Genomic DNA, 288,358 nt, shown 5'->3' on the forward strand with positions numbered 1-288,358 from the left:
ATGTTGAAACGTTGATTAATCTGCATAAACACCTGACAATGTTTAATTATTTTATAAAAGATCAACACGTTTCGAGCACTTTCGAAAAAAACATATTTATTCTTTTTTTTTTTTAGTTCATGTTATCAATATACTTGAACTTATGTGTATATATCTATATATTATCAATATACTTGAACTTATATATATATATATATATATATATATATGTTATCAATATACTTGAACTTATGTATATATATCTATATATATTATCAATATACTTGAACTTATGTATATATATATCTATATGTTATCAATATACTTGAACTTATATGTATATATATATATATGTTATCAATATACTTGAACTTATATGTATATATATATATATATATGTTATCAATATACTTGAACTTATGTATATATATCTATATGTTATCAATATACTTGAACTTATGTATATATATATATATGTTATCAATATACTTGAACTTATGTATATATATATATATGTTATCAATATACTTGAACTTATGTATATATATATCTATATATTATCAATATACTTGAACTTATGTATATATATCTATATGTTATCAATATACTTGAACTTATGTGTATATATATATATCTTATCAATATACTTGAACTTATGTGTATATATATATATGTTATCAATATACTTGAACTTATGTGTATATATCTATATATATTATCAATATACTTGAACTTATGTATATATATCTATATATTATCAATATACTTGAACTTATGTATATATATCTATATGTTATCAATATACTTGAACTTATGTATATATATCTATATGTTATCAATATACTTGAACTTATGTATATATATCTATATGTTATCAATATACTTGAACTTATGTATATATATCTATATATTATCAATATACTTGAACTTATGTATATATATATCTATATATTATCAATATACTTGAACTTATGTATATATATCTATATGTTATCAATATACTTGAACTTATGTGTATATATATATGTGTTATCAATATACTTGAACTTATGTATATATATCTATATATTATCAATATACTTGAACTTATGTATATATATCTATATGTTATCAATATACTTGAACTTATGTGTATATATATATATGTTATCAATATACTTGAACTTATGTGTATATATCTATATATATTATCAATATACTTGAACTTATGTATATATATCTATATATTATCAATATACTTGAACTTATGTATATATATCTATATGTTATCAATATACTTGAACTTATGTATATATATATATATATATATATATATATGTTATCAATATACTTGAACTTATGTATATATATCTATAAAAGTGAGAATGCGTGTGAGCAAAGTTTTGATCTGCAGACTTCAAATTTTATATATAGGGTATTCAGACATATGAAATACTTTTTAATCGGTTTTCAGCCAGAAAAAAGGGCTACTAAAGAGTCAAGCTTGAAAAATTGGTACTTGGGGTCATCGGATTTTTATCTGTTTGTCAACTGTTTCATGACTGAGCATGCGCAAATCGTTCCCTTGATAGTTTCCTTATGTTTGTCAAGCTGGCCTAATGGTTATCGTACTTGAATCACTGTTTTTAGGTTTTGATTTCGATTTCAGCTCGAATATTTTTTTTTTATTTACAAGAAGTGAAATGTTTTAGAAAACATATTACTTGCATGCATATGTTTCAGTTTCTTTCTGTTTTTTTTTTTAACTTCATTTTATTTTTTGAGGAATTTAGCGTTATGTTTAATACTGGGCAATGCTGGGTACATCTGCTAGTATATTTATATTAGTATATATATTAATATAAATATTAATTTATTATTACTTCCTATATATGCATAATATTATAATTATTTATTTCTTATATATATATATATATATATATATACACACAATGTGTGTGTATATATATATATATATATATATATACATACATACATACATACATACATACATACATACATACATACATACATACACACACACAATGTATATTATATATATTTCAGAATTTTACTTCAACAGTGCTCAATATGTGAGTACAGCTTGGTAGTAATATGAAAAGTATATGTTTATGCTTGGCAAACTCCATAAATAATAACTAATTATGACTTGGAGTACAACTGTCAGGTGTAAGAGAGGGCAATGTTAGCTATATTTTATTTAATTTAGCTTTTATGGGTCGGGACAGAGGGTGCTTTGTGGAATTACATATATCTCCAATTTTTCCAAAATTTTAATCGTGGATATTAAATATCAAATTACAAGAAATGGTTGGCGAGTCACCATTTTGTAAAAATAACTTGACAAAATTGGTACTTTTTCCTTTTTTTTGTGTTTTGCTCGGACATTTTTTTTTATTATTATGATAATTGTAACCAATAAATAATCAATCAATAATAATAAAAACATAAAATACAGATATCAGATATGGATCTTGGTACGATGTAAAAATATTATCTGGAAATAGTTTACATTTCGTATCAACGAAATTGTAAAAAACACGAAGGAGAAACATATTCTATCAAGTCACAGCTAAAAAAATAGCAAACGTTTTTAAATCATCTCTCTGTATATAAAAGTAACCTTGTTTTTGTGAGGGACTGCCGCTAACAAACTCTCCTGTCAATTTTTGGACTTGTTATATTGGGAATTTGGACCTGTGGAAGAAATTCAATTTGATCTTTAGCCAGTAAAAATAGCTGCTAATGGGTCAAAATTAAAAATTGAAACTTGACAGGCGTAAGTCAACTTAAAGTGCTCTTCTACACATGCACCAATATACGTTCATACCTTTTACAACATTATTTTTCTATGCACAAGGACGTAACACAGATGGTAACAAATAAGGCTAGGGAGCATTAGTTGTTTTGATTTTAATTCTAGCTGATGACAGCCAAGTCATTTTTTTTTTTAACTTTTGAAATCACTACTATATATTAGGTACAATATAATAATCAATAGAGAATTGGCTCAATAATAATAAATATGAAATCTGCATAAATTATAATATCATATTTAAGCATATTTTACGACCGGGCAACGCTGGACAACCTGTTAATGTGGAGTAAAAATTAAAGATAAAACTGGAGACAGCACGATTTGCAGAAAGAAATGATTCTCAAAAGGGTTTGTAGAAGAGTACCGTTATATCTTTACAAAGCCACAATTCGCCCATGCACAGAGTATTCTTGCCACGTCTGCACTTGTGCCATCTTAATGTATATACTCTCAACAAGCAGCAAAATCCCACCTCTTCACTATTGAGGTCCCTAAATGCTAAAAAGTCTTCTACTCTAATTTATTTCCAATGACTATTAGGCTTTGGAATTCTCTCCTTGTTTCCTGCTTCTATGACTATATTAACCTGTAGAAGTTTAAATGTAATTTAAACAAACATCTCACCGCTCAACTCTCCACAATTCTGTTAGACATGATCCCAAATAGTAGCCTCTTAATATGCATCAGCAGAGACAAAACACAGCAGCTTTAGAAGAGTAAAAATAATCATTAAAAAAATATTACCTACATATATACTACTTCCGATTTACCCTTATATGTTTCTATTTACTTTCCTCCCCACAAGGGCAGAGTTAGACACAAGGTCGATTTTTAATGCGAAGAAAATTCAGCTCCCCAAGAAGAGGCACTCTGGATAGGAACAAAAATAAAAATTGTTTCAGTCATGAAGGATCTCTCCTCCACTGACCAAGGACAGAAAAGGCAAAGTGCAGCATCGAAACAGATACCACACTGTGATCCCTTAGATGTTGTACCTACTTTTAATTACGTTTTACCATATTATCCTATTCCTTCATTCTCATTTCATATCTAAATGTCATTAAGCCAGTTTTTTTTTTTAAATATATATTTGCATCTTGTATAATTATGCCTTTCTCCTCTTCTGATGAGAAGCATTTAGCTTAAAAATGCCATGGTCTAAAGAGATTTTTCTTGAATTTTGCCTTAACTTTTACTTATTGTTCTGATGATATAATAAAATTATATATAACATTTAATCCTCATCTTTCATTTAATATATAAGCATGCATGTTTGCTTGGCAACCTTTTTACTTAATTCTTGTCTTTTAACAATTTTTTTTTTAATGAAAGTTAAATTTAATCATTGCATATCGTTTGACCATCAATTTATTAAAAGAATACAATTGTTATAGTTTTCTTTAAAAAATTGTTTTAATCTTAAGATTTTTGGATGTGAATATAGCAAATTTTTCTATCTTTTACAACAGGAAAATTTGCTCAGAATTTTCAAGGCAGAAAATAACTTTGTATTCAACAATTTAAATACTCCTGAATTCCTTTCAAATTTCAAAGGAGTTATTTAATTCAGTCCGTTTTTTTTTGTTTTTTTTTTGTTTTTAAGCAACTATTAACAAAAAATTTAAATAGCTGAGTAGTTTATGAAAAAACTAAAAAGCATTGTAGTGGATTTAATTTTATAATCAAATTACATTTTAAATAGGACTTTTAAAAAGAATTTATTTTAATATATTGGATTTTTAATTTCAATAAATAATCGACTAATATAAAAAAAAAATGAATAACTAGCAAATTTGGGTTAACAAAGTTGTCCGATAATTTTTATCAAAATAGAAATAATTATTCATGATTTGTCCTGTAAAACAATACCAAAAAACTAATCGCAAGGTAAAAAAATCTATGGCATATAGAAAATAAGTAAAAGTTGCGTTTAATGTGGGTTACGTACATCGGGGGGGGGGGTTTAAAATCAAGATATTTCACTGAGAAGATATTTATTAATGTGTTCACAAATAAAAATTTTTCTTTCCAAAATTTTTAGTTGGAAGATTTGCATTAATTTTGTTTTTCAACTATAGGGAAAAAGAATAAAATTCTGTTTTCAACTATGGGGAAAAAGAATAAAATTCTGTTTTCAACTATGGGGAAAAAGAATAAAATTCTGTTTTCAACTATGGGGAAAAAGAATAAAATTCTGTTTTCACCTATGGAGGAAAAAAAATTTCCAAAGATTCTCTTGGATTTGATTTATATTTAAGGATCTGACTTGAAAAAAATCAGATAATCGAAGATAAGAAATACATACACACAATTTCTTCTACTGTCAATGGTGAGTTTGTTAGCAGAATGGATAAGGTATTGCTGATCACATTTGGATGTTCAGGTTTTAAATCGCAGTATGAATGTATTTGTTAAATTTAGTTAGACCAATGAGTTATAAACTATACATAAATTTTTGTCGATGACACACACATACATTATAAATATATACACATACGGGTGTAATTAGTCAATGGAAAATCATAAGCATGCAAACAGATGAAAAAATGAATTTAATAATGAATAAACAAATGTTTAACTTAGTATTTTGTACTGAGCGTTTTGGACAATTTTAGAAACAAGATAAATCCCAATTTCTTTTCATCATGGTCAATTATTTTTAGTTTTTAATAAGACATTCTATAGGTAATTTTCAGAAACCTTTTTGTTTTTCAAGCCCTTAATATATATATATATATATATATATATATATATATATATATATATATAAAAGTGAACGTGTCTGTGTGTCTGTGTACATTCCCCTACGCAATAACTCTGTCAATTTTAAGTCTACAGACTCAAAATTTGATGTACAGTGTACTGAGATTTGGGAAAATCTTTGTGATCAGTTTCCGGCTAGAAATTTGGCTGTTAAGGAGTCAAAGTTCAACGATTTGACCTTTTAGAACTCTACCAAACTCCTCCGACAATTTTGGGTCTAAAAACTTGAAATTTTAGATATAGGTTCCTTGGACATGGATCTAACTTAATAACTTGATTTGAGCCCAAAACAATACATTTTAAGGGGTCATAATAGGGGTCAAAGTTAAAAAAAATTGACCGCTTTTTTTTTTTGTTTTGTTTTTTGCTTGCTCAACATACACCTCCAAACACCCAGACAATGCTGGGCTGAAATGCTAGTATACATATTAATATGGAAATGGCACTAACTCTATGTGGGTTTAACTGGTTTCCTCCAAAAGAGGAAGTTCCATGGGAGTATGAAATTCAAAAGCGGTCTCATGTTTATTCTTGTTAGGAGAAATGACGACGTTAGGCTTTTTGCAACTCTTGCGAGGAGGTGTCGACATCCTTCTACATACAGTGCCTGGAATTCCAAAATTGGGGTCCTGGATATGACCTTAAACTATATGCAGTGGTGAGGCCCCAGCTTGCGGCCTTTGGGGGAGTGTGGAGCCACCCTTTAATTGCCATTGCTCCCAGGTCCACTCTGACCCGGAGTGGTAGTACCTGTTAGGGCCCCAACTATGGGTTAAATAGAAACCGACTTAAAAACAACAAATATATTCTATTAAAAAATTTTTCTTCAAAATCTTTAGATTCGGCATTAAATAACCTGAAAAGGGTTGATATGCCGTAAAACAAAAACAACCAACCAACCAACCAAAATTAGTCACTCATCAGGCTCAACGTTGCTAAACTTTGGTAATCTAACAATCTAATTTCAATACCTCACACAAATTAAAAAAAAAACAAAAAAAAAACTATTCATTTAGAAATATGTTAATTCCCAGAGTAAAACTAATTTCTAAAAAAAAAATACAAATCAAATTTCAATTATAATCATTAGCTTAAAAAATTACAATTATATAATTTAAAATGTAAAATGAAACATGTTTACTATTCAATTATTATTGCTTGTGACCGAAATAAACTGTCAGCCAACATAAGTCGCACTGACAATGAGATTAAAAGGCCAGCTTCCTATTCATGATAAAAAATACCTTTTCTTAATTTACTTATGTTTATGTGATCAACACCCAAAAGTAGACTCATTTGCTTATTGCTTTGCAAAATGAATGAAACTTTTCAATTTTTTATGTTTTCTTATCTTATGACTTTTTTTTTTCACCATTACTCACAATTCTGTTTTTGTATTTACAAATATTTCCCACATTATGGGTAAATGCTTAATATTTTTCAAGAAAAGGTCTTTCTAGTTCATTTATGTGTGTGGAGAAGTGTGAGTGGTTATTGGTTTTCTCAAGTTTCCTCAGGCAATGCCGGGACACAGGTCTTGCTAGTGTTAAATAAATTACGTTTATGATGCAGGTTTGGAGCTTTTAACTTAAATAAATTTTGTTATGTTTGTAATTTATGAACATTTTGAAGAGATGTTTTTTTTTTTTTTTTAATTGATTATTTCTACATTTATTGGAAATAAAAATGATGATGATAGAAAAGAAATACTGAACTGAAAATATATTTTTTTAAAACTAACATTAACTTCACCTCTCCTCTCAGTTTATAGTGGTTATTTGTTTCCGTTAAACTACTATTTGCATGAAAGTGGGATAAGAGTTACAGGTTCAGAACGGTCAGTTTGCAATTGCCGAAAGTAGCAAACCAATGATCTAAAAGTAGTCCTGCTTTTTATTATTTTTTTATGATATACTACTTAGATAAAGATACTCACTTTTCACTGTTGTAGTTGACATGTTTTCATTGTACATTTTTTGTTAATGAAGCTGCTTAATAAAAAATTATGTTCTTTCTAAAGTTTGTTAAATTTTTGTTTTTATGATTTACTATAAAACATACAAGTTTGAATGCATGTAAAACTATGATACCAAACATTGTCATTATATAAACGAATGAATAAAATGGTTTGATTTTTTTAGAAAAAAAAAAAAAAGCTATTCTTTGGAAACACTATAAAGTCACAAGAAAATATTGTTCTGATAAAAAAAATACAAAAACTAAAATTGTTATTTTCGGAAATGTTTTTTTTTTTTTTTTTTTTTGCTGTTGTGATGAACTGCAATGTACTCAACATTAACTTGAATAATTTTTTTAATAAAATTAATTTATTCTTTTGTGGAGTCAAAGTTAATTAAAGGTGAATTTGTCAGAAACAAAGCACACATTTTTAAAAAAAGACCCAATTCACTTCTGGCAACCAAATCTGGCAAATGTGTAGTGGGGCGGACTTGGTAAACTGTGTTAAGTTCAATCTGTGGGGAAGGTATGAACCCAGTGAAATAGTAGATTAGACTCAAACCTAAAATAAAAACTTGGAAATAACACAATAGTCCAACTGTGCTTGCAACAGATTAGTTTTGATCATCCTGGGATTTCTCCTTGCCATCTTTTGTGTGAGAAGCGTAGTCGGAAATTGCACTGCTCTAGCTTTATTAGAAATTCTTCATCATGCAGACATTCTTTCAGATAATGTTCAGGGTCTCTAATGATAGGGAGGGGGGTCACATACATAAAGCTAGTACTCGTCTGAGCTCCAATCTATGATCCCCCTGGCCTGACTTTCAAGAAAAACACTCATCTAGCTGAAACCACTATCAATAATTTTCCCCATTCTTTATCTGTGCCTAAACCTAAACGTAGATTCCATGAACAAAGCTTCTTTCTTAGAACTGCACGCCTGTGGAACTCTGTTCCGTTTTCCTGCTTTCCAACTGACTACAATATGGTCGTCTTCAAGTCCAACGTGAACAAGTTTTTGTCAAGCCATCCCCTTAAGTAATCCAATTTAACAAATTTCCACTACTAACGATTACTACAACATTTTCCCATTAACTACTGTACACTCATTAACTCTTATCCTCGAATGGCTTCCGGGCCTTGATAAGTGGGGGGACTCCTTTGTAAAAAAATTAAAAAAAAAAAAAAATTAGCTCAGAGAGAAAATCACACAATAAGGATGATAATATAAATAGGAAAATTATTAAATTACAAAAGTTATTAAAATCCGGCTGGAATAAAAAAAATATCCCTAATCTTACAAAAAAAAAAAAATTTTTATACATCCCTACATAAAGAGTGATTACTTATCAACCTATATAAATCTCGTCAGTATAGATACACAAATTGACAATTTTATAGGCAGGCAATGATCAGGCCATGTGCTATAATGTTAAAGATCCGAGATAGAAGCAACACACAATCCATATGAAACTGGCAGTTATCATAAAAAGTATAACATAGTGGCTGTGCTGATAAAACGTGGAAACATCCTTACTGTATTTTCATGCTAAAAACATTTTCAATATGTATATACGTATAAAAACTGAAAACCAATTCAACTTTGTAATTTAAAAGAGAGTTTGTTAACCTATCGCAACATTTTGTTCAAATATAAGACAGTTCAGTGAAAACCGTTTAGACATTGCATATATCATGTTGTAAATATATCTTATCGTTTACGTATTTTAAATAAAAAAAATTCACTAAACAATTGAAAGTTTAACAAAATTCTATTTTAATTAGATTCACAGACTGAATTTTTATTTACAAAATTTTTTTATTAGTATTAGACTTACTCAAAAAAAAAAAAATTTCCATGTTTCCTGAAATTTAGCAAAACTTCATTTGATGTCCCCCCCCCCTCTTCTGCATATGTGCATATCAGGATTTATACACTATTCATTTGCTGCATGACAATTGTACATTAACTGATCTGATAATATATGTGTGCACTTTTCATGAGTTGTAGTTCATTTGAGCACTGTAAACAACGATTTTATTTGTTTTCATACACACACACACACACACACAATGAAACACATATAAGACGCAACATAATGAAAATTTAGGTGTTTGCTTATCAAAAGAAAGGGAAAAAAAAAGGAAAAAAAAAAAAAAAAAAAAAAATTTATGAGTGATTTGATTCCATCTTTTGGCATGTGGAATGAAAACTAATATATATATATATATATATATATATATATATATATATATATATATATATCTCCAATAACATAATGTGATCCATTGAGCTGAAGTTAAGAGTGTTTGAAGTAGAAACAATTGAGTTTGTAAAGCAAGTTACATTTTTTTTTTTTAATTAAAAAGGCAAACTCCAAAATTGGTCTTTTGGTTTTTCTGTTCGCTATATACCCCACTCCTCTCTCTTTCTCTCAAACTATGGATTAAATAGCATTAATAATTGTGGTGATATTCTCGATTTTTTATAAAATGGACTATTCCAATCTTCTGTTTTATAGTTTATTTTGTTATCTCTGGACTGTCAATAAACAGAGATAGAAAGTCATGGAAGCGAGAGCAATAGAAACTGTATCAAATAAGAGCGGGGGTTCAAACAACATACAGCGAGAGAGGATAGGGGTAACAGACAGAAACTTAGTAAAAAATAAAGGGCTTGGTGAGTTAATTACAAATTACAGTTAATTAGAACAACAACAAAAAAAAAAAGTGGATTTTTTTTTTTTTTACAAACATAGATCAATTCGAAAACAATTTACGGTGTTTTGGGTCCATAAAGGATAGAGTAATTTCTGGAGGAAACCTTGAGTAGGAGAGGACAAGGCTATACAGAGCAATGATAACAGTTAGAAAAAAGAAACTCAACACAACTTGTTAGCCATTTTTTATTATAATTTTTTTCCACTTTGCCAGGGAAAGAGGGAACCATCAGATAAGTTCATCTCCTGCTAACCTCATCTGATGTTTCAGTGCTGCCTTTGGCAAGTAAAAGAAAGTATGATGAGTAATGGCTAACAAGTGGTGATGAGTTTTTTCTTTCTAACGCATATATATATATTAGTGTTGGGACGATTGATCAAAATCGGGTATCGAAATCTGTATTGGAATCGGAAAAAATTGTGCCTATTTTCTGATGCAAAAAAACGATTCTTTTAATTGGCTTTTTTATTTGATTTTCTTTAAAGAAAAATCTTCTACTGCTAATAGTAATACTAAGATAATGAATATCTATTGATTTTAAACTATTAGTAAAACTAAAATCGATAGATCATCCCTTACAAATGTATCTTTACGTTTAAGAAAATATCTGCATATTTAACATTGTGAAAAATAACAACTTTATAGTTAAATATTTAGAGATTTATAAAGAATCGGAATCAGTAATTGTATCGGAGTTGGGGAAAAAATATTGGAATCGTCCCATCCTTTTTATATATCTTGCTCTTTTTTTATTGGGCACTCTTAACCTCGTTAAATTCATTAGTTATCACTCTTGAATACCTTTAACCTGGTGTGTGTGTGTGTGTACATATATCTATATATATATATATATAGAGAGAGAGAGAGACATATAATGAAAATCACTTAAATAATATTAAGATGTGAAAAGATGCAGAAGCAACAAACCAAATTATATGATCATCAACGTTTTGTCTTTATTTCAAGACTTACTTGGAATGATTAATTTAAAGTTACTGGTATTTTCTTTTTTTCAAATTAATAATCCTGAGGAAGTTTTGAAATAAAGATGAAACATATAATTTGGTTTGTTCCTTTTGCATCTTTTCATACATATAGATGAGTATGTGTGTATAGATACATACTTTTATTTATATTCAAATAAACATTTTTTTTAATGTCGCTACACGTTCATGACAATGCTTCAGTCAATTAGTTATAACTAATGACCTTGTCAGGTTTGAGGATTTGACTTTTCAAAAGAAGCGATTTGCATCATTTGATGAGGTCTTTAGCTATTTATAACTACTTTACTGAAACATTGTCATGATTGTGTAGCAACTCAAAAAATATTTATTTGAATATGAATAAAAGTATAATTTGTTATGTTATTATTGAGCACTATTATATAAACTGCGTTAAATTCATTGGCTTTTATTTTTAAATATTCTTAATCTGGAATTATATATATATATATATATATATATATATATATATATATATATATTAGTGATGGGACGATTCCAATATTTTTCCCTGATTCCGATTCCTTATAAATCTCTAAATATTAAACTATATAGTCATATTTTTCTCTGATTACCGTAAAAACACACATGTTATATGTGCAGATATTTTCCTAAACGTAAAACTTGTGGAGGATGATCTGTCGATTTTAGGTTCACTGGTCGTTTAAAATCAATTAGCATTTATCATTTTATCATTATTGCCAGCAATGGAAGATTTTGCTTTAAACAAAATAAAATGAAAAAGACAATTAAAAGAATCGTTTTGGCATCGGAAAATCGGTACAAATGTTTCTGATTCCGATACCAATTGTGATACCCTCAAATATTCCGATTTTGATTAATCGTCCCAACACTAATATATATATATATATATATATATATGAGTAAAATGATCAGATAATAATTGAATATCTATAATAAACAAATCTACATTTAAACTTGAATAATTTTGCTTGTTTTCTTAACTATATATATATATATATATATATATATACACACACACACAAATTTGCATTGAAGCTATTCAAATTGAATATAAGGAAGTTTTTTTCAATTTTATTTTAGCAATGAATATCTTCACATGTGGTATGTTTTGTGCCATATCAACCCTTTTTGGGATTATTTAACACAATAGCTATTGAATACAATTATAAGTTGCCATTTTACAGATGGCTAGGGGGGGATCATACCTATTGAGCAGCAAAGTATATCAAAAATAATAATTTGAAATCTAACTTTGACAATGAAGACTAATCATGCAGACCCTATCCCAATCTACAAAAATCCTTAAATACTTTTGAATATCAGGGTTGAAGTTTATCTAACAATCCTTGCCTGGTAAAACCTAGGTAGTTCGCTTAACTTTTCCACACACATTACATACACACACATATATTAGTTGCTACATTTATAGGAGAGAGTGCTCAATATTAGTGAAATATCTTATATAAATTTAAATTTGAAGACACGGACACTGATGGTTTCTCACTTTGGGTTCTTCAGACCATTTTTTAAAAAAAGACAAGGTGATAAATTACAGGTTTCCATGTACTGTTGACTCCATGGCTAGCATATATATATATATATATATATATTAAACAAGAAGTCAACATACTTTGCATAATTTTATGGAATATAGACAGGTCAGAAAGGTTCAACAATATTGATTCCATTTTAGCTGCTTGAGTAAAAAAATAAAAAAAAACATTTATTGACAATTTTCACACCTGTCTTAATTATTTACATCATTCCATTTCTCTCAGCACTTATTTCATTATTTGTTCTTTAGTTATATTATTCTCCCCTCTCTCTCTCTCATCATAGATATATGTGTATCTTTGAAATCATGACGGATGAAGTTTACAATAATGTGAAATTGGTAATTGCAAAATACCCCAATAGTAACTATTGTGTTGCCTAGATTTGATCCAAGGGCAGATAAGTCTTTGCGGTCAATTTGGATTATTACATATCAAACTTGAAATTAAAAAATAATTTTTTAAAGGTAAAAAATAAAAAAAAATAAAAGAAAAAAGAGGGAAAAAAAGGATAGATAGAAAAAGAAAAGGAAAAATGAAAGAAAGAAGTCTGCCAGTCACATGAATAATAAAATGAAAACATTTAAAATTATTGTTCCACAGGATAGTTTTGATAGGAATATTTGAAAGAGGTAGAAATTGTGAACCCCTTTTCTGACTAGGTTGTAAAGTTGATCAAAAGTAAATTTAGCAGAAGTAATAAGAACCAGCAGTAAAAGTTAATTAATTAACTAACAATAAAAAAAATGACATTTGTTAAATCTTTTTGTAAATCAACTTTTACTATTTGGCATTTTATTATTCTGTCTGAATTTCTATTTTGATCAAATCCTGACATTTCATTACCATACAGAAAATTGGATTCACATAGAATTTATAAAAATAAAAAATAATAATTTTAAGACAATTTATAAATTTGTTGAACGCCTATGTGTAACCAGAGTGCACTTAATAATAAGAATAGAAAAAAGTTAAGACCATATCTCAAATTCAAAATAACTTTCACCCAATTAGGGCTGTTAATAACATTACGAGGGGGTGTGAATTTTTATAGAAAAAAATTGATTGAAATTCAAGAATTTGGATACAAAAAAACATTTTTTTTAATTGTTCCTTAAATTTATATATTTTTTTTAAATTTTAAAAAGGCCAAAAAAGTTAAATTTTCCCTGAGAATTATTTTCTTTTTTATTTTAAAACCAAATCAACTATACTGAGTTTTAAAAACCCACACAACAGAGAGAGGGAGGGGTTAATTTGCAGGCAAATAACGTAAGATAAGAAATAAAGATGGGGGGGGGGCGTGTGAGGTATACATTTGGTTTTATTCATGAGAAAGGCACAACTAAGAAAAGATTCTGTTGGTTATTTTGAGTTTGTGTTATGGTCAATGGTTTAGATGGAAATAGCTAAGAAGGAGGGAGGAGGGGGGGGCAAAATAAAATTACAGATTAATCCAGATTATTTAAAGTATATTTATCAGAGAGAGAGAGAGAATAGGAGAGGGGTGGAGGAGGAAGATAAATGAAAAGTTGAGGGATACAGAAGAATGAAAAGGTGAAATGGAGAGAAGAAAATGAAAATAAGAAAGGGAGAGTGAAAAAGGGAGAGGAGGAGTAAAAGGAGAGCAGGAGAGGGTGAGAGGAGAGTAGGAGGAGGATGGAAATGAGAGCAGGAAGGAGGAGAATGAAAGTAGGGAAGAGAAGTAGGAGGAGAAAGGGAATGAGAGATGGAGGAGGTGAATGAAAGGAGAGGGGAGGAGGATAGAGAAAAGTGGAAAAGGAGGAGAAGTAAAAGAGGAAGCAGGAGGAGGAAAGTGAAAAAAAAGAAAGAGGGAGTTAAGGGGAGAAAGAAGACGAAAGTGAAAGAGGACTTAGGAAGAGAAGAAAGAAATTGCCTAAAAATATAAAATATGGAGCGAAAGAGAAAGCAAAAATAAAAAACTTCATTCTGCAAAGACATGGTTTTTCATATAGTAATAGCAGTAGTAGTACAGCCACTATATTTTGTGATGATAAAAATTAACTTTTGAACATCTTAAGTTTTTATACTAATTAAATTTACTTTGACTTTTTCTTTCCTTCTGTGTGAAACCCAGTCAGTAAAACTAGTATCTTTTCATTTTGGCAGTCAGGCATTTCCCACACCTCCTTCACCATACCCTCGGACAATTCTCATACAAGGAAAATAAATTTAAAAAAAAAAAAAAAAAAATGAATTTTAACTTAAATTACTGCACAATTTGGAACTTTTCAAAAATGTCAAACTTTTTCCGTGTTTCAGGCAAAAAAAAAAAAAAAAAAAATTAACCACAAGAATGAATTTTCTTTATGATTTTTGTTTTTCGTCTGCTAATTTGATGACGAGGAACTCGAATTAAAAAGAAAGGATGATTAAATAAAAGACACACATTTAGATAAAAAAAAGGGGGGGGGGGTAGACAAGTTTGTCATCACTGGGTCTATTTGTATAATTTTCAAGACAGAAAGAAGTTGGGGAAGAGTCCACCCACACTTTAGAGATCAGACGAGACCAAATTAGTACACATCATTTTTTTTTTTTCACCCCTCCCCCATGAAATGTTTGCTTCTCATCGTTGTCTCACTCAGGTCTCTTTGGTTCAGTTGTGGAATTCTTGCAATAATAATAATAATAGCAATAAACATGTAGGGATCAAATATGCTGCCACTAAATACCTGGAATGGAAAAAAAAAAATTGCAAAAAAAAAAAAAATGAAAATAAAAATGGTTTTGTTTACAGTTTATGGAATGCTACCAACCCCCATTTTTTTTTTTTTTTTTTTTTTTCCAAAAATTTGTTTCGTTAATTCGGAGTTGGAAAACGTATTTGTTTTACAAGATTAAAAATAAATTTCATTTTCTTTCGCTTTCACTCTTTTCCAGTTTTTGTCGTCAACTTTCCTCAATTTTTTCCAATGTTTCTGTCTCCGAGGAATCTTCTTTTGTGCTCTGACTACTACTAGTACTACCACTACTACTACTGCAAGTATTAGACGTAGCAGTAGTAGTAGTTGTAGCGGTAATTATGCTGCTCTTCTCATTGTCGCTATCGAACGTGATATCTGCCGCCTCTTTAGCGACCGTGTTTTCCTGACAGTGTTCTTTCTTCACCCTTAAAGGGTCCAGATTTTTCACTTTATCTTTCAAGGAATCCACAATTCGATTTAACTTGGACGACTGCTGGATTTTCGGTTTTGTTTTAACGGTCAGTTTTGGATGGGAACTACTGACTTTGGATTTGACTTTTGCCACCAAAGTTGCCCGTTCGACCTGTTCTGATTTCTCTCCTTCCCGTTTGACTGTTAGATCTTCAGCTTCCATACTGCCGTTGTCGGCAGCAACGGTATCGACACAAGAGGATGAGGTAGCCGGTTTTGTTGTGCCGGCAACTGTCGAAGGCGTTTTCAACGTTGTTGACGATGAGGTGATTTTTGTACGACTAGTGGTAGTTGTGTTATTTTTGTTTTTTATAGCAGCAACAGTGGCGGCAGAAGCCAACGTCCTCGTTTGCATATCATCCGAATCGGAATCAACAGCATCTGCCAGACCATTTGCAACGTCTCCCCCTTTCGCTAAAGGCGTAAGTGACGGTAATACTGTGGCCGGGATGTTAAAGTTGTTTGCGGCCAACAGCGTATTATAAATAATAGGGTTATATAACACTGGGAATGACGGGTGGGGGGTAGTGGTGGACGATGACGATGACGATGTGACGGTAGTGGTAGTGCTGGCTGATGATGATGTCAATGACGATGAAGATGAAGTGCACGTGCTGGAGGTATTTTTTCGATCGCTGCCACTATCGGGCGAGTCTTTAACAGTTTCCATAACACTAGAAACATTACTAAGATTATTTCCAGCTGCGGTTAAATTGCTTAAATTAAGTCCCGAAACATTGAACAATGGGTTTGCCATACCCAAACTCGGCATCGTGCCGTAGGGCAGGGGGAATGTCATTTTTTGGAAGTTGCTGAGAAGGGCTGGGTTTGCATAGTGGAAAGCATTTAGCTGAGCAGCTGCGGCTGCTGCTATCGACGTTGCATCTCCGTATGCTGAATGATGGTGTAGAGTATCCCGTATACGATGGCGTCGGTTCGGTAGAAGTCGAGATTTCAAACTTTCAGGCAAGTTACCCTAATAAAAAGAATAAAAGAAAAAAGTAAATCAGTCATCATCCCTTTTAAAAATTCAAAGTTATTTTTCCAGTTTTTTTAAAGTCAGACCCAAATAGCATTTAAGCTGACAAATCAAACCCCAAGTCAATTTTTATTTATTATTGTTATACCATGCTATGAAAAATACAATCACATACATAAATAAAATTTATTTTAAAAATCACTTAGTTTCACTCAGATGACTGCTAATTTTAAACATCTATATATTAATACAATAGCATGTGTGTTATTTTATGTGTCACCCTTACATGTTTTTTATTCCAAGTGACTGTCATTTAATTGTTATGACCTTCCATTTCTTGTAATAAATAATTTTACCAAAAATTCTTCATAAGTTTTGGCTTCGGTTTCGATGGCACTCAAGTCATCTATTTTTTTTAATAAATAATTTTACCAAGAATTCTTCATAAGTTTTGGTTTCAGTTTCGATTATGGCTGAAGGAACTCAAGTTATATATACATTTTTTTTTTTAAGTTTTGGTTTTGGTGCAAGCTGATGCACCCACGTCATATGGATATATTTTTGAAATTACAAGTTTATAATATATAAGAATCGATAAAAAATTGATTCTAAAATAATACATGCAAAATCTGCATAAATCAAAATATCATATTTAAGTGTATTTTACGACTGGCCTATGTACCTGCTAGCTTAGATAAATACTTTTGAAGTTTCAACAAAAGAGCTATAATAATATCAGGGCGTCTCCATTTACACCGAAATCCACAGAATGCCAACATCATTATATTACGTATGAAAGAGTCTGTTGTGGAATTTCCACAGGTCCTGCTAGTTTATAAGGGATTACCTAAAAATAAAAATTAACAAAAGGGACAATTTGTTTTAAATTGAAAAATATAATTAGAGTTGTCTCCTTTAAGTAAAAAATTTACAAATAAATAAAAATGACTTTATTGCATCCCGGGCAACGCCAGGTAGGTACACCTTGTTTACAAATTGAAAAAGAAAAGAAAGTAAAAAAAAGTTAACTTTTTGTGTTTTGGGAAAAATTGCATATATATATATATATATAAATAAATAAAAATATCCGGGATATGGTAGCCCTGGGATGTTTTTTTTGTTGTTTGTTTTGTTTTGTTTTTCCAGGTTATAATGTTTTTCCGGCGCCTGGTTATGGTATTTGCACCCTGCCTTACAATGTTATTTGATTATATACATGTGTATTATATACTGTATTTTGTTACTAATTTTTAATGCCATATACCAGGGTTCTACTGTGTGTGCATGTGTATATATATTGAGAGCGGGAGAGAAAGAGAAATAAAAAGAGAGATAGAGTCTTGTTCTGTACATGTGCTAAATTAAAGATTTGATTTAAAATTTAATAAGTTTTTTTTCTTACCTTTGCTCTGACCAAATCTGTCCATTTTGGATCAACATCATAGCAAGGATTCTTTTCCAGCCATTGTCGTAGATATTTTACTGGTGGTGCTTTTGCACCTGTTATCTGTAAAAACAAATTGAAAATATCTTTCCATTTATTTTGACAAAATTAAATCGAATCTCATATTAAAATATATTGAGAGGAAATCTTATGTTTCACAACAACTGGTTTCTTCATCTTAGTTGTCTCAAGATGTTTTGGTCACTTTAGCCGCTGGCCTTCTTCGGAACTCAATTCAGAATTGATGAATTTTGGAAGTTTGCATTATTTGGATTCTTCGGACTACTGTTCTCATCTTGAATGTGATTTTCACAACGTTTCAGTCGATGTAACCTCAGACTTTCTTCAGGTGTATCTTGTCGAATTCAGGAATATTTCTGTCGAACTTGGGAATTTTCGTTTGAAATTCTGTTCAAATTCCCGAGTTTGACAAGATACACCTGAAGAAGGTCGGTTGAATTCAAATAATACGAATAACCACTCCTCATCTCAAAAATTCGGAAATGTTTTTGGAGTTTTTTAAGCTAACCCCTTTATTCAGTCACCACTTTCAAATAACTTTTGTTAAATTTGTTCTTTTAAGATCACAGTGTAGTATCTTTTCTGATCACCTTTTCAGTCCTCGGTCGATAGAAGAAGAATTCTCCATGATTGAGACAATTTTTACTTTTATTCCTATCCCCAAGTGTCTCTTTTTGAGGAGCTGGATTTTCCCCACATTAAAAACTGACCTTGTGTCTAACTATGCCCTCATGGGGAGGCAAGTAAATAGGAACTTTTGTTATATTCATTATTTGTCGAGAAAAAAACTCATAAATACAAGAATCCCAAATGTGGAAATTGAAAATTTTGAGAAGTCTGGAGAAAAGAGAGGGTGAAATATCAGGTTTTGCAATTTTTCTTTTTAATTAAAATCGCTCCAGACAAGGCATGAAGTTACTTGATGTAAGGAGCTAAAAAAAAAAAATACTACTTCAAAGTAAAAACTTGCAAATGATAAGTGTTAGAAAGAATAGATTTTGATCAAGAAAACAGCAATTTTTCCCTCTTTGTCAGGAATATGAGGACTAAAGGACAAAATAAAGGAAGCAAGAGTTATACAGCTGCCGAAAGTAAACCCAATATCCACTTTCTGCTCTCTTTAAGGTGCCTTGAGGATGAGAAACATCAGATACGATCTCATGCGCACTCTCCATGTGATTTGAGGATTGATACGAATTATGCTGTACGCAGTCAAATCATTTCTTATATCCACAAACCAAGACAAGAAACAAAAATGAAGACACCAGTCCAATTGTAAATAGAATAAAACTATCAGGGAAACCAAACGTTGCCTGGGATTGAATGAGTATCACACTTCCAATACTTTTATTATCATCGAAATCAGTGAAATTGCCCATTTTTCAATCAAATCGATTGCCTGCTCTAGTTTGGAATCCACTGTAGTGCATCGGAAGAAAGTTTCATGTGCCTTCCCACAGTGATTTAGTGAACATCGCAGAGAACCTACTGATGATTTTATAAAATTATTTTTATATTGAATTAAAGTTTAAAATGCAAGAGTCAGGCATCATGGTTCAATTGTGCTCTAAATAGAAACATTCATTTCAAATGTACCTTTTTCTTATCAACGAATTTACTGTTGATTTTATATGCTGGGCCCTTCTGCTTGTGCAAGGATAAAACTTTTTCTGTGAGATTAAGCTGTATAAGGGTGTGAACTTTGGTCAAAATCGGACTGTTTCTCTTTAATCCGAGTTTTTTCGATTACCGTTTTTCAATACTTGTTGAAAAACATTCTCACACAAAACCTATCTAAGAACATTCTTAGACATCTAAAATACATCTGTGTGAAATTTTTTTTAAAGATTGGCCAATCAGTTTTGGAATCCATAGGGAACAAACTCCCACAGACACAAAGTGTGTTTCATATATAAGTAAAGGCAAATTCACATTTTATAATTTCGATTTTGCAGACTCATCTTGAGTGTTATTTTCACGTTTTGATCGATGTAACCTCCAACCTTCTTCAGGTGTATCTTGTCAAACTTGGGAATGTTTCTGTCAAACTCGGGATTCTACATGGAATTTTGAACGAAACCTTTTATTTACTTCATGGGGATAGCATGCTCTTGTTCCGTCAGTTATGACTGGATAGAGATCCTAAATAATTTACAATTGTATGTGTGGAGCAGTGGTTTGAGTACTTGGAAAAATTCAATTGTAAAGTGATATTCTTCTGAAGATTCAATCCTCAGGGTGGGCGACCAAAAAATACAATTGCGATTTAATTAAGACCTCTATCCAAAACCAAGCTGCTATCTTTTCACCATAAATGCTCTGATCTTCATGTGGCCCCAATTGATATGAATATCTCTTGCCTCAAAGAAGCTTCCTGCTTTGACAAGCTTCTGACTCTGACCTTCACTCTTGATCTGAAATGCAAGAGTTATATCAAATCTGTACCCAATGTTGCTGGAAAAATGGTTTTATCATTCTACTGCTCCAGAAGTTATCTCACTACCTGTATAAGAGCCAAATAAAATGGAATATTGTTGCCACATCTGGGTAGGAACTGCTCAGAGCACCTATCCTGCCTAAACAGAGTTCAAAACTGGCTGTGAAACCTAATAGATGATGTCCTTTTTTTCTTCCCTGCAACTTAAGAGATGTTTTGAGCCTGTCTCTGCTCTATCATTATTTTTATGGTAAGTGCTCGTCTGAGCTTTAATTTATGGTCCCTTCTTGCCAAATTCCCCCCCCCCAAATAAATAAAAAAAACACTTGTCTAGCTACAACCACTATCAACAATTTCCCCAACTCTTTATCTGTGCCTAAATGTAAACGCAAATTCCACGAACAAAGCTTCTTTCCTAGAACTGCCTACCTGTGGAACTGTTTCACTGGCCTGCTTTCCAGCTGACTACAATATGGTTATCTTCAAGTCCAATGTAAACAAGTTCTTGTTGAGTTGTTCTCTTAAACAATCAAATTATACCAAATTTCCACCACTAACAATCATTATTGCATGATGACCACCATATACTCACTAACCTTTAGTGGCCTTCATGCATTAATAAGTGGTGGCTCCCTTGTAAAAAGAAAATACCTTTAAAACATTTTCTAATTGAAATCAAATTTTGAAATGTAAACGTAAAAATCAAACGATTAGATGTTTTTTTTTTAAATTCTTGTTATTAATCTGATGTAGAAACAATTTTCCTAATAAATAAAGATTGTCCAAATTTTTTAAGGTTTTAAGAAAACCAAATCATCAGCCATCACTGGCTACCGTGTGAAAATTGAAAAATAAGTGCATACAGTGATCATCACAGCATTTTGATCTATCTCAAGATCCATTGTCAGGCAGGGCTCAAGTCTGCATCAGAACACACCTCACTCAGGGGACAGTCCATGAAGATGTGTACGATGATCTGCACGTCAACATCACAGGGACATAGAAGACTTACGCCGGTTGTTTCAAGTTTTGGAAACCTTCGCTGGGGCCCAGTTTAGGGGAGTTTAGAGCTTGCTGGGAGATCTTCTTTTGATGCTGAAAGAGACTCGTTTTGTTGTCATCTTTGACATACACATACAGTAGCTGATATTTACTTATTTCAACAGACATTTTGAATTGCAATAAAGTTTGTAATAAAAAAAAAAATATGTGATCTTAACAATTGCACAAATTTCTAAAACTTTGTGTGATTAATTGATTGAAATTTACTTCTACCTAGATTTTTTATAAATATCAAGTGTAAACAAAGACCCTCACAAAAGTATTCTTATAAATAAATTAAAAGTAATATTTTTAATTTTAAAAACTATCCATTGATACACACACACACACACACACACACATTTTATTTATATATATATACTATCAAAAGTACCCGTCGTTGACTGGGTTCAAAAACAGCCTACAGAAACTGGACTCTGATCTATGAAAGCGTGATAGGTTATGAAAAGGAAGGGTTGTAAATTTGGGTTGAATTTGGGAGTATCAAAACCAAAGAAAAATATGATGAAAGTAAAAATAAAATAGATAAACCCCATAATTTATTATACCATACCTGTTCACACTGAAACACTTATCACAATATTCTCTGGGTCTATATTAAAAAACCTTGTTAAACTTTGTGACATATTTCCATTCTATGGAGGTCATGTGCGAAAGAACACCCCATAATTTTATTATACCATATTTCTTCAAACTGAAACATAATTATCAAAGTATACTTACGCAGATAGATATGAAAAGTCTTTATTAAAGTTTGTGCCTATTTCCATTCTATGGAGGCCAAACGTTTTTTTTAATTTTTTAATATTTTATTTCCATACTTTGTGGACCAGGCGCAAACGCAGACCCCACTATTTTAATGAACCACCATTCTGCCAGATCAAACATACCCATTCCTGTGTCTCGATACATCTTCTATCATTATATGTAATCAGTTTTTTAAAATAGTCAACCATATAAGAGCCTATTCGTGACCAGACACACACACATTCAGCTTTATATTATAGATTCATATATATATATATATATATATATATATATATGATTGTTGAGTTGGATTAAATCCGACGATATGAAATAAAATGGAGGTGGAAGGACCTGGATACTCAACGTTTCGCCCGATTTATGCGGGCTTCTTCAAGAGGGATGGTCATTGGCGAGATAGTCGGAGGATTGGGGCTATAATGATGGGGGAGAGAAAAAAAAAAAAAAAAAGATTCTTTCGTAATCTCGTGTCATTTTATTTATTTAATCTATCACCGCTATATTTCCAAACACAATTTTTTTTTAATCTCTACGATATTTTATCTTTTAGACGTAATCCACTACACTAGTTTACTCTAATTTAGTTTTTTTTTTTTTTTTCTCTCATAAAATGTATATACATGTATATATGATATCTAATTTACATAAGGAAAACACGCTGCTCTCCCTCATCATTATATATAGCCCCAATCCTCTGACTATCTCGTCAATGACCATCCCTCTTGAAGAAGTCCGCATAAATCGGGCAAAACGTTGAGTATCCAGGTCCTTCCACCTCCATTTTATTTCATACATACATATATATATATATATATATATATATATATATATATATGAGAGAGAGAGAGAGAGTATAAGTCTGACATGTTTTGAATGAATAGAAACATTCTCATTTATTCATTTAGATTTCTTATTTAGTATTAATGCAATATTTTCAATTTTGTAAAAGAAGTTGATTGGTTTGTTTAACCAGCATATCAACCTTCTTTTGGTCACTTAATGCTGTATATAAGTTTTTGTTGTTTTTGTTTTTTTTTTTTAAATATTTCTGCTGTTTTATAAGTTGATTGTTTTCAAATTTTTAATTGCTTTCTGGCATGACTGATAAAAATTCATTAAAACTTGAAATAAGTGACAAAGGTCCCATACACTGAAAATTTATTACTAAGAAATAGAGATAGGGATCTTGATAGCCTGTTTCCAGCTATTGAGTAATTTTCCCTTGAACCATATTTTGTTGAACGTGTTTAAAAGATGTGTTATTGATTTGGGAGGAAGTTGTTTCAGAAACTCATAATATATCTCATTTGCACTGATAGATGTATTATGTGATTCATGGCTTCATAAAAGTTCTTAGTAAAAACATAATTATATTCTTTATTATTCGAGTTGAAGTTTGTTCATTTTATTTTTTATTTTTTTTGTATCTTGTTTTGTCCTTTGGAAGGACTGACTAATTTTTGCTAGGGAAATTATTTTGAAAGGTTTTAGCAAGGATATTCGTTATATTTTTTGTCTGTTATTTTAATGCTGTTTTGTACAAGATGATTTAAGGGGGAGGGTAAATTTTTGCCTGAGATTTTCCTTATGGTTGAAACCTGTTTTGGGTTTGTGTTTATTTAATCTTTTCTATGATGACTTTTCGAGTTATTGCTCTTTTTTGCCTAAAGAAGTTTTGAATTGTGCTTTATTGGTTGAGAGTTAAATTTTTGTAAAGCAGCTTTATGTAAGTGAATTGTTTTTTGCATTCATCCTTAAACCATGGTTTTTGCTGTTTGATAATTCTTCTACTTTTGGGTATACATTCTGTGTGCGATAGCTAGTAATGTTTCAGAAAAATATTAAATTAAATTATTTGTGTTTTTTCACGCTAAGAGTTTTTGGTGGCATTACTATTTTATATTCCTCCCAATTTTTTTTTGTTTTTTTTCCATTAGGGAAGATGGTTTTTGGTTTCTTTCAAATTTGTCAAAATTATCAAGAAATGGTCACTACACCATGAGTCTTTTAGAACTTTCCAGTCATAATCCATGAAGATAGTGGGGTTATTGCTGAGTAGGTTCCCAAGGTATGTATTGGATTTATAATTTAGTATGCATAAGTTATATTTTTTCAAGAATGCATAAAACTTAGGAACATCACAATAGTTCATTAATACAGAATTCCGAAAATGTGACAGTGATACATGTTCATTAACACAATTTGAAGGCAGCACATTCAGGACTGCACAACACTATGTGAAAGGGTTGCTAATTTTTTCCAGATTTTTCCTTTTCTCATCTGAGTATACAGATCCCTATATTATTAAAGTCACCTAATAATAAGAAAGGTTTCATTAATTGATTTATTATTGTGTTCAATTCTATTTAATTTATTGGATCTTTCAATGAAATGTAGATTGAATAGATGTTTAATGTTTTATCGAATGTGGCTGCTGTAGCAATGGCTTGAATATTGGGTTTTAGGTTTATTTTATTTTGGAGGATATTATTTCTAATAAGGATAGAGCCTCCTCCAGATGCCCTCTTTTGGATATCATGAATGTAATTGTATAGTTTATAGTTCTTAATGTTTATTTTGTCTTTGGTTTTTAAAAAGGTTTCTTGTAGACATATGATGGCTAGTTGAGGATTTGTTATGAGGAGTAGGTTGTTTATATTAGGTTTTAGACTGACAGTTATATTGAATGATTTTTTGAGTCATGTGAATATGAGTTCGATATAATTTTTAGTGTTTAATGTGTTTGTTTAAGGACATTTTCTTGAAGACAAATTACATCGGGGAAGCATTGGAAGCATCTTAGGGAATTAGGGATGAATATTTCTACTGTTTCGATAGTATATCCTATTTTGATTTTGGGAGGAATTTGAGGAGTATGGCAAGTAAGAATGTATGCCATTGTGGGAATCTTTTCGTTTTTTATATATATGTTCTTTCATGATCGATAATTCCTTTTCATTGCATACAAGATTTATTCAGTGTTAGTGAAGTACAAGTCTCTGCTTTTAATTACTCTTTTTGATTGGTTTAACATTTTATGTAACTTTGATATCAATGTTACAAAAAGTTGTCATTTTTCCTATTTTCTCGCTGATTTTTTTTTCTCAATTTCTACTAGAAGCTTTTTGTTTTTAGTTTTTTATTTTTTTAAACTGTTTTCAGTTTGTTTTATTACTTAATAAAGATCGATAATTTTGATAACAATTTTTTCCAGGAATTCTAATACATAGAATTTGGGGAATTCCATGTCGCTTTCATTTTTATTATCTGAATCAGATAATTCGTGTTTGTTTTTTTTTTTTGTGACATCATTTAGTTAATTGGTTTATTAATTTCCCTGCCAGTGCTCCCTACCCGCCTCGGAGCCGGTTATTGAGACTTGTCAAGGGGGAAATCCCATTCGCTTTGAAAGATCAGGCCTACAAAGAGCAGTATACTTATGCATATAAAACTCCCCAAAGCATTTGTCTCCATATTTATTACACCGACCAAATCTTTTAATGAATAAATATTTTAGTTTGCAGCCATGTTTGATTTTATGTTCTTCTTCATATGACATTTGACTCTGAGCCAGTGCCTTCTAACATCTACTCTTTAAAAGAGTTGTCAGATAGTTTGCTTTATTTCCTTTTTCATGAGAAGGAAATATTTTCAATTTAACTTTTCACTTTTTTTATGCTTTATATATGATCTCATTGTGAGTTCATTTTGGTAGTAGATGTTAGGGCTTGGTCTGACTAGTTGAAGGAACAGATCGGACCTCTCTTTACTGCCCATCTAGCCCAGGTAAAGGCCGAAGTGGTATGCTGGGTAATCAAGGTACTTAATCCTGGTCTCTAAAACCCTCAACCATCAGGAGACTATCCCAAGGCATCATGAGTTACTACCCACGGCTAGCAGGTAGCCTCACTGAGGCACTTTTACTCTCTGCAGGGGAATAAATTGGCATATTCTAATGCCCCACCAACAGGACCAGATTTGTAAAAAGAGTTGTGGCATACATTGACCAAAAATTTTAAATACGGACAGACATAAAAACAGAAAAAGTGATGTTTATATTATAAGTAAACTAGACACTCAGGGCTTAGATAGTTTGTCACAGACCTAATATTATTGGTATGAATAAATATTTTTTCATTAAAAAAAAAATTATACATTGGCATACTATATATATATATATATACAAAAAAAATAAAATAAAAATTACAATTAAATTTACCAAAATGATATAAGATGGTAAAACTAAAGTATATTATAAATATTAAAGAATTAATATTTATAAAGTAATCTCAACCAGATGTAAAAACTCGATAAAACCAAATAGGAGATAGAGCTTATAATATAATAATACATATATCGGTGCTACTTCAACATTAATTAAGAAAAGAATATCAAACCAAGGAACTTCTCTAACCACTTTAATTAAAAAACTTAATTCTAATAATACCTCCTTCTCAATCAAATGGACTATCATAAAAAAAGTTAAGTCTTATACTCCAGGCTCTAAGCCATGTCGCCTCTGTACAACCGAAGCTATAACTATAATTACTTCCCCTCAAAGTAACAATATAATAAATTCTAAAAACAAACTGATCTCTTTCTGTAAACATAAGTCCAAATTTAATTAGGGTAATTTTGAAATTACATGGTTATTACTTTAACCTTTCAGATATAATTTTTCTTTAACATTATCGTTTTTTTTCTACATACTTTCTTAATACTTTAACTTAATAATCCTTTATTTTAATACTTTATTTCTTCTTTGTTTGGCCGTTTTTTTATCTGCAATTTCCGTTTTGGTGTTTAAATATTCCTATCTATCAAATATATCAATCTACCTATACTTTCATATCCTGTATATATTTACTTACATTTTACTATATGCATTTACTTACATACATACTTGCTTTATCCGGAACTTGCAGATACCGGCCATCCTCTCCCCTTAAATTTTTTTTTTTTTTAGTGTTTTTTAATAACTTCTGCTGATATTTTCTTAAGTAATAAGCTGTACCTTTCAGTTGACCCCTTTTTTTGCCCTATATTTTTGGTGCCTTTTAACGTCGTCTTGTCTGGGTCATTTTGACTTTTGCTTTTCTATTTTATATTTAATTCTATTACCATTCAATCTTTTTTTTTTCTTCTTCACTCATTTTTTTTTTCTCTTCTCCATCCATTTTTCTTAATTACACCTTGTCTCGGCAGCCGGGATAATGCATATTTTGTTTTTCTTTTAATAATATTATTTGAATTCTTTCCCCTTTTTTTTTACCTATTCGTGAATTATTCCACGGATTTCGGCCTTTTGGATTATTTTGAACCATCTTCCAATTACGCGATTTCCTTGGATTTTATTTGTGCAAATGGAAATTTAACTAACTTTCTTGGATTTACATTTTTGAATTTTACCGTCATTGAATACGTTACCTTTTACCAGACTATCCATTAACGTGAAATCACCTTTTTCTTCACCATATTCCCTATGCTTCACTTTTTGTTATCAAGTAAGATCTTTGACTTACTTGCAGTTTCATCAAATACTTTTGTATGCAAAATCCGATCCCGCATTTTGCTAATTCCTACCCTCTGATGAGAAAAAGTATTTCTTCGAAACTCTGCGGATTAAGGACTATCCACTTATTTAGTGTTTCCTTTTCAAATTAAATATGTTTTTAACTCTTTTTCAAAGTGTTTTTTTAACAGGTTTTATTAACTATTTGCTCATATATATATATTATTTGTAGATTTTTTTCATTCCTTTAAAAAGGGCTAGCTACAAAAAAAAAAAAAAAAAAAAAAAACATTTTTATCACTCTTTTAGACTAAGATGAAAGTGTAGTATCTGTTTTCCACAAAATGCTGGAAATTTTCATATAATTATCTCCCTTGCAAAAAATTACAAAATCTGTTGTGCTTAAAATTTGAAACAATTTTTATCGCTAAAACACAGTATCAATAAACACATCTTAATTTCCATTTTTTTTTTTTAATGAAAATTGAAAAAATAAAATCTGTTATTAAGAAAGAAGCCTAATTTATTTTGTTTCTGAAAGAAAAATGAAAATGTGGAAAAATAGCTTATTTGCATTACGTTTAAATTTTTTAGATGAAAATTGATTCGTATTATTTGGATTCTTCAGATTATTGTCCTCTTCTTGAATGTTATTTTCACGTTTCGGTCGATGTAACCTCCAACCTTCTCCAGGTGTATCGTGTCAAACTCAGAGATCTTTTTCTATTGAACTCAGGAATCTGCACAGAATTTCAAATGGAACCCTTTATTTAATCCACAGAGGTAGCATGCTCTTGTTCCATTAGCCATGGTTGGACAATTTTTTTATTACTGTTATTTCACTCCCAAAACAAGGCAGAGTGCCAGTTAGACATAAGGGGTTATTATTTGGGATCAATTTGACAGGGATACTATGTTGGGAGTTGAGCAGTGAGATGTCTGTTCACACTACACTTGAACTTCTGCATGTCAGTAGAGTCATGGACCAGGAGGAAATTCCAAAGTCTATTAGTTTGGGAGAAGGAACAACTAGAGTAGAAGACTTTCCAACATCTAAGGATCTCTACAGTGTAGGGGTGGGATTTTGCTGCTTGTTGGGTTAGTTGGGTGTATTTATATCAAGGGAGTACAAGTGCCTTGAATTTGTCAAAACACATTCCATCAAAAAACTTGTAAAACAGACATAGGGATGCAACATTTTGTCGATAGGACAGACGTTTGAGTTTAGTTGATAGCATGGAACCTATTAAGTTGGAGATTCTTTTTTGGCGCCTGTCTAAGAGTAAGATGCACTATCCCAGATGTGGCAGCAACACTCCATGCATGGGTGAATGATAGCCTTGTAAAGATACAGGATACTCTCAGGTGGGAGCAACTTTCTAGCATGGTAGAGAAGGACTACTTTCTTTGCAGCAATCTTGGCAATGACTTCAATGTATTTGTTCCAATTCATGTTGCGTGTGAATGTTGAGCTGAGGAGTTTAAAGAAAAAGCTTTCGGTGTATTATCAGTCGTGGCAATCAGTGGTTGAGAAGGTTTCTTGTAATTGTTAAAGGAAAGAAATTAAGTCTTGGTAGCATTGAATGTTACCATCTATTTACATCCCTATTCAATTACAAATATACCCATCTCTGAGACAATTCTATCAACGAGGTCATTTATGAATATCAGGAATAATAAAGGTCCAAGGATAGACCCTTGTAGTATACATTTATATCATGTTGTTTTGACATACAACCATTGATGAAAACTTGGATTTTTCTCTTGTCTAAAAAGGATTTGATTATATTAAATATTTGTCCAGTAATACTGCAGGATTTAATTTTCATGAAAAAAACATTCATGCCAGACCCCATCAAAGACCTTTGATATATCAGAGATTACAGTTAGGATATCTGCAGTAGAATGAGCTTGACTAAATCCATACCGTCGGTCAGAAAGAATTTTAGTATTTATGAAGTGCTTAATTGATTCAAGACTCAAAGATTTTGGCAAAGAGAAGGAGGAGGCTAATGGGGTGATAATTGAGTGGGTCAGTTCTTTCGCCAGAATTCTTGGAAACTGGTATCTCAAAAGCAATTTTCCAGCAGTGTGGAAAGCAAGATTCAATAATGCATTTGTTGAAAAGGACTGGGACAACCTTAGTGGAAAATTTTTTTTTAAATAGTAAAGTACGAATAAAATCTAAGTTTTTTATAAGATAATGAACATGAGAAGGGATGATTTTTAAATTATCGAATATGGCAAAGGGAAATAGGAGAGAGTGCCTTGTTGGTCTAAAATGGAGTTGGAGATAAACTGCTTTGCTAGCAGGTTAGTCTTCTTGGTTGCTGTGCAAACAATCTCATGGCTATTGAATAGAGGAAGAATTGTTGATTGACCATTATTTACTACACTGCTATAAATTTTACAGAAATCACAAGTTCTTATTTTCTGCGACTTGATGAGTTCTCTGGTGATTTGAGTATACCTTCTCTTGGCTGAGGTTATTTCACTTATAATTATTTCTAGAAGAGATTAGAGTATTATTGTAATAATCAGGTCCCTGTTTATTGTGATGTAATATTGGCGTAGTTCTAGAAGGTCCATCCCTTAGGCTTTGCTTTATCTCTTTGAGAAGGCGTTAGTTTATTGCTAATTGCCCAAGTTGCACTTACTGGGGAATGCCAACAGGGCTGCCCAGGCACTTTTGCAGGTCAGAGTGCTCCTCCTCAGGAGCGCTGACTTCAGAATCGCATTTTCTGACTCTGGTGTCACAGTTCTTGCAGTGGGAGAGAACCAAATAACCTTATATACTTTGACTATTTGTACTGGACTTATGTTGGATAAGTCTGCAAAAAGTATGCTGCCTTTGAGCAATGGCAACTGTACAAATAGAAATGAACCATTAAAGAGAGTGGGGTTTGCTATAACATACCCTTCAATTGCTGCTTTGAACAATTCAGTAACCTCTTTTGCACATTGTTGTATGGCAGTAGAAAAGATACTGCTCTACGGCGCATTTCTAACGTGATCCTTGATAGCTTTAAGTCACCCTTCTTGAAGTACCGTGTCGTTTTGCGCAATGGCTCTTTAACTTGGGGTCAAGAGTTAAGGGTGATATCTACCAATATCAAAATGATTATCATTCACAAGTGTGCAATGGGTGTTTGTACTCAATAACTGTGGCCAGAAATAGGTTTGAAAGTGAGGCTTGCTGATTCTGACAAATCTGGGAGACAGATCAGGAACTTGACAGTCTGGATCAGAGAATGGGATATAGAAAAGCTATGCATGATGTTGCCAGAGACTAGAGAAACGAAGCCAATTATTGTGGTGGACATTAAAGTCACCCAACACATGTACTTGTTTCCTACTATCTAGGGAGTGTGCTGAATCTATGCTTTCAAAGTCTGGTTGATTAGGGTATAGTTTTGGGTTGAGGGAAAACAGTTGAGAAAATATAACTAACGCGATGTTGAAAGTTTAGTCTAAAGCACATGAAGATTTGTCCGATTCTAACTTAGATTCTCTAGTCAAGGGGAGAGAGTTGCGAATATAGACTCCAAGTCTATCCATGTGTCTGAGTCCTTACGGCAAAGTGGGAGATAACCAAACATGTTAAAATGGTTAGAGTATATGGAGGAGTGCAGGCTAGTTTCATTTAGCACCAAGATATCCAAGGAGTGCTAGGAGAAATGATTCTACATTGACTAAGTTAGTTCTAAATCCACGGATATTTGTGAATGCAAGCCTCAAAGGACGAAGCAAGCTGTTTGAATGTGCATCTAATTTGATCATATTTTTTGTTTGGGGTCATTTATTTAATAGTTTCCATTTTAGTGTGAAAGGTTGGTTGGTTGGTTTATTGGGGCTTCACGGCATATCAACCACTGTGGGTCATTTAATGCCAAGCTTTGTATTTAGTTGAGATAGTTTTTGTTGTTTTTTTTTTTTGGGGGGGGGGTCCGAGTTATGTATTTTAGAATTTTTTGAGTTTTTATGGTTTAAAGTGATTTGAAGAGTTTTTTTTTTTTTTTTTTTTTTTTTTTTTTTAGGTATTTGATGATTTGGTGTGGTGTTACCTTGTGAAACAATTCTTTGATTTCGTTTACTATATAATATTTATTTCTGATAGTTTCATATTTTTGGTAATCTGTTAATATATGTTTTATTGTCATCTGTTTGTCGGAGAAAGTGCATTTTGTTTTTTCTGTTGCTTCAATTAGGTGCGAGTGTGTTAATTTGGTGTGTCCGATTCCGATTCTGTTTAGAACGATATTTTCTCTTCATCCTTTTATTGTTGTTTTGTTTTTGTGTTTTATTATGGGTTGGTGCTTGTGTAGTTTGTTTTGGGTATATGTGTCCCATTCTGTTTGTCATTTATTTTTGTTATATTCCTTTATTTTTCTGCTGAAATCTGTGTATGGTATTTTGATGTTGGTTATATTTTTGCTAATGGCTTCTTTGGCTAATTTGTCAACTTCTTCATTGCCTGGAATGCCAACATGACTTGGTATCCAGGCTAAGATTATTTCTTTTCCTTTTTCAATAATTTCATTGTATTTGTTCATTATATCTAATATATAAGGATGCTCTAGTTCTTCTCCTCTTAGAGCTAAGATGCATGACAAAGAATCAGTATATATAATGAATTTTTTCTTATTGTCATTCTTAATTAATTCAAGTGCCATTTTGATTGCTTGTAATTCTGCTGTGTATATTGATGCATCGATGGGAAGTCTTATTTGGAGATGGTTTTGTCCATCTGTACATGCCGCACCTGTTCCTTCTTTTGTTTTGGCTCCATCAGTGTATATTTCTTTGTGTTGTAGGTACTTTTCTCTGAGTTTGCCGAAGTGGCTTTTATTTATTAAGTTGTTGGTATTGTTTTTTTGGTATGTAGTAAGAGTAAGATCAGTGCTGGGATCTTTCAAAGTCCATGGTGGTTTGTTGCTTACTGTGTATCTGACTATGTTATTAGGGTTTTCGTTCATTTGAGTTAATATTTCTTTGATGCGATATCCAAAAGAAGGTATGTTTTTTGGTTTGCTGGTATATATGTTTGTATATTGTAGGTTGAAGGTTTTTTCGTGTGTTGGGTTGTTTGGAACACTTTGTAGTTTTATTGCATATTGTGTTATTAATTTCTGCCATCTTAAATGTAGAGGGGGTTCATTGGCTTCTATGTATAGGCTTTCCATGGGTGATGTTTGACATGCTCCCAAACTAAGTCTTAATCCTTGGTTTTGTATGGTTAATAATTTTTGGAGATAGGATTTACGGGTGGAGCTATATGTGATGCATCCATAATCTAATTTTGATCTTATGTGTGTCTGTTGTATTTTTAACATTGTGTTTTGGTCTGCTCCCCAGTCTGTTTTTGATATTACTTTTAAAATTTTCATTGCTTTTTGGCATTTTTACTTTAAGTTAGTGATATGCATATTGAAATTAAGTTCATTGTCCAGTGTAATACCTAGAAATAACTACGTCTTATTGAAATTAAGTTTATTGTCCAGTGTAATACCTAGACATTTCGTGTGTTGTGCTATTGGGATTGAGTTTCCTTGTATTTGTAGTTGTGAGTCCAGGTGATATTTTTGTTTTCTGCAGAAATGAATACAGACAGTTTTGTTTTGTGCCAACTTGAATCCATTTTTATCGATCCAGTTTTCTATTTCGTTTAAGCATTGCTGCATCTTTCTTTCAATTGTTGTTATATTTAATGCAGAATATGCAATTGAAAAGTCATCTACAAATAATGATCTTTCAAATTGCTAAAAACAGCCTATCCTGCCTTGACAGAGTACAAAATAGACTTCGTGGCTTAGTGGGGGATGCCCTTTTCTCTACCCTGCAACCTCTCTCCCACAGAAGAGACGTTGCGAGCCTGTCCTTGTTTTATCGTTATTTCCATGGCAGATGCTCGTCTGAACTCCAATCTCTGGTCCCCCCTCGCCAATCTTTCACGAAAAACACCCGTCTAGCTGAATCCACTGTGAAAAATTTTCCCCACTCTATATCTGTGCCTAAATCAAAACGCAGATTCCATGAACAAAGCTTCTTTCTTAGAACTGCACGCCTGTGGAACTCTGTTCCGTCTGCCTGCTTCCCTCCGGACTACAACTTGGATGTCTTCAAGTCCAATGTTAACAAATTCCTAATGAACCGCCCCCTTAAGTAAACATTTCAGCAAATCTCCTCACTAACGTAATGTACTTGCAATAACCCTTATCCCTGAGTGGCTTCCGGGCCTTGATAAGTGGTGATCACTGTGTAAAAAAAAAAAAAAAAAAAAAATTCTTTTTCGGCTAAAGGGGTTGTTTCTATTGAGTGTGATGTTTGGGTTTTTGGTTCCAGTGAGGTTTTGTTTATATTTAGTTTTTTCATTTCTTCAATTGTGTTTATTAATATTTGGATTTGGTCGGTGAGGTCCTGGATTTTAATGTCTAAGTTTGTTGTGTGATAATTGTCGTTGTGCTTATTAATATTAGGAGCATTCTTTTTTGTTATTTCTGAATATTTGATTGTTTCAACTTTTTTCCTTGCTTCTGGGTAGGTGATGTTTAGCGTGTGTTTAATTCTGGTAATTCCTTTTTCTTTTTTCCAAATTTCACAATCTTTGGAGTAGGCACTGTGATTTTCTTTACAGTTGGCACATTTGGGAGTTTTTTGACAGTTGGTATGATTGTCATTTTCTCCGCACCTTCCACACACTGGGTGTCGTGTGCATTGATTCTGATGGTGGCCAAATTTTTGACATTTGAAGCAACGCAGTGGGTTGGGAATGTAAGTTTCGACTTTCAGTTTCTCATAAGCTATTTTTATTTCTGGTGGGATTTTTTGTTGGTAAAAGGTTAGTATGTATGTGTGTGTGTCTATCATTTTTTTTATTTGAATTCGTCTAATGTCTGTTACATTCTGTTCTTTCAGATATGAACGTATTTCGTCAATGGGACAAAGTGAAAGTTCACGGCTTTTTACCACTCCTTTGCATGTGTTTAGTGTTTTGTGGGGGTATGTTTTTATTTTTATATTATCGAAATGTTTCCATTTTAGGAGTTCATCCGCTTGTTGTTTTGTGAAGATTTCTATTAGCAGAGTGACATTTAATTTTTTAACCATTTTGGGTTTATGCTTTTAGATAATATTTTCTCTATCTTAAAGGGGGAAAGTTTGGTTAATGGTGTTTCTTCAGTGGATTCCATTATTATAAAATTTGGATATTTATTTTGTTCCTCAGTCGAGTCACTATCCGAAGTGTCTAGCAGTCTTTTTTTACTTGGTGTTTTGTAACTCATTAAGATTGTTTGTGGGTTCATCATTCCTGCTCCCCACCCACCTCGGAGCCCTATTTGGGAAGCGCACAGGGGGGAAACCCATTCGCCCTGGCTACAACAGGGTTACAGGAATGGTATACTTGCATATAATGTAGACTTCGAGCATTTGTGTTTCTTAATTTTTCTCATCCAAGTAGAAAATGGGAAACATTAGAGGAAAACAGCCATGTCTAGTTTTTATTCATTATATACAATTGACCCTTAGCCACCGCTTTCACCACTTATTTATGGATCTGTGTTGATGGGAGAATGTTGTGTAGTATTTAGGTTTTGTGTAGGTTATATGTGTATAAGTGGTGTGCTAGACGTGACCAGCCGATTGATCGGATCGGGCCCATCCGACCGCCCATCTAGCCCAGTAAGGGCCAAAGTGGTGTGTTGGGAAGTGGGGGTACTAAAATCTGACCTCCAAATCTCAACCACCAGGATCCCGCCCTAATGGCATTACGGGTCGCTACCCACGGCCAACAGGTAGCCCCATTGAGGGACTTCTACTCTCTGCAGGGGGGCAGTCGGCATATTCTGATGCCCTGCCGACAGGGTCTAGTGGAATCTTGATCGATTTGAAAAATTTTTCATTTCCATTTGTTTGTTTTTTTTTTTTTTAAATATTTATTTATGGACTTTAATTGTTTTTATTATTTTGGTTCGTATTTTTAAGTTAGGGAGTCAGTAGGGAAGTAGGGGTGGAATGACAAAAAAAAAAAAAAAAAGAATGTGGGGGGGGAAAGGAAGGGAGGGAGGGGATTGTTGTTCTTGTTTTTGCAGAACATATTTAAGTTTTACAAAAGAGGATAGAAAACAAAAACGGAAACTTAATGTAGGTGCATTTCGTCTCAGGAAGCCAAAAGACAGCCTGATCTGGTAGCACCAGAGTGTGAAAGGTGTTGGACATAGTGGATGTGCCCGATACCAAACATGCACACAAGAAGACCATTAGCCGGCTCTTTGTCCACAGGATGGGTGAAGGGTCCCTTTCCATGCATGACATGGCACTACAAGCATCCCGATATTATACAAATGATGATAGAGCAGCTGCTCTAAGTGCTACCAAAGAGTTAGGGCTCCTGCACTGTCAGTCAGAATACAACAGCCAGATAAACTGTCAAACCGGTACCCTTAAGCCTATCAGACAAGAGCAAACCGGTTTAATTGTGTGAACATATTGGGCATATCAAGTACCCTCAAGAGGACTTTCAGCCAGTGATGGCTGATGAAACAAGAGAATGCATGGATTAAATAAAAGATTGCGTTCGAAATTCTGTGCAGATTCTAAAGTTCAACAAGATACACCTGAAGAGGGTCAGAAATTACATCGACCGAAACATGAAAATAACTCTGTAATACAAGTTCATCTGATTCCAGAACTTTGCTAATTTGAAAGAAGGAGATGATAAAAAATATAGTTTTACCAATTCACATGGAGCTTAATTTTAACTTACACGATTTAACATACATTGTAGACGTAAATCCCAAGCAAAAATAGAGGTTGAAAGGTGACGAAACATGCATACATGCAAAAAGCATTGCACAAATACAAGCAAGCGTTTTAAGCAGAGATTGAAGCTTTTTTATTTGATAAAATTTTTTTATTTTTTTTTTTAAATGATCAAACAATTAAAAAAGCAGTAAGAACACAAAACAAAAACAGCATGATGCAGTGGAGGAGAGATTGCGGATGATGGAATGAAATCAGCAAAAAGATTAAAGTGTAGTATCTGTTCTGATACTATTCTTCCTTTGTTTTGTCCTTGGTTAAGTGAAAGAGAAATCCTTCAAGTTGGAATCAATTTAAAATTTTGTCTCTTTTTTGGAGGAGCTGGATTTCCCCCACATTAAAAATTAATCTTGTATCTAACTCCGACCTGAGAGGGAGGAATGAGTAGGGATTAACAGTTTCAGTTTTTATTTTAGTTTTGGGAAATTTTATTACGCAATATATTTGAATTTAATTACAGTTTACAGGAAACAACTTTTTTCAGACTTTTGGACACATTTGGGAAAGATAATAGGACAGACCAAACTGTCAATTGTGAACCAAAAGAATATTTCAAGAATCAAAACCAGATAGTTATAGAATGAGCAACGCCAACAAATAAATTATTTTTTAAAAATATCTATATAAATAAATGTAAACTCTTTCAAATATTTCTACATTCACATGTAAAAAAAAAATGAAGAAATGGATCCAATTATTTTCAAGTCATAATTAAACAATTTTTAACTGAAATGTCATTTTTATTGAAAATGTTATTTAAATATTTTTTATTGAAAATGTTATTTAAATATTTTTTATTGAAATGTTATTTAAATATTTTTTATTGAAATGTTATTTAAATATTTTTTATTGAAATGTTATTTAAATATTTTTTATTGAAATGTTATTTAAATATTTTTTATTGAAATGTTATTTAAATATTTTTTATTGAAATGTTATTTAAATATTTTTTATTGAAATGTTATTTAAATATTTTTTATTGAAATGTTATTTAAATATTTTTTATTGAAATGTTATTTAAATATTTTTTATTGAAATGTTATTTAAATATTTTTTATTGAAATGTTATTTAAATTTTTTATTGAAATGTTATTTAAATATTTTTTATTGAAATGTTATTTAGATATTTTTTATTGAAATGTTATTTAAATATTTTTTATTGAAATGTTATTTAGATATTTTTTATTGAAATGTTATTTAGATATTTTTTATTGAAATGTTATTTAAATATTCTTTATTAAAATGTCATTTAAATAGTTTCTTGTACTGAAAAGTCATTCAAACTATATTTTTTTACTAAAATCTCATTTAAGTGTATTTATTTTACTAAAATCTCATTCAAACAATTTTAAATATTCAAATAGAATTTTTTTAAAAATACACTCATTGATTAGATATCTAATTTGCATAAAATATTTTAAAAGGTCATTTTTTTTTATTTATCATTTTGTCCAGTGTAATAAATAATTTTATGTAACAAAGTTTGGTCAAATTCATTGAATAGTATTTTTGTTTAGTTTGAGATAAGATAGAAATCAATAATAAAACTGTTTATTTTCATTTTGGAATATTACTAATGCAGTCACCGAATTGTCAGATTATTTTTTAAAAATAAAACTGCTAAATGTGAAGCTCCCCCTTCTCCGATCTAAGTGTTAAACAGATATGTTAACCATGTTAATTTAAATTAATCTCTTTGACCATTTTCATTTATATTTTGTGAATTAGCACCATATTTTTGAAATAGAAAAAGACAAATGATAAAAAAAAAAACAAAAAAAAAAAACGACTCCTCACCTACTTCCATTTCCAGATCACAAAATATAAATGGCCGAACGGTGTTCTATTTATGTTAAATTAGCATTTCCAACAGATCTCCTCCTACCCAGACTAAATATAATCTACTCAACTATTTGTATGTTGTATGATAATTCTTATTGTCATAATATTTTATCTTTAGATTTTTTATGCCACGTGTAATGAATAGATAAATAAAATTAACATCATAAATAATTACTTCATCAAATTTTAATTGTTTTTGCTGTTTCATTCGCCTAAAAGGTGCCATATTGTAACTGATGCATAAGGGGTTTACTGTAATAGGGATCAGATTTAAAAGGACGAGACCTGAGTGGGGAGTTGGTCAAGAAGATGTTTGTTTACACTACATTTAAATATCTGCATGCTAGTATGAATGAGGGAAAACGGAGAGCAAGAGAGGGTATTCCAAAGGCAAGCAGTCTGCAAAAAAAATCGATCAGAATAGAAAAACTTCTAGCATCTTCCGGGACTTCTACAGTGAGGGGGGGGGGGGTGCTAGTCAAGTGAGTGAAAGGTTGTTTTTTTTTTCATTATACATAGCAAAAAAACATGAGCATGCGCAATATATAATCGTTAGGTCATATTTGAATGGAGTAAAAATGTGGATGAAAAATGTGAAAAGAAACACAAATGATGTGGAGGTGTTCTCAGAAATGTGCAATTTAACCTGACAGAACTCATCCATCTCAAGACTTAAAGATTTTTTTTTTTCAAGTTATTAAAAAGACAAAAAGAAAAAGAAAAAGAAAAAAACAGTAACACGGGTTTAAACATTAGAAAATATAGATTTTAATAAAAGATGTGTTTCCTATACAAATTTATTTTAGTAAAATTCTAAGAATGTTTTGTTTTAGGATTTTTTATGAATTGAAAAATAATGGAATTAAAATTGGGAATAATTTTAATATTTATTTCATGATAGTTTTTTTTTTCAATTTTATCGAAGTTGAAATCATAATTCTCAAAAATCTAAGAAATAACTAAAACGTTTTTTGACAGTTTTTTAATTATTTTGAAGTTTTCCCTATCATCAAAGAATTTCATTAATAGAGGTCATATATATGTGTGCAAGCATCTTATAAATAACCATTTTCATGTCTCTAGTGTCGACTTATTCTCGATTCTTAGCAAGTTGCAATCATCCTTTCACCTGAAAATCCTACATTAATTCTTTGAGACTTTCTCTTTATAAACAGAAAGAAAATCTATTACAACTTATTGTGGTTTCTATTTAATTCTTTTCCCCATTTTTTCTTTTATCATATTCTCCATATTTCATTTTTCTTCATTGTAATTCCTAATCTCAATTTAGCTTTGTTAAGTGATAGAAAACCAGTTAATTAGTCATAATTAAATTCTGTACCCCCACCCAATATATGTCGTCGTCGGCAGAACTCCGGATATGAGTATACATTTTTTGCTCATTAGGATTGAGTCAGCCCCAGCTACAAAGCATTTTAGGTGATCAAAGAGGTGCAACTTCGTGTCACCATTCTGGTACACCATTTCATGGAGTACTGTCTGGGGTGCATCTCCCCCACATACAAACTTGGAAATTTCTACAATTTGATGTGGTACATACAGCCCCTAACCTTCCCAAATGGTCACTCATTTGGTACTGGCCAGGTTCATCATTGCTTAACTTTGGTGATCTAACGGGAACCGGTGTGTCAATATATCGTTGGGGGGGGGCAAGGTCTATCTAAATGGTGCTCATTACTAGGGCTGTGACAAGAGAATGTTCTTATCATTGTTTTGACTCAAGTATATATCCGACGCAGTTAATCGAAAACCACATCACTATCTAAAAACATAAGATATTAACTGATCTACACTTGAGAGTCAAAATAATGAAAAGAATATTCTCTTGTCATAGCCCTACTCATTATATAGAGCATAATAAGAATAATAATAATAAAGTATGCTGAATATTGCATTAAAGCAGCAATTCAACATAATTATTATTTGTAGTAAGATATATTGCACCTGTGAGCAGGAAATATTCATTGGAACTAATATTGAGAAAAAAAAAATACTGACACTTCATAAGAATTGCTTTTTTTGTGTTTAGTCAACTTTCTCATGTTTGTTGCTATCATCAGTATCCAACGCACGCCAGCATGTCTAACAAATACGATGATCTTAATGATCTAACCATTTTTCTTAAGACATTTCTTTTATCGACCAATTATGGCAAAGTCAAAAGTTGGGTAATAAAAAGAAATTAATGGTTTCTTTTATTCTTTTGCTCAAGAATTGAGAAAAATGGTTAGATTTCTGGAAAAAGCTGATGAAAAAAAAACAAACAAAAAAGCTATCGTTTCAAAATATCAGTTTCTTTCAAAACTTGTTTAAATAAATCTCAAAATCAATAAAAAGTTAGAGATGAGTTCAATATCAGGGATGATGAATTTAATGTCGACAGAGAATAAAATTTCATTGGCAGGCATTTTGCAATCAAAGTTTTCATCAGACAAAAAAAACTTGGCTATTAAGCATAAACTCAGTTTCAATTGGAATTCTATTTGGCTCAATTCTCAACTGAAAAGACAATCAATTGTTTTTTTTTATAAACTGCAATGGTTATTATTTTAAGAAAGCATGACTTCATATTTAAAAGATACAAGCAATAAGTTAAAGGCCAAAAAGAAGCAGTTGATGAGGATGAAGATGCAGGAAGAGAGTGATGCAATGAGGACAAAGAAACTGTTACTGGGAAAAGACAGATTTCCAGACCTTTTTCCCATTTTCACGATTCACAACGGAAACATTCTCATCTCCAGTTAAAGCATCGTAATCTAGTTTAGCTGGATCAAGTCGAGGACGTCTTCGATGTTTTTCAATTTCAGGCTAAAATAAATCAAAAAAAATTTAATAAAAGTAAATATAATAAATTAGAATACAGAAATAATAAAAATATAAATAAACATAAAATATAAAACCAATTTTAATACCAAAAGATTTTTTTTTTCAATAAATCAAATATTTCAGTCAATATCTGACTATCTTTAGTGAAGTATAGAGTTTAAAAAAAAACAAATTAAGATTAAAGAGGAGAGAGGAAACCATCTGGCCTTCAGCTCAAAACCATATGCCAAAACAAATACTTTTTTGGCGCAAAGAAATTAAAAGGCCATGTCTGAAGAGAATGTTGGATGGTTTAGATTTTGTTGTCCAGAGAAAAATTAATCAAATGAGACAAGATCTAAATATTCAGCGTGTTCCTGCCTTAGTTTGTCTGTATGTTATGCTTTAAAAAAGACCAAATACAATTTTTTGATGGCCAAACTGTTTAGAAAAACTAAAAATTCGTAAAAAGTCCAATCTGCCAACTCTGGACAAGAATATGTAAGTTTGATGCCTTTGATGTAGACTTTTTTTTGAGTATTATTATATAAATAATATATGATCGTTGATATAATGGTGCGAGAGGGGAACTCATAGTAGTTTTAACGTGCAGTGGTTCTTCACCAAAAAAAAAAAAAAAAAAATCAGCGTAATGTTACATAAAAAAAGAAAACATTTGAAGAAAAAAAAAAACAGGGCAAAAAAGACAAACATTGTCTGGTCAGAAGTGCTGTACTGAAGCTGTAAATTAAAGATAGTTTCTTACAACGTAATTTTATTACTTGTATTGAACTATGTAGCACAATATTACTTTTTGAATATTTATTAGTACTTATTAATTTATTTTTTGGGCCAGTTTCATATTAAAAAAAAAAAAAAAAACTAATTTTTTTAACTACCCAGAAAAATATCTTTATCAATACTAATTAAATATATTTCTCATTCTGTGCTTGCTAGTAACAAAATAATACTTGAAAAATGGACAATTAAATAAGAAATGTCTAGTTTAAAAAAAAAATAAATAAATAAAACAGAGAGACAGGGATAAGAGTAAGAAGAAAAAAAAATGAATAGAAGATTTTGTGCTTGTCCAAAATGTCCCCCATATTAAAAAAAAACAAACAAAAAAAAAAACAGGTGCTGGACTGAAAGAGTAAATTAAAAATTGTCTCTTACAATGTAATTTATTTTTTGTATTGAACTATGTAGCACAATATTACTTTATTAGTATTTATTAATTTATTTCATTTGGATTGGTGCTATATTTAAAAAAAAATTTTTTTTGCACTATCTAGGAAAATATCAGTTTTATCAATAAATATTTTTTTATTAAATATATTTCTCATTCCAGCTAATAAAATAATGCTTGAAAACTGAACAATTAAATGACAAATGATTAGTGAAAAGAAAAAGCTGCATAATAGAAATAGAATGTAACAAAAATTTGGCAAATGAGCACAAACATGATTGAAAAAAATATTTTAAAAATAAACAAGAATAAAGATGGATGAAACAGAAGAGATAAGAGTAGGAGGAAGAAAAAAGATGCATAGAAAAAAGATTTTAGTGTTTGTTCAAAATTCTTCCTATATTAAAAAAAAAAAAATCAGTATTCGTGACAGAGAGAAAATATTGTATTAAAAAAAAATCACAAATTGATCAAGTAGTTTTATTTTGATAAAGATAATAATTTTTAAGCAATTAATAGGTATTTGTAGGCATTACATTATTAGTACAAATTTCAAAAATTATGAAAAATGATCCAATAGATGTGCTAGATGTATTTTTAACAAAAAAATATTCACGATTACTTTCTGACATTTTGTGTTTAAAAATGGTGGATCCTTAATTTAAGCCAAGGAAAGAAGTCAGTTGATCATACTGAATTGGTTGCACAACTCGTCCACATTGAAACAATAAAACTCAATAATTAAAAAAAAAAAATTTTTTTTATTTGATAAATTCTATTTTTACTTGTCATTTTTTCTACCAGATCATTTTTTTGGAATTTATACTAATTTCGACATAACAAGTAAGTACATAATACAGTTTTCACCTTAAATGTGAAATGTGTTGGTTTAAAACATTGCTAATCTACATAAACACCCAATTCTGAGGACAGCTACCAGATTACCATAGAATAATATGAAAGAAAGATTAATTTACTTCCAAGTCTTCATCTGTGAGACCAATGAAAGGTCTGTATTCTGGATTCTTCTGCATCCATTGGAGAAGGTCTTTTTTCATCGGTGCTTCATCACCTGAGAGAATAATACCTTCCCGCTGATGGACCATTGTGACTCTTTCATCTAGAAATAGAGAACGAAATGGGAAACAAAAGTTTAGCAATAAACATAAGGAGATTTTCATGCAGGAAACAATTCGAAGAAATCACGATTGCTTCAAATAATACTTTGAACTCGCACGAGATGAATCAGTTTAGTTTTATTTGGATTATTCAGACTACTGTTCTCATTTGGGATGTTATGCTCACAGCATTTCAGCCAATGTAACCTCTGACCTTCTTGAAAACAGTAATTTGAATAATAAATTACCCATCCTCACCTCAAAAATTCTGTAACAAGTCTTTAGTATTTAATCCTTGTTTGCACATTTTTAAAGATAAGGTAGACCACTACTATTATATTCTTCAGTTAAAAATTTATTTTTATTTCTTGGTGATCATTTAAAAAGTTTCATATTAGCCATCATCAAGGCCAAACTAAGTAATTATTTAAATAAAGTGTAGTCAAATACAATATTATTATTGCCAACAACATGGCACAGCAATAACAAGTGAAAATAGTCAGAAGCACAGTTTGATTTGTTAGCTTAAATGCTATTTGGGTCTGACTTTGAAAATATTAAAAAATAATTGTGTATTGAATAACATGGTACAGCAATAACAAATGCAAATTGGTTAGTGAGAAAATGCAACCAACTTTATGTTATAGATTAGACAAATGTTGATAATAAAATTTTAAAATAGTGAAAAAACGCAGAGTTATTTTATGATTTTAGATCTTTTAACGGAGATTCAAGCATACTTTAAAATTGATCACCAACTCCAACCTATCACTCTTCGGAGGAATCTGGGTTGAAAGATCTCAGAAGACCAATTTTTATTAACTAGTTTCAAATTTAAATCTACAATTGCAGTAAGATCCATGAAATGCTGTGATTGTAAGCTATCTCTCTCACTGCCAAAAAGAGGGTATGTAACAGCTGTGTTAGGAGTGTGATGCTGTGTGGACGTAAGTGCTGCCCCCCCTCCCCAGTTCTCACTTGTCTTCAGTGTAACGAGAAAGCACTGATCAGATGGATATGTAATACTGCGGCAAATCCAAACAGCACATTAGTTTTGATACGTTGTTGAATTCTTGATGAGTCGGCATTGGTTTGGCAATGCGACGATGGATGAAAACTGGATCCACCAATTCTTGCCAAAGTCAAATCAACAGACCACTGAGTGGACAGCAGCAGATGAAAGCCATCCCAAGCGATCAAAGATGCAATCATCAAGCAACACCTTTGCCTCTGCATTTTAAACTGCGTAAGGTAGTTTATTCATTGATTATCTTGAGAAAGGAAGAACTTTCGGGCCAAGATCACAGTGTAGTATCTGTTCTGATGCTACACTTCACCTTTTGTTCCTATTCAAAGTACCTCTTTTCAGGGAGCTGGATTTTTCCCATATTAAAAACAGACTGTGTCTAACTCTGCCCTTGCGGGGAAGCAAATAAATAGGAATACTACATAGCATGATTGATGCATTTTGAAGGAAGAAATGGTTGAAAACGGTCACAAACGAAAAAGTGTTCTTTCACCAAGACAATGTACCATGTCACAAGTCAATCCAAAAACAAAATGAATTGCACCTCAAATTGCTTTACAACCCACCCTATTCTACAGATCTGACCTCTAGCGACTACTGGTTGTCTGTAGACTTCAAAAGAATGCTGGAGGGAAAGATTTGACTTTAATGAAAAAGTGTTATTGGAAACTAAGGTATATTTTTAAGGCAAATAGAAATTATCCTACAAAAATGGCATTGAATTGTTACAGAAATGTGTATCATACTGGAAGGAGATCATGTTGATAAATCAAGTTGAATTGTTACAGAAATGTGTATCATACTGGAAGGAGATCATGTTGATAAATCAAGTTGAATTGTTACAGAAATGTGTATCATACTGGAAGGAAATCATGTTGATAAATCAAGTTGAATTGTTACAGAAATGTGTATCATACTGGAAGGAGATCATGTTGATAAATCAAGTTGAATTGTTACAGAAATGTGTATCATACTGGAAGGAAATCATGTTGATAAATCAAGTTGAATTGTTACAGAAATGTGTATCATACTGGAAGGAGATCATGTTGATAAATCAAGTTGAACTTTGTTTAAAAGCTGTTGTCGTTTTTTAGTTGTATTATATATGTAATTTCATTAGACTAAAAATGATGAGCAAAAAAAAACCCCACTAAACTTTGATCTGAGCCCGAAAACCAGGAGTATATTAGATAGCATCAAATAAATTAACAATGTCAATACTTATGGCTATGTTAAAAATGACGATTTCCAAATTCATCCAACTCCAATTATTACAAAAAAGAAAAGAAACTGACCATAATAATAATAAAATAAATCAACAAACATAATCCATAATAAAATATGTGCAATACATTTCACTGCAGTTAGAGATAAATTTTAATAGATTTTATTATGTTGCATTTTTTGGCTAAATTGATATCCATTATAATTTCCCATCTCAGTAAATGATTTATCTAGAGTTACCTGCCCCTTCTCATGTAAAAGCATTTCATACAGTTTAGAGTATGCCTATCCTAATGCACTGGCTTTTCAAAACCACATCTAACCTTGTGCCTAACCTCTTAAAGGGAAAGTAAATATACTCAGTAAATGATTTACGCAGAGTTACTTGCCCCTTTCTCGTTTAATCAAACAAGACAGCGGCCATCTGATTTACGTACCCGGATTATCCGTATTCTGAATGGAAAGCATTTTTTTAGCCATTTTCTCTTGCAGATTACTGGATAACATTTCACTTTTCCTTTTTCTTCCTCGCTTCTTTTTGAAATTTAAAGAGTCAACCTGAAAAGATTAAAAGAATGAGCTTTTTATGGAAAACAAAAACAATATTTTGCAGTCAACATTTAATGCCCTCTCCTCAAGCTTAAAATCCCTGTGTGACATCTAAAAGGTAGAAAAAAGATTAATCGACACGATTTGTCGCTCACGTAGAACTGACTCATGACATGTAATAATTCTAACAATTAGTTTTCAACTGACGAAATATAAATTTAAAATATTTTTTTACATTTCTATACTCTTTTTAAGGTTTCATTTTGTACAACTTTACTGTTTTATATGAAATTACGTATTTAGAGTAGTAATACAAATCTGCATACCTTACTAGATATCACACATTGTGCTATCAGATCGATGCGGAACAATGGTCTGTCAATGTGAGATTTCATATGGTTTACATACTCTGCCTTTGAAAGAACACGTCCACACATTTCAAAGATCCAATTTGCATGGTCACACGGCAAAGTCTCTAGGTTTCCTTTTCTATGACCTATTTTCAGCGTTGCACACTACATCCTCTTGACATGAAGAGAACAACAGTAAGTTTTTACCAATTCCTATCAAGCACCACGATCAACCATAGTCGTTTCCCAGGTGTTGACATTAATATCCGTATTCTTCAGACTGCTTTTGAAGCCATCCTTGTAGTGCTTTCTAAGCTTATGTTGTGGATGCTTACCCCTTGCAAGTTCTCCATAGAAGAGTCGTTTTGGCAGGTGACCGTCATCCGCAACTGTGGAGTAGTAATGAATTCAAGGCTAGAAACAGTGCTTTTTCTAGCACCTCTGTGTCCAGTACATTTGTCATTTGATGTTCAAAATTCTTCTCAAGCATTTAAGATGGAAGTGTTCTGAAACTCTGATGTGTCTCTGGGAGATTGTCCAAGTTTCCGCTGCATAAAGAAGCACTGTGAAAACATGCGCTATATAAATACGTTGTTTGGTGCTAATGGCGAGTCCATAATTATTCTACACCCTCCTCTCCATTTGAATGTGGGCATATATATCTTGACATCTAATGAACCGTCTCTGGATAAAATACTTCCAAGACTGACAAAGATACTCATCACATCAAGCCTAATACCATTAACCAAAATGTTTGACTGAATGTACTCCTTTCAAGGGGGGGGGGGAACATCACCATAGTTTTCTTCAAGCTGGTTTTGAACCCGAATGCATCAAAACTCTGAAAAATTGTCCATAATTACATGTTTTTCTCAGCAAGAAACTGCATCATCTATATAAAGAATCAAATCATAGAACACCATTGATTTTGCATTGAACATCTTAAGCTTAAAAAACTTTCCAGCGGTACTAAAGAGTAATAGTACACCTACGTCACAACTTGAGAATGCACACCCCAAAATAGCTGCAAAATAAATAGAAAAACAGAGTAGGAGAAGTAATATCTTGTTTAACGCCATTGTCAACAACTCTCTTCCTGATCTACATCAATGATCTCCTAAATCACATTCTAAGATCATTTGTAGACATTTATGCTGACGACATTACCATCTATGATAACACATCACAGACCGTAAATGTCCAAGTTCTCTCTGATTCTCTCTCCTTTGATCTTGAATATGTGGTACAATGGGGAAAGAGGTGGCTGGTTAATTTCAATGCATCTAAAACCAAACTTCTATCTTTACATCATCAATGCTCTGATCCCCATCTGGCATCAACTGAAATGAATGGCTCTAGTCTTGAGGAGGCTCCATGTTTTGACAAGCTTCTAGGTCTGACCTTTATTCCTGATCTGAGATGGAACATGTACATCAAATTCATTGCCAAGGTCGTTGGAAAAATGGTGCGATCCTTCTATCACTCCAGTAGATATATCACTGCTAATGCAATTCTCTACGTGTTTAAGAGTCAAGTATGTCCAAGGATGGAATACTGTTGCTACAACCGAGCAAGAGCTGCTAGAAAAAACCTTTACTGCCTTGACAGAGTTCAAAATGGACTTCATAGCCTGGTGGGGGATGCTCTTTTTTCTTCTCTGCAACCTTTTTTCCACAGAAAAGACATTGCGATCCTGTCTCTCCTTTATCATTATTTTCATGGCAAGTGCTCGTCTGAGCTCCAATCTATAGTCCCCGTTGCCTTCAATGAAAAATACTTGTCTAGCTGAATCCACTATCAATTTCCCCTGCTCTTTATCTGTGTCTAAGCCTAAATGTAGATTCCATGAATACAGCTTCTTTCTTAGAACTGCACGCCCGCAGAACTCGTTTCCCTGCTTTTCAATTGATTACAATTTGGTCATCCTCAAGTCCAATGTGAACCTTATCCTTGAGGGGCCTCTGGGCATTGATAAGTGATGACTCATATATATATATATATATATATATATATATATTTATATTTATGTATAAATAAAAAGCTAGCCATTGAATGCAACTTGAGCTTTCATATCCCGGTACAATTCACTAAACATATGCACAAATGTCGACGGATAACAACCAAACTTACTAAGCATCTTCTACAAAGCATCCTTATTGACCGTGTCAAATGCTTTTGTCAGGTCAACAAAAAAAAATAAATACAAGGATATTTGTTGCTTAACATGTTGTACCTGGTGAGTGGAAAATGTCCACACTCTCTTCCTGAACTAAAGCTGCACTGACTTTCCGATACCACCAGTAGGCACATTTCCTCCTGTAATTGGTTAAGTAAAACTTATGCAAGAACTTTACAAACTCAAGAAGGGTAATTCTACAATGATTGTTATAGACCGATTTTTCTCTTTTACTCTTGTAGAGACGCATAAGAATTCCATTGATCCAGTCTTGTAGAATGGTTTCACTCAGTTCTGTACAATGAGGTCAAAAGTTGCCTGATGCATATTCTCACTGAAAGTTTTCATGAGCTCCACCAGTGTTCATGCTGGTGCTTTTCCAGTTTTGATTTGGGTCACAGCCTTATCCACTGCCTCCATTGTTGGAGTTATTCATTCAGTGCTTTATCTCTAATTGAGGTAAACATGCAATCACATCAACAACAGATGGATTATAGAAGAGGTTACAGAAATGTTCCTGCCAGTCTTGATGAGTAACATTATTTTTTTTACTTCAAAAGGAACAATCGAGCATAAAGAGGGGCCAAACACCTGATGAAGAAGTCCAAACATTTTTTTGAGTATTTTCTGTTAAAGGCAAGCAGACATTCTGATGATATGTTCGACCACCATGTTTTTCATCCATCTCAGCTCTTTCTGCAGAATGGTTGTTTTCCTTGTAGTCCTTAACAGATGCATTACCTTGTGCATCTTGGGGAAAGACCTTCTCATAAGGACAGTGTTTTTCTTGAAGTAGTTTATTGATTTCCTTATTGTTCTCATCAAACTAATCCTTATTCTTCCTTTTTTTTTGAAGCCTAACACATTTGAACCAGTCATATATACTTGTTCTTTGTGGTTTTCTGAGGATCCATGAAAAATGACATTGTTAAATCTCTCCTTCACACTTGTTAACCCTCCTCTGATGTCCTGGAGGGTTACCATACTGCGAGAACTAGAAAATACCAGGTTGGAATCTGGCACGGGATAGTATTTCCTCGATGGAGCAGACAGGGCTTCTTAACCGTAGTGAAGATAATTTGTGTATAAAGAAAACTGCAACATAAAACCTGCAGTTGAAATAACTGCCGGCCATCTTGCTTCTGCTAGTCACTGGAGCATAGTTTTTTTAAAGCCAAGGGAGTGGTGTAAATGTGATACAAGCTTGTGTCACTTAAATCCAATGATGTACATTTGTTTGTTTTTCTCAAATAGATCCTTAATGTTTTTTTTTTTGTTATATAAACTATCCCTCATTGTTAAAAAGTCAGTGCACTCAAGTAGAATGTGTTTAATTGTGAGTGGAGTTTGGCATGGTATACATATGGGTTGATTTTCTTTTCTCAAAAGATATGAGTGGGTTACCAATGATGTGCAGATGTCTCATGGAATATATAAGAAATAGAAACAATAGATGATGGAATTAAAATTGAATAAATTACAATATTTATTGATCCATCAAATTCTAACAATGAAAAATTGCTAATCCATGGATTTTCAAAGATATGCTCTTTTCATAAGAGGATAAATATTAGAATAAAATGCACCACTGAGTAACAGAAATTTGAGAATATATAAAATATATATAAGAAACCTTTTGCAAAAAATAAAAGTCATTTTCAGACAGAATAACAAATTAAATCTATTAACAAATTAGCCAGTCAATCAATCAATTCCTGAATTATTTTAATTATTTTTTTCACTGGCCCAGAAATGTTTTTGTTTTAATGGCAAGTAACTTTATCTATTTGTTTATAAATTGATATGTGTTGGACATTTTTATATTCTATGGACTTTGATTTTGTTTTGAGCTGATTCTTTGGATTTCATTGTTTTTCAATCTTTCATTGGATTACATTGATGATGATTTTTGGACCTTGTGGATTACAATTTCATCAGTTATTAGCTTTTTGGATTTTATGATAATCCCTTCAACACATGAAATGACTTGTTCTTCATTGTGAATATTGTTGAATACAGTTTCATTATTTGATTTTTTCAAATCCTAATTTTTTGTCTTGCAATTTTACACTTTGCTTATGCTTTAGATTTCAGATTCGTCTTTTGCCTTCAGATTTTTATTTCAGGGGTTAATTGACTGGCTGATTGATTTATTTTATTATTCTGTTGAAAATGCCTTCTTTCTTTGCAAAAAAGTTTTACCGAAGAAAGGTGTGGAACAAACGATTATATTTTTTTCACAAAAAAAAGAGCTCATTTTTAAGATGCTATATGAAAACAATGGCCAATGCTAAAAACACTAGCAAACAGTTAAAAATTAACTGGGGGAGAGGGTGATTATGATTAAAACAGTCATTGTAGGGTAATTTCAATGAAAAAAAAGATACTTGAGTAGTTTATGCATCATGCTGAAATAATATTATTCTTAACATGAGGACAGGACTTCTTTTTAACTATTCTGTGCTTTCATCTAAGAATTTAACAAAAGATATTGTAAAAAAAAATTTAATAAAACAAACAAGCTGAGCAGGTGAGGTCCCCCTCCATGAGTGAAAAATTTACTTTCACCAGGACTTGTGCAAATTTTTTTTAAAAATCCAAGGTGTGGTTATTGATAAAAGTGCAAAGAAAGAAACAATTTGGGGGTAATTTTACCCCTATAATGCCCCCCCCCCCACCGGCCCCACCAGTGGTGCAACCAGAGTTGTCCCAGAAAATATGTTCTGACAACTTTCACCATGACTAATGTGCGCACAAAATTAAAAAAGAAAATCCGAGGTTTGGTTATTGAGAAAAGTGCAAACAAACGAATGGATGAACGGGAGTGAATTACTAGGTTCAATATCTCCTTTGTTGGTGGATTAAAAATACTGTTTACCAAGCTACGATTTCATTAACTAAGTGTTTCAGCATCTTCTGGCAATTACGTAACCTGCCCGGAATATGCTGGCAATAACATACCTATTCTGCACAAGTCTGAATTATACAATGTTTATTGTATACACAGTCATCATACATAATTTATTGAAGAGAAGTTGCTATTTTACTCAAAGATTATGGGAAAATTGTTTTGCAACAGTATTAGGGTCCATAAATGATTTGAAACACTTTCAACTGGGTGTAGTAAATTCCATAGTGTGTGATCGTATCCATTAGATCAACCAGAAACTTTGAAAGGACCATCAGAGGCATTGATATGATTTTGACTCTCTGAAATTTCTTACTGATAACTAAATGAGACAAAAAGTTACAAGTTCTTACCATGGATGTAGATAGATTCATGGCTTCCGTCACACTTTCATTGTCACTTGAAAAGGCACTTGGGTTGATATGAGAGAAGGTTAACGCTAAAAAGAAAAAGAAAAATTAAGGAACAATTTGAAATGATTCAACATTGTAACATTTTTCAAAATCTTTTTTAAAAAACAAATTGTATTAAAAAATGTTATTTTAAGTGCATTGAAGCATCTTTATAAGATGATCTGTACATCATTCTATCATACCTAACTTTGAAATAGCAGCATTGTCAGTCGGTCATACCTAACTTTGAAATAGCAGCATTGTCAGTCGGTCATACCTAACTTTGAAATAGCAGCATTGACTTTGTTAAACATGCAGATTGAACGAAAGCATTTTACAAATGAATGTTTTCTTGTTTACCTTTATTTGTTGAATTTTCTTCTTTCTTTGGCAGGCAGATTTTATTTTTGCAAATCTTGACTTTTATTCCTTCAACCTAAAAAAAAAAAAAAAAAGAAAAAAAAAAAAGATATAATTTGGCAACCACTTGAAAATAATTCCAACAATTTTTTTTTTTTTTTTTTAAACTCCTTTTCTCTCTCTCCGAAAAAAGGCATATTGCCATTTGAACTATTTGAGATTGTGTCTAATGGGACTGTAAAAAGTTGAGCAGCAAGATGTCTGTTCACATTATGTTTAAACTTCTGCAGGTTAGTATAGTCAGGGAAGCAGAAAACAAAGGGAATTCCAAAGTCTAGCAGTTCAGTTTGAGAGAAAAACTATTAGAGTAGAAAACTTTCTGGCATATAGATACCTTAACAGGCTAGGATTTTGCTACTTGTCGAGTTAGTTGGGAGTATGTATGCCGAGGGGGCACAAGTGCTATGAGTTCATCAGAGCACATTCCATTAAAGTACTTGTAAAAAAGGCATAGGGATACAACATTGTGGTGATGGGACAGAGGTTAGAGCTTGGCTGATAGTCTCTAATAGGTTATCACACTATTTTGAATCCTATATAAAAGGGAGAGACTAATGGTAGATACATCAGCCCAGACATGACAACAATACTCCATGCAAATAATAGCTTTGTATAAAGGATACTCTTAAGTGCAAATAATTTTCTAAGGAAATCAATAAAATTACATTTTATCCTTCTTAAATAAAATCCTGAATAAATTCATGGCTGCTATCAAATCTTGCAATCAGCCACAACAAGGCATCATTTGAAAATAATTTTTTGGTTCTTATTCATTATAATAGTGAAATCAAAATAGGGAATCTACTTAATTGCCATGTCGCAATAATGAACATATCCAAAAATTATGAAAAATAAGATAAAAAATTCTTAATGAAAACAGTTTTTGAAGACAACTAGCAAAAATTAATTTAATAAATTGACTAAAGATCTTCAGTTTGCACTCAATTTTTGCAATTGTCTTCAAAAACTATTTTCATTAATAATTAATTTTCTACCTTATCGCATTTTTCATAATTTTTGGATATGTTCATTACTGTGACATAACAATTAAGTAGATATTATTGGTTTTATGTGAAATTCAATATTTCGATTTTCGCTATTATAATGAATAAGAACCAATTCTTCAAATAGAAAAAAAACAAAAACAAAACTACCTTAACACAAAGATAAGAAAATTTAGTTATAAATGACATTCTGCTGGAGGCTAAAAGTGCAATCCTCAGAATACAACTGCAAATTACTTAAGACTTCTACACAATCACAGTTGATGGAATGAGAACATTTTACACGCCTCAAGTGAATTAAATAAAGGGTCCTGTTTGAAGTTTGACACGATACATCTGAAGAAGGTCATAGGTTATATCAACTGAATGTGAAAATAATACTTAAGATGAGAACAATCCTATATATCTGCTCTTTGCCCAAACCACTGTCTCTCCAGATTTCCCTGTATTCTATCAGCTGCCTCAGATCTTCAGGACCACAGTTAGCGTCATGTGCAATTTGCTAGATGTATGTGGATCTATGCCATCCTATGCCATGGAGTCCACAGCAATACATTTCTCACCAGCTCTTGTTTGCTCTGGCAAATCGTAGATCTCCCTCCCTGATGGTAGTAGATATGGTAGGTAGGTTACCATAAAGTTGCTTCTTTGTGAGATTATCTTGCCAAGATATATTTAACACTGTTCATAGCATATGAGTATACATGCTGTCTAGTTTTCTTTCTGTCAGAGAACAGTCCAATAATACGAATTACCTTAATAAGATTAACATTTAAAGAAATACAATTTGGCTTTGTGATTTGCAAGCCTATAAAATTTGAGATACTTTACAGTTGTAATGTATACAACGATTTCATAAATTCATGATGTGTTATGGAAAACACGCAAACCATTTGTATGCTTCGATAAATTCATAAACACAACAATGTTTTAAGTATAACAATCATCTGTTTTGTGATATCTATTCAAATTAACACCAAGTATTCAACTTCTAGAAAATACCAAGAATGAAACTTTTAAGCTGTGGTGACTTCTTTTTTACTGTAGCAAAGCTTAACCAACACATAGTTTTTAACATCACAAAAAATGAAAATGCGACGATAGTTGTAAGCTGTGGCAACTTTTTTCTTCATTTTTACGACTTAATAAGAGATCAAATGCAACAATAGGAAATTATATTTTTTTTCAAACAAAACTTTTTAATAAAACAAAGATGAAAATATTAAAAAAAGGCTGCGGGTTTTTTTTTTTTTTTTTTTGTTCTGAACAAAGCTTATAATATTAATAACACCAATCTAGTTTTTAACATCTATATATATAAAAGCGAAAATGTGTGTATGTTTGTGTGTCTGCTAAAAACTTTCGACAGACACAACAAAAATGCACAAACTCGGTATCATATTGAAGCTCCATCCTTCGCTCCAAAAATATCGAAATGTTAATTTTTTCACTCCGAAATCGACAATTTTTGACAGGAGTGGGGGTGGGGGGTGTCAACAAAAACGGCCCTCTTGACCGGTTCTACACATGTGTCAGATGACGTCATGACCTGATTTACTTTAAATAGTTGAAAAACTGAACAAATTTTATGTATGTCGCGTTAGGTCAGTTGATTAGTGCGTTGGTTCATTATCTAAACGTTTTGGGTTCGAATCGTGGTGTGAGATGTCTTCTTTTTTTTTTTTTTTTCTTTTTTTTTTTTTTTAAATTCAAATATTGAACCAGTGTTATTTAAGCCATTTTTCATGTAACGTTCGTTTTTCTGGGTTTTTTTTACTTCGCTTATCCACACCCGACCACACACCCAAAAACACCCGGGTACCCACCAATTTTTTAAATTTTAATATCGAAACAGGCTTATTTAAGCCATTTTTCACGTATTCGTTTTTCTGTTTTCATTGTTCGTTTGCCTTACGTTAGTTTTTTTTTTGTTTCGATGTTTTGATCCCCCCCCCCAATTAAAACATTGTTTTGTTTTTTTTACTTCGCTTATAACTAACAAACCTATGTCGTCGTCGTAACGCTCGACGACTTCCGGGTGCGCACCTGTCAATTTGGTTCTTACTTAAATAAATTCAAACATCTTTCACTAACTCATTCTGGCTGGCCGATTTTATTTTCAAACTTTGCCTCAGGGCTTCGGGCTCCCGGAGTCGTTACGATCGCTTACAACTGTTTATATAGCTACGATTTGGGAACACAGGTCGCCTCTACATTTATTTACGTTGACTTTTATGAGATTCATGCTATTTCGCTCTGTCCCGTTTGTCCTGCTTTTTAGTATAAATAAAGTGAAACTAAATTCAAACCGGGTCGTGTTCTCGGCATCGCGCCAGGAAACGTCCAGAAGCAACTCCTCTTATATCAGACAATTGCTATTAAATCTGGACAACGGGGAGCTGGTTTCCCCTACTTCAACATCTGTTGGGGAAAAGGCCAGTCAAAGTTGGGTAAACAAACCCAAACGCTGCCTCACAGCAAAAGTTAACTGCGTGACTCATTAATTAGGTCAAATGGAAGCAGCAGAGTTAACTTTTATTGCGGCCACCAGCCAATACTTAAATAAATTCAAACGTGTTTCTGTTGTATGTCACTGTGGCCCAGTGGTTAACGTCGCAGGTTTTTTTTCACACTTTCATTTCCAACTTTGCCTCAAGGGTTCGGGTACGATCCTCATACTCACCTACCAAAACTTTTTTTTTTATTAAATGAACGAATCTCTTAGTAAACTAGAGTTGTCTCCCTCTGCACAGTGACAAACTGTAAAACATTTTTTGAAAAAAAAAAAAGAAAAAAAAAAACGCCCGAAATTTGCAAAAACTGCACCATTTTCTAAATACAAATTTGAAGCAAAAAATTGGGATTGATTAGTAATATTCTCCAACTAGCTGTATCTACCATGCATTGCCTGGTAATTATATATTTTCTTGTAATTTGATTTAGTTTTTTTTTTTTTTTTTTTAAAGTTTTTATCGCTCCTCCAAATAGTTTTTGTTCACATAAGAGTGAAGTAACTTTGTATGAACAGGGTTACATTTAAAAAAAAATGTTTTTAAAGATGGCAACCATTTGAAACTAATTCTAACCTAGACAACAAATTTTCTGAAAGGAATCAAATAACATTTTATCGCTAACATATAACAACAATCCCCAAGAAAAACTGGCAAACCAGAATAAAATATTATTCTAAGAAAAAATAAAGAGACTGACTTTGCTTTATATATTAGACATTGTCTTTCAATCATAGAAAAGTAAACAAGTCTAAAGTTGTTGCTTACCTCTGATGTGTATTCTGCAACAGGTTTTATCTTGGAAGCTTCCATAAAGCTACTTTCTCCCGACTCAATATCACTCAATTCGGGCTTGGGTGTGGATCTATCCAAGGGAGTAGTACTGCAGGAATCGGACGCCTGGGCTAAGAACAGTTTTTTAATTTGTGGCCATTCACCGGTCTCGATCGTATAACAAATATGTTCAAGACGTTGGAACAAAACTTTGTCCTGTAAAATGGGAAAAAAAAAAAATCAATTATAGAATTCAAGGTTTTAACTTTGATGCACTCAAAATGTTTGCATTGTTCTTTTTAAATCAGCTATATATTCGGATGAAAAACAATGTTTTTTTTTTTTCAAACTTAAGATATAAAATCTTTTTTTTTAAATGCATAAGCAAAACATTTGAAAGAGTAGTGTTTTTGTTTTACAATTTTGTGTTTTGATTTAATTTTTGTGCATAAACGTTTTTGAATTGTATATTGATTTTGTCCAACAAAGCGGTTTCAGAAAGAACTGTCTTTTTCTAACATGAAAGGTTTAAATTATGCTTTAACCATAACCAAAATTATAGTTTAGCTTTCAGTTCACCATGTCAACAATTTTTAGGGTATTTAATGCTGAAATACAATGATAGGTCAACATTTTTGAGGTTATTTAATGCCTATTGGGAATGAATTCATTATAAATGATGAGTTAAACTTGTGTTCTGACAATGGACGAGTTTGTTATACGGAAAAGAGAAAGAAATGGAGAGGAGTTATCAGGACAGTAAATTACCTTGGGCCAGGACGAATCGTTAGCTTGCACTGGATAGTCCAAATCCAGGTCTATATCATCAGAGGCATGGACAGAATTCTAGAAAAAATAAATAAATAAAAATTAAGTTTTAAAAAGACAAATTCTTTTATTAATAACAAATTACAATCAACTTCATAAAAATAAGTGAAGCATGCATGGTCCTCCGTGAGTGCACAGTGAACAAAGCATTAAAAAAAAATGACTAAGTTCAGCATGCCTGCCCCTCCCCATTTAGATGTCAAATCCTGGTGAAAATGAACAAACAGTGCAGTTTTAGGCCTTAACATATATAAATTTGAGTTCTGCACCATGCAAAAAAAAAAAAAAAAAAAAAAAAAAAAAAATTTACTAGTCCATCACTTGCCCCCCCACCCCATTTAGCCCAAAAGTCCCCAAGGCCTTAACATATTTAAATTTGAGTTCAGCAAATATGGTAAAATAGTCCCAAAAATGGAAGGTTTTTATTAGCCCTAAAAGAGCCCCTGGTGCACACTCAGGAGTTATCGCAAAGTATAGACAAACAAAATTATATAGAAATCAGTTAGTTACAACTTTTCAGAAAGTTTTATAAAAATCCAAGGCATCAACTTCTTTTAAGCACAAAAGTGTAAATTTTAGTCATTTTAACCCAAAAGGCATCCTTAAGAGGGTAACCGGAGTTTTCCCGGAAATTCCGTTCTGTTACTTTTTTACTCTTATCATGTTTAATGTTTGTGCAAAATTATTTTAAATTCCAAGGCGTAGCTATTGAGAAAAGTGCAAACAGATGAATGGACAAGGGTGAATTTACAGGTCCACCCTCTTTTTTGTCGTGGGACCAAAAAATATATTATAAATCAAATATTAATTGAGTTTAATATTATGTTTCCGAATTTTTGAGATGAGCATCTATTTATTATGAATGAGGATTTATTTATTTATTATTTATTTGATATTAGGATTTATTTATTTATTATTTATTTGATATTAGGATTTATTTATTTATTATTTATTTGATATTAGGATTTATTTATTTATTATTTATTTGATATTAGGATTTATTTATTTATTATTTATTTGATATTAGGATTTATTTATTTATTATTTATTTGATATTAGGATTTATTTATTTATTATTTATTTGATATTAGGATTTATTTATTTATTATTTATTTGATATTAGGATTTATTTATTTATTATTTATTTGATATTAGGATTTATTTATTTATTATTTATTTGATATTAGGATTTATTTATTTACTAGCTGGACACCCAGCATTTCCCAGTCATACAATACGCTTAAACATGATATTTGAATTTATGCAAATTGTATGTGTATTATTATAGAATCAATCCTCTATTAATTATTATATATTACGAGGAATAAATTTGCCGGTGCATTAATTCGCAAAAAAAAAAAAAATAAATAAATAAATAAATAATGATAATGTGTTTCATCAAATTCCATCTGTGTTTGTTTATAATATGACATCAACTGATATTTGGGCTTGACGATCAATGCCCTGGAAAAGTAACTTCTGATTAATGTTTAGTTTTGAAATATGCAAATGAAGAAATGATTTGCGTAGATCGTAAATTGAACTCATTGATAAGATAAAAATCCAAATAAAATGGTGAGATACACTCGAGCTTGAACTGCAGTCGAATGCTCTACCGCCAACTTATATCTCCAGATGACAATATATCCGGTTTTTTAAACAAAAAATGATTTGGTAAGATTTTATTATTTCCCTTGGTTTGTGTAACATAAAATATTCCCCTGTAAAAATTCTTTTTTTTTATTCATAAGAAAAGACTATTTTTAAGATTGGATTTTTTTTTTTATTTTTGATACTTATCGGATTATTCTCTGTACAAAACATATCTAAGAACACTGCCAGACATATAAATTATCATTGTGTGAAATTTGTAAAAGATAGGCTCCGAAACAGCTGAGCCGGTGGGGAAAGAACTCTCACACAAAGTGAATTTTATATGAGAGTGTAGATTTTGAGATAAGGATTTATTTGTTTTTCATTTTGAGGTGGGGATTTGTTTATTATTTATTTCTTTTGAGATAAGGATTTATTACTTATTTATTTGCTAGCGGTGGTGCCCAGGTGTGGAGAGGTGGGGGTTAGGGATCGAAACAACAATGGGCAACCCAAATGGAAAGAGGTGTTAAAAAAAAAAAAAAAAAAAAGTAGTAGGCAGGTTCAAACCCGTAACACAAAGGAGGAAAAGAAAGTGGAGAAAAAAAAAACAAAAAAACTAACGTCTTAGCTGATGCAGCCATTACGAAACCGGAAGTCGCAAGCTTTGGAATTAAGGGTAGTTAATCGAAAGACGACGATGACTTGCAAAAAATGTTGACAAAAAAACTGAACCCTCCTTGTAGAAAACGGCCCAGTTGAAGATGAAAGAATTACTGTTTTTGGTCAATTTTTCGATATTTGTTGTCAGAGAGACCAAGCTTTAAAATGACACAGATTTTGTTACATCGTGACGCACCTGTCGAAAGTTTTTGCTAGACATAGAAACACACACACATTTTGCCTTTTATATATTAGATTAATTATTCATATTTCAATTCTTCAAACTACTATTCTCATCGTTAGTGTTATTTTCATAATGTTTTGGTCGATGTAACCTCCAACCTTCATGTATAACTTGCAAAACTCATGAATCTTCTTATCGAACTCTGAAATCTGCACGGATTTTCGAACGGAATCCTTTATTCAATCCACGAGGGAGTATTTTTTTTTTTAACATATCATTGCCACTTATCAAGGCCAAGAGGTCACATGAGGATAAGGATTAAAGAGTGTACAGTAGAAATTGGACAGTAGTAAATTTTTGTTCTTGTTTCATCAACCATAACTGGGTAAAAATCTTAAGTAATTCACAAATGTATTTTAAATGTTGCCTGCACTGAGGATTTGAACCTTCAACCTAGAGAAAAGTGTAATTTTACAATTGAATTTTACTAAATACTTTAGCCACTATGCCAGGGGTGCTTGTGTATAATATAGTACACTTGCCCTGACTTATGTTTTGACCATCAAAACTTAGTGAAAGATAAATGTGACAATAGAGTTTTGTGTATGTCGAAAAAATTTCAGTTCCTAAGTAAAATATAGGAAGATAGCATTAAATCAACACTAGACTGTACAAAAAATTTATATATATTTCTGTGGAAATATGTTCTATTCAATTATATTTCAACTTATATTTATAACAATTCTTAATTTATGAAGCTCAATGTAATTACAGAGCATATAACAAAAAATGACAAAAGTCTATATTCCAAATTTCATGATGTTGACCATCTTACAATTTATTCCTTTAAGTACATTTACATGCATTATTCTTGACAACACCTGTTTCGTAGCAAAAAATCATTCATTTAATTATTATATCAATCAATGAATCTATTCTGCCCTTAACTCATCAGAAGAAATAGCAGCTATCAATCTATTAATAGAAAATAAAGTGCATATGGGTATGATTACAAAATCTGAAAATTGTATACATAAATGTGTGTGTGTGAAAGAAAAAAATATGATCCTACAGTTGTTATTGAAAGTTCATTTTCTCGCGTTATACAAACTTTGCTTTATTGTAATTTTTTGTCATATATTTGATCGCTTATCATCTGTTCCATTTTTTCTTATGCAATCTGCTGAATTCTCATCCTTACACTACTTATATAAGCATCAATGGTTGTGTGTCATAGTAATTGATATATTAACAGATCATTCAAATATAAATAACGTTTCAATAAAGAGTTAAATTTTTCAAGAAATCTAAAGACATTATTAAAATCTTCCAGGATTCTATCTAGGGCCACTAGGGGTAATTATCAGTTGGATTCATAAAATTATTAAAGTATGTTAAAATGTAAAGAAATGAAATGAATTTTTTTTTCTTCTTAAAGCAATAAAAATGCATTAAAAAAAAAAAAAATGATTAAAAAATGTATTTTATTGGAATTTTAAATAAATGATTTTGTTTTGATTTAAGGCCATTTGGCAGTTTGTATAGCTGTCTGCAAGAACAAGTAACTTTTTTTTTTGGAAAAAAGCTGCTTTTTTTTCTATTCTTGTCCAGAATTACCCACAAAAAATAATCTGGATGATGTATGCATCTGTGATGGAATGAAAACATCATATTGCAAAAATCACATAAATTTAGTTTTATTTTTATTAAAAAAATAAAATTTTATGAGTAAGCCAAAAGAGACTGCCTCGCATCACTATCTTGAAGAAACAAGGGCAGATAATTTCACAATTTAAACCAGCAAGATCAACTTTGTAATGCCTACGATTTCCCATACTTTGTTTGGAATCGTTTAAAAATGATTTTTTTAATGAAAATAAAACTACCTGATCAATTTCGAACATTTTTCTGTACTTTTATTTTTTAGTATACGGGAAATTCTGAACCTTTTATATTACTTGACTTCATATTGCAAATTTTAGTTTCAACTTTTCTTTGAAAATCAAAAATTGTAAAACATAATATTTGAGATTCTGTTTCCAACCATCAATTTATCCCCGAACGGACAACCCAGAGTGAATAATGCGTAAACCTCATTTTTAAAAATTCTTTTAAAAAATGATGTTTTCCAAATATCCTACCTGTAAAATTTCATCTTGATTTATTTTAAAGACATTCATTGGTGCCTTCTCTCCTTGAGCCTGCACTTTTGTTAGGCCCTTCATATCATCTTCAGCCTCATCGTCAGCATCTTCATCTTTTACTGACAATTTCATATTTGCATTTTTCATGAACAGTTGCTTGTCGATACTGTTAAGTCCAAGCTTGCAGTCATAGTCTTCCTCCATCTTTATATTCCTATCCATGATTTTCTCTTTATCATCGATTTCAGACTTTGGGATATCATCTTCCGTGTCGGAAAGATAGTTGCTGTTCTCTTTACTTTTGACGGATTTCATCTTCATGCGCAACGACACTGCATCATCAACATCATCTAATTTTTCATCACAGCTATCTGAGCCATTGTGTTTCATCGGACCTTTACCAAATTTAATTTCACTGTCCGATTCAGACGAGCCACCAACGCGACCACGGAGGACACTGTCTTTTGAATCTGAATCGTCACCTTTCAAACTTGTTGATACACCTGGAAAAAGAAAAGAAATAATCAATTTGTTGTAATACAGCGTCGCCCCCACTTGATGTCTACCATGGACCTCAATATTGTTTCTGTGATCTTCTCTTTCATTTTTTGTTTTGGCCGTGTTGTCATCTCACATCGGCAGCTGTCAAAGGGGCAGCCCAGGGTCACAAGTATATAAGGATAGGTTGTATTAAGGTCGAAAATAGAGCCTATCTTTAAATTCATGAATGCAGTCTTATTTTTTGGTGTCAATTAGTGTCTTGAATTCAAAAGGAATTTTTGAAAAAAAAAAAAAAAAAAAAAGAAAGAAAAAAGTCTTGGCTGTTAGCACCTTAAAAAAACTGCCAAAAATTGAGATTTCAGGATAAAATGAGAAAATATTGCTGATTTCTGTAGATAAAAATATTCTATGTGCTTGGAATTGATCTATTTTCTTTTCTCATATTAAAATTGTATTCATGGATATTATTAATGGGATATTTAGTTGAAAAATTGAATTTTGGGTGCATTTTGGGGGGTTTTTCAGGGTATTTTTACCCAAATTTGTCTGCTGCATTCAGAGAATCCCTACAGTTAGTCTCCCTCCATTCACCCTCAACATTTAGGTTTGCTTTCAACAGACCACAATAAAATAGACTAGTCACAGAAACCAACTAATATTCACTTAAATTAAAAACATGAAGCTAGAAAAAAGTAATCATTAGAAATTAATAAAAATACTAACATGAAGAAAACTATGAAAATTAATCCAAGTTAAATTTCTGGAAATAAAAAAAAGCTTGCAAACCTTTCCTGGCCAGTCTTAATTTGAAATGTTGAAAAAAATCATATTGCTTGAAGATATTTTAAATTGAATTAAGAGACAGTTATTGGTTCAAATTTAACTTGGTGGTGATATCACCATTACTAAAAGCTTAGTTGGCAAGAGTGCCTTACACTAGATTTAAATATAGATAAATATGGTGTATTTAAAGTCAATTTTGCTAAGTTCTAGTTTCATTACCTGTTGATAAAAGCTGTAGAAATGCACAGAAGAGCCTGAAAAGTTTATAAGATTAATAAGGTACTAGGACTCAATCAAAATGTAACCAAATGACTAAAACTCGGTCTTCATTCTTCATTGTTGCATGGCTTTGGAAAATTTTGCATGAATGTCTACATGATTTTCAAGGTGAAAACGTTATTTCTCAAGATCGAGTTCCATTTCCTCATCCACTTCACACACCAAAATCTGATCACTCTCGACTTCTCTCTCATCATGTTATAGGATACTTCCACTTCAAGTCAGAATTGTGATCCGTGCGAGGGACATGTTCAACACAGTAGAACAATCTGGAACTTCTCTCAATGATTTTTGTGCAGTAACTAATGTACCATGCCAAAGATGACTCGTTAATCAGCAATGTAACCAGTGGCGTAGCAACTATTTTTGCCAGCCGGAGCGGTCATAAGATTCTACCCTTGATCAGGTCTATATTTTTCACTTTCTCCCATGTTTTTCTTGACCGTTGCTCATTTACATGATTGACTCACCTTTTTCTACCCATCTCTATGCAATAAAAATATCAACAACACCGGTTCAATTTTCATTTCCAATCCAATACAGCTTATATCTTGCACTGTTCTACGATTATTCTCCCAACATTTAAACTCTGAAGTGGTTGTAGTATTGGAAAACTCCCTTGCTCTGTTTGTGAAAAGGGAATCTGGCAGAATTAATTTTTTCTGGTACTCGTAAGCATCGGATGTATAGAAGTGCAGTTAAATTTTAAGTTTACAACAGATTTACAGTTCATTTTTATGAATCAGTCATTGTATTATATTTCACTGCTAGAAGTTCAAACCTTCAAAGGAGCAACTAAAGCATTAATTATGAGTTTGAAGCATTACGAAAGAAATAAATACTGCAAATGTAAACAAGGTTAGCAACTAGAGATAATGCTATAAGAAAACATTCTGAATCTATACGCCATATATTATTCAGTTTCTGCAAATCCTGAATGTCAGAGCTTGCAAAAGTTGGGAGGCAGAACTAATCTTTAAGTTGAAAGATAGGAGCTTTTCATGCATAAGCAGTAGTCTGATTTTTTTTAATCAGCTCTTCATCATAAATGATGAGAAATGAACGTTGACTTCACATAAAATCATTTCTACATCTTTTTAATAAAATTCGATCCGTCAAAATATACTTACATCTTAATGGCTTAAACATGGATGATAATCCAGATGACTCTTGCATCTTTTCCTTGAAATGGATGTGGAAGCTGAATGCTGGATCAGGACAAATGTTTAGATCCATATGAGAAACGCCATACCTTAAATAAAAAAAATACAAAACATTGATTTCAGTAACAATAATAAAAGCACTTAGAATGTAAACTTATGTGCAACAATATTTACGCAACTAATGTTAATTTTCAATTAGTAAAACTGACGCATGAATGCAGTGATTTGAAACTGATGCAGTTTTTACAGTGTTGCACATGCTGGATTGTTTGATGTCATGCTATTTTTAAACAAGTTCAAATAATTACACATCACATTACAAAGCTACATGATTTCCTCCTCCAAAAATTGCCTGGAGAGAAATGATATATGAGAATGATATGGATGTCAAGGCTCATACAGGTTTTAATTTTAAAGGTCTTCTCCAGACAAAATTCAAATTTTCAAAACAAAAATGTGATATACAAACAATGATATAATAAACCAAGAGTCACTTTCATTTATCTAGGAGTTTTGTGATAAAGGGGACGCAACTCTTGTATCGATAATACGAGAAATAATAATGCAATTTTAGAATAATGTATTTATTCAGATTGTATTTTTAATATTTAAAAAATATTTTAATAGTACTTTAATATTTAAGAAAAATTAATAGTCTTAATTTGGATTTCCTTTTAAATATTTCAACACAACTTTTTACTGGACATCAATAATATGATTTAAGGGCTTTTCAAGACGTTTTCTTTATTTTCAAAGGCCTTTTCAAGGTAATAATAGAAATAGGGTCTTTTCAAGCCTATGCGAACCCTGAATGTATAATGTGAATCTTAAGAATAGGCTCAGATCTGATGACCTATTAAAAAATAGGAAAACTATGGCATAATCACGTTGACACACAAGTTCCTATGATATCACCGAAGTTAAGCAACGCTGCATCTGATCAGTACTAAAATGATTGACCATTTGTGAAATCCATGTGCTGTATGTACTCTCCGCTTATCTTGTTTCCAGTCATCCTAGAGTTCTCCTTGCTGCTGGACTCAAGCAGTACTGATTCAGAAGAGGTGTGGTCGGGGATTGCACAACCCTTGCCTCATAATTACATGTGTAGCTACCTTTACAGCAGGTACCCATTGTTTCTTAAGACTAAACAAAGGATTCGATATAAGAGTTTATATTATTATTATGCATCCAAATAATTTAATGAAAAAAAAAAGAAAAAAAGAATAGATACTTTGTTTATGGCGATGGAGGGGGATATTTTGGTGGAGTGAGGTTAGATGACGAGGGTGAAATAGATAACAGGAGAGAATAACTGTGTGTAGTGGTGCGGAGATAATTTGAAAGGATCAGCTAAGAGTACAAGAATGCACAAAATTATGTGCATCTACATACATATGCACAAAAAAGACAAGATTTTATTAAAAACTGTAAAACACAAAACATTTTTATTAAGAAAATCATATTAAACAGAATGAATAAAACATTTTATATAATCATCAAAAAGCACAAAATAAAAAATATTTTTAAGTTCTTACTTGGCCGCCCCGTATACAAGTTCTTTGTCGTGTTTTCCAACAATCCACCATGTTGGCATGTCGTACGTAATTTGACACAATTTAATCCGGTTTTCAAACTGCGGATGTGGAATGATGTTCTCTCGTAAGCGTCGGAGGAGATGGATTCTTGATAAGCATCGATATGCTCTTTCACCTGTAACAGGTTCGACAAACATGCTGCTTGGCTGATGCGACAACCAAACAACTGAAAATACAAAATACAAAACAAATTTCAACAAATGCAAAAAAAAAAGTGTATATATATATATATATATATATATAACGACAAAAGAAAAAAAAAGTATAAATATAACAGACATTAAAAAAAAAAAAAAAAAAAAAAAAGAATTTTTCATTCATAATTTTAAATAATTTCTTAAAGGCATCTTTTTTTCTTGGAGCCATCCCCTCTGCTCCATTACCAGTTGTATAGATGGTGTAAATTAAAGGTCAGCAATCTGGCCAGTTCTAGCCCATGAGAGCATTTTGAAAAAAAAAAAAACACAATCAAAACTCAATCATCTTCATTTATGCATTAAAAAAAAAAAATGTAAAACACAAACTGAGAGCCAATTTGCCTGATCGACTGGCAACAGACATTAGGCGAGGACAACTTCAAAGGAACAATGTTGTCTCAGACAGCTTTCTATTTCATGCTTCATGAATGTGTGGATGTTACCACATGTGTAAGTGTATATACTTATAACTATTTGTACTGGTATGTATGTGTATATTCTTTTTCGTTTTTTGGTTGTGTGGTTAGTTTGTGTTACAATTTTCAATACTTTCAAATGTACACATAATTTCATCCATTTCACTTCACTTTTTTTTCACTTTGATGTTTTTTTTTTGAGAGAAACTAATTTTTGTTGGGCGTTTTTTAATTTTAAATTTTATTTTATTTTTCTGATTTCTCAATGTTTATTTTCATTTTGATTTTAAATTTTTAGGTTGACAGGTTTGCAGATGTAATTTTCCTCATTTTTCATTAATGACCTTTGTCTGACCCACAACCCGTAATTATAACACAATCCGGCTGGGGGTCAAAGGAGTTACCAATCCCTGGTGTAAGCATTAATGAGTACCATCGTCAGTGAAATATTCTGTGAAGACATTTCATTTAATGAAATGGAATCATGCTATTGATTCGAAAGAATGCAACTGAACAAAAGTTCACAATTCCAAAAGTTTCCACTCCTCCTGTTAAATTTATAACAGAAGAATATGTACATTTGTGTCGAGTGACAACTCAAACCAAACATATCAAAAGTGTTTGCAGAGTTAATGTCCAAAATCAACATCTTTAAAAAAAGAAGTGGTCAATGTCCATCTGGTCAATTTCCATCACAATGGCGAAAATGCACAAGTTATATTTGAAAAGGGCAGTTATTTGCCGAGAACTCTTAAGATCATATAGCTTATTGTCTCGATTCCAAAGTTCATATATGGTTAGAGTTAAGTGTAGCATCAGAAAGTTGATAGTTTACAGCCAGGTCAACCACATTCAATGACAGAGTTCTCTAAGACGATTCAAACAAAGACTGTTACATTTACAGGTTCTTGATGGTTAACTCAACAAACACTGTAAATTCATTAAAAAAAAAAAAAGAAAAAAAAAATGAAAACAAAAAAAAATGAAAACAAAAAAAAATGAAAACAAAAAAATGAAAACAAAAAAATGAAAACAAAAAAAATGAAAACAAAAAAAATGAAAACAAAAAAAATGAAAACAAAAAAAATGAAAACAAAAAAAATGAAAACAAAAAAAAAATGAAAACAAAAAAAAATGAAAACAAAAAAAATGAAAACAAAAAATATTGACGATGAAACAACATTTTGCTTACTTTCTTCCTCTTTTTTACAAGCTCGTTGACACATATCATAAAAGGCTTCGTAATACTCAGTTAACGTGTCGTCATATTTTCTATCCAGTCTGGCCAAAATGCGGAAATGGTCCCACCTGTACATTTTTGTTCTTGGATCAACTTCAACTCCATAAGATGAAATTGTCTTGTAAAAGTCGGTGCTCTCTCGTCTTGACCACCTGAAATATTTTAAGAAAAAAATTTTTTTTTCAAATTCATACATTGTTATTTTTTCAAGTCTTAAATCTCTTTAACCAAAAGTCTTTGTAACAAGTAATATTAGAAATATTTTGTGTATTCATTTTTTTTTGCGGACTATTATCCTCCTCTTCATACTTGTTATTGTTTCACCAGATTTCAGCCTACTCATCCTCTAGCCTTCTTCAGGTGATTAACCACAATGGGATAGGAATTCTGAGTTTTGTAACTGTATCCCCAGTAATTACTGCCTTCCATAGTTGTCTCACCATGTTTTAGCCAACTAAACTTGGCTTGCTTAGGTGGGATTGAAACCACTATCTTTAGTATTTTAATGGTGAATGCTCTGACGAACTGCAAGCACTTGTGCCCCCACGATGTAAACACCCTTGACAAACCCGACAGGCAGCTAAATTCCACCCCCACACAGTAGAGATTCCTAGATGTAAAAGATCTTTCTACTCCAGTAGTTTCTTCCCCAGAACCGCTAGACTTTGGAATTCCATTCCAGGTCCCTGCTTCCCCAACTGTACTGACGTACAGAAGTTCAAGTATAACGTGAACCGACATCTTGCTGCCCAAATCCCTACATAGTACCCCAGTAGTTGTTGCCCCTGATAGTAGCCCCCAACACCAAAGTGGCAATGTGCCTTGTTCGGGGTGAAAATGTAATAAAAAAAAAACTATCTTCAGACAATACTCACTGGAACCGTAGAGACTCAACACTTCTATGCACTGTGTCACGAGCCTCAAATGAATACACAAAATAATGAAGCCTCATCTCAAAGGATTTTAAAAAAAATAAAATAAAAATATAGAATAAAAATCTTTTGCCCACTTTTAGTATTATAAACAATTCTGCCCCTTCCCCCTTTTTAAGGTTTATAAATTTACAACATACAATCATAGGTTAAAAAATTAGGGATGTGGAAGGCAAATGAGAAAAAAAGGCTGAAAGCAAGATGAAATTTGAAAATTTGTTAAAACAGAAAACATGCATACCAATACACCTCACTGCAATTGTTGAACATTAAAAAACAGTTTCTTCAACAATAATGATTGGAAGAAATCAGCAATCTTTAAGGCTCATAAAGGCGAAAATTTGGATTAAAATAAAAAAAGAAAATTATTTCATTTATTTGACAAAAATCCTGCATCGGGTTATCTAGTTTCTTAACAGATTTTCAAATATTTAAAATAGATTAAAAGAAATTATTAAATCTGGATTCATATCTGAATTGAAGTAAAACAACTTGATATCGACAAAAAAAAAAAAAAATCAATGAACCTATTTAAAGTTACAAGAATTTGCACAAGCTCTAAAAATGTCATTAATAAAATTAAAAATTTTGAATAACTGAACAGACATAATTAAAATAAAAAAATGTTTTAATAAAATATTTGCATCTTAGAGTAAGTTGCAAAACAGTCTGTTTATTCAAAATTTTCAATTTTAAAATAGCAATGCTTTTGGAGCTTTTGCAGGTTCTTATAAAACTAAAACGTTTAAACCATTTCAACCATTAAAAAAAATTTTTTTAAAGATATTTAATAACACTAGAGCATACACGTGTCTAAAAGCTCAAACTGTAGAGTTCTTTTCAACAAAACCGTATGCGTCAACATCAGCACAGCTTTGATAAAATAGAGGATACTGATATTTTATATACGAAAAAAAAAAAAAAAGGAACTCTTTCATTCTCTGATGATGGATATTATACTATCAGAAATTGATAAGAAATATTTCAATTTAAAAAAAAAATTGAATGACATTTTTAAAAAAAATATTTGCATCTTAATGTATTTTTTCAAAACGGTTTGAATAAAAATTTTGAAACAACAAATTGTATTCCTATTAGATAAAGTAGATTTACATTCCGATTTTAATTAAATAAATGTTAAATGAACACTATTTTTGTTACTTTGTTGGATGGATTGGGAATACAAACATTGTAACAGAGAGCATATGAATGCATGGAAAAATATCAGCAGGAGCTGTAAAATAGTTGGCTTGCGAAAAAATAACAAAAGTATAAAATGGAAATATCAAATTATTTAGATTTAACTAGCTTGGATGCCTGGCATTGCCTGGGGGTTTGGAGGTGTGTGTGGAGCAAAAAAAGAAAAAAAAAGTGGTAGTAGGCAGGCAGGTTCAAACCCGTGACGCGAAGGTGGAGAAGAAAGTGAAAGAAAATCTGACGACTTACCTCTACTCCATGACGCAATCGTTTGAAAGGTTAAAAATAGGAAAAGTCAATCCAACTGATATGATGACTTGCAAAAATGGCTAGCAAAAAATCGACCCCTCCTTATAGAAAACTGCCCAGTTGAGGGTGAAGGAATTAATGTTTTTGGCCAATTTTTCGATATTTGTCGTCCGAGACGTCGAGCTTCAAAATGATACCAATCTCATGAAAATCCATCACCTTTGTCGAAAGTTTTAGGCAGACATACAAACATTTAAACAGACAGGGGAGATTTATATTATGGATTATTAATGTTTTGTGTAAAATTTAGAGTTTTATTTTTTTGTTTGCTTTTATTACTTCAGGTTTAATTAAATTCTTGTAAAGATTTTTTTGTTTTTCTTTCTGTCTCGACACCAGCTTAAAAGTCTCTCTCTATCACTACAAGGCCACATGTTTATCTCACCAGGCACATGTGTTTTTTTTTGTTTTCCTCTGCTTCACTATGCACCATCCGTAGACAGCCATTTTTTGTCTTCGACTTTACACGTTCATCTTTTTCAACCACACTTACTTCTCTGTGGACCATGTGGTGTTCTTTTTTTCTTTTTCATCTTGCACACTTCCTAATTTGCATATGTGCTTTTTTTTTTTCGACAAGCCAGCTATCATACAGCTCCTGCTGATATTTCCCCCACACATACGCATACGTGTATTACGACATTACTTTTAATAAACATGATTTGGGGCAGCATAAAACATTAAATGATTTTACCTTTGTTGGGATTCTCTTTTCTTAACAGCTCTTTCTCTGTTAGCAGCTTCAGCTCGGCTGAGTCTCTCCAGTTTCTGAAATGGACAACAAACAAATTCTAAATATCATTTAACCTCTAGTTGTTATACTTGTCCCAGGACCGGTTCATGAGACACACTTAGAAAAAACCTTTTATAAGTCAAGAGATCAGACACCAAAAATATCTCAAAGTAATTGAAAATATGTTAGATATTCACAACAATCTTTTGAAAACAGTTATTTGTTGTGGGGTACAAATCACCCCTATTTGAGAACTAAGTTGAATCAACCAGTCCTACGAATACCACTGGTGTCAGAGAGTAAATGGAGACATTCATACCATGTTTAACCGCATGCTACGAACACGTTCTTCTCATACGACTTTAGTGGCTCCTGTATTCTTTATGATAAATACATATTATATTTATACACTTAACACTACTTGTGGTTTCTTTCATTTGTGACCCCTAGCATGGGTCTACAACAAGTATTCAATAATCTAATCATAAGTATTTTGGGAGGGGCGGGGGGGGTCATATTTATAAAATTGACCCTCATGTGTAGCTACAAAGATTTATAAGAAATGCAACATTTGGACGATTTTATTTCTAACTACGGTTAGGGCAATCAACCAATGAGAAGCTGCCAACCTCATAAAAATATTAAATTTTGGATGCAAGTCAGTTCACTGTCAGTCTCCATCTTGAAATGATTGAACCATTGCTGATTCGAACTACATTGATTTTTTGCTGCCATCTTTGTTCTTAAGAATTACTCAACACTCGAGATTGTGACTGCATTGATTCTTCGTTGATTTGATTTACTACCGCCATCTTTGTTCAACATAATGGCTCAACACTTAAAATGTTCCACTAAAGAATTTGATTGAATAATTAAAAAAATATGTTTTGAATGGTTTCATAAAAATAGCTCAAGAACATATTTTTAAAAAATTGATAAATCTACTGACTGGTCGAAACAAGACAACAAACCACAAATAGTTTATAAAGATTATCATAGCTAAATGAAGTAATGTGAACAGACATCTCGCTGCTCAACTCCCTACATTATGTCCCCCGTAGATGTGGTCCCAGATCACACTGTGTCTTGTTTGGGGTGAATAAAATTTTAAAAAAAAAAAAAAAGTCAAGATTATTAATGATTAATTTGTTGACTAGGTTTTACAAGACAATGATTTGTCCCCACTTGACATACAAGTCCCTGCCGTGACCCTGTTCCCTCTGGTACATATGATCTGCTTGGATTAAAAATGTTTACGTGCTAGAATGTAACAACTGCTTCTGTTGCCTATTTTATGGTTCTGACCCCCACCGCAATACCTAAATACCGCCCGCCCTGAGTTGCGGTTGAACAGACCAAATCTACAACGATATGCAATCACATTAAACCCTCTGCATAATCACACTGGTGTTTGCTCAGAGATGCCCAGTCGATCTTCTTTCGCACTGTATTTTGCAGTCATGAATGTGCTGCCTCAGAATTGTGTGAATGAACATGTATCACTGTTACATTTTCAGAGTTCTGTATTAGCTAACTATTGTGACGTTCCTAAGTTTTATGCATCCCCAAATTAGTTTAGTAACTTCTGTTTATTGCTAACAGTTTTATGATCATGGCTTAATAAGCAAAAAAAAAATTTGTTTTTAAATGTGTCATTCAATAGAGGTCAGTCACCATGTCATTTAATAGAAATTAAGAAATACTTCTAATACTTTCAGATTATGGGTGATTAAAAATAGAATACTAAAAAAAAAAAAAGTGGATAGCTCACCTTCGCTCTCTGTGCAAGAATTTGCTGATTTTTACAATGATTTCTTTGATAGCCAGTAATCATTCTTCGGAATCTTGTGTTCAATTCTGGCATTCCAGGGAATGGCAGTTTACCTTCTGTTGGGATTTTAAAATCAAAATTACATTTTGGTTAGAAAATAAAACTTTTTAACAAATTTGCAAATCATAACTTAAAAAAAAAAAAAAAAAAAAAAAATTAACGCAAGACTATTTAAAATAGTTTCCATTTTGGTTGGTTATTTGGTTTAATGGCATATCAACCGTTTTGTTTTTAGGATATTTAATGCTGTATCCAGTAATTTTTGAAAAAAGTTTTTATATTTCAATTATTTATTCATCATATTTAGTTTGGTTATTTTGTTGAGGAAAATTGTTTTATTTTTAGCTTTGTAGAACATAGAATTTTGCAAACGGAAAGAAAAAAAATAACATCAATGTTTAGTGCATTTTAGGTCAGGAAACCAGTATCTTCAGATAGCCTGATCTGGTAGCACCGGATAGAGTTTTAATTTGATAATTTAAATATAGGTTATATATGAATTGAGTCAACTGGAGAAAAGTACAAATTTTATTTCTGAAGTTTAAACTAAGATCAGTTATATAAAAATAAACTACAGAACACTTATCAATTAACACCTTAGTTTAAATGTTATCCAAAGAAAGCAGTTGTGTGTGCAAGATCAAACACAAGAAATGGTTTTGCATATCGAATGAAATAAAATCATTTATGAATTTTCCATTTAATTTTCTTATTCAAATTTGGAATAAATTTTATATTGCCCAAAACGGAAACTGTTTGGTTTTATCTATATGCAATATTTACATCTCCAATATCAATTTTTTTTTAAACTCTGTATACTAACATCACAGCAGATTATAACATAGTGTGTGTGTGTATATATATATATATATATGCAGTTTACATAAAAATATATTTTTGAAGTATATATTCCTTATTATACAGTCACATTTGTTACAAATAAGCTCAATGAAGATCTATTTTAGCCTTTAGAGCATATATACTGATAAGTAACATTTCAAAACAAAACGGAATCAGTCCATAAACAGGATTGTTTATTTTTAACCCATTTACTTATAAGTGAATGCCTAGATTTCTTCCATTCGTTTATGTTATATCCGGTTTCAACGGTATATAATAATATGACAAAATACACCGATTGGTATGTGTAACAAAGGAAGGTTTATTAGTACTTCATAATTATACAAATACAAAATGGCTACTTGCTTTTGAAGTTAGATAAATGTGAATGTAGATAAAGAAAAAGGAACTTAGCGTGTGAGAGCTAAACGCTCGTCCTTGGGAAGCTTGGTTAACCGGAGTACACTTGTAGAGTGTAAGACGCAAGACTGGTAGGACGCAAGGCTGCAGGGCAAGACTGCAAGACTAAAACGCAAGACTAGACCGCAAACAAGACAAGACGTCCTACCTTAAACTGGTAGCTCCTTTATATCCTGTTTCGTATCCGGTTTGATACGTAGTTATGTCCATTATAACAGTTTATAAGTAAAATGTTTTAAAAATAAAAATCATGATTATGGACAGATTCTGTTTGTTAGTTATTGGAATTTTACTCACTAGGATATATATATATATATATATATATATATATATATATATATATACACACACACCAGGTTAAACATGTTCAAGTGATAACTAATGAATTTAACAAGGTTATTAAGAATACTTAATAAAAGAAGAGTAAGATAATTTTTTTATTAATATAAATATTATGTCTAGTGTTGTGACCATGTAAATTTGTTTATATTAATAAAAATTATATATTATAGATTTTTAAATTCACTTTATGAAAACAAGTGTAGATAAATTCTCGTCAATATAAAATATAAGAAATAACAAACCATTAAGCGTGCGGTTGTTTATCAATCGAGTGTAAGATGCCGTGTTCATATAGTCATCATCGTCACGTGAAGCTTGCACATCAATATCAAAATCATTGCTGAAAAATAACGGAAAAAAGAAAAGATATAAGATAGAAAAAAATCAACTTCATAACAATTCAACTCGTGTTCACAGATAAAACTGCCTTTGTATCATCCACCATAATCTTTTTTCAAAATATTCCCCCCCCCCCACCCACATACTGCAGACTATGGTTCATCAACTATTAATCATCTCCAACAGTTATCATGTGATAATCTTGGCTGTTCACCTATTTTTATGCCCCCTTCCACTATTCCTTCTAAAGGAGACGAAATGCAGAAAGTCCTTCCAAATAGCGAGTTTTAGTTTTTTTCACAAATTTTGTATTGGTTATTATCAAGACATTTTTGATACTTAAATTTTCATCTACCATGTGAGGCACCAGAATTAAATGTTCCTCTTAAAGAGACAAATTTGTTATACAGCTGATCAACTTTACAACTAAAACCATCATGAATTAATGTTCACATTTGAGAAGTTAATCTAAAATAAAACTTCTTTTATGCATATTTTAATAACTTCGTCAGTCCATATTATTTGCACTTTTCCGACGACTGTTCTCATCTTCACTGTTATTTTCACAACGATTCGGTCAATGTACCCCAACTTTTTTCAGGTGTAACAGAACCCATTGTTTAATCCACAGGGGTAGCATGCTCTTGTTCTGTCAGCCATGGATGAGTAGAAGTCCCGAGTAATTCTCAATCGTATTTTGAGTATCGCCCCTGCACGAGGATTTAACTTCCAGAAGAGGTAGAACCTATGGCATAGTGGATGAAGTACTTGGTAAATTTCAATTATAAGGTTACACTCTTCAGGAGGTTAAATATTCAATTCTCAGTACAGCTGATACTCAAAATACAAAATATTTAGTTATGGATGATGTGTTGCATTCAAAATACTTAGTTATGGATGATGTGTTGCATTCAAAATACTTAGTTATGGATGATGTGTTGCATTCAAAATTCTGTGCAGATTCCAGAGTTCAACAAGATACACTTCAAGAACCACCTCAGCAAAAATAACCTTAGTGGAATACAATATGGTTTTCGTTCTGCTAGATCTACAGCAGATGTGCTTACGGTTATATCCCATAGGATTAGCGAATCTCTCGACGGAGGCTTCCTTCCTAGGGCAATTGCTCTTGACATATCAAAGGCATTTGATAGAGTATGGCACAAAGGTCTACTTCACAAAATCTCCAGCTATGGTATAGCTGGAAATGTCTTTTCAATTATTAAATCATTTCTCTCTGATAGGTTCATAAGAGTAGTAGTTGATGGGCAGAAATCAGAAGCTTATAATATTAATGCTGGAGTCCTTCAAGTGTCCAACTCTCTTCCTGATCTACATTAATGATCTTCCAAATCACATCCTTAGATCATTCGTAGACATTTATGCTGATGACACTACCATCTATGGCAACACATCAAAGGCCGTAAACAACCAAGTTCTCTGATTCTCTCTCCTCTGATCTTGAGCACGTGATACAATGGGGAAAAAAGTGGCTGATTACTTTTAATGCATCTAAAACCAAGCTTCTATCTTTACCTCATTAACACTCTGATCTCAATCTAGTATCAATTGAAATGAATGGTTCTCATCTTGGCGAGGCTCCATGTTTTGACAAGCTTCTGAACTTGACCTTTATTCCTGATTTTTGTTTTTTACATGGAGATCACCACCTATCAAGGCCCGGAAGCCCCTCGGGGATACGGGTTATTACGTGTACAGTAATCAATGGGATAATATCGTAGTAATTGTTAGTATTGGAGATTTGATAAAGTGTCTTACTTAAGGGGGCGGTTTGTCAAGAATTTGTTTATGTTGGACTTGAAGACATCCAAGTTGTAGTCATGTGGGAAACAAACAAACGGAAGAGAGTGAATTTGAAATGGAACATGTACATCAAATCCATTGCTAAGGTCGTTGGAAAAATGGTGGGATCCTTCTATCAATCTAGTAAATATCTACCTGCTGATGCAATTCTCTACCTATATAAGAGCCAGGTAGATCCAAGGATGGAGTATTGTTGCCATATCTGGGTAGGAGCTGCTAGAAATACCTTATCCTACTTTGACAGAGTTCAAAATAGACTTTGTAGTCTAGTAGGGGATGCCCTTCTCTCTTCCCTGCAAACTTTTTCTCACAGAAGAGACGTTGCGAGCCTGTCTCAGCTTTGTTATTTTTAATCTATGGTTCTCCCTCACCAAACACTCACGAGAAACACTCATCTAGTTGAAAACACTATCAATAGTTTCCTCCACTCTTTATCTGTGCCTAAACCTAAACGTGGATTCCATGAACAGAGCTTCTTTCTTAGAACTGCACTGCATGTGGAACTCCCTTCTGTTTGCCTGCTTTCCAGCTGATTACTATATAGCCGTCTTCAAGTCCAACGCAAACAAGTTCATGATGAGCCGTTCCCCTTAAGTAATCCAATTTACAAAATTTACACTTCTAACGATTACTATCATATTTTCCCTTTGACTACAGTACACTCTTTGACCCTTATCCTTGAGTGGCCTCCGAGCCTTGATAAGTAGTGATTGCTTTGTAAAAGAAAAAAAAAAAGGTTACATTGACTAAAACGTTGTGAGAATAACACTCAAGATGAGCAGTAGTCAAATAATACAAATTATTAATCATCATCTCAAAAATTCAGAAACAGTCTTCATCGGTGTGCAGATGTTGAGAAAAAAGCATAAATATTATCTATGAGGTCATCTCCATCATTTGCAAACTCGAAACACTATTGGATATTCGATTCAAAGCATTTCAGCATCCTCAGACTGAAGAGAGACATGTGAACAGAGGATAACGCACACCTGATAGAAACGTTTTCTACAAACCGAGTTAATAACCTCAGTCAAATCTGCCTATGTATTTGGTCTATAGATAAATATGAAAAATCTGTAACTAGTACAATAGCAACCACAGACCATGTTCAAATTAAGGAAGGATTTACTAAACGTGTAAGTGTTACCATGAATAAACTGACCTGACCATACAAAAAAAAGTTCTTTCTGTAATGATTAACACTACAATTTAGGATTATTTCAATGAATATTTTCTTCTTGCTTCATGTTTTGGTTGATATAACCTCCGACCTTCTTCAAGTGCATCTTTCTTAATTTGGTAATCATCTAATCGAACTTTGGAATCTAGACAGAATTCTTGTTCAATCCACGAACGTAGATTTTTTTTAGTTTTACATTTTGAATGCCATGATCAAATATCAGTTTATTATTATATTTACCGCCTGTCGAGGAGGTTAGACTTGAGGTCAGATGCTGGTTTGATGAAACGGTTTCTGGATTTGAACTTGCTAGCAACATGAACAAAACCTCTTTCCCAGAACTGCCCACCTGTGGAACACTGTTCTCCTGGCCTGCTTCTCAGTTGAATACAACATGGTATTCACATCCACTGTATACAAGTTCTTGTTGATCATCCCATAAATAATCAAATTCTACCCAATTTACACCATTAGCGATTACTAGGGCTATGACAACAGCATATTCTTTTCATTATTTTGATTCTCGAGTATATATCCGACACAATTAACCGAGAACCACATCACATTATATAAAAGCATATAAGATATCAACGGATATACACTAGAGTCAAAACAATGAAAAGAATATGCTGTTGTCCTAGCGATTACTACACTACTATCTTACATTCATAAGCCCTTATTCTCGAGTGGCCTTTGGGCCTTGATAAGTAGTGATTCCTAAGTAGAAAGAAGGAAAAAGAAAAGTGAAAATGACACTCAAGATGAAAACAGTAGTCTGAAGGATCCAAATAATACCAATTATCCATCCACATCTAAAAAATTCTGAAGTATTTAAAGATATCAAAATGCATCTTAAATGGCATCTTGTACTCAATTCAAACCATCTCAACTGATATTAGTATTTCAACAAGTACCTGACACAAAACTTGTGAGAAACATTTTGCACAAGTTTTTTTATGAAGCAAATTTATTCAGATGCTTGCAGCAGTCAGGATTTATTCATTTGTGTTATGTTTGCAGATAGAACTCTGGCCATAATAACAGAACGTGCGTCTGAGCATGTGTGAAAATATCAGCAGGAGCTGAAGGATAGCTGGCTTGCGAAGACATTAGCAGCAGCAGCCGAAAAGGTACACATGCAAATTAGGAACTGCGCATGGACTTGCATCAGAAGAAAAAGAAAAATACTCCACACGGTTGAGAGACACCAGAGAAGATGGACATGTAAAATTGGAGGCGAGAAATGGCTGACTAATGCCATTGTGAGATTGGAGGAGAAAGAAAAATGCAAACATGTGAGATGGACTTGTGGCCCCACCGTAATGATGAGACTTTTAAGTTGGTGTCAAGACGGCGGGGTTTTGCAAATCTCATGGCAGACAAAATCAACAGTTAGAAAAAAAAAACAAAAACAAAAAGCAAACATTGTTTGGAAAGTAATGGTAATAATTGCCGTTTGCTAAAATAGAAAAGCAAAATAGGATTTATTTTTATTTGTTTGTTCCCGCAACGTCACATTACAACAGTTCTCACTGTCAATCTTTGGACAAACATGTCAATGGGTAGGTGTCAGCAATTTTTCGGAGCCTTTTTTGTAGAAAAAAAAAAAAAAAAAAAAAAGCCGGGGCAACTTACTCGTCATCATTTTGTTCCGCACGTAATGCATCACCATCGGGTGGTCCACATTTCGACAAAAAGCAAAGGTTAGGATCTTGTTGGATTAAATTATATTTTTCATAACCTTAAAAAAAAAAAAAAAAAAAAAAAAAAAATTGAGATACGAGTCAATATTCTGATCAAAAACCACTTGAAGTACATGTAAAAAAAAAAAAAAAAAAAGAAAGAAAAAAAAGAAAATTTGAATTTTTTTTATTTAAATCTCTTCAAAATAAATGAGATAAAAAGCATTTTTAATAAGAATAGTTTCAGTATTATAAACACTAGGACATACGTAATTTGCTTAATGGATGCCGTGATAGACTAAGGAATGCAACAGTTAAAGTAGTAATACCAAATGACGTACCATTTAGCGCTGGACAAGATGCATTCTGCTATTTAATTAGACAGTTTTTAAATCAGTAATGAGTAGATTTCTCCTATGTTAACCAATATAAAACGTATGACTGAATTCAAGATAAAATTTTCTTGAAAATAGTATCTTAATATTTTTGTTGCAATTTGTATATTTCAAGAAATTACAATTTAATTCCGCCTATTAACAACAAAACATAACCCGGTGGTGCGTCTACAAGCGGTAGATGACTTTTTGGACGCGTGTTTTAGGTTTGTTCATATAAATACTCGACAATGAAAGTTCTAGTCGAAGTTTCATATTTTTAAAACAATAAGAGAAAAGAATTGTCTTTATCACAGAACTTAAGAAAACATGTGCGACTTTCCAGTCAAAAGTTAAAATATCTTGAAGTTGAGGCTTTCTAGTACAAAAATAAATCAAGATAGAAACTTTGTTCAAACAGTATGTAATAGCCAATATATTTATTTTGTTATAAAAAGTGAAAAGAATTGCTTAAGAATGTTTTATGTGCACATCGATAGAAATGATAGCGAGCACTGATATTAGATTGTTGTTTTTTTTTAGTGCTGTTCATCGCAAGCAATGTGTGATGCCGTCATGTAAATTCATAACAAAGATGTTTCTTTATAAAAGGGCTTACAGCAATGGGATATACATTTTTTTTTAATTATTTAAAAAATATCAGTTTATAAAAAGAAAAGGAATATTTTTGATAATGTTCTATTTTAGTGTAGGAAAAAAAAAATTCAATTCAAAACAAAAATTGAGTTGAAAGTTTGGTGCTTATGCACTTATGTTACCGTGCCTTTTTTTTTTTTTTTAATAGTATTTTCAAGTTAAATTCAAGTTTAACGATATCTTTTTTTTTTTTTTATTAAATTGTTCGGTGAAAGTACAGAATAATTACAAAACACTCTCCCCTCTCTATCTTAAGAATGGATTTCTAAATAATAACATTATTTCAGCATAGTAACGTAAGTGCATAAGTACTGAAAATTTATTTGTATAAAACTAAATGAAAACTACATTTAAACAGGATAGGAATGATTAATACAACGACGTCCAAAAATGTTATCAGTTTTATACATATTATATTCAGTTACTGTTAATTATTAATAAATACTGAAAATTTCATTTAAATTTGTTGATTTCCTGAATTTTGGTAAATTCCCAAATGAGAGGAGGGGTCTGCGACTAAAACAGAGTCACCCAAAATTCTGAAATGCTTTATTTAGAAACCCATTCTTAGCATAGGGATAAGGTGTTTTGTAATTATTCTGTAATTTCACTTAACAATTTAATAAAAAATTATAATTATATTGTACTAACGTTATTATTTAGAAACCTATTCTTAACATGAAGAGGGAGGGGGGGTATTTTGTAACTATCTTGTGCTTTCACCTAACAAGGTAATAAAAAACGATATTGTAAAACTTGAATTTAACTTAAAAATAGTATTACAAAAATAGTGCTGTAATTTTGTTTTTGTTTAATTTTAATTCAAATGGCTTCACTCAACAGCACTTTTTTAATTAAGTAAAAAAACAAAAACGCTTTTAAAGGAGTCAAAACACACAAACCACAGAGATATGAAAAAGTGGTCAAAAAACAAATATATAACAAATAAATGTTACCAAAGGCAAGATAAATTACTCTTCTACCAATCTCAATAAATTTTGGATGTTGTAAATGCTTCTGTTTGAAAAACAAGTAGTCTCGAGCGTTACATGAGAACAAGAAAAAAAACCAAATAGTTGTTAAAATGAAACTTAATTATGCCAATTAGTTTATGTAATCTGTACAAAATTTCCTTTCATTTGATATGCTACAAGCCATATTTTGTTAATAATTTCTTTGAATCGTGTCGTAGTGTCCATCTTGGATTTCTGGGAAATCCAATCTCGGATTTGCTGGTTGCCATCTTTGATTTTGTGTGTAATGATGACAAATGCTAATGTCCATCAGATTAATATTTGCATGAAGATAATGGCTTACCTCCCCCCCCTTTTTTTTTTTTTTTTTTTTTAGCTATTTTTATGATGTTTCCACCAAAAGCCTTTAAAATGAAACTTAATTATGCTAATTAGTTTAATGTACTTGAAAACAATTCTAATCTGTACAAAATTTCCTTTAATTTGATATGCTACAAGCCATATTTTGTTAATAATTTCTTTGAATCGTGTCGTGGTGGCCATTTTGGATTTCCCGGTTGCCATCTTGGATTTTTTATGATGTGAAATGATAATGTCCATCAGAATAATATTTCCTATGATGATAAAGCCTTACTTAGCATTTTTCTTAGCTGTTTTTATGATGTTTCTACTTAAAGCAGTTAAAATGAAACTGAAATATGCTAATTAATTAGTACATAAGTTACCAAATGAGATGGTCGTAAATAGAGCCATCTGAACCTTCATGGTGTTATGATAAGTTAAAAATTTCATCATAACATCTTAAAAAGATCTGAAGATATGCCTTTTTAAAAGATGAGGTAGTCTGTAAATTGTGAAAATTACCTATCGTTTTCAGTCACAAACTTACATGCATTTGAATAGGACTGACTCGAGACAAAATGTCCAGTGAACCATGCATTTTTTGATACTTTGAATGGTCATAACTCCAGTTCTAATGGACCAATTTTAAAAACCTAAAGATAATATTTCTTTGTTTTTTTTATGTTCTTTTCAATAATGCCCGATTTGAGTTTATTCGATGCAAAGAAAAAAAAATGATGTGGTATTGCTAGTTAAAGTACATGTAAAAAAAAAAAAAGGAATTTTTTTTTTTTTAAATCTCTTCAAAATAAATAAGATAAAAACCAATTTTTAATATGAATAGTTTCAGTATCATAAACACTGGGATGTACATAATTTGTTTAATGAATGTCATGAATCGGCAACGCAAAAGTCTGATAGAATCTATTATGGTTATTTCAACAGTAATACTGTTAGAAAAGCTATGCCTATTACTGTGCACACTGCATAACATCACAAAAGGTAAGTAAGAGAAATAATGGAAGTTGAAATCGAAAGAGATTCAAATAAAGACATGCAAATACAGCACTCATGTAAAGGGCTCAATACACTTTCAGATATACGAATAAAATTTAAAGTGTTAAGACGATTCCATTATTGTTTACATAGCATAATAGAATGATAGTTACCATGTTTAAAGACACCAATCAAGAGACATTTGTCAGCTTCTTCATCCCACCAATCACACGGTGGTTCGCCATCAACAATTGGTGTAGGGATGCCAATTTCTCTGAAGAAAAAAAAGTTACAAACATGAAAAGAAGTGAAAGACAAACCTTTAAAAAATTTTGAAGAAAATATGTATAAAATATGTTGATAAGCCAAATTACAATGCAATATTTTGGAAATAAACAAATATTTACTTGTTTAAAATTAATATTTTGGAGAGATTCCATCCTCAAAATTTTATACATTTCTTTATTTTCCTCGCCATCATGTACATCATGACGATGTATAAAATTCCAAGGATGGAGGCTACCTGCAATTTAGTTTTTTTAAAATAGATGTAATTCTAAATATGCAGCAAAATTTATCTAACGTCCATTTTTAAATTATGCTTTTCAAAGAATAAAACAAAAAAACAAAACTTGAATGTAATATTTTCAGTACTTACTTATGATCAGAACCTTGCAGTACCTTCTCGCACTCATCACCAATAACTTCCTGCTTCAGGTAATAGAGCAATCGCACTCTCAACAACACTCTAAAAATAAATAAAACAATAAAACTGGTGAAATAAATTATGCCAGTTTTATATCAGTAAAATCAGGACTCGAACAACAATAGTAGGTTTCACTTCTGACAAGGTAGACCAATTGGCAGTCATTATTCAGATCTGACTGCCTTAAAAATGCAAATATTTAACAGACACTTAATATACAAACATATACAAATCAGTAGCGTTTGTGAACAATGAACTAGTTTTGGTATCTGAATCAGGACTGTGGAATGGGTAGTCATGGCGCTTAAATTCAAGACTGCAAAATTTTTTTAAATGTCCGATTCCAACAAAAATAATCTTCTAATGATAATTTATATACTTGAAATTACCTGGCAAAAATAATCGAAAATATAATTGCTTTGAAATTTAATAACACCTCTATGTTCATCGTCATTGGAGCACACAAATATAGGGCGTTTTGTTTTTTTAGAGGTGGCAAACTTTAAATTGACACCTATTTTCTTTCATTGCAGACTTGGCAACTATTGATTATTTTATTCTGAGATCAACTTGGTTTGGCAATTCATCATGTGGTTTCATCAGGATGGAGCCACATGCCATACAAAATGCGCGATATGATTAATTTACTGAGAGAATCATTTGAGGAATTAATAATTTCACAAAATGGACCCATCAACTAGCCACCTACTTTGTGTGATTTAACCCTATTAGATTATTTTCTTTGGGGATATGCAAAATCTTATATTTACACTGATAAACTAGGCACAATAGACCACTTAGAAGGCAACATTTGACGTCTTATTGCCGAAATATAGCCTAATTTAATGCATAGAATTTGTCAAAATTGAACCTCTAGATTATGTCATACACGTGCAAGCCGCAAGGGACCATATGCCCAAACTTGTATTTAAATTATAAATGCCAAAACTTATTCTTTAGAAAAAAACTACATTTTTGTATAATAAAAATATTTTTCTGTTATTCATTTTAATTTAAAGTTAACATCTTTCATATGTACGCAACGATAGAAACCTTCACAATCTATTAACTTTTTGTCCATTATCTACATCAAAGTTCACATAACTTTTCGTTTATGCAGGCAACTTAATCCATCCAGAACTATATCCCTACCCAGTGTTGCATCATATCTCAGGCAATGCCAGATCGGAACAGCTAGTGCTAAATATTATGGATAATCTTTTTATTTCCAAAGAGGACAGTCATGTTTTGCAAAGTTTTAGTTTCTTTTCTTTTATAATTTTGATTTAATCAAAATATAAAAATTCAATTAAAAACAGAAAATTGAAAATAACAGGAAATTTTTTGTCTAATAAAGAGTTCACTTCTAACCCCCCCCCCTCAAAAAAACCCCCCAAAAATTTAAAAATCAAATAACAAACATATCTATTAAAGGTGACAGAAAGACAGTATTTGTAATATGTAAAGAAATTGGAGTGATAGAAGAAACCCCAAGAAATTTGGGGTACATGTTAAGTACCTTTTTCTCTTTTTTGTGGCAGTAGAAATTTGAATTACAATTAAGATTGAAGAATACAGATTTTAGAATTGTTTCTAAAAACAAGATTTTTCAAGTGATGGAGACAGAAGATGACATACTGACGACAAATATGTTTTTACTTTTTTTGTGTGGTCATCATTAGTGTTTCACGCCAACAAGGTCCATCATAGGGCAGTGTCCAAGGCATCTCTCAAGTCCACGTTGGAGCATGTTTCACTAAGGGAACAGTCTATGAGAATATGTGCGATAGTCAGCATCACAGGACACCAGGCATTCTGTACACAGACCCACTTATGCAGGTTGTTCCATGTTTTGACAACCATACCTTGGGTCTGGTTGAGTGTTACCCACTTTTTCCAGAGGAGCTCAGAGCCTGCTAGGAAGTTTTCTTTTGGTGCCAGCAGAGCCTAGTCATTATTGGTAAATTTTTCAGAACTTTTGTGTGTGATTTTTTTTTTTTAAATTAGAGTTGGATTCACCCAGTTTTAATTGACTCAGAATCCTAAATCAATGAATTCTTTCTGACAAGGAAGATTAGTGAAAAGGGAGTTTCCTAAGTGAAAAATATTTGGCCCCTATCAGAATAGCAAGCCTGCTTATGTCAAGTGAGATTTTAAAACATCCAAAGATGGATAAAAAGATTTTCAATTAAGTCCAATTCTAAAAGGAATTCAATAACAAAGATGTTTTTGTTTTTCACTCACTTCCCATTTACAGAAAGAACTTGGAAGTGAGAGGGCTGACATTTACACCAGTAAAACAAGATTCTCTATTGATAACCTTTGACATAGTTTTAATTTTTTTTATTTCATGTCCGGAATTCCCTCATATTAAGAAAAAAAAAAAAAATGATGTACACACCTGTGATGAAACAAAAATGTTATATTCTAACAAGCATATAATTTGATGAAGTATTTTTTTTTTAAATTAAGATCATAAAATTTTATGAGGAAGCGAGGACGGAGTGCAGACTTCGCCATTTTGAATAAACAAGGGAGGTAATTTAAACTTCCAAAATTTTTTGCTTGCAGTCTTGTAATGGCTACAATTTACTATTAATTGTTTAAAACCATAAATAAATGTTATATATATATATATAGCTACTATCAATTTACGTGATTTTGGGAATATGATCTTTTCATGCCGTGATGGGCACATACAAAAATTTTTCTGTATTTTTAGTTTTTAATATAGTGAAACAATACTTATTGCAACGAATTCTAAGATAGAGTACCTTTTACTCCTGACTAAGATAAGGGTAAGGGTTCATACCTTTCCTCAAATCTTTTAGTAGTGAATGTTATAAATTCATAATTTAAAGAAGTCAGAATCAATGTCACCTGCTACAATGTTGGGTCGAATTAAAAAAAATGAAAAAGCAGAACAGAAAAAAAAACAAAAAGAAACATACTTGTTGGAGTGCCTTTCTATATGTCGTTTATAGCCTAGATCAGACAACACAAGTTCTGGATCCATCTGAATATTGTCTTTTTCAGATTCAATAACAGCAGAAAAGTTTTTGGATTCTCTCTTGGCCTTTTTGCCCTTGCGCCCCCGCGGAACAGGAGCTGAAAGTCCTAAAAAGAAAAGAAAAAAAATTTAATTGAAATATATATTAATTAAATTGTGAGTATTGTGCAATATAATGAAATTTCAAAAATACATTTACATAAAAAAAAAATCACTATTACATACTTATGTGTCAAATCAAAATTAGTAAAAATTCGAAAAATTACTACGTAGAACATCTATGAGTACTATTTAAATAGATATTAGTAATCTACAATTTTCTGCAGAAATATTTGCAGTTAGGGATGTCAGCAACCTTCACATGGTCCCTTCTGTAAATAGCTAATGTCTTTTTAGAAAGAATTCTAACTAGAAAGATATTGGGGAAACCAATGCAACAACAAAATTCATATGAAATGAAAGAATGAGTGAAAGAGTATTCTGAAGTAAAAACTGAACAACATTTTAGAGTTTTAGAAAGGAATTGATAAAAAAAAAATCAGGTGAGCCTGAGGTTGGCTTTACAAGTTACTGATGGAATGACCAACATATGAAAAGTTAACTTAGACTGAAACCATCATATAGTTCCAGTTAACGTAACACCCAAGTTTATATAAAACATACTAGTGAAGCAAACACGAGAATAGACAAAGCAAGCCGGTCAGGTGAGACGTTAGTTAGTCCAAATTTTAGCCTTTCACTTTGTATCTTCTTCATAACCTTGTAATGCTTATAATTTTGTTGTGTTGAATAAAACAACAAATTTACAGTAAATCATCACAGATGGGGCCACGCTACACTAAGACTGCATTTGGAGTGCAATGGGCTAAAGAACAAGATGGGAAAGAAAGAAACCGAGGATTCCATAAAAGAACATAAAATGCGGAATCAAAATTTATAAAATGAAAATTAAATTAAACGTTTAAAAAAATGTATTTGGAAATAGAGTTGAAGGAGGCCAATTCTAGTTTAAAAATGGAGATGTGATTTCAGTAAAAGTTCTGGCAACTGATGGTCCAGCAAGTCTTAATTCAGACAAAATTCACAAGAGGAAATTTGATAACCCTACTCAGTCAAAACTAATTCGTTAGTTGGCCAACAGATGTCTCTGTGTGTAATGTGGCATCAAGTTGTTTACACTGCACCTGCTGGTGGTAGTCTCCCTTTATTTTGAGATTATACTTTATTTCTGCTTAAATTTAACCCAAATTCTTCAAAAGCAAATTCAAGTGACAACTGTGGTGGTAAATGTAAACATACCATCAAATGTAACTGACCAATCAACAGTGGTTTCGTTTTATGGCATATCAAGCTTTTTCTCAGGTTATTTAATGCCAAATTTGGTAATTTTGGTAAAAGTTTTTATGTTTCAAGTTCTTTATTTCTCCAAATATTTATTCATTGGGTTTGGTCCGGTCAAGGGAAATTGTTTTGTTTTTTGGGGGGATTTTGCAGAGAAAAAGGACCAAAAAAAAACAAAAACAAATAAAATGCTTGGACACACGAAAAAACTGATTAAAGTCAGGTTTCCAGAAAAAAACATTTAAAACAACAAATAGGGAGTCTTGTTGAAGAAGCGAAATGACTAAAACTTACCAGAATGATTTTTGAGAGTGCTATCGTTTGAAAGACTAACAAGATCCCAAATGAAATCCTTGATCCTTTCATCACCTTTATAGAATTTTAAACTATGCAGCAGCTGGAAAAGCGAAAAGAAAATGGCATTTCATAAATATATTTCATATAATTTCATACATATCATAATTTCATAACTATCAACTTCATACATATCATAATTTCATATTATTATGATAGATATCATAAATATCAATTTCATATGATAAATAATTTTATAAATATCGCAGTAAAAAAAAATAAAAACACAACAAAAAAATGTAAACTATTGTCCAAATAATTTATTCAATAATTTTGTATGCTTAATAATCTCAAATTAAAGGGGGATAGACTTACAAACATCTATAGGAGATTTTAGTTATGGCAGACTAATAAGCTATAATCTCAGATTTCTCGAAAACACAAGAACAGCTAAATAATACTAAACAAGTCACTACAATCTTCCATACAACAAAGTTCTATACCATGTGTTTGTTTTCTAATATATAAGGACCACTTTTATTCCTGAGAAATGTCAGTTGTCTTTTCAATTCAGTTAAACATATTCTCTCAGTGTGCTATCCTTGCCGTTTTCACTCCTTCCTTTTTGCAGGATTTTTCTCTTCAATATTTTTTTTGTAATTTTGAATGTATTTCTGAATATTCTTCCCCAGAACTGCTAGACTTTGGAATTCCCTTCCAGGTTCCGGCTTCCCCAACTGTACTGACATGCAGAAGTTCAAGTGTAATGTGAACCGACATATTGCTGCCCAACTCCCCACATAGTACCCTGTAGCTTATGTCCCTGACAGTAGCCCCCTACACCAAAGTGGCAATGTGCCTTGTTTGGGGTGAAAATGTAACATAATAAAAAAAAAAAAAATATCTGACTTAGGTTTACTAATTAAAAATCAATGTTATATTCTATATCGCTACCCCCATTGTCACTGTTGATTTATTATTAGACTTAATCAATGCGGAGGAGAGATGGAGAAAAATTATGAACTGTTTAAACCATCTGTAGTTACAAAAATAAATGCTTGTAAAAACATGATTAAAAAAAAAAAAATTTTGCAAGATGGAATATTTCCACATTTATTGCCTTAATGATGAACAAATACAATAGAACTTTTGGAGCTCTCTTCAAAATAATCATTCTCAGTAACTACAATAAATATGATTCTAACTTAAGGTTTATGCAGAAGTTAGTGAAAACAAATTGGAAAAGACTTTGTCAATGGCTACCATTTTGAATGTTTGCACGAGACAACAGACAAATGCAAGCTGGAATTGGCAAGTAAAAGGCAGCTCAGATTAGACTACATTCTGATTTAGTCTGCAAAAGCCGTTTTCCAGTTTGTTCCATTTGTAAGGTTAGAAATTTTGAAAGTCCTAAAAAAACAAAATAAACTTGAAATATGACTTTTTTTTCACAATTTTAAAGCTTAAAACAAAAAAATCGTTTTTAATAAAATAAAATAATTACAAATCCAATTTTTAAGAATCAAAATTTCTTTCAGAAACAAAAATCTGCTTACCATTGCTCGAGAGATCGTCTCCACATCATTTTCAGTAAATTTCCGTTTAAAGCGTCCATGAGAAAGAATATCTGACCATCGACCCCAACTATTTATGGAAAGAAAATCAAATTAAACAAATTTATAACAAAAATAAAAAGTAGAATCTACTATAGATTGTCAAAATAGATTAAAAAAAGTTTGATAAGAAAAAGTTACCCAATATTTTTGTGAGATTTTAATTAAATGCACAAAATTCACTTTAAACTGCAAAATACTTTTAAATTAAAAACTTTAAAAATCCAGAAATAAAAAGTTTTGGAGTAATTTCGTTCACTTCAAATGAACTTAAGCTTTAGTTCTCATCCTGAATTCCCCTATATTATAAAAACAAAGATAAAGAAAAATCTATAAAACGAAAATATCATATTTCAAAAATCACATGAATTAATCAAGTAATTTTATTTTCATAAAGGAAATCATTAAGTGATTAATGAGAATTCATAGGCATCTATAAATATAAAGCGAAAATGTATGTATGTGTGTTCGCTTTTTCTGTATGTCTACAAAAGGATTTTTTTCAGAGAAGCGGTCGGTCGGTTCACAACTTTTTAAAACTTTTTATATCACATATAAATCGTAATATCTCACAGTTAACAACGAAGCTCGCCTGTCTATTTAATTTGCTCGATTTCAGGAAGATAAATATTCAACATTTGTCGCTCGCCGCATTTGGGTTAATCTTTTTCCTATAACATCTTGGGAAGCGTTCCCGCAGTAAATGAAATACTATACTATCCCGCAGTCAAACTTGACCTCATTAACTCATTAAAACGGGCACCTGCCAAATCCAAGTAATTAAATAAATTCAAACGTGTTTCCGTTAGCATCTTACGGTGGGGCAATGGTTAACGTCGCACGTTTTTTTTTTTTTTTCACACTTTAATTTATACAACTTTACCTCAACAGTTCGGGTTCGATCCTCATACTTACTTTTTTTAACCCCCCCCCCCACACCTCCAAACACCCGGGCAACGCCGGGTACCTCTCGCTAGTCTATACATATAAAAGGCAAAATGTGTGTGCACATTTTATGTATGTCTCGCAAAGGCTTTTTTCGCCGGGATTCTCAGGGGTGGGTGGGTGTTGGGGGGGGGGGTTACTATGTCTTACAACTGTTTATATACCCCCTAGATCATAATACGTACGATTTGCGAACGTGCGTCTAGATTTATTTATGTTGATTTTTACAAAATTCTTGCTATTTCAGTCCCTCTTGTGTTCGTTCGGCTTTTTCGTATAAAAGCGAAACTAATTTGAAGCTAAGGCATTGTTCCCAGCAATCGCGTCAGGAACGTCCAGAAAGCAATCAGTTTTTGATCAATGCGGACGAAAACTCCTTATATCAGACAATTGCTATTCAATTTGGACAACCCCTTTTTATGCCCCCCCCCCCCTCCCAACATCTTGGGAAAACAAAAACAGCCAAAGTTGGGTAGACAAATGCAAAAAAACTACCTCGCAGTAAAAATTAACTGCGGTATTTCTATTTGCCCGAGGTTAAATATGCGCACCTGTTAATTCAGTTTATAAATAAATTCAAACGTCTTTCTGTTACTCTCCCTTGCTGGTCTAGTGGGTAACATGTCAGGTTTTTTCATACTTTATTTTCAAGGTTTCTGGTTCGATCCTACCTACCTACCAAAACTTTTTTTAAATTATTTTAGTCATATTATAAATCTTATAAGTTTGAATTTTTGTTGAGTTATTTCCATTTGAGTTTTTGAGATTTTTTCAAAATGGCGGCCAAGACGGGTTTTTTTTTACCAACGTATCAAAATCAACAGATTCTGGATCATTCTTGTAATGACCATTCCCGGTTGATGCTAACCCTGTGCAGTTCTAGGAGGTCGTCTGCCCTTCCAGGCTTTGCCTTCCCTCTTTGAGAAGGGATTAGTTTATTGCAAATCACCTGAGGCGCCTCTACTGGAGAATGCTGATAAGGCTGCCCAAGCAGTTTTTGCAGGTCAGAGTGCCCTCCTCAAGGATGCCAATTTTTCAATTCCATTTTCCGACCCTCGTGGCACATTTCTTGCAGTGGGAAAGAAATAAAAACCCAGCCGCTTCTGTTACTCATAAATTTGATTTTCTTATTTAAAAATGAAACTACTTATCAAATATGATTCTTGGAATATGATGTTTTCATTTAGACACAAGTATATACATTATGTAGATTTTCCTTTTAATATAGGGAAAATTCTGGATGGAGCTTCACCATGCTTGTCAGGTTAACATTATTTCAGAGATTTCCTTCTCAGATATGAGTTGCTTTAAAAAAGATATCATGTTACTCATAGCTGGATGGCGGACATGAGAAATACATTTTGACTAAGTTTTTTTTTTTTTTTCTCTAATTTACATTAAAAGATAATAAACAAAATAAAGTAGTTTTCATTTTTTAATATACTTCTAAGTATTTCAATAATAAAAAGACACAAATAAAAAAAAACAAAAAAACAAAACAAAAACATTTACATTAGAAAAAAGAATGCACAACTTACCCATATACCAATAAATGCTTCTCAACTTTAAACAATTCTGCCCGACAAAAGGTACCATCAATTGGGTCATCGAGTTCAAAATCTTCATCGAATATTTTCCGCCGGCCACTGCCCTTCTTCCGACCCCTTTTCTTGCCGGTAGTGATAACCTTCTTTTCCTCACCACCAGATTCCTCGTAATCACTGTCACTATCAACGTCAGAGACCTTGAATAAATCCTGATTTCCGTAACGAGCCGTTTGCCGACGTTGGCGAGGTTCTTCAATAATAAGATTTTTCTATTGAAAACAAAACAAATGTTCTTTTTTAAATTTAAGATTAAAAAAAAACAACTTTATAACACCAAAAAATTTTAAATAAAAATAAACTTACCTAACAATAAAAATTTAATTTAAAATACAAAAACTTCTTTATAACAATAAAAACTGTAAGGGATTCATTTCACATTATTATCAAACTAGCTGTACCCGGTCACGCGTTGCTGTGGCTCAGTTTGTTGAATATTTTCTGCAATTTTTTTTCCTCAAAAAAAGATTCCTTTTTTACCATAAATTGTTAGGGGAAAGGTTTTTTTTTTTTTCCTCAGGAAAACTTGCACTTTTTTTTTTTTTTTTTTTTTTAAAGAAAATTGACAGTAAACGTTTCTTTTTGCAAACGGAATTTTTATTATAAAAATATTTTTCAAGAGAATGTACAAATTATTTTTTTGTCAACAGATGTTAAGAAAATAAACAGAAAAAATACTCCTATCACTATCATTAATTAATTATGCAAAAAAAACAACGCTCGGTTGAATCTGGTGATTGCCGGTCGAACCCTAACCGTAAATGGAATCCGTGATTATAAAGATGACATGAGGAATTTTGTCACGGCGAGCTTACCAACTCAGTTAAATTTCGAATCCAATGTAAAAATCCATTTGGAGATAAATATTAGTTGTCTTGGTATAATTCAAAGATAAATAGTAAAGTAAAGTCCTAAGATAATGAAGTAAATATTACAAAAAAGAAAACACCTTGTTTGAGCTAAAAATAGCATCGTAGTGAAATTCATTTTGCTTTGAGTTATACGTAACAATGTTTACTATCGCAATGAAATCGGAAAAATGGGAACATGAAAGAAACGAAACGAAAGCATACGAAACGCAGTAAATCGGAACAAAGGTTTTTAGAGATGCATCTAGAAATGCATTGTTTACATTTTTAAATAGTTTTCGATCCGAGTTGGTAAATACTTTAAAGCACTCATAAATTCATTTGTTACTAATCGAGATGGATTTGTTCGTAATCACTTTACGTGATAATTTGACAGTTTACATTTTGTAATGCTATAAGCGGAAAATTAATATTTAACTCTGAAATCGGAAAAATGGAAACAGAAAAAGAAAGCATCGAACGAAACGAAACTAAAGGAAAAGGAAATGATATATTATATGTTGACGAAAAAAAAAGAAAAGAAAAGGAAACGCTGAGAAAAGGAGAGAATCATTTTATTTTTTCCTAGTGTAATAATGTTTCAAAAAAAATTGTAAATAAGCAATGTATAATTAGGCGTGGTGCATTTCACGCAATAAGAAGCATTTCAGCTTTTGTATGCAACTACAAAACCCAAAATCGGTGCGCATTCGTATTATTCCCTCGTGAACGATGAAGCGGCGGTGTAAATGGGGTGCAGGGAAAGGAGAAATTAAATAGAGAGAAAAGATTTTACAACTTTCATTGATTCTTACAGGTTTTGGCAATGAACTCTCACCAGAAAAAATATAGGAATGTACAATTATCGAGCAAGTGTAGAGGTAATAGGCCTATATCACACCTCAGATAATGTGTTGCAGTTTGTGCATATTACATTTGCATGAAATGTCTTGAGTTTTAATCCTATTAAGGTCAAACTCAGAGGGGAAAAAATGAGTTCATTTTATTTATATAGAAATAACACAAAAAATTGTTTATATCTTACTCATGTTTTCCCTATCAAATAATCTTCTATTATATTAAAAGGAACTTTGTATGTGCGAGTTCATTCTCTATGAACTCTAAAATGGCTGGGTTGATTTTTATAAAATTTCACATGAATAGACTTTATGTGCCTGGCAGTGTTCTTAGATAAGCTTTCTATCTGAATGTTTTTGATAAGTATTGATAATTGAAATAATCTGATGAAAGAAAGAACAGGTTTGTTTTACCAATGTTAACACCTTGCACAGCCTAACATCACAAGTGCATTTTCTCAAATGTTTTATTATCAAAGCCGAAATACTCAATATATAAAAGCAACAGTAGGTTCTTTGATATGACAGGGTGCGTTCGAAATAAACGTTTCTGTTTAAAGCACAAGTGCATGATGATACTTGACTTTTTCATTTTAAGCTTAAATTCAAGTCATTTTCACTGCACAAGCAGTAAGGCCAGACATAAAATCAACAGTAGGTTATTTGATATGACAAGGGCACATTCAAAATGATTGTTGCTGTTTAGAGCACAATTGAAGCATAATACTTGACTTTTACATTTTAATACAAGCCATTATATATAAAAATAATTTTATAAAATCAACAGTAGGTTCTGTACAGTGCAATGTAGATGACAATGTATTGTGGACTAAGTCACTGTGAGGAGGTATGTGAAGTTTTCTCCTGGTGTAACACAGGGAGACCCCAACTAGAGCAGGTAATCAACTGATTTGATTGAGAAATGGGCGATTTCACCAATTTCGATGACAATAAAAGTTTGGAAGTCTGAAACATTCAATTTCAGGCAAGATTGGATCTCCCTGCTAGTCTAGATTTAAAGCTCATTAAAGCTTCATTGCATAATTCTCAAAGAATCTTTCTAGATACGCAATATTTCTAGATTTATTTAGTGCTTTCTATTGTAATCAAAGGAAACTCTAGATGGTTGCAGATATGGACTGTCTGATGCTTAGGTTTACTACAAGATTCTTTACCAGGAAATTCTTCTGATGAAATAGCCAAATCAATTCATTCTTTTTGTCTTCACAACCTTGATGCCACATTTCATTTAACTCATACCATTTATAAATCACTTTACCTTAAGGATTGTTCGTAACAAATAACAAAATTCCCATCATAACACTGATAGATTTTGAATCTTAACACTGAATCCTGACTTGAGCTCAATCAAAAGTATGAAAACAAGCTTGTCTAGACAAAATAGGGGAAATGAACAAACAAATGCCATTTTGGGATCAAACAAAATTTGACAAATCCATTGCCACCTCAACAGTCCGACAAAAAAGGGAGAAAAGAGGAAGTGAACTTCCATGTCCCAATTTTCACACGTGTGACAATATGATTAAATCAACTAATGATTGACCTGCATATAGTCACATGATCTGGGACACCACATGTAAGCAAAAAGCAACTCCAACAAATAATTATTTTATAAATATATCATCTCAATAGTCGATATATGCTATGTCAAACAAATACAAAATTTTTTATGTTTCTGAAATTTTTAGATGAGCATTGATTATTCGTATTGTTTGGATTCTTCGGACTACTGCTGTCATTTTGAGTGTTAATTTTAAGTTTTGGTCGATGTAACCTCCAACCTTCTTCAGCTGTATCTTCTCGGACTCAGGGAATCTTTCTGTTGAGCTTGGGAATCTGCATGGAATTTCAAATGGTACCCGTGACATAGTGGATAAAGTACTTGGTAAAATTCAGTTGCAAGTTCAATCCTCATTGCAGGCAACACTCAAAATACTTAGAACTTCCACTCAGTCATGGCTGATGAAACAAGAGCATGCTATTATCATGGATTAAATGAAGGGTTTTGTTTGAAATTCAGTCCAGATTCCCAAGTTTGGATTCCAAGTCTGAAAAAGGTTGTAGGTTACATCGGCCAAAACATTGTGTAAAATAATACCCAAGATGAGAACAGTAGTTTGAAGAATTCAAAAAAATGTTTTGTTAAATTTTTCATTTAACAAAAACTTTAATTATCAACATAGTAGAAGTAATTTTTAACAGTGTTTAATCAAATTAAAATATTCATTGATGAGCAGAGTTTGAGCAACCCTACGGTGATGAATGCTTTAGTTAGTTTTAAAGAAAGAATGAGAAGCGTTTTATTCACTTACTTTTGATGAAATCTTGGTTTCATCAATTTCAGCCTTCTTGGCCCACTTCGCCCAAAAATCGGGATCGTTCACTTCAATGTTACAGTTGTCTTTCATGGAAAAACTAGCCTGGAAAAAAAAAAGGAAGATTTTTAAAATAATACATGTTAAGTCTTTAGAAAATAGCATTAATTTTAAATAAATTCATTTGAAATATATTAAACTACATGTGGGATCCAGAATAAGTATCTTTAGTCAATTTTAAAAAAATTATTTACTTCATTTATTAAATTTATAACAGATAATGTACATGTTCATATTAGTTAATAACAAAGAAAACGGAGTATGGAATGTGTAAATATCTCTAATGAACGATCTGTAAAAAGTTGAATATCGACTACATCAGCAAATCCTGGAAACATGTTTACCAGAAAAAACAGTTGGAAATAAGTTATACACCATCCTCTACAACTATGCAACTCTTACAGCTATATACCTAACATAGTGATAAGGAAAAAGAAAGAAAAAGAAACCTTAGAAGTTAGTGACCACAATGGTGTTGGGTTTAATAGAACTGAGAGGGAAAAGAATGAAATACCAAGGTCTTATGTATGACATGAAAAGAAACTGGAATCTAAGGAAGATTTCTATCATTCCAGTAATTATAGAAGCAACTGTACTTATGGAAAAGAATTTCAAAAAGTACTTGGCAAATATACCTGATGAACCAAGTGCAAGAGAGATTCAAATAATTACACTGAAAAGAATTGTTAGAATCTTAAAATGATCTCTCGGTTTGAACATATGAGATAGCGGGTAAATGTCTGGTATTTGGCAGGATACCCTATCCCCAGCTTGAACAAACTGACAAGAAAATTGAAAAATAAATAAATGTATCTTCATGACAAGGAATTTTTTTTTCTTTTTAAATGGAAGGGGGATAAATAATAATACCAATACACAAACATTGAAAGAAAAGTACTATTTTATAGGAATACAAGTACTTGTAAATAAAGTTTTATAGATATTTTAAGATAAGCATTTAATTAGAAGAATAAGCAAGTATATTGTGCAAAATATGGCTGATTCTGAAAAGTATTTAAATGATGAAATATAAATGAAAATGGAAAATAATATAAATTAAATATATAAATAAAACAGTCGGTTCTTCTCCAGAATTCCCTCCGTATTAAACAACAAAAATAAAAAAAACGAAAATATCATATTCCAAAAATTAAGTAAATTGATCAAGTAGTTTTATTTTTATAAAGAAAATCATGATTAAATGATTAATGGGAATTTTTAGGCATAACATAAATCTAGCAAGTTTGAATTGAGTTATTTCCCTTTTTTTATAGATTGTTTTTAAAATGGTCGACATGATGCTCTTCAGTTACTCATAAAATTTGATTTTCTTATTTAAAAATAAAACTACTTAATTTACGTGATTTTTGGAATATGATATTCCCCCCCCCCCTCTATGTCTTCTTCATAGAATTTGTTACATCATACAGATTTTTTTTTTTTTTTTTTAATATAAGGGGAATTCTGGACAAGAATAGATTTTTAAAAAATTATTTTTGTTATCTATGAACCCAAGGATAACACCGAGCCTTACAAACGTTTTGCATAGATTTGCATAAAATAGCAATCATGTAATTAAAGAAGTTGCAATCCGATAAATTCTTACTTTTGCAAACGTAGAGCCTGTGCCAACGCTTTCTATTTGTACTACACTTGTACGGCCTTGTAAGATTTCCTCGATGTCTTCTTCACAAAATTTGTCACCAGCTTTATCATCCGACATCAAGCTACCGTAAGCACCTCTTTTGAGGAGGTCTTCAATTTCCTTTTTAGTTAAGGGTCCTCTTTGCTGTGGATAGAAAAGAATTTTAGTTCAGATATCGAATCGAGATAAGTATTGAAATTATTTGCAAGAGAATCAAAACTGATGGTTTGCTTGGTAGTTTTGTTTTATGGTATATCAACCCTTTTAGAGTTATTTAATGACGGCCCCAAATCATTTTTTAAAAAGTTTTTTGGTACATGTACAGTTTAATCAAGACATTAAAAAATGAAAATATCGAAAAAAAAAAAAAAAAAAATTTTTTCCACTTAATTTGATCAAGTAGTTTTTTTTTTAGTTTTTTACAGTAGAAAAAACCGTTTTTATGACAGCATGTTGAAGGTAGCCATCTTGAATTTTTTGAACACACCACGGGGAGATAACTCAATTTAAAGCACCGACACTCCCTCCCCATCTTTAATACTAGCTTTTCTTCCTAAAAATCGAACCTTTTGCTTGGTATCATAGCAAATTGTTTTTTCGCTGTAAAAAAAATAAAATAAAAAATAAAAAACTACTTGATGAAATTAAGTGAAATTTTTTTTCAGAGAACTTCATTTCATAACAGATACGTACAATATAAATTTTTTTCTCAATATTTTCATTTTTTAATGTCTTGATTAAACTGTACAAGTACCAGTTTTTTTGCTTCAGGTTCTTTATAGCTCTAAATATTTCTTCATGGAATTTTTGTTTTTTGCAGAGGAAAATTGATTTTAGCTTTGTGTTTTGCAAAAGGAAAGTCATAACAACAACAACATCAATGTTTAGTGCATATGATGCAGGAAACAGATATCTTCAAACAGCCTGATTTAGTAATGGCAGAGAATCCAAACTGACAGTATCCAAAAATTTAGCCATAATTATAGTCATGTTAATGTCTCAAAATTTGTTTTGTTTTTTTTGTTGTCAATCATTAATAAAAGATTAAAATAGCTGATGGACCAAACAATTGTTTCTGTATCGATAAAACCTGAACTAAAAATGGAGAATTAAAATAATGTTCATAAATATCCAAGCATAAAAAGTGTTGCCTTAGTTTAATATAAAGACAAGTAAAAACGATAAACATTATCGTGTAATAAAAAAAATGCTGGTTGTTTCCCCCACTCTTTATCTGTGCCTAAACCTAAATGTAGATTCCATGAACAAAGCTTCTTTCTAAGAACTGCACACCTGTGGAACTCTCTTCCGTTTACCTACTTTCCAGCTGACTACAATATGGCCGTCTTCAAGTCCAATGTAAACAAGTTCTTGATGAGCCGTTCCCCTGACAGATGCTACACTTTTGACTGACAAACAATATGGATTTAGACAAGCCCGTTCCACAGCAGACATCCTAACTGTAATCTCTGAATGTATATACCATTCACTGGACAAAGCGGGGGAGGGCAGAGCGGTAGCTCTAGATATATCTAAGGCTTTTGACAGGGTATGGCATGAGGGTCTCCTCAGGAAAATTAAATCATATGGTATCACTGGTAGAATACTTAACATAATTAAATCCTTCTTAGATAAGAGAAAAATCCAGGTTGTCCTCGACAGTCATACATCTAGACAGTGTGATATAAATGCAGGAGTGCCTCAGGGGTCTATCCCTGGACCTCTATTGTTACTAATATTTATTAATGACCTCCCTGACAAAACTGCCTCTGAGATGAGTATATATGCTAATGACACCACACTCTATAACAGGCATGACAGGAAAACAAATGAACACATAACTAAAGAAATGGCAAAAACACTAGAGGATGACCTCCAATCTAGTGGAATGGGGACATAAATGGATGGTCACATTCAATGCTGCCAAGACTAAACCTTCTTTGCCACCAATAGCAATGGCCAGTGACTCCCTGTCTGAGAGTACATCTTTCAAACTGCTTGGCCTAACGTTCACAGGAAACATGAGTTGGAACAATTATATTGAAAACATTGCCAGGGCCGCTGCGAAAAAGGTAGGCTCTCTCTACCGTGCCGCTGCTAAAAAGGTAGGCTCTCTCTACCGTGCTAGAAAACTACTGACACCTGAAAGTATCCTGTACCTCTATAAGGCCACCATTCGCCCATGTATGGAGTATTGTTGTCATATTTGGGCTGGTGCATCTGCTGCTAGTCTCTCGCTCTTAGACAAGGTTCAAAAGAGAGTCGCCAATCTGATAGGCCCTGAACTGGCATCTAAGCTTCAGCCTCTGTACCATCGACGAAACGTTGCATCCCTCTGCCTGTTCTACAAGTATTTTAATGGTGAATGCTCTGACGAACTGCAGACACTTGTGCCCCCACGACGTAAACACCCTCGACAAACCAGACAGGCAGCTAAATCCCACCCCCACACAGAAGAGATCCCTAGATGTAAAAGATCTTTCTACTCCAGTAGTTTCTTCCCCAGAACCGCTAGACTCTGGAATTCCATTCCAGGTCACTGCTTCCCTAACTGTACTGACATGCAGAAGTTCAAGTGTAACGTGAACCGACATCTTGCTGCCCAAATCCCAACATAGTGCCCCTGATAGCCTCCTACACCAAAGTGGCAATGTGCCTTGTTTGGGGTGAAAATGTAATAAAAAAAAAAAATTAAAAAAAATAATCCAATTTACCAAATTTACACTTCTAATGATTAGTATGATATTGTCCTTTTGACCACTGTACACTCTTTAAACCTCAAGTGGCCTCTGGGCCTTGATAAGTGGTGATTCTTTTGTAAAAAATAAAAATAAAAAATAAAAAACAACATTGGTTTATTTTTACACATTAAGTCCAAGGGTATCTAAATTTTTTATTATTGAGTTGAAACTTTGCATAACAATAAAAATGGGTTAGAATACACACATTGAAATGAAAAAGCTATTTATTTTATTTAGAAAGCGAAATATTGACTCTACTATAAATAGGACACTGGGGGGGGGCATTTGATATAGTTTAGAAATCAAGAGGCTATGCATAAAAAAGTAAAATTTTCACATTAGGTTAACGAGCAAAGCAGTTCACACAAAGAGATTGAAATTTAGGCAATTATTTTCTTTGCAATACAAATTCACTTTTCCGTGATAGACAATGATTTCTTCATGTGTGTTTAGCTTAATATAAAATGACTTTAATTAGAAAAAGTTAAAAAAATAAATAAATAAATTTTTTTAAATAAAGTGATACATACGAGTGCACCAGTAACCTTCTTGTCAGCACCTGCAGACTGCAGTAAAGCTTTATCAAGGCCAAGTTTTAAAGAGGCTTTGTCAAACATTTCTCTTTCATATGTGTTTTTTGTAATCAGCCGATAAACCTTGACAGATTTGTTCTGGCCAATACGATGACATCTGGCTTGAGCCTGAAAAGAAGAAGTAAAAAGGCACATAAAGCTTGTAGCCAGATTTGAATCTATATAATTAATATACTAAGGCAATTTAATGTTTGAAGTTATCACCCTCCACCCCCCCCTTTTTTTTTTTTAAATAAGATTGTCTAATCGCTGATGATGCAATAAAATTTCATCTGATATCGCTGTTGTGTCAATGTGTAACTAACATACACTTTGGGCTAGAATCAAAGTGTGATTACAATAATATTGTAGGAGTCTGCGTTTATGCTACACGTTTATAAAATAAAAATGTAGGAAACGCAAAAAAAAAAAAGTTTTGAAGATATATTGTGAAACTACATTAACCAAAGTATTTAGATAAGTATGTTTCTGTTTCAACTTAATAGTCGCACAATAATATTATGGGGTGTGTGTTCATGTTAGACGTTCATAAAATGGAAACCTTTTTAAGCATCACAACAATATAAAATAGATGGAGGATACAACTGCAGTATTTTCATGGGTAGCATGAAAGAAGGAAATGGTATTATTAGAAAGAGCAATCTCTCAGACACATAATATCAAAAAAATCAGAAAAGAAATCGTCATTTATTTCATGTAGGGTCAGGTAAAAACGTTGGTTTCGACGATTTTTGTAAATCGCACATGCGCAAATGGTGATTTTGTTCTTTCGTTTTAAAAAGATAAATGTGCAATGTCACAACATGTGTTGTCAGGGTCCCATCAATAATGTGTTTGCTTACAAACTCAAGTTATGCGAGTTTATGCCCAGCATGCAGAATTTAAAAAAAATTCTTTTTTTTTTTTTTGCTTGCAAAATTTTACTTTCAGTTTCACTTCTGGCTGATGGCACACAAGTCTCATTTTTTTTAACCATATTTTTATGACAACCAGGGCAACGCCACCCCTCTCCAGTACATTATCTATCTATATATCTATAAAAGTGAACGTGTCTGTCTGTGTACATTTCCCTACGCAATAACTGTCAATTTTCAGTCTACAGACTCAAAATTTGATATACAGGGTACTGAGATTTGGGAAAATCTATGTGATTGGTTTTTGGCCAGAAATTTGGCTGTTAAGGGGTCAAAGTTCAACGATTTGACCTTTGAGAACTCTACCAAACTCCTCCGACAATTTTGGGTTTAAACACTTGAAATTTTAGATAAGGTTCCTTGGACATGGATCTAACTTAATAACTTGATTTGAGCCCAAAACAATAAATTTTAAGGGGTCATGATAGGGGTCAAATTTAAAAAAATTGACCGTTTTTTTGTTTTGTTTTTTTGCTCAGCATATACCTCCAAACACCTGGGCAATGCCGGGCACCCATGCTAGTATATCTATAAAAGTGAAATTGTGTGTGTGTGTGTGTGTGTGTGTGTGCCTTTAGCAAACTATTCAGCCAATTTTGGGTCTAAACATTTCAAATTTTACATAAAGGGTATTCAGACATGGAGCAAGTTTTTAATCAGTTTTCGGGTGAAAATTTGGCTAACAAGAGGTCAAAGTTGAAAGAGTTGACCTTTGCAGACTCTACAAAACTCCTCCACCAATTTTGGGTCTAAACACTTGAAATTTTAGATGTAGGTTACCTGGACACGAGTCAAACTTTTTAATATATATACATATGCATATAAAGTTATGAACAGAACATAGGGCCCGAGCAAAGCCGGACTGAACTGCTAGTAAGAGAGAAAGTTGGAAAAATAAAAATAAATACTGAACATAATTAAGAAAATTAAAAAGAAAACCAAAGTTTGTTTTAACTCCCAGGTAACAATTTTCAAAGGTAATAGAGGATGTCATCAAAAAGAGGGAATAACTACACATTTTAATATAAATAATCGTTTATGGATTTTAAGTGTAAAATTTTGAGTCTAAAAAAAAATAAATTAATTTAAAAAAAAGAATTTGGTACTTGTACAGTTTAATGAAGACACTAAAAAATGAAAATATCGAGAGACAAAAGTTATATTGTACATATCCATTATGGAATGAAGTTCCCCGAAAAAATTTTTTACTTAATTTGATCAGGTAGTTTTTTTTTTTTTTTTTATATATATAAAAAAAAAAAAAACAATTTATGATACCGATCAAAAGGTAGCCATGTTTCGATTTTTAAGAAAAGCTATTATTTAAGATGGGGATGGGGGTGTCGGTGCTTTAGACAGAGTTATCTCCCCGGTGTATGTTCTAAAAATCTAAACATGGCTACCATCAGCGCACCATCATATAAACATGTTTTTCTGCTGTAAAAAAAAAAAAAAAAATACCGATTCAAATTAAGTGAATTTCTATAACGGATACATACAATATAACATTTTTTCGATATTTTCATTTTTTAATGTCTTGATTAAACTGTCCAAGTATCAAAACCTCTATTAAGAAACAAAGGGCAGATTACTCAGATTGACTTAATAAAATTTATATAAATATGGGATTTTAGAGGACAAATGTCTGAATTATAATCATCATTTTCTTAGAATGTATCAGCATAAGTAAAAAAATAAAATAAAAGACAAAAACTAGAAAAAGAATTACATAATATTTATGCCCTTTTTTTCAAATAATAGAAATTATTGTGAAATCAACAATAGAAAGATGTAAATTAAAAAATTGAAGATAGTAAATATTTTTAATAATTTTGTATAATAAAAACTACCTGCCATTAGCAATTTTTAATCTAGCTCTAAGTATTTTTATGCGAAACTTGTTACGCATCTTTGATAATTTGAAAACCCAGGTTTTCATTTAAATTACCTCTTAATTGCATATATTACGGACTAAGCATTTACATAAGCAATATCGCCTGAAGAGATCTCTAGTTACTAGTAACTGGCTGACCGAAACATGCTCAGGAATGTGTAGAGACATATTAATGCTTATGTAAAACAAGTATATCTTGTCCTACTTTGGAATTGAGCACTCTTGTATTAACCTTGTTAAAATTTCATTGGTTATTTTATCTCTGGAAAATATTAACCTGGAATTATAATTCAATTTAGGTAAACAAAATACCATAAGTCACTACAATAAATCTACTATTTCAGTCTAAAATTACATCAAGTGACAAACCTCCAGTCTTACTCGAACCCAGTCCTTTAGTGAAAGTGAAAACCGAATATATATGATTTTATTCAATTTAAGTAAACATAATTACCATTGTTTCTGTTGCCTGATGAGATCTTTTTAGATTGAAACAATAGATTTATTGTCACAATTAATGGTAATTTTGTTTACCTAAATTGAATAAAATAATATCTTTCTCTTTTTATTAAGCACTATCAACAACCTTGTTAAATTGAATAATTTTTACTTTTGGATATTTTTAACCTGGAATGAAATGATAAAGTAAAATAATAGGATTGCAAATTAACACCAAACATTAATTCTAAACAGTTTAAATATAGTTATACAAATAGCTGTATTCGGATCAAGGGTCTATAATATATATATACACACACACACACACACACACAGCATTTTAAAAGACTGTTGTATTACTGATTTTAACTAACATTGAGTCATTTTAATATAGGTATGATATGAATGAATAAACTTTCACAAATAAAATAACGATTTGTTTGTAAAGAATGAATAGGAAAACCTACTTGTAAATCATTTTGAGGGTTCCAGTCGGAATCATAAATGATGACAGTGTCCGCTGCTGTCAGGTTAATACCTAAACCACCAGCTCGAGTACACAAGAGAAAAATAAAGCGATCGGAATCTGAAAGATAAATTTGATAATCATTTCATTGAAAAAAAAACTTTTTAAAAAGCTATAAATATATATAAATTTGATAATCATTTCATTGAAAAACAAAAAAACTTTAAATATATATAAATTTGATAATCATTTCGTTGAAAAAAAAACTTTCTAAAAAACTGTAAATATATATAAATTTGATAATCATTTCGTTGAAAAAAAAAAAAACTTTTTAAAAAACTCTAAATATATATAAGGGAGCAAACATGGAATAAAATTTCAAACAAAAAATTATTTTGTAGGCAACATGCAAGTAGAAAATTGTGTATTAATGTCTATATTTTTATTAGCATGTTGTCTTGCTCATCTATTATTCCATAAAATTATTTTCCACACAAACTGTTAGTAATGGAGGAAAAATAATGGAATGGTCAAAGAAAGTATGAACAAAAACAAATTTAAGACAATATTTGGATTACGACTCTTTAAAAAAAAATCTCTTCATTTTTCAAAAGATCTTTCACATATCAAATCAGTAAAAATGGAACTTACTGAAAAAAATCTCAAAATACACCTGCAAGGGGGTCCCCCCTCCACAAGTGAAAAATTTACTTTCACCATAATGTTTAGGCAAAATTTAAAAAAAAATCCAAAGTGTGGTCACCGAGAAAAGTGCAAATAAACAAACAGATGAACGAGAGTGAATTACTAGGTCCAATCTCTCCTTTGTCGGGGGACTAATAACAGGGATGGTGTCACATCTTTAATAATATAGTGTCGCCTTCTCAAAAAGAATGCAAAAGTGAAGCCTATAGATTGGTTTGTTTTATGGTATTTCAACCATCTATGAGATATTTAATGATGAATAAAGTTGTCCAATGAAATCCTATATGATAATTATTTTATATTCTTAGAAAACATGACTCCTAGAACACGTTATACTTAGATTAAAATTTTATAATGAATCTTAGAAAACGTTATTCCTTTGTTTTGGTAAGCTTCTTTGTTCTCAACATGACTGATCCTCAGTTATCCACTTCTAGTATCTACTTGGGAGAAAAATAAAAAGGTGAAATAAGGTTTGGATTTTTAGGAGAATCAGATTGATTAATATGGTTGGAGATAAACTTATAGATGACGTGACCAACCGATTGATTAGATTGGGTCTCTCCAACCTACCGTCTAGTCAAAGTAAGGATGGGAGTGGAGTGTTGCAAATCACCAGGCCATGAGTAACTTCACTACCCACAGCCTACAGATAACCCTGTTTTTATTTATTTTTTTTATCCATAGTAAAATGGAAATCGCTTCAGACAAGGCATGAAGCTACTTGATGTATGGGTTGCAACGGCCAAATTTGTGGCCCCATGAACAGGTAGATTCAATTTACGAATGGTTTAAGTCAATGATTGAAATGCAATTAGCCTCATACCATTCTATCATGATAAAAGTGGTGGAGAAAATTATCAAAGGAAGTAATTTCAGAATAAAATAAGTTTGAAATGGATACTCACCAGGTTTTGAAAATCGATCTATTGCTTCTTGCCGCAAATTACCACGGATTCGACCATCAAGCCGTTCATAAGTATACCTTTAATGAATTAAAAAAAAATAAATAAAAAAAATAAATAAAATAAAATAAAAATTATACTATTTAAAGAAAATTTTTTAAAATATTTTAAAAATTAGTGCTATCCATAAACTATAATCTAGGTCTGATGTTATAATTTTTAGATAATTTTAAAAAGTATATATTTAACTTCCTTATTTACGCACAACACTAGTCATGTAAAAAATGGCAGAAGCTATTGGATAAACAGAATTGATTTTTCACAGAAAAAAAATGTACAGTTTACAAGTTCTATTTAATTTGTCATGTTATCAAGTACCATATTGCTTTGTTTGAAAATAAATTTTTAAAAAATACTAAATATATTTGTAAATCGAAAATATCAAAAAATTTAGCTAACAAATATATTTTTGTTAAGTGTCATGAATTATTAGCACTCAAAAGCAATTTTTTTTAAAGAAGTGCCACATTAAAGCATCATAAATATATAGTTTTACAATTAGATGAGCAGTGTCTACTGTTCTCACAAAGAGAAAAATATAAAATTTACATCAATAAAAAACTTTATAACTATAAATTCAACTCTGGAAATTACATATAAAATTTTTTTTCCCCCCCTATTAATGTAATGGCTGCCTTTTTTAGTTGTAAATAAATCTGCCATTGTTACAACTCTTTTTAGCTAAACAAGAACCAGAAAGATTTTCTATCAAACTTATATCGATTGATTACATTAGCTAACAATGATAATGATTAGGAAAGGGAGGTGTTTATACCGTTCCCTGGTGAATATAATCGATCCCTTAGAGATTTGAACAACTTCAGTTTCTGTTGGCATCTATTACACAAGCTATATAAGCTAAATGTTTTTTGTTTTTATTTTTTTTATTTAAATATGGTAAACCTTAAACAAGGTGTGATATTTTTTATTTATTTAAATATGGTAAACCTTAAACAAGCTGTAATATTTTTTTTTATTTAAATATGGTAAACCTTAAACAAGCTGTAATATTTTTTTTTATTTAAATATGGTAAACCTTAAACAAGGTGTAATATTTTTTATTTATTTAAATATGGTAAACCTTAAACAAGCTGTAATATTTTTTTTTATTTAAATATGGTAAACCTTAAACAAGGTGTGATATTTTTTATTTGTTTAAATATGGTAAACCTTAAACAAGCTGTAATATTTTTTTTTAATTTAAATATGGTAAACCTTAAACAAGCTGTAATATTTTTTATTTAAATATGGTAAACCTTAAACAAGGTGTGATATTTTTTATTTAAATATGGTAAACCTTGCTCAGCAACTGAGAAGGCTAACATGCTTGCCAGTCGGTTCGCCTCCAACTCCATACTGGGCCCTGCCAACCGCCCCCTCCCTGACTTTCCTTTGCGGACAGACGCCACACTAGATGATCTGGAAATCACCCCATCTCAGGTGCATGCCATCATAAAAAATCTTGACACTTCAAAAGCATGTGGACCTGATCTCATCCCGGCTGTGCTATTAAAAAAGTGCTCCGCCGAAGTAGCGCCGGTTCTTTCCAAACTTTACAACAAATGCCTTAAGGAATCTTGCTTTCCTGCCTTCTGGAAAACTGCTTCTGTGGTACCAGTTTTCAAGAATTCTGGTGAAAGAACTGACCCAGTAAATTACCGCCCCATTAGCCTCCTCCCACTTTTTGCCAAAATATTTGAGTCCATTATTAACCAAGCTCTAGTCCATCACTTTACAGACTTCTGACCGACCAACAATACGGATTTAGGCAAGCCTGTTCCACAGCAGACATCCTAACTGTAATCTCTGAGCGTATATACCATTCACTTGACAAAGCAGGGGAGGGTAGAGTGGTAGCTCTAGATATATCTAAGGCTTTTGACAGGGTATGGCATGAAGGTCTTCTCAGGAAAATCAGATCATATGGTATCACTGGAAGAATCTTTAACACAATTAAATCCTTCTTAGATAAGAGAAAAATCCAGGTTGTCATCAATGGTCGTACATTCAAACAATATATAAATGCGGGAGTGCCTTAGGGGTCTATCCTTGGACCTCTATTATTTCTAATATTCATAAATGACCTCCCTGACAAAATTGTTTGTGAGATAGTTATATATGCTGATGACACCACTCTCTATAACTGACAAGACAGGAAAACAAATGAACACATATGTAGAGAAATAGCAAAAATACTAGAGGATGACCTCTGATCTGTAGTGGAACGGGGACAAAAATGGATGGTCACATTCAATGCTGCTAAGACTAAACTTGTTTCCTTCAATAAATACAAGAAACCTTCTCTATCACCAATAGCAATGGCCAAAGACTCTTTATCTGAAAGCACATCCTTTAAACTCCTCGGCCTAACGTTCACAGGAAATAGGAGTTGCAAAAATTACATTGAGGGTATTGCCAGAAATGCTGCGAAAAAGGTAGGTTCTCTCTACCGTGCTAGAAAGCTACTGACGCCCGAAAGTATCCTGTACCTCTATAAGGCCATCATTCGCCCATGTATGGAGTATTGTTGTCATACTTGGGCTGGTGCTACTAGTCTCACTCCTAGACAGGATTCAAAAGAGAGTCGCCAACCTAATAGGTCCTGAACTGTCATCTAAGCTTCAGCCTCTGTACCATCGACGTAATGTAGCATCCCTCTGCCTGTTATACAAATATTTCAATGGTGAATGCTCTGACGAACTGCAAGCACTTGTGTCCCCTCAATGTAAGTACCCCCGACAAACCCGACACACACCAAATTCCCACCCCTTCACAGTTGAGGTCCCTAGATGTAAGAGAGCCTTCTACTCCAGTAGTTTCTCCCCCAGAACCGCTGGACTTTGGAATTCCCTTCAGAGTTCCTGCTTCCCCAAATGTACTGACATGCAGAAGTTCAAGTGTAACGTGAACCGACATCTTGCTGCCCAACTCCCCACATAGTACCCCTGCAGCTTATGTCCCTGATAGTAGCCCCCTAAAACAAAGTAGCAATGTACCTTGTTTGGGGTGAAATTGCAATAAATAAAAAAAAAAACTAAATAAAATAAAAAAAAAACTTAAACAAGCTGTGATATTTTTTTTTATTTAAATATGGTAAACCTTAAACAGGCAGTGATATTTTTTTTATTTAAATATGGTAAACCTTAAGCCAGCTGTGATATTTTTTTATTTAAATAACCTTAAACAAGCTGCAATATTTTTTTATTTTTTTGTTAAAACAAAATTTATTTAAATTCATATTTTGGAGATATGCCAAAGTAAAAGTGTTTTGTTTGCTCATTGTCTAAGATTGTGGAAGAAAAAAAAAATCAAAAAAAAATCAAGTTATGTCTATTATTGCAATTTATTCTGGTTTGAGAAAGAATATGTGTAGTCATATGTTATATACATTTTTGTAGTAGAAAAATATTTAAATTTGGAAAACCTTAAACAATGCGTGTTATTTTCTTTGGTCAACATAAATAAAATATAATTTAGATCTTATTTTGGAGATTGACCCCCATCTCAAAGAAAAAAGCGTTTTTTTGTTTTTTTTTGTTGTTTTTTTTGCACAAAGCTAAAATGCGTTAATGAGTGTTGCGATCGGGTGGGGGGTATTTATACCTGTCAAAATATAAGACAAACATTTTCCGCCACCGCCAACATGAACAAACTTACTTTTTAATCAACAGGTAATCTTCAATAATATCCAATACTTTTATCATCTGAGAGAATATCAGAACTTTGTGTCCTCCTTGTTTTAATTTTGGGAGTAGTTTATCCAGTAACACAAGTTTTCCTGAAGATTTTACCAGAGATTCAAATGGTGTTACTACTTTCAGGTTCTTTAGATTGTCACTTAAAATCTTTTCCTCTGCACCTAAAAAAGAACAATAAAATCTTTAACAAAAAGTAAAATGAATCTGAAATTGAAAAATCAATTTTCTTAAAAAAGCCAAGAAATAATTTTTTTTAAAAATAAACAAAAAACTATCCAAGGGGTTATCAAACCATGAATCTAATAGATTATTCTTACATTAAATAATGACAACAAGTTATAACTCTAAAGTAGAAATAGATAATGCAAGTACACAACTCAGTTATTTCCCTTTGTCACTACCAATTGTTTTTGCAATAGCATTGTTGTTGTTGTTGTTGTACAGCATTCACTTAAGACGGGTTGGAGAAAGTGTCGAGGAAGGTAAATTTACAGGTGGTCCCAGGTAATATTTTGTGCACTTTTGGTCAGGAATCCAGCATCTTCAGACAGCCTGGTCTGGTAGCACCAGATGCCTTAACAGGTATTACAACTCTGGACCAAAGTGGACCTAGAAGCAATGGTAACTAAGAGCCAAGCCCACATTCCCCAATAGGGCGTTACCACTGGATGTCTTAAAATCATACCCAGAACTGTTGCAATAATATTCACCTTGATAGAGTTTGGTCAGATTCTTCCCTGACCTACACTATATCTAAAATCTTATCCATTATTTTAACATAGCCATATCAATAAAGTCTCCAGTTTTGCACACATCTCTCTAATCTTCCTCTAAACTCAACAGAACTAAATCTGTCTTAAATATTTACATTACATATTCATTGTATCATTTTCACTATGAAACATGTCCTCAACTCTCACTAGCAAGGTTTTACTCCCACGCATGCACACATATACCCAATAAATTCTTTCCTTGGTCAACAGTGGTAATACTTTAGAAATGGCAACCTCCTGCCCTCAAAAAAAAAAAAAAAAAAAAAAAAAAAAAAAAAAAAAAAAAAAAAAAAAAAAAATGGGAAACAATTTCTTGGTTCATTAAAAATTAAACAAATTAAATATTTGAATTCATCGAAGAACATGTTAGCATATAAAAAAAAGTTTGATCTGCTGATTTCTCTATAAGCAAGTCAATTTAGAAATAAAAATTTTTCTTATCTGAAAAGTCATAAGTTTTAAAGCACAACAAATAGCTCTTACTGATTCTCTATTTGTGTAATATTTAAGCACATCATTTGAGCAACCCGGCATTCTTATGTCAAGAACAATAAGAAGCAACAGATTTTAATTTAAATCAACTGCCATTCCATCATTCCTCACTTTTTTTTTCTTTGTAAAAAAATACACAATTTATTGTATATAAATAGTGAAACCAGACATGTCAGTGCCGAATAATATTCTGGGGAAACCTGAAGTAAACAATGAAGTTGTTCTTACCTTTGATTAAATACAAATGGTTGCAACATTTTCTTAATTCCATCATGGTGTTCATCAAATTTGGGAAATTTGAATTCGTGCTTCCCCGACTGAGGAACTCAAAGTTGTTTTCTAATATAGCACGATAATATTTCTTCTGAATATTTGTCAACTCAACCTGGGTAAAGAGAAAAAATAAATAAATGCATCAAAATTTAAAAATTTTTGATCACTTATCACTAGGGCTAGGACAACAGCATATTCTTTTCATTGTTTTGACTCTTGAGTGTGTATCCATTGATATCATATGCTTTTATGTAGAGTGATGTGGTTCTTGGTTGATTAATTATGTCAGATATATACTAGAGAGTCAAAACAATGAAAAGAATAGTCTGCTATCACACGTTTCTTACTTCTTTTTATTAACTATTTATTGAAATAAAAATATCTTGTAAAATATTGAATTATTGTAAAAAATCCTATTTAAGAAAATAATTGATTAAAAAAATTCAATCCACCAAAAAGCATTAGTTTCTTTGTAAATATCAGCCATTTTTATATTTTCTTAATAGCGTGTGCATGTGTGTGTGTGGGGGGGGGGAGATAAAAACAAAAAAGAATGAATTGCTTTGAAATTTGAAAGGAATTTGAAAGCATTTAAACGGTCATTTCTGGCCTTAAAATTCTTAGAAAATTCTGATGTATTGAAATATTGAACGTTTTAGAAGTTATTTACACCTAAAATTTTATAAATTAATATTAAATTAGAATTAAACTAAGATTATCTAAACAAAATTATAGTCTAATATGAATAGTTTAATTAATAACTAGACATTTTAGACCACTAAAAAAAAAAAATATATATATATATAATAGTGCTCGTTTTTGCATTAAAAACTAAACCTTATTAATCACTATCTGTACATTGAATTGATACCATAATACTTAGTTCATTGCACCTTATCATAACAAAGGTCCATACAAAATTTCAGCCAAAATGGCTCAGTAGTTTCAGAGAAAAAGTTGAATGAAGTAAAAGAAATATAGATTATAGTCAGCTAACATACTTCCTAATTTCCGGCGTAGCACTACCCGAAGTAGTGACAAGGCAAATCAGTTCTTTTCCTTTTATTATTCTTCAGTATTTCTATTGAGAAGCGATTTATTGAAATAAAATATACAAAAAGGACATTATTGAAAAGTATACAATAAAAATTAACAAAATTATACAGATAAAAATAACAATTCGTCTTTATTTGCAATATCTTTATTTTGTCTTCAATAATTCTTTTAAAAAAAAAAAAAAAAAAAAAGTTTCAATAATTCTTAATAAAAAAAAGTTTCAATAATTCTTAATAAAAATAAGACTGAAAAACTTTTCAATGATTATTAAATAAAAAAGAAAAATCGAAAAAAACATTAAAAAAATGAAAACAAAAAAATAAGTAAATGCACAGGGGAGATACAGGTACAAGAGAAAAAAAGTGAAGAAACTGATTTGTCTTGCCATTGCTTCTGGTATTACTACACCGAAAATTAGGAAGAACTAACGTACTATAACTGAAATATATCACAATATAGATGACCAAATGATACTGCAATAATTACTAAGATTTTTAAAGTTAAATAAAAAAAAAAAAAAAAAGGAGTAAAACAAAAATAGAAGTCTCCTGGCCAATGCCATTTAAATGCAACTAGTTATAAATAAAAATTGATTAAATGTCAAATAGATCAATAATGATAGTTGTGTCTAAGAATATATAATTTAATAATTTATTAAGTTTTGTTATGCAATTTCAAAACAAAACTTGGGTTATTTTTGTTTTTTTTTATGAATGTGTTTAAAACGCATTACCTACATGGTAAAAAAAAAAAAAAAAAAGAAAGCTCTCTTTCTTACCTCGACAATTGTTTCCTCTTTGGGAGCTATATTTTTCTCAACATCTTCTTTCAATCGTCGTAACATCACAGGTTTTAATAGCTTAAAAATTAAAATAAAGTGCAAAAGAAACGTTAGAAACATATCACAAAAAATGTAATCATCTAGAAAAGCTTTGCATCACTTTTATGTCACTCCTTAAAATCAATGATTTTGATGTTAGGACGATTAATCAGAATCAAAATCAGAAACATTTGTGCCTTTTTTCTGATGTCTGAAATGATTTCTTTGTTTTTTTAAATTTTATTTTGTTTAACTCTTCCACTACTGGTAGTAATAATGAAATAACAAATATCTATTGCTTGTAAACTACTAGTAAAACTAAAATCTAGAGATCACCCCACCCACCCACAATTATGTTTTTACGTTTGAGAAAATATATGTACATTTAACATGTGGCTATATGGTGATTGTGGAAAAATAACAAAAAAATAACAAATTCAGAGGTAAATATTTAGAGATTTATAAAGAATTAGAATCAGTACTTGTATCTGAATTGGGAATTTAGTACAGGATTGGGAATTGTATCTTAAATCAGAAAAAATATTGGAATCATCCCATCACTATATTACAAAAACTCCTGCTGATAATTCAATTCTTAAATAATAACTTGTAAATTTCAGTTGACCTCTTTTTTGCTTAAAACTTTTGCCGCCTTTAACATTATCTTGTCTGGGTCATTTTGCCATTGGTTTTTCTATTTTAAAATTATTCCAAATACCATTCAACTTTCTTTTTTTTTTTCCTCCCTTTTTTCTTTCTTCTTCACTCATTTTCTTTAATTCAATCTTGCCTCAACAGTCGAGCTGTATATTTGTTCCATTTCTTTTTTACACACATTTTATCTTTCTTTTAATAAATTCCATTTCCTTGTACCTATTTGTGAATTATTCCACAGATTTCTGCCTTTTGGATTACTTTGGATCATCTCCCAATCACGCGGTTTCCTTGGATTTTACTTTTGCGAATGGAATTTTAACTAACTTTCTTGGATTCTGCATCTTTGGATTTTACCGTCATTGGAAATTTTACCCTTCACCAAACTATCCATTCACGTGAAATCACTTTTTTATTCACCCTATTCCCTCTGCTTCACTTTTTGTTATCACCCCTGCTCAGGTGCATGCTATCATAAAAAACCTTGACACTTCCAAAGCATGTGGACCCGACCTCATCCCAGCTGTGCTATTAAAAAAGTGCTCAGCCGAAGTAGCTCCAGTTCTCTCCAAACTCTACAACAAATGCCTTAATGAATCTTGCTTTCCGAGCTGTTGGAAAACTGCTTCTGTTGTACCAGTATTCAAGAATTCTGGTGAAAGAACTGACCCATTAAATTATCGCCCTATTAGCCTCCTCCCACTTTTTGCCAAAATATTTGAGACCTTAATTAACCATGCTCTAGTCCAGCACCTTACAGATGCTAAACTTCTGACCGACCATCAATATGGATTTAGACAAGCCCGTTCCACGGCAGACATCCTCACTGTAATCTCTGAACGCATATACCATTCACTGGACAAAGCGGGAGAGGGCAGAGCGGTAGCTCTAGATATATCTAAGGCTTTTGACAGGGTATGGCATGAGGGTCTCCTCAGGAAGATTAGATCTTACGGTATCACTGGTAGAATACTTAACATAATTAAATCCTTCTTAGATAAGAGAAAAATCCAGGTTGTCCTCGACGGTCGTACGTCTAAACAATATAATATAAATGCGGGAGTGCCCCAGGGATCTATCCTTGGTCCTCTGCTGTCCCTGATATTCATAAATGACCTCCCCGACAAAACTGCCTCTGAGATGGGTATATATGCTGATGACACCACACTCTATAGCAGGCACGACAGGAAAACAAATGAACATATATCTAAAGTAATGGCAGAAACACTAGAGGATGACCTCAAATCAGTAGTGGAATGGGGACAAAAATGGATGGTAACGTTCAATGCCACCAAGACAAAACTGGTTTCATTCAATAATTACAAGAAACCTTCTCTACCACCTATAGCAATGGCCAACAACTCTTTAGCTGAGAGTACGTCTTTCAAGCTCCTTGGCCTAACGTTCACAGGAAACATGAGCTGGAACAATTACATCGAGGGCATTGCCAGGGCCGCTGCGAGGAAGGTGGGCTCTCTCTACCGTGCTAGAAAACTTCTAACACCCGAAAGTATCATGTACCTCTATAAGGCCACTATTCGCCCATGTATGGAGTATTGCTGTCACATTTGGGCCGGTGCATCGGCTACTAGTCTCTCGCTCCTTGACAGGGTTCAAAAGAGAGTCGCAAATCTGATAGGCCCTAAACTGGCATCAAAACTTCAGCCTCTGTCCCATCGTCGAAACGTTGCATCCCTCTGCCTGTTCTACAAGTATTATAATGGTGAATGCTCTGAAGAACTGCAAGCACTTGTGCCCCCACGACGTGAACACCCTCGACAGACCCGACAAGCTACACAATCCCACCCCCACACTGTAGAGATCCCTAGATGTAAAAGATCCTTCTACTCCAGTAGTTTCTTCCCCAGAACTGCTAGACTTTGGAATTCCATTCCAGGTCACTGCTTCCCCAACTGTACTGACATTCATAAGTTCAAGTGCAACGTGAACCAACATCTCGCTGCCCTAATCCCTACATAGTACCCCAGTAGATGTTTCCCTTGATAGTAGCCCCCTACATTAAAGTGGCAATGTGCCTTGTTTGGGGTGAAAATGTAATAAAAAAAAAAAAAAAAAAAAAAAAAAGTAAGATCTATGACTTACTTGTAGTTTCATTTAATACTTTTGCAAGCAAAATCTGATCCGCATTTTGCTAAATTCTACCCTCTGATGAGAAGGAAAGTATTTTTTCGAAACTCCGTGGATTAAGGACTATCCATTTATTTAGTGTTTCCTTTTTAAAATTAAATATGTTTTTAACTCTTTCCAAAGTGTTTTTTTAACATGTTTTATTAACTACTTGTTCTTATATATATATATATATATACACACACAGAGAATGTCTAAAATTTAAGGCTTAAGCAGTCTTAAGAATAAATTAAAATTCAGGGAATCTTTCTTAATTGTATCTAATGACTAAAATTGAGCATAAATCTGATATATTTGAAGTTTCAAATGAGGGAATATATCTCCTAAACATTCTTTAAAATACTCCAAAGAAACAGAAATTAATTAAGCTCTAATACTTCTTATTACAATTTTAAAAAAATCAGAACTTTCATAATGGGCTTCACCCTTTATTTGGCCTCTCTACATAAAAATAAAGTAAATATCATACACATTTGAACCTTTTATACCTAGCATCTAGGTTTCAAAATTCATAATGATTGGTTAATTTAGGAGTGAATCCTGTACATATATAAACATCCTTAATTTGATGTAAATAGAAATGTCACAAAAAAAAAAAAAAAAAAAAGTTATTTGCATGCAAACAAAGGCATTTATTCACACGAAGGAAGCTACCCGCACTATATGTCATTGTGTGTTATCTTTTCATATAACTCTGAAACTCTCACGTTAGTGTTTTTCAAATGATGAGAGTGCACAGAGCAACCACACCCATTTCAATCAATCACATTATTTTGCACCAAAATTCATCCTTCTAGAATGTTCCATGACGTTTTGGCATAAGAGTCAGAATTTAAACATTCAAGCGACACAAAATACTTTGTATAACTTGCTTCTAAAATCCAGACTAGATAATTAAACATTTCTTCACACACAGCCAAAACAAAAACAGTAATTTCCTATTAGAAAAAAAAAAAGAAAAAAAAAAAGAGAAACTGACCCCGTTAACACATAATTATATTTGTAAAACAAAACAAACAACTTTTATTGACCGTACATCTGACTACAGCAATTGATCAGCAACAGAGCAGTCATTTCAATGATGGTAGGTAAAATTTAACTTTTAATGAAAGAGACAAAACCAAAAAAAATTATTTGTTTCACTTATGTGAAGAAAAACCTTATGACTTTCTTGTAAATGTAAAACATAAACTGAACCAACATTAAACTTTTGGCATTTGTTCAAAATCCGATCCCCCTCTTCAAAAAACAAAGAAAAATCTGTATGATGTACGTACCCGGGATGAAACAAAAATATTGTGCACCAAATATTACGCAAATTGATAGTTTTATTTTTATAAAGAAAATCATTCTAAAGCAAATTTGAATTTTTCCAATTTCTCCTCCGCATATTAAAAATGGCTTTCTAAAATCTTGCAAGTTTGAATTACTTGGAATTATCTCCTTGTTCCTTCAATTCATTTTCAAAATGGCGTCACAAAATCGTCGTACATAATTTAGCCATAAAATTTGATTTTCTATTTAAAAATAGAACTACTAGATCGATTTATGTGATTTTGGTGTACAATATTTTCTTTCTGCCATGATATATACATCATAAAATTTTTTATTTATTTGTTTTTCAGAAAGGAGAATTCTGGACAAGCACCAAAGTTTCTTTTACTTTTTTCACTCTTATATTTCATACCAAACCTTATGAAAACAATTTCATACAATTACAGGGTGAAACAAGAAAATTGTTGCCCTAGAAAAGACAACATGATTCCATTTCCATTTAATGAAAACTGTTTTCTTTTTTTGTTGCAGACCATGTACTAGTTGGGCAGTTGTGTACAAATCCAAGAGCAATAGGAGCTTTCTATCATGTTGAAAGCGACACAATGTTCAACGAGCAAGATCGGAGATGCGCCACTGTACAACTCATGCTCTCTACCGATCCAACAACAGGACCATTGCCAGTACCCTCAAAATACAAATCTGGTTAACAGGGACATGTGCAGGGTGATGAAAAAGTTTCTGGCCACGGTTATAGTCTTTGGTATAGTTTCAAGTGAAGGCCACATCATGCCACCTCACAACTTGAAAGTCAACACCAAAGTGTACCTGAATGTGCTGAAGAGTGTGATGATCCCCTCGTGCAATCAGGTGGCTACTAGCAGACCCTGCATGTGGCAGCAAGACTTGGCATCAGCCCATGTCCAAAGAGACCCAGGCATGGTTTCAGAAGGAGTGCTACGACTTTGTACCCTTCTCACTGCCCCCGCTCCCCCAACCTAAACTCGCTGGACTACTTTGTTTAGTCATATGTCAAGAAGATCACCAACATGACCTTCTGCAACACCAAAGCCAGCCTGATCCCTGCCATCCGCTGAGCATCCACCAACTCCCACCGGTGCTAATGGCTCAGATATGTATCGAGACAGTGATTAAGACTGAAGGCGGCTACAATGAATAGATGTCAGCTCATACTCAAGTTACCTGAATTGATATTTTCAATAAAAGTTTTAAAATAAAACTATAGTGTTTTTTTTTGGAGGGGGGGGGGGGGGGCACAATTTTATCGTTCCACCTTGTACATTTAATTAATCTTCTTTTTTTTTTTTTGAGCCAATGTTTTCTATTGACTTTTCTCTCTTGAAATTTTATTTCATAAACTTCAAAATCACGATTGTTATTATTTTATGCATGGAGTTTGTGAACTCGTATTCAATTAAGATATCCTTATAAACAAAATTCAATGGCGGACAAGCCCACAAAGGGTGGATGAGAAAAGGAATCACTGTAAAAGCATCAAGAGAGCAAAATCAAATAACAAATCGAAATCGTAACCAATACTGATGTGCAATCTCTTACCGATTTTAGTTGATCAACTTGCTCCTCAGTTTTTAAATCTCCAAAATCTTTCATAAAGACTGTAAAAGAATCAAATTTGCGGGGATTCAAGAAATTCAAAAGACTGAAGAGTTCTTCAATATTATTCTGTAATGGCGTTCCGGTCAGCAAGAATATATGTTCCTAAAAAACAGAAGGAAAAATAAATGAACATTTTTAAAAACTCATTTGTTAAAATATATGTATTTTACAGAAAAAAACTGTTGGAATGAATATAAATTTTAGATTATCTTTTAAGATGGCTACCAATTTCATAAAAACATTAGAATTGAATATTAGATTAAAATTTAAACAAAAAACAAGGTTCTTATACATAATATTCAAGAATTTACAAATTTTCCCGATCAACTGAAAAATTCCCAATTTGAAACAATAAAATGTGATACAAATTGTTCCAGACACTAAATTTGGTAAATCACTAGTTTAAGCATGAAAATTATTTATATTTACTTACAAACTTATTTTTAAATAAAACAATCTTTTAGTAAAAAATCATACACTCGAATTAGTAAATATAATGTAATAATTTTGGAAAAAGACAATATGGATGACAATAATAGTGGACACAAAGGGAGATAATTTTAAATTTATAATATACGACAAAGATAAACCAACTGAATATATATTACAATAATCTATTCACATTTGGGATAGCTTGTTCTTCATTGAATATTACAGCTCCATTAATTATTTGATTTTTAAATTATAACAAAGTTTTTATGCTTCCAGATTCTTCCTTTGGCTTCATGTATTACTGTTTCAGAAATTAATTTGATTGGCTGGCTAAACGATGTACTGATTTTAACTTGTTCATTATGTTAAAAATGTCTTTTACTTTTCATAAAAAGTTTCTCATATTTGTTTGTATTATATATTTTCAAATTTATGCTAACCAGTGATGAATTTTTTTTTTTTTTACCAAGGTTTATCCTTTGACGTGAAAAGTGTATATCTTTGAAAATCCATGGACTAAGGATTTCCATTATAATTCCTGGTTTGAATTTGATGGACTAATAAATATTTTTATTCAATTTTATTTTCATCATCTATTCTTAAGTTATATTTATATATGGTAGCTTGCTTCAGTCTTGACAGATTATGGATACCCACTGTCAGGGTGTCTGCGCATAGTCACCCAGCGGGTATTAGCCAGGCTCAACATTGCTTAACTTTGGTGATCTGATGAGAACCAGTATCAACGTGATTATGCCATATATATATTTTTATTATTTTTAAAACAGTAATCTACGGACACGCATGTTTCGATGTTCCTACCTCTCTTCAGCATAGCTGGACTGTCTCTAGGAATCGAACCCCCAGTCATGTATACCACAGTCCGGCGCATTATTCATAACGTAATGGTTACTGCTTATTTTTATTGTTTATAAACTTATGTAGATTTCTTATTTAAATTATATATATATATATATATATATATATATATATATTATATATATACATACACACACACACAAACTAGTAGAATACCCATCCCAGTACATGTAAGCAGCAAATATATCATTAGTTTAAAATTTTAATGTTTGCTTTTCTGCATTGGCAGTCAGTTGGTCTGTTTAAAAACAAGCATCATTGTAAATTGATTCAACAGGAGCTGTGATTTCATTTGAAAGAAAGGAGTATTTTTCTGTCGCAGCATTGCCAATTAAAACCCCCACCCCTCTACTCCTAAGGCCAGGGTTACAATATATCAATCACATAAGTAAACAGATAAAAAGAATGAACAAATTTACATTTCATCGATACATCAACAGAAACCATCTTAATAAAAATGCCCATTTTTGAAGTGCTAATTCTCCTGTTTTAAAGTCAGATATATATGTCAGCTTCGGAAATTTAATATTCTATTATTTGCATCACAATCTTAAGTTATAAATAACGTGATTTGAAACTGACAGACCACTGGCATTGTCTGTTGTGATTATACCGGCTGATAAGTTCCATTTTAATTGCAACTGAACGTTTGGGTTGCAAAGACTGCTGCAGTATGACCTTAAGACCTCCTACCCCATAGAATTCCCAAACAATGTATCAGGCAACAGGATTATCTACCTGAATCTCTCAGTTCCTATTTACTAGCCTCTTCATGAGAGCAAAATTAGATACAAGGTCGATTTTTAATATATGGAACATCCGCCTCCCCAAAAAGGGCACTCTAAATTGGAACAAAAATAAACATTGCTAAAGTCTAAAAGGATTTCTCCTTTATTAATGGAGGACAAAGTCGTCTAAGTGTAGCATCAGAACAAATATTACTCTTTCAACCAAAAGGTTCTCTCGGTTGTTCAGAGATGTTACAAGCCCTCAGAACTCTCCAATAAGCATCTTTAAAATTAAGTCTTTGAATTTAATAACCATTTTTTTTTTTAAATAAAAATTTAAAAAAATGATACATATTACAGAAAAAGAATTATGCTCTGATTAAAAAAAAAAATAAAGATCATATCAGGTTTACTAGATTTTCTCGGATACACGACAATGCAATCAAAAATTGTTCACAAAAAAAAAAAAAAAAAAAAAAAAAAAAAAAAAAAAAAAACGTCAAGGACAGCTGTACTCACCACATCAAATTTCTTTAAATGTTCAATCAGGCGGCAATGTCTGTTTTTCAAACGATGCGCTTCATCAATAGCCACACATCGCCATTCAATGTTGCTTAATATATCAAAATCAGAGATGATCATTTCAAACGTTGTAATCAAAGCATTGAATTTGTACAGGCCTTTGATTATTTCATTTTTCTAGAGCAACAAAATTAAAAAAATTAAAATATATCAAGTTAAAATAAAAAAAAAAAAAAAAACGTAAACAATTTTTCTTTGGACTATTGTCTTGTCCACATTGATATCTTTCCTAGAACAATGTTTTTGTCATTACGAAGGTAAGTTAGTCTACCTCTGAATCAGCTCAGTAAACTCATTCCAGTCTTGAAGTGAGATGTTTTTCTCGTTTCATGGAACTCCAAATACGGCCATGCGGCATTGGAAACATTATTTTTGGTCATGCTGTATTTCCTCTTCTCTCCAGACATGTCCAATATATTGGTGATATTTGTGATAGATTTCTCAATTGAAGTATTCTAACAATCTTCTGGAGTTTAATTGCTATTTGATACTATGGATCCCCTCCCTCAGGAGTGTTAGGAAATGATTCATAAACACAAACAAAAGTTGTCGAATGTAAAAAAAAAAAAAAAAAAAAAAGAAGCCATCCCAATGGTTAGAAATGAATGATCCACCAAGTTGTACAAAGAAGGCAGTAGTAGAATGAATATCAATAAGAGATGAGTACTCAGCTGAGAGTGAGTAATAAGAATCTCAGAAGTAGTTTCTATTAATCAGATGTGGCGATGACCAAGACAAAAGACCGAACATAAGATTTCCAATCCTGAAGTTGATATATTTAGAGTTAGTTTTCAGTTTGCAGCTCGGGGTTCCTGAACGAGATTAGAATCAGCATTAGGCGAGAGTGGATCAGGCTGAGAAGATAATCTAGGAGCAGACACGAACAGATGACTTAAAAATAGACAATGTTTGGGGGTCTTTTCTATGCTACGAACAGTATGCAAATACATACGCAGAGTTCAACTTGCGTTGTTTTATTTTAAGAAAATGAAATTATCTCAATCAGATTTTAAAATATCAAGACAGCTGGAAAATAAATTAAAAAATTTTAATTAAAAACAAAAAAAAAACTTACTTCATCACGAAAATAAAATTCTGTTTCCCGTAGAATATGCCGACTGTCATTCCTTGTAACGAAAAGGAAAACGTTATGATTATCTTGCAATGATTTAAAAAAAATAATATTAAATGACAGAAATAAGCAACAATGAAATTCATGAATGCAATAGACACAAGAAATAAAAACATTCTGTAATACAGAAAACGATAAAAAAAATAAATATATAGAAAAACCATTAAAGACAGTTTATAACTTGCTTGTATGAAATATGAATTAGGGTAGAAGGATTATGTTAGGCAATATATATATATATATATATATATATATATATATATATATATATATAAATAAAAAGAATAACAGTATAGTCACATTCCAAGATCCAAATATTTATGCAAAACAGCTCCTCCAGTACGTTAAAATTTTGGTGTCAATACAGTTTTTTTTTTTTTTCATGCATGTACTCTTCAGAAAAAATTAGAAATTCTTTGCTTAAGGAGAAAAAAATGCATAACAATATAATCTGGTAAGAATAAAATATACACACATGCATGTAAAATGTATACTTTTGCATATATTTTCTATTCTTTATGTATACAGATGTTAAAATGTAATCATATCATATATAAATAAAAAACACTTTTACTAGATTCCAAAGTCCATGATTTTATTCATCCTACCCCCCCCCCATTAAAACTTTGGCACATTTACAGATTTGTTTCATTCATGAGGAGGCAATATTTGTATGTAAATACTGGATATTTCCTCCGCGGACTCATTAGAAAATTCAGAAAGCTTTTAAAGAGAAAAATGCGGAGCAATGCAACAAGTGAAATTTTCTTTTAAATATGACCCATTGCAGGAGATATTTTTTTTTTTTTGTTATTGCTATCTATTGTGGGCAGCCATCATCTAACACACACACAACAATTATTCCTCTCTGTATTGTTGTGATAAGTGTTTTTTTTTTAATACAAAGCTCTGTATGCAAGAAAAAGAAAAAAATATGAAAGTAAAATAACTTCAGGACAATGCCAGATAGAAACAGTAAGCTTACTGTACCATCATAGCATATTGATTTAAGATTGAGATGGGGGGGGGAAGAGAGAGAGAGAGAGAGAGAGAGAGAGAGAGAGCAAAAGAAATGACTAAAAAAAAAAGGAGAAGTGTTCTTACCCTCCATGATAAATAATGGCATTCATATCGGTCCAGTTTTCAAATTCCCTTTGCCAATTGCAAACAGTTGATAGCGGGGCAATCACTAGAAAAGGCCCACGAATGCCATAGATTTTCATTTCATTCAAGAATGTAATACTCTGGATTGTTTTACCTAATCCCATTTCATCAGCAAGAATACAATTACGCCTAAAAAAAGAAAAGGAAAAACAAAAATTCAAGAGTTATCATTCAATAACGATGATCATAATACAATCAGTGAAAAATGGTAGAATTGCTTCAAATAAAAAAATGAAATGAGAGGAAAGAAAATGAACAACGTCAAATAATATCCACTAATCAAATCCATCAGAGCCCACTGCTTGGATATGAGGGGAAGGGGGATAATAACTAATTTACATTACACAGAATATTTTTTAATAAGCATGAATAGGAGCTGATGCTAGTGTGATTGCAAGAGTTAAAAGTTGAGAATTTATGCCATTACTAACCAGCAGAGTGTTACCATTGCTGACCAAGAGAAGAGTCTATCAGGCATTTGTATAATGTGTAATGATGTATGGAAATGAAATTAAGGGTTGAGGACATGTGTTGCATCAAGAGAAATGATACGAAAATGACCCGATGGATGTGTAATGCAAGTTATAAAGACAGGCTTAGATCTGATACTTAGATTAGAGGAAGATTTAATCTGGAGAGGATAGGAAGATATTTGCAAAACAGGAAATTTCTTTGGCCATATTGAAAGAATGAATGAGAAGAACACTTAAGTTAGTAAATGTAGAACAGTTGCAGAAGTGAGGTCAGTTGGCAGGGGAAACTCAAAGAAAATATGATAGATTTAAGATAAAAGGGGATAAATGAAGACCTGGCCAGAGACAGATTAGTTTAGAAATGAATTTCTAAAAACCGCTGAATCAACGTTAGCATGTAAAACGAACAATAATGATGTTGGAGAGACAAATCATGAAATTATTTATGCACATCTTTAAAAAAAATCTACTTTTGACATATAAAAGCCAGAACAACATTCACAGTTTCACTTTTCAAATCCATTAGTAGTTAGTTTTAACTATCTTCTTATTCTTAAAAAGACATTAATTAAACAAAATTATATAAAAAAATGACTTTAATTAAAAAAAAAAAAAACTATGTGCCAGATAAACAGGTAAGAGGGTAAGAATAAAATAAATAATTTAAATTACATACTCATGAAAAAAAATAATTAAAAAAACTTATGTTATATACCAGATAAACAGGATTAGAGTAAGAATAAAATACCAACAATTGGAAATACATACCCGTTGTGCCAACTAAACGTCAACCAGTTCAATCCTTCTAACTGATATTCTCGAAGAACATTGTTATTCTTATATATTCGAGATTCCTCCAATTTCTTCCATTCCGATGGCTCAGGACGATCCTTGTAGAAGAAACAGAACAATATTATTACAAATTGTCTCTTGCTTTGAAGAGTCCTAAGATATATAAAAAAAATATCTACAAAAGTAAATCTATAATCTGTTACATGAGAGGGGAGGGATGTTAGTTTTGAATAAAAATTATTTTTTGTTCAGTTCCATTAGAAAATGTCAAGGACAAAACTGTCTGGCAGCAGCAGGGGTCGAAAGAGCTGAACATAGGAACAAGAAAATAAATATAACTAAATGTAGAATTAAATCATAAAAAATGGAAGAAAGGGTTAGCTAAAATGATAATTTAATTGCAGCAAGAAACTGTGCCAGATATGTATATCATAGACCCAAATAAACATGACTATAAGATCTACTTTTTTGTGCAGGCATTTAAACTTGTTGTAGACTCTTGAACATTCTGTATGTTATTGATATACATCTTGAGATGACTGATCAATTTTTATGATTTCAGGTTCAAATGAACAGCTACAGCAGGAATTGGATTACACCCTACTAAAGTGACTTACAGTTAGTGAATTTCAAAATGCAATCTGGATGTGAGGACACTTTAGAAGAACGATATGCAATAAAATTGTTTTAAACCAGGAAAAAATGCATCAGAAATATATGGAATGCTTCAGACTGCTTTTAGACTATCATAGGGACCTCAGGAGTGAAGCATGAATCGAGCATCAGTTTTTGAGTAGCATAAGAGATTCGAGGAACGCAGGGAGTTTGTGAGGGCTGATAAGAGATGAGGGCAATGAGGGTAAGAAAATCAGAATACCAGAGTTGATTGACCAAATAAAAATTTCATGGATAAGGACTGTTGTGTGTCTCTAAAGATAATAAGTGCACAGTTTGATGTCAATGTGGGAACTGTACATATAATTATTCGTGGGGAACTGAAGATCAGAAGATTTGCACAAAGTTTATCCCAAGGGTCCTCAGAGAAGATCAGAAAGAAAGACGTTGTCACGGGCATCAAAACAGTTTCTCACCCTCCCTATAGTCCAGACCTTGCTCCCTGTGACATTTGGTTATTCCCTAAGCTCAAGGAAAACTTTAGAAGCTGTGATTATGAGACAATTGAGGAGATGAAAGAAGCTGTGATGAGGGTTACTGACACGTTCACACAAGAGGACTTTCTTAAGTTGTTGGAAAGGTACAACAAGTACATTGTAACCGTACGAGATTACTTCGAAGGGGACTAGAGTTTCACGTGTGTACTATCAATAAAAGTGTCTATACGAAAAGAAGTCTGGAAACTTATTGAAGGCACCTCATCAATAATATTCCATCCGTTCAAATATTAAAATAGAATTGGTGTCTGATGCTTTTGTTTCATTTCACATGGCTAAAAACAGTTTTATCAATAAGTTTGATCTGTCAGCTCGAATAGCATTCAAGCTGATAAATCAAACTGTTTCTAACTAGACAATTTTTATTTGTTATTGTTGTACCATGTTATTGACAAATATAATAATATACTTAGTGGTTTCAAAAATTACTTAATCCAGCCCAGACAACTGTCAATATGAGACATTTTAAAATTGTCTAATCAAAACTAACATGAACATTCAGTTTTAATTTAAGAACATAATACGATTTGTCTAACTTAAACGTCAATAATTACAAGAAACCTTCTCTACCACCAACAGCAATTGCCAATGACTCTTTATCTGAAAGTACATCCTTTAAACTCCTCAGCCTAACGCTCTCAGGAAACATGAGTTGGAACAATTACATTGAGAGTATCGCCAGGACCACTGCGAAGAAGGTAAGTTCTCTCTACCGTGCTAGAAAGATACTAACGCCTGAAAGTATCCTATACCTCTATAAGGCCACCATTCGCCCATGTATGGAGTATTGTTGTCATATTTGGGCTGGTGCATCTACCACTAGTCTCTCGCTCCTAGACAAGGTTCAAAAGAGAGTCGCCAATCTGATAGGTCCTAAACTGTTATCTAACTGTCCATCGACGAGAGCCTTCTACTCCAGTAGTTTCTTCCTCAGGACAGCTAGACTTTGGAATTCCCTGCCGGGTCCCTGCTTCCCCAACTGTACTGACATGCAGAAGTTCAAGTGCAACGTGAACCGACATCTTGCTGCCCAACTCCCTACACAGTACCCCTGATGCCTATGTCTCTGATAGTAGCCCCCTACAACAAAATGGCAATATGCCTTGTTTGGGGTAAAAAAAAAAACAACAACAAAACAAAAAAAACTTAAAAATGTACAAACAAATAAATAAAAAGCTATCAGTGAAATCATATTAGCCACTTGCATTCTTGGGTATTTTTTTTATCATCGAACATTACTTTATTGCTTGGGACAAGAGTTTATATGAAATCCTCAATGAATAATTATCCTCATAAAAAGGAAACATGTTGTGCCTACCTTTGCTGTTTCAGTTGGTAGAGTTTTAAATCTCTCAAACTCTGCAATTTTTTCATCAGAAACGTCACTTGGAAGTTCCCAGGTGCTATCTTCGTATGGTAACGAACACCATTTCACAAAATAATGGGTAATATTGCCATCAGTATCAACAGCCACATCGAGAACCCTGTCCACCTCGATGTAGGCAGGGTTAAATAAGAGACCATCATCAGGCTGGCAAAAAAAAAAAAAAATTAAACATTAAAAAGAAAATTTTAAAAGACAAATCATGACAAAATAGTCATAATTCAACTTAATTAAAATAAAAAAAATACAGAAAAATCTTGATTGTACCCATCACAGAACATGTCATATTCCGAAAAATTAATCATATTCTATAAATTGATCAAGTATTTATTTTCTTTTACTAAGAAAATCAAATTATATGAAGAAGCTAAGATGGCGTGTCTGTCTACCATATTTAATAAATAGACAATTCAATTCAAACTACTGAGACAAAAATATAGATTTAAAAATCAGCCATGTAATGCGTATAAATTACTATTAACCATTAAAAATTATAAAAAAATTATTTTCAATATATAAAAAAAAAAACTACTTTATCAATTTACATGATTTTTGGAATATGACATTTTCATTCTGGTACAAATAAAAAAAAAAAAAAAAAAAGAAGATAAAAAAATGATTTGTTTATCCAAATTGAAAAATACTTACATTGAGATACTGATTTAATGCATATTTTACTTTGAAACGTTTCACCTTGCCGTGTATTCTTAAATCTGATGACAAATTATTAACAGACTTCCATTCACAATGAAGATAAGATCTAAAGGGGAACAAAAATGAATTATTAAAAAAAGCATCAAATCAATAAACACAGCTTTAAAAGTCTTATCAATGCATATTTTTACATTAAACTCCAATGTTAATTCTCCACTCTATACTAATTCTCGTTACCATGTCACATTTCTGTGCCTGTTTTACAAGTATTTTAATGGAATGTGATCTGATGAACTCATTACACTTGTGCCTCCTCAATGTAAATAACCCTGATTAATCTGACAAGCAGCAAAATCCCACCCCTTCACTCTTGGGGTGGGGGTGGGGGTGGGCTTTTATTTTTTACTCTAATAGTTTCTTCCCTCAAATTGCTAGACTTTGGAATTCCCATCTGGTCTCCTGCTTCCCTGACATGCAGAAATTTAAATGTAATGTGAACAAACACCATCTTGCTACTTAACTCCCTACATAGTATCCATGTAGATATGTTCCCAAATAGAAATAGCAGCCCTTTCATCCAAGTGACACTGTTCTTTGTTTGGGGGTGAATAAGAGTTGGAGAAAAAAAAATAAAATGTATTTCCTTGTATATATATATATATATATATATATATATATATATATATAGCATGCCAGGAAGCGATGAAAAGAAATCAAATAACGTGCTTGATCGCGAATTTTACCCCTTCATAATCCTTAAGTATTATTTATTACTGATTTTTATTAATAAAATTATTATATAATTTTATAATATTATTTATTTATCTACCTTTACTTAATTGTTGCATCTTTATATATGTGGTTTTGTGTTGGTTTTTAACAGGGCCTTCACGTTTTCGGAGGGTTTTTCCATACCCAAACCATTCCCTGCTAAATATACATATGCGCGCACGCCCTACATTACCCTTCCTGCCAACGCTCCCTTTCTTCTTTATGTAAGCAGAGTCTTAACATTGTTTACTCAAGACTATTTTGACACCAGAAACTCCAAGCAAAGGCACCGGTCATTAACCAGTGTTTTTCTGTTTGTTAATTTTCCAACCACGCTGATGAGCTGTATTGATTTTATATCAGCCACAGATCAATGAAACTGCTAGTTTGTCTTTGTAATATATATATATATATATATACTGTTGATATGGAATACAAAATTAAACAATTTAACCGTTTGAAGTTGAACTAGTGCAGAATCTCTTTCAATAAATAAACAAATTTATTTATTAAATTTGATATTTCCATTCATAACAAAATCTTTATCAGGAAGATGCAGGTTTATTTTTTTTTTTTTAATTGATTTTTCCCTCTTTTTGCGTGCCATGGCAGTGGTAACTAAAGCTTGGCACATCCTCCTTCAGATGTTGGTGAAGTATAAGGCTTTAAATATCTGGTAGAATAGAAGATGCTGGTCAATGTTAAGTAATAGAAAGTCCACTGTTCATAGGAAGCACTGTTGATATGGAATACACAATTTAGAATTAAGTGGTTTAACGCCAAACAAGTGCAAAATCTCATTCAATAAATATCTGAAAGAAAGACGTGCCAAGCCTTACCACCGCCATGGTATGTACAAAGAAAAAGAAAAAAAAAAGCCTGCATTTTCCTGATGAAGATTCTGTTATGAATCGAAATATAACAGGTTAGCAATTTGTGGCAGTTATGGCTCCAGAATCATGATGTGTATTTCTGTAACATACTTTTGCAAATGCACTTTTTGTTAACTATACAGCTTTGTGTTGATTATTACGAGCCTGCAAGGCTACAAAACTATTTACAAGAGAGTTGAAACTTGCATCGTTAGAACAATGTTTTTCCTGTTATACTGTCAAGTTTCATAACAATCTGCTGAAAGCTAAAGGCATTATAAACATTTACAAAAAAAAAACAAAAACATTTTTCACTAATTTCAAAGAAGACTGAAGCTCTGAACATTGGAAATTATCAACAAAATGTTAATAGTCAATGACAATCATCCCTTGTAAAAATCAAAAAGATTTGAAATATTCACAGAAGAAAACGTGTAAAATTTAAAGTTTAAAAACTTACAAATTTTTATATTTAACATAAAATTGTTCTTCAAGGGTTGTTTCCTTGGAATCCTGAAAATAAAAAGTTAAGAGTTATTATCACATTTCAATGTTAAATATTAAAGAGAATAAATTATATTTACAGAGAGTAAATTAGTTTCCCTTTTGAATATTTACACAGTAGTAACACTTATTTAAGAGATGAAGTTATTTTTTGTTTAATACTAAACATTTGAATTTGTCTTTGAAAAAAAGTTTTCTCTTCTTTTATTTATATTTTTGTAATGTAAAATCTAATTTGCAATCTTTTAAATAATGATTCATTTTTTCAGATTTTTACATTCAAACAGTTTGATATAGCCGACAAATATAACTGAAACAATATCAGTTTTCAAAAGCAATAAAATACTAAATTATTTATAAGCATATATTATTCAAACAGTTGATACCGTTGACAAATATAACTGAAACAATAACAGTTTTTTTAAAGGCAATAAAATACTAAATTATTTATATTATTTTTAGGATAAAATTCATATGCATTCCCAAACCACCCCATTTATCTCCCTCCCATAGTGGAGGGATGTGACACAAGAGACTCTAGAGTCAGCACCCTAGAAGAGCACTCTGGCCTACAAAAAAAAAAAAAGAAAAAAAAAAATGCAAAGCAGTCTCATTTGCATTCTCTGGTAGGGGCACCTCAGACGATTAGCAATAAACTAACCCACTTCTCCAAGGGGGAAGTCAAAGCAGGAGATGAATGAACCTTCTAGAAACATGTAGAACCAGCAGCAGGCTCCAGTCAACAGGAAAGAAAGCCATTTTAATAATGGCATATATCCTGTTGACTTTGGTGCTGAAGGAAAACCCTCCCAGATAAACAGCATTAACAGCAAATGTAAATATTTTAATAAGCTGCTTCCCCTTGGACTTTGAATTTTTCTTCATAACATGTGTGCAATGTTAAATAAGAATTTGACAGATGATCTTCATCAAATACACAAATGTTTAATTATTAAGCTTCGTGAATTATACTTATTTTTAATGTTAGGCAACACAAAAGATACTTTGTTTTTTTTTTTTTAAATCTAGGACAGATTAATTTATATATTTGCCTAAGGGTACTACTGAAAATGATGCACTAGCCTTGACAGAACAAATGCAACAGCATGCTAATTTGAGAGTCTGCATTGCTAACCACTGTCCCAACACCACTTCTACAGATTCCCACATGCAATCAGTAATTATGCTTTTAATTATTAGAAAAAAATATTCAACAAGTTAATATTTACAGGAACGGGTATGGATTCCATTCTGGAGCCCAGGATTTTTTCTACAATCAAAATTTCTTCCCCAGGTGGTGCATCCGGCTAAAATAAAGTAAAAAATATATACATATAACAGAAAATAAAGTGAAAAATATATACATATAACAGAAAATAAAGTGAAAAATATGTACATATAACAGAAAATAAAGTGAAAAATATATACATATAACAGAAAATAAAGTAAAAAATATATACATATAACAGAAAATAAAGTAAAAAATATATACATATAACAGAAAATAAAGTAAAAAATATATACATATAACAGAAAATAAAGTGAAAAATATATACATATAACAGAAAATAAAGTAAAAAATATATACATATAACAGAAAATAAAGTGAAAAATAAGAGAAAAGAAAAGGCTTAACTGATTTTCAGATTTAACATAAAAAAAACAGAAGACAATACAAATTCTAAGACTAATGGTTTTGTTTAACCTCTTTAAAAAATTTCAGAAGGTAATCTTTTATTTCAAGATGGTCAAACTCAAAAGATTCATATCATGAAATTACAGTGGAAGAAACCCAGCTGATAGATCCCTATACAACGGCTGCTTTGCTAGGTTGACCGACACTAGACAAATCACATGACCCAACTATTTCATTATTAATCAATACTATGTTTTTTTGTTTTCGTTAAAACCTCTCTGCAATATTTCAGTCATGAATAAACACTCTCTAGGGTATTTGCAAGATTCACCACAGACACTGCTGGTAGGAACCTTCCCAACCACTTGATATCTTCCCAAAAGTTTATGTTTCATAATGATAGAACAACTTTTTCAATGCGCAGGTGTCACAGACTCTTTTCATGAATGATGGACATGTTCAATGCTAAAATCAAGATTGGTTCTAGTAGCAAATAATACAAGCAAATTTCAACAAGAATGGCTCCTTTACAAACGATTTAAGGAGACTAATATTAACCCTAACCCATCTTCCCATGGGATGTTCCACCATCAGATAAATGATCAACTGATGAGAACGCTGAGAAATCCCTACAAACTATTATCCTCATCTTTCTTAGTTGTTGTCTCACGACTTTTCGATCAACTATTCCTCTGGCCTTTGTCAAGTGGTAACCGAGGCAGATAGGAACTCCGAATCTCCTAACTGCATTCTCAGCAATTACTGCCATCCTGACAACAACTACGGATGGCAGTAATTGCCGAGAATGCAGTCAGGAGATTCAGAGTTCCTATCCATCGCGGTTACCACCTGACGAAGGCCAGAGAAATAGTCGGTCGAAACGTCATAAAACAACAACTAAGAAAGATGAGAATAATAGTCCGCAATAAATAAATTAACATCTTATTCTTGTTGATTTGCATGAAGAGAAATGATATGCATAATGTATAATGATATGCATTATGTATAATGATATGCATTGTGTATAATGATATGCATTATGTATAATGATATGCATTATGTATAATGATATGCATTATGTATAATGATATGCATTATGTATAATGATATGCATTATGTATAATGATATGCATTATGTATAATGATATGCATTATGTATAATGATATGCATTATGTATAATGATATGGATTATGTATAATGATATGCATTGTGTATAATGATATGCATTGTGTATAATGATATGCATTGTGTATAATGATATGCATTGTGTATAATGATATGCATTGTGTATAATGATATGCATTGTGTATAATGATATGGATTGTGTATAATGATATGCATTGTGTATAATGATATGCATTGTGTATAATGATATGCATTATGTATAATGATATGCATTATGTATAATGATATGCATTATGTATAATGATATGCATTATGTATAATGATATGCATTGTGTATAATGATATGCATTATGTATAATGATATGCATTATGTATAATGATATGCATTATGTATAATGATATGCATTATGTATAATGATATGCATTATGTATAATGATATGCATTATGTATAATGATATGCATTATGTATAATGATATGCATTATGTATAATGATATGCATTATGTATAATGATATGCATTATGTATAATGATATGCATTATGTATAATGATATGCATTATGTATAATGATATGCATTATGTATAATGATATGCATTATGTATAATGATATGCATTATGTATAATGATATGCATTATGTATAATGATATGCATTATGTATAATGATATGCATTGTGTATAATGATATGGATTGTGTATAATGATATGCATTATGTATAATGATATGCATTATGTATAATGATATGCATTATGTATAATGATATGCATTATGTATAATGATATGCATTATGTATAATGATATGCATTATGTATAATGATATGGATTATGTATAATGATATGGATTGTGTATAATGATATGCATTATGTATAATGATATGCATTATGTATAATGATATGCATTATGTATAATGATATGCATTATGTATAATGATATGCATTGTGTATAATGATATGCATTGTGTATAATGATATGCATTATGTATAATGATATGCATTATGTATAATGATATGGATTATGTATAATGATATGCATTATGTATAATGATATGCATTATGTATAATGATATGGATTATGTATAATGATATGGATTATGTATAATGATATGCATTATGTATAATGATATGCATTATGTATAATGATATGCATTATGTATAATGATATGCATTATGTATAATGATATGCATTATGTATAATGATATGCATTATGTATAATGATATGCATTATGTATAATGATATGCATTGTGTATAATGATATGTATTGTGTATAATGATATGCATTATGTATAATGATATGCATTGTGTATAATGATATGCATTATGTATAATGATATGCATTGTGTATAATGATATGCATTATGTATAATGATATGCATTATGTATAATGATATGCATTATGTATAATGATATGCATTGTGTATAATGATATGCATTGTGTATAATGATATGCATTATGTATAATGATATGCATTATGTATAATGATATGCATTGTGTATAATGATATGCATTATGTATAATGATATGCATTGTGTATAATGATATGCATTATGTATAATGATATGCATTATGTATAATGATATGCATTATGTATAATGATATGCATTATGTATAATGATATGCATTATATATAATGATATGCATTATGTATAATGATATGTATGATGAGAGAATTAAAGACTGGCTTAGATTTGATTACTTCAGAGAAACATTAAATCCGGACAGTATAGGAAGATGTATGCAGAACAGGAGACTTTGATGGTATGGCTGTGTTGAAAGAATATTAATGCGAGTTCTTGGGTCAGTCGATGTAGAACAGTTGAGGTAGAAAGTTCAGTTTACAGGAGAAGTCCAATGAAAACATGAAAGGACGCGATGAAAATCGACTTGAGAGAAAGAGAGATGAATAAAGACCTGGCCAACGATAGATTAGTTTGGAAGTCAATTTCTTAAAGCCTAACAAATGTCAGCATATAAAATGATGATGATCTGATCTACCGAGATAGAGAGAGAAAAAAAGGTCAGCCTGGCACTAATTGTTTAAGACTTAATCCAACAAGAGGAAAAGAAATTGACTGTTTGTCTTCCCACCTGTCATGCTCAAGTTTCAGATAGTATTTTTTGGCCTCTCTGTTAGACGTACCCCCCCCCACACACACAAACACAAAAAAAAAAAAAAAAACCCGGAAATATTGCCAGTGGAATGTAAGGGGTTGGTCATTTTCTTTTTTCTTTCTTCATTTTTGCAGATTACATCATTTGGCTTAATGCCTGTTTTATATGTTAACAAAAAATTGACTTTCAAACTAGTCTATCTCTGGCCAGGTCTTTATTCATCCGTCTTTCTCTCAACTCCCTTACCTAGGATGTCCCCATATAACTTTCACCCTACCATAGTAGCCCTTACACTCAAGTGGCAATATTTCGTTGTTTGAGGTTTGGGAGAAGGAGTGGGGGATATGTATGCCTTCGGTGAGGTAGTTGTGCAATAAGTTGTTTGTTTGCATTACATTTACATTTCGGCATGTTGGTACTGTTAGCACGACCTATGGAAGCACCAGGTCACCAGTGACCTCAAGAGGGGAGGAGATAAACTTGGTCAGTCATGGCAGCAGAAGTTTGACGCAAATAACAACTACACAACCTGCCACAAACCTCTTCCTTCAAGGCACAGTACCAATATCAGACATGATCAATGCACGCCAATGATATAGCACTGTTAGGGAAATGTTTGAAATAGTAATTTTCATTTTATCATTTTTCTTAGATGCATATAAGCACATATCTATAAAAACTGTTTGTTCGTCAGTTGAGAAAGAACTTGCGCCCACTTGTCTTTCCCCCCAGCAACTTCACCACAAATATGGCATTTTTATGAAAAGCAACAGATTTTGTGCTTATCAGCATCGTAGAGGGATGGACATATTGCTCTTGTTTCCAAAGCTGTAAAGAATGTTGCAACAAGCTTTGCAAAGAATGTTGGTTGAGCATGTGTTAATTGCATTATGTGAATGCACATGCTCGTAATGTCGACATGAGCAAATCTGCAGGAGAGTATATCAATATGCATAACGTTTTGCATAAAAGTTTATATATTATGAAGAGCCAGTCGCAGAGTGAATTATCATTTAGTTTCATCATTCAATGATGGACATTTGTTTATGGAAATCGATCCAGACAAGGCATGAAGCCATTTGGTGTATGGAGCTTAAAAAAAAAAAAAAAAAAAAAAAAAAAATTCAAGATCAAAATCCAGCCAATATATGTAAGATGAATTTCTGACTCAGAAAACAGCAATTCTTCCCTTTTTGTCAGAAACATCGTTCACAGAATATGAGGACCAAAGGACAAAATAAGCGAGAGTTACAAAGATTCACTTTCTACTTTCCTAAAAAAGTTTAAATTATTTAAATAAAATACAAAATTTTTAAAGGTATTTTTCTGAATTTTAATATAAAACCATTGCAATATGATTATAATATTTAAAAATATAAATATTTTTATAAATAAGGATTAAAAAGAAAACAAAAAAGAAAAACAACAAGCAGAGATCCAACTTACCATTTTATAAATTGGGGCATCAAAACCTTCGACATCAATTTCTTGATTATCGTCTGAAAAGTTGATATCAACATCATCACAGTATTTTTTCCGTTTCGTGTTCCGGGCAGATCGGCGTTTCTACAAAAGGATCAGATTCATATTTTTAATGAAACTTTTTTAATATTAAATTTTGATAAACGTTACTAGATTAAAAAAAAAAAAAAACATGGTAAAAAATAAAATAATCAAGATTTAAGAGCCAGACTACAAAATTACAATGATCCTTAAGCGCATAAAAGAATGCAGACTCCAAGTGGACTACCAAGTTTATGGAGATGATATTCAAATTTTTTACATCAGATGAAACTTAGTTTCATTTTAATAATGCAATAAAATTAAATTATTTCCATAAATAGGAGCTGGAGTGTTATGTAGGAAATAAATCTGAGCTTGTGTAAAGCATGTTGAGTCAGCTGGTTAAAGTCTAGACACACGTGTATGAAGGAGCTATGATAATACAGTCGTGTAGAAGAACAAGGTAAGTAAATGAAATAATGACAATATTGAAAGATAAAATATTCACAGACACATTAAGTTAGTAAATATAAATATTTATATAGATCGAAAATTATTGAACTCTTTTACGGTTTTCATTATTCCTTTTACCTACCTTTCCCCGAACCAAACAGTGTTTTTCTACAAGACTGTATGGTCATAACCTTCAAACACAAACTCCTTTCATATATAAATATATATATATATATAGATATATATATATATACACACACATACGATTATTACTTCTTGACAGAAGTTTACCATCTCTTCAGTTCAATGTTGAGTGGCTGTGTGCATGTAGGTGACTTTTTAATCCAGCTTTAGTCCTACAGGAAAGTACACATATGCAACATAAAACTTTTCTCCTTGTAAAGATGTTCGCATGATAATATTGTGACTCCTTGAATGTTGTGTCAGGCTACTTTTAGATTTGCAGCTTAGACCACACATATGATAGCTTTGCCGGATGTGTTGTAAAAGCCTCCTCATTAGACTGATGTCTAATTGTGACTTTGATTGTGTGATTTCAGATGATTTACAAAACCAGATTTTGACAAAACGTATCTGCCACATACAGTGCACTTCATTCCATGTTGTAATTTCTCTGGCATTATATTTTCGTCCTGCTTTCTTAAAACACGTTACTCTTCAAAAACCTTACAACTTCCTCTGATGGTTTTTCTCCAGTGATAAAACACACGCACATATATATATATATATATTTAAAGGAGATTAGAACAATAGTCTAAAGAGCAGAGTGTATTTTAATGTAATAGTAAAATTACTAGTTTAATTAAAATACAGGGAAAGAAAAGTGCTCGTTGTAATTTAGATATATAAGCTCGATAGGTAAATATCCTAGAGCTAATTTAATATTTAGTAATGTGATTGATAATTTAAAAATCAAATTATAATTAAATTAAAAATCCGTTTCATAAGAAGGAACAACAACAAAATCAATTATTTGTACGATCGTTTCAGAAAACAGTGTTTTTATTGTGGTAGACATCAAGTTACGGACAATAATTATTACATATAGTGTTTTTAACAAATAAGGTTTCCTCATCAGCAAATATTGGGAAGGGTTTTTATTAAATGTAAAATACACCATAAATAAACCTAACATTAAAAGTAAGGCAGATGTATCTTAATTTTTCGCCTTTTGAAATCAGGAACTATGGTTAAAGTACTCATATAGATGCTTGCTTTAGCTTTTCAGCTTATGAAAATTCTATGTATCTCAGGATTTAAAAAGCTTGTAATTACAATTTTGCTGTTTTTTCATAAGCTGAAAAGCTATAGCAAGCATCTATATGAGTACTTTAACCATAGTTCCTAATTTCAAAAGGCGAAAAATTAAAAGATACATCTGCCTTACTTTTAATGCTAGGCTTATTTATGATGTCTTTTACATTTAATAAAAACCCTTCCCAATATTTGCTGATGAGGAAACCTTGTTTGTTAAAAAACTATATGTAATAATTATTGTCCGTAACTTGATGTCTACCACAATAAAAACACTGTTTTCCGAAACGATCGTACAAATTGATTTTGTTGTTGTTCCTTCTTATGAAACGGATTTTTTATTTAATTATAATTTGATTTTTAAATTATCAATCACATTACTATATATATATATATATATATATATATATATATATATATATATGAGAGAGAGAAAAAAGTTAAGATAAAACGTAAAATTACATAGAAACTTTACTATATTATCATCAAGTCAATAAGGTTTACAGAAAGAGGAATAAGGGAGAAACCTCTTTCAGCCACAGCTTTTCGAAGCTAAATGCTTCTCATCAGAAAAGGAGAAAAAGCCGGTATTATATAAAAGTAAAGGTAAAAAGACATCGGCTTTGAAAACATTCAAATTAGAAAAGGAAAACTTTTGGAGATTAGAATTGGAAAAAATTATTTTATAGGGAGCGATATGATGGGAGTAATAGAGAAAGAGTATACAAAATAATATATGAGAAAATTAAATACTAAGGAAATTTTTTTTAATTTATAAAAATATTTTAAAAAAATGTTAAACTTTAAAAAATCTAAAAAATTTAAAAAAAAAAAAGTAAAAAAGAAGCTATATACATGCACATTTTATATAAAAATTTATTCATTTATTTTAGAGTTCAATTATATAATGAAAAAATGAATGTAAATAATACACACTAGCTCTACTGGTCATACAAAGTCTATGTATCTCAGGATTTAAAAAGCTTGTAATTACAATTTTGCTGTTTTTTGCTCATATATTAATCTACAATCTCTTTTGTCTGTTTTGTTAGCTGGTTTGGGTATGCAGCCCATTACCTAGAGGGAGAGTTAATTTGAGATGTAATCCTGACTACCTCTCGTCATGTGCAAGCATATCGGTCGAGAGCCAAGGACCTGAATAATAACCAGCAAGAAGGACTTGGTTGAACTTGCAGGATCACGGGTGATCAGTTTTTGACTGCATTTGCAATTGATTAGCGATCCCATACAACCTTGCTCAAAACTATTGTGCATTGGCCAGCTTTATCCAATCAGAGTCATTCGTGCAACAACAAAACATTGAAAATAAGGCTCGTGAAACAGACAAATGTGAAAATATTGAACATTGTAGTTTGATACTGAAGCAAGATGACAACACATGTAATAAATAAAGATTCTTGGGGGAAAAAAAAAAAAAAAAAAACTTTACCACAAATTTTTATGGAAATGTATGCAGATTCCACGAGTTTATTGCTATGAAAAGATTTATACCAAAATTTGGACCATTAAAAAATAATATATAATTGTTTGTTTTTTTAGTTATCGTATCAAGTACAATCATAAAGGAGTACAGCATTTTTTTTCAAAACTTACTTGGATTGAATCATCATCGACAGCAACTCCAGGAGGCGACATTTCTAAATCTGAAATATCTGATTCACCACCTCGTTTCTTGGGTCGTTTGACTATAGCAGGTTTCCTAAATAAGAAATAAAATACATTAAATACATTTGACTAATTCATTATCACAATGTTCATATTAAAACAACTTTGTTATAAAACAACTTGCAATATAAATTTGGTTTTTCATATCTTTGGTGTGATCTCAATTTTTTATTAATATTATATGTAATCTCCTTTTCTTCTTTATCTCAAGCTACAGCAGACTTCACACTAATAGATTTTTGTCTTAATTTGGTCCAAATGAAGGTCAGTTTCTACAGAGATCATTATGCAAGGTGTCTGCCCATTACATCATCGGCCTTCCTTTCAGTAGTTTTCCTGCATCTAATTTAAAAATGAGTTTCGTGCCATCGGCCCTTGACACATGATGAACTCCTAGCACTTGTACTCCCTTGATGTACATGCTGACGTCTACCCATCCCTTCACCATAGAGATCCCTAAATGCCGAAAAGCCTGATATTTTAAGTTTCTTCTTTCAAAATAGTAAACTTTGAAATTCTTTCTCTGCTTCCCCGACTGTACTAACATGCAGAAGTTTAAATGTAATGTGAACAAAGATTTTACTCATCTCCTTACACAGTCCCCTATAAACATAGTTCGAAATATCCCCTTATGTCCAAGTGGCAACATGCTTTGTTTGGGGTGAGCATCAGTTAAAGTAAAATGTAAACCACCGAGATGTCATTATTGTATGTTGTTCGTACTCAGAACAATAATGTACTGTCTTCGGCTGCCATCATTACAGATGTGCTCGATCAGTGCAATATTGGAGTTTTGTTTCCACTTACGATAAGCACATGCCACTTTTATGGACATCATCGTGTAGGGCATCTGAGCATCTCAATATTGGCCTTCATCTCGGTCATTTCCTCTAAGTTTTGCGATGATGTCATTGACCATGAAAACCTGTCAAAATCATCTGAATTGTCACCTCATCTTGCCCTTGATTGATGCGATGTTGTGACACCTTTTTATTATATCGAACTGGTGGATATTATCTAAATATTAATTTACTTGTCCATACGTCCAGTGTCACAAAAAAAAAAAAAACATCATCAATCATCATCATGATCACAAATATTAATTAATGATACGAATTATCTCCTTTTATAGTCTCCCTTTATCAGTTAAAAATCATTAAAATCATCTAAAAAAAAAAAAAAAAAAAAAAAAAAATATGGTTGTCTGTTTACGGTTATTGACTATTTTATTTTATAATTTTAAATAAATTATTTTAAGGAGACTAAGCTTCATTTTTTTTTTTATTATAGTTTCTTTTTAAAATTAAAAAAAATGTGAAAGCGAATTGAAATCTATTCATTTGTAATTTATATAAAAAATGTTCACAAAAAAAAAAACAATGTGTTGTAGTTGATTTTTCATTGAAAAAAAAAAAGTCTAAATTTTTTAAATCAATTCTTTTTAACTTTAAAAGATTAAAAAGAATTTGCTAAAAAATTGTTTTAAATTCGTTATTATCTTTTTTATTATTTTTTATTAATTTTATTTATAATATGTTTTAAAAATTTTCAACTACCGAAAATATATATTTACGGCAATTAAACTACACAGAAGCGTCTGTGTTTCATTGCCATAGGGAATTATCAGGTTAAGTAGTAACTACTGAAAATCTATACATAACATTATATCACCTTTGAATACTAGGCATATACATTAAATAAATATATATATATATATATATATATATATATATATACACACACACACACACACACATAATTTTTTCAAGTTTTCATCCGGCCAAAATAGAAGCGTTATTTTTTTTGGTCTGTCTTCAAATTTTTTAACTAATTTCTGACGCTTTGTTTTTCAACCACCGAGGCGAGCACCTGCTATTGCTCATTTACCTGCAAATAATAACCTCCTTTACACTGGAATTCTTTTAATATGGTTGGTTATTTTTATTTTAATATTGAACTCTGAATGAACTGTCTGCATGAACTGTTTTCCATATTTATATTCTTATATTTTTTAAAGTTTTGTGACTATAAATCATAAAACTAAGTTTCATCCTATGCAGTAACCAACAAATATAGAAAGGTAAAAATTCTTAACATGAATATCTGATTATTTTGCTAACAGTTTTTCTTTTGCTGAGAAGAAATAGCATTCTTTGAAACTCTGCGGATTAAGGATCACCCAGCTTTGGAGTATTCTGCCGAATAAAAACTTTGTAAATTTCTACTTTGCAGCTCTGTTTCTTATTATATATATATATATATATATATGTGTGTGTGTGTGTGTGCAACAGAAAATCAGAACATCAGTACCATCGGTTTCAAATCCAAACAAAGGGGACAAATACCGCAGACTCTTCAGCCTCCATTTTTAGCTATTTCCCCAGAAATAGCATCTCACATGCTGTATCCATACAAAAAAATATATATATTTTTAAAATTTTCTTAATAACTGTGCATTCTGCTGAAATTCTCTCCCACTAGTCTTCCATGAGTTTTTCAGTATTTATGTCCTTTTACAAAGATTAAAATTAATGTTTTTTTGTTTTTTTTTTGTTCATATATCTAGAAATTTTATGATTTTGATTCTAAAAAAAGTTTGAAATTTATGGGTTTTTAAGAAATTGATACTTGAAGAATATATTGTTTAATTGGTATCACGCATCCAGCAACAAAATTAACTAAAAAAATTAACTGAAAAAACAAAAAGAATAAACTAAAACTAAAAAAATAAACAAAAACTAAAACAAAAAAAAAAAATGGAAAAAAAACTAAACAAAAACTGAAAAAAAAAAAAAAAATGAGAAAATAAAAAAAACATCAAAAAAAATGAATAATAAATAAATAGAATAGAAGAAAAAAGAAAAATGAAATACATTTTTTAAACTTACACTTTTTTCTTCGGAGATTTCTTCTTTTTCTTGGAAGGAGGTTTTGGTTTATCATCTGGCAGTACTTTCGGTTTCTTTGGTTTCCGTACCCTTTTTGGCTTTTCTGTTGCTGGCTTTTCTGGATTTTCATCTAATTTTTCCGATGATGCAAGAATTCGAGGAATCTCTGTAATTCCTTTCTGTTGGGCATCAACTAAAGCTTGTGCAATAATTTCATCCGCCTTTTCTTGTGGATTTTTATAAATTTTCTTCTTTTTATTGGTATTTCTCTTTTTCTTTTCTGCTTTGACAACTGTGTTAATGACAGTGACAGTGTTGGCACCAGTGTTGACAACCGTGTTGGCAACTTTGTTGACAGAATTGACAACTGTGTTGGTGAGAGTGTTGGCGACGGTGTTGGTGACGGTATTGACACCAGTATTGGAGACTGTTTTAGCAACAGTAGTCATTGTCTTGTTTGGTGGTTTGATGGTAAGGCTTACGAGTTTGGGTTGGTTTTTAGATTTGGGGTTTTTTGTTGTCACCTGGCCAACATGAACAGTCCCGCCACTGGATGCTGCAGTTATCAGAATTTTCTTAGGTGCCTGCAAGTCTATGGATGTTGATGAAGTGGTTGGAGGTTGGGCAACAGTGAGTTCTGTGCCAGGCTTCAAGGAAGAAGGCACTAATTTATCCCCACTCACTTTAATTGTCTAAAATAAAACAAATTGAGAACAAAAAAACGTGGATTATTCAACAAGGATGAATTTAATGGGTTTTTTTTTAGATGACAATGAAAATGTAAATAGATATTGTTAAAGAAAAATGATAAAAGAGTAGAATAGTTAACGTATATAGCAAGCTAATATGGCTGCTATATCAGGTTTCGTGTGTGGCGCAAACACACAGACACAAAATAAGCAATGTGCATGCAGCACACAAACAACGTTGCCCTGTTGATTTGGCATCTGCCACAACAGGCACTGAAGAAATATATACGACATGATTCAATCAAATTATACTTCTTATATGCAAGTCCAAACTTATCCAAGTTTGTCTAATTATAAACACAAACACTGATGAACTTCATTTTACCATGAAAATTAATGGATTGTAACGGACATTTGATTATCTCGCAACTACATTAATGAACATACTGTGATGTCCATCAAAGAAGCAAGCAGCCATGCGTTTGTGCTTTGTGTGGCTGTAAAAACGAAAATAAATAATCAACATTCACATCGGAAACATCCTTCTGTCCTGCGGGCTGAGAAGAAAGAAAAATCAAAGAGATCCAAGATGGCATCTGTGATCTTTTCAAGCCTTCGATCTTGCACAGTTCTTGCATAGTCACATGACACACCTGCTAATGATGCATGCCGGACACAATAAAAGCAGGTCGCTGGAAGGAGTTAGGGAAGCATTCAGACTTGCGTTCTGTGAACAATGCTTTGCGTCTCAGACTTTTTGATACAATCCGTGTAGTGAAATTTGCTTTGCGTCTCGTTAGACCTTTTCTTTTTTTTTGCTACACATACCAGAACTATACCTAAACACACACATCCATGTTTTTCATAGCAAAGTATGATTGCAAACTAAAAGTATATTTTTTCCATTGTTCATAATAAATGGTGTAATATGGCATCATGTTTTCTTATTTTTACGTCCGAGTCGAGGACACGCATATTTATCCTCTACATGTGTTAAATAACTGTTAGAAATTGACTTAAAAATTAACCTATCTCTGGCCAGGTTTTTATTTATCCTTTAATTAAATTCATCTTTATCACTTTCTACCATGTTTTCCTTGGCCTTCCCCTGCTCCCTCAACTGTTCTACATTTACTAATCCAAGAATCACTGTATAAAATATAATCTTTTGGAATTTTCCAGTCATAGCTTTTAGTCTTAATATGAGAAGAGAGCCACCGTTGATCCCGACTGGATTAATACTAACATTCTTGACATGAAATTCTTTTATTTATGTCGACCACCACTACTCCTACCCACTAGTGCTCCCCACCCAGAAAAAAAAAAAAAAAAAAAAAAATTATAAATGAGAATAAAAAGAGGGATATTTTAATGGTACATTTATTAAGACTTAAAAAAAAAAAAAAAAAATGAATAGGATTTATTTTGATTTTGTTTTTAATATTTCAACACAAATTTTTACTGGACATAAAGAATACACTTTCCAGGGCCTTTTCAAAAATTTTCCAGGTAATAATAGAAATAAGGACTTTTCAAGGCAAAAGTCAAAATTCAAGGACTTTTCAAATCTGTGTGAACTATTTCTTGGCATCCATTTTTGGTACATTTTTATTACAAGAATGGCTTCACACTCAAGAAAAAAAAAAAAGGTCATTTCCTGATCATTAGAGGCAGACAAAGACAGTGGACTACATTTAGAAGAATGCAAACAAATTAAAAGTTATGTTTGAAAAATCTAATTAAAAGTAAAAAAAAAAAAAAGGATGCAACTTACCCGAGTTGAGGTGAAGACAGAAGGGCTGGCTGAAGTAATTACTTTTGTAAGTGGTTGTTGTTTGGGTGATACAGTCGTCAGATGTATTTGTTGAGTTACTTGTTTTGTGGTAGCAGGTATTTGACCAGGGGTTGTGATAAAAGTCTGTTGTTGATTCTGATTTTGCTGGGCAGTTGATTGAGAAACGAGACGAGCAAGGTTTCCAGATGTGAGCAACTGGGAGAGCGGCACCGTCGTAGTCGTCTGGGGCTGGTTCTCCTGAGAAATCTGTAGGTCAGATGCTTGTATCAAATGGAAAGAGCGACCTTTTGAAAACGTGTGCTGAGGCTGGAGCTTAACTACATTGTTGTAAGTACTTGTTGAGGGAGATGTGACACAGAGTTGAGTGCCACTCGTGTCAGCTAGGAGAGATTGCGGTTGCTGACTTGCATTCTGTGTAGAAGGGGGACACTGGACAAGAAGACATTTAGCCTGGTTTTGTACCATGCTATTACAAACAGTGTTGAAGATAAAGCTGACAGAAGGAGTTAAATCTGAAGTATTTGCAGTTACAACATGGTTTTCAGCTATGCTTGCTGGCGTGGAACCATCAAAACCATTCGAAACAAAACTTATGCTTGAGCCTGGAGTGGTTTGAATGGGGTTACCAATTTGATTATTAATTAACGAAGCTTGGATGACCACAGGACTATCAGATTTGGAATTCATTGTTGAATTCACAAATTGTTCTAATGGCCGAAAGTTTTGTTTAAAAGTGGCAGAAGATTCTGTAAGTTGTCCGACTTCCGTTTGGGAAATTTGTGGTGTCGGTGCTATTGTCTTTTGCTGTTGGGGTTGAGTAACAGTCTTCGGAGACGATGTTAAAGTGTTTGTATTAACATTGTATGTAGCTTGGTATTGAGGTATCGTCCGATAAGTCACAGGTTGTGATACAGTGACAGGCTGGGTCTGCTGTAGTTGAATTTGGGGAGTGTTAGATGCAGCAGCCGCTTGGAAAGTGTAATGCTGCACTATATTGACAGGTGTTGCATTCGACACAACAGGCTGCTGGCTGGTTGCAGAGTTTATTATTGCAGACCCATTACAGACTTGCTGTAGAACCTGCTGTGTATTGCCGGCTTCAAGATATCCAGTTGCGGCTGGCAAGTTTTGCAAAGCCTGTGAGGTAACCGGTACCTGAGTGGCTGACGTAAACAAAGTTGTTGCTTGTTGTTGGGTTGCAATAGGTTGCTGTTGCGGGGATTGGGTTTGTTGTATTTGTGTGAGTGCTTCTACTCCACTCGTATTAGCAATAGGCACATTTAGTATTTGAGTGGCTTCAGTCTGACCAATAGAACCTTGAAGTATAGTAGTCTGGCCAGTGTCTGTATTACCTGTAAACTGAGATATCTGGGTAAGGGGTTGCTGGGCTGCTGGTAATGCATAGTCATGATGCGTCAGGTAAGTTGTCGGCATATTCAGCTCAACTGTACCTGTCACGGCTTGTTGCACTTCCGTCGGTTGAGTTTGAACCTGCTGCGTCTGTAAAAAGCAATTGTTAGTTTGGGATGGAATCCAAACAGAATTTGACACCAAATCCTGTTGTTGTTGGGGTGGTTGCTGCTGTTGCTGCTGCTGCTGTTGTGGTTGTTGTGTGGGGGTGGCAATGATCTGAGTTGCGGAAATGTTATAATTATTAAACTGGTTGGCTGATTGAAGTAAAGAGTCATTATTTCTCAATGTTTGATGTGGTGGCGGTGTTTGACCAAGTAAGTTCTGGCTGCCGCCCAACGAAGGATCGCTGATATGATGAAATTTAGGCGTAACAAACTGGCTAAAATCATACTGTGCACTAGCTGCGATACCTGGCATTTGATTGAAGGGCGACTGTTGCAAGGGGTCATCCTGGGCTAGCGCAGAAGACAACTCTAAACTAGTGCTGTCATCTGACATCCCGCCCAGAAGACCCCCAGGATGACCCACATCAACGTCATCAAGGTACAAATCCAGCACGTCTGTGTCAGTCATTGCTGTGATGATTAATGTGGCTGACTAGACAATATAATCATCAAGCACCATCGGTAGCAATTGAGATCATTGTTAGGCTTCAATAGTAAAAATTAAAGAGTAGTCAACTTATTCCAAATCCCTGACCTGCAAAAATAAACAGACATGAGTTCTAGATTAAGAAGAAAAAAATGAATAGTTGCGATTTTTTTAATATTTTTTTTATAAGGGATGGGGTTGGTTATTCTTATAAAGTGTGCATATTAGAAAAACTAAGTCCACAATTCAATCTAATTTTAAAATAAAACCAGCCAAGTGAAAAAAATTACTTTCACCATGACTAATGTTTGTGCAAAATGTCCAAAAAATTCAAGGTGTGGTTATTGAGAAAAGTATAAACAAGTAATGGATGAACGATTTGGGGCAATTTTACACCTATAATGTTCCCTGGAGGGATAACCAGAGTTATCCTGGAAAATTTGTTCTGCCAAAAATTTACTTTCACCATGACTAATGTTTGTGCAAAACTTTTTTTTAGAAACATCAGTCACGAACATCCATAAAAGGAGCAAATGAAGATGACCACTTCCCCCCCCCAAGAAGTGTGTTGAGGGCAACTAAAAAAAAAACAACTTAAAAGATATTGAATGCACATGCGAAGCGAAAGGAAGTAATTCCATGAGAAAATAAATAAAATTAAAAAAACGTCTAAGTCCACTACCCACTTCCCATTATGAATCATTTGAAGTCTTAGCCTTCATGGCAAAATCTGCGTTTTTAGAGAGAACCATCATAGGAGGAAAAAGGACGGCAAGTAGAAGAGATGAAAAATAGGAAAAGAGAAAAATTAAGTGAGAAAAAAAATAAAAAAGTAGGGCCAAGGCTCTACGGACAAATTTATTTTTAGTTGACCTTTGACAACTAAATATTTTTGTTTACTAGCCAAATAGAAAAGTTACTAGCCAAACCCATATGATTTTTGGAATATAACATCTTCGTTCCATGACAAATATGTACATCATAAAAATTTTTCTCCATTTTTATTTTAAAATTAGTTGCAAATATTATATAATATTGAAAGTTTCAAATTTTATATTAAGATTTGAACGTATAAACATTCAAATTTCTCCAGATGTTTTTTAAACAACCTTCGTTAAAAAAGAGTATACGGTTCTATTAAACTTTTATTGCTTAAATAATTTTATTTTGCTCGTTTAAAAAAATAAATAAATAAAAAAAAAAATAGAGGGTTGAAAAGACATTTTTCACTAAGTAATAAGCTTTGGAAGATTGATGGTGAAAGAAACACAATCAGTAAATGATAAGCATTTTATAATTTATAGTCGCCATTTGGAAAAAAAAAAAAAAAAAAAAAAAAAAAAGCACTCACATATGCAACTGTTTAATGGCAATGTAAGGCTCTAGCGATTTAGTAGAAATTTTTTTTATCTTATTTAAGGTCGACTAATTCTGGCATCATGGAATTTAAACCATTAACGTCTTTCATGCAATAGTTTGAAAACGTTCTTTTGACACCCGACTATGTGCCTGTGTCCCAACTACGTTTTGTAAATTTTCTTTTCAACTTTTTTTATTCATTTGTTTTTTCACCTGATGATGATAGTTTGAAGAATTGAAAATGTTCATGGTACATATGAACATACATTAATATTTTTGATAAACAACAACTCTATAAATTTATTTTATTACAGACTATTATCCTCATCTTTCTTAGATGCTGTTTCACAACGTTTCAGCCAACTATTCCTCTGGCCTTCGTCAATTCCAATTAAATATAATATATAAACAACTCTATAGCTTAATATTTAGAAGTTTTAAAACAATCACAATTTAACATAATACAAATTGCAAGAAAAAAAAACTGAAGGTATAAATTAAGAAGTTTTGTTATTTATCAATGTTTGCTTCAATATATTCGTCTACGATTTCAATTATCTCCTATATAATAAAATAATCTTCATTTTTCTCTGCTAAGTAAGTAAAAAACAGAGTTAACATGTTTCTCTAAGATTTTTTATTTTTATTGGAGGATATACTGCTTACCAAGGTTTAAAGGCCACTCAAGGATGAGGGTTAATGAGTGTCAGTTGGTCAATGAGACAACATTGATTATCGATAATGGTGGAACTTGGGTAGTGTTTATTTAAAAGGATGGTTGAAGAACTTGTTCATGTTGGAAACGGCTATGTTATAGTCAGCCGGGAGGCAACCCCACAGTATTGTGTTCCACAGACAGGCAGTTCTAGGAAAAAGACTATGATCATAGAATTTACATTTAGTTTTATGCACAGATAGATAATCAGAAAAATTCTTAGCAGTTGGATTTGTTTCATCTGTATATTTTTATCACACAAAATTCATACTAAGATATATAACTTAGTTCTGGGATTGAATTATGTTTGAAAAGAAATTATTGTAAATAGCCATAATTTGTGATTAACTGACCAAGTAAGACATCTCTCAGTTTTGTATTTCTTTTGGCCCTTCTCACTACTAATGTATTCAACCATGCTAAGATTTGTTAATGTCTCCGTTAACATTTGGAAAGAGTAACTCTTTTTTTTTTCAGCCTTGCAATCTGATTTACATCTGTATATAAAACAAACATGCATTAAAATTAGATGTCAAAATAGTTTCTTTACTTTTATATTATCCACAAGGACAATATACAGTATAAAAAAAAAAAAATTTTTTATGGAAATCACTACAGACAAAGCATGAAGCCACTTAACATAAAAGAACTCAAAAATTACTTCAAGGTCAAAACGATGTTAGATGGATAGATTCTGTCCCAGAAAAACAGCAATTCTTTCTCCTTTGTCAGAAATATTGTTCATGGAATATGAGGACTAAAGGACTTTATGTCACAATTTATGAATTTTAAAATGAAATCCAAATAAAATAGTGGTTGCTACATACAAACGCACACATATATAGACTAGTTTGACGCCCGGTATTGCCCAGTCATACAATACGCTTAAACATGATATTTTAATTTATGCAAACTGTGTATGTATAGAATCTAATCGTCTATTGAACATTATATTACAAGGAATAATTTGCCCCGTGAACTAATTCGAAAAAAAAAAATAAATAAATAAAAAATAATGATGATGATGATGATGTCGTTCATCAAATTCTGTCTGTGTTTGTGCTTGACAATGAATGCTCTGGAAAAGTCACTTCTGATTAATGTTTAGTTTTAAAATAAGCGAACGAAGAAATAATTGATACCTCTTCTTTTATTGTAAATCAAACTCATTAGTAAAAAAAAAAAAAATAAAAAATAAAATAAAATGAAGTACACCCAGGCTTGAACAGAGGATAATTCGATCTGTAGTCAAATGCTCTACCACCGAGCTATATCTCGAGATTATAATAAATCTGTTTTGTTTTTTTTAAGAAGAAATGATTTGCTGAGATTTTATCTCCTTTGGTCGGTATAATGTAAAATATTCCCTTGTAAAAATTATTTTTTATCTATAAGAAAGAAAGACTATTTTTAGGATTGGATTTTTTATCAGATGAATTTTTGTACAAAACATATCTAAGAACACTGTCAGACATGTAAATTAGCTTTGTGTAGAATTTGCAAAAGATAGGCCCAGCCGTTTTGGAACCTATGAGGAATGAACTCTCACACAAAGTGATTTTTAGCTAATAGTAGAGATAAACAAACATTGTTAAACCTAACAAAATTATACTGCTTGGTTATACTTTTAATAGTTTTTATTTTCCATAATCTTTTTATTTATTTTTTTGCACAAATAAAAAGTAATGAAAGTTCCATAAGTATAAGATGCACAATCAATGCTTTGTCAAATCATCTTCAGGTGGCAAAAAATAAATGAATAAATAATAATAATAATAATAAAAATAATTATAATATATAAAAATATTTTTGAAAAATTAGATAATATAAAAAAAATAAAAATATTAAAAAAATATTTTTTAAAAAATAGCCGAGAACAGTCTATGTGAAGTCATGAAACATCAGAACAGCAAACTGATCTAGTTCCAGCAGATTACAATTTAAATTTTGAGGCACCAGAATTAGTGTATTTATTTATTTGTGGACTGTTATCCTCATCTTCATAGTTGTTGTTGTCTCACCACATTTCAGCCACTTTATCCTCTGGCCTTCTTCGGAACCTGTGGCATACGGTTCCAGGTGAGCATTATCTCAAGAGAGCAGTTTTAATCCTACCCAAAGCAGGCCAGAGGTTTAGTTGGCCAAAACATGTTGAGACAACAACAACTATGGAAGGCAGTAATTACTGGGGATACAGTTAGGAGACTCAGCATTCCTATCCCGTTACGGTTAATCACCTGAAGAAGGCCAGAGGATGAGTTTGCCAAAACATGTTAAAACAGCAACTATGAAAATGAGGGTAACAGTCCATAAATAAATACACAAATCTCAAAGGATTACAAACAAAAAAAAAAAAAATACATAATATCAGAATTAGTGTTAAATATTTTAATGTAAACAGAATTTATCCTGTGGTCCTAGTTCTGGCGTCTTGGAATTTAAATTGGAAATGTTCTTCTGGAACTACACCGGTTTGTGGCTTTGACGTTTAACAACTTCTCATGCAGCGTTTTCAACTGTTTTTTTTTTAATTTAATTTTCTTCTTTCTTATAGCTTTTTCTTCATGTTTATTTTTTCACCTGAAGATAATTCAGCCAAAAATCCAAAGTGCTTGTGATACTCATGAAATTTTTTGGATTTGGGCACAAAAAAGATTGGGAAAATCAAAAAGTTAAACAGGATTTTTTTTTTTTTTAAATTACATTTTCACCCCAAACAAGGCATATTGCCACTTTGTTGCACTTGAACTTCTGCATAACAGTACAGTTGGGGAAGCAGGGACCAGCCAGGGAATTCCAAAGTCTAGCTATCCCGGGGAAGAAACTACTGGAGTAGAAGGCTCTCTTACATCTAGAGATCTCTGTGAAGGGGTGGGATTTAGCTGCCTGTCGAGTTTGTCGGAGGTATTTACGTTGAGGGGGCACAAGTGCTTGCAGTTCGTCAGAGCATTCACCATTCAAGTACTTGTAGAAAAGCAGAGGGATGCAACATTTTGTCGATGGGACAGGGGTTGAAGTTTAGATGACAGTTCAGAACCTATCAGGTTGGCGACTCTCTTTTGAACCTTGTCTAGGAGCGAGAGACTAATAGCAGATGCACCAGCCCAAATATGACAATACTCTATAAAGGGCAAATGGTGGCCTTATAGAGGTATAGGATACTTTCGGGCGTTAGCACGGTAGAGAGAACCTACTTTATTCGCAACGGCACTGGCGATACTCTCAATGTAATTGTTCCAACTCATGTTTCCTGAGAGCGTTAGGCCGAGGAGTTTAAAGGATGTACTTTCAGATAAAGAGTCATTGGCCATTGGTATTGGTGGTAGAGAAGGTTTCTTGCAATTATTTGCTTTAATCAAAGAATACTGTCCTCATAAATACATATATACACATATGTATATAAAATCTACTGGGTTCTTTATTAGCGATTCTGTTGTATTTCATTGTTTTGCTTACCTACGCAATGAGGGAGTTACCTGCCCTTTGTTTATTTGCATCGGCCCTTTTTTGGGACATGTTTTTTGTTATTAATTTTCTTTATTAAACAATTTTTTATTTAAATATCTATTAAATATTTTTTATGTGCACAAAAATTATCAATGAACATGTATTTCTGGGTATCACCCATCGTCAGCATAGCTAAACTTTTAACAAGGATCGAACTCGTAACTGCCCAATTGGCAGCCTAATGTTTTACCACCGAGCTATGACACTGTCAAATTTTTATGCGCGATTTTATCGCTTTTAAATGAAAGATCTATTCATTTTTTTTATTATTATTAGTGATTCTGGTGTATTTGTTTCGCTTACATACATACATAAGAAAAAAGCTACATACAGTTTATAATTTCATTATTTTTACATTTTGGACGATATAACCTTTGACCTTCTTTAGGTATATCTTGTCGAACTTGGGAATCTTTGTCAAACTCGCGAGGACCCGTGAATTAATGGATAAAATACTTGGTAAAATTCAGTTGTAAAGTTACACTCTTCTGGAGGTTGATGGTTTAATTGTAGCAGCGTTCACACAGGGTAGGTGAATTGAGCTGACTAGAATCAATACCGGCCACCCTTGAAGATCAGCAGCAGAATTTAGTAACATGATCTAGCCATTCACGATTCCAGCATCGGATATAAAAAGTGCAAAGACAAGATAAGAGTTTCATGTCTGCCTTTACCGTCAGGAGACATGCCTTGAGTGGAACAATACTGAGGGGCTGCTTCCCAGCTGACTATAACATGGTTGTAAATAAGTCCTTGTTGAGCAATCATCTTATATACTTTAATCCTACTCAAGTTCCACCATTACTGATCATCACAGTGATGTCTCATCTACCTAATACTCATTAACACCTACCCTAGAGTGGCCTGTGGGACTTGATAAAAAAGTTAAGACTTTTAAACCTGATAACAGGAAATTTGGTAAAAATCATCTCCAGCAGAAACAGATTATCAGGAGAGGATGGCATCGAAGAATCACGAGTCCACATATTTCTGGAGGAGTGGGGTCCACAGAGCGTGAAACAGTTATACACGATTCAAATACTATCAGGGACCTTTTGAGTCAAAGCAGAGAGGGGGGGGGGAGTATAAACTGTCTCCTCACCCACACTGCCGACAATTTCTCTCAACCTAATCCACAGGTAAAAATAACATGCCGAATTCTTCATATACAAACGATTGTTTCCAGAATAAATTTCGACATGAAATAAAACTTCATATAAAAACTTGTTGAATATTTAGTAAGCTTTACAAATCTTAAAGGAATAAAGACGTTCACGTATCGCTTGCTTTACTAAGACAAGTAAACAGAACAAGTTGTCATTTTAGTGCCATGAATGACCAGCAAAAAAAATAACAAGGTATTATTTGTTTAGTGGAATGGCAACATCTACTTAAACAAAAAACATTTATATATTTACTTTGCTGATATAACAACTAGTTGCATCTATACAGATTTATCTTTTATAATATATATATGTATATAATTCCAGGTTAATATTTTTCAGAGGTAAAGCAACTAATGAAGTTTTAACGAGGTTAATGCAAGAGTGCTCAATACCAATGTAAAGCAAAATATACTTTTTATTTGTTTTACATAAGAAAAAAATAAAAAATAAAAAAATAATAGCCTTTTTTTTTTTTTTTTTTTTTTTTTAAATCTGAATGGCACGTGATGAGATGTGATAAATTTGTTGTGCTTGTGAACTTCTGTAAAAATTTTTATTATGGACTAAACTTTTTTATAAGCTATATCGCCTGAAGAGGTCTCTAGTTACTTGTAACTGACTGACCGAAACATGCTCATGAATGTGTAGCGACATATTAATGCTTATTTAAAACAAAAAAAAGTATATCTTGCCTTACTTATATTATTATATTAGTGATAACATGATTCCAATATTTTTCCAGATTCAGATTCTTTATAAATCTCTAAATATTTAACTATAGATTTTTTTTTTTTTTTTTTTTTTCCAGATTACCACAAAAACACGTTAAATGTGCAGATATTTTCTACAAAATTAAAAACACTTATGAGGGCAATCTATAGATTTCAGTTTTACTAGTAGTTTAAAAATCAATAAATATTTATTATTTTATTTTTATCAGCAATTGAAGATTTTGTTTTAAACAAAATCAAATTAGAAAGATAAAGGAATCGTTTTTGGCATCGGAAAATAAGCACAAGTTTTTCTGATTCCGATACCCCCAAAAGTTCTGATTTTTCAGATTACTGATTAATCATCCCAACACTAATATATATATATATATATATATATATATATGCTAGGCGCTGTATGTACCGCGCCAAGTCGTAGAAATTTCCAGATTGGTATCTGGGGGCACATTAATTCACTGGGAAAGGTGCACCTCTAGTCTTTGTTAAGACATGTATCTAGGAGAAGGAATCTCTGATACTCTGCCTGTGTCAGTCATCTGCACCAACAAAGGTTAGCAGTAATACCAAAAAGTGTGGATGGTTTTACACAAAGCCTTCGCCACTATAAACAAATCATCTGTGTTGATTTCCGGAAAACTTAGTTGTTGTGGTGGAAGCTTATATGTCGAAATCGATGGGAGAGTCCATCATAGAAACTAGTGGCAGATGCACCAGCTCAGACGTGGCAGCAATACTTCATGTGTGGAGTAATGGTGGCCTTGTAGAGATATAGGATACTCTTCAGTGAGGTAGGATGCTCCACCCTCAGGTAGAACAAGAACAAAATGATAGAAAAAGCTAAATGTTCCACAATATCACATGCATTTTCATAAAGAACAAATTCTTGTTTATATATGCACGCAAACAAAATGGATATTGAAGCTAAACATATACAAATCAGTTCTGATCGCGATATCAGTGTTTAGAAAAACACTTTTTAAATGTCTAAGTATTTTACAGACAGAAGGATTTTGTTTTGAACATTTCTTGGCTGAACGAATTGTTTTAGTTGACACCAAGATAAACGTGTATGTTGGGGTCTTAAAAAAATTAAAATAAAAGATAATTTTCTTAACGATTCAGTGTAGATTTTGCAAAGATTATCATGCACATCGAGACATGAATGTTGCACAAAGTTGAAAATGTTTAGCTTTTTTTGTTTTTTTTATTTACAACCATACATATTCATACTTATTTTTTTTTTTTACAAACCAAATACATTTTTTTTTTTATAAAGAGCAGAGGGACTGTTCGAAATAATCAAATTCACATAATACTATACTTTGATATGCTTTTATATTTTCTAAAAAGCTATTCAGTTTTTGTTTGTCAAATGTGAAGAACTGCATTATTTTTACCCAACATTTTCTAAATTACAACAAAAACGTTTAGGTTAATGCACACGTTCCGTCAAAGATGACAAAAAAGAAAAAAAAAACCTTTGCTAGCGTTCGTATTCGTTTTTCCTTACTACAAAAATACTAATTTTGTGATGTAGAAATTATCATTTCTGATGACCTAAAAATAAAAAAACATCCACTGACAATTTTATTCTGCAGTAGGACATACAGTTTGCACAGCATTTCAAGCATACTGTATGCCCAATTTGTTGAAATTATATGAAATAGTTTTAAAGCTTAGGGAGAATAAAATTATTATGGTAAGTAATTATAGTAGCATTAACAAGGAGAAAGCTAATCATATGTTAGAGAATAATAATAATTAAAAAAAATTGCAAGAAGTTTGTGTCCATTGATGAGGTCATTAAGGACATAGTATGAAAAAAGTCAGCAGAATCAATAGAAAGAGAAAGAAGCAATAGCAGAAGAAGGAAAGGAGTGCAATGGCAGTTGTATTAATGTTTATAGTATCCAGGCATTATCAGCAGCAGCAGCAACAACAACAAGAAAAATGGGATTCAGCAAGAACAACAAGGAGGAGTCATTAAACAAGCAATGATTTAGCAAAATAAAGCAAGCAATGAGATTTGGTGAGTAGAGGAGAAAAGCGAGAGAGAGTGAGGCAAGGAAAAGGAGAAGAGAAAATAAGAGGAGAGAGAAAGAGAGACGAAGGTGCAGGAGGGGAAAGAGAGGAGGGTGCAGGAGGGGAAAGAGAGGAAGGTGCAGGAGGGGAAAGAGAGGAAGGTGCAGGAGGGGAAAGAGAGGAAGGTGCAGGAGGGGAAAGAGAGGAAGGTGCAGGAGGGGAAAGAGAGGAAGGTGCAGGAGGGGAAAGAGAGGAAGGTGCAGGAGGGGAAAGAGAGGAAGGTGCAGGAGGGGAAAGAGAGGAAGGTGCAGAAGGGGAAAGAGAGAGAGAGAGAGGAAGGTGCAGAAGGGGAAAGAGAGAGAGAGGAAGGTGGAGAAGGGGAAAGAGAGAGAGAGAGAGAGGAAGGTGCAGAAGGGGAAAGAGAGAGAGAGAGAGAGGAAGGTGCAGAAGGGGAAAGAGAGAGAGAGAGAGGAAGGTGCAGAAGGGGAAAGAGAGAGAGAGAGAGAGGAAGGTGCAGAAGGGGAAAGAGAAAGAGAGAGAGGAAGGTGCAGAAGGGGAAAGAGAGAGAGAGAGGAAGGTGCAGAAGGGGAAAGAGAGAGAGAGAGAGGAAGGTGCAGGAGGGGAAAGAGAGAGAGAGAGAGAGAGAGAGAGGAAGGTGCAGAAGGGGAAAGAGAGAGAGAGAGGAAGGTGCAGAAGGGGAAAGAGAGAGAGAGAGGAAGGTGCAGAAGGGGAAAGAGAGAGAGAGAGGAAGGTGCAGAAGGGGAAAGAGAGAGAGAGAGGAAGGTGCAGAAGGGGAAAGAGAGAGAGGAAGGTGCAGGAAAGGAGAGAGAGAGGAAGGTGCAGGAAAGGAGAGAGAGAGGAAGGTGCAGGAAAGGAGAGAGAGAGGAAGGTGCAGGAAAGGAGAGAGAGAGGAAGGTGCAGGAAAGGAGAGAGAGAGGAAGGTGCAGGAAAGGAGAGAGAGAGAGAGGAAGGGACAGGAGAGGAGAGAGGAAGTGGCAGGAAACAGCAAAAAGGAAAATAGAAGACAGTTCCAGATGGCATTTAAAATCAAGTTGAAAAAAAAAAAAAAACATTCGAAACATTCATCACTAACCTCTGAGCCACAAACTTTGAAATCATGTTTATGCATCTATTTTTACACAAAGTGCGAATTCATTAATGCTTCTTTCCTTTTATATACTTTAATAACATAAAATACATACAAAAATATACTTTAGTTAAGGGATTGAGTAAAAAAAAAAAAAAAAAAAAGATTGTTTTAATTGTACTACTTAGATGTAATTTATAATTAACTTATCTCTATCCTAGCTATGTATGGCTCGTCCTGTCCTACTATCATTCTGTAGTATCTTACAATGTTTGTGAGCTTCTAAAGAAAAAACAACATTTCTCAGCATCACCATTAAATTACACACAAGCACATATGTAAATTAGATGTAAAATCAAGTTTCTTTATTTCTATATAATAATATAGTACCTTCACGGCATTAATGTCCCCTGAAATGACAAACTCAGAAGACTAAATGTAGATATTGCCATCCTTCAGGAAACTCCCATCATAGACTCCAGCACGTTAAAGGAGGATTACACTTTCTATTGACAGGAGATGGACTTTTAGGAGTCAAAAGGACATGGAGTTTACTTTGCCGTAACAAATAACCTGTTGTATATGATAGAACCCGACTGTGAAAAACAACTCCTCACTCTTCATCTTAATAACATGGAAAACTCACTAACCCTTGTCAATGTATTCCTAACACTATCTTCCACAACCAACACAAAGAACAAATTCTACAAGTAATTTGCATCCACTATCAGCAGCATCCCAGAAAAGAACATCTTGTTCTCCTAGGTGATTTCAATGTCAGAATAGGTACAAATCATGACTTATGTTCTTTCTGTCTGGGACAGTTTGGTGTGGGAAGAATGGAAAATAACTGCCAACAACTGCTAAAGCTTTTCACATATTATGAACTATGCATTGCCGATTTCTATTTCAGGACTAATATCCACACTTAAAGCACTTGCATCAGTTGGACTTTATCATGGTCAGACGCTTCACTATCAAAAATGCTCTACCATAGCACAAACTGTGACACAGATCACACTACAACCAAAGAGGTTCCACCATTCCAAAAAACGGGGATGGGGGACCCTGCATAGATGTCAACAAAATGTCCCAATCAGAACTTGTGGAACAGTTTGCAGAAACCTTTGAGTGAGCTGTATTCTTCACAGCCTGGAGATTCTGCCACAAAGATATGGGAATAATTATTGGGACACCATAAATCACACTGCCCAGACCAGCTTTGGGATGAAAACTTCCAAGTCTTTTGATTGGTTTATGACCAAGTCCACAGAAATGACTCCTGTAATAAAAAAACAAGCATGTTACCCAACTAAAAAAACTTGCAGATTCTCAAGGTTGCTGCACCAACAAATATTTTGTTTTGAACTTTGCAGAACATGATTGAGTTTTGCAAAAAGAAGAGAAAAAACTATGAATGTTTGATGCATTTTTGGCCAGGTAGTCAGTATCTTCATACAGCCTGATCTGGTAGCACCCGATGCCCCAACTCTGGGCCAAAGTGGATCGGGGAGCAACTCCACAGTGTCATCACTGAATGTCTTAAGGTCACACTCAGAACAAATAGTGGTGGTACTACATCTAGCATATCAATATGAACAAATCAGCATCGTAGATAATGGTCTTAGTTAAATTCCTACAATCCTCCAATACATAATATTAATAGTTTACAAAATAAATGGATATTCATAAGACACATTCATTTAACTTAGATTTTAGTTATTTAGACCACTGTTCTTTTGTTGGATATTATTTTCACGGTTTATCCAATCTGACCTCTGACCTTATTCTTGTCAAACTTTGAAATCTATACATTTTATATGCAAGGACATAAGGTACATCGGATATAAGTGCTAAGTAATAATATGTTCTAAGTGATAGTTTGCTAGAGGTTGATGCGGCAATCTTTAGTACAGGCGATATAAAGAATGAAATTATAAATTACATGGCTGACAGAGCAAGCTAATTTAATTGTAGATTAAATAAAGGGTTCCGTTCAAAATTCCAGTTTGACAAGATTCACCTGAAGATTGGAAGTTACATCAGATTAAAGAGTAGTCCGAAGAATACAAATTATTAATCCTCAACTAAAAATTCTGAAACGCGTTAATTCAAACAAGAGTCGAACAATGAAAATCCTATTTTAAATTTAAGCTTGACAAACTTGCTTATAGACATGCTTGGACTCATCTAAAAATGTCGGATTCAAGTCCAGCATGTGAATTCATGTTGTTTTTACGGATTTTAATGCGATCAATCAGTTTTCTTTTATGCATTCCATTTTTACTTTAATGACTATATTCCACGAGAGCAGCATGATTATTTCATTATTTTCATTTAATGTCGTCTTCAGGTCTCATACTGAAGCTAGATGCTTTGTGAGTAGCTTCCAACTTGTCCTGTCTGTTGCCATTTCGTTTATGCCGTCTGATAGGATTACATCAACTGATCTCCAAGTCTTAAGCAGTCTACCACACAGCTTTGAGTCATCAACATTTCTGGGACACATTTTGAAGTGTGAAAAATAAGCTGAAATGTTTCTATTTACTTTCCTCCCCACAATGGCAAACACAAGGCCAGTTTTTAGTGTGGGGGATATCAGAGTGACCCCTCTGGGGGAGCTGAATTGGAACAAAAAAAAATTCAGTCTAGGATTTCTCCTCCATTGATCAAAGATAGAAGAGACTAAGTGTATAACAGAGCACAGACAGCAGTAGCTGTATGCAAATGACCTAGCTGTGCGTGAGGTGCAGTTAGGGTAAGGAAAAAGAAAATAAGAAGATTATGAAAAGAGAAAAATGTGGCTAGAGACGGACATAGAAAGACTATTACACACATGGCCGAGACCGACAGAAAAAGATGTACCCTAAATATGGCTGGACAAAGATAGAGTCTCATGTATTTGACACAGCAGAGTCTTGTTAAGCATACTGGAGTACAAGAAGACTTGAACAAAAGACAAGGAAGTACCTGTAAATAAATGTCTGTTGTTTCACTAAAAAACAGAAAGCGTTGAATTTTTTTCGTCTTTCTTTCTTTGTGACTGTCTGCATACAATGCATGGGTCCCAAAGGTGGACATATATCAATTATGTTACAAGTGTAACAGCAGAACAGATACTTTGTTCCTAAATGTTGTGTGACAAAATTTTTTAGAGAAATCTTTACAACAAAACTAGTAACTTTCTGCATCCAATATGCTGCAACCGGCGTCATGTCATTTTAACAGTTTGCCATCAACCATGTGTACAGGCCAAACATACTTGTTCTACACTCCCATTGCGGTGTACGATGGGATCCCTGTGCTTTCTAAAAGTTGTCAACTACTAGCAGATTATGTGTCAAATGTTTTGTAATTTTTACAAGATCGCAACCTCGAGAAATAACGCTAAAGAGGTTAAAAAGCTCTTTCACGCTTATTCAGTTTTACTTCAATATTAAAAAGTCATATTGTACAAAAAGATTTTGTACATAGAAAAAGGCTGTACACCAACTTTTACACCAATTCATCCAGTATTTTTGATTTTATAAAATAAAATTTCATCAGTAAATTTCTAACCCGCATTATTACGATGAATTAAAGTCTTATGTCTTTTGGACCATGACTTTATTATAAGCAGAAAATAGCAAACAGTACATTTCACTGTTAAAAAGTGATATTTTTTTTTCTTATAAAAAAAAAGAAAAAAGAAAAACAAACTTGATGAATTTGCATAATATTTTGGTATACTGTCTTTTAAACCTAAGACACAAGTAAACAATAAAATTTTTGTGTCATTTAAATTTTTTTTCTTTTTACAAATAATTTTTAATATTGGAGTTAAAATGCCCTTTTTTTTTCATCCAAAATATTAATTTTCTATCCATGGACAAATATATATATATATATATATATATATATATATATATATGCTTACATACAACTGTGTACAATAATGAAACGATCATCGCATTAATAAAACGAATAATGAATTAATGAGATGTCCTTTTGTAAAGCAATATGCGAATTAGTTACTTCTGGTGAATAAAAAAGGTAATTTGAAGATGAATTTAACATTTCTGTTAACAACTATGCCCCCCCCCCTGCCAAATTTCTGCTAGACACCTGTCTAGCAGAAAACACTATCAATAATTTCCCCCACTCTTTATCTGTGCCTAAACCTAAATGTAGGTTCCATGAGCAAAGCTTCTTTCTTAGAACTGCACGCCTATGGAATTGTCTTCCGTTTTCCTGCTTTCTGACTACAATATGGTTGTCTTCAAGTCTAATGTAAACAAGTTTTTTATGAGCCGTTCTATATAAGTTAACAAATTTACCGAATTTTCATTACTAACGATTACTATATTGCCCAATTTCTACTGTACACTCTTTAACCCTTATCCTCGAGTGGATTCTTGGCTTTGATAATTGGTGATGCCTATGTAAAAAAAAATTTTTTTTAACTTTCTTGCCTGTGCAAGAAGTGAATGAATTTTATCAATGAGGATATTTTCAGATACGTATTTCAAATTTAGTGGCAAAGAGGTAAAAAAAAAAAAAAAAAAAAAAATGAAGATTTATAAAGCAAAAAGGTGGAAAGCTTTGAAGTTTTTTTCATGCAAATATGACAATGAGGGAAAGTGAGTAAAGAGAAAAAAACTATCATGCAAGCACAAAATTTTACAAAATGAAATAAAGGAAAAATAATTTGTTTAGGTAAAAGTTAATTATTTAAAATTAAAAAAAAAAAAAATTTAATTACTTCAAATAATTTTTCATTCCACAAAGTTATTTTCAAAAGTTTCAATTGAAATCCATCAAAATGAAGCCCTTATGTTATGTGTATATTTATATTTGTATGTGTGTGTGCACATATATATTTATGTTGTGTGTGTATATAAATATCTATACTCCTATAAATTTGTGTTTTTTTTTCTGTATTGGTATTCATATTAAAAATCCATTTTTCTATTTATTTAAAAAGAAAAGACAACTTTGTTATGTGTCATGAAATTGCATTCATCTGCAAACTATCTAGATAATTTTCGTATTCTTTTAAATATTCATTTTAATTACTTCCCTATTAGATTCTTCGGTTTCCTTATGGGATGATCATCTTTAGTTAATTATTACGTGTAATTATATTCATGCAGATATTTTACACAATTTATACTTGCGTAATATTTGTGTAAAAAGATTATAGTAAACACAAACCTCTTTCTATGTATATATATATATATATATATATATATATTTTTGTTTAAAAATTTTGCCTACCAAATTCCTCTGTCAGTTTTTGGTCTACAGACATGAAACTTTATAGGGCATTTGAACCTATGTGTAACTTTATATTTGGGTTTTAGCCAGATATAATCAGTGCAAAAGTGTAAAAATTAAAAAAATGGAATTTGCTAGGTGATGGTCGAACAACAGCATTACAAATACGCATGCATAACGTAATAGTATTGGTTCATGTTTTAATTTTTAGCCTTGCAGCAAACGTCTTCATAGATCAGGCATTAAAGTCAAAGGAAAAAGTAAATCATTTCAATTCTCGGTGGAGACGCACAAGTCATTTTTTTTTTTTTTTTTTTATTTCTTAAATCATTACTATATATTGGGTCCAATATAATATAATAATAAATACTAAATCTGCATTAATTAAAATATCATATTTAAGCGTATTTTACGACCGGGCAATGCCGGGTGGCCTGCTAGTATATATATATATATATATATATATATATATATATATATATATATATATATAAAAATACATACATACCATTTATGCGTGTGAGATATAAATATATATATATATATATAGGCCGAATAAAGACCAATTAACATGATAGATTTTAAAAAATGAAAAAGAGCTAGCTAACTAGGGTTTGTTCCTCGCTCAGAGCTAAATTGAGGAAAAGTTACGATTTAAACAAAAAAATAAAATTGTCATGAATATGGCGCGGGAGAAAAAAAAAGTACAATTAAAAAATTAATGAGGAAATAATCACATAGAAATCACATTGTCCTAAAGTTTGTGTGTGTGTGTGTGTATATATATATATATATATATATATTAGGGAATACGATGGTGACAATTTGATTAATCATTGAGACTGGTGATTCCCAAAAGTGTGAGAAATACAACCTACTTGATTAGAAAGTACTCAAGTACAGAGAAGAGAGACAGAGCAAGTGTAAAGCACGGTAGGATGAAGGTAAGAAATGGTTAAAATAACGTGTCATGTATGGGTGGTTTAGAAATGATAAGAGTCAACGGCGAAATAAAAAAATTAAATTCAAAATTGTGAAAAAAATCATGAAAATTAAATGTTATATATTGAAACAATAAATATAAGTAACACATGCAAAAAAAAAAAAAAAAAAAAAAAAAAAGAAAAAGAAAAATGAAAAGAAAGATTTATATCCGACAATATAATTCTAAGAAAAATGGTAGTGGGCAAACTACCCTCTGTCCCATCGACAAAATATTGCCTCCCTGTCACTATCGTACAAATATTTTAATGGAAAGTGCTCCAATACTCTCAACTAACGTGGCAAGCAGCAAAATCCCACCCCTACACTGTAGAGATCCCTAGATGTTGGAAAAACTTCTACTCAAATAGTTTCTTCCTTGAACTGCTAAATTTTGGAATTTCTTCCCAGGTCCCTGTTTCCCTAACTGTACTGAAATACAGAAGTGTAATATGAACAGACATCTTGCTGCTCAACTCCCTACATAGTATCTCTGTAAATCTTGTCCCAAATAATAGCCTCTTACACCCAAGTGGCACTGTAACTTGCTTGGCATGTAAAAGCTATATATATATATTAGCAGCCGCCTGGCGTTGCCCAGTCGTAAAATACATATAAATATCATATTTTAATTCATACAGAATCTTGAGACATGCATGCGGATCTTATGTTTGTTCTAAACAGTAAAAGAAAAATAATATTTGAGATCAAAGCCAAAATCTAAAGGCAGTGAGTAAAATATAACCATCAGGCCAGCTTGACATGATCTTTAAAAAGTGTTTTCAAACCTACTTATTCTTAACATAAGGAATCTGTCATATGAACCATTCACACATGTGCATTCATGAAACAGTAAGAAAAAAGGTAAAAATCTGATGAACAACCCCCACGTACCAATTTTGACTCCTTAGTAGCCCATTTTTCTGGATGAAAACTGATTAAAAAGTTTTCCACCTATCAAAATACCCTATATACCAAATTTCAAGTCTGTAGATCAAAAATTTGTTGTATATATCTATATATATATATATATAGGTTGAGAAATGTCCTCACACACATACTCTCATTATATATATATATATATATATATATATATATATATATATATATATAAGACAAATTATCATTTATAGGGTTAGAATATAGAAAAGAGACACTAAAAGGATTCCATTCTGTGGTTAAGAATAGAGACCATTTTATTCTAGCCGCGTCTTCACCATTTGACTGAAAATATTAAACAACAATGCTGGCTTAAAGCGATCCCCTACCCGAGGAGTAATATTTGAATTCAAATAAAACAATTATTAAAATAACAGAATATAACTGAAGATACACCCATGTTGCAATCGGCGCTAAATTTTGATGTTTAACAACTTTTGGATGTGAAATATGTCATTAGGGGAGTTCATGCACATGCAATCAAACTTGCCATTTGATTTACGCAATCATTATTCGAGACGTACTTCCGACGTAAAACAGTTTCACATTAACAAACCGAAAAAAATCAGAAAATGGTTAAAAAAAATTCTTAAAATGCAAACAATGCACTAATATTTTGTATTAGCTAAAATATAATCGTTCTGGTAACACTTGTTAGGTAAAAATTGTTTAAAAAAAGGATTAGTAAAAGATTTAGTTTAAGAAATTAGTTTAGTTTTAACGTAAAATCAAAAATTAAAAAAGGGGAGGTAGTAAGAGTTTTAATGTAAAAATAAAAATAATAAAAAGATTCAAACAAACAATTATCCAGAACTTGAATCCTCTAAATTTTTCGGAAAACTATTTCCATCTTGGATGTTACATTTACATAGTTTTAAACGATATAACGTCCAACCTTCTTCAAGTGCATCTTTTTTTCTTGTCAAACTTTGGAACCTGTATGGAATTCTGAACTAACCTCTTTGAAATCCATGAAAGTAGTTTGTTTTCATTCTGTCAACCATGACCAGGTAGAAATTGTTATTTTTGTTATAGGTTTCTGAGTTTGACATATATATTCCCAAGTTCGAAAAAAAATACACCTGAAGATTGTAGCTTACATCAATCAAAGCATCGTGAGCATAACAATCAAAATGAAAACAGTAGTCCGAACCATTTAAATTATCAATCCTCATCTAAAAAATTCTGAAACACTTATTCTGGAAACTTTTTGAAAGCAAATTTTTATACCTCCACAAAATTAATTTAATTTTTTTTTTTAAACTGATAAAAATTGAGAATTTCCAAAAGATTTTTTCAAAAATGACTAAAAGAGCAGAGGATAAAACATTAACAAGACATTAACAAAAATACATACAATAGTTATATTAAAAAAATAAAATTTTAAAAATGTACGTATGATTATAAGGGGGGAGGGGGTAAGTGGAGATACATAAATCGTCACCAGATTTGGTGCTTTAGAAGATATACCTTAATCTGTTTGGTATTTGATAGTCTGCCATCACTTTGGGAGTTTGGCTGGCATCATTATCATTGAACCCTTTAATGATAAAACAAGTATAAATTAAAAAATATAAATAATTAAAAATGTAAAAAAAAGTTGAAAAGAAAAAATAACCAAAATATAAAAGAATAAGCTAAAAAAAAAAAAAAAAAAAAAAAGAATTTAATAAACCTTTTAATTTTAAGTGGATATTGCATTTACTTTCATCAACCTTGTAACTCATGTTTCCATTATTTTGTCCTTTAGTCCTCACATTCCAGGAGCGATGTTTATGATAATAGGGGAAGAATTGCTGTTTTCTGGGTTAGAATCTATCTACATAACATTTATCGTTGGCTAGTTCTTGATCTTGAAATGGTATATTTTTAGACTCTTTACATCAAGTGGCTTCATACCTTGTCTGGAGCGATTTTCCAAAAAAAAAAAATAAAAAATAAGCACCGAATATAAAATATCACAAACGGTACAGTATAAATGAGTTAATCAAAATCAATGTATAAAGGAGAAACATTAAGCTTGTCAAATTAAAGTTATATTTACATTTAATATTAAAATGAAATCTTTTCCATTACATCATTCCAACTTGCTCCCTAAAAAAAAAAAAAATTTTTTTTAATTAAATTCGACTTTTTAAGCAATCAGACGATTTTTTAACATGAATTTCGAAAAGAATCAGTAGTTGTATCAGAATCAGTAATTGTATTGGAATCGTCCCATCACTAGTAATAACACTACACATCTAAATAAAATGAGGTTTAAGGCTCCAAAAATCCATGCTGGAATTGGTCATACGGACACGTGTAGTAGAAGTAACTGCATCAGTTAACAATCCATTCTAAACGATCATCTTATGATGGGTGATCAGTAAAAAATAACGAATTAACACATCCTGACTGATGGAAGAAGAACAATCTACTTCTGTGCAGTAAATAATTCAGTTTGAAATTCTATTAAGATACATATGAAGGTCAAAGATTACATGAGGCAAATGGCAAATGTTATAAACCGTAGTTAGGTTGTTGGACGATGTACACTAATGTTTCAAAAAAAAAAAAAAAAAATCTCGGTTTTGTTTTCTGTGATTTTTTTTTCAGTCTCAATGGGGAATATTGTTGAAAAATAAATAATACAATTAAAAACTATGAATACACAAACAAAAAAGAAAAAAAAGACACTTGATGAGGGTTAATGCAATTGAATGATGATGAATACTATGAGAGGATTGAAAAGCACATAACACATACTCTAAATCAAGAAAACGGTAAAACATGTAAAAAAAAAAAAGTAAAATTGAGTTTTTATTTTAGTCAAGTTGTTTTTTTGCATTTATAATTTTATTTTGGTCCAATTTAATTTTAAGTCCACAATCACGTTTTAATGCATAAACTAATCTGAAATTAGTATGAATCCGTTTTAAAATTTCAATCTGTAAAAACTGAAATGAAAAAAAATAAAAATTTATATATAAAAAAAAAAAGTTAACCATAAATTTAAAAGTCATTAAACTAAAATTATATTCATTTATTAAATTCTAAAAGTTAATTATGAAACAAAAACATTTTCAAATATCAGTATTATTTGGATTCTTCAGATTATTGTTCTCATCTCGAGTGTTATTTTCACGTTTCGGCTGATGTAACCTCTGTCCTTCAGGTGTATCATGTCAAACCTGGGAATCTGAAGGTTTAATTCTCAATACAGCAGGTAACACTCAAACTACAATTGCAAATTATTTAGGACTTCTACAAAGTCATGGCTGACAGAACGAGAACATGCTATCCCAACAGATTAAATAAAGGGTTCTATTTATAATTCCATGCAGATTACAGAGTTTGACAAAGATTTTTAGAGTTCAACAAGAAACACCCTAAAGAAGGTTGGAGGTTACATCGGCTGAAATGATGTGAAAACATTTAAGATGAAAACAGTTCAAAGAATCCAAATAGGAATGATTAATCCTCATCTTAAAAATTCAGAAACTTCTAAATCCATTGAATAAAATATTACTACGGTGTGTGTGTGTGTGTGTGTGTGTGTGTGCGCAGATCAACTTTAGAGATAGGGACTAATACTTAACAGCAGATGATGGTATGCACAAATATAATTGTTGATGTTGAAAATGAAAAATAAGATTGTCGTTTTCTTTCAGGCTCTCATCAAATTTGACTGAGGTCATAACAAAACTAAACCTCCATTGCAACCCCCCTCCCACTCTTTCTCATCTTTCCATCCGTGGCTGAAAAGCAGCTGTTGTTGTTGTTGATCACCTTCTCATGTAACTTTCTCTTTCCTTTTGCTGAACTTGAACAAAAGATCCAATAAACAAGGCGCCTCCATCTGTCTGCCTAACACACACACACACACACTACAACAAACGTGGGGTCAGTTGGATGAAAGAGGGAGGGGAGTAAATAAAATGGCTTTTTACTCATTTCTGCATGGAAAATTGTGAAGCTAAATCTTTCTTTTTTTTTTTGTACACAAGAAAAAAACAAAAAACAAAAAACAAAAGACAATGTTTATATAAAGCTGTAATTCCTGTCTGTAGGTTACAAAAATGTAAGGGTTTGGGAGATAACCCCCCACCCCACTTCCAACCATATATAATCTGAAACATTACACTGGGTACTTGGATAAATACATTTCATTTTAATCAAAGGACCACAACATATATTGTGCTTGACAGGCATGAAAATGCAATATTTTTATTTATAGCATAAAAATTATCTTCTATCTATTATATAGATGAGATGTCTGTGTTTGTGTGCGTGTTGGTCTGCTAAAACTTTTCTCATGCGTATCGTACGCACACCAACTTAGCATCATTAGAAAGAGTGATCTCTCAGACAAATAATATCCAAAAATTAGACAAAAACAGTCAATTATTTCATGTAGAAATATTGTTTTCTTTGAACGGAGGGTCAGATAAATCCCTACCTTTAGACGCGATTTGAAATAACTGAATTTGCATTGTCATAGCATCTCCATAATCGTGGCCACATCAGTAACAGCATTCGGTTACTTCAGTTATGCAAGTTTGCATTTGGCACATGTCATTTTCTCTTCATTTTTTTTGCTTACAAAATTTTTCTTTTAGTTTTGCTTCTGGCTGATGGTACTTGAGGAGAGAAAGCACCAACCAGACTTCCATTCGATGAGTGTGAAGAGAACTGGGATCTTGGAGAGGATTATAGCCACCTAAATTCCAATGAAAACCAATGGCAAGTGGTTGTTGAGATAAATTCATTTGCAAAGGTTATTGAAAGTACTAGAAACCTGCGGAAACTTGTCACCCAGATTCAGAGAACACCATTGGTTGTTGTCAGCAAGCAATCTCTGATGAGGATCCATGAGAGAACTCCTCGCGAGTACAAATAACACAATTTTTCTTTATTTAGAACATGAATATTATATAAATAAAAAAAATAAAATAGAAATAAGGGTTTGCGAGTAGAATTCACAGAAGTCTTATTAACTCTCGAGAAGAATCCAATACCGAGATTGGTCAATTTTCCTCCATGACAATGCTCGCCTGCATGTTGCTCAACTGACTCTGCAGAAGCTGAATGAATTAGGCTACGAGACTGCCTCATCTGCCATATTCACCGGACCTCTCGCCCACCGATTATCACTTTTTCATGCATCTCAACTTCCTGCACAAAAAATGCTTCAAAAGCCAAGATGATTCCAAATCGGCCTTCAATGACTTCATTGCTACCAGAACTTTGGATTTCTATGCTAATGGGATAAATAAATTTGTTTTTTGTTGGCAAAAATGTGTCGATTCTAATGATCCTTATTTCGATTAATAAAGTTTATTATGAAAAGAGTTATGATCTTTTCGTCAAAAAACATTTTTGCACCAACCTAATAATCTTTAATATAAATCTCACCTGTTTGTTTAAATGTATGCATGTTTGCATGTCTGCCTAAAACTTTTGACAGAGGCGACGGATTTTCACAAGATCGATATCATTTTGAAGCTTGACCCTTTGGACAACAAATATCGAAAAATTGGCTAAAAACATTAATTCTCTATTGAACATTACATTGTACCTAATATATAATAATGATTTCAAAAGACTTAAAAAAATAAAAAAATAACCTGAGGGTCATCAGCTAGAATCAAAACCAAAACATTTAACATTCCAACCACATTCCCTACCATTTGAGCTATCAACAGATAGATAAGATTTAAAATTAAACCACTTCAAACTATGAATAAATTTGTGCATACGCAAACTAATAGAAATATACTGGCAAGTTGAAATGAATATTTTGCATTTCAACTTGCCGACTTCTGTAAGTGTTATTCATCCAAACAAAGATTGTACTCATTGTAAACCATCCTTGGTGTATAATTACTATTTCCTGTTAATTTCACTGTTATGTGACTAGTAGTTAACAAGTTTATTGGTTAAATATTTTTAGACACACATACATACATGTTTTATTTATATAGATTAGCAGTATTCATGGAGCATTGCACATATGGAAATATATTGCTGATTGAAAAAATAATTTCACATAGTCGTACTAGCTGGATGCCTGGGAATACTCGGTCATACCATATGCTTAAAAATGATATTAATTTATGCAGATCGTGTATTTATTTATTTATTTTTTTTACAAGGAGGTCACCACTTATCAAGGCCCGAAAGCCACTCAGGGATAAGGGTTATTGCATGTACAGTACGTTGTACGTTAGTGTTGAGATTTCATAAAGTGTCTACTTAAGGGGGTGGTTCATCAGGAATTTGTTTACATTGGATTTGAAGACATCCAAGTTGTAGTCAGGTGGGAAACAGGCAGACGGAACAGTTCCACTGGCATGCTGTTCTAAAGAAAGAAGCTGTGTTCATGGAATCTACGTTTTGATTTAGACACAGATAGAGAGTGGGGAAAATTTTTGACAGTGGCTTCAGCTAGACGGGTGTTTTTCGTAAAAGATTGGCGAGGGGGGACCAGAGATTAGAGCTCAGACGAGCACTTGCCATGGAAATAACGGTAAAACAAAGACAGGCTCGCAACGTCTCTTCTGTGGGAGAGAGGTTGCAGGGAAGAGAAAAGGGCATCCCCCACTAAGCCACAAAGTCTATTTTGTACTATGTCAAGGCAGAATAGGCTATTTTTAGCAGCTCCTGCCCAGATATGGCAGCAGTATTCCATCCTTGGACATACTTGGCTTTTATATAGACAGAGAATTGCATCAGTAGTGAGATATCTTCTGTAGCGGTAGAAGGAACCCACCATCTTTCCAGCGACCCTGGCACCAGACTTGATGTACGTGTTCCATTTCATATCAGGAGTAACAGTCAAGCCCAGAAGCTTGTCAAAACATTGAGCTTCTCCTAGGTGGTGTATGTATTATTATAGAACCAATCCTCTATTTATTATATTTTACGAGGAATGATTTTCCTGGTGGACTAATTCGCAAAAGAAATGAAAAAATAATAACGTTGTTCATCAAGTTCCGTTTGTGTTTGTTTACAATATCATGTCAGCTGATATTTGGGCTTGACGATGAATGCCCTGGAAAAATCACTTCTGATTAATGTTTAGTTTTAAAATATGCAAACAAAGAAATGATTTTTGGCGATTTTAAATGGTACTTCTTTTATCACAAACTGAACTTATTAATAAGAAAAAATTTTAATGAAATGGCAAAGTATACGCGGGCTTAAACAGGGGATCATTCAATCTGTAGTCAAATGATTTACCACTGAGCAATAGCATTTACCAGATGACAATAAATCTGTTTTTTTTTTGTTTTTTAAATAATTTGCTGAGATTTTATTATTTCCCTTGGCCAGTGTAAAACTTAAAATATTCTCCTGTAAAAATTATTTTTTATCTAAAGACTATTTTTAAGATTTTCAGTATTGGGTGAATTTCTGTAAAAAAAAAACATCTAGAACACTGCCAGACATATAAATTAACTTTGCATGAAATTTGCAAAAAATAGGTTCAACCATTTTGGAACCTACAAGGAAGAAACTCTCACACACACACACACACACACACACACACACACACACACACACACACACACACACAAAGTGACTTTTATATAAAAGTAGAGAGTTACAATTTTTGCCTTTAAAGACATTTCCCAGTCAAATAATCAAAAATAACTGTCAGCATGGTGATGTTTTTGATACTAGTTTTTTTGGGAGGGGGTGGGGCATGCATTGTTTTTTTAAATATATTCTTCACTGGAATATCTTGATAAATTTCAGTTTTATGAAACTAAAAAAATCTATTTTGTTTCTTTACGTGCTAATATATTTCAGTTATTCTTTTAACCGATAAATGCTCCTAGTGAACCTGGACAGAATCAAAAAAAATAAATAAATAAAATTGTTCTTTTTTTTGCTGCAAGTACCAATGATATTCAAGGGAAACAGTAGTTATTGATTTTACTGCTGCATTCAACTGTCAACTGTGACACCCCTCTGGAAAGTTACACAAACAAATTCTGCTCAAATTTCTCAAATCTTTTTAAAGACTACTATTGCTCAACAAAATCCTGCATATGTATATAGTGAGGTTTTGAAATTCTTTGAAATACAGTTTGGCATAAAAGTTAAGTTCTTTCACCAACACTTTTCAATCATGCCAATGACTTGGTCATCTCAAATGTATTAAAACAGTCTCCCCTAGTATCGCTGTTGGTTGCAACTTTGCTGTCAAGGACTTAGACGACACATATAATGTCATGATACTCTGTGAAACGTTTGCTGATGTCCCGTCTACTATTAATAAGCTTCAGCATTGCAGACTGGGATGAAAAGAAATGTCAATAAAACAAAAATACTCAAGTCGTCTGCTTCGCCCCAAAACAGTTATCTTTAACAATGATATTTTTGAAAAGATTAAGGCTTTCAAATATCTTGGCACTATTATAACAGCTACGGATTAAGGTGCAGTACATCAAAACATGAACTGACCTTGTATGTCATGCCTTATGCTGACTTTATTTCCAACTCTGATAAAAATATGAAATAAGATGCAGCACCAAAGTAAGGATCTACCAAACACCAGCGCAAGGAATATTGGTTAATGAGTGTGGAAAATATTAAGTGACTACGTTGCATCCTCCATGTTCAATGGCAGCATTTTGTCTCAAATAACGCAGTAGATTTCCGCTGCAAAATTAACTCGCCTACAAATCGTCCTCTGGAGATGTCTGCGCACTGGGTCATACCCTTTGCCATTAACCAAGGGAGTTAATTGACAAAAAATTGCCTCAGCAGCCCTATGAGGTTAGAAAAACAAAAAAACAAACAATATGATAAACAACAAAAATGATGGTTAAAGAGGACGTGGAACCCAATCTGCGTTACTGTATCTACGGAGTTCATTGGAACAGCAAGATCAAATGTAATGTGAGCAGTAAGATGTCCGTTTACACATTTGAACTTCTGCACTGTCAGGGAAGCAGGAAACCGAGAAGGAATTTTCAATCTAGCAGTTCAAGGGAAGTAACTATTAGAGAAGAAAGCTTTCCGGCATCTAAGAATCTCTACAGTGAAAAGGTGTGATTTTGCTGCTTGTCAAGTTAGTTGGGGGTATCTATGTTGAGAGGGCACAAGTGCTCCTAGTTTGTCAGAGCACGTTCCATTAAAATACTTGTAAAACAGATACAGGGATGCAACATTGTGGCGATGGGACAGAAGTTGGTGTTTGGTTGATCATGCAGAACCTATTAGGTTGGTGACCTTTTTTTGGGGATCCTGTAAAAGAGCGAGAGAGTAGTGGTAGATGCATCAGCCCAGACGTGGCAACAATATTCCATGCATGTGCGAATGGTGGCTTTGTAGAGATATAGGATATTGTCAAGTACAAGTAATTTTCTAGCAGGGTAGAGCGGGCCCATCTTCCTTGCAGCAGCCTTGGCAATGTCTTAAATGTATTTGTTCCAATTCATGTTGCCTGTGAATGTTAAGCCAAGGTGTTTGAACTTTCACGAATGGTATGATGATCTAAGTTAATCTGAGAGGTCTTACAACAGGCATATCAAACTCTGGATTCACCCCCCCACCACCACCGCACCCCGGCCACTTGTGTTGTTAAAAGGGTGGCACGGGACTAATTGAAATCATTTAAAATGAAAAATTAATGCAGAATTGTTTTTAAATAATAATTGTCACAGAGATATAAGGGCTACAGCGAATTAAAGGTCTGGGAAATTCTGCAGAAAGATGTTTTTTCCCCTTATTTTGTCTTTTATTCTTCACATTTCATTAGTGACATTTCTGACTTATCGCTTGCAAGTTTTTGATCTTAACGTGGTATTATGAGTTTTTTTTTTTTCAAGCTCCTTACATCAACCTAATCACTTGTCTAAACCTAATCGCTAATTTGATGTGTATAGGTAGTAATTCAATTGTCATTAGTATCTCAACCAATATATATATATATATACACACTAGCAGTTCCGCCCGGCTTTGCTCGGGCCCTATGTACTGTCCATAAGAAAAAAGAAAGACATTTTCACTTTTATAGATATATATATAGATAGATAGACTGGATACAATATATAGTAATGATATAAAAGTATAAAAAGAAAAAAAAAAAAGACTCATGCGCTACCATCGAGAATCAAAACCAAAACGTTCAGCTCACGATTTATTTTGCCTCTGCCGTCAATGACTGGGCTATGAAAACATGTTTACTACAAGGCTAAAAATTAAAACATGGACCAATAGCCTACGTTATGCATTCGAAATACTGGCGTTCGACCTTCACCTAGCAAATTTTTTTTTTTTTAATTTTCACACTTTTGCACCGATTTTTCTGGGCTAAAACCCAAATATACAGTTTTGCATGGATTCAAATACCTTATATATGAAGTTTCATGTCTGTAGATGAAAAACTCTAGTAGGAGTTTGGTAGGCAAAATTTGTTAAACAAAAATACATACGTATACATAAATATATATGGAAACAATTTTGTGTTTACTATAAACTTTTTACGCAAATATTATGCCAGTATAAATCATGTAGAATATCTGCATGAATATAATTACACATAATAGTTAACAAAAGATGATTATTTTATTAGAAAACCGAAGCAGCTAATAGAGAATTAAAATGAATGTTTAAAAGATTATGCAAATTAGCTACATCTTTTGCTAGTGAATGCAATTCCACAACCCATATATAAGAAAATTGTATTTTCTTTTTAAATAAATAGAAAAGAGGGTTTTTAATATGAATATCACTACACACAAAAGAAAAACAAATTCATAGGAGGTATATATATATATATATATATATATATACACACACACACACACACACACACACACTAGCTGTACCGGCCACGCGTTGCTGTGGCTCAGTTTGTTAAAATGGAACACATTCAAGAAAAATTACATCTTGTTCGTTTATTTACTTTCATTATTTTTTGCAATTTTTTTTTTATCAATAAAAGTTGTTTTTTTTTTCCCCTAAAAAAATTTATTTTTTACTATAAAATGTTAGGTGGCAATACCCTCAATGTAATTGTTCCAACTCATGTTTCCTGTGAACGTTAGGCCGAGGAGTTTAAAAGATGTACTTTCAGATAAAGAGTCTTTGGCCATTGCTATTAGTGGTAGAGAAGGTTTCTTGTATTTATTAAAGTTTAGTCTTGGCAGCATTGAATGTGACCATCCATTTTTGGCCCCATTCGACTACAGATTGGAGGTCATCCTCTAGTGTTTCTGCCATTTCTTTAGATATGTGTTCATTTGTTTTCCTGTTGTGTCTGTTATAGAATGTGGTGTCATCAGCATACATACCCATCTCACAGACAATTTTGTCGGGGAGGTCATTTATGAATATTAGGAATAATAGAGGTCCAAGGATAGATCCCTGAGGCACTCCCGCATTTATATCATATTGTTTAGATGTACGACCATCGAGGACAACCTGGATTTTTCTCTTATCTAAGAAGGATTTAATTATGTTAAGTATTCTTCCAGTGATACCATATGATCTGATTTTCCTGAGAAGACCTTCATGCCATACCCTGTCAAAAGCCTTAGATATATCTAGAGCTCCTACTCTACCCTCCCTGCTTTGTCCAGTGAATGGTATATACATTCAGAGATTACAGTTAGGATGTCTGCTGTGGAACGGGCCCACCTAAATCAATATTGTTGGTTGGTCAGAAGTTTAGCATCTGTAAAGTGATGGACTAGAGCTTGGTTAATTATGGACTCAAGTATTTTGGAAAAAAGTGGGAGGAGGCTAATGGGGCAATAATTTACTGGGTCAGTTCTTTCGCCAGAATTCTTGAAAACTGGTACCACAGAAGCAGTTTTCCAGCAGGCAGGAAATCAAGATTCATTAACGCATTTGTTGTAAAGTTTGGAGAGAACTGGAGCTACTTTGGCGGAGCATTTTTTTAATAGAACAGCCGGGATGAGATTAGGTCCACATGCTTTTGAAGTGTCAAGATTTTTTATGATAGCATGCACCTGAGAGGGAGTAATTTTCAGATCGTCTAGTGTGGTGTCTGTCCGCAAAGGAAAGTCAGGGAGGGGGTGGTTAGCAGTGTCCAGTGTGGAGTTGGAGGCAAACCGACTGGCAAGCATGTTAACCTTCTTGGTTGTTGAGCAAACAAGCTCGTGATTGTTGGTTAGTGGGGGAATTGTTGATTGCCCATTATTTACTACACTGCTGTAGATTTTCCAGAAGTCACGGGTTCCTAATTTCTGTGCTTCTATGCGTTTTTGGGTGGTTTCAGTAAATTCTCTCTTAGCTGTCGCTATTTCTTTCTTACAGTTACTTCTGGCTTCTATATACTTCTGTCTGTTTGAACTTGACTTATGTCGATTAAATCTGTGGTATGCATGCTGCCTTTGCGCAATAGGAGCTGCACAAGTAGAAGTAAACCATTGGGGAGAGTGAGGTTTGCTATGAAATTTCCGCGCGGGAACATGTGCTTCAATTGCCGTTTTGAACCATTCAGTGGTCTCCTTGGCGCACTGTTCAGCAGGAAGTGAAAAGATATTTCGCCATGGGGTGTCTCTGAGGAGATCCCTGATGGCTTCCTAGTCAGCTTTTTTATATCTCATTGTTTTGAGCAGTGGCTCTTTGGTTTTGGCTCTAGAGTTTAGGGCGATTTCAACCATTATCACTGCATGATTGGCGCTCCCGAGTGGGCTGTGGGCATTAGTTACACAGTCATCGGGAATTGTGCTCAGAAACAGATCTAGAAGTGAAGTGTGTTGTTCTTGCTGGTCTGGGAAACAGGTTGGAAACGTAACCATTTGTGATAGGGAATGAGATATAGAGAAGCTATGTGTTGTGTTACCAGCTGCATCCAAGCCAGTTGCTGTGGTAGACATTGAAGTCACCAAATACATGCACATATGCACTAGTGTTGAAGGAAAGCGTTGTATCTATACTGTCAGAGATTTTGTTTATTAGGGTACAATCCTGGGTCGAGGGAGAACGGTAGAGAAAATAAAAGTAACTAATGTTATGTTGCATGTTAAGTCTAAAGCACATAAAGGCTTGATCGTCCAATTCTAGTTTTGTTTCTCTAGTCAAGGGGAGAGTGTTATGAATATAGACTCCAAACCCGTGCATATGTCTGTCAGAGTCCTTACGGCAGAGTGGGAGATATCCGGGCATGTTAAAGTAGTTAGAGGAGATAGAGGAGTGTAGGTTAGTCTCGCTTAGTGCTAAGATATCCGGGGTGTTTGTTAGGAGAAATGTTTCAACATCATCTAAATTAATTCTAAGCCCACGGATGTTCGTAAATACAAGCCTCAAGGGAGGAGACAAATTGGTTTTGTTTGAGTTTTGGCCTGGTTTAAGCCTAATTTTTTATTGTACGGTCATTTTTTTTAAGTTTCAGTTTAGGTAAGGGGCGCTGAACAAATGGTTATGCAGAATACCAGACATGCAACACAAATAGACCATCAGTTGACTTTCCATCTACTATAATTGTGGCCCCAGGAAAGCCCACCGGGGATGAGTGCAGGGTCCCTTTCCATGCGCGACATGGCACTACAAACATCCCAATATTATTCAACTGTTGATGGAGCAGCCACTCCAAGCGCTACCAAAGAGTTAGGGTTCCTGTACTACCAGTCTGGAACAGCAGCCAGGAACTGTCAATCCAGTACCCTCAACCCATCAGACGATGGTCAACCCAATCTACTTGCACTGGCATTACAGCATTCAAGCACTTCCAAGTGCCCAGTTTAAAGGGATGGGGTGTGTTGGGAGTGGGGAAAATGGCGTTCATTGCCCTAGTCAGGAAACAAGATCGATCACAGAGTTTCCGTCGAAGTTGTGTGATTCGACCTCTACGCCTGGCTAATAGACAAAGGAGTATGGAAGCCGGGCGATAGACAGTGCCTATCTACTCCTTAAGCAGTTTAGGTTTGCAGACCGGTAATTTTTTTGAGTCATCAGCTCTAGGAAGACTGAAGAGGCCTCCCTCCCCTTAGGTTTAGTTTGAGAGTTTTCCTTCCAGACGAATGACCTGGGAAGATCTATGGGTCAATCAGCACAGAGAGGGTTTGCCCGCGCCTGGATCCTAATCCAGGTATTTCTGTTAATGTTACTGGGTTCATTTGTAAAGGTTATATATCTGAAAAATAATACTCCTCAAAGTGATTAAGGGACATTGCTATGTCATTGTTACTGGAGGAGGGGGTGAGTAAGAGTTCATGCAGTGGAAGCAGCTATATTTATGGTTTAGGAATAGGATAACACATTAGAGAATGCTTGATATTAAGAATTAACTAAAAATTTTGTTGCCCAAGCTCTGAATATTTCAGATGGCAGGAGGGTTAAGATGTATCTTCAATGTAGATACAAGTAACGTCATTTTTTATATGAAGTACAATACAGTATAGGTTAAATTGAAAGTAAATTATAAGCTATGGCGCATTCAGTATGTATAATAAAGTAAATAGATATATGGGCAGAAATGCAAATATATGGAGGTTTTTCAAGTAAAAGATGAATTTTTACTGTCTTGAAATAAGAAAAATGATTTTTGTTTTAATTATTTTTATTGTGCAATAATTTTTATATCAGTTTGAAATATGTAAAACATTAAACCCCCCCCCCAAAAAAAAACATTGTTAATAATTGTTTGGGTAGAAAAAAGTCCACTGATGTCAGTCCGGTGCTACGAATTCAGATTAGGGGCATGTAATTTGTATTATTCAGACTACTAGACTTGTATAGTATTCCTCACAATGTTTTGGATGACTGACCAGAAATAAACAACAAAAGCTCTATTTCGCAATGTTTCTATTTGACTGAATTAAAACTTTTTTTTTTTTTTTTTTTTTTTAATATTTTCACCCCAAACAAGGCACAGTGCCACTTCGATGTCAGGAGCTACTGCAGAGATACTATGTAGGGAGTTGAGCAGCAAGATGTCTGTCCACATTACACTTGAACTTCTATTTGTCAGTACAGTTGGGGAAACAGGAACCCGGAAGGGAATTCCAGAGTCTAACAATTTCTTCCCCAGAACTGCTAGAGTAGAAGGCGTTCTTACATCCAGGGATCTCTACATCCAGGGATCAGAGGTGAGATTTTGCTGCTTGTCGAGTTTGACAGGGGTATTTACGTCGAGGGGGTACAAGGGCTTGTAGTTCAGAGCATCCACCATTAAAATACTTGTAAAACAGGCAAAGGGATGTAACATTTCGTCAGTGGGACAGAGGTTGAAGCAGAGATGACAGTTCAGGAGTATCAGGTTGGCAACTCTTGAACCCTGTCCAGGATTGAGAGACCAGCAGCAGATACACCAGCCCAAATATAACAACAATACTCCATACATGGGCAAATGGTGGCCTTATATAGGTACAGGATACTTTCAGGTGTAAGTAACTTTCTAGTAACGTTCTTCACAGCAGCCTTGGCAATGCACTCAATATATCTGTTCCAACTCATGTTCCCTGTGAACATTAAGCATTTTCAGGTAATGTTTCTTTAGCCATAGCTATTGGTGGCTGAGAAGGTTTCTTGTAATTATTGAAGGAGACAAGCTTAGTTTTGGCATCATTGAATGTAACCATCCGTTTTTGCCCCCATCCTACTACAGAGTGGAGGTCTTCCTCTAGTGTTTCTGCCATCTCCTTAGATGTGTGTTCATTTGTTTTTCCCTCGTGCTGGTTATAAAATGTGGTGTCATCAGCAAATATACCGATCGCAGAGACAATTTTATCAGGGAGGTCATTTATGAATGTTAGGAAGAAAAGTTCAACGATAGACCCCTACACTCGTATTTCTATCATATTGTTTAGATGTACGACTGTCAAGGACAACAGGATTCTTCTCTTATTTAAAAAGGATTTATGTCAAGTATTTGTCCAGTGATACCATATAATCTGATTTTCCTGAGAACACCATCATGCTAAGGCCTGTCAAAAGCCTATATCTAGGACTACTGCCCTCACCTTTCCTACTTTGTCCAATGTATGGTATATACATTCAGAGATTATAGTTAGGATATCTGCTGTAGAACGGGCTTGCCTTACTCCATATTGTTGGTCAGTCAGAAGTTTAGCAATTGTAAGGCGATGGACTAGTTTTGGTGAAAAATGGGAAGAGGCTAATGGGGCGATAATTTAATAGGTCAGTTCTTTTACCAGAATTCTTGTAAACTGGTATCATAGAAGCAGTTTTCCAGCAGTCAGGAAAGCAAGATTCGTTACGGCATTTGTCGGAGAGGATTGCAGCAATCTCAGCAGCGCATTTTTTTAATAGTACAGTCAGGATGAGATCAGGTCCACATGCTTTCGAGGTGTCTAGGTTTTTTATGATATGATGCACTTGAGTGATTTTCAGATCATCTAGTGTGGTGTCAGTCCACAAAGGAAAATCAGAGGGAATGGTTTGTAGTTTGAAGCAAACCGATTGGCAAGCACGTTAGCCTTCTCGGTTGCCATGCAAACAACCTCATGATTGTTGGATAGTGAGAGAATTGCTGATTGCTCATTATTTACTACATTGTAGATTTTCCAGAAATCCCGAGTTCCCAATTTCTGCACTTCAATGCGTTTTCTGATGGTTTTGGTGTATTTTCTCTTACCTGTCACTATTTCTTTCTTACAATTCTAGCTTCTATAAAGTTTTGTCTGTACTAGATTTATGTTGGATAAATTTGCAGTATGCATGCTGCCTTTCAGCAATGGCAGCTACACAAGTAAAAGTAAACCATTGGGGAGAGTGGGGTTTGCTATAGAACTTCCGTGTAGGAACATGAGCTTCGCTTTGAACTCTTCACTGATCTCATTTGTGCACGGTTCTGCAGGAAGAGAAAAGACATTTCTCCATGGTGCATCTCTGATGAGATCCCTGATGGCTTCCCAGTCAGCCTTCTTATACCTTGTTTTGAGTAATGGCTCTTCAGCTTTTGGTTGAGAATTTAGGGCGATTTCTACCATTATCACAGCGTGATCAGCATTCCAGAGAGTGCAATGGGCATTCATTACACAATCATCGGTCAAAAATAGGTCTAGAAGTGAGGTTTGTTGATCTTGCTGGTCTGGGGAACGTGTTCGAAACATAACTGTTTGTGATAGGGAATGAGATATAGAGAAGTTATGTGTTATGCTACCAGCTGCATCTGTGTAAGTAGAGAAACCGAACCAATTACTGTGGTGGACAATGAAGTCACCAAAAATGTACTTGCGTGCTAGTATTAAGGTAGAGTGCTATATCTATGCTGTCAAGAGACTTAGTTGATTAGAGTACATTCCTGTGTCAAGGGGGATCGGTAAAGAAAATATAAGTAGCTAACGCTATGTTGCAGGTCAAGTCTAAAGCACATAAAGACCTAGTCGTCAAATTCTAGTTTTGATTCTTTAGTCAAGAGGAGGGTGTTTCGAATATGGATTCCAAGTCTGTGCATATGTTTGTGTGAGTCCTTACTGCAAAGTGGGAGATACCCAGGCATGTTAAAGTGATTAGAGGGGATGGAGGAGTGTAGGTTAGTATCACTTAGCGCCAAGATATCCAGAGAGTTTGCTAATTTAAATGATTCAACATCATTTAAATTAGTTCTAAGCTCGCAGATATTCATGAATGCAAGCCTCAATGGTGTGTGCGAATTGGTTTTGTTTGAGTTTATGCCTGGTTTGATTCTAATGTTTTATTGAACTGCCATTTCATTTTATTTTAATTAAAAGTTTCAATTTAAAAAGGTGAGAGGAGTTGGATAAAGTGGTTGTGCAGAATACCAAACACAAAAATATTTTATTGAAATCTTTGAAAAAAAAAAAAAATAAATAAATAAATAAATAAATAAAAAAATAAAACTATCATACAAGAGCTTGTGTGTCTTGTTTCTCACCTAAGCCTAATTTTGATAAATACACTTTTTTTTACTATTGATAAAATATTTATCGAAATCAAAAAATAAATTTTTGTTTAAATGTTTTAGTTTAGTTTCTTTTAGACAATAAAATTTAAAAAAAAATTTTTTTTTTTAAATTGTACACATAACTATTTGAAATTATTTTTCTCAAAACTTCACCAACCTGGAAAATACAACTGTGAGATTGTTTAAAAAAACATCACCTGAAAGTAAAAGTTTAAAAGTTAATGTTACCAAAACCAAAGTAATGATCGATGATTGTAGTGTTAGAAAGCGCCGAGAAAGAGAAATTTCCTGCTAAATCTGTAAAAAGTGATTTGGATTCAACTTCATTTTTTTGTGGTACTTGCAAGTGTAAGGTATACATTGAAACGCAGTGGAATTACTGATTGGTTGAGAGATGATAACCAGTTTGTATGCAAGTGTAGGATGGATGAGAACTCATGTACAAAAAACATATCTGGATTGCGTCATTATCAAGATTGTCAAGAAACTTTGTTATCTTGGTGATACTATCGGAATACAAATTGGAGCAAGTGCTTGTATGATTGCAAGAAGAGTTCGAAGTGGGTGAATTAAGTTTAAAGAACTTCTGTTATTACTAACTAGCAGTGTCACCACTGTAAATCAAGGGAAGAGTCGATCAAGTATGTGTATGCAGTATGGAAGTAAAACCTGAGAATGGCATGATGGATATGTAATTTAAGTGTTAAAGATAAGCTTCGAGCTGAGGACATCAGAGGAAGATTAAATTTGGACAGTATAGAGAGATGTGTGAAGAACAAAAGACTTTGATGGTATGACCACCTTGAGAATATAGACGAGATCCTTGATATATAAATTTGATATTGAGAGTATAGATATAGATCCTTGAGATAGAAAACATAGAACAGTTGAGGTATCAGTTCAGAAGGGAATGACAAAGAAAACATTGAAAAAAGTCATAAATATGGACAAGAAAAGGAGGGATAAATAAAGACCTGTCCAGAGATAGGTTAGTGTGGAAGAAAATTTCAACACAGGCAGACAAACCAAATATAACGCTTTAATAAAGATTTAAAGAATACATTTCTTGCATGAAGTTAAACTCTTTCATATCTTTTTGTACTGGTAATTTATTGGGCAGAAATATTTAAAAAAATAAAACGAATTAAAAAATAAATCTAACACAAAATTACATTTTTTTTCCTAATACTTTTGTAACTAATCAAAAATTTTTTAAAACTCAAATGACGAAAACAAATTTAAAAAGATATTTGGTTTTTGTTCAGAATTCCCCTTATATTAAATTAAAAAACAAAAATGAATAAAATCGGATAATTTGGATTCATCAGACTACTGTTCTCATCTTGAGTGTGATTTCCTCAATGTTTCGGTCAATGTAACCTCCGACCTTCTTCAGGTGTATCTTGTCAAACTCAGGAATGTTTCTGTTGAACTCTGGAATTTGGACGGAATTTCAAGCGGAACCCTTTATTTACTTCACGGGTGTAGCATGCTCTTGTTCCGTCCGTCATAACTGGATAGACGTCCTAAGTAATTCGCAATTGTATTTTTCAGTCGCCCACACTGAGGATTGAACCTTCAACCTTCAGGAGAATATCACATTTTACAATTCATTTTTCCAAGTTCTCTGCGCCACGAGTCCTTGCAGATAATTCTGGTACGAATTTTAGGAAGCTTGAACCTATTTTATTTCTAGTTGTAAATATCACTAATATATATATATATATATTTACTTCTTACTTGTATATATTATCTATTGTTTATAATTAATATAACATATAATGGAACTATTAATTATAAACAATAGATAATATATAGCAAGATTCTTCAGGTCCACCAAAATGAGATTTTTTTTATAATCTTTCTTCTTGAGAATATTGCAACAATTAAAATTTTACAAGTTTTGACTTATTTGTTATGGGGTCGAAAATTTCACCTTTATTAGTGTCATACCTACCTTAAGCAAATATATTCTGAAACTACGGTATTTATGCTGAATACTGACCATGCTGAAATAATAGTTATTTAGAAATATATTCTTAACATGGGGACAAGACTGTTTTGTAACTAATCTGTACTTTCACATAAGAATTTAATAAAAAGATACCGGAAAAAAAAAAAAAAAAAAAAAAAAAATTAACTTTAAAATCTTGTCTGAAAAAAAAAATAAAATAAAACAAAAAGCACGGTCCGTATTCTGCATAAGTACAGGAACGACATTAATCAGAATATTTATTTAAGTATATCTCAGTTTGAATAAAAGATGGTAAAATAATATTATGGGGAGTCGGACTGCGTTAGTGACGAGCTTCCATGGAATGCAAATAATTTTAAGCGCAACAGATGAAGGAGAAGGATACCCACGTGGAATTTCCACGGAAGTAAAGTTATAAAACGACTAAAGTTTTTTTTTTTTTTTTTAGTGGCTTCACTCGTGAAACGACAAATCCCTGCCTGTTTCACGAATATTTTAACGGTAGGTGCTCCTGCTCCGACGAACTATAAGCACTTGTATCTCCTCGACGTAAATATCCCAGACAAATCCGACAACCAGTAAAATACACAGAAATCGCTAGAAAAGCTTCTTCCCTAGAACTGCTAGATTTTGGAATTTCCTTCCGGGTTTTTTGTTTCTCTGACTTTACTGACATGCAGAAATTAAAGTGTAATGTAAACAGATCTTGCTGCTCAACTCCCTACATAGTATCCCTGCAAATTATGTCCCAGATAGTAACCCCCTACATCAAAGAGGCACTGTGCCTTGTTTGGGGTGAAAATGGAATAAAAATAAAAAATAAAAATAAGACGTGTTCTCCTTGGTTGAGTTTAGGGCATTGATTGTAAATAAATCGCAAATATACAAGCCATGGAGATAAACACGCGACAGTTTCGTACGTTAAAAAGAATGTCAACAGAATGTTTTTTAAAATGGTGGATAGAAAGAAAAGCATAAAAAGAACGACGGAGGAAAAAAACTACAAATGAAAAAAAAAGAGAAAGGTTTAAAATGAAACAAAAGAAAACGTTAGCGCCATACTGTTGAAAATAAATAAATAAAAACATTTCAACTTGGGATCTTAAAAGGAAATGGCTTATTTGTTACATAAAAAATTAAAAAAAAAAACTCATAGTAAATGTTATCGAAAACGAAGCGTGAACAATTTGCGACAAGATGTGACGTCATTAAAGATCGCATTTAAAAACGGAGAACAATGAATAAAAATTTTTTTTATGTTCTTTTTTGTAAGAAAAGACCCCCCCCCCCCACGATTATCACAATTTGTGAAAAGAAATCACGTTTTGTTTTTAATCCGGTCTTTTGAAGATGAACATGTAGTAACTGTTCATTTGCCCTTCTAAATGTAGCAAGGTAATACCAGATCAGTTTATTTACAGTGGATGAATCCAGCTCCCTCAAAAGAGAGGCACCCCGGATGAGTGCAATTTGATGTAATCGGTCACGTCGAGGGCGCATTCTCGCCAGGCAGAATCATATTTCACTCCGATATACAAGCTTGAGAGTATGGAAACTGTTACTAATCTGTTCTCCAGCCAGTTGAGAAATCCTCAAAGACTGAGGACATTTTCTTTATTATTATTATTTTTTATTATTATTATTATTATTATTATTATTATTATTAATGTTTATAGCCTATAGCAGGGTTTCCCACACTTCAGGACACCATGGAGCCCTGTGAGCACTGCCACTGAGCATGGCAAAGTTTTTACAGTGCTTCCACTATTGGGACGAGATTTCAGAACTTGTAATACTAAATTTCACATGAAAACAATGGTAACAACGTATTCGTTGTATTTTTAAGATGATTATATCAAACAATTATGAAAATCGATAGGGTAGAAAATTTATTAAAGAAAATAAAAAATAAAATTTGAAGAAAACGATCGTAAAACACAGGAGAGTTCAAAAGGAAGGTAATTTTCCGTTTAGATTCAAACAAGATGGCGGCAATATTTCACTTGCTAATACAAAGTTTTGTTTAATAATTCAGTAATATTCAGGTAATTCCGACTGCATAATTTGGAAACTACCATTGTAACTCATTAGAATTGAAAAAAAAATCAGTTGAAACCATTGCCTTTTATCTGAAAACTCCGTTTATCGACTACAAAATCTCGTCCCAATTTTGTAGAAGCGGCGTTTTTTCACAGAGCAGTAACAAGATAATTTCTATAATAAATATGAAAAACATTTCAAATTTTCTGTTCATAATTTTACTATATTTTCGTATTTACAACCACTTTTTTAAATTTATTTTTTTATTTACTTTTCATGAACCATCGTGAAGAAGCACTTTACTTGTAGTTATGTATCATATCTCTTTCCAATAAAAAAGAATAAGTGTTTGCGGCCATTTAATTTTTCCATATAAAGCAATTCGTATTCTTTAAGAAAGGCCTTGCGGAGCCCCCCTCAGGGAGCCGTGCGTGGAGTCCACTTTGGGAACACATTCCGGGAGTGAGCGTGATTCTACCGACATCTTGTTGACTCTCGTGGGGGGGGGGGGCAAGTAAACAGGAGAAAGAAATCACAGATTCATTGGTTCGACCTGTGGACATGCCACAGTGGCATCTTTCACATGGAACATGTTGTTGCTGAACATTTTGTGGACGTTCAGCAGCAGAGACTTCCACGATATTATTGTACCTATTTACAATGCCTCCCCATGGGACAGAGTTAGACACCAGGGTCGTTTTTTTAACGTGGAGAAAGGTACAAAAATAAAAATGGTCTCAGTCGTGAAGGATATCTCCTCCACTGAAAAAGAACGAGAAATGGAAGTGCCGCATCTGAAGAACAGATACTACACTTTGATCTGGGCCAAAAGGAGCCCTTTTGTTAAAACTAACTAATCTATTTAATGTAGTGTAAGAATACATTTGGTTATTACGGTTTATCTCCAATATCTTTATAGGAGGTTGCTCGGCACAAACGGAAACTCCACGATATCATTATACCATTTTTAAACAACATATACTGCCCTTGGAATTCTAGCCAGAAGACCATGAAGATATATTTTAGTTTCACGTACTGTCCAAAAGCGACTTTTTTTTTTCATTGTTCTGTGGCGTAATTTGGTAAATATTTGCAGTATGTTATTACTTTCTATCTTCCGTTTTAATAAATAGGATCTCCCGAGCGAATAATTTATAATTAACCTGGAAACCGTGACAGACGTACGTTAAAGGTACTTACACTATATATTAATACTGTACTATTACAGTATTAATATATAGAAACAGAAAAACGAAGCATAAGCAAATATTTAATAAAGTCGACGAACCTATAATTTAACAATCGGACGGAAGCTTGAAGACGGATCGAACTTACCCAACTTTACAGTCTCCTTTCGAAGATAAAGTGTTTACGATCTGTAGTAGTAGTATGAATCACGTTCACTCGTAAGAAGGTACCGACGGTTATTCTTTAATGGATTTTTAGTGTTTATTAAGATACACTAAACAGATCGATTTTTTAAATATGTTGTTTGAGGCAAAAACAATATCATGTACTTAATTGTCATGCCGAAAATAGTAATATATCCAAAAATAACGAAAAATAGAGTAAAAAGTTATTTCTAGTTAAAAGTAATTTTTACAGAAAATTGGGTAAAATCGCATTTTTCTTAAACGTTTTTAGGTAGACAGTAGGAGTCTGCACGCAGGGGACATAACTCCGAAACATATTTTGAATTACTTGTGTCATGGCGTCAATATTACAAATATTAACGCCGTGACACAAGTAATCCAAAATATGTCCATAACGATAAACTTTTTTTTTTTTTTGTACTCTTGCATAATTTGACCCGAATTCTCGTGAATTCCCATCAAGCATGGATCGGGCGAGACCGGCAATTATCGGTGTCAGTCGAGCGTCATAACAGACGCAGACTAATGAAAAAAAAAAAAAAAAAGAAAACCGGAAAAAATACAAATAATCAAAAATAACAAAAAAAACCTACCTTGAAAAATTAAAATATGTTTATTTCATTTTAGTATTTTAATTTTACACTGTTTTTTTTTAAATAAAAAATAATATTTCTATTACTTTTTATACAACTTTAATAGTTTATTTTGGAATATAATCCATAAAGAAAATAAACAATCCACTTTTAAAAGAGAAATTACGAGTTTTTTTATATTTTATTCGCAGTTTCGTGTTATGGGTGTCAAAAATTCCCAAAAAATTCTGATACACCTAGAGAAGTAGGCAGCAAGAAGGGAATTCCAAAGTCTAGCTGTTCGATGGAAGAAACTATTAGAATAGAAAGCTTTCTGGCATTTATGGACATCAGTGAAGAAGAGATGAGATCTTATTGCTAAGCGGGTTTGTTGGAATATGTACGTCAAGAGGATACAATGGAGACGATTTTTTTTTAAACTAAAAACACAAAAGCAGTTCTACTCGATGAATTTTCGTAATTTTTGGATATATTACTATTTTCGACATATTTTGCTTAAAACGATACATTTAAAAATCGATTTGTCGACTATAGCTTAGCAAGCACCGATTTCCACATTGAAAATCGATCTTGTGTCTAACTTTGCTCTTGTGAGACGAGGCAGGCGCCGCAGGCGGTGCGAGTCAATGAGGACGCAAATGTGAATTTTAGAGGGAGGTTAACTATAATGAGAATACAGCATAAAGTTTATTTTTTTAAATTATTGATACAAACAGTGATATCTTTTTAGATCAGATTTTTTAAAATAAATTTTAACGGTAGCTTTTGTTTATTAAATTGTTAGGTGAAAGTACAAACCAGTTATCAACCGCCTTTTCCTCAACATGTGAAGAATGTGTTTGAGCACGATCCGTATTTTTCAGAAGTACCTTTTTTTTCATTTAACAATTGACTTTAAAAAAATTGAAAATATTCTATTTAAAAGAAAAATAGTTGGTAAAACTACAAACACCGTGACAGCGAATTACCCCTAACCCTAAACCTAACCCCAACCCCAACCCTAACCCCAACCCTAACCCTAACGCTGTCACGGTGTTTGTATAATAATACCAAATAGTTAAATCAGAAGAACAGGCGACTTGAAGTCGGCAGCAAGCAGTACCAAATAAAAAATTTGCATTATTTTTTGCATAAAATAATAAAATGTTATTGTTTCACGGTTTGGATTTTTTTTCTTCTTTGTTTTTTGTTTCTACATTACTTTGCGAGATATTGGCTTTTTTTTTTTATTTTAGAAAAAAAAAAAACAATTAATACTGCTTGCTACGGACTTCAAGTGGCCTATTCTGATTCAAACATATTTCTGCATATTTTATTTAATACCATATTCGAACGTTTTCAAAAGATTAGACAGTTGAATGGAAAGAAAGCGCAACAAGAATAGCAAATAAGCATTCTCTCTCTCTCTCACACACACACACACACACACACATATATATGACGCACGCACACACACACACACACACACACACTAAAATATGAATATACATTTTCATAAAACTTCTAATTGTCCACGTTGAATGACGACTCCAAAGGGACCCTTTGGCAAAGGGTTTATTTTATTTTACATACATGAAAATAATGAACATTTATATACGCACGTGCTTCTGCTTGACGAATGAGCATAAAAAGTAAGACGATTCCGAGTTTATCGTATTTCCTACAACAATAATACAATCGCTACGAAACAAAAAAAAAAAAACAAAAAAAAAATCAAAATCAAACACTAGATTATACCGCGAAAATAGCTTCATAAGAAATTTAAAAAAATAGAACAATGGGATGCACAAAAACATGGTTTGGTAAATTTTTACTTACTTCCCATCTTAGAGGTTTTCGGGTATGCTGAAAACGAATGTCGAATTTAAAATTGCCGCAAATTAGTAGTTTATGGATATTAAGCATTAAGCAATGTAATTCCTTATGTTAACACCGGGGTGGCCATTGTTGTACTCGCAAGTGCGCATATTTTTGACGCACTTGCGAGTACAACAATGGCCACTGGTATTTCCAGACATACTTATTTGCGGCAATTTTAAATTAGATATTCGTTTGAGGCATACCCGGAAACCTTTAAAAGTCGTCATTTTAAAAGTGATTGTTGATGCAGAAAATAAGTAAAAATTTACTCACAATCCGTGTTGAAAACTAAGTGATTTAGATTTACACTCTCGTCCTCATCTGGCGATGTTAGTCGTCGTCGTCGACCTTCTCCGGAGAAATCTTTTCGAATATGACGACTTGCAAGTCAAACTCGAGAATCTATACGGAATTTCGTACCAACCCCTTTATTTGATCCACTATGGTAGATCATTCTTGTTCCGCCAGCCGGAACTGAATAAAAAAGAAAAAAGTTAATTTAAGTCATTCTTCGTCATTATCTGTGGTGAGGATAGAATCTTCAACCTCAAGAAGCTGATTATTTCGTACTGGTTTTTGTGGTTCCTATTTACTGCCTCCCCACGAGGACAGATTTAGATACAAGATCGGTTTTTAATCAGGAAAATATAGTCCCCCCCCCTCCCTACTCTAGAATGGAACAAAAAAAATCACCTCCGTCTAGAAAGATTTCTCCGCCACTGCTAGAACAAACAATTAAGTGTAGGGACAGGGTACTCATGCAGAGAGTGATCCGTACTGAAATAATAACCGCTATAATTTAAAAAGCCATTCTTAACATAGGGAGGGTGTTTTGTACCTATTCTGTACTTTAACTTTACAATTGAATAAAAAAACATAACGTGGAAATACGATTTAAAAAATAACGCGGATCAGTGCACTCTTGCTCCTTTTGGCTTACCCATGTGTAGCTTGTACTCGTACTACAACTTGGTGCTCCTTTTGGCTTACCCATGTGTAGCTTGTACTAGTACTACAACTTGGTGCTCCTTTTGGCTTACCCATGTGTAGCTTGTACTAGTACTACAACTTGGTGCTCCTTTTGGCTTACCCATGTGTAGCTTGTACTCGTACTACAACTTGGTGCTCCTTTTAGCTTACCCATGTGTAGCTTGTACTCGTACTACAACTTGGTGCTCCTTTTGGCTTACCCATGTGTAGCTTGTACTCGTACTACAACTTGGTGCTCCTTTCGGCTTACCCATGTGTAGCTTGTACTAGTACTACAACTTGGTGCTCCTTTTGGCTTACCCATGTGTAGCTTGTACTCGTACTACAACTTGGTGCTCCTTTTGGCTTACCCATGTGTAGCTTGTACTCGTACTACAACTTGGTGCTCCTTTTGGCTTACCCATGTGTAGCTTGTACTAGTACTACAACTTGGTGCTCCTTTTGGCTTACCCATGTGTAGCTTGTACTAGTACTACAACTTGGTGCTCCTTTTGGCTTACCCATCGTACTACAACTTGGTGCTCCTTTTGGCTTACCCATGTGTAGCTTGTACTCGTACTACAACTTGGTGCTCCTTTTGGCTTACCCATGTGTAGCTTGTACTAGTACTACAACTTGGTGCTCCTTTTGGCTTACCCATGTGTAGCTTGTACTCGTACTACAACTTGGTGCTCCTTTTGGCTTACCCATGTGTAGCTTGTACTCGTACTACAACTTGGTGTAATGCAGAGAGTGATCCGCGTTATTTTTTAAACGTTCAATATCGTCGTTCACCAACGTTTCTAACCATGGAAAAAAAAGATTTATAGGGGGCCCTCTTGAGTGAAGAGGTGTGCAGCAAAAAGTTTTACATTACATTTAAATTCCTGCGTGTTGAAGTCGGGAGCAATTAGAAATTTACAAAAACAAAAAAAAAAAAAAACGATTTTTGTCGTTATGTGACAGGGTTTAAAAAAAAAAATTGAAATTGACGAAATGTTCAAACTTGTGTTAGAAATAATAAAAGGGAAAATCGGTTGCATTGAAAGTTGTTTTAAACAATGAACAAAAAAAAAAGGAGGGTATCCATTGAAAAAGAATAGTAAACGAATGCGAAAATATCCAAAGTTGTTTTGTTTTGTGAATCAAAACACTGAACGTTGGAGAGGGAGGGGGGGGGTCACGATTTTTTTTTTAATTCTTTTTTTAATATAAAGAGAAATTAATAATGAAAATGGAATCTAATTTTAGATGAACGTTAAGAAATTTAGGTGTTTTTGTTCTGTTTAATAAATAAAAAGAAATAAAAATCGAATAAAAATAGACCCATACGTTTTCCTCGTTGTCGGTAAATAAGAGTTGGTTTCCACAGGGTGATATTGTGACACATGGAAATGGAAGGAGAATTAATTACGCGCTCATTATATAAATATATGCTAGATTATTTAGATAAATATCAAATTGTAACCTTCAATTTTAAAAGAGAAAAATAAAATAAAATAAACGTCCATTGCTTTCGGTTTAGTGCAGATGCAGATCTGAACGTATAAATACATTTCAGACAATAAAAGAATAAAGATCAGATATTTAGAATTAAACATCACAATGGTGGAAGGAAATCGAGAAAATTCTTTGTTTTTTTTAATTGAACACTAAGGATATTACTTCTACTCCTTGATAATAAACTGAAATCTGAACCCAAATACGGCATGATTTGGATTAAGAATCCGAAGACTTGAGGAAAAAGTTTTAAATTCTATGAGTCTAAGTAGTAAACAAAAAAACAGTACCTGGACAAGAAATGAGTGATCAATGTACATATAACCCAGCATTAAAAACTGATCCCTCATTATTTGACCAGCCGTATAATCAATTCTATAACGGAGAAAATCAATTTCTAGCAACGATCCCCCCTTTTTAAACAATATAAAACGATATAAAATAAAATAATGACTTATAATATATAGATTTGTTACTTACCTGGTGTCGTGGTCAAAGATTAATACCAAATTTAAAGGAGTAAATTACTAGTTTTCAGAATGGCTAGTAAGAATCTTTGCATAATGCAAAGCCTTTGTAACAACAACTCTGATTGGTGTATCGACTTTCCTCTTCCGTAAAAGAAAAAAGGAAAAAAGTAGGTAAATTCAATAGTTACTGTCATCGAAAAATAAAAGAAACGAGAAAAATAATAATTTTGCGGTAAAAGTTATTATTAAAATATAAAATAATGAAAAGTAATCCTGTGTATACAGTTCCCGTGTGCTTTGCAAGGACGTAAGCGATTTGAAGAACGTCGCACACAGGCTGCAAAAATCAACCAATCAAAGCAGAGAGATTGAAAAGTCCCCGGATGTACTGTCTTTATGGGACAGGTAACCGATATATATATATATATATATATATATATATATATATATATATATATATATATATATATATATATATATATATATATATATATATATATATATATATATATATATATATATAGAATATAATATAATATAATATATATATAGATATAATATATATATATATATATATATATATAAAATATAATATAATATATATATATATATTATATATATGTATATTAGTCAATCAAGATGATTTCAGCTAAAGTTTAAAATATTGATTATATTTTTTATCCTTTTTTAATGGCCACGTGGTGACAATTTTTATATTATTATTTTAGTTTTATTATATAAAAAAATGACAGTTGGACTGCTTTACAGCAGTGAATAATTTTCTGTTTTTTGTTATAATTAGCAAATCTTCCAAACTTCTTTTTAACACAGCTCTTTCGGTGGAGGAGAAATCCTTCACGACTGAGACAATTTTTATTTTTGTACCTTTTCTCCACGTTAAAAAACGACCCTGGTGTCTAACTCTGTCCCGTGGGGAGGCATAGTAAATAGGTATATATATGGAAGACTTGTTAATTATGACAAAAAAAATTATTCACTGTTGTAGAGCAACCCAACTGTTCTTTTTTATATAATAAAACTAAAAAAATAATATAAAAAAATTGTCACCGCGTGGCATGTAGTGGTGTATATATATATATATATATATATATATATATATATATATATATATGATGATGAGAGCATGAAAAGTAATATAGTTAAGATTAAGCTTAGAAAAGTAAAAGGACTAGTTGTTAAAACTGGAAAAGAAAAAGACAAGATATTCTAGTAAAAAATATATTCAATTTATAACTGAAAATATTGCAGCATTAAGATTTTTTTTAATTCAATTTAACATTATGTATAAATTCTTAATGCTACAATATGTTAAGTTATAAATTATTTTTTACTATAATATCTTGTCTTTTTCTTTTCCAGTTTTAACAACTAGTTCTTTTACTTTTCTAAGCTTAATCTTAACCATATTACTTTTCATGCTCACATTTTTCTAATAATGAATTAAAAATTCAGTATCTGCTCTTTCCTCATCAGTCAGAGAACAAATCCTTTTCGACTGAAGTAATTCTCGCCTATCACAATCTTAATTCATACCTCATAAAATTGACCTTGTGTTTTACTTTGGCCTACTCTATCTACCTCATTATTTAATTGTTTTATTTATTTAATAATATGTACTGAATTGCCATCTAAAATATAAATGATCTTTATTTATTTATTTTTTACTAAAATATAGTTTAAGTAAAATAAGTTATTTGGAAATATTGTTGAAGCCAATTTAAGTGACTGAAATAGGATTTGACCAATATTTTAATAATTTATGATAAAAAATGAAGAGGTAAACTAAACGCCTTTAAGTAACTTTGATATTTAAAGAAAAAATCAGTTACTTAAAGGGGACAAGAACACACGGACAGAAAATAATACTAAATAATTTAAACCTTCCAGTTTTATCATAAATTATTTAAAATTTGGTCAAATCCTATTTCAGTCACCTAAATTAGATTTGATATTCCTCACAAACAACTTATTTTTCTTACACTATATTTTAGTAAAAAAAATTAAAAACCATTCTATGGAAGCTAGGTAGACCCCATAAGTGTATTATACCACACCTGTTCAAACTGAAACACGCTTATCACAATATTCTTACATGGATCTATATTAAAAATAAACCCTTGGTGTACTTTGTGACATATTTCCATTCTATAGAGGTCAGGCACAAACGCAAACCCCGTAAATTTATTATACCATCCGTCTTCAAACTAAAACATGCTTATCAAAGTATACTTACGCAAATAGATATCAAAGGTCCTTTTTAAAGTTTGTGGCATATTTCCATTCTGTGGAGGCCAGGTACGAATGCAGACTCCGCAATTTTATTTTACCATTCCTGTTCAAACTGAAACATACTTATCAAAGTATTCTAATGCAATTCTATATAAAAAAAAAAAAACCTTTGTAAAAGTTTTAGTCTTTTATTTCCATTCTTTGGAGAGCGGACACGTACACAGACCCTACATTTTAATAAATCACCCCTGTTCAAAATGTAACATACCCATTTTTGATCCTTGATGCCTCTTCTATCACTGTATGTAGTCATCTATAAAAGTGAAAGTGTGTGTGTGTGTGTCTGTCTGTCTGTCTGTCTGTCTGTCTGTGTACATTATCCAACACAATAACTCTGTCAATTTTCAGTCTACAGACTCGAAATTTGATATACAGGGTATAGAGATTTGGGAAAATCTTTCTAATCCGTTTTCGGCCAGAAATTTGGCTGTTAAGGGGTCAAAGTTCAACGATTTGACCTTTGAGAACTCTACCAAACTCCTCCACCAATTTTGGATATAAATAATTAAAATTTTACGTATAGGTTCCTTGGACACAGATCTAACTTAATAACTTGATTTCCGACCAAAACAATAAATGTTAAGGGATCATAATAGGGGTCAAAATTTAAAAAAAATTTACCCCTGCAGTCTCTACCAAATTACTCAGACAATTTCTGGTCTAAAAATTTGAAATTTTACATAAAGGGTATGCAGAGATAGGGCAAGCTTTTTAATCGGTTTTGTTTGAAAATTTATGTATGTATGTATGTATGTATGAAGTTGGAAAATACGATTATAAACGTAAATGTCAATAAGGGAACTGGAATTTCCAGGGCCTGGCCCGGCAGGTGTTTCAGGGCTCCACAGCCTAGACCCGGTCGTCATCATGCTATTGCGAGGAAATATATGACAATGACCATCGGCTGTTGGAATGTGCGGACGCTGCTTGATTTGCCGTCAGCAATAATGCGTCCAGAGCGTAGATCTGCTCTTGTATCTAAGGAACTTCAACATTATGACATGGACATAGTTGCTCTGTCTGAGACCAGGCTGGCTGATGAGGGACAGTTTTCTGAGTTGGCTGGGGCCTACTCCATTTTCTGGAGTGGTAGAGCGGATGGATGTAAAAGGGAATCAGGCGTGGCTTTTGCTATAAAGGCATCAATTCTTTCTAGCCTAGAAGAACTTCCCTGTAGTGTGAGTGACCGGATCATGACTATGAGGTTACCTCTGGTAAATGGTCGTTATACAACTTTTTTGAGTGTCTATGCACCCACTATGGATGCAACAAAAGATGAAAAGGTTGCTTTCTACCTTGCTTTGTGCATTCCCTTTGCTGATAAGATCTTCATTCTTGGAGATTTTAATGCTAGAGTGGGAAGAGATTTTGAAACCTGGGACGTGCTGGGTAAACACGGAGTGGGCAAGTGTAATAGCAATGGTCTGATGTTGTTACAGTTTTGTTCAGAGATGGGTTTTAAAATTGGTAACACCGTGTTCCAGCAGAAGGACAAATACAAGACGACCTGGATGCATCCTGGTTCATAAAAAATGGCACGATAGACTATGTGTTAGTCAGAAAATGTGAGATGAGGGATATCTGCAGTGTTTGTGTCATGCGGGGTGCAGAGTGCTGGACCGACCATCTCAAGCCATATTTCTTGTCATATACATATGCGCGCACGTCCACACATGTACATATATTCACGTTCGCGTACATACACTCACATTCATGTGTATACACACACACATGCTAACATACGCACACGTACGCACACATGGACAATGTCACTTCCCTTTCAACGGAAATCCACACATGCGCAAAAGACCACTGGAAACAACTAAAAAAGCAAGAGACAAGCTGTTTCCAGCCTTTTTGGACCAGCTCTCGAGCTGAGAGGTTCGGCGAACCAGCCGCCTCCCTTTTGGGAGGCGAGCACCCATGCTTCACACCACTCGCTACCATGTGGGGTAAAAAGCTAACAAACAGTATGTACACTTTATACACTTTCTCTCTCCATGAACTGGATTGACATTCTCATTCTTTCTCTCTCTATATATACAACTTGTCCCTGAGAATACCTTCGCGTAGTTGACTGCTAACATGGTGCGCAGTTTAACTGATGTCAACCCTCTATCCTTTTCTTTGTCTACACGCTGGACTATCATTCCCATTTTACACTACATTACTCACTTCTCTTCCCACGCACAAACAGACGATAGTGACCCAAACGTGAGATGAACATACATTTCATTTTTCCTTCTATACTACCAGTCCCGCAACAAACGATGGTTACACCTGCGTGGACATGGACACGTGTTACACCTAAAACATTAATTCTTTCAACAGTAAATAAACGACATGTTTATCTTATCTAGCAATTGAGTCTTTGTTTCCTTCATTCCATTCGTTTCATTATTTTCTTTTGTAACGGGATTAGAGTATATATATATCCTAGTCCTCTACAAGCCCAAGATGAGGGGAGCTAGTGTGGCTATCCCAAAGCGACTTAATGTTGCCCGTCTAAAGGACAATATTGTGAGAGAGAAACTAGTTAAGGAGATGGAAGAGATTGATTGTGAAAGTACTTGGCCTGCTTTTAAGGAATCTGTCTATGAGGTATGTGAGAGAGTATTAGGTTATTGTGAGCGTAAACATCAGGATTGGTTCAATGAGAATGATACTGAAATTCAGGCTCTGCTTGATTCAAAAGCCAGGGCATTGCACGCTTATCTCGGGGGTGATTTGACGGATGGTGAGCAAGATCAATTGAGGGGCAAGTTTAAGGGAATCAAGCACGAGGTGCAGTGCAAAGGAGGTTGTGAAACATGCAGGATGAATGGTGGAGGCAGAAAGCTGAGGAAATATAGCTCGCCTCGGATTCGAACAACACCAAAGTCTTATACAGCCTACTGCACGCGGTTTACGGACGATCCAGATCACCTATCACTCCTCTGCACTCGAAAGATGGTGGGGATCTTCTTCGAGACCCTACCGACATTCTTCATAGATGGAGGGAGCATTTCAATGTCCTCCTGAACAGACCTTCTTACGTTGATCAGGAGTTTGTTAGGTCGATTCCTAGCAATCCGGTCAAGGATATCTTTGGCAGAGGTTCCTTCTCTCCAGGAGGTTGAAACAGCTGTCCATAAGCTGAACAATGGAAAGTCTCCTGACCTGTATCGTTTGCATATGGAGATCTTTAAATGTTCTGGACCCAAGATGATGCAGCGCTTAGTGGAATTGTTGGCGGGATGAGTGTATTCCGCAGGATTGGCGGGATGCATTGATGGTAGTGCTATACAAGGGGAAGAGTAGCAAAGATGAATGTGGAAACTATCGAGGAATCTCTTTGCTGTCAGTAGTCGGTAAGGTGCTCTGTAGGATCATGCTAGACAGAATGCTGGAGCATATTGCTGATGATGTTTTGCCTGAGTCGCAGTGTGGTTTCAGAAGATATCGAGGGACAATGGATATGATTTTTACAGCCAGACAACTGCAGGAGAAATGTAAAAACAGCAAAAGGGGCTGTATCAGGTGTTCATCGATTTAATCAAGGCCTTTGATACAGTCAATAGGGATGCTTTGTGGGAGATTTTGAAAAAGCTTGGCTGTCCTGACAAGTTTGTAACCATCTTAAAGCTCTTCCATGATGATATGAAGGCTGTGATCAACGTTGGGGGAAAGCTGGCTGATCCTATCTCAGTAGAAAATGGTGTCAATCAGGGAGATATTCCAGCACCCACACTCTTTGCATTGTATTTCACCATGGTTTTTCGGATGGCATTTGGGGGCTGTTCTGATGGTGTCTATATTCGTTACCGAACTACTGGGGGGTTGTTCAACATTAGGCGCTTCAATGCAAGTACAAAGGTACTCACCAACACGATTCATGACTTGCTCTATGCAGATGACTGTGATCTGGTGGCTCATACGGTGACTGATATGCAGCATCTTGTGGACGCTTTTGCGGTTGCCTGCAGTGCATTGGGCCTGACCATCAATCTGAAAAAAAAAACTGTCTTAATGTATCAGCCTGCTCCGGGCATGCCTTACTATGAGCCATATCTGTGGGTCAAGGATAGCGGTTGTCTCTAAGTTTGTATACTTGGGTAGCACACTGAGTATGTCTGGTGCCCTGGATGATGAGGTATCATTACGGATCAGCAGGGCAAGTGATGCTTTTGGAAAGTTGGACAGGCGTTTGTGGAGACGCCATGGGATCTTGCTGCCAACGAAGATTAAGGTTTATGCCGCATGTATTCTCTCTACTCTTCTCTATGGTTGTCAAACTTGGACAACATACAGAGAGCATTTGAGACGTCTCAAGCAGTTTCATCAGATGTGCCTACGAATCTTAGGTGTGGGTTGGCAGATGTATGTCAGTGATGTGGAGGTGCTTGATCAGACCCAATGCCTTAGCATTGAGGCTCACTAAATCAAGCATAGACTGAGATGGAGTGGACATGTGGTGAGGATGTTAGACAGTCAACTTCCCAAACAACTCCTTTATGGCGAGCTCGCCGAGGGAAGACGTTTGGCTCAAAAGACTAAATTGAGATTTAAGGACTGTTTAAGATCCACCTTAAAAAAATGTGAGATTGATGAAAGAACCTGGGATAGTCTTGCTTTGGATCACGGAGGGTGGAGAAGGGCCTTGCGGGGAGGTGTGTGCAAGTTTGAGGTGGATCGAACCCAGTATGAGCGGCTGAAGCGCGATATCCGGAAAGGGAGAGTGAAAGGAGCTGTGGATGGGAGGGTGAACCAAATTGGTCTGGAGTGTGAGGTGTGCGGAAGAATATGTCTTAACAGAGCTGGGCTGATGAGTCACCAGTCTACTCATTGGCACAGCGGGCCAAAAAGCAGTCTTGAGTTGCCAGAGTTAACCTGTGTCAACTGCGGATGGATGTACAAAATGACAGGCGGTTTGAAACAGCATTTGATCTTGCATAGAAAAGAACAGCAAGAACGTGCTGCTAGTGGTGCACATGTCTGTACAATGTGTGCTAAGGAATGCCAGAGTTTAGCAGGGTTTAAAAGCCACATTCGTGCAGCCCATCACGGAATGTTTTCGTGTTTCTATATACCTTTTTTTCTTTTTTTTGTGCTATATCAAGTGATGGCAATGTTCGCAAGCGAATTTGCTGCCATCATGTATGTATGTATGTATGTTTGCATGTCTAAATAAAGTTTAAATAAAAAAAATAAAAAAAATAAAAAAATCCAAGCAGGGAGGAAAAGGGACAAAAATGGTCAAATCGCTGATCACTTACTTACTATTTATGACTTTTGGACTACTTATTTGTGTGTATTTTGCATGTGTGTGTGTATATGCATATATGTGTACCTCTACGTGATTACATTTGTATGTCTGTGCGCATGCACACGTATGTTGGCGTACGTCTATGTACGCATGTGTTTATTTTCATGTGTATGCGGGGTGGAGGGGGCTCCCGTAAGCCGTGGTGAAGGAAACACCTCTAGGAGAAGCAAATCTCTGAGTTAAAAAACATAAAGCGGGAGACCAGTACTCGCATTAAGCTGGTCTGCAGTTTGACTTGTTGCTGGCTATCTTGCTCTTGCTTGTTGCTGGATGTCAACATTTTGAACCTCGAGAGAGATTTAGCTGTCGTACAAAGCTAAAACTCTGTAACACCATCAGGTACAGATACTCCCTCAGGCTATAAGAAAAAAAAAACGGTCCTATTGCAATGGAAAAGTTGTGACGCGTGTAGGTCTGAAATGCTGGAAGCATTTAGTAATTGATCTGCCATTATTATATGTATCTATGTATATATATATATGTGTGTGTATAGGTGTATGTGTGTTTATGTACATGTGTATGTGTGTATATCTATGTTTATATGTATGTATATGTGTGTTTGTGTGTATGTGTGCATGTATGTATATGGGCGTGTGTATGTGCATTTATGCATGTGTGTATGTATGCATGTATATGTGTGTATGTGTGGGCATGTATGTATGTGTGTATGAGTGCATATTTACGTACGTGTATGTATATGTAGGTAAGTGTGTGTGTATATATGTATGTGCGTATGTGTACATATGGATGTATGTATGTATATCTGTATGTATGCATGTGTGTCTGTATACGTATGTATGTGTATTCATGGTGTATGTACATATATGTGTATGTTTACAGATATGTGTGTATCTGTATATATGTATATTTGCGTTTAAATATATATATATATATATGTGTGTATGCATGCCAATGACCGTCTTGTGTATGTTTATGTATAAGTATGTCTATGTATACATGTATGTAATGTGTATGTATGTATGCATATATGTGGTTTATTTGTATGTGTGTATGTGCATATGTGTATGCATGCGTGCATGTATATATATGTATATATACCAGTGACCGTCTTCAGTGCCATGTCTGCTTGTGCGTGTGAATTTTTTTTTTTTTTTTTTTTCCGGCAGGACTAAAGTTAAGGTTATCTTCGGGCTCATGGACTTTCAGTACCTGAGGGAGTGGCACTCGTCTGACAAGACGTTGCAATCATCATGTTTGCATATCTGCCTAAAACTTTCGATAGAGACAACGGATTTTCACAAGATTAACATCGTTTTGAAGCTCGACCCCTCTAACGACAAATACCGAAAAATTGGCTAAAAACATTAATTTCTTCACCCTCAACTGGGTACTTTTCTACAGGGAGGGGTCGCTTTTTTCACCGATATTTTCGAAAGTCATCCCCTTTTTTCGATTGTCCACCCTTGCCACTTCCGGTTTGGTGGTGGTCGTAACAGCAAAGACATCACGTTTTTTTCCCGTTTTTTTCCTCCTTCATGATACATATTGGAGCCTGCTTTCCTACTACCACTTTTCTCTTTTTTTTTTGCTCAACACACACCTCCAAACACCCGGGCAATGCTGGACGCCCATGCTAGTACATATATATATATATATATATATATATATATATATATATATATATATATTATTATTATTATGTAAGCCTGAAGAATCCTAGAGTGGATTAAACACGGAATATTCAGTGTAGCTTAATCGCCATATATATTTTATAACTTACTAACTAGCTCTACCAACGTATTGAGCACTGTTGAAGTAAATACTTAAAGTTTACGCATAAATTTATACTTTCGTATATTAATTTATGGGAGTAAATGAAGTAGTTTTATATATATATATATATATATATATATATATATATATATATATAGGAGCTCGATCATTTTGATAAATTTAATTGTAATTTTTATTTTATTATATATATATATATATATAGTACTGTATGTGGATGACTATATATATATTGGATTTGGTCGACATTCACTGATGTCTGGTATCACAGCCATGACGTGAGTATAGGTAAATGCCTCCCAACCCCTAACAAAAAAAATAAAAATAAATGGTGTCAGAATCAATATAATGGCAAAAAAAAATTTTTAAGTTCATAATATGGCTTTATGTTTTATATGCACGTTTTTGTATGTCCAGCAAAGGCTTTTTTTGCGGGGGTTTTCAGGAAGGGGAGGGTACTGTTTCTTAGAACTTTTTATATACTCCCTAGCTTGGAATATCTATGATTTGTGAACGGAAATCGTTTACATCTTTTATTTGAGCGACTTTTACAAAATTCACACTATTTTGTTCTGCCGCGTGTTTGTTTGTCTTTTTCGTATAAATAAAGCAAAAGTCACCGATGCAAAGGCATCAGTGGCCTTTCGTTCTGTGAAATCTTGAAAGCAATTAGGTTTGATCAATGTGGGAAAAACCCTTCATATCACACAATTGCTATTCATTTGAGAGTTCCCCTTCTCTTGGAGGAGGGCTTGATTTCCCCAACATTGTGAGGAAACAAATCGCCGGAAAGCTAAACTGGCTTTCAGCCGACGTTCATTTCTGCACCTGTGTGAACTCATTTACTTAGCAAGTCAAAGTTAAATTTGAACGCTGTTCACTTCCTATGTCTTCTTAGCGTAGCGGTAAGATGTCAGATTTTCTTTCACTTTCTTTCCCGCCTTCGCGTCATGGGTTCGTCACAGGTTCAAGCCTACATGCCTATTAACACTTTTTTTTTGTGCTCAACACACACCTCCAAACACCCGGGCCACGCCAGGCACCCACGCTAGTTTTACAATAAAAATAAATCAAATCATTTTTGTGTTGTATTTTAATATGTGTGTGCCGATTCAACACGCGAGAAAAAGATTATATCGTTCAATGTTCTTGTAAAAAGCGTCCTAGAAATAAATGTTAGGATTTTAGAACTATGTATAGTCGTGAAGATTTTATATATTTTTCTCTCAAATAGAGCATGGTAGAACTGGAATAAAAGAACTGTAGCAAAAGGAGAAAAGAGAGATCCTTCTCCGACTGAGGCAATCATGTTTTTCTTTTCAGAAAAATGTTTCTTTTTTTGCTCTTTACACGAAATTAATTTAGACGAAATTAATTTAAATGGAATCAACAAACTTCCAAGCTACTTTAGATTGCATAAATTTCGTCCTAGAATTACTTAGAGTTGTTTGTTTGTCTTATTGGGAGCGACTCCACTAACATCACGCTGGTCATCTCGGCCGGGGAGTAGGAAGAGGCTCCTGAAGTGATGACTGACACTACCAATCACATCGACCGAATCCAGCAGCCAAAGGATTCTAAGCGACAGCAACTGTCTCAGCAGGAGTTCAAACAGCCCTTATCAGGGCTAATAAGTTTTTTTCACTAATGCGATTCACTACTTCTTGCACCCTGAGACCCACCAGCAGCGAACCTCACTTCCAGTCTCCAGTGACTTCTTGCTCATTCCTGAAGCCTTCCAGCTCACTCCAGCGGCTTCTTGCTTCCTCCTGCAGCTTTCCGGCAACCTCTCCTGCACCTCGCTCCTCCGGCCTGCAACCTCTCTTGCATATCACTCCTCTGGTCTGCTACCTCGCTCGTACCTTGTTCCTCCGGTCTGCAACCTTGCTTGCACCTGGCTTCCTACCGACCATCCATTCCCTAACAGTGATCCTCCGTTCTCAGTGTCGTCCATTCCTTAACACTAACCCCTACGTTCTCAGTGTCATTCATTCCTTAACACTGACCCCCACATTCTCAGTGTCCACCATCCATTCCAGATCACCCCAACGTCCAGCCGATCATTCCAGACCCAGTGAGCAACCCTGAACCATGCTACGTCAAGAGTACCTGTTTCAGACCTCCAGACTTTAGCCTCCAGTGACGTGCAACCTTCCAGGCGACCAGCATCCAGGTCATACAATTTTTTGCTTCCTTTGCAAATAAAAGGCGAACCCTTGTCTTTAACCAAACAACCTGCGTCTGTCATTCTTCTTTGCCTTTTTGCTGTTTACTTTTTGCCCGTATCTACCTTGTTAGTTGTGGGATTGATTGTCCCCAGACGACCGGCCCCGCAACACATGTCTCGTTTTGTCTTCTTAATATAACACATTGATACTAATAATATTACAAAAGGGTAATGATGCCAGCGGAAAAATTCGATTATGGAATATTACTGTGAAAAAAAAAAAGGAGGAGAATCCTTACAGAATCCGACAATAGCTCAATCGTCTAACTGGCAGAAAAAAAAAAGGATATACTCACATGTGTTCAAAAAGACACAACATTGGATTTTAACCCGTGAGTTTAAAGTTGCCTAATTTTTTTTTGTTTTTGTCTTTCACTCCTATATTGTTTTGATGATACCAAGAATAATGTTGAATCATACAAGTGAATCACATATGTGCTGGGAAACGACTAATTTGGTAGAACCCTTCAAATTTTTCAAACAAAAGTGTGAGTTATATTTTTCCGTAAAAGGCATTATAGAAAACAGATAAGTTGATCACATTCTCTTGTTGTTGGGGAAAGAAGGTCTTAGGCATTATAATTCTTGGTCATTCAAAAACTAGACTGACAGACGCAATCCTGCTATGATTTGGAATAAATTCCTAGAGCAGTTAGAACCTCAAGTTAATTTTTGGATCACACGTTTTTGTTTACAAAATTACTCACAAAACGAAATAGAAAACATTGATGATTTTCTTGTGAGGTGCAAGCTGCAAGCACACAAATGTAAATTCAGAGACGATCAGGAGTTGGAAGAACGAGTGATTGAACAGAAAAAGCAACTACTGAGTAAGCACTTGTTCAACATGTGGACGCAGGAACAACTGGGCTAAGATGTGCCAGACCAAAAAGTCAAGAAAAAAACGGACCGGCAACCACAAACAAATAGACATACCAAACACAAGAAATTTGTACCAGCACAACCTATGCCTAAAAACCATCAGATCTGTATTAATGTTCAGAACCAAGTGGTTGATGAATGTGAGAATACATCATTTTATTCAGTGCAGGACCACAGGAAAAGCATTTGCCACTCTAAACGTCATACTACCAAACAGTAAAGGTGTTCACGAACTGAAGATTAAGGTGGACACAGGTGCAGAGGGAAATATACTCCCATTACGCACATTCCAGCAAATGTTTCCAGAACATGTGGATCAAAATGGACATTCACGCCCAGGCATAACACAGAAGGAAACAGTGATACTTACTGCGTATAATGGCTCTAGCATCCCGCAGCACAGATCTATAGAAATTCAATGTGCCTACAAAGGTACATGGAGAAGAGTGAGATTCTATGTGGTAACCTCCAATGGGCCTGCCATACTAGGACTGCCTTCTCTTCAAGAACTAAAGTTGGTCACCTTGCACTGTTTTGTCGAGAGAGCCAAGTTTGTAACAGATGCCCCAGTTACTTCTACAAACTGTACAAGAGATCTTATGGAAGCATACCTGGACCAAGAGCAATGGCAAATTTTGCCCATGCCTAGACCCTAAAGATCTAAACAGGGACATTGTGCGTTTTCACCACAAATCCCTAACCATGGAGGAACTCTTGCACAAACTCTCTGGTGCAAAATTTTTTTCCAAGCTAGATGCCAAAAATGGCTACTGGTCAGTCAAACTCGACAAAGAGTCACAATTACTGACGACCTCCAATTCACCCTTTGGGAGATATTGTTTCAGAAGAATGCCCTTTGGCCTAGTCATGTCTCAAGCTGTTTTTCAACAGAAGATGGACATGATCATCAAGAAGTGTCCTAAAGCATTAGCTCTAATAGATGACGTGATCATCCATGGGAAGACCAAAACGGAGCATGACCACAATTTACGACAGTTGATGGAGACTGCACAGACTGCTGGCCTCACATTCAACAGTAGCAAATGTGTGATCAACCAGAAACAGGTCAAATTCTTTGGTGCAATTTTCGACAAGAACAGGATACACCCAAAGCCCCAAAAAGTGGACGAAATAAAATCACTTCCAAGCCCAACTAACGTAGCAGAATTGCAAAGGGTCATAGGAATTAATACCTACATGGCACCATTCATTGCCAGGCTTTCACACCTCACAGCAAACCTCAGGAAACTATTAAAAAAAGATGCTAACTATGAATGGAGCAACGGCCACCAGAAATCTCTACAAGAGATAAAGGACGTTATATGCAAGATGTTGCTCCGCTATTATGATCCTTCCAAAAAGGCCATTATTCACGTTGATGCATCTTCTAGAGGATTGGGAGCAGCTCTAATCTAAGAAGGCAAGCCCATAGCTTTCACTTCAAAATTGTTGACAGAAACAGAGCAACACTATGCTAATATCAAATGGGAACGCTTGGCTGTTGTATTTGGCTGTGAATGCTTTAGAACGTATATTTATGGGTGTTCATTTGAAATTGAAAGTGACCACAAACCTTTGGGAATTATTAGCCTCAAGAACTTAACAGTAGCACCACCCTGACTCCAACGAATGCTGTTGAGACTCCAAGAATATGACATGATCATCAAGTATAGATCAGGCAATGAGATGCTACTGGCTGATGGATTATCTAGGTTACTCAGCAAAAGGAATAAAGAAGCCATTGACTTAGACATCATGGTAGACTTTGTGCAATTTTCAAATGAGAAATTAGCACAGATCTGCCACGCAACAAGTGCCGATCCAACTTTATGTGAGTTGAAGGTGATGATTCTTAAGGGTTGGTAAGAATCTCGCAGAGAACTGCAGAAAGACCTTCATCTATACTGGTCTTATCAGGGCGAATTCTTGATTTAGAATGATGTATTGCTAAAAATAACAAGATACTGATCCCTAAATCATTGCAACCAGAGATTTTAAGAAAAATATATTATGGGCACCAAGGAAGTGACAAATGTAAACTAAGAGCCAAAGCCTACTTTTTCTGGAATGGCATCAATAATGACACAGCAATGTGCCATTTGCCTAGAACTTCAGAAGTCACAAACTGCCGAAACCCTCATGCCACATGAGATCCCCGTGCAACCATGGCAAATTGTAGCTACTGACATTTTCAGCCTTGATGATATGAATTACCTCTTCATAGTGGATTACTACTCAAAGTGCCCTTTCATTCACAAACTATGGGAACTCTCTAGTAAGGAAGTCATCGATTGTATCAAACAAATCTTTGGTGAACAAGAAAGGCTTAGCAGTGACAATGGCCCACAGTTTAGCTCACAGCATTTCAGAGACTTTGCCAAAGCATGGGATTTTGAACACATCACCTCTTCTCCCAAATACCCACAATCGAATGCCATGGCAGAACGCTTCACAGAGACCGTCAAAGCTGCCATGAAGAAAGCTATACTTAGCAGTCGAGATATAAACATGAGTCTGTTGTGTTTCCAATTGACTCTGTTAGACCATGTAATCCCATCGTCAGGAGAGCTGCTATTTAATTGGAAATTGGTCAGTAATCTACCCGCTAAATGCCCCAACCAAAATGTCTGGAAAGAGGAGATTCAGGAGCGCCTACTACTGAGATAGTCGTTACAGAAAAGTCAAGATGACAAACATGCTAAGGACCTCCCTGATCTTAGCACAGAACAACGGGTGTGAGTACAAGACCAAGACACTAAAAAGCAGTCATTAAATAAGGCTGCACTGAACCCACATTTCTAACCCAACACAGGCATTTCTGCAAAATACACACCCACATAACACGCAGCTCACACAACCTCATATTCCAAACATATATCCTGCATATGTTTCCAACACATACACCAGCATCTGTGCTCCATCTACAGAAACATGCAAATCAGCACACAAAACACAGTCCAGCAACAGCAAACCAGATGGTACAGTCAGGAGATCAGGTCGTGTCATAACCCCCCTCCCCAAAAGTACGACCTATAGGTAAGGTTCATACCTGAAGCCCATTTCAGTGAACTTTGACTAATCATTCATTTCTTTTATGAATGAGGGATGTCAACATATGGATTATCTTTCCTTGTTGGTTGTAATTCTTGTTGTAGGAGTTATTTCCCTTATGAAAATAAAGATATCTTCCTTGGCCTAACACGTCTCATTTCGTCTCCTTACTATAACACATATTACAAAAAGGTACAACAGGTGGATACGATAAATGTATGCGTAACTGAAATGTTCCTTATCCATCCATTGTAATGCCTCTGGGGTATCGCTACATATATATATATATATATATATATATATATATATAACAGAAAACCGTAATTCTTTCCCCTTTGTCAAAAACATTGCTTATACTAGCAAAAACCCACTATAGGATGGGTAAAGTGAATTTCAAGAAGTTTTGCACAAATTTTATATCCTCCTATGACGATAAGAATTAAGAAATAAAGCTACTAAACCTTATGTCTAGAATCTTTATTTTAATTTTTATCAAAATTCATTACATGATATTCATTTTAAAAATGTCTCAAATTAAAGGCTTCCACTTAAGATGTTTTTGGAAGAAATTAAAATTCAGAGAATCTAGCTTCATTGGTGTCTAATCACCATTTTTTTTTTTTTTTTAAATCAATTTTCAACCCCAAACAAGGCACAGTGCCACTTTGAAGTAGGGGGCTATTATCAGGGACATAATTTGCAGGGTCATTATGAAGGGAGATGAGTAGCAAGAGATTTGTTCACATTACACTTGAACTTTTGCATATCAGTACAGTTGGGAAAGCAGAATCCCGTAAGAGAGTTCATGGATCAAATTTAATGTAATTCTGAAATAATTAATTTTTCAAATACGCTGTTGTGTCCTTTAGAAAAACTTAAATATGGGAAATATTTATTAATTGATGACTAATAAGTATTGATAGAATTTCACAAAAATCAGAGGCATCTAAATTTTCACGGAGAGTGTGAAAGGTGATAAAAAGAGGCAAAAAGAGAACGGCAATAGCAAAAAGAGATAAAAAGCCGAAGTACGTTTAAAGACGATGCATCACCTTTTATTTTCCAAAAAGAAATAAGTGCAAATGGCCAATTCGAAAAGGCCTAGAGATTTCAGAATTTTTTTTTTAATCCTAGCAGCCATCAATCAAGGTGTGCCATTTGTAGTTAGCCCTGAAAAGGGCATTTTGAGCTGCTGCCGCTGCTGCTGCTGAGCCCTTCAGCTGCTGGGCTTGTTGAAGTCACATTCAGGAGACTTCCTGCTCCCTAGCCTGGTTAACCCCTTTTAGGCTACAGACACGCTGTATTCATGGAATGGTATTGTTACAACAGGCGTCGCTCTCAGTAAAAAGACAAATCAATAGAATTAATTCCCCACCGAAACAATCACAATAAAAAGAGTTTCATATGTAAATTTTTGTTCAGTTCAGCTCGGAATCAAAGTATCTTCCTGTAACAGTATAAGGAACTCTTTAATGTATCGAATTATTTCCCCTTGATCACTCCTTGTATTAGTAGTAGTCAGCTCATGAAAATAAACAAGTCCACATTATAATCGATCCTGTCGCTAGTGTCTTCATTAATATCCACAATAGTACATGGTGGCAGCGGTAGTGAATCTTGAACATTGAAGGAAACCAAACGGATTAGAAATCAAAGAAGATAATTTCACACAGTGAGTAAATCAGCAAAAAAATTGATTTTTTTTTCAAACATAAAAGAAGCACAAAAAAAGAAACATGGCGTCTTCTAACATAACACTACCCCTTCTGGACTGGTCAAACAAAAACATGAGGTGTTTAGCGAATGGGTCGACTTTATATCTTCATATTTCATCATCAACAAAGTTGAAGAAAAACTGAAATAAACTACATTCTGCTTAGCACCGGACTAAAAGGTCATGAGCTCTTGAAAAATGCTCAACTCACAAGTGAGCAAAAAGTTTCTAAAATATATTCACGATATTCGAAATGCACATGATCCAAAAGCCAAACAAATGGGTCGAACATTTGGAATTTTAATCAATGCACCAGAATGAAGATACAGTGGACGACTACCTAGTCAGACTTAAACTAAAGCCGACAGATGCAACTTTAGGAACCATAAAGACAAGCGAATTTTGGAACAAATTATAAAAGGGCTTAGAAGCGCTGATGAAAGAAGAAATTTGATAGCCAAACCGGACCTAGCCCTCAAATCAGCCATAGAAAGCATTAGGGCATACAAGATAATCACAAAAGATAATTCTCACTACAAGGACGCCAACAAAAGAAAGAAATGAAGTATAACACAAAGTTTCTATAAAAAAACAAACCCCGCACAAGATGTGGAAAGATCCACAAATAAAAGAAAGAAGACTGCTATGTGTTTGACAAAACGTACCGAAGATGTAATGCCTAAGACCACTTTGAGGATTGCTGTTAACAAATATACAAGACTGGAAAAACTTCCAAAAGAGACCAAATGAGAGAGGATAATAGCTCATATAGAGGTAAGAAAAAACCCCGCAAAACGGATATAAAAAGCAAAGTTTTCAAAAGAAAAAATAAACACAACATCAAGAGAAGACAATGAACCAAATCAAGATGACAACTTACATAGACTGCGAGGATACAGAAAATAATAAACACAAAATAAAGATGAAGGTTGACACAGGGGCTAATGGAAATATTCTACCAGTCAGAATATACAAAAAAAATGTATCTACATAATGGCAACAGGAAAATAAACTAAACAGTAAATGGACAAAGGGAGCTAACCTCTGGATATCAAAAACAAGAGTTCATACCAGATCTCAGCCTCACTTAGGTGACTACTCAAAAAGGATGCAGAGTTTCAGTGGAACGAGGCACATGGTAAGACTTTTCAAATCTTAAAAGACCACATTCACAAAAAACTTTGTTTAGCATACTTCGATCCCAATTCAGAGACGGTTATCCAAGTCGATTCAAGCATGCTAGGATTAGGTGCAACACTCATCAACAATAACAAAGTTGTTGCCTTTGCAAGCAAAAGACCAACAGTTACGGAATTACATTATGCAAACATAGAAAGAGAGCTACAAGCAGTAGTATTCGGATGTGCGAGATTTCACACATGAATTTATGGAAAAAAATACGGGTTGAAACAAACCTCGAGAAAATATCCAGAACAAGAATATATCGCAAGCACTCCCATGGCTACAAAGAATCTTCTAAAGATTGCAGCCATATTATGTATAAATAAACCTGGAAAAAAAATGTGCATCGTCGACTACTTGTGAAGAATCCAACCAACTTCAGGCAAAGAAATCAAACTCAACCATAGACACCGTAGATGTATCAGCTCAGAAAAAAATAGAACTGCAAAATGCAACTGAAGATGAAGAGCTGAGAATACTTAAACGGGTGATATTGAAAGGATGGCCAGATGATATAAAAAATACACCTAAAATAATTAAAAGCTACTGGTTGGTAAAAAATGCCTATCGGTACAAGACGGCATGGTCACAAAGTGACAGTGCGTAGTCATACCCAAAAGTATGCAACACGTGGTAGTATGGAGAATTCACGATGAACACCAAGGTATCGAGAAATGTCGACTGAGGCCAAAAAACAGTGTTCTCGAAGGGAATACACAAGGATATAGAAGCATTAGTAAGGATATGTGAGATCTGCAAAGGATTGAGCATGCAAAGCTGAAAATAACACTTTGGAAATGAAAACTAAAAGATGTTGCCATGCGACCATGCAAATTAGATCCATGAAATGTGTGGCCGTGTTCTTCTTTTGACAGCAGTTTATGTGAACCATATGAAATCTCACATTGACAGACAATCGTCATTCAGTGTTCTGCGACAAGCTGATAGCACAATGTGTGTTACATGTAGTAAGGTCTGCAGGTTTGCATCAGGACAGCAAAGGTATATGGTTGTGCACAAAGACATTATTCCTCATCTGCATACAATTAACCCTGTTAATACTTAGACTTTTGTGTGTCATGTCTGTCATAATCAAATGTAAATCAGTTATTGGCCTTCAGAGCCACTTGAAGATACATAAGCAGCTATTTGATGTAGAACATGAAATTTGAGACAGCAATCATCTGCAGAGATGCTACAATCATTATATATATATATATATATATATATATATATATATATATATATATATATATATATATATATATATATATCAGAATACTGAGATGAATAGGAACACAGATTAATTAATCATGTGGTTTCTGAATGAAATTTTAACAAAAAACTATATATATACGCACACACTAACATGGGTGCCCGGCGTTGCCCGGGTATTTGGAGGTGTATGTTGAGCAAAAAAAAAAAAAGAAAAAGCGATCAATTTATTTTTAACTTTGACACCTATTATGACTCCTTAACGTTTATTGTTTTGGGTTCAAATCAAGTTATTAAGTTAGATTCATGTCCAAGGAACCTATATCTGAAATTTCAAGTGTGTAGACCCAAAATTGTCAGAGGAGTTTGATAGAGTTCTCAAAGGTCAAATCGTTGAACTTTGACCTCTTAACAGCCAAATTTCTGACCGAAAACCGATCACATCGATTTTCCCAAATCTCAGTACCCTGTATACCAAATTTCGAGTCTGTAGACTAAAAATTGACAGAGTTATTGCGTAGAGAAATGTACACACACACACACACACACACACACACACACACACACTTTCACTTTTATAGATATACTAGCATGGGTACCCGGCGTTGCCCGGGTGTTTGGAGATGTATGCTGAGTAAAAAAAACAAAAAAAAAAAAAGGTCAATTTTTTAAATTTTGACGCCTATTATGACCCCTTAAAACTTATTGTTTTGGGCTCAAATCAAGTTATTAAGTTAGATCCATGTCCCAGGAACCTATATCTAAAATTTCAAGTGTTTAGACCAAAAATTGTCGGAGGAGTTTGGTAGAGTTCTCAAAAGTCAAATTGTTGAACTTTGACCCCTTAATCGCCAAATTTCTGGCCAAAATTTGGTCACATCGATTTTCCCAGATTCTAATACTCATCATCATCGTTATCGTATGATTCTAAAGATCCTGTTGCTGGCATTTATTTCCTTAATATTTTGTCTAGTTAAAATTATTACTACGAATTTACGACAAGAGGGACCATGTGAAGGTTGCTAACATCTTAAGTGAAAGTAATTTTTGTGAAACAAACTTGATTCAACTTGGAACACTCAGGCCATCAGTTTGTTAACCTCTGAACCACTGTCACATAAACTCTTTTTTTCAGGCTCAACTAAAGTTATCTGTGTGCCAGACAAAAATAGTTTTTGATAAAACAGATTCTAAGAGTCATATTATTCAGAAAACCCAAAGTATCTGATAATGCACCAGAGTTGTATGAAGAAAATTAATGATAATAATAAGACATCACCATATCACCCTCAATCGAATAGGTCAGTGGAAAGAACGGTGCAGATGAAAAGAACAGGACTAAAATTGTATTCTTTATAAAAAGAAAAATAATAGATGTTTTCATATCAAGACTACTTTTAAGCTATCACACAATACCACACACAACCGAAAATTGAAAATGCTATATCACCAAATAGCAATAGACAATTAAAAAAAGTAATGATGATACATATGCCAATATGACATTATTGACGCCCTCCCCTAAGTGTTAAGAAGCAAAACAAAAAGGAAGAAATATAAAATCAATAAAAGAGGAAATAAGTCTATCAGCAGAACAAGGCTATAAGAAGTTGTTCACCAAGGCACACATAGGAAACTAAAAAAGGTTTGTTAATAAAGTTGTGGCAGTAATTGGGACTAAAGGACCAGACATTAGAGGTCAATTTATTTAGAATTAGTTTATAGGAAGTTTTAGGAGTGGCAATTAGTTTTGTTATAATTTACAACAGTTAAGGACAATTTATGGACAGTCTTGAGTTTGCGACAGTTGAGGACAGTTAAAATTTTGAGTTGAACGTAGGTTGTGGCTTAGAGTAGATCATATCTACAGAATGTGTTGGAATCTTTTCTTTCTCTTAAGTTTGTTTTTTTATTTTTATTTTTATATTTGTGAACCTGTGCACAGCCCTTCAGCAGCAGCCAATGTGATAGAGGATGACATTGGAAAAGGAGAGGATGAAAGAGACGAAAACCAGAGGCAGCATTGGGGTTGGTATGTGTTGTTGAGTGAGGGGTAGCATATGGTTCTACTATAACAAGACCAATACTGCACCAACCACACCGGGTGTCCTTAACCTCGTTGGATTCCACCCGATATGACAGGTGTTCTTTCGATCATACATTGTCCCGTCACAAGTTGGCCTGTTGATCGTCTTCACCCACTGTGTTTTCATGGTGCGGCGCTTTGCCTCTCGATCGAATCATCTCCTACCCTGTGTAGGTAGTCTCCGGGTACATCAATCACTCCGCTGGTCCTTGTGGCTTGCTGCAAAATGAAGAGTCCTCACCACAAACAAAGAGAACTCCAGTTTATAACAATAACAAACTATTTATTAATTTCATTACTTCATAACAGCTACTGTCTAAATTGAGGTGACTGATTATAGCAGTGAAACGATGTAAGACCAGACCAGTAAAGTCACAGATTTCCCATTAACACAGGCTAGTTAACATCATAACATCAGGCCCTGAGCGCTTGACCAGCCCAGCCGTTCAGTTTGCTGACTATGACTCTACTCTTTTTAGAATTCCTTTTTCTAACAATCCAACCGCTTTTCCCCACCTCTCCTTCAAAGAGTGATTACAAACACCCTTTCTTTCTTCCTCTTAGAGCTTACCCTTCGTCTTGTCTACTCAGCACCTCTCTCTCTCTGTTCCCCTAATTTCTACTCCTCCTCTTCGAACTTATCTTTACCAAATTTTAACCCTCATTTGCACTGAGGTTTTTACTTATTATCAAATTAGGAGTGATTAGTCATTCCAGGTCGAACAATGCTTGGCGGCAACCCTTACCCTTGACCCCCATTCTAAGTTGTGAGCCTTAATCAGCTAAGGATCTCTGGATCTCTTCATACCTCTCAACAGAGGTTTTAAAAACAACCCTTCATGTTAACATATATAACGACAATGAGATAAAAACAATTGTTATTTGTTTTTTCTCTTTCTGACAAAATCCCATAGACATTTCTGTTTTGTCCCAATCAGACATCAACACCCCCTCTTCTGCCCTCTCTTCCTCTATCCCATCCGGTCAAACACCTCCTCTCACCGCAATATGCACCTTGCTGCATGCATTCAGGACACCAATAGTGTCATACTACACCAATAGGGTTATTAAAATAGACTTTCCTTTGCAGACAGACGCCACACTAGACGATTTGAAAATCACCCCTTCTCAGGTACACGGTATCATAAAAGACCTAGACACCTCAAAAGCATGCGCCCAGATCTCATCCCGGCTGTGCTATTAAAAAAATGCTCTGCTGAGCTTACTCCAGTTCTCTCCAAACTTACAATAAATGCCTATATGAATCTTGCTTCCTTGACTGCTGGAAAACCGCTTCTGTGCTACCAGTCTTCAAGAATTCTGGTGAAAGAACTGACCCAGTAAATTATCACCCCATTAGCCTCCTCCCGCTTTTCGCCAAAATATTTGAATCCTTAATCAAGCCCTAGTCCAACACCTAACAGCTGCTAAACTCCTAACCGACAAACAATATGGATTTAGACAAGCACGTTCCACAGCAGATATCTTAACTGTAATCTCTGAATGTATATACCATTCACTGGACAAAACAGGAGAAGGTAGAGTGGTAGCCCTTGATATATCTAAGGCTTTTGACAGGGTATGGCACGATGGTCTTCTAAGAAAAATTAGATCATATGGTATCACTGGAAGAATACATAATGTAATTAAATCCTTTTTAAGTAAGAGAAAAATTCAAGTTGTCCTCGACGGTCGTACATCTAAACAATACGATATAAATGTGGGAGTACATCAGGAGTCTATCTTTGGACCTTTATTATTCTTGATATTCATAAATGACCTCCCTGATAAAATTGTTTCGGAAATGGGTATATTTGCTGATGACACCACTATCTATAACAGCTACGAGGGGAAAACTAATGAACACATATCTAAGGAAATGACAGAAACACTAGAGGATGACCTCCAATCTGTAGTGGAATGTGGACAAAAATGGATGGTCACATTCAATGCTGCCAAGACTAAGCTTGTTTCCTTCAATAACTACAAGAAACCTTCTCTACCAGTAATAGCAATGGCCAAGAACACATTAACTGAAAGTACTTCTTTTAAACTCCTCAGCCTAATGTTTACAGGGAACATTAACTGGAATAGATACATTGAGAGCATTGCCAAAGCTGCTGCAAAGAAGGTGGGCTCTTTCTACTGTGCTAGAAAACTACTTATGCCTGAAAGTATCCTGTACCTCTATAAAGCCATCATTCGCCAATGTATGGAGTACTGTTGAGTGCTGTTGTCATATTTGGGCTGGTGCATCTGCTGCTTGACTTTCACTCCTGGACAGGGTTCGAAAGAGAGTTGCCAATCTGATAGGTCCTGAACTGTCATCTAGGCTTCAGCCTCTGTCCCATCAACGAAATGTTGCATCCCTCTGCCTGTTCTACAAGTACTTTAATAGTGAATGCTCTGACAAACTACAAGCACTTGTACCTCCTCGACGTGACTACCCCCCGACAAACCCGACAAGCAACTAAGTCCCATCCCTTTACAGTAGGTATCCTTAGGTGTAAGAAAGCCTTTTACTCCAATAGTTTCTTCCCCAGAACTGCAAGACTTTGGAACTCCTTTCCGGGATTATGCTTTCCCAACTGTACTGACATGCAGAAGTTCAAGTGTAATGTGAACAAACATCTTGCTACTCATCTCCCTTCATAATGCCCCTATAACTTATGTGCCCGATAGTAGCCCCTACTTCAAAGTGACACTGTGCCTTGTTTGGGGTGAAAATTGATAAAAAAAAAAGAAGATGCAATATGGAATAAAAACAGCAAACATCATATTTCAAAGGTTTTAGAAAATATGAAATTGTGGTTTGTTTACAAAGACGATAAAAAATAAATTTATGTAGAATGAGATCTAGATCTTTCAGAGAAAGAAATACAGGAGATAGAAAGGAGTGTAATTCCAGAAAATGAAACCATCAGAGAAAGAAATACAGGAGATGAGGATAGAAAGGAGTGTAATTCCAGAAAATGAAACCATCAGAGAAAGAAATACAGGAGATGGAGATAGAAAGGAGTGTAATTCCAGAAAATGAAACCATCAGAGAAAGAAATACAGGAGATGAGGATAGAAAGGAGTGTAATTCCAGAAAATGAAACCATCAGAGAAAGAAATACAGGAGATGGAGATAGAAAGGAGTGTAATTCCAGAAAATGAAACCATCAGAGAAAGAAATACAGGAGATGGAGATAGAAAGGAGTGTAATTCCAGAAAATGAAACCATCAGAGAAAGAAATACAGGAGATGGAGATAGAAAGGAGTGTAATTCCAGAAAATGAAACCATCAGAGAAAGAAATACAGGAGATGGAGATAGAAAGGAGTGTAATTCCAGAAAATGAAACCATCAGAAAATATGTAAAAAGAGGTATAAAACCTTCAGGGAGATATATTATTTCATTGGAATCCTTTGAGATGAGTAATTTGTATATTTATTTGCGGACTGTTATCCTCATCTTCATTGTTGTTGTTTGTTTTTATATCAGTGGATAGAGTCGTTGAGTCTCTATGGTTCCAGGTAAGCTTTGTCTGAAGATAACGGTTTCAATCCTACCCAAAAACAGGCTAGAGGATTATTGGCCAAAAAATGTGGTGAGACAACAACAACTATAGAAGGCAGTAATTACAGATACAGTTAAGAGACTCAGCATTCCTATGCGTCATGGTTAAACACCTGAAGAAGGCCAGAGGAATAGTTGGCCAAAACATGGTGAAACAACCATTAAGATGAGGATAACAGTCTGCGAAAAGATAAATAAACTTCAGGGAGATGTAGTGAATTGGCTAATTAGCATAAGAATAGAAAAGAATTTATATATATATATACAGGGTGACCCCCAAAAAACGGGGCCCAACACTAATTAGGCCCCGCTTCTTAGTGTTTTGTCCGAATGAAATGAAACTTTGGTCATAACTAGTTTATTATATTCAAAACATCACATCAAAACACTAGGGTCTTTGGCCTTTTTTTCTCTGTTCTACACCATATGTTCTAGATGGCCGCCATTTAGCTCTGTGCATTTCTTGAGGTGCAGCACGAAATTGTCCATGACGTTCTTACAGACCGAATTGGTAATAGCTCTCATCTCCTCCCTGATGGTTTCCTTGAGTTCAGTGATGGTTCTGAGTTTCCCTGCATAGACTCTGTATCTTAAGATAGCCCCAAAGAAAAAAATCTGGGGGGGAGGGGGGGGTTTAGATCTGGGCTATGGAGTGCCCACTCAAAATCAGTCTTGAGACTGATCACTTGGCCTCCGAAGTTCTCTTTCAGCTAATCTCGGGACAGGTTTGAGGTGTGAAAACTTGCTCCGTCCTGCTGGAACCAGAATTTGCTCATGAGTGACGGGTAGATGGTCTGGAGCTCACTCTTGAAGGTTTTGAGGACCTCCACATACCGTTCCTTGGTGACTGTCACTGCTACGGCAGATTCTTCGATGAAAATTGGTCGAGATTGCAGCCCCACACAGTGCACTTAGGAGAGTGCAGGGGCTTGGTGGCTACTTCATTGGGTCTGGAGGACACCCAGAAGACATTTGTCTTGGAGTTCGCCTTTCCATCAAGATGGAAGTGGGCTTCATCTGAGGTCCAAAGGAGGAGGTTAAGGAAACTTGGTGTCTCCTCGATCTTCTCGAGCATCTTGACTGCCATAGCCCTCCTCTGCTTCTTGTCTGAGGCTGTAAGGGTCTGCAGCGTCTGTATTCTGTAAGGGTAAGCCCTGATATCGTTCACCAGGACTATCCTGCAAGTCTCACGGGACATACCGAGGGACTGACTTCGCTTACGCACAGTGTTTTGGACTCTGCTGGAGAGACTCTCTCACTTTTTCGACCAGCTCGGCTGTTCGCTTCTTGGGACGTCCCGAGTGGCTTGGACGGTTCTCTCTGGTAGTGTTGAGGTTCTTCACGGTCCCATACTTCTCGAAGTGGTCCACCCAGTTCTGAATTCTGCTTTTGGATGGAACCTTTCCACATTCGAACTGACGCATGAAATTGTCCAAGGTTTTCTTAAACAAGCCTGTATCGTAGTAAAATTTAACAGTGTATTCTTTGTCCCAGCTCCCACTGGGGTCTTGGTGTACTCACGGTCGTTGATTCTGCCATGTCCTGTAAAATAAGGGCAATCGGTGAATAAATAATGGAGATATCACATAAAGTGTACACGGGGCCCGTTTTTTGGGGTCACCCTAGATTAGTTTGGGATGAATAATCAGAATCAGAATCAAGAATCAGAAAAATCAGAACATTTGAGGTATTGGAATCGACTTCAAATCAAGAAGTTGACTCGGGTTCACTTGTGGATTGACGTATGAAATGGCTTGTTTCATTTAATCCTGCTAAGACTCAGCTCGTGTCTTTCAATTGTAGGCGTGTCCTTTTTCTTCCTGAAATTTTTATGAATGGTTCTGCTCTTGAGGGAAGTTTTCCACATGTCTGAATACCCTATATACCAAATTTCAAAAAATTGTTGAGTATATAGGTTGAGAAGTGTCCTCACACACACACACATTTTCACTTTAACAGATATACTAGCAAATGTTCCCCGTGTTGCCCTGTATTAAACATATCAAATTCCTTAAAAAATGAAATAATAAAAACGGAAAGAAACTGAGACATGTAAGTATTATGTTTTTCTCTAAACAGTTCACTTCTTGTAAGTAAAAAAAAAATTACTTCAGCTGAGATCGAAACCAAAACCTAAAGACAGTGAGTCAAGTGCGATAACCATTAGGCCAGCTTGTCACAGTCTTTACAAAGTGTTTTCTAATCTACTTATTCTTAAATTAAAGAAGCTGTCATGTTTCACAGCCGTGCATACACATTCATGAAACAGTTAACAAACAGAGAAAAATCCCATCACTCCCACGTACCAATTTTTCAACTTTGATCCATTAACAGCCCTATTTTCTGGATGAAAACGGATTAAAAAGTTTTCCCCATGTCTGAATGCCTCATATACAAAATTTCGAGTATGTAGATCAAAAATTTGTTAAGTATATAGGTTGAGAAGTGTCTTCAAACACACACACATTCTTACTTTTATAGATATATAGATAGATATTCTCCATTCTATAGAAAAGACAAATTTGTATTTATTTATGTATAAATATAGGTGCTTGTTTAGAATACGGCATAATTACATTGACACACCGGTTCCTGCTGGATCACCAAAGTTAAGCAATATTGTACCTGGTCAGTACTAAATGGGTGACCATTCAGGACTTCCAGGTACTGTATGTGCTCTCCACTTATCTCGGCATTGCTTCCAGTCATCCTGGTCTTCTCCTTGCCACTGGATACAAACAGTGCCGATTCAGGAGAAGAGTGGTTGGAGATTGCGAAACCCTTGCCTCACAATTACACATGCAGCTGCTTCTATGGGGGGGGGGTATCCTGTGTTTTTTTTTAGACTAAATGGAGGCATCAGTTTAGAATTACACTTATTAAAAAAAACAAAAATACAGAAAAATCTTTATTACGTACCTACTCGCCATGGAACAACAATGTCATATTCCAAAAATCACATTAATTGATCAGGTTGTTTTTTTTTTCATTATACAATTTTTTGACTAAGCGAGACATAGTGATTTTTTTTTTCAGCCATGTTTTTTATCCAGCATAAATAGATGGGAGACAAAATTCGGTATATTGAGATCAAAATCAACTTTATTATTATGAATATATTTAGTATTAGAATGAATATATTTAGTATTAGAATCGCTAAAAATTGTAATTTTTTATTTTAATTAAAAAAAAACTACTTGATCGATTTATGCGATTTTTGGAATATGACATCTTTGTTCCATGATGAGTACATACATCATAAAGATTTTTCTGTATTTTTAATAAGTGTAATTCTAAATAAACACCTAAATATAAAAGTAAAGATTGCCTTTACATTCAGTCATCAAAATGCTAGCATTGGAAAAAAAAACAAACAAAAACTACCAGACAAAACCATATCTAGTGTTGAAAAAAAGAAGAGAAACTGTATAGCAAATCAGACAAACCCTGCACTGTGAAATTAATTTAGAAATAAATGTTTCACTAAATATAAAGTCAATGATTGCTGTTTTTTTTTTATAGTTAGTCAAAAATAACTTGAATATAAAAATTTTAAATAATTAGCGCAATGCTATTATTACATGTGAATGCATGAGGGACTAATTAGGGTCTACACAACCTTTAGAAGTATCAGAATAGTTTGTGCCTGAATAAAGAAACCATGCGATCAGACATTCTACACATGTTCTGTTGTCTTTTATCCATTGCCATCCACATATAAACGTTAATGAAACATGGTGATAGAAGTGGGATCACAGAATTTTCAAGCAAGTATGGCATAGAGATTTTTCTTTGTTTTTTAATATAGGGGAATTCTGGACAAGCACCTTATTTTTACATGATTGAATATAAAAGTTGGCAACTGTTGCAATATTTTTGGCATAATACAAAATTAGATATTCACTTGCTTCACACCACAGAATGCCGGGAGTGTCAAATCAGCACCTCTGACCCAACAAAAATTGGTTGGATAGCCCATTCAGCATTCCCCGGTAGAGGTTCTCTAGGCAGTAAGCAATGAACTCACTCCACCTGAAAGCTGGGTGGCAAGGCCTGGAAGGTCAAGGTATTACTCAGGCAGTATTCCTCAGTCCGACAGGTACCGAGTCAATTCCTGGCCCTGCACCTATTCATTTGATTGTTAAGAATGGATTTTCGGCTGGTATTTCTCCAAGCAGCAAGGAGACGAACTGTCTTACTAAAAAATAAGAGAGTATGACATTTGAGTAACAGAGTATTGGCCTAATGGTATTTCCATCAATAAGAGGTGAAGAATAATTTTCACAAACTATTATATATATGCATATCTATATCTATATATAAAAAGTGACCTTGTCTGTGTGTGAGGAACGGCTTCTACCAAATTCCTCTGTCAATTTTTAGTCTACAGACTTGAAACTTGATATATAGGGGATTTGGATCTGTGGAACAAATTCAATTTGGTCTTTCATCCATCCATCCAAACAAAGATTTTACTTGTTATAACTACTATTTCCTGTTAATTTTAGTGTTATGTGACCAATAGTTTAAGAGTTTATCAGTTACATATTTTTACACAGACACACATACAGTTTTATTTATATATTAGGCTGGTGCAAAAATAATGTCGTTTTTTGACATTCAACTTCAAAAGATCATAACTTCTTTCATAATAAACATTATTAATCGAAATAAGAACCATTAGAATCAACGCATTTTTGCCAACGAGAAACAAGTTTATTTATCCCATTAGCATAGAAATGCGGAATTCTGGGAGTGACAAAGTCATTGAAGACCGATTCAGCATCATCTCGGTTTTTGAAGCATTTTTCATGCAGGAAATTGCCGAGATGCTTGAAAAAGTGATAATTGCTGAGCGAGAGGTCTGGTGAATATGGCGGATGGGGCAGAATCTTGTAGCTGGATTCGTTCAGCTTCTGCAGGGTCAGTTGAGCAATATGCAGGCGAGCATTGTCATGGAGAATGGCTCCCTTCATATCGACCAATCTTAGGTACATACGTTGGAGCTTCTGGTGCATTTTGTCAATTTGTTGCCCAAATTCAAGAAACTGATGGATGAGACCGGCCGCAGACCACCAAACAGTCACCGTAACCTTTTTTTTGTGCAATTTTAGCTGTGCGACAGTATTGTCGAGCTTCTTTTTTAACTTTTCTATTTGCTTTAAATGGTGAACAACTGTTGACTGGTCGACCTCGAGTTCAACAGCAACTTCTCGTGTGGTTTTGCGAGGATCGTATTCAATTAAGGTTTCAAAATGTTCGTTATCAACTGCAGTTGACCAGCCACAACTGTCTTCGTCTTCGAATCTCTTGTCACCATTGTGAAATTTCTTGAACCACCATAGTGCCACACTTTCGTTAGTGGTTCCTGGGCCAAATGCATCATTGATATCACTGGCTGTCTCAGCAGCTTTTTGGTCTAGTTAGAACTGGAACAAGAAAATTGTGCGGATTTGAATTTTGTCAATGCTATCGAAAAGCCTGCAAAAAAAAAAAAATGAAGAGATTGAGAACGGTAATGAATAACACAATCTGATAGAGCAAAAAACACGCTTCAAAATGATATATAACATGGCTATATATATATATATCAATGAATTCAGAAACCATATATAAAAGTAACACATGTGAGAAGACGATATTGTTTAACAAAATCGGTCAATAGAACAATATCACGTTGACACAGCGATTCTCACCAGATCACTGAAGTTAAGCAATGATGAGCCAGGCCAGTACCAGATGGGTGATCATTTGGGAAGGCTAGGTGCTATGTACCACACAGTGTTATAGAAATTTCCAGGTTGGTATCTGGGTGCACACTTAACTCACTGGGGAAAATGCACTCCCGAATCAAGACGGAAAGCAACAAAAATTACCATCTTTACTTGTCTTCCTGAGATTACCATGGCTCTACAATTTGGAGAACTGTGGTCACCGACACTGTTAAAAATAGCAGGGCTGCTGATATTGCTGATGATTTTGTTTTGCTTTAATAACTACTCGCACGGATATCATTATGTTTTGTGAAAAAATAAAATTTGGAAATTTTTTAGACAGAATTAACAGATGAAAAACAAAAGCAGACTTTGAACAAAAAAAACAAAAAAACTGTAAAGCAAAAACAAAAACTATAGAACTAATATAAATTTTATTTTATTTAAAACAAAACAAAAAAAAACAAAAAAACTCCGAATTATTGAACAGAAATGTTTAACTTTTTTTTTTTTAAATTGCCAAAATGTTTTCCTGCTTGTTGAATAATAATTTTTTTTTTTTTTTTTTTTTTTACATTCAACAAGAATAAACTGATAAAACTATTTACAAATCGTTTTGTAGAGGGCGAAAAAATGCAGAGAACAGCTTATCATCAAAACTGCTTATAATCTCAGTTATTTATGAGAACAGCAGATAAGACGAAAAGTACCAAACTAAAAATGGTTAGTATTTACGATTGGAAAGCGTTTGATGAATATTTACATCAATCACAGGTTTCGGATATTTCCCCCCTCATCTCGGATGCTGACATTTCAAGGCTTCATCCATTCTTCACACAGTTATAATTGGTGATTTTTTAAGGAATTTTGAACTAAGCTCATTATTTAATCGATTAAAGATAAACGATTCTACTTCCATGTATTTTTTTGTATCAGTTATTTTAGTTGTTAAAACTACACAAGACACACCTACAAAGCTGAGACGGTCTTTTTCAGCTTTGCCTCAGACAAAATATGAACATTTTTTTTTTTTTTTTAAATATTTATTCATTTGAAGGTCATCAGGAACTAATTCTTTCTGGAGGAGTGGGTGGGACAGAGGGATCAATAGTATTGGTTCTGTTCATGGTCAAAGGAGGGGGGGAATCCTTGACTGAAGAGACTGAAAAAAAAAAAAAAAAGAATGAGAGGGAAGTGTGTGTGTATATATATATTAAATAAGTTCAAAAATCAATATTTTTTCAAAAGTGCTCAATACATATACAGAGCTTTTATAAGTAAAATTATATAAACATCAAAAAAGGCTATACATGAATCAATCTACATTTTTGACGTTAACTATCTTGTCAGGAGTTCAATAATAGGAGTTATTGAACTCCTCATTAAATGGTTAACATCAAAACATAGATCAATCTGGGTATGGCCTTTTCTGATATGTATATAAATTTTATATATATATATACATATATAAATATATATATATATCTATCTATCTCGAAGACCGGTTTCTTCTGTGGAAAGTAACCATTTATTAAGTCGTCTGACAAGGACTTCTCTGGTTTTAACCAACTATTTGTTTGAGACATTAGCATGTCCAGTGTTGTGACCCTATAAATTTGTTTATATTAATAAAAACACATTTTGCTCTTCTTTTATTGAGCACTCTTAATAACCTTGTTAAATTCATTAGTTATCACTCTTGAATACCTTTAACCTAGTGTGTGTGCGTATATATATATATATATATATATATATATATATATATATATATATATATATATATATATATGTATGTGTAAGAGAGAGAGAGAGAGGAAGGGGATAACTAAAGGTAGATAAATTTTAAAGATATTACAGCTTTATTTAACTCTTCTATTTTCTTATGCAGGCTCGAGCAATGCTGGGTATGCTGCTCGTCTATTAAGTAAAGGGTTCAGTTTTAAATATCCCAGAAGGTTACAGTACTACAACAGAAGCCACCTATAAAAATGACAATCACCAAGAATGAGGGGTAAAATAAAAATAAAAAAAAGGTTTAAAACATGTTCATAATGCAAATAACAGCAACATTTTAATGAAGAACAAATGCGTCGAGTTTGATTAAGTTTTTCATTTATCACCTTTTTCTCTCGTCCTCTTAATAGTGGAGGTGTGAGGGGGAGTGGATACTTGAAATCTCAACATGACTGAATGGTTTATAAATGTAACATTTAAGACTTACAATTATCAGTGATTTGTTATGGTTTTGAAATGATACAAAAACCTAAAAAACTTTATTCTCATAACACTAGCAGGAAGAACCGATGTTGCTCGGGATTGAATGAGAAACCTTATGTACATTTCTCCCCATCCTCTCACATAACATATTACATTTTTTAAAGATTTTAATTTATTTTTCACGTTTCATAATGTTCAATTTTTAGAATGGAGCCCAAGGATAGCCTGTGTATTTATTAAGTGAAAGGAGGTTGATGTAAAGTGACATTAATTGTAACAACTTCCAGTAAATTGATAGTGTTTAATCCCCTTGAGACACACTTGGGGTTTCTCAGGAATCGATGGGAACAATTGCGTACTCTTGATCCAAGCCCTGAACCTCTTAACATTTCTATTATTTAAAATTTTTTTTTCCTTATTTTAAAATTAAAAATCATGTTATTATGAATGTCAATCACAAACTAACCCGACCCTACGAAAATGTGGTATATTGCCTTTAATCAAAATGAAATGTACTTCACCAATTACTCTGCATAATGTAATTTCAGAAAATAGATGGTTATAAGGGAGTGGGTGGGTCTATCTTCAAACCCTAAGAGACAGAAACTACAACTTTTTATCTATGGAAAAGAAAAGTAAATTTGACAGCAGCGAATATTTTACTTATATTCTCCAAAACGGAAGTAAAGACCACAGAATTAATAGGATGAAATCATGAAAAAAAAAAAAAAAAAACTTATACAAACCAACATCTATTTATACATGTCTTCTAACATGCTGAAATTAAAAAAAAAATACACTCATTGTAAGGTTTCATGAACAAATATTTACTTTTTGAATAACAAACAAAATTTTAATATTTTTATGATTTTTTTTCCTTCAAAATCCAGGTAAATATTTAGATTTTTTCTTTATAATAAACCAATGATAGTAAAGAAATGTTTTATGATTTTTTTGTATAAGGGTTAAGGCAACTTCCAGCATTTTCTGTAAACTGCCAAGACGATTCCAACGATAGCCCGTTTACTTTTATTAATACGTCATAACAGAAAAGTTATATTCATCATACAAATGCCAACTGTCCACGAACCATGTTGTTAGGAGGGCAGTTGGATAACTGTATAAGTAATTTCATCCATTAAAACTGTGGCTGTAGAAATAACAAATGAAAATTTTATAAAATAATCGCTACTCTTAAGAGATTCATTTCAAACATTCGGTTCTTGTCCAGCATTCCTCCTATATTAAAAAACAAAAATTTTTTTTAAATCTGTATAATGTATGTACCTCTGACAAAACGAAAATACCATATTCTAAAAAATCATATAAACTGATCAAGTAGTTTTATTTTTATAAAGAATATCATTTTTAAGGAATTTGGGAATTTGTAGACATTACAACATGCATCTTGCAAGGGTTTAATTATTGTTGAGTCATCTTCATTGCTTTATGACTTTTTTCAATATTGCGGAGTGGACAGTCGACAGTCACTGTTCCCATACTCATAAAATTTGATTTTCTTATTTAAACAAAAACAAAACAAACTTAATTTACATGATTTTTAGAATAGGATATTTTCATTTCATCATGGACACGTTTTTTTTTCTTTATTTTGTTTTTATTACAGGGTGAATTCTGGACAAGAACTATTCTTTCTTTGACTGTTAGATTTTGTTTAGATGTTTTTGATTTTTATTTTATTTACACTGCCGTAATAGAAAAGTATGAAGAAACTTGCAGAACAAATTAAATTCAATGAAATAGAAATAAGATTTAATTGCCTGAAAATCGATTTGAATCTAACCGATCACAATTACTAAGTTGAAGAATAATTTTCATGACATTTGTCATGAAAATTATTTATATAAACCATAAATAATTGAAATGATATGTTATGAAGCTTTGTTAAAAATGTTAAATATCTTTGGTCCTTATCCAAAATTCAACCTATATTAAAAAGACAAAAATCTGTATGATGTATGTACCTGTGTCAAAAAAAAAAAAAAATTATATAAATTGATCAAGTAGTTTTATTGTTATAAAGAAAATCATTTTTAAGCGATTAATGGAAAGTCGCAGGAATGACAAGATAAATTTTACACTTTTAAATTATTGTTGAGTTTTCTCCCTTTGTTTCTTTTTTTTTTATTTAAAGATTATTTGCAAAATTGAAGACAAGATGGACACTCTTCGATTACTCATCAAATATTTGATATTCTTATTTAAAAATAAAACTACTTGATCAATTCGCATAATTTTTGGAATATGATATTTTCGTTTTGTCAGGGGTATATAAAGATTTAAAAATTTTTTTGTTTTTTAATATAGGTGAATTCTGGACAAAACCACATTTTTCTTTTTTAGGTTTTGCAGAAAAATTGGTATTGAGAATTTGCTTCCAAATTTAAAAAAAACCTTTATAAATTCATAAACAAACTCAAATCAAGATCAGAGATTATTTTACTATTTGAATTGCAACAAACTAAAAAAAATGAAGATGGATGACTAATTTACCAAAATTTGAAAAAGAAATTAAACGCAAACATAAAAAAAAAAAATAATAAAATAAAAATTGTTTTTTTTTTTTTGGTGGCATCAATTTCTGGTTTGTTTTGCCTTTGATCAACATGAAGGTAGCAGTTTGAAACAAAAAGGTTTCTGCTGCTCAGCAGTAATTAAGCCAAAAAAAAAAATAATATTAAGAATTACATAAATTATAAAGGCAGAAATCAAGTTCATATATCTCATGTTTTTGATACAAAAAGTAAATCAAATAAAAACAAAAATAAAATTTATAAAAATTTGAACTGAAAAACTAAGAGAAAGTCTGCAATCTCAAACTTTAAAGAAGAAAAATGTAGTTAAAAAAAAATTTCAAACATAAATAGTAAATTACCAAATCGAATTAAGATATTTAAATAATCTTTTCAGTCAACTTTTTATGTAGAAAATGTCTTGAAAATGTAATTTTGTTTAACAAATTTGAACTGATAAACGAAAAAAATGAAAAAAATTTATAAAGCAGAAAAATAAACTGTTCAGACATTATCTCATATCTTTTTATGTGATTATTTGAACTAAAAAAAATCTTGTGTTTATTTCTTATAAAATTAAATCATTGAGGCAATTTATTCATCCCCATCTTCAAGATAAAATCAGGCAGAGGAATCCATTATTTCAATGTTGTGTCAGAAGTAAAAATGCTTTTATGAAAATATGGAGACAAAAATAGGAGTGAAAATTTCAAGCGTATCCAATCATAATTCCATAAAATAAAAGCAGTTTTGGTAAACATCAATAAAAAATTTCAGAATTTAAATCATTCATTCATATAAAAAAAAAACAAAGAAACTCATATCTAAAAAAACAAAACAAAAAACAAAAACAAAAGAATTTGGTTCTTCTTTGTTATTATAGCAAAATTTGAAAAATGAAATTCTATTTCAATTGAAACCAATAGTATCTACTGAATTTTCATGTCACAGTAATGAACATATCCAAAAATTACAAAGAATAAGGTAGAAAATTAGTTATTAATGAAAATAGTTTTCGAAGACAATTAGTGAGAATTGAGTTTTGCAAAAAAAATAAATAAATAAAAATAAATAAATAAAAAAATAAATAAACTGGAGGGTTGGAATCATAACAAAAGAGAGGTAAATATTTTCTGAAAACTGAAAATCTTTGGCCAATTTAGTAAAACTTAATTTTCACTTGAAATTCAATGTTTCAATTTTCGTATTTTGCTACAATAACGAAGAAGAACTAAGAATTTATAGACCCTAAAGGGAATCTACGAAAACTTCAAAATGCTACAAGTCTTTTTTTTTAAATAAATTTAACAAATAAGAAAGTGGCCGCTGTTAAAGCAGGTATAGGTCAAAATAATTTCGATTAAATTTTGGGTGCTTGTTCAAAATTTGCGTCACGGGGGGGGGGGGGGGGGGGGGGCTGGGAAGGAAGAAAATTTTTATATTGTATGTACCATGATGAAAAATATATTGTACACCAAGAATCATGTAAACTGATCAAGTTATTTTATTTTTAAATAAGAAAAATCGAATTTTATGGCTAATACTTCACCTGGGAAGCCATTCTTAATACAGGACTTTGGAAAAATTAAAATTCGCTTAAAAATTATTGTCATTATAAAAATATAACTACTTGATCAATTTGAGATTTTTGGTGTACAATGTTTTATTTCTGTCATTTTATTTGCTTTTCACCTTTACTTTTTACCTAGCCATCATACAAATTTTTCTTTTTTGTTATGGAGGAAGGTCTGAACAAGTGCCAAATTTTGATTAAATTCAACTATTCATTTATATTTAGATGTTTCAGTGTGTTTTCTTCATCTCGGCTGCTACTGCAAGTTGGAAACACAAATAATATGAAATAAATAAACATGTAAATAACGCTACATCATCTAAGAAATATCATCAAATATTAAACGATTCATTTTGACTGAAAATTTATCCATAAAACTAACATTTTGGTATGTAAAAAACAATTATCAAAATTTGCGGTGCTTATTTAGAATTACGTTTGATTAAAAAACAAAAATACAGAGAAGTCTTTATGATGTACATACTTCTCACAGGACAAAGATGTCATATTCCAAAAATCACAAATTGATCAAAATTTTACGATTTTTTAAAAAGTTTTAATTATTTTGAATACAAACTAGCTCTGTAGTCAAATTGAATTGTTGCCCTAGAATTTAAAACGATATGGCTGCTCCCAATGTCTCGTCACTTTCTTATAAAATTTGATTTCCTTAATTACAAAAACAAAAAATATACAACCAAGTTTATCAATTTAGGTGATTTTTGGGATATGACATCTTCGTTCTGTGAGAAGTATGTACATCAATTCTATGAATTTTGGCAAAAGTTAATACAATATAGCTGCTCTTGACCCCCTCTTCGCTTCCTCATAAAATTTGATTTTCTTAATATTCATTCCGCGACAATTACGTACATCATAAAGATTTTTCTGTACTTTTGTTTGATTTAATTAAAAAAAGAAAAAAAAACAAAAACAACTTGATCAATTTAGGTGATTTTTTGGAATATGACATCTTCGTTCTGTGACGAGTATGTGCATCATAAAGATTTTTCTGTACTTGTTTTTAACTAAGTATAATACTAAATAAGCACCAAACTTTCAAATTAATTATTAAATCTCCTTTCATTATCAGCAAAGATAATCCCTACATTTGCTGACTTTACAAAAAACGAAAACAAAAAACAAATTCATTTTCTATCGTCCGGCCACCATTCAATCTCGACAGAACAGTTCTAAAACTATTTTTGGCACGGAGCAACAATTCTGCAAATTCAACGGTTCCAGTTGCGATAAACAAGCTCCCTTTTTTTCCCCAGATATTAATCATCAGATCCAGAAGTGTTGTTTTGGTTTGTTTGATGAAGGAAGCTGTACTGTGAGAATCGATCGTACCGTGATCGTGTGTGTAATGCTGCCACAGCCTGAAAGTGTGGAAGTATTTAAGCGTTCGTGTTTTTCTTTTTGAAATACGTCTCGTCAATGTTATCGCAGAAATCTACCAAGTTCTCATATTTTTGAATAACTTCAGCAAATTTAGTTACTGGCAGGTCAGTCGTGATCAGCGTGAAAAGGTGTCCAAATACCAAAGCATCAAGTTCAGTCGGCCTGCAAAGAAATCATAAAAAACACAAAATGTCATTCGTTTAGAGAATACAACTATGTTGATTCAAGTGGTTCAATTTGACAAAATTAATTTAATCAAAACACAAATTAGGGTGCTTGTGTGGATTGGTAATCTTTTAAACCAACGCATTTCAGGTGAAAACATTACATACATACATGTCATAATTGAAATTAGTACAAGTTAAAAAAAATTATGGAAAATGATCAGAAAAAAAATAATTACAAGTTAAAATAAAAATGAGTGATTTATATGTTTGTCTGTCTTTGTTTAATGGCATATCAATCCTTTTCGGGTTATTTAATGCCAAATTTAGTAATTTAAGAAAAAAAAAAAGGTCTTCATGTTGGGTTGTTTTGTAGAGAGATTGTGTGTTTTTTTTTAAAAAAAAGTCTTGTTACTCTCAAAAAGAAAAGTATTCGATCCAGGCTGTTGTTTTTAAAGATGTTCTTTATATTGTTGGATTTAAGATATTGTTTTTTGGCATTACCAATAACTCTACATTCCATGAAAATATGTTTGATGGTGCAAGTTTTTGATAGAATAGGCATTATGGTTGTTGCTCTTGTTTCAGTATATAAGAGTGTGTGAATTTTGTATGACCAATATGAATTCTCGATATAACTTGTTCTTTTCTTGATATTCTAGTAGTTAGTTTCCATTCTTCCAGAGTAGGTTTAATTTGATATTTGTGTTCTTGTTGCCATTTTGCATAAAATAGTTGATTGATTTAAAGTCAGTATCCCTATATATAATAAGAGGCGCAGTTTTTCCCCTACGGACCAAAATACCATAGGTTTACAACAACAGATGGCACATACAAATTTATTATGCTTACACTATTAGCCATTACCTTATTTAACTATAGAACGACATTTTAGACACATTAATTCGTAATATTAAAACATTAGATTTAATCCAAGGAGCGATGTCATCATCATCGTTATAAACTACAGAGGAAGTAGTTCCCATTTTACCCCCTATTTGGCAAGTACTCCCACCATTCTCCTCTTATACCGTATATTTTTCCTGTCAGAGTACTTAAATTTAGACTCCTTCCTACATAACTAATCTTTTAACTATTTTACATAGCACTTACCTTCCGTTCTTCTACACTAAAAATATTAACGCCTCTCCATACTTGTTCCTCTCATTCTGATTGGCTGATATGAGCCATTCACCTATTAATGGATTAATGGAATGAAACTATTCCCTTTAATTAACGAACACTTCACCAACTTACTGTCCCCAGTTACTGATACAGACACATAATTACATTTTAGCCAACTATCATAATCCAACAGTTTGCTTTGTTTTTTTTTTCCCCTATACATTTGTTTTTCCTTTAAATTATCGAAATGTAAAGAAATTTCTTCATTTATTTTTATTGTATGCTTTCCTTTCCTGTATTTTCTGGGTTTATTTATATTTTTATACTTTCTGTTTTATTTTAGATATATATTTTTTAATATTAATTACAGATAAATACATGGACTGAGTTTCTTTCCATTTCTGTATAAATAAAAGAAGCACAGTTTTCCTCTACGGACCAAAATACCATAGGTTTACAACAACTGCCTTTATTAACAATTGTTTACTGATTATTTGTTTTGCTTTTCACCTTTACTTTTTACCTAACCATTCTTAAACTTGCTAAAAAATCGATTTTTCAAAGATTTTATTGGGGAAGTAGTTTAATATAAGTTTGATCTAAGCATCCATCTTTAATCTAGAATTAATTATTCACTTAGTTAAACTGTAGAAAACTTAACAGCCGAAAAAGATACAACAGCAAAAAAAAAAAATTAAAAAAAAAAATTATACAGTAGAATTTAATTATCTCCCAAGCTATATACTTTAAAGTGCTAAAACAAAGTTTTTTTTTTAATTATAAATTATTTTGTTCAAACTGGTTTTTACACACTGATTAAAAAAAATAAACAAATGACTGCTTATTGCTTAACGGGCAAAATTGGAAACAAATGACTTATTCTATCATGAACCCTAAGTTTGAGTTGCACTCCCAAATTAATAACAGAAATGAAATCAAAAGAACTTAAACACAATTTCAGCATGTATAAAAAAGATACTTGAATTTTATTGCATTTGGTATCAGATATTTTTTGATTTTTGTTATTGTTTACAATTTCTCAAATGTTAACTATTCTACACTTTACCAAATGACTGTGTTGTTCCTACTTATTTGCCCCCCCCCCCCCAAGCCAACATTCATGATTTTACTTATTTTTACTAATTTTTTCAATTTAATTGTCAGCATAGACCACCATTTTTAAGATTAAGTTTATGCATTTATTTTGGTGCAAACATTGATAACAGTGTTTTCCACCTGTGATAAATATATTTCTTACAATGGCAAAGGTCGGGTTTTACCCCCCAAAAAGAGGCACTCTGGATTGGGGAAACATCTTTTTTTAAATCTTCAATCTTAAAGGATTTCTCCTTCATTGACAAAGAACAGAAAAGATAAAGTATAGTATCAGAACTTTAACTTTAACGTTAATTTTATTTGGAAAAGTAAAATTAATATAAATAAACCAAAAATAAAAGGATATGGTAAAATTGGCGAATATTCAAATCATTTTTCCTTCATTTTAAAAATATTCAGAGCAGATACAAATATACTCGATTGTGAATGGTGGCCATGAAAAGTGCTGTCCAAGCCAAAAAAATTCAACTGTCCTAGAAATAAGAGATCATAGTAATAAATTTATATGAAAAAATGATCCCCCATTTTAAATTTTGAATTATTTTACTCAAAATATTCACACATAATAGTCTAAAAAAGCAGGATTCCATTTTTTGCTAAGGGTCCTCATCTGCTTTTAAATATAGTTATAATTTATTTTTAAAATTGACAAACTTAATAGTTTCCCTTTAGATATATTCTCAAAGATTTTCACCTTGTGCTATTTTCCCCTAAATACCTACCCTCCCCGATCTCCTCTTATGAATGGTTATAAAATCTATCAAATAATTCACATTTAAAATTAAACTTAACCAGCCGCGCATGTGTGGTCCCCCTTTGGTGCTGCATGTGAGATGACACCATAAAAAATAGTGAAGAAATGATGAATGTGAGAAGTGTGAAGGTCGAGTTAGTCCTAAAAACAAATATTACTTCCGTCATAGTTAACAAATTGAATAATTTGATTTGAACTTATCACATTTTTTCATGCTTTTGGGCCCAATCATGGTGCCTGAGCATCCTAAGAAATTATGGTACTTTCGGGATACTCCCTCAACCACATCTCACGATTGCAATTCAATCGTCCCAAGCAACACACTTCCACCTGTCAGACTCGTCAACATTGGGAACACCCATTTCTTCAATTCTGCGATGCAAAACTTTTCTTGTGACTCCTTTTGAGCCCCTGGGAATGCGGAATACCAGTGAAAATGGACAAACGGTCCAGTTTCGCGCCTTAAGACATGTATATTTGAATTCAGTACCATGGAAAACCACTATATATACATAAATATCAAGTTTTTAATATGAAAAAAGAGCTCAACAAAGGCATGTTTTTTTTAGCTCTGAAAGTCCCAGAGGGATGCAAACCAAAATTTTGCCAGGGTCACCCATACTGAATTTATATTTAAAATAATGGTCTCCACATTTGGGCCAAGTTTCAGGAAAATCTAATGGATGGATCAAACACTATGGGGGCAAAACGTGTCGTTTTTGGCCATTTTTGACCTCTTTTGAGCCCCTGGGGATGCCAAATCCCAGTATAAATAAATAACGGTGCAGTTTCAAGCCTTAACACATGTATATTTGAGTTGACAACTATGTAAAACCACTATATAATCAGACATATCAAGTTTTTGTTGAGAAATATGAAAAGAGAGCCACAAAAAGGGGCGTTTTTAGCACTAAAAGTCCCCGGGGACATGAGCCAGAATTTTTACAGGATCACCTATACTGGATTTATGTTAAGAACAATGAGCTCCACATTTGGGCCAAGTTTCAGAAAAATTTGATGAAGGGATCAAAAGTTATGGGGCAAAATGTGTCATTTTTGGTCATTTTGGGGCATTTTTTATCTCTTTTGAGCCCCTCTTTTTTTTTCTTTTTTTTTTTTTATTGTGCACATCTATTCAATGAAATACAATTTGTGGCAAAATTTCAGGAAAAACTAATAGACAATTATCTGGCAATCATCCAGACTAATGGACACCACTGAAAACATAGATCCCTCTCTGATAAATTGGGAGACCAAAAACATTTCAAATTTTAACTCATACTTGTTCATTAATTGTTCCTGTTCATGATTTTAATATATTTTCATGTTTACAACCATTTTTTTTTTTTTTTTTTGATTAATTAAAATTTGCTACATTTTTTGTTAATTTACTTGTTTTCTTTTTCATGAACCAAACAGACTTTTTGCACCTATAGTTATGTATTGTATCTCTTTCCGGTAAAAAAGATCAATAATTAAATGTCTGCAGCATTGGTCCACTTTAAGAAAGAGCTTGTGGAGCCCCTCAGCCTCACTCATGGGAAACCCTGATCCTTATACTAATTTTGACATGACAGGTAAGTACGTAAATACGTAATCTGGAATGCATTAGTTTAAAGGATTACAAATCTACATAAGCAGATTATTTTTACGCAAAATTATTAAAAATGCAGTTAGAGATACACTTGCTCATTTCCTTTTCGCGTGTCTCAATTACGATCTGCAGATATTTGCTGGTCTAAATAGGATCTGAGATTCATTTTTGAATGATGAAGTTCATATTGCCAAACAAAACTGATAACAGATATGGAGGACACAGAGGACCTTATTATCAGAGACAATTAAAGACTCAAATTTTTCCATTATATCAAAAAAGTGGCCAGAGAAATTGAACTTCACAACAAAACCAGAAAACGCATAGAGTCAAAGAAATTAAGTACCTGCGATTTTTGGAAAATTATGAACGTAAATAATGGGCAATCAACAACTCCCCCTTTATCCAACAACTATGAGGTTGTTTGCATGGCAACTGAGAAGGCCAATGACCAGATTGCTTGATTGATATCACTTCAGCACCAAGGCAGATTTTGACAGTATGTTTGTTTCATTATTTTGTCTTTTAGTCCTCAGAGTTCATGAGCGATGTTTCTGGCAAAGAGGGAAGAATTGCTGTTTTCTGAGTCAGAATCTATCCATTATCGTTGACTACTTTTTGACCATGAAGCTTTTTTTTAAGCTTCTTATATCAAGTGGCTTTATATCTTGTCTAGAGTGATTTCTATAAAAAAAAAGAAAAAAAAGAACTGATTTGATCTCCTATCAGCATCATCAGTTTAATGACCGTTTTATGTACTGGCAAGTGTTGGATGGCTTTAAGCAATTGATTTCCAAACTAACCTCTCAAAATAAAGAATCTTAAACAATTTTTAGAAAAAAAAATGTCATTTCAATTTGACAAAGTTAATTTAATCAAAACAAATTATTTTTACAGAAAATCTTTTAAGAGAAATGCATAGAAAAGTTTTACAACAATAATTTTTGCCGTTAAAAACAAAGATGCTTTCAAAAGGAATAAAAAACCAAAAAACTAATACAACCAACATCTTATATCTCTATGAAGCCACCATTTGTCCATGTATAGAGTATTGTTACAACATTTGGGTTCGTGCACTCTCTCTCTCCCTCTTGGACAGCATCCCAAAAAGAGTCTCTACTGTCTACCAAGCTGAAACCACTGTCCCATCAATGTAGTATTGTATCTTTGTGCCTGTTTTATGAGTACTGTGTGGAATGTGCTCTGATGATCTCATTGCCCTTGTACCCCCACCTCCCACTTTGCCCCAACATAAATAACCCCAATCAGCAACTTATTATATCCATGCCCATTGCACAGTCTTGGTCTGTCAACATGCTTTTGAATGACAACAGCTAACATGGCCACAGCAGTTGAGATGCTGCCAAATCCAATGGGGGAATTTAAAGTCAGAAAGTGGGTAGCAAGAGGTTCGTTCAGATTACATTTAAATTTCTGCATATTGGTACAGTTTAGAAAGCAGGGAAGGAATTCTGAAGGCAAGTGGTCTGAGAAGAGAAGCTATTAAAAAATGATATTTTTTGGCATTTGGGCATCTCTAAAGTGAAGGAGTGACAAGTTGCTGCTAGTTCAGTTGGTCTGGGTTATTACTGCTGAAGAAGTAGAAGTGTATTGAATGCTGAAACGAGTCCTAAGACAAAATGTCACTCCTGAATCCATCAAGATAATTGTGAAACCATGGAAACCAGTAATGTTTTTAAATCTACAGAACAAAAGATCCTACTTTCTTTGATCCCTAGACAGATTTTCCTAGAGATGAAGCAGTCAAACATTTGAGAAGAATTGCTGCGTTTATGCGAGAAGAAAATGTCTTTGTTAGTGTAGAGAACAAAATAATCTGGCTCAAGTGCATGTTATTTCAACTCAAAATACATGATTTAAATAGGAATTAATTATCTAAATAAATCTTTCAGTCATGTAAATTATAAACATATCTTTAACATGGGCATTCAGTGGCATTCCGGCATATTTCTTGAGACATTTCATTGTTGCATTACTTCCCGTTTACAAGACGAAGATAGATAATTTGGTGTCTGATGAAACATCTTCCAACAGATATTTTAACTGAAGAAATTTATCACATTCTTAAATGAATTATTATTATTAATAATATTAGTAGTAGTATTTTTATTATTATGCTTTTTATTATTATTATTAATAGTAGTATTAGTAGTAGTATTTGTATTATTATTATAAGTAGTTTTGCATAAAAATTATACTTTTCTGTAAAAAAATGTTTATTTACTTCTAAGAATGTTTTACATAAAAAAGTTAAAAGTTACAATTAATAAATTTTACACATTTTTTAAATAAAAGTAAGAATTGTTCACATTGTTCCACTTATTTTCATATAAATAATTAATAGTAAAAATAATATGATATTACATATTATAATGCATAATGTGTTGGAAGAGGTTTCATCGGGGACGCCAAATCATCTATCACTGTCTAGAAAACAGGGGAGGTAATGAAACAATGAAATGTCTCGAGAAATATGCCCGAATAGGGCAGGTCGATTTTGGAACCCCGGTGAGTCAATGGTGATGATAGTTGGGGTTTGACATAGAAAGGACCTACACAAAATATTTTTTCTCAAAATCGTTATCTTTGCTTGAGGAAATGACTTTTAAAAGTTGAAAAATTGAAGCAAATAAAAGTTTTTCGGTGAATGGTCAAGAACGTCCTGTCATCAAAACAATCCGTACAGTTAAGAAAATAGTATCATTATTTAGAATAGGTTTTAAACTACATTTTTAAATAAAATGAGTGAGGATAATGAATTAATAAAATAAATATTAACTGTAAAGGCAAAATTATGTTTTTTAAATAAAATAACGACCAAAGTTCGCTTTTTCCTTTCAGGAACTTTTTTTAGATTTCACCGTTGCAAAATACGCTCGTTATTGATATTGAAAATTAATGTTTGTTTATTATTTATTCTGAAAACATTACGATTTAGGCTTAATAATTTCGAAAGGAAAAACGAAAAAGACTTGTTTAAAATATATATTATTATATTTCAAGTGTCTGCAGTGAATTTAAACATATTTGTCTTATCTTTTTTAATTTGTTTTTCTATTAGGTTGACACAAAAACAATGTCATTTTTTGACGTTCATTTGAACACCAAAAGCATTATTTTTGCACCAATCTAATATTTCACATCAAATTCTATTTGAAATTTTTATTAAAATATGGTAATACTCCAGTTTTATATTAAAACAACAACAAAAATATAGTCCATACAATTTTATTCTACACATTCTTTACAAAACATAACCACGTAAATTTCCAAGTTTTTCTACTTAATAAAAAAATATTTTGTAGAAAGTTAGTGTCAAATTTTAATTACTTTTATTTTTAGGGAGTAATTGTTTTTAAGCAATGTTTTTCTTCTTAAATTATAGTTTTAAAATCAGATAACCCACAAAGATTAATACAAGTAAATAAGGAAACTCCTTTAAAGGTTTTTCGTTATGTGTGCATCTATGTTATTGTGCTAAAATAACTTTATTTAGAAAGCCATTCTTAATATGGGAAGGAGGTTGTATTGTAACTATGCTGTACTTTCACCTAAAAATTTAATAAACAAAAATTTCATAAAAATTAAATTTAACTTGAAAATACTATTAAAAATAGCATAGTAACAGATGCACAAGCACTGATTTTTTAAACACTTGTTTAAAATGGCACAACTACAGCAAGAATGAATCTCTTTATGGATAAATTCACGTTATCGAAGGCGGAGCTAAAATCTGCTAAAACTGTCTAAACTAAACACCACTATGCCTTTGATTTGGTTTGGTCCTCTCTCTTCAATACATCTAATTCAACTCTACAAAGTTTTTCATTATTTCTTATAACTAGCACTTATTTTTTTATGTATGAAACTGGAAGATAGCCTAATACAGTTTCCTTCAGTTATAATCCATTTATTTTACTTTCCAGTCCTTTCAATGTCAATAAAAGCATGACGTTCAGTTTTAACCCGTGGTTCACAAAATTTGCTGGTCCACTTTGTCATTTGGATGAAACAGCACCCCCAACTTCACAAGTCATCCAGTTAAGTTATTTCCTCGAAAACAGTTATCCCCACTTAAAAAATAGTGAGATTTCTAAGTTAATTGCCAAGGAAATAATTAGTATTCAGCAAGCAGTCAATCCACAATTGCTCTTGTTAAGGTAACATTATATAGGACAGAAGGTAAATATATTTTGTTATAAGAGGGCCAAACAGATTGACAGGAAATCTCTTGCAGCAATCAAAGTGAAAAGAATGAAGGAACAGCTAGACAGACTGTTTGATATATCTTCTTGTAGCTGTAAACTTTCTGTCTTGAGATGTGATGACTTTGCAGTAAAGTGCAAGACAGAAAATTGTCTGCACTTGTCCTTCTAACAAGGAGGTAAAATTAATTCTATAGATTCACCTGCAATTATGTTCCTTTTCTGTGGAAAAGAAAATAATATATTGGTATTTATTATGTAATCTGGCTCTATTATTAAACATGCACATTTTCCAATTTTCAGGTTCCACTAGAAGAACTGCCATTTACAGCAATTTTTAAATTAATTGATGGAACAACAAAAAGCCTTACAACATTTACTGGTCCTTTAAGGAAACTTTGTATCAATACTTATCAAGATTTGCCTCAAGTAGAATTCTAAAATATTAGTGTCCCTCCCGATCATCATTATCTGACAGCAGAAGAAACAAATAATTTAAGTGTGAAGACCAGAGGTTACTTTTTGAGTATGCTGTTAGCATTTCTTGCGGAGAAGTTAACTTAGAAAATTGGGTCCTTGAATCAAGGAAGATGGCTAACATGAGCCACAAGATTAATGTGTTTATGGACTAGAGTTGTCTATCCTCAAACACTATAATAAATTAAACATTTTGGTCAAATTTATCATCCAAGTGTATGCAGTTAGTTGGTTTGAGATCAAAACCGACAATATTTTTTTTAACCAACAACAGTATATTTTAATATGATTCAGAGAACAAAACAGTTAACTGAAATCCAAATTACTGTCTTAAACAGTTCAAAATATAGTGCTTTTGCACTACTTCTGAAAAATATAATATCGATGATAAACTCAGATGAATTGGATGTGAGAGAAGAGGGCATTCAAACGATTTTGTCCATTAGGTAAATATTTATCCATTAAATTTTATTAGTTTTCTTAATTTACCCAAACAATAGTTAGTTTTATTCATATTACATTGCAAAAATATTTAAAAAAAAAAAAAGTATTTTCAAATAATTTTTTTTTGTGTTGTTTTTTCCAGAAAAAGTCAACAACTCAAAAAATGAAAAGATCACTGCTATCAATTTTGCAGCCACACACTGCTCAAATTTGATTGATTTTTCTCAAAAAGTTGTATATGGGCAGGTAGCAAGACGTAGACATATTATTACAAAGTCATTGTGCCAGCAAATTAGACCTTCATTTTCCTCGAAAGGAAATTATACAGAACAATTTAGTTCTATTATAACAGTTTATATTATTGCATTTAATAAAAAATTAAAATACATGTTTCTGTAACGTGTATCAAGTTGTTATATTGTGTAATACATCTCCACATATCTTTTTGAATTGTGAAATTTAAAAGACAGTTGCTAATTAGCTTTTTTTTTACAATTTTTGCTTAATCAATGCAGTAAAAGTTGAGATATTTTGCTAGGTGTGATTCATAATTAAAATTATAATTCCTGTGTATACTATTCTTTCAATGTATTTCATATAAATATATCAATTTTAATTTAATATTTTATAAAAATAGTGAAATTTCAAAGTCAGTGTTGTGAAAAATGCTATGAAAATGAAGGATTTTCCAGCATTTTTCTACACGATTTAAAAAATTAAATGCTCAATTTTCTGTTCAACATAGGAATCTCATTTTTGATATATGTTCTTATCACATCAAATCCCAACTATCATCACCAGTGCCATGTTGATTTTCTGAAAAAAGTTGCAAATCGACCGCCCTAATGCCGGAATGCCGTCACATGTAACCGATCGAAAGCTGGTTTTTGTTATTTATAGGAAACCTCATTACATCATAAAAAAGAAATGATTTTGATAAAGAGTTGCCATTTTAACAATCTTTCTTGTGGATAATTTGTTTGTTTTGTTTTGTGGCATATCAACCCTTTTTCGGTTATTAAATGCAAACTTCAAAATTTTTTATGCTTCATGTTCTTTGTATCTTCAAATATTTATTCATAGTGTTTGGTTTGGTTCTTTTGGAGATGAAAATTGTTGTTTTTGGTTTTGCAGAACATGATCAAGTATTGCAAAGGAAATGGGAAAAACAATAACACCAATGTTTTGTGCATTTTAGGTCAGAAAAGCCAGTATCTTCAGACAGTCTGATCTTGTAGAACCAGGTACCTGTAAGTAAACAGTTGCTGTTGTTGCTTGTTTTATCGAAATAGTTTTAAAGTATATTTTTTTTATTATTTGCAGACTGTTATCCTCATATATTATGTTTTTTTATTTTTTTGTGAGATGACAACAACTATGGAAAGCAGTAATTACTAAGAGACTCAGCATTTCTATTCCGTTGCGATTAACCACCTAATGAAGGCCAGAGGAATAGATGGCTGAAATGTTGTCAAACAACAATTACGAAGATGAGGCTGACAGTCCGCAAATAATATACAAATTACTCATCTCAAAGGATTAAAAAAAAAAAAAAAAAAAATAGTTTTAAAGTGATTTCAGATGTTTCTTTGTTAGCTAAAGCAGAGCAAAGAAAAATACTTACTTGTCACCAAAAAAATAAGTTTGGTTACCAAGTCTTTCAGACAGAGCTTGACAACAGGTATTTATCTCTTCACAAACCTAAAAATGTGAAAAATAATCAAATATTTAATACTACACAAACATAAGGAGTTGATAAATTTAAGGCTTAAATATAATAAACTACATCATTTACAATAAGTTTAGAAGATTCATATTATTTGGATTCATCGAATTACTGTTCTTATCTTGCAGTAGTCTGAAGAGTCGAAATAATAGGAATGACTAATCCACACCTCAATAATTCAGAAATGTAAAAGAGAATCTTAAAAGAATTCTGCTTGGTACTTTTTAAAATACTTATTCTACAAAAGAATTACATTTAATGGGTTTTTTTCAACCGCCCCCCCCCCCCAAAAAAAACCCCCCATTAATTTGAGTGAAATAGAATGGTGAAAAAAAAAAAAAATGCGATGTGCTTAATAGCAACGAGGAAGGTGTGGTGAAGATCTATCATCATAGAAACTAAAATGTTCTTCATGATCTCGAGAATTATGCTACTCAGATACTTATGTAATGTTGACATCAAAAGGCATTAATACAACAGAGGTCAAGATGAGTGATTTTCGGCTCAGAACATATGTTGAGGGCCAATAACATCATGGCGAAACTCACTTTTAAAATAGACTAGCTGACCCATGTCCAGGCATTGCTCGGGAAAGTAAATTAATTCAAGAAATTCCATGCTTGACTGCAAACTATTGAATTATTAAAACTATATGTGACATTATATACTCCCCCACAAAAATGTTAATAGACAATATGATAAGTAAATGAAAAGACTTCGTACACACACACACCTGTTTTCTTTACCCTTGAACTCCTCCAACTTCCTCATAAGAGTAAATCTGGTAGCTTTAACCCTTTATGACCTGAATTATGATGTAGATAATTAAACAAATATTTATTCTTAATTTTAGTTAGTTTAAAGAGTAATGATACTATGATTGTCTTCAAACTGAAAAATTATGAAGTTCAATAGCTAAACTGCCACTGAGAATTTTTGCATTTCATAAACTTACCTTGATTATTATCCAGAGTACTTGAAAAAAAAAGTGTGTTTATGACAACAAACAAAATCCTCCACTCTCTGAGACACAGAGTGGCATACTGAATGTAAGCGATGGATAGTTGCAATCTGGAGTTATCTGGCATCTACCCAGATACTGAACTAATATGTACAAGGTGTGTTTGAATCAATTCTTACTTTATTTATGCCGTAATATTCATTTATTTACAATTGAACGAATTACTTCAACCAAGTCATAAAGGGTTAAATTAGAAATCATTGGGAACCGATCGAAAGGAAGATTGATAATGAGATGGGCAAATGCCCTGCACACTGATCTTCATAAAACTGGCCTTCACCCACGTAAAACCAATGTCAAGTGGAGACAAAAATAAATCCATTATTTTGGATTCCGCCAAAAAAGAAATTGTGACACCCTCCCTCTGAAACATTCTGTTGCATTGGTTTTATTATTATTATTATTATTATTATTATTATTATTATTATTATTATTATGGCTAACATAAATGACTGGGGCAAGACACAATGGAAATAAGTTTGTATTAGGCAACAAAGAAAATAATCCTCACCTTTAGTAGAAATTATTTTTTTATTTTGTCAAAGTGTGGTATTATACTAAGACTTATTTTCCTTTCATAATTGGAATAATCTCATCTCAAAAATTAATTTGGTTCCAGTTACTTTTTTTATTATTTCATAACATGAGATTAAAATTCTTTTCTTTTTACAATTTTGTGTGTTCGACCCCCCCAAAAAAAAACATGCTTGAATATAATGGTTTTATACAATAATATACCAGTTTTCGAATTATGCAAAGCAACAATTACGTTGGGAGATTTTGATTGTCTGTTGGCCTCTTCACTGTTGGTAACTGTTGCTTAAATAGTGATCGTCTGATTAATTTTGCTACTGTAAACCAGATGACATTGTTGAGCAAGTATTTCCAGCATCCACCATGCCACTTAGTCACCTGATACTCCAATAATGGAGTTACTCAGAACAAGATCGACCATTTCTTGCCAGAACCCGCTGGGCCTCAAGCATGCTAGACTGCCGTTCTTACTGAAGAGTGGAGATTGACATGAAGCATAGCTCTGAGCATGTGACAGTCCGCATGAAGCTACGCTTATGCCTGAAAGCCAACTTGCTCACCAACCGTCGTTCAAAATACAACTCAAATGTCTGGAGGCCAAAGCCGAGTTCCAGCTCCAGATATCAAACTGTTTTGCCGGTCTTAAAGCACTTTAACTCGAAGTGTCGATAGCTGAGGATATCGGACAGTCCTTCAAAAACAGCATGAATGAAGTTACCCAACAGACTCTGGGTAAAACCAGACAGCGTACAAAGGACCAGATCTCTGACCACACTATCGAGTTTGTCAACAAAACAACACAAGCCTGCTGCTCTGGGCGTGATGACTTCTACTAGCTGTGAGCGACTGCCCACTCTACAAAGGGCTGATCGAAATGCTCACTGGACAAAAATTGTCAAAAATGCAGTATCTGTGGAGGTACACAAGGAAGCTTAACAGTATTCTCAAGTTCAGCACCAAATGGTTCCAGGGAAGCAGTGAGGTGATCCTAAACCAATAAGGAGAACCCATTTTCAATCTCGATAAGCACAAACAACAATGGAACGACCACTTTGCTGTGCTGCTCAATCATGATAGCAACACCACACAACTGAACCTGATCAACACCTTGCATACATATAGCTCTACCCCAATGCTGGGCAAAATCCAAGACGTTATCAAAAAGCTAAAAAAACAAAAACAAAAAAAAACAACAAAACGGCCATAGAGGACGGCATCGCTGCTGAAATCTTTAAAAATGTACTAGACTCAGTGGGCACTGTTCTTTATCAGATCATCTCCTGCGTGTGGGAAACCGATAGCCTTCCTTAAGACTAGAATGACGTGGTTCTGCTCACTTTCTTTAAAAAGGGAGATAAACGCTGCTGCAGTAACTATTGTGAAATAAGCCTCATCGATATTGCTGCCAAAATCTTTGTTTCTATATTACTGAAGAGATTTCAGGGAGAATGTGACACCAGAAGCAGACTCAATCAATGTGAATTCCGTCCGAGCTGTGGCTGCACAGATTAGATTTTCATTCTGCGCTGAATCCTTGAACATCACTGGAGCTTTCAGCAGAAAACACTTGTGCTTCATCGACTTTGCTGCTGCCTTTGACTTGGTCGACCATGAAGCTCTTTGGCAGATAATGCAGGCAGACGGCATCCTGCTGAACTTTATCGTATCTGTCTACCTATCCACACAACGCACAAAAGGTCCGCACATATGGTCAAGAGATTGATTCAAAATGTATATGAAGAGAATACTCTTTTGTTTTAATTTTTCAAATTTACAGGCAAAAATCGTGTGAATTACACGGTGTTATTATTTCCCTTTCATCTGTGTCCAAATTGTCTTTTTTAGTTGTTCATCTCCAACTCATTAATATCTTTACCCATTGTGGACATAGCTATATTTTATGAAAGTGAGATTCAATACAATTTTTCTCACAATATTTTTCTGTTTTTTTCCAACATAAATTTCACATATTTTATGTTGTAAACAATGAAAAAAAAAAAAGAAAGCCTTTTAAACATAAGCAAATGTTAACTCCCACAAAATATTTTGAAAAAATGAATAAATTAAAATGATTGTACTTATGTAGGAGCAGGACTATTGCACAAATTGTTAAAAAAAAAAAAAAAAAAAATTTCTTAGTCATAAATAATTTTAGAAATAATATCACCTAACATTTTGCTTTATAATTTTAATGATTTTATTTTTTTTGTAAATTTACTTTCACTAGAACCAAAAATATAAAACCTTCGAGTGTAGAGTTAAACCTCTTTTCTCCTTTGCAAAACATCGCGACTTATACATCTGAAAAAGGTCGAAGGTTACATTGACCAAAACATTCTGCAGATAATATTCAAGATGAGAATGATTGTTCGATTAATCCAAATAAAAATAATACGAACAATCATACCTCACCTCAAAAATTAAAAACTAAAGAATTTTAATGTTGAATGAAAAGGTGGACATAATGGAGGTTAGTGTTTTGCAATAACCAGGTTAATAAATCACAAAATGCTTACATCTTCAAATGACTTGCTGTACCAACCAATGCTGCTAAGTCGACTTTTGATTTCTTCAAACTTTTTCAGGGGTAGAATCAGGTTAATCGGCCATGGATAACAGGAACTATAGCGTGGCTTAGTAATCTTTGAAAAGAAAAAAAAAAAAATTCATAGCCAAAGAAATAAAATATATATTAGTGTTGGGATGATTAATCAGAATCAGAAATTGGAACTTTCTGGGGCATTGGAATTGATATCGGAAAAATTTGTGCCTATTTTCCAATGCAAAAAACGATTCCTTTAATTATCTTTTTTATTTGATTTTGTTTAAAGCAAAATCTTCCACTGTAATAACAGTAAAATAATAAATATTTATTGATTTTAAACTACCAGTAAAATAATTATTGATTTTAAACTACCAGTAAAATATTTATTGATTTTAAACTACCAGTAAAATATTGATTTTAAACTACCAGTAAAATATTGATTTTAAACTACCAGTAAAATATTGATTTTAAACTACCAGTAAAATATTTATTGATTTTAAACTACCAGTAAAATATTTATTGATTTTAAACTACCAGTAAAATATTTATTGATTTTAAACTACCAGTAAAATATTTATTGATTTTAAACTACCATAAAATATTTATTGATTTTAAACTACCAGTAAAATTAAAAGCCATAGATCACTCCCACATTTGGGAAAATATCTGCAGATTTAACGTATGTTTTTTATGGTAATCGTGAAAAAATAATTTTATAGTTAAACATTTAGAGATTTAAAGAATCAAAATTGGTAATTGTATCGGAATCGGGAAAAATATTGGAATCGTCCCATCACTAATATATATGCATTCAGATGTCCAAACAGAGGAAATCATAACTGTTAAGATTAAAATCTAATATATGAAAGGCTATATGTTTGTCTGTCTGTCTGTCTGTTTCCATATTTCCAAAATATCTCTTTCGAAACTAAAAGTCGCAGAGTGGCGCTAGGGACCTAAAATGATTGGATTTTTTTATGGGCCGTTCCTTTAAGTTTATGGGCCTTTAGCCAGTTAAAAAGGTTTTTAAGGGGTCAAAAATTGGTCAAAATTGAAAAAAATCATTATACATTTTGTACATTAATCTTAGTTTATTTTTAATTTTTAATCAGTTCATATGCATATCACGTTGGTACAGTGGTAACGTCACCAGCTTTGAAAGCTACAGTTTTGATTCTAGCTGAAGGCACCCAAATACTTCTTTTTTTATTTTTGAAATCATGGCTATAATAATATACAAAATCTGAACCAATTAAAATATCATATTGAAGCATATTTTATAACTGGGCAAAGTCCAGGATATATATATATATATATATATATATATATAGGAGACAATAGGGGAGTAAAATTAATTCACAAAGACTATATATTGGAAAATATAGAATGAGTAATTTATTTAATAAGGGTATACATACATTTACTTGGGGGATAAAGGGAACTCTTTATACCAAGGTATTTTGAAGCCTAATGCTTCTCACCAGAAGAGTAGAGAAGGTGCTAGGTAACATAATGGGGATGTGATAAGCTCTATTTGGAATTTGTTGAGCATTATAATATCCCAATAAGACTCATCTTATAAAATTGAATTTACTCTCTTCTATCTATCCTCGTTTTTATATATATTATAATATATCTATACTCCTACAAGTTCGTTTTTCTTTTGTGTGTATTGATATTCATATTAAAATACCTCTTTTCTATTTATTTAAAAAAAAATACAATTTTCTTATATATGGGTTGTGGAAATGCATTCACTAGCAAAAGATCTAGCTAATTTGCATATTCTTTTAAACATTCATTTTAATTAATTCCCCATTAGCTTTTTCGGTTTTCTTATGGAATGATCATCTAGAGTTAACTATTACGTGTAATTATATTCATGCAGATATTCTACATGATTTATACTTGCATAACATTTGCGTAAAATCTTTACAGTAAACAAAAAATTGTTTCCATATGTATTTATGTATACACATATATTTTTGTTTAATCTATTAGTCTATATATCTAGCTATCTATCTGTCTGTGTGTCTGTACATTTCCCTACACAATAACTGTCAATTGTTAGTCTACAGACTCGAAATTTGATATACAGGGTATTGAGATTTGCGAAAATCTTTGCAATCTGTTTTTGGCCAGAAATTTGTCTGTTAAAGGGGGCAAAGTTCAACGATTTGACCTTTGAGAACTCTAATAAACTCCGACAATTTTTGGTTAAAACAATTGAAATTTTGGATATAGGTTCCTTGGACATGGATCTAACTTAATAACTTGATTTGAGCCCAAAACAATAAATGTTAAGGAGTCATAATAGGGGTCAAAGTTCAAAAAAAAAAATTAACCTCTGCGCTCTCTACCAAATTACTCAGACAATTTCTGGTCTAAACATTTGAAATTTTACATAAAGGGTATTCAGAGATAGGGCAAACTTTTTAATTGGTTTGGGTAAAAAATTTGAGCTACCAATATATAAATGTATGTATGTATGTTTGCACGTCTGCCTAAAACTTTCGACAGAGGCGACGGATTTTCACAAGATCAGTATCGTTTGAAGCTCACCCCTTCAGACGAAAAATTGGCTAAAACATTAATTTCTTCACCCTCAACTGGGTACTTTTCTAGAGGGAGAGGTCGCTTATTTCGTCAATATTTTCAAAAGTCATTCCTTCTTTTCGATTGTCTAAATTTAATTTAAACTTATGTCACTCCCGGTTTGACGATGGTCGTAACAGCAAAGACATCATGGTTTTTCCCGTTCTTTTCCTCCTTCACGGTACGGGTTCGAGCCTGCCTTCCTACTACCACGTTTTTTTTTTTTTTTGCTCAACATACATCTCCAAACACCCGGGCAACGCCGGGCTGAAATGCTAGTATATATATATATATATATATATATATAAAATCATTAATCATATACAGAAGTGCATATCTGAAGAATAACATGCAGTATAATATGAAACAAGATTGAGAATGCAAACAATTTATTCATTTTTCTTTTTCATTAATTATCAAAATAAAAATGAAATTTTATTTAAACTTTCTTTACAAATCACATTTATCCATATTTATAAGTAGAATTTAGTAAGTTAGTGTCCCCAATGATGCTAGGTTCAACAGAGATGAAAATGAAAACATAAAATACCAAATTCTAATATACAAAATAAAAAGAAACTGGAATCTTAGGAAGAGTTCCATCATTCCAATAACTAGAGTCATGAAATATAATTTCAAAAACCACCTAGCAAAGATACCCAAATACAAGAGAGATACAAACACTTGCACTTATGGGACGGTTAGAATTTTAGAAAGTTGGGATGTAAGATAACGGGTAGATGTTAGGCATCCTGTAGAATGCTCCATCCCGCTACTAGATCAAAATACGAAAATTGAAAAAAAAAAAGAAAATTGAAATCTGATCAAATAATTTTATATTACAAAACAAAAAGTAAAATAATTTTTTTACTTACCTCATAATATACTTCTTCATGACACCACGACAAATAAAGCTGAAAAAATAAAACAGAAAACAATCTTAAAAAATGAGTTTTAATCTTTTTTTAATTTTAAAAAGAATCAAAAGAAATTTTCATTAAAACAAAACAAGTTTTTATATCTGCAACAGAAGATACTAAATTTGAATTAAAATGGTTGATAATGTACTTAAAGAGATTTATCCCCCTTTTCCAGATTAATTTGTACTATTTGATAATCTTTATATTAATACGATAGCGTGTTATTTTCTGTGTCACATTTACATCCAGGTCGTTTAATTGTTATGTACTTCCATTTCTTGTAATAAATAATTTTATCAAGAATTCTTCATAAGTTTTGGTTCTGGTTATAGCTGATGGCACTCCAGTAATCTATTTTTTTATAAATAATTTTACCAAGAATTCCTCATAAGTTTCGGTTATAAACAAACATTTTTCAAATCAGTCTCTCCATGTGAACGAGACTATTCCAAATAATGAGAAATATCTAAGTGAAAATACACCTTTGTAATCAGCATTGCTCATACCTTCAGTAAGTTAAGGAATTAACTATTAATTATTAGTCTCTCTCTCCTTAAGTCTATTCTCTCCAATAAAACCTTGAAGAAAACTCAGCAAAAAGTCTGTTTTTCTTGCATGAAAACTTTTGTCTTTGTTAAACAGATGATCAATGACCATTAGATAAGACAAATGTGGCAGAGATGAAAATAAGTGATGATGAGCATAAAACAAGCGCGTATAGACCTCGCATACATGTATCAAGATGTCTTATTTGGTGTAGTGATTGCTCATCGACAAGAATGTAACAATATATAATATTGTTAATGCAATATAAAATGTAGAAATGTAGAACTCCCCCTACATTAAACAAAAAAGAAAAATCTGTATGATGCACATACCCATGATGAAATGAGAACATCATATTCCAAAATGTAAGTTGATCACATAGTTTTAGTTTTATAAAAAAATCATTTTTAAATGATTTAGGGGAATTTGTAGGCATTACAACATAAATCTTGCAGGTTCTATATAAATATATATTGTTAATAATGTAACAATATATAATATAAAACAAATGTAAGATTTCTTATTTGTTTTTCACTATGTATGTATATTATTTGAGTATTTTGTTTTATTATATACTTTCATGTTGCTACCATACCATGACACATGTACCGTTTTCAAAGTTGGAAGTATTTCAAGTCAACTCATCCATAAATTGATATTTTTTGAAGAAACAAAAAAGACAATGGACAGCTAGAAAAAAAAAAAACCTTTCAGAATTACACTTGATTTAAAAAACAAAAATATAGAAAAATCTTTATGGTGTACATACTCGTCACGGAACGAAGACGTCATGTTCTAAAAACTACGGAAATTGATCAAGTAGTTGTTTTTTTAATTAAGAAAATCAAATTTTACGATTTTTAGCGATTTTTAATTTTTTATTATTTTAAATACCAGAAAAATCTCTAGTTGAATTGAATTGTTGCCCTTGAATTTTGGCAAAATGTAAATAATACCGCCATTCTACCCCCCCCCCCCCAATCTCTTTGCTTTCTATAAAAATTTAATTTTTTTAATGTTTGGTTTGTGATGGGTACATACATCAAAGATTTTTCTGTATTTCTTTTTTTTAACTTGTTGTAATCCTAAATAAACACCAAAATTTTCATTGGTTGTTATTTTGCTTTTTTAAAATGTGTCAAAAATATTCAAGTACATCAATACATATTGAACTGAAGATGCTGGGAAATGTGTTATATTTTCAATAGTTTTTTATATTTTATGTATGTTAGGATGTTTATACATGGTTGTCTTTTTATTCTCTTCATCATTGCTCCTTTTTATGCAGAAAGTAACACAAAAGGAGACGTTCACTGAGAGTTTTCAGAATTCGCATTATTCGATGAAAACACTCGTTTTCCCTCAGCTTGAAAAAAAATGTGACATTCTTTGTCATTTTCTCTATAGTTTGACCTGCTGCCCCTTTAACGTTATGTCATCCATCTCTGAGAACGATTGTTTTGTGGATCTGGATTATGATGACATCTTATGTTTGTGTGTTTGAGTGTGTACGTGATAGCCTTGCTTCTTTCCCACCCTTCTCCTTGCATGTATCCTGTACACTAGCACTTGCCTAGGCGGTGAGTACAACTATTTTTTTAATTGTTTTTATTAACATTTATTATTATATCTCAATTTCTATATCATTACAATATATTCATCTTTTTTTAGTAATTGTTGAGTTTAATTTGAGCATAATTTGAGCTTGTTTTGGGTAAATTTCTTACCCTTAGAATGGTTTCTTTTAATTCAAATGGAAATAATTCAAACATGAAGTTTGAGATACGATTAAAAAAATTTTTTTTTTAGATATGTCAGCAGTCATGGAGTGAATTTAATTTCATCTCAAGGTATTACTGTATCTTAAAAAGCAACCAAAAATACACTTGTTATAAATATAGCATTGAAATCAAGTAATTTAGTTGACAGTTATGTATATATAAAAAAAGCAGAGAAATGTTATTCTGTTTAACCAATCAATGGAAAATAGCAACCGAGTTTTACTTTTGGCATCCTTGTAACTCCCACTTCCCTTATTTTGTCATTTAGTCCTCACATTCCATGAGCGATGTTTCTGATAAAGGGGAAAGGATCACTGTTTTCTGGGTTGAAATCTTTCCAGCTAACATTTATTGTTGGCTAGTTTCTGACCCTGAAGTAATATTCGTTTTTATAAAGGAAATCATTCTTAAATGATTAATGGGAATTTGTAGGCATTATAACATAAATCTCGCAAGTTTGAATTATTGAGTTATCTCCTTTTGTTTTTTTAATTTTTTTTAGATTGTTTTGTTAGCCATTTTGAAAACAGACACTTTTCAATTACTCAATAAAATTTGATTTGTTTATTTAAAAATAAAACTACTTGATCAATTTATGTGATATTTAGAATATGATATTTTTGTTTTGTGACAACTACATACTTCATACAGATTTTTCTTTATCTTTTTTTTTTCTTTCTTCAATATAGAATGAATTCTGGACAAGTGCCAAATGTATTTCTTTAAATCAAATCCAACAGTTATGATTCTATAATTCTTTGATTTATTTCGATACAACTTGATATTGTGTTTTTTTACCTCAGCATTGACAAGGACATTTTCTACAAGAGCCATGTAAGCCCTCATTTCCGATTGTTGAGTGTCAGACAGTTGTTTGCTGATATGGAAACCCTGGAAAAGAAAATACAAATATTTTATGCAGATTTTGTGACAAACCAAGCAATAAGTAAAAAACAAAGATGCAGCAGATTTTTAAAACTATGTTTTAACGTAAAAAGCAAAAATGTGAATTAGATTTTGCTGCAAAATTAGTTCCCTTAACTTTTCACCCATTTTGTTTTCTATGTTTGAATGTGAAGATGAGTTGAACTGCTTCGTTTATTGGTTCTAATCAACAGGAATGCTTGATACATGTTGTTAGTTTGAGGTTAGCGTCAAGAGAAAAACAAGCAGAGCATGCAGGGTCCCCCTCCACAAATGAAAAATTTACTTTCACCATGACTAATGTTTGTGCAAAAAAAAAAAAAATTCCATGTTATTGAGAAAATGAGAACAAATGAATGAACAATTTGGGGGCAATTTTACCTCTATGTCCCCTAGGGAAGCAACCTTGAAACCAGTATCAAGGGGAGATCACTGTGGGAAGTGATATATTTCAATATTTCCATTAACAAATGACTTTCAATTTAAAGAAAACAGATATAAATTTTTTACATGGGGAAGGTATTAACTTTGTTGTTTCTTGAAGGTTGTTTCATGCTTTTGTTTGCAGACAAAATAATCATTCATTTAAGGGGCCATTACTTATTGCTAAGAACACAGAATCACTTAAATGTTAAATTTGACACACTACTGCCAAAAGCATGCTACTCCGAATCTTGCTATCAACAACTCAACTCCAAATCTTAACACTGTCAACTCTAGAACATGACGCACTGCTGATAGCACATGCTACTTGGACATCCAAATCAAAAATTACCTTTTCTCTAAAAAATCAGGTTTGTTATATCAACCGAAAGTACCTGATTTGCATGTCATGTGACAACATTACAAGCATGTAAAGAGAAAAGACGGACATTTTTTTCTTTTCTTCATTCTCCTTGTCTACACGGAACTCCATAAACTGCACACAAACATTTTTGTACTAATTTTTAATAACATTATTTTACCTTATAATCGCAACAGCATTTCTATAAATTTCTTGATTCGCTTCTGTTAGTTCTGACTTCTCGGGGTTTCTTTCTATTTCCCCAACAATGTACATCTAGGTAAAGGCTACAAACAGAATCGTGGTTTGGAAAATATGTTATAAAAAAAAAAGTTTGGAGAGACAGAGTGTATGCGAGGGATGATGGTGGAGTAGGGGTACATGTAAAAGAAAAGTTTAAGATGAAGGAAAAATGTAAAACAAATCCCTGCTTAGCTAAACATAAGAGAGAAATTGTTTCAAGAAATGAAAAATATATTTAGTAAACTTTCAATATTGAAGCAAGAGAAATGGATTATGTATAAAGAATTTATATAAAACTGGCAAGGTTACCCAGCATCACTCAGTAATATTTACCATAAATTGCATAGATCATAGAAAAAAAGTTAAACTAAAAAACATCTGTTTAATATGAAATGTATAAGTGCATTTGAGCAAAAGTAAAAAATACCTTTGTGCTAAGTAAGATTTAAACTCAATCTCTATAAGTAAAACATGCTAACTGATTGAGGTTTTAATGTACTAAAAAATGATAATGCTATTAGCTCCATAAATTGGAACATGCAATTGATGCTGTTTTGGATAGAATTCTTTCTTCATCCCACCCACTCTTTACAGTTCAATGTTGTAATGAAGATCATAACTTACTTGGTTAGCATGTGCGATCAAAAAATCTTGAATATTTATCTTTTGAAAGTCGGCCAAAATTAAATAGACAGGCGACTCCGGTTGTTAACTCGTAGATATTATCATTTAGGCGTGATATAAAAAGTTTTAAGAAGAAGTGAGTCGACCGATCGCTTCTCGGAAAAAAGCCTTTCTTGGACATACACAAAAAGCGAACATACATACACACATTTTCGCTTTTATATTTATAGACCAGCGGGGGATACCCGGCAATGCCCGGGCGTTTTAAAGTAAATCAAAACGGGGGGAAGGGGGTTTAAAATAATAAAAAAAAAAAGTTTTGGTAGATGAGTATGAGGATCGAACCCGGACCCTTGAGGCAAAGTTGGAAATTAAAGTGTGAAAAAAAAGACGTATGATGTTAACCACTGGGCCACGGAGACATACAAGGGAAACACGTATGAATTTATTTAACTATTGACAGGTGGCAGCAATAAAAGTTAACTCTGCTGCTTCTATTTGACCTAATTATTGAGGTGAAATAGAAGTCACGCAGTTAACTTGGGTTTGTTTACCCAAGTTTTTTCCCCAACAGATGTTGGGGAGGGGGAAACCAGCTCCTCATTGTCCAAATTGATTAGCAATTGTCTAATATGAGAGGAGTTTGTCCCTACATTAATCAAAGCTGATTGCTTCTGGACGTTTCCCGGCGCGATGCCAAGAACATTGTTAAATTTGAATTAGTTTTGCTTTTTATATGAAAAAGCCCAATCAACACGCGAGAAGCCAAAATAGCAATAATTTTGTAAAAGTTGATGTAAATAAATCTAGACGTGATGCGCTTTCCCAAATTTTAGATATTATTATCTAGGGCGTATATAAATACTTGTAAGCGATTGTTACCCCCTGGGACCGTGTGCGAGAAAAGTTTTGCGAGACATACACGAAATGGTCACACACATTTTGCCTTTTATATATGTAGACTAACAGGGGTACCCGGCATTGCCCGGGTGTTTGGAGGTGTGTATGGTGTTAAATAAAAAAGAAACCGGAGGGGGGGGGGGGGTAGGATCGAACCCGAAGCCCTGAGGTGAAGTTTGAAAATAAAATCGGCCAGCCAAAATGAGTTATTGAAAGATGTTTGAATTTATTTAAGTAAGAACCAAATTGACAGGTGTGCACACAACGTAAGGAATAGCTATTCAGCAAATGAGGTCAATGACCAGGTTTGTTTGTTATAAGTGAAGTAAAAAAAGAAAACGTTAAAACTTAAGCGGTGGGGTGGGGGGTAATCAAAACATCGGAAAAAAAAACCCACAAAAAAAACTAACATAAGACAAACGAACGATGTTAAATGTAAAAATTGAAAAAACAAAAAAGAAATGGCTTAAATAAGCCTGTTTCGATATTAAAATTTAAAAAATCAGTGGGTACCTGGGTGTTTTTGGGGTTGTGGTTGAGGGTGGATAAGCAAAGTAAAAAAAAAAAAACCAGAAAAACGAACGTTACGTGAAAAATGGCTTAAATAACACTGGTTCAATATTTAAATTAAAAAAAAATCGAATAAAAAAAAAAAAAAAGACATCTCACACCACGATTCAAACCCAAAACGTTTAGATAACAAACCAACTGAGCTAATGCGACATACATGAAATTTGTTCAGTTTTTCAACTATTTAAAGTAAATCAGGTCATGACGTTATCTGACGCATGTGTAGAACCGGTCGTCGTCGCGAGAGGACTGTTTTTTACAAATTGTTACTTTAACCATAAAAAAAAATCAGCTGGTGAATCTTGAAAAATTGTCAGCTATTTGTAGTAGTAAATGCCACAATCTCACCTCAAAAAAACAAAAGGTGTGCTCTCTCTGCTACCGTCAGTTCATCCAAGCATAGTTTTTTTTGCCACATCTCGGTTGGTGCATCTACCACTAGTCTCTCCCTTTTAAACAGGGTCCAAAAAAAGAGTCTCTAATCAAATAAGTCTCGCACTATCGGCTAAGCTTCAACCACTGTCTCATCACCACAATGTTGCATTCCCATGTCTGTTTTACTAATACTTTAATGGAATGTGCTCTGATGAACTCGTAACATTTGTTCCCCCTCAACATACATACCCTCAACCTGATAAGCAGTAAAATCCCACCCCTTCACTATTGAGGTCCCTATGATACCTGAAAGCTGTCTACTCTAAGTTTCTTCCCACAATATTGCATCCCTGTGTCTATTTTACAAGTATTTTAATGGAATGATGAACTTGTAGCGCTTGTGCTCCCTCAACGTATATACTCACAACTATAGAGATCCCTAGGCACCAGAGCCTTATATTCTAATAGTTTCTTCCCTTGAACTGCTAGATTTTGGAATTCCTTCCCTGTTTATTAGACATGATCCTTGTTTGGTGTAAAAGAAAAAAAAACAAAAACAAATTCTTTAAATGAAAAATCGATAAAATCAACTGGAATGCATTGTTCAATTGTTTAATGCAGTCGTGTTATACTTGAAACAACATTCACACAGAGTGGGTTGAGCCAGTTCTATCCATCCTTGTCACTGTATTTCCCACGCTGACCGTCAAGCGACTTGCTGTTTCAATGAAAAACTTCATAGATTGGTTTCTAGACCAGTTTTAACCATCACCAGCCAGGCTTTTCTTTGTCAACTACATCACTTTTTCAAACCCAGAGCTGAGCAATTACTTCATAGATGAATTCTGGTTGAGGGGCATGACTCAGCCAGTATAAACGTTTTGTGAGGATGACTTGATGGAGAGAGTTAATTTTGTGGCAGAAACATACACTGTTGTTTGAGAGAAAGTGTTGCCATCGGACAATGGATGCAACACAGGCAGTGCTGACTGAAATTTTCCAATCGACTAACGTCTTCCACTTTCACTGCCATAACAGAGGATCATTTACATTAATGCCTTATAGATCATTACTTTGGTATTGTGCCTTATCTCACATTTTGATCATCATCATCATCATTTCCGGTTTAATGTGTGTTTTACATGCTGGCATATGTTGGACGGAATCAAGTCGGCAGAAAACATATCATACAAGGACAATTTGCACTTTGATATCAGCTCCACTTTGACCAGTAGCTGTGATGATGGCACCAAGATATTTAAAACTTTCAATCTCTTCAAGAACATCACTATTGATGATGATGAATTTTGTCTGGTGGGTTAAAGTTAGCAGCAAGTATTTTTTTGTCTATGAGGCATTTTTATATTTTGACATTAAATAATCTAAAAAGGGTTGATATGACATGAAACAGTTAAACCAAATCAATAACTTGATCATGTACAGGCTCAGATATTAATAAATACCATAGATCTGAAATAGAAGGAATTAAAAAAAAAAAAAAAAAAAAAAAAAAAAGGATTAATGCATGACTTACTTTGGTATTCACAAATGCAATGATTGGGTCTAATTCAGAAATTAGGAAGGCACCAACTTTGATAAAAGGAACTTTACCTAAAACAAAAATGAAATAACATTTACAAAAATGTTAACATATGATAAACAAATGTATTTGGATTAAAGGTTTAAGGGGCTTCATTTGTTTGTAATGTGACACAATTGCCTTGCAATATGCAAAGTAGTGAAACATTTGGCAACTAGGTGCGAAAAAATACTTGACCGTTTTAAACGGTTTTATAAGGGGATGGACAAGTGACCTCTAAAACATTTACTTAAACCAATAAAAAATGAAATGAAAGTTGAAAGCGATTCCCCTACAAAAATACAAAACAAAATTAATTGCTTTTTTTCGCTATTCCTTGTCATATTTGCCAATGCAGAGTAAGGGAGCGAACAAAAACCTAACCAAACAAAATCCAACACTATTATATTCTACTTTTGATTTAATTACCAATAATGTTTGATGTTATTTTTCTTGGCAAAATATTTCTTTAAATTCAAACAATTTTTTCAATACCTTGAAAATAAACTGCATCTTCTAAAGGTTATCTAGCAAATTTTCGCAAATTTTCAAGTTTTATTTTGTTTATTTTACGCAGATTTAAATTTAGATCTTTTAATGTTATCATGATCTATAGAGGTTAGTTTTACTAATAGTTTAAAAGGAATAAATATTTATCAACGGTATCAGCAATGAAAAATTAACACAATAAAATATTAAAAGAATCAGTTTTGGAATCGGAAATTAGGCACAAATTTTTCCGATTTCGATACCCCGAAAACTACCGATTTTTCCAATTCCTGATTCCGATTAATTGGTACAACACTAGTTAAAGGTTACATTACCATAAGTGTTGTGAAAATAACACTCGGGTTGGGAACAATAATCCGAAGAATCCAAATAATATGAATATCTGTTTCAGGTGTTCGTATGCAGATCTTTTCATGTGTTCGTATGCAGATCTTTTCATGTGTTCGTATGCAGATCTTTTCATGTGTTCGTATGCAGATCTTTTCATGTGTTCGTATGCAGATCTTTTCATGTGTTCGTATGCAGATCTTTTCATGTGTTCGTATGCAGATCTTTTCATGTGTTCGTATGCAGATCTTTTCATGTGTTCGTATGCAGATCTTTTCATGTGTTCGTATGCAGATCTTTTTATGTGTTCGTATGCAGATCTTTTCATGTGTTCGTATGCAGATTTGTAAAAGTTACACTTACCAGACGGAGACATTTCTTCTGCATTGACCCGAAGTTCTAAATTAAAATTTAAGCCGCACATGTGCAGAAAGGTTTTTACACTGAGACAATTGGCTGAATCAGAAATAAGAATCTGCTCCACTGAAACGAAAAAATAAAATAAATAAAATTAAAAAAAAAAAAGCTGAGCATACGAGGTCCCCCTCCACAAGTGAAAAAGTTACTTTCACTATGACTAATGTTTGTGCAAAATTTCAAAATTTTCAAGGCGTGGTTATTGAGAAAAGTGCAAACAAATGAACAGATGAACGATTTGGGGGCAATTTTACCTTTATATTGCCCTCTAGGCGGGCAATCAGTTATCCCAGAAAATGTGCTGTGGCAAAAATTTACTTTCACCATGATTAATATTTATACAAAATTTTTTTAAAATTCAAGGAGTGGTTATTAAGAAAAGTGCAAACAAACAAATGGACAAACGATTTGGAGGCAATTTTATCCTTATAATGCTCCCTAAGGAGGATACCCAGAGCTATATGAAAAAATCCGTCCTGGCAAAAATTTATGAGTAATTTTTATGCAAAATAATTAAAAATTTCAAGACGTGATTGAGAAAAGTGCAAACAAATGAATGGGAATGAATTACCATTTTCATAATGTTTCAGATGCTTTTAAACATGAAGTTTATCCTCAGCACAAAATCAAAACAATATAGATCATTTTGGGAATGGCTTTTTGGCACTTGTGCATTTGGGACAATTTTTTTTTTTCATTTTTAACAAACTTCTTTCAGAACTAAGGGAAACAAATCAAGAAGACTCTATATGAAAATATCAAAGTTTTGTGTAACTTTTAGGTAAAAACAAAACAAATATACTAAATACAATAACAGAAAATAAAACATTATCTGAACATTTATAAAAATAAATTAATAAAATGTACATATCAGCATACTTTTGTTTTTAAGAAATCAAATGACAGATTAACATGTAACACATACAAAGTAATGTGTGTGTGTGTATCTGTCTCTCTCTCTCTCTATATATATATATATATATATATATATATATATATATATATATATATATATATATATATATATATATAAAAGTGAACGTGTCTGTGTGTACATTTCCCTAATCACGAGATTGTCTCCTCAGCAACCGACAAGGCTAACATGCTTGCCAGTCGGTTTGCCTCAAACTCCACACTGGACCCTTCCAACCACCCCCTACCTGACTTTCCTATGCGGACAGACGCCACACTAGACGATCTGAAAACCACCCCTGCTCAGGTGCATGCTATCATAAAAAACCTTGACACCTCAAAAGCATGTGGACCCGATCTTATCCCAGCTGTGCTATTAAAAAAGTGCTCAGCCGAAGTAGCTCCAGTTCTCTCCAAACTCTACAACAAATGTCTTAATGAAGCTTGCTTTCCGGGCTGTTGGAAAACTGCTTCTGTTGTACCAGTATTCAAGAATTCTGGCGAAAGGACTGACCCATCAAATTATCGCCCCATTAGCCTCCTCCCACTTTTTGCAAAAATATTTGAGACCATAATTAACCATGCTCTAGTCCATCATCTTACAGATGCTAAACTACTGACTGACAAACAATATGGATTTAGACAAGCCCGTTCCACAGCAGACATCCTCACTGTGATCTCTGAACGTATATACCATTCACTGGACAAAGCGGGGGAAGGCAGAGCGGTAGCTCTAGATATATCTAAGGCTTTTGACAGGGTATGGCATGAGGGTCTCCTCAGTAAAATCAGATCATACGGTATCACTGGTAGAATACTTAACATAATTAAATCCTTCTTAGATAAGAGAAAAATCCAGGTAGTCCTCGACGGTCGCACATCTAAACAATATGATATAAATGCGGGAGTGCCCCAGGGTTCTATCCTTGGACCTCTATTGTTCCTGATATTCATAAATGACCTCCCCGACAACATTGCCTCTGAGATGGGTATATATGCTGATGACACTACACTCTATGGCAGACACGACAGGAAGACGAATGAACACATTTCTAAAGAAATGGCAGAAACACTAGAGGAAGACCTCCAATCTGTAGTGGAATGGGGACAAAAGTGGTTGGTCGCGTTCAATGCTGCCAAGACTAAACTAGTTTCATTCAATAATTACAAGAAACCCTCTCTACCACCCATAGCAATGGCCAACGACTCTTTATCTGAGAGTCCATCTTTCAAACTCCTTGGCCTAACGTTCACAGGAAACATGAGTTGGAACAATTACATTGAAGGCATTGCCAGGGCCGCTGCAAGAAAGGTAGGCTCTCTCTACCGTGCTAGAAAACTACTAACACCCGAAAGTATCCTGTACCTCTATAAGGCCACCATTCGCCCATGTATGGAGTATTGCTGTCACATCTGGGCTGGTGCATCTGCTACTAGTCTCTCGCTCCTTGACAAGGTTCAAAAGAGAGTCGCAAACCTGATAGACCCTGAACTGGCATCTAAGCTTCAGCCTCTGTCCCATCGACGAAATGTTGCATCCCTCTGCCTTTTCTACAAGTATTTTAGTGGTGAATGCTCTGACGAACTGCAATCACTTGTGCCCCCACGACGCGAGCACCCTCGACAAACCCGACAGGCTACTAGATCCCACCCCCACACTGTAGAGGTCCCTAGATGTAAAAGATCTTTTTACTCCAATAGTTTCTTCCCCAGAACCGCAAGACTCTGGAATTCCATTCCAGGTCCCTGCTTCCCCAACAGTACTGACGTGCAGAAGTTCAAGTGTAACGTGAACCGACACCTTGCTGCCCAAATCCCTACATAGTACCCCAGTAGTTGTTGCCCCTGATATTAGCCCCCTACACCAAAGTGGCAATTTGCCTTGTTTGGGGTGAAAATGTAATAAAAAAAAAAAAAAAAAAAAAAAAAATACAAACAACCAATCCTCATCTAAAAAATTCAGAAACGTCAAAAAAATAAACTGTCAACATACATCGAATCCAACCCCATGATTCTGACTTTATATAGCCTACCTCAAATTATCTCACCCACAAAATAAGCACGTGACATTGCATTACTAGGCATAATCAGCACCTCCCATACAAAAAACTCCAGAGACGCACTCACTAAAATAAAAGACCTTAACCTGACTAATAAAACTGTAGATATAAAACTATAGATATATAGAACCTTGATATAGAATTTCTGTAGACAAATATTCATGCTAATAAATGCCTCAATCTACTTCAAAAACATTAACAAAATTAATGTTGGCTTACCTTTTCCAATAAACAACATAATTATATCTCTATGACATTTTTCTTTTGATATGTTTCTATTACAAGCAGAATTTTGGCTTACTCATGGGTAATTCTCTAGGTGAAATTTTGGCCTCTTTGTTTTTAGAATTTATGGAAACTGAGCCCCTCAAATACAGATTACCTAAGGGTATGTCTTACTTTAGATATATAGATAATATCTTAATTGTCCTTAAATCCTCTAAAATATAAAACATTACTATTAAACTAAACAAAATAGAATCCACTATTAAATATACTTTTGAAAAAAAAAAAAAAACAATTCCATATCTTTTCTTGATATTCAACAAATAAAAATAATCCAAGTTATAAGGTTCACCGTAAACAAACTAATAAAAATGACTATATACATTTCTATTCGCATCACAATGATAGAAGAAAAAAGGCATTGCAATAAGATTTTACCTCATATCCTAAGTGATCTCATCTATAATTACAGATATAGTCTGGTATCTCAATGTAAACAGTAGTTTGTTTACGAAATGAACAATATGAGTATATTAGAAATGTTTCACAAATTTTAAATGGATAAAATTTAATCACATGATTATTGAAAATGTAATCATGAGATTAAAATTTAATTTAAATTAACCATGTGTGGTCACTTTCTTGTTAATTATTCTTCGAAAATGGATAATAGCAGCAAAGCGACCATTGTGGATCTATTACAAGAAGTTAAAAAATTCAAATGGAATTTGACGTATATTCCATAATCCAACGAAAAAATTAATTCAGCTATGTTTGTTTTGTCATGTGATGTGATAAAAACAAGGGAAATAGCTAAAATTTCTAATTTGTTTGAAAACTATTTTCTTTAATAATTAATTTCTACCATATAGTTTTTTGTAAGTTTTGGATATTTTCATTACTGCAACATGGCAATTCAGTAGATACTATTGATTTCACATGAAAATCAATATTTCGATTTCCAAATTTCGCTACCTTAACGAAGATGCACCAAAATGTTTACAAATATTCTCATTAAAATTATATTTGAAAGCAACATATTTTCTAAAAAAAATGTGCAAAAAATTTGAATAAAAAAAAAAAAAAACAAGTTTGTCAAACTATTTCCTTTTTTTGAAAACTTATTCTACAACATTACATTCTTTTCTTCTTTCTTTTTTCTGAATTATCATCGGTCTCCCACTTACTTTGTTGGTTTATTCTTTTATTATTTCTTTTCAATTTTTTCCATCAATTTATTTTTGGTAAAACACTATACTTTCATACAATAAAAAAATCAGCTAAATTTTTTAATTTACGAGATTTTTTGCATTTTCTTTCAGTAAATTTTAAAAATTGATAAAAGACAAAAAATATAAGAGGTGTGCGCATTGTATGGGTAACTTTTTTTAGTGAGTAAATTTTTAACGATTTTTATGTCAAATATTTTTAATACTCATTTTTATGAACATATTTTAAAAAATGAATTATATATGATACATTTATAAAACGGCAGATTTGTATAAAAAATGTAATTTTTAAATTATATTTGGGTGAGGGGGGTAGTTTTTTCTGTTTATTTTTTTAACATCTGTTTTTTGTGTTCCATTTAAACAAACTGAACCACAGCAACAAGTGGCTGGGTATTTTTATGCACGTAAAAAAATCATATAAATAAATAAATATGTCCCATAAAAAATAAGGGCGATCCATTCATATAGATATATGAATAACAGTAAGAGCTTATAGCTCTTTAAAAAAAAAAAAAAAAAAGAAAAAAAAAAGAAAAGCGCTATAGCGGAAAAAATAAAAATAACTGCGTTTTGAAGTTGTTAATATTGCTAAAAAATGCCAACAACAAATATATAAAGTCTGAAAACAGAAGATCAACCTTTACAGATAAATAGTCAGTCTCCATTTAATCTGTAAGGTTAAGCATTGGTCTAGAGACCAAGTGTTCAAGATACTGGAGATATAAAGCTAGCCCAATGGTAGAGGAAAGGAATCTGCCAGAGCAAAGTATAAAAAGCAAATGGTAAATCCTGGTGCTAATGATGAGACTTTATTCGAATTAAAAAAAAATTGCATTGTCTCAAAAACTATCAGACGCAGATTGGTTGTTGATGTTAAGTTCTTGGTGGCCAAACAAAATCATTTTATCATTTGTTTTGTGTACATTATATATATATATATATATAGATATATATATATATATATATATATATATATATATACACACATACCCCACTAAATCTCTGTGGATGTTGTTTGTTATCTTGTACGTTTGTTTGTCTCCCAGAAAAATAATTCACAGATGAAGGTGAAAATTTGTCAATGTCACATAATAATGAATTGAAAATGCTACACAATGACCCATTGAAATTGATGTAAGGGCTACTAATTGAGACAAAATTCATAGGGATACTATCTAGAGAGTTGAGCAACAAGATATCTGTTCACATTATATGTGAACTTTTGCATGTCATTAGTGTCAGCATAGCAAAGATACAGTAAGGAATTCCAAAGTCTAGCAGTTTCAGGGAAGAAACTATTTGAGTAAAAAATTTTCATTTTGCATTTAGGAATCTCTACTATGTAGGGGGTGGGATTTTGCTGCTTATTGAGTTAGTTGAGGTATTTATAATGAGAGGGTACAAGTGCTTTGAGTTTGTACCAAAACAACCATTTGGTTACCATGCAACCCATATTTCATGTTGAAAAGACATGCTAATCAATAAAGAAGCAAACTGCTGACTAGTCCTACATAGTTACCATGAATTTTTGAAACACCAAAATGATACAAACAAAAACAATTCCAGAAAAGACAAACAAAATTATCACTAAGTGTAAAGGCACAAACCTTCATATGGTTGGTAAAGAGCCACATCTTCAGGCCATGGCACAGAGGCTGCAAACACAAAAAGAATCAAATTGCAGAAAAAGAAATCACATCAAAAGGTTTGAATATGTTAACAATAACGTGCAATCTATAATAATATATGAGATGTGTTCATATCCGCAGATTCAGCGATTAGTTTGAAGCTATTTTGGTTACTATTCTCATCTTCAGCATCATTCTCATGTTTCGACCGAGATAATATGACATTTTTCAGGTATGTTTTGTCAAATCTGACTAGAATTCACCCTATATTAAAAAAAAATTGGTGTTGTAATTTCAAACAAAACCCTTACTTTTAATCCGTAGAAATAGCTTGCTCTCATTTTGCTCACCCATGATAGAAGCCTTAAACAATTTATAAGTGTATTCTTAGTATTGCTCGTACTGAGGATTGAACCATCATCCTCTAAAAGACTATCACTTAAAATTGATAAGTACTCATATCTGCTGTGCCACAGGTCTTTGCAGTCTTTAGTTCCAAATTTTGGTATTAATAACCTTATTCCTATGCAGATTATCCAAGGAGTCATACCCCCCCCCCACACTCTAGAAAAAAAGCTTCAAAATACTTTTTTGTCTTACTTCTGATTCCAAAGAAATTTTAAACCAAATGGTTCCAAAGTATACAGTCCCAAATTTTGAAGAAGACTTTTCTTTGACTCACATTCATCCCTAACAAGGCATATCACCATGTGGACGTAAGGGGCTACTATTTGGGACCATACTCAGAAAAGGTTAACAAGATATTGGTTTACATTACATTTAAACTTCTGCATATCAGTACGATGAGGGCAGGAAGGGAATTTCAAAGTCTAGCTGTTCGAGGGAAGAAACTATTAGAATAGAAAGTTTTCTGGCATTTAGGGACCTCAACAGTGAAGGGGTGAGATTTTGTTGCTAAGCGGGTTTGTCGGGGGTATATATGTCAAGGGGGCACACATACGAGTTCATCAGAGCACATTCCATTAAAATATTTGTAAAACAGGCATAGAGATGTAACATTGTGGCGATGGGACAGGGGTTGGAGCCTAGTTGACAGTGGGCTCTATTAGATTGAAAACTCTTTTTTGGACCCTATCTAACAAAGAGAAGCTAGTGGTAGATGCACCAACCCAGATGTGGTGATAATATTCCATGCATGGGCAAATGGTGGTCTTGTAGAGGTAGAGGATACTCTCAGGTGTGAATAGTCTTGATAGAGGGAATCCACCTTCTTTGCAGCAGCCTTCGCAATGTCCTCAATGTATTTGTTCCAGTTCATATTGCCCGCAAATATTAGGCTGAAGAGTTTGAAGGAAGAATTCTCAGGTAGGGTGTTATTTGTCATGGATATCGATGGTTGGAGAGACGTTTTGTAATTGTTAAAGGAGAGCAGCTTAGTCTTACTCGCATTAACTGTTACCATCCACTTGCCGATCCATATAGTCTGGAGGTCATTTTCTAACGATTCTGCCATTGTCTTAGATTTACGTACATGTGTACTTCCCTCATGAATATTATAGAGCGTTGTATCATCAGCAAATATACACATCTCAGACATAATATTATCAAGGATAATAGTGGTTCAAGGATCGACCCCTGAGGCACTCTCACATTAATGTTATGCTGCTTGGATATACGTCTATCAATGACAACCTGGATGGTCCTATTGTCTAAGAAGGATCTAATTATATTTAGCATATGTTTAATTTTCATTAGCAGCCCTTCGTACCAGACTTTGTCTTGGATATATCAAGAGCTACAGCCCTGGCTTCGCCTGCCTTATCCAGTGCATGGTATATGCATTCCAAAATGACTTAAAATATCTGCAATAAAACAACATTGCCAAAATCAATACTGTTTGTCAAAGAGAAGATTTGCTTTTGCAAGGTGGTGAACTAGTGCTTGATTAATTAAGGTCTCAAAGATTTTAGCAAAGAGGGGGAGGAGACTGATAGGGTAATAATTGAGGGAATCAGTCCTTTCACCAGAATTCTTGTACACTGGTACCACAGAGGCCATCTTCCAGCTATTAGGGAAGCAATATTCAGCAAGGCATTTATTGCAGAGCTTGAAAAGTATGGAGATTAGCTCAGCTGAGCATTTCTTAATTAGTATAGCAGGGATGAGATCAGGCCCACACTCCTTGGAAGTGTGTAAGTTTATGATATCACGAGCATGAGAAGGGGAGATTTTCACATCATCTAGTGTGGCTTTAGTCCATATAGGGAAATTTGGGAGGGAGTTATTTGTTGGCTCTAAGGTGGAGTTAGAGGTGAATCGTCAGGCAAGCAGTTTCGCCTTCTTGGTTGCAGAGATCTTCTAATGGAAGTTGGTGGTGCTTAACTAGACAAAATTTAAACTTTTCTAAGACCATGATTTCAACTATGTTAGCTTTATTTTTATGCAATTTTCACCCATTGCAGTTGATTTGGGACCATTAAAGAATCTAAAGATGTTTCAATATTATGAACCTGTGTTAGGACAAGTATTTCAACAAGTGCAGTAATAAATGCTTCATTGGAATGAACTAAAAGACAATTTTTAATACATCTTGCCTCCACATACGTACAAAACAATATGATCACTGTTCGATAAGATTAATCACTATTTCCGTTGGTTTGTCACAAATTCAATTTATTCATTCAATTAGGAAAAAAAAAAAAAAAAAAAAAAATCATTTTGAAATTGTTTTTGATGTTTGATTATTTGCAAAACTTTCCCCACAAATCGAACAATTTCTTGAGTTGCAAATTAATCTTCGATAGTATTACAAGCAATAAACAAAAGCACTATTTGTTTTATATGAAGAAGACAAAAAAGAAAAAGAAATGGATATTTCATTAATAAAATTAAAGCATCTAACTATATAACCACTTCCCCATCTTCCTTAAATTATCTCGCATTTTAGAAATTAATTCATTGTTTAATAGGTTAATGTTAACTCACACACCATATACTATAACATACCATATTTGTTTCGATATCAATTTTAGGGGGACCTGAAGAATCCTGCACCTCCCTTCTCTACTTTTATTTTCATCTTTTTTTTTTTTTTTCAAATTTTTCAGCGGATTATTATTGAATGGACACTAACTAATCTATCAGATTATCAAAAAAAAAAAAAAACGCAAAATAAAATCAATATTTAAATATTTGTGGGGTGCTCAGTTTCTCATGCAATGTTAAGTAAATTGATCACCCATTTGAGAACCACTGATTATTAGGCTAAATTTTGCGAATTTAGCGATTTTTTTTTTAATTTTGCTTTTTAAAATAATTATATATATATATATATAAAAGGCTAAATGCGCAAAATTTGGCCTAAAAATGGCGAGTTGTTCTAAAATGGATGATTGCTTTACTAGAACATTGCATGAGCACCCACTACAAATATTTAAATATTGACTTTTTTTCATTTTTTTTTAATAATCTGCTACATTAATATCCATTCAATAATAATTTGCTGGAAAAAAGATGAGAATGAAAAAAAAATAGAGAGGGGGGGGCAAGATTTTTCAGGTCAGCTCCATTTTACATGCTGGCATGAGTTTGATGGTTTTTCGTTAATGCATTTTTTAATACATGAATTCAAACACATATGCACATGTTCAAATCCTAGCATTTTTGCACTAGTACTGTCTGGACACTGTCAGTTAGCCTTTAGCAAAGTTACAGCAATTGCTACGGCAAAACTTTTTTGGCATAGCATTGTAATGTGGCAGATTGTCAAAGATGGTTGTGATAAACACATGGCTATCTCTACATCATCATATTAGATTTAATATCCATTTCATATGCTGGCATGTGTTGGACAGCTTTAAAATATTAATTTCCAAAATAACCTATCTCTGGACAGGTTATTATTCCTCTTTCTTTCAGATTCAACTTTAACATTTCCTCCATAGGTTTCTTTGCCTTTCCTCTTGAACAGACCTTGCTACTTCAACTATTCTACATCTACTAACCCAAGAGCTCTCATCTATTCTTTCAATGTTACCATAGGATCAAAGTCTACCCTTCTTAAATCTCCCTTATACTGTCCGGATTTAATCTTCCTCTGGAGTCATCAGATCTAAGCCTGTTGTCAACACTTGCATTACATATCCATCATATCATTCTCATATCAATTCTCTCCATGCAATGCATGTCCCCAACCCTCATTGGCCAACCCTCACTTCCATACAATATCACTGCGTACACTTTCCTGATAGACTCTTTCTTTGGTTGATAGTGGTAATACTCTGCTGGTTAGTAATAACAGATTAGAAATATTTGTGTCGGTTCTTTCCAGAATTCCCCCATATTAAAAAAAAAAAAAATTAGTGTACCTACTCATGACGAACCGAAAATATTCCAAAATTCATGACAATTGATCAAGTAGTTTTATATTTATAAAAAAATTATTTTTAAGTGATTAATGGGAATTCGTGGACATGACAAATTTATTACAAAGTATTGTTAACTTATCTCCCTTGGTTTCTTAATTTATTTTATTTTTTGCTTTAATGACTGGCGAGACAGTTACGTTGCTCCTTAGATACTCATAAAATTTCATTTTCTCATTAAAAAATAAAACTACTTGATCAATTTATGTGAATTTTGGAATATGATATTTTTGTTTCAAAATGGGAAAATACATCATATACATTTTTCTTTATTTTGTTTTTAATATAGAGGGAATTTTGGACAAGGGTCTTTGTGTCGATATGGATCCTGTTCTTTAGAAGTACCTTCTCATTTTTTTGGTTGAAACAACCCCCATAAATGGTTGTAACAGAGAAATTGAGAGGTTTACTTATTTATTAATTTTTTTTTTCTATATTTACCCTTAAAAATGCTGGTGCTTATTTAGAATTACACTAAACAGAAAAATAGGAATGAATTCCAAAAATCACGCAAATTAAATAGTTTTTCCGGTGCTAAATGCACTTACTGATCCGCGCTATTTTTAAAATCGTATTTCCAAGTTTAATTAAAGTTTTATGTTTTTTTTTTATTCAATTGTAAGGTTAAAGTACAGAATAGGTACAAAACACCCCCGACCCCCATGTTAAGAATGGCTTTTTAAATAATAACGTTATTATTTCAGCACGGATCGGACTCTCTGCAGAAGTACCAAAATATTTTGTTATAAATTTACGAAAACAAAACTAGAAATTATTCAAATTTTGGTACTAGTGCACTTATTGATCTGTGCTGAAATAATAACGTTATTTAAAAAGGCATTCCTACCATGCGGAGGGTGGTTTGTACCTATGGGTTTGTATTACTGTACACATAGATACGAAAAAGTTGTCAAAACAACAAATATATAACAAATAAATATTATCAAAGGCAAGATAAGTTATTTTTCTACCAAACTGGATACATTTTTTGTGTTTTTATTCAATGTAACATGCTTATTCAGCTCGAAAAACATGCAGTGTTTACCGATGTATTAGAAAATTCAAAATGGTGCCCGACACTCTCTTTAACATGGTAAGTTTGGGAAAAGGTGTTATAAATAATAAACTAGACAAAATACTATTTAAAAAACACCGAATATATGTGAACTTATGTCACGGTAATATATATTGAGCGAATTTCTAACAGTATTTTGTCTAGTTTATTATTTATAACATCTTTTCCTGAACTTACCGTGTTAAAGAGAGACTCGGGCGCCATTTTGAATTTTCCAATACATCGGTAAACACTGTATGCTTTTCGAGCTGAATAACCATGTTACAATGTAACATTGTTACATTGAATAAAAACACTAAAAACATATCCAGTTAGGTAGAAAAGTAACTTGTCTTGCCTTTGATAACATTTATTTGTTATATATTTGTTTTTTGACAACTTTTTCGAATCTATGTGTACAGTAATACAAACCCGCTGGTTTTTCTTTAACCAAATTGGTACTTGTGCAGTTAAGAATGACTTTCTAAATAACGTTATTTCAGCGTGGTACAATAAGTGCACAAGTTGTGCACTTATTGTACCGCGCTGAAATAACGTTATTTAGAAAGTCATTCTTAACATGGGGGAGAGGAGGGTATTTTCACTATTTTGTAATTATTCTGTACTTTCACCTAACAATTAAAAAAATGTGTATTTCACAGTTTATCTCCCTTGTTTAATCTGTCGCCTTTCTTTGCATAAGCATCGAAAATTTCTCCACATTTAAAGCTGACCTTGTGTCTAACTCCGCCCTTGCGGGGAGGTAAGTAAACAAGGTTGAAGTTACGAATTTGGGAAGTTTTAACTTTTGCTTTTGACATTTTGCTTTGGTTTTATATTTTCTTAAACAGAATTTTGAAAGAGAAAACTATAAATAATAAAAAAAACAAGAAATTGCAAATTTATTTAAAAAACATTGCTTTTATTGACAAGGGAAACAAAACATGAAAGTCATGTGTATTCTCCGGGGTAGAAAAAAAAAAACAGTTTCAAACCAATCTCTTTTAAATTGTTGGTTATTTAGTGCCAGCATTAAAAAGACAACGGAAAAATTATAAACATGTCCTCTAACTTACCCCCTATTTCGGCCTGGATAGCCTCCACCACAAAAGACGACATTACTGCAAAGTAGGTTCGGTCGGGTGGAATACCGAAAAAACCGGAAGTTAATCATCTCCAAAATAAAGCACGTTTCTTTCGTCATTTCCTGTCCGGTTTTACTACTCCATTACCGGATACATACATACATGAGAGAGAGAGAAAGAGAGATAATGTGCTTACGCAAAGAAAAGCCCCAAATCGATTAAAAAAACCCAGCGGGTTTTTATTACTGTACACATAGATTCGGAAAAGTTGTCAAAAAACTAATATATAACAAATAAATGTTATCAAAGGCAAGATAAGTTACTTTTCTACCGAACTGGATATATTTTTTGTGTTTTTATTCAATGTAACATGTTTATTCAGCTCGAAAAACATACAGTGTTTATGGAAAATTCAAGATGGCGCCTGACTCTCTTTAACACGGTAAGTTTGGGAAACGGTGTTATATATATATAAAAAAAAAAAAAACTAGACAAAATACTGTTAAAAATCCACCGAATATATGTCAACCTATGTCACGTGTCACGGTAACATATTGAGCGAGTTTTTAGCAGTATTTTGTCTAGTTTTTTTATTTATAACACTTTTTTCCAAACTTACCGTGTTAAAGAGAGAGTCAGGCGCCATCTTGAATTTTCCAATACATCGGTAAACACTATGTTTTTCGAGCTGAATAAACATGTTATATTGAATAAAAACACGAAAAATATATCCAGTTTGGTAGAAAAGTAACTTATCTTGCCTTTGATAACATTTATTTGTTATATATTTGCTTTTTGACAACTTTTTCGAATCTATGTGTACAGTAATACAAACCCAAAAATTATATTATTACCTACATAGAACAACTGCTATTGTGTTTTTAGTTAAAAAACATCTTTCGCTATCTGGTATTACGACGTAATCTAAAATATGCTTTCTGAGTTATGTCCCACCCCTAAATCAGCAGAGGTTGGACCATTTCTGTAATGATCCGATACTTGTTGATTTTGTGATGGAAGTTTAGTTTTATACAGTTCCATGCGGTCCCCCCTTCCAGGCTTTGCCTTCTGTTTTAGAGATGGATGGGGTTAGGTTAGGTTGTTACCGAGGCGTCCTCACCGAGGAATGCCAACGAGGCTGCCCAGGGACTTTTTGCAGGTCAGCGTGCCCCTCCTCTAGGGCGCTGACTTCTCAATCCCACTTTCCGACCCTGGTGTCTAAGTTCTTGCAGTGTGAGAGGATTAAACCGTGGCTACCGTAATATGATGGCCTAGCGACGACTATAATTTAGTCTGGTGACGTCATGAACATCGATCTGTTGAAATTTGGTCACGTGTCTCATGACTAAACCGAAAATTGGTTTAAAGTTTTAGAGAGTTAAATAAATTTAAACATGCCGTTGAGATGTATAGTTCCAAAATGCCGAGGTAACTACGAAAATGGACCAAAAGTTACTGTTTTCATTCCCCCCCCCAAAAGGGAAATAATTTACCAGTGGATTAATGCAATAAAAAGAAAGGATTTTACTCCATCTAAATATAACAGAATAAGTGTTAAAATGTTTGAGATATTTAAAAAAAAATGAAAAAAAAAAATGCGCCTTTTTTATTTTCGTTTATTTATTTTTTTAGAACATATTTTAAAATAAAAATGAAAGTATTTATATAAAAAATGAATTTTACATGTAATTTAAGTTATGTGTCGGAATTTTATCTTGTTTCCAGATAAATTTGACGCTAAAGTAACTAACCTGAAAAAAAAATGACAGCATGAAACAAAAGAGGAGGGGGGGGGGGTAAAGAATAAAATATAAAGGTCTTGCTTTGAAACGAAGAAGAGATTTTATTCATAATAAAATTAGTTGCAAATTTTTCCCTTTGCGGGCATTAAATTTAAAAAATGCCAAAGTAACATATAATGAAAAAAATAACATTGGTTCTCATAATGAAGATGTCGTATCCATGAACAAATACAATAATAAGATTCAAAATAGTAGTGTCTAATCACACTCTCATATGTAGTAAATTTTAGAAGCGTACTCACAAATTGAAAGCCAGTCAGGCATGTGCCTTTTTCCTTTTATTTTTTTTTGTTTAAAGTCCTTTTAGAATTTTCTCTCCTTCATTTGTGTGCAAACCGTAGACACGCAGATGGATTTCAGAAGTATGGCCGCATCGCATATCCAGGTATTCTTGCCAGGTTTTCTTCTTTGTAGGAGGTTCCAAAATTCCTTGTCACGTAAAATAATGTCTTTTCTTAAAATAATTACACTCCTTCTAATTACTTGCAAAACCGTAGATAGTTTTCAGAAGTATGCCTCGTCGCATACTTGCCGGGTTTTCTTCTTTGAAGGAGGCTCATCAAAATTCCATTTTCAGCGTCGGGCAATGAAACGAAGTCCAATCTCCACGTCGACGGAATTTCAAAAGAGGGCGAATCTCGCGCTGGGCTCGTGACGTCATCACGGAGCTAGCATTTCCCTTTTCTCCAAATTAAAAAGGGAGTTTGGGGCAAACCCAAAATGTATGAAACTAAGAATAAAAAAAGATACAAAATACGAAAAATCAAATACAAGAACCAGATAAAAAATAATAAATGTAAACAGGGGGGGGGATGCACCATTATTCGTACAAAAAAAACCCAACATTCTTCCCCAACAGGAAATGGCAGTCAACCTACAGTTGGATGACACCTGTAAAATTTACAATACAAAATTTTTCTTTATATATACATATACCACGCAATGTATGGTCAGAAGAACTTCAGGAAACACATATCAGAACAAAAAAGCAGAAAAATTCAAATAAACTTATTCTATAAAACTTCACATGAAACCCTTCATGTTTTAGGTTTGAACAGAAGAGTACCTAACCAGATTCATAAATTTAAAACTAATGATCAGATGCACGGTTGCAACAGAAGTTTGAGCTGAGAATATTCCACCAGATAATTAATGACTTGCATATAAAAGAGTATAAAGGCTTGAGGAGTTCACATAATTTATCATCCAACCTCCTCATCCCTATAGAATCTCTGGCGAACACCAAAATATCTCAGCTCCCTTGTAACCACAAGAGCCCAGTGAGATCAACACCGGTGCTACAAGAGGGACGAATCCAATCAACCTTATGCTTTGATGAGTTCTTCAACTTGGGGGAATGAAATAAAACAGAATCCTCCATCCTGCACAAATTTTGCAAGGCAATTACAGTTTTAAACGTTTGCATAGCTATATACATATAGCCAAACAAGCAAAGTTGAGTATAGGTGTCAGAAACACCCAGTTAATACTTATGGAAGACTCCTATCAAGGAGAGATCCAATCTTCTTGTGTTCAGCACTGAAACAAACATATCAGCATTAGAAAACTCACTTCTAACTAAGCATAAGATGGTCCTGAGCGCCTCAGAAACACCTCAGGACAAATCGATCTTGACTTCGATAGCTCTTGCAATACTGCAGGAAGCTACGTCAAGGCAGATCTTCACAAAACATTTAAAAACAATAACACCTGCATGTGACTCCAAAACAAGAAACGTTCTGCTTAAAGGAGCAACTTCATAGAATGAAGGTCCTGCAAGTTATCTCTGCACAACATATCCTACATTCTTGTATGAACTTGGAGAAGCTGAACTACACACCATGTAGTCAGCAAATTCGACAGGATCCCTCATGGGATTCTTTATCGAGTTACACTCAACCTGAATCTGGACGCCCCAGTCCAACTTGAGTTCACGTAATTCTTCAAAAACCATTCTTCTCTTGGTTTTTACACGTCCACAGGTGGATATAGTGCTTTCTGCCCTATACTCTTGATGGAGAATTTCTCTCCCAGTGCTAACATTAGCACTTAAAGAAGTGCACAAAGCTTGCACTTTCACACAGGATAGACTCCTGTCCTTTAACCACTGGCTATTGTCAGAACTACATGACCTGAGTAATATCTCCCCGTCATGATTAAGTTCCTCATTACTCTGACAAAGTTGCGGGGAATAACTACATATGTGAGTTTTCAAACTCACATTTTTAGAGGGTAAAACAATTCCAACATCCCATGGAAATCCCTCCATAAATTTCACAATATTCATGCTCATACTTAACAAGTCGTGGACACGAGTGGTATCATTCATGATACCTGGGAATCTCACTCCCAATACATTTTTCTTTAAAATACTACTGGCAAACTGCCCGCCTGAAAAAATCAAACTTCAATGCCTGACTACGTAGATCCTCTGAAGTGGCACTTGCAACACTGCTTTCAGACTGTGATGCAACATTTTCCAAGCCAAACTTGCCAGCACTCAGCAAACAGTTTTCAGAGTTTGGACATTCGGGCTTAGTAGTCAGTAACTTGTCAAGCATCTCTCTAGGGGGTTCGAATATCACAGGGTTACACAAGGAATCACACTCCACACCATCTGCCAATGTCGAAAGAATGAATCGAACCTGGGACGAGAACACTACAACATTAACAGCATTCATCTCTACTAGCGAACAGTCCACGTCCTCATGCAAGGAACAATTCAGTTATATTATCTACCAATGACAATCATTCATCGACATCTGCCTTCATTGTCATAAAATAAGGCTTAGGTAATTCCCTCTGCAACCGCAACAAATCTAAGACAACGATAATCTTCCCCAAATAAAACTTTCGTTTCCTTACAAGGAATCTGGAAGAACGAGTGACCAACATTGTGCAGCATTTGTTTTTTTTTTTTCAAAAATATGGAATAAATCCAAACAAATACAAAAAATAGGCGTTCAAATATTATACACAAAAAAATGCACACACAAAGGTTACAAAAGTATTTGCATAAAATTCCTTCCTCATAGCACAAACAAAATAAGACCAATACAGCATATTGAGTCGTGAAAATATCAAGGGATACAATCCCCAGTTACAAATTAAAAAGGTCACTATGACTCAAAATTAAGTGGATTTAAAATTCAAACTTCTATATGGAAGTTAATAGACTAGAAAATGAACGTTTAACGCTTTTATAGCAATATCCTCACTGAAATGTAACCTAGGAAAAAGTGGAAAGAGAGGTTAAATATACATCTACGTCGGGGGAGGGTACATGCCACTATGTCACATGTGTATCTTTGAAAGAATCCAAATAACCAAATGCAAATACGGGCTAAGCAAAGAAAAAGGGAACTTGTATTTTCACAAATTCTTGGAATAACACAGGCCGCAAAGCAAATGGGTATGAACTCGCTATTGAAAATTATAAATATCTTCGACGTATAAGAAATCCTTTCTTACAATAAAATACAAAAGTAATCGCACACATGCGAATTCAACAAGTTTTAGGTAAAGTAGACTTCAAAGTATAGTACAATATCTGTAATAATATTGTTCGGTTAATTCACAACCCAGAGACATTTAGTATACGTGAGAGAACACACGTGTTTATTACAAATTAAGATAGGGTATATACTCATTCCCTTTTTTTATATACATATATATTGGGGAAAAATATGAACATATAACTAACACTGGTTTCGGACACAGCGTCTCTATTTACTAGGCTCCCTATTAGGGTATAGTTTTTTTTTTTTTTTTTTTTTTTTTTGTTTTTGAATTACATTTTCACCCCAAACAAGGCACATTGCCACTTTGGTGTAGGGGGCTACTATCAGGGGAAACATCTACTGGGGTACTATGTAGGGATTAGGGCAGCGAGATGTTGGTTCACGTTGCACTTGAACTTATGCATGTCAGTACAGTTGGGGAAGCAGTGACCCGGAATGGAATTCCAAAGTCTAGCAGTTCTGGGGAAGAAACTACTGGAGTAGAAGGATCTTTTACATCTAGGGATCTCTACAGTGTGGGGGTGGGATTTTGCAGCTTGTCGGGTCTGTCGAGGGTGTTCACGTCGTGGGGGCACAAGTGCTTGCAGTTCTTCAGAGCATTCACCATTATAATACTTGTAGAACAGGCAGAGGGATGCAACGTTTCGACGATGGGACAGAGGCTGAAGTTTTGATGCCAGTTTAGGGCCTATCAGATTTGCGACTCTCTTTTGAACCCTGTCAAGGAGCGAGAGACTAGCAGCCGATGCACCGGCCCAAATATGACAGCAATACTCCATACATGGGCGAATAGTGGCCTTATAGAGGTACAGGATACTTTCGGGTGTTAAAAGTTTTCTAGCACGGTAGAGAGAGCCCACCTTCCTTGCAGCGGCCCTGGCAATGCCCTCGATGTAACTGTTCCAACTCATGTTTCCAGTGAACGTTAGGCCAAGGAGCTTGAGAGACGTACTCTCAGATAAAGAGTCGTTGACCATTGCTATAGGTGGTAGAGAAGGTTTCTTGTAATTATTGAATGAAACCAGTTTTGTCTTGGTGGCATTGAACGTGACCATCCATTTTTGGCCCCATTCCACTACTGATTGGAGGTCATCCTCTAGTGTTTCTGCCATTACTTTAGATATATGTTCGTTTGTTTTCCTGTCGTGCCTGCTATAGAGTGTGGTGTCATCAGCATATATCCCCATCTCAGAGGCAATCTTGTCGGGGAGGTCATTTATGAATATCAGGAACAGCAGAGGTCCCAGGATAGATCCTTGGGGCACTCCCGCATTTATATCATATTGTTTAGATGTACGACCGTCGAGGACAACCTGGATTTTTCTCTTATCTAAGAAGGATTTAATTACGTTAAGTATTCTACCAGTGATACCGTAAGATCTAATCTTCCTGAGGAGACCCTCATGCCATACCCTGTCAAAAGCCTTAGATATATCTAGAGCTACCGCTCTTCCCTCTCCCGCTTTGTCCAGTGAATGGTATATGCGTTCAGAGATTACAGTGAGGATGTCTGCCGTGGAACGGGCTTGTCTAAATCCATATTGACGGTCGGTCAGAAGTTTAGCATCTGTAAGGTGCTGGACTAGAGCATGGTTAATTAAGGTCTCAAATATTTTGGCAAAAAGTGGGAGGAGGCTAATAGGGCGATAATTTAATGGGTCAGTTCTTTCGCCAGAATTCTTGAATACTGGTACTACAGAAGCAGTTTTCCAACAGCTCGGAAAGCAAGATTCATTAAGGCATTTGTTGTAGAGTTTGGAGAGAACTGGAGCTACTTCGGCTGAGCACTTTTTTAATAGCACAGCTGGGATGTGGTCGGGTCCACATGCTTTGGAAGTGTCAAGGTTTTTTATGATGGCATGCACCTGAGCAGGGGTGATTTTCAGGTCGTCTAGCGTGGCGTCTGTCCGCATAGGAAATTGAGGTAGGGGGTGGTTTAGAGGGTCCAGTGTGGAGTTTGAGGCAAACCGACTGGCAAGCATGTTAGCCTTCTCGGTTGCTGAGCAAAGAACCTCGTGATTGTTGGTTAGTGGGGGAATTGTTGATTGCCCATTATTTACTACACTGTTGTAGATTTTCCAGAAGTCACGAGTTCGTAGTTTTTGTGCTTCGATGCGTTTTTTCGTGGTTTCCGTAAATTCCCTCTTAGCTGTCGCTATTTCTTTCTTAACGTTACTGCTAGCTTCTATGTACTTCTGTCTGTTTGAACTGGACTTATGTCGATTAAACCTGCGGAATGCATGCTGCCTTTGAGCAATGGCAGTTGCGCAAGTCGAAGTAAACCATTGGGGAGAGTGGGGCTTGCTATAGAATTTCCGCATGGGAACATGCGCTTCGATTGCAGTTTTGAACCATTCAGTGGTCTCGGTTGCACACTGTTCAGCAGGAAGAGAAAAAATATTTCCCCATGGGGCGTCTCTGATAAGATCTCTGATAGCTTCCCAGTCAGCCTTTTTATAATATCTCGTTTTGAGCACTGGCTCTTCAGTTTTGGGTCTAGAGTTTAGGGCGATTTCAACCATTATCACCGCATGATCAGCGTTCCCAAGTGGGCTGTCGGCTTTCGTTACACAATCATCAGGAACTGTGGTCAAAAACAGATCTAATAGTGATGCGTGTTGTTCTTCCTGATCAGGGAAGCGGGTTGGAAAAGTAACAATTTGCGCTAGGGAGTGAGATACAGAGAAGCTATGAGTTGCGCTGCCTGCTGCATCTGTGTAAGTAGAGAATCCAAGCCAGTTTTTGTGATGGACATTAAAGTCGCCAAATACATGTACTTGGGCGCTAGTGTCGAAGGAGAGTGCTGTGTCTATGCTGTCAGATACTTTGTTTATTATGGTGCAGTCTTGGGTCGAGGGAGAGCGGTAGAGAAAGTAAAAGTAGCTAATGTTGTGTTGCATGATTAGTCTAAAGCACATAAAGGCTTGATCATCCGTTTCTAGGGTTGTTTCTCTAGTCAAGGGAAGGGTATTACGAATGTAAACTCCAAGTCCGTGCATATGTCTGTCAGAGTCCTTACGGCAGAGTGGGAGATATCCAGGCATGTTAAAGTAGTTAGAGGGGATGGAGGAGTGTAGGTTAGTCTCATTTAGTGCTAAGATATCCGGGGTATTTGTTAGGAGAAATGCTTCAACATCAGCTAAATTAGTTCTAAGCCCACGGATATTTGTGAATGCAAGCCTCAAGGGAGGAGGCAAGTTGGATTTGTTTGACCCTAAGCCTGGTTTAAGCTTATTTTTAGATTGTACTGTCATCATGTTTTATTTAACGAGTTTCAGTTGGGTTAGGGGAAGCCGAACAGGAGGTTATGCAGAATATCACACATGCATCACAAGTAGACCATCAGCTGACCCTCCATCAACTAGAACTGTGGCCTCAGGAAAGCCCACCGGGGATGAGTGCAGGGTCCCTTTCCATGCGCGCCATGGCACTGCAAACATCCCGATATTATTCAACTGTTGATGGAGCAGCCGCTCTAAGCGCTACCAAAGAGTTAGGGCTCCTGTACTACCAGTCGGAAACAGTAGCCAGTAACTGTCAATCCGGTACCCTCAACCCATCGGAGGAAGGTCAACCCAATCTAATTGCTCAGGCATATGTGGTACTCAAGCATTCTCAAGTGCCCAGCTTTAGGGGTGAGGTGTGTCGGGAGTGGGGAAACGGCGTTCATTGCCCTAGACAAGAAACAAGATCTACCACTGGGTGTTTCTGTCGAATCACTGTGATAGTATCTCTGCGCCTGACTAATAGGCAAAGAAGGAGTATGGAAGCCGGGCGATAGGCAGGACCTATCTACTCCTTAAGCATTTTAGGTTTGCAAACCGGTAATTTGATTGAGTCACCAGCTCTAGGAAGGTTGTCATCCAAGACTGAAGAGGCCTCCCTCCTCTTTGGTTTGGTTTCAGAGTTTTCCTTCTCCTAGACGGATGATCTGGAAAGATCTACTGGGTCCGTCACCACTGAGAGGGTTTGCTCCGCGCCTGGGTTCTAATCCAGGTATTTCTGCGACCCCGCGTGGTTAGTTAATGTTATTGGGTTAGTTTGAAGAGGTTATATCTGCTAAAATAGTTACACTCCTCAAAGTGGATTAGGGACATGGTTATTTCATTGTTACTGGATAAAGAGGTTGAGTAGAGCTCATGCAGTGTAAGCAACTATGATTGTAAGGAGGCTTGTTAGGAGATAATGTGGTTTGAGGCTTTCTCTTTTGTATATATATATATTTTATTTTTTCCTTTTATTTTTATTTATTTATTTTTTATTCATGTGAGCTTGGGTCTAGTATAATATTAGAGTGTGAGTAGGTGTTAAGAATTGAACTACGAGTTGTGCCCAAGCTATATTTTAGATGATAGCAGGGCATGAGATGCGAGTGCAAATATAGTACGGGTAAAAACAGTAAGTTTTGAGTCATGTGTAATTTGGTAAATAGATATATGGGCTGGTTTTAGTAGGTAACCTGGTTAAAAAAGGCATTACTATGCTTCCATTTCCATTGTTACTGGGAGAGGGTATAGGTAAAAATTCGTGCTGTGAAAGCAGCTAAATTTGCTACAGTATTGGATTTGGGAGAGACGAGTTAATGTATGGTTAGATATAGTTTTGTAAGTTTAGGAATGGATGATTAGATATGGTTTAGTAGGTTTAGGATAAGGATAAAGTGTTAGGGTATGATTTACTTATTATTAGAAATTCTGATTTGGTGCCCAAACCGAATATTTAGTAAGACTGAAAGATAAGATATGCTCAGTATAGATACAAGAGAACATTTGACATGGAGTACAGTTATACCTGATAGATATAGGTTATTGCATATGTTGTAAATATAGTTAAATATAGATGGATGGATAAGTAGTAATGTATACGAATGCATGGAATTTTGGACACTTTGAGTAAGTTGCCTTTAGACTACAACGAAGGAGAATGACTTCGCCTTTCTCTTAATATCCAGAAGTTTTTATTTCAATGAGTACCGGTTTAGTTTGTGTAATGATTATTGCAATACTATCTCTTAATAAAGAGATATTAATGGTTGCTGTTCATTATAGATTACTTTAAGTCAATGTATAGGACTATGGCTAGTAAGTATTTACTTAGAAGCTTGGTTATGGGTTAGGAGTTTTAATCAGGGGCATACCTAGGAAATTTTGGTTGTTAATGGGTATCGATTTTCGAGTCTGTTAGGGTCAAAGGCGGAGAGCAAGGACCTCTCTAAGTTACGTGAAATGGATTAGGTTTAGTGGCAACTTGAGAAATAGAGCAGTTTGATTTGTTAGTGATCAGGAGAAAGAGAATTTAAGTAAAAAATAAAAAGGTTTGTCATGCAAAACAGACGATGCAGTCATCTTGGAGGTAAAGTATCTATAGGGGGTACTTAGTATACAACCAGCAGTATTTTTCAGTTTTAAGAGGAATTTTAGGTGCAATAGTTTCATGGTTTGTTGTACAAGTCCGTAGTCTAGGTCAGGGACGAAGCACTTCTAATATTGCAACTGGGTGTATCTAATTTTAAAAGTAGTTGAATAGGGTATTATGAGGTGTTCTACTTAGCTTAGGGATAGAAAGGAAATTTAAGGTAATATTCAGAGTGATATAAGCAATTTCATGAGGATCAGATATATGATCACTGGATGTTATGCTGCTCAGAAGAATTCTTGTATCTATTCAGAAGGATGTCTTGGTGATATAAGGTCTGATACATTAAGAGTCTGAGGATACATGAGGTTGTGAGCTGATGAGGATTCAGTACAGGCGATTATATATAGTTAACAAAGGTGGTTTAGTTAGTACGCACGTATTGTACATATAAGTATACTGCTTCAGTTCTATCCTCTATTGTAAAGGAAACCCCGTCTGCATTTCGATTGGCAATTTTGTCAAAAGAGGAGATTTAAAACAGCTTATCTAATTTTTCGTATTTTGATGAAATGATGGATCAAGAGCAAAGGTGTCCGGAAAGGAAATGGCAGTGTACAAGTAAGGGGGGGAGGGCCACTGATATCTTATTAGCGTTATTTTAATTGTAAAAATAAACAAAATAAAAAAAAAAAAAAAAAAAAAAATCGCCTTGCGATGGCTGATTTATATTAAGTAACGTACTTAAATAAAGTTTTCATATCCTCTAAATAAATACGCATAATTTCTTTTTTTTTTTTTTTCTTTTTTATTTTTTAACCGAGCCCATCTTTACTATAGCATTGACTTATTTAAGTGAGATGGGCTTTGTAAACTGCGAAATGGTCCATTTAAATGGTGAAAATTATCGGCTACAACATGCCTGGAAATGTAAAGAATATTTGCTTCAAATTTCATGCTAAACAGCTAAAGACCTTACTTATCTTTGGCTTTCCTTTCTTGGACACTCGAGACTAAAGACCAGGGTGGTCGTTTCTCTTGGCCCCGAAAGGTCAAATGGCATTTGTGGTACCAAGATGCTATCTAATTCAGTAGAGGACCGGGTAGGCTACTTTAGGGGGAGGGGGGGTCATTTGGTGAAAAGTTCTCCAATTGGCGACGCGACGATGCTTCCTCGCCTGTGTATCGCTTTCAGAGATACCAATGTTAACAATTGAAACACGCGCTCCAAACAAACATGATGGAAACAAAACAACAGCATATATAACATAAAATAATAGCATATACAACGTAAAAGGTGAAAAGCGGAAAAACTGAAAAGGAAATCTGCAGCTACTACAGCTTTCGAAAAGAATTCAAATCATATTAACCGTAAGGACCTGTTGAAATAAGTCAAACCGCCGCGAAGGAAAACCATCAATAAATTAACGAATGGTAGAGTTTCAGGTTCAACTCAACAAATCCAATCACTTATATACGTTTTCTTCAAATGTATGCAACAACTGGACATGCAACAAGTCCGGATTTCCAACACGGTGGAAATGATTTTGAAATAAAGTTTTCATATCCTCTAAATAAATACGCATAATTTCTTTTTTTTTTTTTTTTCTTTTTTATTTTTTAACCGAGTTTATCTTTACTATAGCATTGACTTATTTAAGTGAGATGGGTTTTGTAAACTGCGAAATGGTCTATTTAAATGGTGAAAATTATCGGTTACAACATGCCTGGAAATGTAAAGAATATTTGCTTTAAATTTCATGCTAAACAGT

General features: G+C 33.2%; 3 protein-coding genes across 7 annotated transcripts; all 3 read right to left on the minus strand.

Moving 5' to 3' along the window:
* Positions 1-15,116: 15,116 nt before the first annotated feature.
* On the minus strand, positions 15,117-196,135 carry LOC145284930 (ATP-dependent chromatin remodeler CHD8-like). 5 transcript variants are annotated; one of them, XM_080134027.1, is made up of 48 exons: positions 195,790-195,903; positions 193,114-193,314; positions 169,187-169,236; positions 168,613-168,682; positions 147,355-149,487; positions 144,892-145,583; positions 141,932-142,037; positions 138,533-138,652; positions 133,442-133,519; positions 132,169-132,221; positions 130,060-130,171; positions 129,346-129,558; positions 126,832-126,953; positions 125,531-125,719; positions 124,370-124,421; positions 123,232-123,411; positions 120,614-120,775; positions 114,917-114,997; positions 113,038-113,194; positions 111,504-111,705; positions 107,790-107,866; positions 106,178-106,296; positions 102,402-102,572; positions 99,092-99,274; positions 97,423-97,530; positions 93,319-93,596; positions 90,779-90,866; positions 89,223-89,325; positions 87,529-87,694; positions 84,530-84,619; positions 84,045-84,145; positions 80,482-80,587; positions 75,746-75,843; positions 73,842-73,957; positions 72,032-72,105; positions 68,852-69,051; positions 66,987-67,212; positions 65,416-65,537; positions 62,720-63,225; positions 58,079-58,156; positions 57,305-57,526; positions 52,963-53,038; positions 52,564-52,649; positions 46,665-46,785; positions 43,836-43,978; positions 41,559-41,672; positions 18,343-18,447; positions 15,117-16,937 (listed from the first exon to the last, which is right to left on the minus strand). In XM_080134027.1, the coding sequence occupies exons 5-48, from the start codon at positions 149,359-149,361 to the stop codon at positions 15,696-15,698; spliced, it is 9,645 nt and encodes a 3,214-aa protein (XP_079990153.1). In that variant the 5' UTR covers positions 149,362-149,487; positions 168,613-168,682; positions 169,187-169,236; positions 193,114-193,314; positions 195,790-195,903; the 3' UTR covers positions 15,117-15,695. The 5 variants fall into 5 exon arrangements, with proteins under 5 accessions (XP_079990153.1, XP_079990151.1, XP_079990154.1 ...); XM_080134025.1 differs by lacking the exons at positions 169,187-169,236; positions 193,114-193,314 and having other exon boundaries at positions 195,790-196,135; XM_080134028.1 differs by lacking the exons at positions 169,187-169,236; positions 193,114-193,314 and having other exon boundaries at positions 147,355-148,875; positions 195,790-195,919.
* Positions 32,192-33,802, minus strand: LOC145284932 (uncharacterized). The gene is made up of 2 exons (XM_080134030.1): positions 33,691-33,802; positions 32,192-33,639 (listed from the first exon to the last, which is right to left on the minus strand). The coding sequence occupies exon 2, from the start codon at positions 33,566-33,568 to the stop codon at positions 32,540-32,542; it is 1,029 nt and encodes a 342-aa protein (XP_079990156.1). The 5' UTR covers positions 33,569-33,639; positions 33,691-33,802; the 3' UTR covers positions 32,192-32,539.
* Positions 196,136-233,250: 37,115 nt separating the features above from the next.
* LOC145284933 (metaxin-2-like) lies at positions 233,251-276,022 on the minus strand. The gene is made up of 9 exons (XM_080134031.1): positions 275,900-276,022; positions 269,364-269,411; positions 263,274-263,393; positions 262,029-262,105; positions 256,873-256,965; positions 253,703-253,741; positions 250,204-250,329; positions 246,031-246,107; positions 233,251-234,668 (listed from the first exon to the last, which is right to left on the minus strand). Exons 1-9 carry the CDS (start codon positions 275,940-275,942, stop codon positions 234,503-234,505), a joined length of 789 nt encoding a protein of 262 aa, XP_079990157.1. The 5' UTR covers positions 275,943-276,022; the 3' UTR covers positions 233,251-234,502.
* Between the last annotated feature and the right edge of the window lie 12,336 nt (positions 276,023-288,358).

Source organism: Euprymna scolopes, chromosome 9 (genome assembly GCF_053919585.1).
Source record: "Euprymna scolopes isolate OS-2025 chromosome 9, ASM5391958v1, whole genome shotgun sequence".
NCBI classification, from domain to species: Eukaryota; Metazoa; Mollusca; class Cephalopoda; order Sepiida; family Sepiolidae; genus Euprymna; species Euprymna scolopes.

What these genes read in the sequence shown, in the direction of transcription:
- LOC145284932 (XM_080134030.1), bottom strand. Translation starts at nt 33,568, where the DNA reads ATGAAAATTTTAAAAGTAATATCAAAAACAGACTGGGGAGCAGACCAA.
- LOC145284930 (XM_080134026.1), bottom strand. Translation starts at nt 149,361, where the DNA reads ATGACTGACACAGACGTGCTGGATTTGTACCTTGATGACGTTGATGTG. An exon ending in AAATCTCCGAAGAAAAAAGT is followed by an intron (nt 142,038 to 144,891) that starts GTAAGTTTAAAA and finishes TTTCTTATTTAG; the next exon opens with GAAACCTGCTATAGTCAAAC. An exon ending in ATCAAGATGAAATTTTACAG is followed by an intron (nt 58,157 to 62,719) that starts GTAGGATATTTG and finishes TATTTTTTCTAG; the next exon opens with AATTCTGTCCATGCCTCTGA.
- LOC145284933 (XM_080134031.1), bottom strand. Translation starts at nt 275,942, where the DNA reads ATGTCGTCTTTTGTGGTGGAGGCTATCCAGGCCGAAATAGGGG. An exon ending in ATGTCCTTGTCAATGCTGAG is followed by an intron (nt 253,742 to 256,872) that starts GTAAAAAAACAC and finishes TTATTTTTTCAG; the next exon opens with CTTTATTTGTCGTGGTGTCA. An exon ending in ACAGCAAGTCATTTGAAGAT is followed by an intron (nt 246,108 to 250,203) that starts GTAAGCATTTTG and finishes TCACATTTTTAG; the next exon opens with GTTTGTGAAGAGATAAATAC.